The sequence below is a fragment of the Trichosurus vulpecula genome, chromosome 1, assembly GCF_011100635.1.
Source record: "Trichosurus vulpecula isolate mTriVul1 chromosome 1, mTriVul1.pri, whole genome shotgun sequence".
Lineage (NCBI taxonomy): Eukaryota > Metazoa > Chordata > Mammalia > Diprotodontia > Phalangeridae > Trichosurus > Trichosurus vulpecula.
In genome coordinates, this window is record NC_050573.1 from 67,489,456 (window position 1) to 67,693,097 (window position 203,642).

Here is a 203,642-nt window from a genome sequence, read left to right on the forward strand (position 1 = left end):
GTTTCCTACCCTCTGTAAATACACCTCTCTCAGTTCTCTAGGTATATCCCAGACAAGGCCAGGAAAAGGGAGTATTTTTATTAGGGATTTCCCACAAAGCCCCAGTCCCTGGTTGGTCCTCTTAACAAAGGGAAAGTTTTGCCTTGGGCGACCCACATATGTACACACAGTGACACCAAGCGCATCCAAGCATAGACATAGGCATGCAGGCCTATAAAAAGATACAGATGGACATGCACACACACATATGTAACTTGTACAGACAGACAATCTCATACCTGGGTTCATAGACAGTTATATATTAAGGTGAACACAGGACTCTGGGGAAAGCTGTTGGCCCCGATTTGACTTGTAGCAAATTGCCTGACCTCTTCCTGGTCCTTGACCTGCCCACCCACCCGTTGGAGACAATTAGGTACTGCTGGATGCTGGTGGAGAGATCCCCAAGGATTCTAGCTAACTGACCAGCCCCAAGGAGCTGAATCATGCTTATATTTATGGAACAGGAAAGTGAGTCAGTCACAAGGCACCAGGCAATCACTGCCCACTCTCCCCTCTGCCCTTTCTCCAGCTTCCGCACTTTCCCTAGGGCTCTAAATCCCCAGGAGATCAGGTCCACACCATCAAAATTATCCAGATAATGTTAAATGACCTGACTCCCCCATGTAATTGGGACTGAGGTGGGGACTTCTAAATGACACCCAATGGACATTTTTACTACTCAGATTAACTTGGCTATTGCTCACACAGGACACAGGATGAGAAGGCAGTAATCTGCAATGATGGAGAGAAAAGCTACATTGATAATCCCTAAAAGTATCCAAATATTACCCCTATTTCTGGGTGCCATATAAACTCTTTTGTTCTGGTTTGGGGTGGAAACCAACACTCTTTCCCTGGGCAAAAGAGAGTCTTTAGCCTAAGTTTTCCATACAGTGTAGGTCTGCCTAGAATAGGCTAGGTACAGGAGGCAATGTAATACAGTGGAAGTCACTCTGATAGCAGAGTAGACAGGGGACCCTGTTCTGCCAGTGATACTATGTAACCTTGGGCAAGTCAGTTCTTCCCCTCTAGGACTCAGTTTCCTGATCTGTAAAATGGGGCTGATTATCCCTGTCCTGCTTCCCTCAGAGACCTGTCTTGTGGGTCAAATGCAATAATAAATGGGAAAGTGATTTGAAAACTTTAAATGAACCCAAATCTGTGAGGGAGTCTTTGATTATGACTTTTGTTGGTGCTGGTAGCTACATCGGGTGCTAAATAGGGGTGGGATGGGGGAAGAGATGGTATTTTTGCTCCCAGACAAGACTGTTTCAGAGCTGTACACCAAGTGCACCCCCTAAAAAGAGATGAAAATCAAAGGGATGCCAGGCTATAAACTAGCATTTATATAGAACATTACGGTTTGCAAGGTCTTTTCCCGTGTTAACTTATTTGAACCTCACAATAACCCTATGAGTAAGAAAGGTGCTATCATCTCCGTTTTACAGATGAAAAAAACTGAAAATGAGAGGTTAAGTGACTTGCCCAGGTTCACTAAATGTCTGAGGCTGGATTGGAATCTAGGCCTTCCTGATTCCAATCCCAGCACTGTATCCAATTCACCACCTAGCTTTGGACAAGTAGGCTAGGGACAGGGGACAGTGAGGAAAAAGGTGGTAAAATAAAGTACCAAATGGAGGAGGCAAAGAGAAAAGAGGCCAAAACTGGAGGAGAGGCTGAGCTGGAGTCTAAAGGGAGCAGAGAAGACAGACAGAGAGATGCACAGATCTAGGAAACAGGAGGAGGAGACACTGTGTGTTGTGGCCTATGCTGCTAGCTTGTGTCTGTGAATGTCACCTCTGCCCTCCTGCCTTCTTTCCAGGTCAGATGAGTATCCTTCCAGAGCCTCCTCTGAGGCCCCAAGGTTGGGGTCTCATGGGTGTTGGCTGAGTCTCTTCAGATGTTGAGAAGCCTTTTGGAGATAGGGTGGAAGGAAAGAAAGGGAAATCACTTTCTGCTCTAGGCTGCACCCTTTGGCATAACAATTAAGAGTTCTTGACTCTGAGTCAGGGCAACCTGAGTCCAAACCCTGCTTCAGACACTAGCTATGTGACCCTAGGCCAGTCACTTAACTTCATCCTGCCTCATCAGTTTCCTCATCTGTAAAATGAGCTGGAGAAGGAAATGGCAAACCACTTCATATCTTTGCTAAGAAAATCCCAAATGGGGTCATGGCTGAAATGACTCAGTGATTGTTGTCCACCAAGTATAGCAGAGGTTCTTAACTTGAGGGGAGAGGAGGAAGGAGCTTCTGTGGATAGAAATCAAAGCGTCCATGAACTTAGATGGGAAAAATTATATCTTTTGTTTTCACTAACCTCTAGCTGAAATTTAGCATTTCCTTCCATTATGATTTTTTAAAACCACATTATTCTGAGGAAGTGCTTTCCCAGATTACTAATGAGAGAAAATAGGTTAAGACACAAAATAGGTTAAGAAATTCTGAACTCTATAGAAAGTTGAGGGCCAGAGGGCTAAGTGAAGGGTACCTGGAACAGCCAGGCAATACCAGAAGGGTCTTGGTTGTTTCCTAATCTGGTTGGTCTTGTAGGTCTTGTTCACTATATACATCTGTAAAATGAGGGGAAGTGTAAAATGAGATTGGAAAGCCTAGATGATCTCTAAGTTCCCTCTGAACCTTATATCCAATGATCTCATACTATCCTTAGCCCATTTGCCTTTCTCCGTATCCCCCTTGTCACTGTCCAATCCCCTCTCCCTAACCCTGACCCACCCTCGGGGTCCCCATCCCTATTCCTCTCAGCTTCAAAAGCTACTACCTTTTGCTATCCAACCTCAGATGGCTCTCAGGTTCCTCATCTTAAAATGAGAGGATCAAAGAGATTATCTCCAAAGTCCTTCCAAGGTCCACATAATCTCCTATATGCTTACCCACTGGCCAGGGTGCCTAATGTCCCACCTGACTTCTGGGACAGGGCCATCCTCCACCTGTCTTCCATAAGGAGCCCTTTTAGGGGATAGATCAGGGCTGGACTCAGTAGATACAGAGAGTTTGGAGATCAGAGATTAGGGATGAGCCTGCAAAATAGAGGGGGGAGAGGGATCTCTCGGCCCCTTCCTTAACCCTTTATTGGTTAAAGATGAAGAAAGCCCCATCAGAATTTATCAGTGATGCAACTACACCCAGTCTTAAAGCCAGAAAAGCAGGGGTGCAACTGGGGAAAGCAGAGAGTGGACTAGGGTTTGCCTTGTATGAGGAGGGAGCAGGGATGTGGAATTTGATAGATGTAAACAGGCAGACACAGCACACACCAGTTAACACATTACACATTACAATGCATCTAGGCATGCAAATGAGCACACAGACACTAATACAAACACCAAAATACAAACAGGCGAGGTATAGCCATAAACACATTGGCACACACAAACGACAAATCGATCCATAAACATACAAACACACACAACTAACCAGACACAGATACTAAACACACACCTAGAAACTCTCTCTCTCTCTCTCTCTCTCTCACATACACACACACACACACACACACACACACACACACACACACACACTCTCTGATGGAGAAGAGCAGACCAAGGCAAGCAGGTGATCTCTCATAGTCCTCACATCTCCCCTTCCCTAAACCAGAAACCCCCAATCTTTCAGTCTCCGAGGAGCCGGGGCCGGCCCTGCCCTCAACCCTGGCTGATGCTGCCTATCTCCCTTCTTTCTTCTCCGACCTCAGAGGCCTTGTGGTCCCTCTGACTCCCTTCTTTCCCCATCCCTGACATACTGGCTGGGTCTCGAATTTAAAGGGCCAAGCACCCCGGAAAAGCAGAGGAGCCGAAGAGGAATCTCCCTGCCTCCCCTCCCTTCCTCCCCAGGTTTCAGACACCGCGACATCTGCTCTAGCCCCTCTAGCCCCTCACGAACTTCCCATTTCCTCTAGTGAACTGGGCTGGGGGTGGGAGGGAGGAAGGGGAAGGATGTCCCCTCCATCACCTTCTCCCTCCTCCCCTCTACCCTTTCAATCCCTGAAGGCCACGGCTGTAGCGGACTTTGCCCCCGCAACGAACCTCAGCACAATCCTCTCTTCCCCGCAGTCACAGCCTTGAATTCTCCTCTGTCGATCCCGACAGACCTACCGACCCCAGCTTGAGTCCCAGCCCTGCCCCAGCCCCTTTAGTCCTTCCAGCAGAATAGGGATGGGGAGGGGAAGAGGCCGATACGAGGTTAAAAAGGGAAGACAGACCCACGGACACAGAGCGCGAGAGGAAGGCAAACATCCCCTTCCCTTCACATACACACATACGCATATATACATACATACGGAGAACGGAGAGGGACAGAGGGACCGGGCAGAGGGAGAGAGTGAGAGAGGAAGAGGCGGTGGCCGAGGGAGGAGAGAGCCGAGGAAGGGGAGGGGCTGCGAGAGCAAGGGGGCCGGCTCCCAGGTTCCAAGCCCGAGCTTACCGGCTCGGAGCTGGGCCACCGGCGGCTCTCCAGGCTTTCCCCAGGGCCAGGAGAGCAGAGACCCCGCAGCCCAGGAGTGGGCTAGGCCCGTCCCCGCAGCTTCCCGGGCCCGAGGGAAGCGTAGGCCCGGGGCGCACGGGGGAGCAGGCCCCGGGCTGCTCTGAGCCGCCTCCCACACCTTCGCTAGTGGTATTATATCATTGGTGGTTATTATTATTAGTAATGTTAATAACAACAATAATAATAACTTGTTATTTCCATCTGCCTCCCCTTCCTTCCGTCCCACACTCGAAGCATTTATCTCTTATTCTTCCCGGACCCTGCACTCAGGAGGAGAACCCCTGGGCCCTCTTGGATCCTTCCACCTGTGCCTTCTCTTTCGCTCTGCTCTTCACCGGTTCCCCTCTTGTGTCTGTCCAAGCTCTCCCTCTCCACGGTCTCGTTCCTCCCATCTCTGTTTCTCCCCCACTCCTTTTCAATTGTCTTCCTCTTTATTCTGTCTCCTCGCCCTCATTTCTCTCTTAATCTCTCCCTCTCTCTTTCTGTTCTGTCTGTCACTCGCTTCATCTCTCGGTCAGGTTCTTTCCTGCCTCCTCCCGTCCTCTCTCTGCCTCCCTTTTTTTTCCTTTCTCTGTCCCCCTCAAACCCTCTATTTCTTTCCCTCTTATCCTCTTTCTCGGACTTGTCTGCCTGCCTCTCATTCTTTCCTTCTGAGTCTGTGTATCTATGTGTGTCTCCCTCACTTCTACCCCTGTTTCCCTCCTCTTTCTCTCCTCTTTCCTGAATTCTGAGTCTCTATCTCCTCACCTCTCTGTCTCTCCCTGTCTCTAGTTGTACATATGTCTCTCATGGTTTCTGTCTCTCTCCTCGCCGCTGCCTTTTTTTTTTTCATCTTCTCTCTCTTTTTTTTTTTTTTTGTAAAATCGCGAAGGTGGATCGGCTCACACAGCAACCCGGGTCCTAGAAGGAAATCGCCCGAGATGATTAAACACTGAGCTAGCAACTCCAACCCCGGGGACACGGAATTGGGGGGGGGGAAGGAGGGCGGGGGGAGGGCCGAGGGGAGGTCCCTCCGTTGGGGGGTGTTGGGTGTTCTGTTTTCCGGAGGGGGGGCGTGGAGTTTCTCTCCCCCCTCCTTCCCCCCCCCCCCCTTTTGCCGGGACTGCTACTTGCTCAGCGCCGGCCGGATCCGGGGACTATGGTAGGTTTCACGACACTTTCGTTTTCGCCGGACTTTTTTTTTTCCCTAGCTCTGATCAAAAGTTTGATTGTCTGAGGGAGGGGGTAGAATGTGGGGGGGGGTCCAATGTTTGAGGACTGGGGGGGGGGGCGTCAGGAGGTCCAGGGAGGGGCTCCCCTGCGTCCGCCTGGGGGTAGAACCGGCCAAGGCAGGGGGTCGGATAGGGGGCGTCCACCAGTACCCTCCCCCCACCGTGGTCTCCCCGTAGTCTCCCCGCTGCCCCCACATCACGGAGAAGGGAAGAGACAGGGCGGTGGCGGTGTGTCGGAGTTAGATTCGGTGTATGAGCCAGGGGCAGAGCAGGACAGGGCAGGGGCTGGGGGAAGTATTTCCCCCCAAGAAGATGCTGGGGACCGCTCCATCCAAGGAGAGGGGGAGGGGGCTTCACCCAAGCGCTGGGGGCGCGGGCCGCGGGAGAGGGGGAGGGGAGGTCAGCCCCGGGAGCTGGCTGCAAGGAAGAGGAGAGGGAGGAGAGGGGAGGAGAGAAGAGAAGAGGGGAGGGGAGCTGGGCGGGGGAGCCGCCGCAGCCCCCCAAGCCCACACCGCAGGCAGGAGAGGGTGGATGTAGCGGAAAATGGCCGCTGTGGAAGGGGGCGGAGAAGGACCGCAGCCCCGAACCGACTTGAACTTGAAAGGAAAGCAAGGGGAGGGAGAAAGGAGGGGGAAGCGCGTCCGGGGCCTGCGGGGCCTCCAGTTACTGGGGCTGGGGTGCCCCCTGCCCCTAGGGCCCACCCTGGCCTATCACCCTCCCACTGTGGCCTCCCCGGGGGGGTTCTTCCCCCCCCCAGTCCTCCCCCCCGCCCCCAGGCCCAGGAGGGCGCTCCACGCTCCATCCGCAGACGCCAGCTCGCGAAGCTGCTCCTCCCCTCCCCTCCCCTCTCTTCCCCTCCCTTCTCCTCTCCTCCCCACGCGCGGCCCCGAGCCTGGCCCCGCAGGGGAAGGGGAAAAACAAAGGGGAGGGGGGGACTAGGAGCTGCCCCGCCTCCAGCCTGTCCCCCCAGGCCAGCGTGGATTCCCCAAAGTTCGAGGAGCCCCATCTTCAGCAAAGTACACTTAGGCTCTGAAACTTTAGGGGTAGCCTTTAGCCCCGGAATCATCCCTCTCTCCGGGTCTGGGGGCTTCCTCCTCTAGGAACTCAGGGTAGACGGGCGTCCTTCGGGTGGAAGGGGGCTCCTGGGCCCCACCTGTCCATCTCATCTTCCCTCTCTCCAGCCTGGAATCCCAGTGCATCCCCTTGCTTCTCCCACCCCCACCCCACCCCTCAATTCCCATTCAACTTTCCTTCCCTTCTTTTCTTCCCTCATTCTTCCTCTATCTTTCCTGCCTCTCCTCTGTTCCTCCTTTCTCTCCTTTTCTCATCTCTTCCTCACTGCTCCCTCTTTTCTCTTACTCTTCTCCACTTTCCCCCTTTCTCTTTTCTACTTTTCCCCCTTTCTCCTTTTCCTTTTCTCTTCTCTTTACTTTCTCTTCTCTCACTTTCCCTCATCTCCTCTTTCTTCTCCTGTCTCTTTCCTCTTTTTTCTCCTCTTCGCTACTATTTTCCCTAGCTTCTCTTCTTCCTCTCTCTCATTTCCTCTACTTTGTCTCTTTTTTCGTTCTCCCTTCTTTCGTTCCTCTCCACCGCTCTTCTTTTCTTTATTCTCACTCCCCTTTTCTCTCCTTTTCATCTACCTTTCCTTCTCTTCCTAGTTTGCCTTCCTCGTCTTCTACAGCCACAGTAGGCCGTGGTCCTACGTCTCGGGATGAGCAAAGACGTGTCCCCTCTCACTATCTTTTTGGAGTATGTGAAGAACTATGAGACAGTCATTTGTCCCAGGGGAGAAAGGGGACCAGACAGCAGCGCCGTTTCTCTAGGGATGAGAGTTATATAAGCGCTTAGGCTACGACCTGGAGCATGAGGGGGGGCATGCATTCTATTAGCGCCTGGGGTTCATATCCTGAGGCCTGGGATGCCCACGTGTAAGGAGAGCTGGCCTTCGGCTGGTAGCGAACCCGTGTGTCTACGGCCACCAATCAGACTCCAGAAGGCGTTCTGGGCTCCCTCGCTGCCTCACACATGCAGGGGCCTAAGGTGTTTACATCTGCGGACTGCGACTGGATCCGCAGAGGGCAGGCGAGGAGAGAGAGCTGGGGGAGAGGTGACCAGAGCCCACCGAATGGGGTTCCCACAGAGCATTATATGCCCGCGACTGGCCTGCCTATAGTGCTGCCAGCCAGAGCTTGCACCAACCTCTGCCCTAGAAACCCATTCCTGGCCGTAGCCTCAGATCCACCCCTTGACCACCTCTCAGCCTCTGCCTTTCCCCCAGCTTCAGCCTCCGATTCATCCTTTGCCCCAGCTCCTGCTTCAGCCCCAGCCCTAGCACTGACCCCTTCACCAGTCCCAGTCTCTGCCCAGACCCTTGCCTTAGTCTCTGCCCCTGCTTGAGCCCCTGCTCCGGCCTCTGCCTCAGTCCCGACCCCTACCCCTGCCCCCGCCTCTCTGCCCTGGACCCAGCCCCAGATACTGTCCCGCCCGGCCGCGGTTGTGTTGTTTCTAGTTCTGCAGACAGTTGGGGCAAAAAGGAGATGCTTTCTCACCTCCAGGGAAAATCCCTAAATTTCTGCCTCTCGGTCACGGTTTTTTCATGTATTCCTCTAAGTATATAAATATACGCATGCATGCATCTCTACCTACGCTTACATACAGACGAACACGCACATACACCCAAACACCAAAGGCCCTTTGGGTTTTGACTCTTTCCTCTACCCTCTCTTCTGGGAAGGCCAAGCCAAGGACGGGTCAGGAAAGTTTTTCAGAAGCCGCATCGTCTACCCGAAGTGGGGATAAAGCGAGAAAAATATACCGACACAGAGATAGAAATAACCACCCCTCCCGACTGCAGGAGACAAGCACCCAGGTTCCCTGGCTGGGGTGGGGGGGAGGGGGCGAGTGTCACTTTCAGGTGGAGCAGCTCTGAGCGGATTGTGGGAGACACAGTATGAATTCGGCCTGGGGGCTGGGACGTTTGCTGATGTATATACACACATTGGTACATGCACGCATACATACATACATACGTGTGTGCACGCATAGGTTGTGCTAGTGTGTACCTAAAACCACAAAAGGCTAGTGGGTGTTGTGGACTGTTGCTCACTGGAGTAACCTAAAGCTACTGGAATAAAACCGACTCCTCTCGCCCCTCACTCTGGGTTTAGCGGACTAGAAGCGGATACAGTGGACTAGAGAGTAGTACGGGGCCAGTCAGTGTAGCTGTCTCCTACACTGGTAGTGGAATTCGGAGTTCTGGCTTCCAGTACGCTTCCCGGCTACTTGACTGCTGCAAATTAGGAAATTTCTCAGGATGAACCTCTGTTTCTCTGTTTTCCGAAAGTGTCGAATCATTATAAGGTTAAACTATAGCTGTGTGACTTTGGGATGCCAATTTTCATCTTTGATTTAGATTTCCTCGGCGGAAAAAGGGAATGAGAGTATTTAGGTTATCTACCTTCCGGAGGTTGCAGTGAAGAAAGTGCTAGATCAAGGCTCTTTAGAAATGCTAACTATCATTATTGTTTGCTCATGCAACAACCGTTTTTTATTCATTCAGTATGAATGAAGGATTCAAGGAAGAAACAGTAGGAGTTCATGGCCCGAAAGAGGGCTCCGAATCTAATAAGGAAAATAAATCATTCACATATAATTATACTACAAGACAAAATGGGATGGGTACAATGGGAGGTACTGGTGGAGGGGAGGCAATCAAAGAATACAGCCTGGAGGTGGTGGCATTTGAGCTTTATAGGAAGGATGGGAATTTTTCAACTGATGGAGCTACGGCCGTGGTGTGAGGGAAGGTAGAGAAGAAGGCTCGATGAGGGAATGGGGAGGAGTCCAGTTTGTCCAAAGTGGAGAGTAGACCCCCAGAGGAGATAAAGCTAGTAGGCTGGCATGAACCTCAACCTCCAGGCTGCAGAATTTGGACTTTACCCTGTAGGCAATTAGGAGCCATTGATGGTGTCAAAGCAGGGGAGGAATATGATCAAAACTAGGCTTTGGGAAGATGACTAAGGGGAGGGGAGGAGGATTGGAGGAGAGTCCGATGTTGGGGAAGCTAGTTAGGAGAATATTGCAGTAGTCCAGGTGAGCATGGATGAGGCCTATAATAATAATAATTCGCATAGATCTATAACTTTCCAAGTTTTCTAAGTTTTCTAGGCTCTATCTCATTTGAAGCTCATGATATTCTTTTGAAGAGTAGAGTCCAATGTGGGGTTCTGGCATGAGGATGGAGAGGACAGGTTGTGGTGAAATAGAAAGTCTAGGACTTGGTAACTGACGAAATTTTGGGAAGGAACCAGAGATGATTCTCAAATTTTGATCCTTAGGGACTGCCATCCATGGATGCCATCCATGGTCAGAGATCTATCTAGTGAAGCCCCAATACCTGGGTTCAAATCCCAGCTCTGCCCCTAACTATTTATATGGCCTTAAGGCAAATCTCTGAGACTCATTTAAAAAATAAGGGGGTTGGCCTAGATGTTCTCTAAGGTCCCTACCAATTCTAAATGCTGTAAAATCCTATGGAATCCTATGACAAGTCAGGAGGAGTAAAATTGAGGGGAAGATACCAAGTTTGGTTTGGAGCATATTGAATTTGAGTTGCCCATGGGACATGTAAGTGTAGAATGTAAGGTACTATAATTATGATGGTGTGTTTGTATATGAATAGGAATAAACAGACAATTTGCATGTTGATTATTCACATATGTGTCTGGGTATATGTGCATGATGCACTACTTGTATAAATATATATGACATCTGTACATGTGACTGTGTCTGTGAATTTATTTCCATGGTAGTGTTTAGTCCTTCTGCTGGAATTTAGCTTCCAATTTTTGTGAAGGCAGTTGCTCCAGGGGGATGAGCTGTATAGAGTATGAGGGATTTGAGAGCCCAAATTAAATCTTATCTAAATTCGTATCCCCCCCCCCCCACTTCTTTTCATACAATAGTCACTTAATAAACAGTTGCTGATTTCTGTTTTTCCTGAGCTGGAACCAGTGTGTTATTCTGGAAAAGCACTATACTTGAAGTCAGAAAATTGGGGTTTCTTTCCTGTCTCTATCACCAACTTGGGACCTTGGCCAAGTCACCTATAACCTCCAAGCCCTCTGTTTTCCCATGGGTCAAATAGATATACCAATACCCCTGCACTGCCTCCGTATCCTAAAGTTGAAGTGGCAGAAATTGTTTTGTATACATTACTGTACACACACACATGCATATATTTATGTGTGTGTGTGTGTATACCCTGTTTGCCTGTGGGAGCTAGAAGAGAGGCCAACTTTGCTGAGGCTAGATATTTGAGAAGAGCTGTGTTCGTGCTCATCCTGAGTCTGAGGGAACCAAATCCCCAATTCTCAACCCCATGTTTCTGTCCCAGTTAGCCACAGGTGTGGGATTTTTGAGGGGGAGAGGAGTGGAAGGAATGAGATGTTGGCTGGGGTGAAGGGGCAGGTGTGCTGGGCACTCCCTGACTCAGAGATGCCCTTCAATTACTGCCCCCTACTCAGTCCCTCAAACTCCCTTGTGGGACTCTGGGAAACTACAATTTCTAGAGCTGGAGTGGGGTAGGGGCTTCAAATCTCTGGAGCAATCCGATTGTGATTCCCGAGCCAAAGATGTGGGAACCTCTCCTGAGGAAAGAGGGTGCCCTGGGTCCACGAGTCTTGCCCCCATCCACAGTTTTCAATAGGGTTTCAGCAGCCTTTTATTTTTATGTTCCTTTTTTTTTTTTTGCGCACCGCCCCCTCCCCCCAATCCCAATTATTCCAACCCAGGCTGTCTCCCTTAGCAGAGAGCAAAGAGCTGGGGGGGGGGGGCGGGGGGGCGGCAACATTGCCCCTCCTTTATTTAAAGCAACATTGCAAACCTCCACACCTGCTTGGTAAGGGGGTGTTAACAGGATTGTTAAGGTTTGGTTTTCCCCCTCAGATTCGACCCCTTTATAGTCCTCCTTCCCTCCCCGCAGCTGACCCTAGCCAAGGTCTCTTGTTCTTGCTCATCATCAGTAATAATTATTGCTAATTATTATTAAGCGTTGTTCCTTAGTCCAGGGAGAGGAATGGAGGTTGGGGTGGGGGGAGGCAAGTTACGGTTTCCTCCTCTCAGGCTCTCTCGGCTTTTTCCGCGTTTCTTTGAAAGTTGGATGTTGGAAAGTGGGTGGTTCGTGTTTAAAAAAAATTGGGGGGAGGGAGGGAGGACTGAGATTTCCGAGATCCTGAGCCAAGAAAGAGGGAGAGAGAGGGAGAGGGAGAGGGAGGGAGGGAGGGAGAGAGAGAGAGAGAGAGAGAGAGAGAGAGAGAGAGAGAGAGAGAGAGAGAGAGAGAGAGAGAGAGGAGGTGGAGAAGGAGAGACAGAGAGGAGAGGGAGACAGAGAAGAGACAGAGACAGGGAGAGGAGAGACAGCAAGAGGAGAGAGACAAAGAGAGAAGAGACCCAGAGACCCAGAGAAGGACAGAGACGGGGAGCGAGACAGAGGCGGGGTGGGGGGTGGGGGGGTGAACATATGACTCAGTAACTTTGGAGCCGCCGTGTTTTCTCCCCTGCGAACCCGGGAGCCTCCCAGGCCCGCTCGGCATGTATTCGTCCCCGCTGTGCCTGACCCAGGTAAGGCAGTCCCGACTTAGCCCCCCTCCCCCTTCCTCTACCTTGTCCCTGCAAAAATAGTTTTCCAGTTGCAGGGAGAAGGGGCGAGAAAAACACACACACACACACAAAAAGGCGGGATTTCGTCGTCTCCTGCGGCTGCCGGGGCCACGGCTGCCAGCTCCCCGCCCCCCCCCCCACCCTAGGGCCTCGATTTTCCGGGGCCAGGTTAAATAAGGGAGGGGGAGAGTCCTCTGGGAGGACTCCCGTACTGTCAGCCTGAACTGGGGGCACTGTTTGAACTGGGACCTCTCAATCCTTTTGGGGAGGGTAAACGGCTGCGGGGTCCCCCTCCCTCTCCCGCGGGGGGCCTGGGAGCGCGCGGGGCTTTGGGAGGAGGAGGGGGGTTCAGCGCACGTGTGCTGGGAAAAGGCTGGGGGATGGGGGCGGCGGAGTAATGCGGGGGGAAAGAGAAGGGGAGGGGGCAGGCGGGCTGGGCGCCTTGGCAGAGTGCGCAAAGTTGCAGCGGCTCCAGAGCCGCGAAGTTTGGGGGCCGAGCGCTCCCGAGCGCCGCGTTATACCGGGGGGAGGGGGTTCGTTCGGCTTCTCTCCGCCGGTAACGCGCTGCAGCCCCCATCCCCCTCCTTGGAAGGGGGCCCAGGCTGAGAGAGCTGGGCGCGGGCAGCCACCCCCCCTCCGGACGGGGGGTGGGGGGGGGCAGTTGCTGTATGTGTCCAAGGGGGGCGGTGGGAGGGGGAGGGAGGTCCTGTGCGCTCTCCGTTCTGGCCTCCTCCCCCTCCCCCTCGATCGAACGCGGCTTCTTATCGCCCGCATCCATTCTGGATTTTCAATTATTGATCAGCGGCCGGCGGCCGGCGCCCGTTAACCCCTGCGGCGCCACCCGTTCCCTCCTGGGACCCTCGGCCCACCCTCCGGGACAGTTGGAGCAGCCTCTCCTCCCCCGGGTGGCCCTGCTTCTGTGACTTGTGCGTCGCTCCTGAAAGAGTCTCGGTTTTCCGTGGCCAGGGCTCCCCCGCGTCTCGCCAGCTTGCTGGGCCCCCTCCCTGCGGTGTCCCGGGCCGTGGGCTTCCGCAGGCACTGCAGAGGCGGCGGCCGCTGCTCTGCTTCCCGCTCCCTCCCTGCAGCCAGGCTGGGTTGCCTTCCTCCTCCCCCCTCCCACCTCCAGAGTCCTAGACTGCTTTGGCTCCCAGCCCCCCCCTGTACCCCCCAGCCCCTTAACCATACCACCGCCTGCCCCCACCCTCCTTCACAGGAGGGGTAGTCATTCGTCTCCTGTTCTCCCTACAAATGGAAGGGGAGGAACCTCCCTGTCGCAGGACAGAGAACTCAGACCCCATGGTCCCCCTCTACCCCACCCCCACCTGCCTCCCTGTGTCTTTTATTTCTTGACCCGGGTTTCCTCCCTGGTGCAATGGAAACACAGCCCCGTGTCGAGAGTAGGAGATCTGTATTCCTGTTCTGGCTTTTTATTGACCTTGGGCAAGTCATTTTCTCACTCCGAGCCTCAGTTTCCTCAGATGTGAAATGGGGACAGTCATCCCTGCCCTGCTGACTTTTCAAGGATATAGGGAAGCTCAAATAAAAGACTGAAAAGGAAATTCGGAGCAAATATGAGGCATTCTTAGACTTATCCGCTTCTCTGAGTTCCTCTCCATCTGCTTCCCAAAGGTTCAGAAGGAACTCCTCCCAGGGTTAGGGGTCCACCTCTCCTTCCCTTCACCCCTATGGCCCAGATCCCAGGTCTCCCCACATGGGAGGAGGAGACATTGTGAAATACAATCAGGGCCCAAGGAGTGGGCCAGAGGGCCTGGCACAGGGGAGGTGCTCATCAGGCAGTCTTCTCTCCCTCCTCCTTTATCCCTCACCCCCATGAGCTGGAGAGTAGCAGGCCAAGCAGGTCTTCCCCACCTTGCTAAAGGAGAGCAGACCAGGTCCAGTCCTCCACATACACCTGTACTTCATAGTATACCTCATTAACTCTCTATTGGTCATTATTAATCTGTTCACTTCCCAATTTGAGATCTAACACACATCCCCAAATGGAGGTCCCTTTCTCCTCCAAGCCCCTCAGCTCTCCTTGCCCAGGCAGGCCAAGAGACCCCAAGGCTCAGAGCTGGGACTTCAAACTCTTCTCTGCCCTTGGCAACAGACTTAAACACCACTTTTCTTCTCCCTGAACTGTATCTAGCCCAGTTTCCCCTCATCCTTATGGGGGTAACAAAAATAACCCAAGGAATTAGGAGACCTGGTTTCTAATCCCAGTTCTACCATAGACTCAAAGGGCGACATTTCTGTGCCTCAGTTTCCTCAGCTATAAATAAATACCTTAGCCCCACAGGGTTGTAGAAGAGCAAATAATGGATCCAAGCGTGTAACTGACAAGTATAGTGTTGGAAGTTGACACACAAATGTGAATTCTATGACGCTAGAAATCCTGTGTCAACTGGAGTATCTGGGGTAAGAGGAAATCCCCGTCCAAGTAGAAGGGGTTTCTTGGAGTGGAGTGTTGATGACCTCTGAGGTTCCTTCCAACTCCAAGATTCCATGATTCTGTGTGACAGTGAGTTCCCCATCACTGAAGGTCTTCAATTAAAGGTTGAACTAACATTTATCTTACTGTATTCCTACCCAGGTATAGTTTATACTAGGTAAACTCTGAGATTCCTTCCAAAAACACCACCAGTCTGGGTGGTGAATGGGAAAGATAGTTGGACTGGGGGTCAGGAGCCCCAGGTTCTGATCCTGTATCACCTCCTAGTTCACTATGTAATTTGAGGCAATTTACTTTCCTTCTCTGGGCATTCAAAATTGAGCTTATTATATCCATCCTGATCCTAACCTTCCACCTCAGGGGGTTATAAGAATCAAATGGGACCATGGATGTTGAATGATGTTGGGAAGTAGGAATACAATCCTATATAGCCCAACAATTATTAAGCGCCTGCTATATACAAGGCACAGTGAAACCAAGATAAAACAAAAAACCAGCCCCTGGCCTCAAAGAGCTTACATTCTGATGGAGGACTCCAATGTATACACAGATCAAATATACTATGTATACTACAAGATAATTTGAGTAGGGAGAAAGCAAGGACATGAGGGGGACCTCATAGGAATTGAGCTGATCCTGGAAGAAGGCTGAAGCTAAAAAGCTAGGTGGAGATGAGGAAGGGTAAAGCAGGGTTTGTGGGATCTTTCTGATAAAGGGCTTTTCTCTAGTTTCCTGCCTCCTGTAGCCACCATTAAAACACTCTTCTGGGGGAAGAAAAACTAAGGAAAAGGAATTTTTTAAGTTATCTGAGGGAAGGATCATCTGAACTAGGCAGAGTGGATGGTATGAGAAACAAAGATGTGGGAGTGTGATAGTTGTAATGGGTATGGAGGGGAGGGATACAAGGAAATCTGAGTAGTCTAACTGGAGAGAGGAGCCTTGCTCTCCATTCGTACCTTGCCCTTCAAGAGGTCGGAGTTCTAATCCTGTAATTTCTTTCTCTGATGTTTTCATCCATTTGTAAAATGAATAGGTTATGGGGCAGCTAGGTGACCCCATGGATAGAGCTCTGGGCCTGGAGTCAGGAAAACCTGAGTTCAAATGCAGTCTCAGACACAGTCTTTTGTGTGACCCTGGGCAAGTCACTTAACCTCTGCCTCAATTTTACATCTGTAAAATGGGGATAATAATAGCACTACCTCCCAAGGTTGTGAGGATCAAATGAGATGATTGCAAAGTGCATATTATAGTACCTGACACATAGTTTGCACTAATACAAATGTTAACTATTATTCTTGTATTATTGAGTGGGCTTCACTGATTTCTTAGTTCTGTACTGTGTTCATGTTGAGCTATCAGGAATCCTTGGATAGGGTTTGGCCATTCGGACTTGTTCAGTGAGATAAGGTTGGGATAAATTCTGAGGAATTCACCGTAGCTGGATTTCAGGAGCGAGGCACTGTTTTAGCTCAGCTCTGCTCAAAGGTGGTAAGGCAAGGCACTGTCTGAGATGAGGAGTTAGACCCCTGAGTTTCTGCCAGTTGACCACTCTCCATGTTTTAACTTAAGTCAGAGTCATCCTTTGGTTTCACTATCTATCCCCAGGCCAGGCCAAAGATTGGTTGGGATCTCCTAAGGATGAGGGTTCAGAAACCTTTTAGAGATGGGAATAGAGGTCCTCATCCCCACCCCCTCTTTCAACCCAGGCTGAATCAAGGACATCCCACAAGGAGTCAGGGCAAAGGATAAGAGGCCCAGGGGTCAAGATCTTTGCACTGACTCCTGTTAGGATTAGTACCCAGGGGGTCTTTCCTTAACTCAGCTCCAAGCAGCTGTTGTGGCATGGACCACACCCTGGGTGATTGTGTATGTGTGGAATTTGGAATCTGGGGCCTCTGAGAGCCAAGGGAGGGGAAAAGGGGGGGGGACAGGGGACAGATGTCCCTCTTCTACTCACAGGAAACCCTCTGCCCGAGGAACCCAAGGACTAGAGTGCAATTAGGAAAAAGAGAAAGTCCTAGCACCAATTCCAACTCTCCTATTTAGGAAGCCTTTCTCCTGCCACCAAAAGGGGACCTTGCATTGCTCCCAGAGCCTGCCGAACACCGCCCCCCCCCCCCGCCCCCACACACACACCTAGTCCAAAAACTTCATTTTACATCTAAAGAAACAGAAATCCAGAAAAGTTGAGTGCTTTAGAGCTGGAAGGAACTTTCTGAGACTACCCCACCACCAAGTTTTACAGATGGATAAAGTGAAGCCCCCCACATGAAAAGGGAATTGCCTAGGTCACATTGGTAGTGAGTGGGAGAGGTTGGACTAGAACCCCTGTCTGTTGATCCCTGGGCCTGGGCTCTTTCTTCGACCTGGAACTGAGCTGAGTTGAACGGAAGCTATTTCCCTTGTCTTTCTTCTCCCTGGGGCTCGGTGTGTGGTCTAATTTTAAAACCTGTGCCCGACCCAAAATAGATCCCCTTTTAATACAATCCCTGAACCCGGATATGTTTGGGAGAGAAGAGGCCGCCAAGGAGGAGGATTGGGGAGGGGGGAATGTCAGGCTGGCAAGCTCTGTAGGCAAGAGAGGCAGGAGCTGGGCACAACTTCCCGCTCAGAGCTGTGCCAGCTTCCCCAGGGCACTCCTCCTCCCCCCATTCCTCCTCCAGGTGAGAGGGGGGGCCCAGGGGCCCCGAGATCAGGGGGCTGATGAATATATCTCCTTAAAGGCTTTTAGCCATAGGTCCCAGAGGATTCTGGGAATTGTAGTTGACTGGACTCAAACATTATTTTTAAACTGTTACTCTTAAGAGGAACTATTTGGAGAGCTGCTACATTACTTCCATGAATCGTGGCCTGGGCTGGGACAAGGCTGGGAGCTGGCGGGGTCTAGGGCCCGGGGCTTAGGGCCAAGCCCATCGCCCAGCCCAGCCGCTGCTCCACCCACCCAAGACCGCCACGTTATTCTGTCTTTGGGTCCAAATCCGACTTGGCCTAGAGTTTCCTGCTTGGCTTCCCTGGCCCAGAGTGATACCAAGGAGAAGTTGGAGCTAGGATGGTTAGCTGGGCCTCCCTGGGGGACGGGATCCTCTTTATTTATTTCCCCTTCCTTCACACCATTAAAGAGCCTTTCTCTTTTTCTCAGCCTAAGATTAGTCTTTTCTCCACCTAAAGAAGGGTCCTCTTGGCCAAGCCCCCCAACTCTAGATGGCAAAGTGGGTAAGAGTGTTGGACTTGGATTCAGGAAGATCTGAATTCCAGTCGTGCTTCAGACACTTACTAGCTCAAGGATAATAGGCAAACCATTAAATCTCTGCATGCCTCAGTTTCTTCATCTGCAAGGTGGAGATAATAATAATAAAATAATGATTAATAATAATAATGATGATGATGATGATGTCACCTATCTTCCAGAATACAATGAGAATAAAATGAGATACTATTTGTAAAGTACTTTTCAAACCTTGAAGTGCTATGTAAATGCTAGCTATTGTCATCATCGATACCGTCATCCTCATTATTACTGGGGGGACCAATCTCTCTTGTATCCTGTCCTCCAGGAATATCCTTCTACCACACTACCCCATGGCATGGTTTCCTCCCCTCCTTTAACATGTTGGGGGGAGGCACTTAGCCTGTGTCCCTCCAACACTCTTAGCATTTTCTTTGCCCTCCTCCCTCCTCCCGATTCCTGGCCCTCCACTTTCCTTTTCTCTCAGGTGTCCTTTATTCATTCAATTATTAGATACCTCCTGTGGAAAGGAGGGGTGGGGATGTGGAAGCATATGTTTTAGCTAAGGCCCAGTGTCTACCCTCACGAAGCTTAGTAGGGCTGTGAGACATGTTGCGCCACCTTTGAGCTCATTCTTCCCAACTAGCATTGGCAGGTTGGATTTCCAGAGTGGGAGGCTGCTCCCTCAGCTATGGGTGACTCCTCCTAACACTGATGGGGAACACCCTTACAGACACAGGTAGCCATGCTCTGATGAATTGGGGGAACTTCATAATGTACACACACACAGCTGCCACCTCTCATCCTTGCCCCCCTCCCACTAGACTCAGGCCTGGGAGGAGGTAGCTCTCTTCTCTACCTCCTACCTGATGCCTGAGGCTGCTATCCCTCAATTCCTCCAGGAGGGCTAGGCATATACCTTCCCCAAACCTCAGGCTGCCTTTGATGTTGGTTGCCCTCATTAGATTTCCCCAGGATCTTACTGAGTGGCCAGCTAGGGACAGACTTAGCAGTCCCTCCCATCCCATCCTCCATCTTCCCCCTACGTATCGCTTTAGAACCTTTTTCCCACTCCCCCTTCCATCCTCCAACTTGGTCTCTCCCATACCTGAGGCTCAAGGGGAAAAAGGGGAAGCCTCCCCTAAACTCTGTGTCCTGTTTAGTCTGGAAAAAGAAAGATTTTGAGGAGGAGCTCATCACTGTTTGCATTCGTCTGAAAGGTTGTCATGTGAAAGAGGGATTGAATTGGTCCTGCTGGGCCCCAGTGAGGGGAATTGCAGGGAGGCAGATTTTGGCTGGATATTAGAAAGAATTTCCTAACAATTAGAGCTCTCCAAAAGTGGATTGGGCTGCCTTGGGAGGCAGCCTGGAGTTCCTCAGGCAGAGGCTGGATAACCCCTTGTGGTGGGTGTCATCAAGGGGGTTCCTGCTTTGCTTGTGCTAAGATTAGCTACTTTCCTAAGGTCTTTTCCAGCTCTGAGATTCCAAGGTTCCAGGCCTCCATGTGCAGGGGCTCAGACTCATAGACTATCCAAACTGGAAGGGATACCATATAGTCCAGTTGGGTTTCTCCTATTTTATTTTCTGGCCTTCATCCCCAAAACTGAAGTCCAGGGACTTCGCGCACAGTGTGACTTACTCAGGGAAGGAGCAGTATTCATTCTTTCTCCCCAACCTCCTAAGAGTTTGAGGACCCATGCAAACTGCAAGACTTAATCCCAATGAAGATGATAACAATAAGGACACACTGTAAGCCAGGGGCAGATTGGAGACCAGTTATTTATTATTCCTCACCACCTTGAAGAATTCAATGCCACTGACCTTACAAACATCCCCTTATCCCCTCCTATGCCTTAGCATCCCCATCCCCCACCCCCAAGTTTCCCAAGGTCAAGAACATGATATTCCAGAATCTTTAGTTCTCTTTTGAGCCCAAGAAAGCAACTGAGTCCTGGACACTGAGTAATGTAGAAAGACAAGTCCTTTCTCCTTTTAATCCTGGATACTATGTTCCAAGCCTAAGATCTTGGTTCTGACAGGGAAAATTTGGGAGCAGGCGAAGGGTATGATGTCCATGGACACTCGCCATGATTTCCCTTTTCAGAAAAGTAGGGATGGATTTCCCTTTATTTTCCTTTAGTTTAGCCAAGGAATTTGGTTTGAGGTTGGAAATTCAGGGCACATCTGGTCCCCTGAACAGGACTGGACAATAGAACTGATCTGGTTACCCTCTGAGGTTCCTTTTAACTCTTAGATACTGTGATTCTGTGATACAGTGTAGCAGCCATCTTGTACTCTGAGCTGTATCTCCTACTCAGGGAATGGGCTTCCTTGATCCTAAATAGTGAAAATCACTGTCAGTCTCTCGATCAAGGGCAGGTGCTTATGTAAAGGCACAGTCTGGGGTCAGGATTTCAATTTAGGGTTGTGGTTAGAGGTTAAGTGTTAGATCAGGGTCAAGGCTCAGTCTGGGATCAGAATTGGGGGCCTAGTCTGGGACTAGGGTCAGGGCAGGAGAACAACTCAGTCCGGGACTATGAAACAGGAAAAATGGCTAATTGCAGGACTGAGAAAATCTAGAGACTTGTTTTGGTCAATAGCGAGAAAATCCAGGCCCCTAATCAGGAAACTAATGCTATTGCTTTCTGGGGGCTCCCAGTGCCTTTGTGTGGTTACAGAGCAGGTATGGACATGGCTGGGCCAGTCCCAAAGGGGAGACTAGGGAGGGTGAAATAGTCCCAGGCTTCTCCTTCCAGGCAGGGACAGTCCCAGAGCCTAACTGTGGTGTTGCTGCTGCTGCTGCCCATGCTCAATGTTAGCCTAGTAAATCATGGTGGGCATTCTGGCCGAGTCAGCATTCTGTTCTCTATCACCCACCCCAGGTCACGTGCAGCCCTGAGCCTCCTGCCTTGCATCAAACGGATCCGAAAAGCTGCTTCCCTTTAACCTTCTCCTGTGACGTTCCCTCTGTGTGGAGGTTGGGAGCCTGGCAGTTTGGCAGGCTCTCCTGGAGCCTCACAAGTACACTAACCCACTCCCCTCTCCAACACACACACACACACACACACACACACACACACACACACACACACACACACGCACTCACGCACGCACACGCACATATGCATACACATATGCTCACTCACATTCATATCTCCTAACCCAATCCCATATATAAACATACACATTAACCCCCTCCTACATACAGACAGACCTGCACACACCAATGCACATATACCAAACCAAAGGCCCACATACACACCTATGCTCACACATATACCCACTAAAAACATATATACACATGCACAATCCTAGAATCTCAAAGTTGGGAGGGCCCAGCTAGATGATTTAGTCCTACCCCTTTATTTCAAAGATGAGGAAACTGAGGCCTAAAGAGAGAAGTGACTTACCCAGGGTCACACAAGGAGTCAGAGGCAAGAGCCAAGCCTATGCCTAGCCATTTCAATGATTATGGGGAAAACTGGGGGTGGGAGCAGTCCCTAACTCTCCTGCTCCTTCCTCTTATCTCTTATGCTGCTGCTTTAGGAGTCCATCTCTCAGAAGTACAGGAAGTACAGACTCCTGCCATCACCTTATACCACCTTGCTGTGGTCAAGGCTTCCTTCCCCTTGTGACTTGTTCTACCCTGAGCTCTATCCAAGGGCTCCACCCCCAACACTATATTCCCCACCCTTTGGGTTGGAGAGACTGACAGGAGACCATACTTGATCTGTGCTAATCAGAGGGGAATGGAAGTCCTTGGAGAGAGGGTAGAACCGATTCAGCTCAACAAACATCTATCGAGAGGGTGGCTGGAATCTGTCTTGGATGTGGTGGGATCTTGTGAGAAAAGATGGAATCCTTTGAGAATGGCTGTATTTGAGAGTGGCGGTATCCCTTTGAGAATCCTTTGCAGAGGAAATGGAGTCCTATGAAAAAGAATGGTATCCTTTGCAAAAAGAAGGAAACTGAGAAAGGGTGTAGCTCTTTGAAAACAGAATCCTTTGTAGAGGGAATGGAGTCCTGTGGGAAGGTAGAAAAGGTGCCATTCTTAGCTAGTAAGTGGATGACCATATTCTGTTTATCAAAGTGCCTCATTTAACAATCTAACCTGCCCATGTCCTTGAAGGAGACCTCAGCAGAGGCAGTGGCTGCAGTGAGCTATCTACAGTCTCTCATTCTCAATCTCACTGAGGAGCAGCCTTGAGGCTGCAAGTGAGATGGGCCCTGTTGCTTAGGCTTCCAGGTTTGAATTAAGGTGGGCTCTTCAGCCTCCCCTCCTGCCGTGTAGGTAGGAAGATGAGGGAGAAGAACCAGAAACCAGGAAGCTGGTAGGTTGAGAGGGATATTAGTCATCATTTTCTAGGTTTGCAACTTGAGGAGAAGATTGCTATTACCCTTGTCAGAAACAGAAAAGTTAGGGGGAGGGATAAGTTTAAGGGGACAGAAAAGGACTTCAGTTTTGGACATGTTGAGTTTGAGGTACAGTTGGAAGTTTAGGACTGGAACTTAGCGGATGGGGAGGCACAGAGAAATCATATCATTCTAGAATGCCATAGCAGAAAATGGTCTGAAAACATGGAACCCGAGATGTGAGAGCTGGAATCATTTGGGCTCTTCCCAGCATCCAAAGAATTTGGACACCTTGTATGTTGTTTTTCATTCATTTTTCAGTCGTGCCCAACCCTTTGTGACCCCATCTGGGGTTTCCTTGGCAGAGATACTGGAGTGGTTTGCCATTTCCTTCCTTGGCTCGTTTCACAGATGAGTAAACTGAGGCAAACTGGGTTAAGTGACTTGCCCAGGGTCACATAGCTAGTTAGTATCTGAAGCCAGATTTGAACCCAGGAAGATGAGTCTTCCTGACTCCAGACCTGGTGCTCTACTCACTGCGCCACCTAGCTGCCGGAGTACCCCATTGGTCCCTTACATGCTGTAAGCCTCATTCCGATAATTAATAATAATAATAATGACAACTCCTTTTTACCTGGATTACTCCCATTCCTCATCTCCACTTCCTGGCTTCCCTGGCTTCCTTAGTGCCAGCTAAATCTCAACCTTCTGCAAGAAGCTTTTCCCAGCCCTCTTTAACCTTAGCGCCTTTCCTCAGAGATTCCTCCCAATTCATTCTGTATAGATCTTGTTTGCATGTTGTCTCTCTGGCCTTTCTGTGTATCCCTGGTGCTTAGAATAGTGCCTGGTACCTAGTAAGTACTTCATAAATGCTATTTGACTCTCTGACTCCTAAGGTATTTTCCTCATATTAGCCCTGTGGGGTACATGGTACAGATACATTCCTTTCTCAGTTTACAGATGAGTAAACTAAGGCTGAGATCTAGGAAAAGATTAACTTTAACTTCTTTGCTGAATGGGTGATATCCTACTTGCCACCATCCTAGAAGGCTCCTAGCCCCAGATGATCCAGGGAAATGCCCAGGGCAGAAACCAGGGATCCTGGACTGAGACTTGGGGAGAACTAGTCCACACTGTTGACCTTGGAACAGTGGAACCCGGGACTGCAGTCCCACATCCGCCCCTGGCCCAGCCGGTTGGAAGGCGGTTTATTTCCCCAGCCTGAGCCAAACACAGCTGCCAGGAGGCTAGGGCCTGGGGGGAGGGGGGAAGGGTGGAGGAGGAGAAGCAGGAGGAGGGAGGGGCCACTTTGTTCCAATTCAAACTGACCCCCAGAGGAGATGGGGCAGGGATCAAGGAGGTGGGGAGGGAGGAGTGGGTAGGTGGCCCCACCAGTGTGTCTGAGACACCCAGATACTGGCCCTAGGGCTTTAGAGGTCAGACTCTGAGGCAGGATTAGCACTTCCTAGTCAGCTCTCTAAGCACTGTTCAGATTCAGCCCAGTCTCTGAACACCGATGGGTGGGGGAATCAGTTTTCTAATATGCAGAAGGACACCAGCTCTCCATCCCTCCTTCCCCACCCCCACCCCCATGCTTCTTCTTCCCTCCTAACCTTTCAACCCCTCCAATGATTTGGTTTAGAATGAAGCCTGCAAATTTATGCAGAATGGAAGGCAAATTAGGGAGGCCAGGTTGGTAAGGGGAGTAAGAGGGCCCAGGGCTACCCTACTTCCCTCTCTCCTCTTCCTCCTCCCCCAAGCTATTTCAATTTGGTGTGCCCAATTTGCCTTGCTCTTGGTCTAGACCTGAGTCAACAAGCCCATAGTGAAGAGTCAAGTCTTGAACTCTTAGTCTCCCATCTCATGAGCTCTCAGAGACAACTGCCAATCCTAAGAAAGTCCTTCCCTATCGTCCAAAGTATCCCATCCCCCTTTACCCTTTTTTCCTGGCTTTGCCAGAACCTTCTCATCCTGCCCCGCTCCAGCTGACCAACCCTTACGGACAGACTTTGGGTGGGCAGTCAAAATATTACTGCTACCTCCCCCTTCTAACTGGAGACAACAATTAATAAATCAGTCAACAAGCCTTTATTAAGCACCCAGTTGCCAGGTGCTGAGCCTGTTGCTGGGGATACTAACACAAAAGTGGGACATCCACTGCCTTCAAAGAGTTTATATTCTATCCTGGGCAAAGTTCGAGAAACAAAGGTTTCAGGGGCAGCTAGGTGGCGCAGTGAGTAGAGCACCGGCCCTGGAGTCAGGAGGACCTGAGTTCAAATCTAGCCTCAGACACTTGACACACTTACTAGCTGTGTGACCTTGGGCAAGTCACTTAACCCCAATTGCCCTGCCTTCCCCCCTCCAAAAAACAAAAACAAAGAAACAAAGGCCACAGGGATAGAGACAGAACTGGAGATTTCATTGGTATGAGGAAGTCTGTCTACCAATTCAAGTCACCACTTCTCTGTGATTTTTATAGTCTTGGAGAGTTGTCTAGAGTACTTCGACAGTATGGTGTCAGAGTCAGGATCTGAACTCAGCTCTTCCTGGTTCCTACTATTACACTTTGCCTTTCAAATACGGTAGACAGACAAAATAGATAAATCATGCTTGGGGGAAGGGTGTGGCACGGGACACGGTCAAGACTAATAAACTATGAGACTCAAGAAAGAGTTCTTAAAATGAGATGGTGTTTGAGCTGAGCTTCCAAAGGAGCTGGGGGTTCCAAGAGCTGGAAGTGAAGAAGGGGAGCTTGGGAGTAAGGTGGAGGCAGACAGACTTGTGCAAAGATCCGGAAGTGAGAGGTGAAATGACGTTTTAGGGGTAAAAGCTAGTAGGCCAGCTTAACTGAAACCAAGAATATGTATATAAGCCTGGAAAAGTGGGCTGGAGCCAGATTGGAACGGGTTTAAATGGTAGAGAGGAGAAATTGTATTTTGTCCCAGAGGCAATAGGGAGCCACAAGAACATTTTTAGAGCAGGGGAGTGACCCCCACTTTTGAAATATTAATTTGGCAGCTGTGTGGAGGATGGATGGCAGCAATTGGAGATAGGGAGGCCAATTAGGAATTTACTACAATAGTCCAGACAAGAAATGGCAAGGTTCTGAACAAGGGTAGTTGTGGTATGAGTAGAAAAAAGACTTCTTAACTTGAGGGGAAGAGTAGTTACCCTTGTCAGAAATAGAAAAGTTAGGATGAGGGATAAGTTTAAGGGAAAAGAAGATTAATTCTGTTTTGGATGTGTTGAGTTTGAGGTGCTTGTAAGACATCTGAGTGGAAATGTCTAGCTTTCAATTGCAGGTTTCAAGGTTTGGGACTGGAGCGGGGAGGGGGAAGAGAGATACAGGGAAATCATATCGTCCCAGAATGCCATAGGAGAAATTAATCTGAGAACACAGAGCCCCAAATGTGAGAGCTGGAAGGGATCTGAGATCACAGAATGTTAGTGATAGAAGGCACCTAGAACAAAGGAATGTCAGATGACTGGGAGGAACCTTACAGACCATCTCCCTCGGCCTCTTAACTTGAGAGGGGAGGAAACTGAGGCCTAGAGGGTTTGCCCAAGGTCAAACAAGTGGGTCTGTGGCTGCTATGAGGTTCCCTTTAAAATCCCGCTTAGGCAAGGATCTCACACACCAAAGAATCCTGTTTCCATGGTGGCTTCCAGACCCTCCCCCAGCCCCTGAATTCCTCCTTAATTAGAACTCTCAGCCAACCCTCTCCCTCTGCTTTGTGGGTTCTCCGTGGGGAATTTTTAATCCTGGCTGTGGCTTTCTACAGTTCCCCCCACCTCCTCCCCATAACCTCCCCCCCCTCCCCCGCCCCAGCCCTTAACTTGTACACAAGGTGTCTGATGCAGAGTGGGGGGGAGGGCTTTCATATAATTAGACCTTGGTTCACCTTCTGGCCCTCAGATCCAAAAGTGGTGATAGCAAAAAAACCCAACCACCAGATAATTCCCATATCCCTTCAGATGAACTTGATAAATACTGCCTAGGAGTCTTATATATTTATATATTTGGGGCATCTATCCTCAGGATGCTGAATAGGTGCCTTCCTTTCATGGGATTTTAGAAAAAAGATAATCTAGCCTAAATCTCACATTTTATTGTTGGAGGAACTGAGGCCCAGAGACACGAAGTAGATTGTCGAAGTCCCAGTGAAACCTGGTCTCTCGAATTCCAGTTCAGAGCTCCTTCTTCTGCACTGTACTGTCTGTCTCAGCTACCAAGGAATTTTCTTTTCCTTTTTTTTTTTTTTTGAGAGGGGAAGGCAGGGCAATTGGGGTTAAGTGACTTGCCCAAGGTCACACAGCTAGTAAGTGTGTCAAGTGTCTGAAACTGGATTTGAACTCAGGTCCTCCTGACTCCAGGTCTGGTGCTCTACTCACTTCGGAAGTTTCCTTTTCCAAACTACGGACTGGTTACAAGGCTGCTGGGAGACACAGACTTGGCTGTCCATCCCCCCATCCCTCCACCCCCCAACCTCTACTGCCCTCTAGGAAGTGGAGGAGTGAAGGAGGCTTCCAGGCCCCAAATTGGGTCTAGATTTTCCTGTCTCAGACATCAGACGGCAGTGACTTGAGTCAGATCCATAGTAAACCGGAGGTGCCTGAATTCTTACTTGGAATTCTGATATGTGCAAGGGATTTGGAGGAGGCCTGGGAAGCATTCTAGAGAAGGAGAGATTGCCTCCCCTCCATCCTTACCACTGCATTTTACGCTGCAAGGAACTTCCCATTCCCTCCTTCTGGATCACCTCCAGCTAGCATTCCCTTTGCAAATGTCAGAGATGTTCAATCATGCCTTGTGTCATAGGCGTAGAACCTGGGAGGCCAGAGTTGGAAGGAACCTCAGAAGACCCCTATTCTAGCTCATTCCTGTGCAAAAAGCCCCTTTCCAACAGCTCGAAAGGAGTGGCCAGACAGTAGAGGCTTGAAGATCGTTGAACCCACTGTCCCCCCCACTCCCGGGGCAGCCCTGTCCCCTTTTCCAATAGTTCTGAACCATTAGAAAGTGTTCCTTCTCTACCTCTCTAGGACTTCTGTCTGCTCCTGCCCTCTGGAGCCCAGCTGAACAAGCCTAATCTCTATTCCATGTGACATCCCCCCTGCCCTGCCCTAACCAGCCCTCTCCTCACCCCCCCAAAATGACAGTACACAACATATTATCTAGAATATGGAGCCAAAACTCAGAATGTCACTGCCAGGAAGGATCTAAGAACATAGACCATAGCATGGCAGGGGTGGAGAGGAGCTTAAAGTTCATCTTGGCCAACTGCAGCTCAGTTTACAGAAACTCAGAGCCAGAAGGTCAGTGATTTGCCCAGGAGAGTCCAGTCTTTCTTCCAGCTTTATCAGGGAGTCAGGGAATAAGGCCTTTCTCTGTTTTCGAGTTAACTGGCTTCAGAGACTACCTAACGTCTTTCTGTCCCAGCAATCTCAGGAGGAGGAGACTGTTGGCTCCCTCCAGAGCAGGGAGAGGTGAATTCCAGAGCCTGCCTCTTCTCTTCTCACCTGACCTGACCTCCCCTGGGACCGGAAAGGGGAGGGGGGTGGGGTTTGAGACGTGTGGACCAGTTATCCGATGTTTGTCTTTCTTCACTGGGTGCCAGGATGGGTCACCACTGACGCTTGGCCTCCCCCAGGGCCTGGCCCCTCCCCAATGCCTCCTCAGGCCTTGTTCCTGGAGAGCCAGTGCCAGGCTGGAGGCCCCAAGGAAGGTGGGGAGGGGAGAAGCAGAGGAAGCACTCAGTGCCCCAGCCCCTCCCCCTCCAACCCCAAGGCTCACAGCTTGAACTGCCCTGGCCTCTTCCTCCATGTGCCTAGGCTCTGAGTCCTACCTCAGAACTCAGCCAAGAGCATGGCAAACATGGCCATAGACTGGGGAGTGGGTGGCCATTGAGGGCATCATGCCTAATAAATAGGATAGGAGAACTCAGTCAAGATGCCAACAAGTATATATGAAGCACTTACTAGGTACTAGGCCCTCTGCAAAACTTTGTGAGGTTTGAGGGGTTAGTTAGGAGGCTTGGGACTCAGAGAGAGAAGAGGAACTCTGAGTGTGATGGAGGCTCAGTGAAGGGGGTGATGACTCCATATAGGGACAGATGGAGCACTGGGCTTGGAATCAGGAAGACTCATCTTCATGAGGTCAGATCCGGCCTCAGACACTTACTAGCTGTGTGACCCTGGGCAAGTCACTTAACCCTGATTGCTTCAGCTCCTCACCTGTAAAATGAGCTGGAGAAGGAAACAGCAAACCACTCCAGTATCTTTGCCAAGAAAACCCCAAATGGGGTCATGAAGAGTCAGACACTACTGAACAGCAGCAGGAGGAGGGAGGCGGGGCCTCAATTAGACAGGATCATGGATGCTTTTACATAGACAAACACAATGGTCTGCAAGCACCCTTCAACCCCCTTGGTTGTGTCTTGAGAGCAACCCCCACCCCCCATGTTTCTGATTTGACTGTGGTACGATCCCACCACTGGTGAACTCCATATCTTATCAATGTCCTGGTATAGAGGGGAGATAAAAGTCCTGTGCTTAACGCCACCTGATGTCAGGGGATTCTTATCTGGAACAAGCGTCACCTCCTCCCCTGTTCAGGCCTAGGACACTGGGATTTCATTGATATGCCAGCTGGGCATTGAAGGGCCTCCTCTCACCACCTCTGTTCCTCAACATTCCCCTCCCTGAGGTAGGCAGTTTGGGGGGGGGCGGGGGGAGGGGAAGGTAAGGAGCAGTCATTTCAGCCTGGGACACCCTGTCCCCAGGGTTGGGCATGGCTGCTTTTGTATAAACTATCCCTATTCCTCCTGCAGTTTCTGACCTTGGACCCCTGCATCCAAATGATCATATACAGCAGCAGACCATCAACAATGGGGGTTTATCCTGGCTCTAATACTTCTCAGCTGTGTTACTTAAGTTTCCTAAGCTATGGTGAGAATAGTACTAAACTCATGGAAGAAATACTGGTCTTAGGATCATAGATTTTGAGCAGAAAGGAATATTAGAGGCCAGTGAAAACTGCCTCGTTTTAAAGATAATGAAACTGAGGCTGGTGTCTGAAGCTGGATGAGAACTCAGAGATCTTCCTAATGCCCAATCAAGTGCTCTACCTGCAGTGCCATGTGGGTGTCTCAGTGTCCCCTCCCCCCCACCTTCCTGCCTCATCTGGGTTTTGGTCCTGGTCCTACCATTGACTCATTGGACATGTCCTTTCCCCCTCTCTGGGCCTTATCTGTAAAGTTTCCGGTTCCAACATTCTGTGAGTCTCCCTCTCTCACAGAGCTGCCTGTTGGGGAAAACAAATTAGAATTCAAACCCAGGTCTTCTGACTCCCAATTTCACTCTCCTCTTACTCAGCTATGCCTCAGGAATCCCCAGTGTGAGAGAATCCTACTTACAGTAGATTTGTATTCCTTGGCTCTAGGGTGTGAGGAGGGGGAAGATGGTGGAGGGAGGGAGGGGAGGGGGAAAGGGAGAAAGGGGAAGGGGGTCCTCAAAGCTGGCCTGGAGTTCAGAAGAGGGGCAGTGTGGGACTTGGGACCAATTGCTTCCTTAACTTGTTCTATCAGATGAGGGGATTGTACTCTATGGCTCCTTAAGCTCCCTTCTTCCACCACAGATTCTGTGACCATTGCTCCCCTCCCCCTCTCCTTATCTTCTTTAAAAGAGGCTCATAAAGTCAGACTCCGTAGAAGTTTAGAGCTGGAAGAGAGCTGTGCTGGGCTCCAGCAAGTCTGGAGCCCTCAAAGATTTTCTTTCTCAAGTCCCCCCACCTTCTACAATGTGCTTGTCCCCACTTGACTTTAGGGTGATGAGAGTTTAAGCCACCCTCCTTCCACCTGCCACACTATTCAGAGCTCTTGGCACAGACCTGTCTTTTCTGCAGGGTCCCTCTACCCTGCCTAGGACTGACAGCAAAGTCACCTTGTCTGGTCCCCTGCTTCCCTGAAAAAGAAATGTCTTCTTGTTGTGATCGTCCTTCCTTCTTGAAGAGGACCATGACATCAGAGTGTCACGATGCTGTGTACTAGAATTGGATTCAGTGAGAGGGGGCTGTGCAACGTCACCAGCCTCACTTTCTTCTCCTGAGCCCTATGGGTCCAGCGGCCAGATATAGATCAGGACCACTAGAGATGGCCCTGGAAGTGGGAGGCTTTGGCCTTTTTAAGCTAAGGTCTTTAACAGGTCTCCGTTTGACTGAGGCAACACCCATTCAGTGATTTAGACCTGGTAAGAAATGAGGGGAAGATGCTTGGTGTTTCTGGTGGTTAAAATGGCTAGTGCAGGAGTCTGGAAGAAGTCAGTTCAAATCCTAGGTTCAACCCTCAGTTTCCCTATCTGTTAAATGGGGATGATAATAGCATCTGGTTGTTGTGAGGGTCCTCTAGGCAACCTTAAAGAGGTCCATAACTGTTCCCTTTGCCGCCTACCCAAGAGCTTTGGTCCCTTGGGACCCAGGAACCCCAAGGTCAGGGATTTAGAGTTCAGAGTCACCTTAGATCCCCTCTGCTCCCTTTCCTGGTGTTCAAGGCTGAGGGAGAGGGGTGGGGCAGTGGAGTTCTACCTCCTGTTTGGGGACTCCAGGAAAGGCATTCGTGAAGCCCAACAGGATTGGAAGTCAGGTGACCTGGATTCATATCCTCCATGTCACTTACTCACTGTGGCCTTAGGCAAATCTCTAACTTCTCTGGGTCTGTTTCCTTCTCTGTAAAGTGAGAGAATTGGACAAGATGATGTGTGGGGGCCCTTCCAACTCTAACTGCTGTGATCCAGACACCTTGGCTCAGGAGGGAGGGTAGCAGTGCTGGGGGCAGGGAGGGGGAGGAGAACAGTGAGAGGGGCTGGGGGGGGGTGGGTCAGAGAAAGAGGCCATTTCTCATCCCTGCAGCACTTCCAGCATCTCATCTTTGCCCCCCAGCTACTACCACCTCCACCCCTGGGTCCCAAAGGCAGTAACAACACTTGTGGGGAATCCAGGCGGTGGGGAGAGTAGCTCGCATGGGCACTCTGCTGCCCTCCCCATCCCTGGCACCCACGTCCCCAATCCTGTCTTCCTCCCCCACTGGCCTAGCCCAGCTGGCACCAAGGAGAAAAGGGGTGGTGAGGGAGGCTAGAGGCTATATTAAGAACTTCTCTATTCGGGGGAAAATTGATGGGGTTGAAATCTGTGCTCTGTGTCATACCACTACCCCTCCCTGACCCCCAGGAGGTCTAGCCTTCAGTCACAGGGGAAGAATGAACAACCAGAGAAGGAAGGGTAGGTTAATGCATTGGCTAAGAAGGCCATAAGAGAAAGGAACTCCTCCTGCAGGCTGGACCCTGGACTTGCCTCCCCTAGGGGCAGAGAGAGAGGGGACAGTCCCAGCCTGGGCCCTGGGCCTGGCCTGGCTGACAAGCCGGAAGCTCTGGGAGATCAGGGGAGGGCGAGAAAGAAACAAGTGCTAGACTGTGGGAGAGGTGATCCCTGTGAGTTGATTCTTGGGGTGCATGGGACAAGTCCCAACTGCTAGGCTGACAACCTGGGGAGCTGACCAGGAGGACAGTGGGGCCATTGAGCAAAGAGCAGGGGAACGGAGGAGAAGGGGACAGGTTTGGGCAAAGCAGCCCTCAGCCCTCTGTATCTGGACAGAGGACCCGAGGCTAAACTCTAGCTTTGCCTCATATTAGCTACATGACCTTGGGTAAGTCACTTCTCTTCTCTGGCCCTCAGTTTTCTTAGTTGTAAAATGGGAAAGTTATACCAGATGATGTTGAAAGACCCTTTCAGTTCTGACTTGCAGTGATTCTATGGTCAGTCTGCTGGAAAAAAAGATAGGATTTGGATTCAAGCAATCTGGATTTGTATCACAACTCTGCTATTTAACAACTTATATGATGTTTGGAACACTGAATATAATGTGAACAATTTATCTCTCAATCAGTGTTGTTGGATTGTTTTCACTTTACTTCTTTTAAAAGAGTCTTTATTATAAGGGATGGCTCACTGGGAGGGGATAGGAGGAAGGATGACTTGGTGGTGTAATAACAAAAGCTAGCAATAAAGTTTGTTACAATAAAGAGTAATACAATGGGATAGATTAGGCAAAGTTCTCCCTCAGGTGCCTTAGGTGCGGGCATCGGGAGCTTCCTTGGATGGCTCCTCTTGGCCGCTGCCTCCACTCACCTAAAGGCATTAGAAAATCTCTTGGGCCTGCTCTCTCGACTGCCTCAGAATACAGTGCTTGTGGGGGAGAGGGGGAGGGAAAGGGACAGGGACCCAGAATTAATTCCTAGGCAGGACCTAGGGTCTAAGGAACTGAGGGCCTCACCTGGGGCTGAGGAAAACCCCGCTCCAGGTCTGTCTGAGTTCTAGATAGAGGGTTTGGCCTTGATTATTTCCGCCGTCGTGGGCAGAATGTCTGTCTTGGCTACTGCAGCACACACCGTCTCCACCTCCATAGCCCTATCTGATCTTAATTCTATACAAACCATATTAGTTCTTTCTGTGTGTAAATTTCTTTTTTCCTCCTGACCTGGAAGCACCCAAAGAGTAGGTTTCTTCAGTCAGGAAATTTTGTCAATTTTATCTTCTCAGTAGTTAATAGAACCCAGAATTTCAGAGCTGGGAGGGCCCTTAGAATAGGAAATGTCAGAATTGGGAGAGTCCTTGGGACAGGGAATGTCAGAGCTGGAAGAGCCCTTAGGACAGGGAATGTCAGGGCTGAGAAAGACTTCAGAATTCCTCTTATTCAAACTTCTCATTTTACAAATGAGGAAAGCTGAGAACCAAAGAGGGGAAGAGACTTCCCCAAGACCACATGGTAACAGATATGGACCTAGAATCTAAAATTTCCTGAATCCCACTATTATGCCCTTTTCCATGACTGACAAACCAGCCTCCCTCTTCAAATTCCCACAATCCAGCCTAGCCCTCATCCATTCCCTCCCTCTTGGACCATTGCATTAGCCTCTCTGCCTCCTACCCTTCACCTCCCTCTTGGACAGGGCAACAGAATAACCTAACCAAAGCCCCATACTGTTTCACATCCCTTAGTATATCCCTTATTTCAAACCAAGTACTCTTCCCCCACTATCCTATTCTGTAAATTCTTCCAGCTTGGTATTCAAGATGCTCTAAGGTCTGGTTCCAAGCTCATCTCCCCCTTTTTTCCTTACATATCCCCTCTGCTCCAGGCAGACTGGGAAATTTTCTGGTTCCACCCCCAGGGCTAGGCAATCTAATGATTGCCATTTATATAAGCACTTTACATAGATTATCTCTGTTGACTTCCACAAACCTATGAGATAGGTAATCTGGGTACTATAACCATTCCTATTATACAGATGAAAAAACCGAGGCTCAGATAATTGAAGTGATTTACTCATGCCCACGTAAGCTGTAAGTTGTGAGGCAGTTTGGAGGCACGAGTGGATAGAGTGCTAGCCTTGGAATTCCTCCTGAGACACTTGTTAGCTATGTGACTTGAGTAAGCCACTTAAGCATCTCTAAGTTTTACTTCCTCTCTGTAAAAATGGACACTATAATAGCACCTGTCTGCCAGGGTTGTTGGGAGGCTCAAATGAGATAATAATATTTGTAAAGCACTTTGCCAACCCTTAAAGTGCTACCTAAATGCTGGCTATAATTAGGAAACGTTGGGGGTCTCCTGACCTTAGATACAGCACTCGGACCTCTCCTGTCTGCCTTGGTGCTTCCCATTCCCTGGATGGAATGCCTTCCTCCACCCCTCACCCCCACACTCTCTTCCCAAGTCAGTTGAAAGCCTCTTCTTCAAATCCTAGTTGATGTCCAGTGCTTTAGAAATGCTAACTATTATTATTAAGAAAAAAGATAGCCCACCTCTTCCAGAAAGCCTCCTAGGATTCCTCCAACCAAAAGTAATCTTGCCTTCAGAGTCTTGGAATCAATTTCTATCTTTGTTTTTCCAGTCTTCCTCGAGTAGTCATTACCTGGGTCTTACCTCCACCCACACCACCAATCAGCCTGAGAGAGAGCTCCCTAAGAGAAGGTAGGGTGGCTCCAGATTTGGGAGAAGGGGGCCTTGAATGCCAAGTAGAAATTGGCTCTGTCAGAGATTCTATAGAAGGAATTTCTACATGCTGTGGGAGGTTGGAACAGATGCCCTTTTGGGGCATGGATGGCCCTGGAGAGGAAGTATGCCTGACCATATTAGGGAAATTCTTTAGAGGTCTCTTCTGTATCCCAGTGATTTTCTGGGATAAAGATTAAGTTTAATTCTGTCCCAAGGGGGAAACTTTGTCCTGAGCCCTATTCCCCTCTTTGTAAAGACTTCTGGCCCAACTCCCTCATTTTATAGATAATGAAACTGAGGCACTGGAGGTGAAATACATGGGGAATGAGTAGCAGAGCTAGTGTTTGAAAGCAGCCCTCCTGACTGCCCAGAGGGTAGAGTTAGGAGTGATGGGTAAGAGCTGGGAGGAGAGAGATTTAGGTTTGTTGGAAGGAACAACTTGTTAGAGAGATAGTACTTGGATTTGGAGTCCAGAGATCCAGGTTCAAATCCTGTCCCCTGGTGCTTATTAGCTTTTCGATCCTGGGCAAATCACTTAACCTCTCTGATCTTCACTTTTCTCATCTCCTAATAATTCCTGTATTACCTCCTTACTTCACCAAATTCTTCAAAAGAGCCATGAGATTATGTTTATAAAAGATTGCAAATTTTAAAGCTTTGTATAAATGTTTGCTAACAATAACCTCGGCAATTGATGCCATCCAGATGCAGATCTCAGAAGACAATGCTCTGAGACATAATAGTTCCTACTTCACTGGGGTGTTCAGCTGAGGGCAAATGACCACTCATTTTTGGGGGGCGGGGGAGGTCTCCTTACCTAGCCCAGATACCACTCGGGGTCCTGCCTACTGTCATCACTGGCTGGCACAGAACCTTTGAACAGCTCTGTTTCCAATCTGGGTTGGTTTGTCCTTCCATAAGCAGCCTAGTGGTGTCCAGCTTCCTCCGCTTAGCTCTCTTCCAGCTCAGAACTCCTGAGCTCAAGCCATCTGCAGGGGCAGGGATTACAGGCATGTTGCTACCAAGACTGGCTCCCTAGCTTGAATGACCCTTCTGGGATTCTAGGGATGAGGGGAAGAAACCTGCTCAGGTGAATGACAGACAGCGTAAGGTCCCTTCCAACTATGATGTGTTAGAATAGAGGTGCCTTAGCCTTTCCTCCTGTCTCAGAAACTCTAAGATGGAGTGGTCACCTCCCCAAAAGTTCCCATCATTTCTACAATAGCAACTAGTTCTGTCTTGTTGCTGAGAATCAATTCCAGAACAGAATTAGGCCCCCTTGTCAATATTGCCATTTTTTTGAAGGGTAAAATTACCATTGAGGCATTCCAAGAAATAATTAGGTGCTCTGCTCCTGCAGAGAAAGGGTCCCAACAGATAGCCCAATAATTTAAGTCCCCACTCCTACTACAATAAGGATAGTAATAGTAATAGGGAACATTTATCTGCTGCTTCAAGGTTTGTGAAATGCTTGGTATACATTATGTTATGTGAATTTTACAACAGTTCTTTGCATGGACAGTCAGCCAAAGAAATGTTAATTTACTGAAGAAATGAGTGATCTTCATAACCTTCAGTTGTAAAGCTGTCTCTGCAATAGAAAGCAAAACTTTTTGCCCTGGCATTTAAAGGCTTTGCACGGTCTGACTCCAACCTACCTTTTCATTCTCATTTCTCATTGCTTCCTTTTACACACTTCAAGATTAAGCCAGGCTGGGCTACTAACCATTCTGTGAACAGATTCTGACATCCAGCCTCCTTGCATTTGCCGAGGCCATACCTCCTGCCTTGAAATACACTCTCTCTTCAACTCTGTCTCTCAGACTTCTCTTCTTTCAAGGCTCAGCTCAGGGCTATTCTCCGTGAAGTCTTACTGTTTCCTGAGGTGTCCTCTTTCTCTTCCAAAATTTCCTAGCGCACTGTCTGGATCTCTCCTCTGCCTTCATCACAATCTACCTTGGATTATGCTTATGTGTCTATATGTCATATCCTCCCATCTCCAACATAAGAAACTTCAAGGCAGGGGCTGTTTCATTTTTTTTTCATTTTTGTATAGTTCATTGCCCAGAATCAATGCTCTGATTTTACACAAATCAGGTTCAATTTTAGGAGTTTGTCAGTAATCCTACTCTTTGGTTTGTGCCCCTACTAAATGTTTCCCTTGGGAACATCAGAATTTGCCTTAGGTCTCTGTTTTCACAAAAACACAGAAAAGGTTTCTCAGCTCTGGTGCAAGCCTTCTAGCTAACAAGCCATTATATATACAAGATAGATAATTTAAATTGATTAAAACAACAGCAAGGAAAACCCCACTGATATCCAGACCCACAAAGAGTCGAGACTCCACCTCCCTCTTGGGTGGACCTCTACCTTTTCCAGAAACCTATAGCCATCCAAACTTATATTACCCTAAGTGGGTGTCCAGAGTCAAGCAATCTACCCAGACTAAGCTACACTGTTTAGTCCCAAGAGTCCCTAGAGAATCAACTCTTTACCCCACATCTTCAAATTTATAAGGTAGTCCAAGGCATGGTGTCTTGTATATAGTAGTATTTTTTTTCTTTAAAAAATTTTGTCTGATTTTTATTGATGTCTTTTGTTTTTACATCTCATTCCTTTCTAAATATTTCCCTATTCCTTCCCTCTGCAGGAGGTCATCATTTGTAACAAAAAATTAAAAAGAAAAAAAGTAGCACCACAAACTTGTTGACTGGGTGTGACAATATATGCAATATTCCATACCCATAATCCCCTTGCTCGGCCATGAAGGGAGGGAGCTTCATTTTCTCAACTCTTCTCTTTCCAGACTTGGTGGTTATCATCATTACATAGTATCTAGCTTCAGGGTTTTGTTGTTGTGTTAAATTTATCATTTTGTAGCCATTGTGTTTGTTGTTTTCCTGATTCTGCTTACTTAACTTCGCATCTGTTTGTATATTTTCCTGTGCTTCTCAGAATTCTCTATATTTGTCATTTCTTATAAAAGTAATATTCTATTACATTCAGATCTCACAATTTCCTTAGCTGCTCCCCAGGCGATGGAATCTGCTTTTTGCTTCCAGTTTTTTGCCGTTACAAAAGGTGCTGATATGAATATTTTGGTGTATATGGGAATCTTTCTTTTTGTCCTTGACCTCCACACATAGTAGCATCCTAAATGTTTGTTGAATTTGAATTTATTGACTAGTTTATTACATTGTAAACTCCTTGTGGGCATGCACTATGTTTTGTGTCCCTTTTTTTTCACCTATCCCCTAGCATAGTGCCTTGCACATAGTAGGTGATTAATAAATGTTTGTTGAGTCAAAAAATGAGAAGGAAAGAGGGAAGTGAGATGGGTGGAAAGAAGGGAGGTGGGAAATGAAAACAGCATATGTTAGGAGATCTATGATAAAAATTCTTCATTCTACTTGGGTCCAGGGTCAGTCCTCCAACAAGGTCTTAGGCACCCAGCTCATTCCTGGGCTTACTGCTTCTGCCACATGACCTCTCCTTCTTAAGGAGTGAGGAAGCTTGATATAGTAGTAGTAGTAGTAGTAGTAGTAGTAGTAGTAGTAGTAGTAGTAGTAGTAGTAGTAACAACTAGCAATTAAGGTTTGCAAGAGCCCTGAACTAAGTATCAGTAGACCTACCGGGGTGTGACTTTCCATTGTGTTCCTAACTTGCTTTGTATAAGTTTCTTTTTTTAACCCTGGGTCTCAGTTTCTCTAACTATAAAATGAGGAAATTGGTCTAAATGATTTTTTTTTACAATTCTAGCATTCTATATTTTACTTTCAAAAGTCCCTTTTCCTTCTGACTTTCCATAGTCAAAGATTCCTTCCAAGTCTGACACTCTGTATTCTATGTTCTAAGGATCCTTCTAGCTCTGACATTCTATGTCTTATGTTCTCAGGGCCTTTCCAGGTCTGATGTTCTGTGTTCTATGTTTTCAGTTCTGATGTTCTGTGATCTATATTCTAAGGGCCCTTATAGCTCTGAGATTCTGTGTTCTGTGTTCTAAAGGCCTTCCCAACTCTGACATTGTGTGTTCTCTGTACTAAGAACTATTCCAGCTCTGACATTCTGTGTTCTCTGATTCTAGGATGAGTTCCACCCATTTATTGAGGCCTTGCTGCCGCATGTCCGAGCATTTGCCTACACCTGGTTCAACCTACAAGCTCGGAAACGCAAGTATTTCAAGAAGCATGAGAAGCGCATGACGAAGGATGAGGAGCGGGCAGTGAAGGATGAGCTGCTGGGAGAGAAGCCTGAGGTCAAGCAGAAGTGGGCGTCCCGACTCCTGGCCAAGCTGCGCAAGGACATCCGGCCCGAGTGCCGAGAGGACTTCGTCCTAGCCATCACAGGCAAGAAGCCTCCAGGATGCGTCCTCTCGAACCCCGACCAGAAGGGCAAGATGAGGAGAATCGACTGCCTGCGCCAGGCAGATAAGGTGTGGCGGCTTGACCTCGTCATGGTCATCCTCTTCAAGGGCATCCCCCTGGAGAGCACCGATGGGGAGCGGCTGGTCAAAGCTGCCCAGTGTGGCCACCCCGTGCTTTGTGTCCAGCCCCATCACATCAGTGTCTCAGTGAAGGAGCTTGACCTGTACCTGGCCTATTTCATCAGAGAAAGAGGTAGGGAACACCCAGCATGGACCCACCTATGGGTCGCACCGAGTGTGTGTATATGTGTTGGAGGTGGGGAGCAGTACAGCCTTGTCAGCATTGGAAGCGGGGCCTGGACAGGGGTGGGGAACTGGGGGCCTCAAGGCCACATGTGGCCCACCCCTGGCCTAGGACTTCACCCAGGCCTGTGATATGGAGATAGGTCTGAGGGAGAGCCACTGCTTTTCCTTAAGGGAATTCTCAGCTGAAGGAGACATGGAATCTGTCTTCAGGGAACTGTCCCCCCCCCCCAAATCTGAGAGGGAAGATGTTACCCCTGCCCTCACGGAGTCCCCAGTCTTAGAGTGGAGCCAGTACAAATATGAGAACTGTAACTAGGACTTACTACAGCTAGGACAAATTGCAGAGCAGGGAGAACAGCAGTTGCTATAGGAAAAATGGTAGCTCATTCAAGTCAACGAGCATTTATTTAGTGCCTACCATTGTGCCAGACATTGTGCTAAGTGTTTGGGTTACAAAGAAGGCCAAAACAGTCTCTATCCCAATAGGGGCAGGGGACAGACAACATGCAAACAAGTAGGAACAAACAAAATGTATACAGGATAAACTGGAGTTCATGGTGGGCTCAGGGGGAGATCAAGAAAGACTTCTTGTACAAGGCGGGATTTTATTTGGGACCTGAAGGAATCCAGGAGATGGAGAAGAGGACAGAATGAATTCCAGACAGTGAGGGACAGACAATGAAAAGTTCATGGAACTGGGAGACAGGATATCCTGTGTGAGGAATGGCAAAAAGGTGAGTGTTGTGGATCGAAAAGAACATAAGGGGGAATAAGGTTTAAGAAGACTGGAAAGATAGGAAGGGGACAAGTTAGGAAGGACTTTAGAAGGCAAACGGCATTTTATTTTTCATCCTGGTGGTAATAGGGAGCTTTGGAGATTATTCATTAGGGGGAGTTGTATGTTCAGAACTAGTTAAGGGGGATCAAGAATTCTTAGAGATTCTGACCCTTGCCCTAAAGGAAGCTGGAGAGAAGGGGGGAGCCCAGGAGAGGAATGCCACGGAGATGGGGGATAGCCAGGGCACGTCCTGCCTAGCTGTACGATGGGCCATGGTGGAGGAGCATGAGGCCAAGTGGAGGGATAGTGGACATTGTGTGAAGGGCATGCTTACAGCCGAATGTTGGCATCCAGAGATAATTCCTCAATTGCTCCACGTCCGTTCTGGCTCTGCGTAGCAAGTACATACAAGGAACAAGACATGAGACCAAAGTCAGTAGGGGATAGACCCGACAGAGTGGCTCTATGTGCTGGTGGGATTGAGTGACTAGACCCGGTAGATGAGGGTGAATATGGGGCAGCTTCTAGGAGAGGGGAAGTTTTGAGAAGAATCTGGTGGAGAGGAGCAACCAGGGAACAGAGTGGAAGGTACCCTGAGTTCCTTCTGACTCTTCTGTGCTCTAGGAATCCTCCTAGAGTTTGAACAATGGGTGGAAGGTGGGACCAGTTTCCACCCTCTCCCTCAACGTAGACAGACCAAGGTTTAATGGGGTCAGGAACAGCATCTATAAAGTCCTGAAGGGAAGGAAAAAGGAGTAAAGATACATACTCTTGAATCCTGGAATTGACTTTCTGGACTAGAGGGTAAGTTTGAGGCCCCAGGCCAGAAGCTACATAGAATCATGGAAAGAACCATGGGATGTTAGTACCTGGGTGGAATAGAAGAATCAGAATCAAGAGGAGCTGAGTTCAAATCCTGTCTCAGCCACTACTAGCCATGTGATCCTGGAGAGATGACTTAACTTTTCTCAGCCTCAGTTTCCTCATCTGTGTTGTTGTCCAGTTGTTTTCAGTCGTGTCCAACTCTTCGTGACCCCATTTGGGGTTTTCTCGGCAGAGATACCAGAGTGGTCAGCCATTTCCTTCTCCAGCTCATTTTACAGATGAGGAAACTGAGGCTGACAGGGTGAAGTGACCTGCTCAGGGTCACACCACTAGACATGTCTGAGGCCGGATTTGAACTCAGGAAGGTGAGTCTTCCTGACCCCAGGCCTGGCGCTCTGTGCACTATGGTGCCACCTTGTCGCCCAGTCCTCATCTGCAAAATGGGCCTTATAATGTCATCCATCACTCAGGGTTGTTGGGGGGATCAAATGGGAAAACATATAGGTGCTGTTCCTGACCCCAAAGTAAAGCGCTTTGTAAACCTTAAGGTGCCGTCTCAATGCTAGCTGTTATAAATCACCATCACCGAGAGGTAAACGACCCTGGTTCTAGCTTCAACCCTGCTGCCAGCTTTCTGTGTGACCTTGGACAAGTGGTCCCTGTGGCTTTCTGTGTCCCTCCTTGTAAGATGAGAGATTTGGTCCCCGTTGTTTCTAAGACTCTATGTTCCATGTTCCCAGTGCTCCATGAGGAGTTATAGACAGCGTGTACTCTGGGCAAGAAGATCCAGGAAAAATTCCGAGAGATGATACTTGAATGAGACCTCGGTGGGTGGGTAGCATTCTCACCAGTGGAGATAAGGAGAGAGGAAGGACTGAAGCAAAGGCCTGGAAGCTGGAACTGGGGAGCTTAGTCGAGGCCAGTTCTCTGAAGACGGCCACTCAGGCTGTCATCAGAACCGTACCTGAAGCCTTTTCAGATGGGTAAAACCTTTCAGGGTTGGCCTTTGGCTGGTAAGGCCTTCAAGAACTCAGGGTTACCCTCAGACCACATAGGACAGAAGGAAATGTTAGTAGAGGATATATACTTATACCCAGTAACTATCAAGCCACATAGACTTCACCCAGACCTACCTCCTCTAAGTCTGCTTACAAAGGCCACCCGTACCAAATGTGTTGGGCAAAATTACCTAATACACAGACACCTGTCAGACATGATCTAGACACCAACACGCAAATGGGGGATGGGCATACAGGCACACATATCTACCTTATCTTCTGATCATAAATGGAAATAGATACCCCTCAAGATTGCTTGCAGAAAAGGATCTATGGGGTAAGGACACACACACACACACACACTCACCCAGACCAGAATCCAGGCCGAAGGGTTAGACATTAGAATTCAGCTCAGATCCCAGGCTTTCATTGCTTGATTTAAGGACAGAAGTGGGGATACCAGTAAGCAAGGATGTATAAAACAGGCAGAAAGGACTTGAGGTTAAAAGGGAGAGGAAGAAGGAGGGGGAAAGAGTGATTTTAAAAGGGAGAGGGAAAAAGAGGGGAGAGATGAATATGGAAAGGAAGAAGAGAGATAGGAAGAGAGAGAAGAGGGGAGGGAGAAGGTAAGAAGGAGAGAGAGAGAGAGAGAGAGAGGAAGAGAGAGAGAAGAAGAGGGACAAAGAGAGAGAAGGAGAGGGGGAGGGGAGAGAGAGGAGGGGGGGGAGAGAGAGAGAGAGAGAGAAAGAAACAGTAGTTAGAGGACTTGGGTTTGAATCCTGCCTCTGCTACTAGCTGGGTGACCTTGGGCAAGTCACTTAATCTCTACCTCAGTTTCCTTATCTGTAAAATGAGGGGGTTCAATTCAGTGACCTTTAAGGTCCCTTCCAGTCCTAAATCTATGAGAGGCCATTAAAAAATCCCTTTTTGTGGGACATGACACCCTGACCCACAGCTCACTCAGGCTGCCCTGATACCAGAGCAGAACTGGGCTTTTCTTCAGAAAGTGGCAGGCCAGAGGAAAGGAGAAGTCAATCCAGGCTGACAGCTTTGGTGGTGCAGGAGAGAAGAGAGGGGTAGAGACAACAGTGAGTGTATTTTGGGAAAGAAATGTCTACTTGTCTAGCCATCTACAAAAGAGGTCCTTTAAAAGGACCCTGGGTTTGTTTCTGGGTGTGGGGAACAGATATTCCAGAAGAGAGGAGCCCCCAAAGCACTTTCCATCTCGTGAGTTAGGCAATGTGTTATTTTTCTGATTTTTTCATATGGAGAAACTGAGACTCAGGGAAGTTGTGACTTGCCTATGATAAGAGAGCTAGTAACAGTGTCAGAGTCAGGGTTCAAACCCAAGTTTCCTAGATCTAGACCAACACTCTTTCCACTAAATCACCTTGCCTTTCAGAAGCAGAAATAGTGAGGAGGGGCAGGAGGGTGGAGTGAGGGGTGTGAGGAGGGGGCCCTTTTGTGCTTTGAGATCTCAGTCAGCCCAGAGATAGATCCTGGCTGTCCCTGCTGCCTGGAAGCCCTCAGCCTCCTCCCCTCCTCCCACGCTTCCCTGACCTTGACCTCCCCCCACCCCCTCCTCCACCCCCCAGTGTCTGGGTCCAGGCTTCAGAGTCACCTGATCTGTCTAATTGGTAACAAACTCTGGGCTGTAAATACTCCCGGTGATAAGACCTTCTTAGCTCGTCACTTTCCCTGAGCCGAGCCGACCAGCTGTTAAGGAGGCCGGGGGACTGTTTAAGGTGGACCAGGCAAGACCAATGGGCTTTGTAGAAGGTGGCTAGGATAGGGCTCTGGTGGCCACAGGCTAAATGCCCTGAGGAGCCAAGGTTGGGTAGAGGTAGAAGAGAGGGTATATTATTAATCTGAGGCTGGGAGATTGTTTCTATGAGGGGAATTTTCAGCAAGCAAAACTGATGGGAAGATAATGAATAAAAAAAGAGGAGATATTTTCTGCGAAGGAGGACTCGACCTGATCAAAAGCCCCAAGGCCCTGAGGAGAGACCCTCTGGTCGGAGCGAGCTGTGTCCCCTATTTTTACCCTGACAGGGACAGAGGAATGGGCCTTTTCCTGCAGCAGGACAGACTGAGGTTAGAAAGATAACAAAACTTCCAGCTGGTTTGAGTCTCCCAAAGAGTGACGGTAGCCACTTAATAAATGTTTATTGAATTGAATCGAATGAATCCCTCTCCCTAAGACAGATCTTTCCCTACCTCAGATGTTTCCACCCCAAGTCAACCTTGATATTGCTCAGAAGTAGCCCTAAGCCAGTGGCTCTCAAGAGGTAGAGACTAGTTTGACTGGAGTTGATGGTGCTTTTAGATCAGGGAGATAAGGATGTGACCACATCTCGGAGGGCCTTTGAATACCAGGTTGAGCAGTTGAATATTTCTCCTGTGGACAGTGGGAGCCATAGAAGATAACAGAGCAGAACAGAGTTTTGGGAGAAATGATTCTGAAAGTCTGAGTGAGTAGAATGGAGAGGGGAGGAGAGTAGGTACTGATTAGATTGGAGTCAGGACATAATTTACTCTGAAATCAAAAATAAATAAAATGTTAGAGCTGGAAAATGCCTGGGCTCTAGGCCTGGCTTTGTTTCTGCTTCTGCCTCCCTCTGTGACCTTGGGCAAATCACTGTCCATTCCTAAGACTCACTTCGAAGTCTCTTAGCTCTATTATACTATGAACTTGAGACCTTTGGGTCGGACTCTCTTGTTTCACCCGGCCCCCAAAGACGGGACTTGCCCAAGGGCACACAGCAAGTTAATGACAAAACCAGGACTGGGAAGGCAGGTGTTCTGACTCCCAGAGCAGGCCTCTTGCCTTCCTCCCAGCTTCCGCAGTTGGGCATGTTTGGAGGCCCTCTGAAAGTCTCTCCTCCAAATTCCCCCCTCCTTCCCCAAACACCTTCCACTCCTCCCACCACCTCTGGCTCTGGAGCCTGGAGCCAGGGGGCTTGGGGAGAGCTGCAAGCTGTTCCCTCAGGGAAAGGTCAGGGTCTGAGTGTGGCCAAGAAAGCTAAGCCCTTTCTTCTCTCTGACTAGGCTGTGACTATTCAAATTCCCCGGAACTTCTCTGACAGCAGTAGGGATTTAGGTTAGCTCTCACAGACTTGGCAGATGTTTGCATAAGAAGAACCCCCACTTCTACTGAGCCTTTGGGGTTACAGGATGCTTTTTTGGCCATGACCTCATGGGATGTGCAGTTTTTACTAAGGGAGCTGAGACTCAGAAAGGGCAGGTCACTGGCCTGGAACCCAGGGTGGGTAGTCCTGTATAGAGGCAGGAGGATGACTAGGGGGCTTTGGGGTGGGGGGAATTTGGAACAGAGGACAGAAGAGAGGGCTTATTCCTGCCACCAAAGGGTTATTGGGTCCAGGTTGAGGGGGAGGATTGGGTTGGTTGGAGTGGCTGAGAAGGCCAAGTGCTCGTTAAGATGCAGCCTCCGTTGTTTCCCCACTTTATCAATCTGGAACTTGTCTCTGGCAGCTCCCGCCTGCATCCTTCCCTCCCTTCTTCCCCCCTCCCCTCCACATCCAGGAGGCACCACCTCAGAGCTGAGCTGATAAAATTTTGAAGAGAGTTTTTTGCTGGTGTCAGCACAATTTCCCAGCCGGCCGCTCCCCCATCCCCAGCTCCCTGCTCCCTCCCCTGCTTCTGGAGCCTGGGGGCCCTTAGCCCTCACCCTATTCCTGGTCTCCCAGGAGGCCTCTCTTGGGTCTCCACTCTCCCCTAGGATGTCCCTACTCTTCTCTCTCCCTCCTCCCTTCTTTCTTTCCCTCTCTTCTCTCTTGTAATAAGAAACAGCATAAAATGCTGAAGAATCCTGGGCTGAGTATCTAAAGACCTGGATTCTAGTCCTGGTTCTGACCCAAATTCATTATGTGCCCCTGGACAACTCTCATTCTTTCTCTGAGACTCTGTTTACTCATCTGTAAAATGATAGGGACTTAATGGTTCCCAGGAGCCCTTCTAGCTCTAAGGTCTATCCTCTCATTCCTTTTGTCCTATTCTGGCAAACTCTCCTAGCACCCCAGGGCTGTTTACATGGGTCCCATCCTCAATTTCGCTTGCAAAATAGTGTGGGCACCCTGCCCTAGCTTTTGCTTTGTGGAGAAGGATAAATGGCAGAAAACATCCAGACACTCTATGGCCTGGGGTGTTACCGCCAGTTACTCAGTCAATAACCACTTATTAAGCACCTACTATGTGCCATGTACTATACTAGGTGCAAGTAATTATTATTATTATTATTATCATAAGAACAGTAAGACATCAGAGCTAGGATGGGCCTCTTAGTCAGAACTGGAATGGTCTTTAAAACATAAGCTGTCTGAGCTGGAAGGCAACCTAAAGACCACCTAGTTAAATCCTGTCATTTTACTGGGCACTGAACAGAGGCCCAGAGAGGTGATGTAAACTACCCAAAGTCACACAGTGAGTCAGTGACGAGGCTGGGACTAGAAATGAGGCACCCTGGCTCTCAAACTAGGACTCTTTTGGCTACATCGAGCTACCTCTCAAAGAAGTGTACCGGTTGGGAAGGGGGTGGGAGAAACCTAGCCACCTCTCAGGGCATCTGGCATTAATAAGGGCTGGGTTCTGGCTGTTACCGCTCTCCTCAGTTTCATGATTGATGGGAGTAGAAGGGGGAGGCCTGGGCCAAGCCCAGAGGCTTCCTCCCTCTGCCCACTGTAGCCCCCACCCTTGTCTGCTTCTTGAGGATTGGTGGGGGTGGGAGTAAGCTACCTCTGTGCTAATAAGACAGGGAGGCTGGAGGGAAGATTGGATATAGGGACTGGACAAGAAGACATAGTAGATAATAATCAATACAATGATCTCTTCCATTTGTCTAGTAATTTCTAGCTAAATGATAGAATATTAGAGCTAGAAGGGCCCTTAGAACCTAGAGAAATAGACATGGGAAGGCCTTCTGAACATGGAAGGCAAAGGCTTGGAAAGGACCCTCGTGATAAGTCTGATCCGTTCATCTTACAAATGAGGAGACTGTGGCTGAGCAAGGACAAAGGGGTTCTCCCAAAGTCACACACGCAAGTCAGTCATTCAGCCAGGACAGAAGCCCAGGCTCCTGACTTCCACTCCAGAGTCCTTCTCCCACACCCTTTCACCTAACTCTACCTACCACATGAGATAGGGGTCATTCATCAGGACCCCTTAGAAGGTGGGTCAGAGGACAGGACGGAATTTCCTGCTCTGCCTCTGACTCCCTGTGGGACCTTAGATAATCAGCTTTCAAGGAAGGAACATTTATCAGATACAAGCAATTGAATGAACGTCAGCATATTTAAGACAGTATGCAACAATGCAACATACTGGGAATGCCCTCACAGAGCTTGCATTCTGCTGGAGAGGATTCAACACATACACAGAAGGGAAAAAAAAAAAAAGGCATGTACGAAGTGATTTCAAGAAGGAGACAATGGTAAAGGGGTGGGTGGAGACTGAAAAAGGCCTCGTGTAAGAGTTAGTACCTGAGTTTTGAAGAAAGCTTGGAGATTCTGTAAGGAGGAGGGGAGTAAGAAGGAAGGAAAAGAGGGAAGGAGGGAAGAAGAGAAGGAAAAGAGGGAAGGAAGGAAGCAAAGAAAGAAGGGGGAAGGAAGGAAGGAGGGAAGAAAGGAAGGAAGGAAGGAAAGAAGGAAGGAAGGGAGGAAGGAAGTGAGGGAGGAAGGAAGGAAGAAAGGAGGGAAGGAAGGGACATTTCATGTAAGAGGGCTTGAGCAAAGGTATAGAGGTAGGGAAATTGTAGTGTGTTTGATTTAGCAGGAACAGGTAAGTGGGTAAGATACTTCCTATGCCTGAGCCTCAGTTTCCCCTCTTGTTTAGTTGGGGATAGTAATCCCAGACTGCCTGAGGAGGCTGTGGTTGCCTGAGGAGGCTGTGGTGTTCAAGAACAAAAGAGATCTCTGTTGGGAAAGGGCCCTTTCCAGATTTAAGTGTAAACTATTAAAAGAGGTTGTGCTTAGGGCCCTGGGAGGACCCTAGCTTGGGGGAGGGGAGCCACTCATTCCACTAACTTTGGTTGTTGCTCCGTTACTCGGGCTCTGAGTATAAGGAATGAGTCTGATACTAGCTCACATTTCCATAGAGGGGGAATATGGCATAATGGGAGAAATGCTTGCCTCAGAAGAGGGTGAGACCCTAGCTTGACTTGAGCCAGTGTGGGGGCAGTGGAAAGAGTGCTGGATTGGGCAACCTGAGTTAAAATCCCAGGTCTGACGTTTCCTGCCCATGTGAACAAGTTGCTTGGCATCTCTGGGCCTCAGTTGCCTCCCCTGTAAAATTCGGGGATTGGATGAGATGACCTTTCAGAGCCGGAAGAGCCATCCCAGAGACACTTTACTAGCTGTGCATGTGACCGTGGTAAGTGTCTGAGCCTCAGTTTTTTTACCTGAAAAAAGGAGAAAAAGAATATTCGTTTTCCCTACTCACTTCACTTTGCTGTTGTGAGAATTCAAAACAGCCGGTATTAGGCAAAGTGCTGTATCATGGCCATTTCTGCAAGACAACTCAATGAGGTAGGAAGGTGGCATTTGGGAAGAGCAGAGCCCTTAGCGGGAAGGCACCTGCCTGGGGAAGAACGTGAAGCCCATGGACTGAAGCCAATGGTGTGGAGGCCAGTAGGGCATCAGGGCTTGGGAACTGGAAAGAACCTGGGAGGAATGAGGAATGAGGCGGACAGAGGTTAGGTGACTTGCCTAAGATCACACAGGCTGTAGGTTCGGCGGCAGAATTTGAACGCAGGAGCTCTGGCTCAGATTGGGTGCTTATTCCACTAAACCACACTTGTGGGGGGCTGAGGGACTGGAGAAGTTCAGACATCAGGAGGGGAAAGTCTGTGCCTACTGGGAGCTGGCCCCACCATCATCCCGTTCCTTTCCTCGGAGATGGGGGGAGGGAGCCTTGGAAACATCAGTCCATCTGGCTCCAGGGTGGGCTGGGAGAAGGGGTGCAGCTGAAGACTGGGGCGTGGAGGGGCTGTGGCAGACGCTTCTGTGGCTTCCTGGCTCCTGGGGCGGGCGGGGAGGTCGCTGATGAAAGTCAAAACCCTTGCGGTGTAATGGTAATCAATTTCTCCCGATCGATGTGCTGGGACCGACCTCCGGAGCCGAGGGGGGGGCGGGGTGCACCAGAGCACACACTCCCACGTTCACACACACATACTCACACAAGCTCACGCCTGCCGCTGCATCAGGGCAGCTCAATTTCCCTTCCCGGTGTTGCTGACTCGGCGGGTTCGCCCGGGAACGGTGGGGAGCCGGGCAGGGGCTGCGAGGAGGAGCGCCAGCCCCGCTATTGTAGACCTCCCCACCCTAAAAGGCGAGGCTCAGATGGCCCCTCTTTCAGGAAGCCTTCCCTGATCCTGTCTCCTTCCCTAACACCAGCTCTCCCATCCTCCCCAACACGTGGTTTCCCCTGGCTGTTTTCACACTCAGCCTTGTGTAGTTCCCTCAAGGTAGGGGCATTTTCACTCTTCCTTTCCCAATTATGTGCAGTAGTGGATGGAGAGTTAACCTCAAACTCAGAAAGATCTGGATTTAAGCCTCGAGACCTACTGACTGTGTGAGCTTGGCAAGTCATTTAACCCCTTCTGGGCCATAGGCCATCAATTCTCAAAGAATGGTACAAGAAACACTGGGAGTCCCTGAGACCCCTTTAAGGGCCTCAGTGAGGGCCAAGCTATTTTCATCATAACACTCAGATGTTTTAATTTCCAATGAAGTAAATATCTGAAGATATAACCCATTTAAAAGCTCTTGGTGGAGGGGGAGATTTGTCAATACTTTTGAAGAGTATAAAGAGATCCTGAGACCCAAAAGTTTGAGAAACACTGAATTGGTACAGAAAGTTGTTCCTCATGTCAGTGAAATCACAGATTTGTGCACAAGGTAGATGCTTAATAAATATTTGTTGGGTAGATGGATGGATGGATGGATGAGTAGTTCTGGGCCCTTGTCTGTCACCCTATTAAACTATAAACTCCCTGAGGACAAAGACCAGTTTATTCTTCACTCTCCCCTAACTCCCAAGGGCCGAGAATCAGCTATATATAGAATAGGCATCTATATAGTAGCTATTTCTTAAATGAATAAATGAATGATAATGGAAAGGCAACAGCCCAGCAGAGACGAGCAAATGGACAAGTGAAGGTACAGGTGTGCACAGGTTCGGTCAGTCAACGGGCATTTATTTATTAAGCACTTACTGTGTGCTGGGCACTACGTGCGTGGTGCACATAGTAACAAGAAAGGCAAAAACTTTGTCCTTGCCCCCAGATAGCTTGTGTTCTTATGGGGGAGACAATGTATAAATAACTTATGTGCACAGAAGATATATGCAAGGTGGAAGAGAGGTCATCTCAGATAACAGGCACTAGGAGACATACCAGAAAAGCCAAGAGGTAAAGGCGAGGAGGGAGATCATTCCACGCATAGGGGACAGCCAGTGCAAAGGTGTAGGGGTGGGATGCTCAGGCAGACACATTGAGACAGGTAGAAGATGTAAATCAAATCACAGCCATGACCATACATAAACAGAGATCATGGGGTCAGAGGATTCGTAAGCTCTGAGGGACCTTAGAGAGATCATCGGGTCCAACTCCCTCCTTTTACAGAGGAGGATCAGATTGACAGAGACAGGCAGAGAGATAAGACAAGCTGGATCTAGGTCTAGATTCTGTTAGGGACATAGCAGTAATGCAGTGGTGAAGAGAAATGCAGCATGGTCCAGGGGAAAAGCCCTCAGAGTGAGCCAAGCCAGGTTCAAGGCCTGGCTCAGCCACTAACAAATTGTATGCTTTGGACAAACCTCTTTTTCTCTCTGGGCCTCAGTTTCCCCATTTGTAAAATGAGAAAGAACAGATCATCTTTAAAGCTTCTTCCAACTCTAGCCACCTGTGATTCTATGAGGCTATGGTGTAGACATGCTGGCTACGTGGGTCTGAGGGTGCACTGGGCTGGCCTGTGTGGGTTTGTGGGTCACCTAGTCCAACCCTTCCTTTTATAGATGAAGAAAGTAGGGAGCATGGAGGTCACATGGCTTTCTTCAGGTCACACAGGTACCAAGAGGAAGAGTGGGGATTTGAATCAAGGGTCCTTTGGTTCAGAAATTCAGCCTTCTTTCCACTGTATCAACCTGCCTCCCAATACTTAGTAAACTTCTGTTACTATTGGGGGCATGGGTGTGTGCAATAGTTTCATGTAGTTTGGGTCTGCATGCGAGAAAAAGGGAGAAATAGACTGGTGTAGACGTGTGTGACGAGGTGAGTTAGTGGCCATGTTGAGAAGTTGGGGCGGATGTTTGGGGGTTGTGATGTTTCAAGTTCTGGGGAGAGCACAGGCAGGGCCTCTACATGTAGTAAGTCCAGGGATGGAGTGAAGCGTGTGTTGGTGTCTGTTCTAAGGTGGTAAGGGGGAGTGCTATGAGGTGAATCTGGAAGTGGGGGCCAATAATCTGTAGGGAGCGGGGATACGAGACCCCATACCTTAACTCCTCTAGAGCAGGCTTCCTACCCTGCCTAGCTAGGGAACCCTGGGGAGAGTAGGAGGTGTGGGGAGGCCAGGCTAACCCCAGTAAAGGCAAAACTCAGCCCTTAGCCAGGAGCCCTGGCCCAGCCTACCGGGACAAGAGGTCTGCCCCTGAACTTGAACTCCAGATGTGTCTGGGCTGACGGGAAGTGGGGGCTGGGAGGAGAGAGAGAGAGAGAGAGAGAGAGAGAGAGAGAGAGAGAGAGAGAGCCTGCTGGCTGGCTCTTAACCTCTTCCCTTCCCCCCACAGGCCTTCCCTGAGAAATCCAAACCCTAAGAGATGCCAGCAGCGGCGGCAGGGGGGAGGGGCAGGCGGGAGGGGGTGCCAGCACTGGGCTCAGCCGCATCTGCCTCCCGTCAGCCGGCTGCCAGCACAGCCAGATGGCCTCCATCTGCCCAGCACACTGTGCCCAGCCTCCTGTGCCCATTCTTCCTTCTGTCTCTGTCTATGCCAGACTCCCAAGCGGGCAGTCGGGTGGGAGGATGAGAAGGGGGATGGGGGTCGCCCCCCTAGAATGGCTGGATCTAGGATGCTAGGGCCATGAGGATAGTTTGGGGGTGAGGAGGATGCACTGGAGGGGCCAAGAGGGGCTGGCCTGAGCTGGGGATGAGTACCAGCTGTGGATAATTAATTGTCTGAGTCTCTTAGTAGGGTTGGGGATAAAGGCTGGGGAGCCTGGGGAGGCAGAGCTGGGGACTGGACCTGGCAGGGGGGAGAAGTCTCAAGCCAGGTAACAGAGAACACACAAAGGGGGTGTTGTGTCCTTACCTTAGTGGGATGCATGCCACAGAGCTGGGTACAGGACAAGAGAAAGGCAAGCAGTGTGGCAAGCTGAAAGGCATTCCTGCCACTAGAGTCAGAGAATTGTCTTATAGTCCTGGTTTTGTTGTCACTTGCTAACTGGGTGACTGTGGGCCCTGAACCTCCCCGCTTTAGTTTTATTATTGGTAAAATGGGAATAATTATTTGTGAACTAGTCAGAATTGTTGGCTATTATTAATATCATAGGATCACATCTAGAATAGAAGAAGGTAGCACAGGGGAAAGAGAACTAACTTTGGAGTCTCAGAACCCGGGTTCGAATCCTACTTCTCACACCACCTATTTAAACCCTAGGCCGGTCACTCCGCCTCTCTGGGACTCGGTTTTCTCATTTGTAAAATGAAGGGAAGAAGTCATCTAAGATCCATCTGAAGTCCAACCCCTTTTACAGATGTGGAAACTGAGACCTTGTCCAAGGTCCCATAGCTGGTCAGTGGCAAGGTCAGGCCTCAGATCCAGCCAGGTCTTTTGACTCTCATATTTTCCTCAATTTATCTGACAAGGCAGCTTCCTGCATTGGGTGGCTAAGAGGAGGGTCTCATAAGCAGGAGGCTCAGAGAAAGGTCTCTGGCCAAGGAAAGGGTCAGACTTGGTCCTCTTACCCAAGCCTACCCCCACTGCCTGGGCCCAGAATAAAAACTGACTGAGCACCCCTCATCCCTGCCTGTTTCCTGTTTCTGCTGTTATGTGTTGGAACCACTGACTGTGGTCTGGTCTGGAGAGCAAGGAAACTTCCTGAATCAATCTGCCAGTGACCTTGAGTGTCTCCGTCTTCCCTAGGCCTAGTGTTTGGTGTGGGAAAAGGCCCAGACTATAGGGGCCTGGGAGGAGCCCTAGCTCTTGGCTGCAGTGGCTTCAGGCCTCGCCAAGGGGATAGCCTTGATTGTCTCCCAAACAAAAACATAGGCTCGGGTGGGTGAGCGAGTACACACACACACACACACACACACACACACACACACACACACACACTCACAAACACACACACACTCACAAACACACACACACTCACAAACACACACACACACACTCACACACACACTCACACACACACACTCACACACACACACACACACACACACACTCTAGGGTGGTGCAAAGAACCTCACATTTATTTATATACCATTCTACAACTCAAAGCATTCACACCCATTCCGTCTTTCCTCTGAGTCTTGCCATGGCCCCATGAGGTTTACAGGCCCGGGATTATTAGCCTTATTTTTACAGAAGGAGAAACTGAAGTGCAATGAGGTAGTGGCTTTTCCTCCACTGGAGGGTTTGCAAGTGAAGGGTAGATGACCAGTTTTCAAGAATACCATGAAGAGGGTAGGGAGAGTCCTGCTCAGGTAAGGGTTGGGACAAATGGACTCTCTGGTACCTTCCAGTTCTGAGTCTGTGGTTCTGTGGTCTTAAGCTGGAGCTGAGATTTAAACCCAGTTCTTTACTCTTTTCATCTCATTCATTTACTCATTCATGATAAGGTGAGCCGTGGGACTGAGAGATATTGTACGTGCGTCTGTCTATTTGTCAAAGTGTCTCTGTGTGTGTCCATTTGTAGGAGTAAATGTGCTTGTGAATCTGTGAACAATAGGTATTGATGTGTGTGTGTGTGCGTGCACACGCGTGCGTGCGTGCGTGCGTGCGTGTAAGAATGTGTTGTATGTCTGTGTCAGAACATTTTTCTTTGTATCACATGTTCGTGCCTATTTGTGGAAGAATATGATTGTCTTTGCACTATTAAAACATGTTTGTGTATCTACATATATTTTAAGAGTGTTTTTCATGATGAAAAGCCACAGGCTCCTTGATTTCGAGCTGGAAGAGACTGGAGGCCACTTAGGCCAAGCCCCTCATTTGACCGATATTATATGACGTGCCCAACATTACATAGGGAATGTGTAGCTAGGTGGCCCAGTGGATCGAACACTGGACTTGGAGTCAAATTTGGCCTCAGACACTTAATAACTGGGTGATCCTGCACAATCTCTGCCTTAGTTTCCCCATCTGTAAAATTAGGATAATAATAGCACCTACTTTCCAGGTTGTTGTGAGTACCGAAGGAGATAGTAATTGTAAAGCACTTTGCAAACCTCAAAGAACTATGGGTATTTGAACCCACATCCCTTGACTCAAAATCAAACAGTCCATCCACACGCTGCTCCCTGCTTCTGTGTATACACACATATGAGGTTCCATTTGTGACAAACGTGTTTACACGTCCATGTATTCCCAAGTCCGAGTGTTTGTGAGTGTGAGGACTATATGGCAAAGTCAGCTTCTCAAATCTTTAAAAACCAAAGCCGAACCCTCACCTTGGTTTTTGAGGCCCATCCCATCTCTCTCCTCCTCATCATCGCTGAATTTCTGAAAAAAACTGAATACACCTTGTGCTGCCATCTGCTCACAAGTTGTTTTCTTGTACTGCTTATAGTTTGGCTTTCACCCCAACCACTGCTGAAACTGCTTTCTCAAAGTTCACCGATGATCTGATTGCCAAATCTTTGTTATTGTTCAGTCGTTCAGTTGCGTCCTACTCTTCATGACCCCATTTGGGGTTTTCTTTGGCAAAGATATTGAAGTGGTTTGCCATTTCCTTCTTAGCTCATTTTACAGATGAGGAAACTGAGGCAAACAGGGTTAAGTGACTTGCCCAGGGTCACAGAGCTAGGAAGTGTCTGAGGTCACATTTGAACTCAGATCCTCCTGACTCCAGGCCCAGCACTCTATCCACTGCACCTTTCATCAGTTCTCATCTTCCATGACCTCTCTAAAGTTTCTGGCACTGCTGGCCATTCTTTCCTGCTGGACACTTTCTCTTCCCATAGTTTCAAGAGATATTGCAACCTCTTTGCCTCCTTTGCTGGCTCCTCTCCATCTTCTTGATCCCTTAATAAGTGTTTCTCAAAGGTCTGTCTTTAGCTCTCTTCTCTCTGCCCCTTTTAGATTTCATTCGTTCCCTCAATGGCACCTAGCATCTTTATGCTGTTGACTTCTAAATCAGTTATCTCCAGGCCTAATCTCTCTTCTGAGCTCTTGACCTTCATCTCCAGATGCCAACAGGACATCTCCACCTGAATGTCCCATCAGCACTTCAAAAGCAATATGTTAAAAACCAAAACAGCTCATTATCCTTCCCACCATACCTCCTGACTTCATTATCTCTCCCTGTGGCATCAGCGTTCACCAAGGCACCCATGGCAGTAAGCATGGGGCTCTCTGTCCCTTCCCACTCCTCATCTCTCCTATACATCAGTTAGTGAGTCTGGTCACTTTCCCCTCCACAATTTCTCACAATTGCCCCCTCTTCTCTAGTCCTATGGCCGCCGCTTTATTACAGACCCTTCCTTCTACTCCCTGGACCATTGCAATGGCCTTGTAAGAGGTCTTCCTGCCTCCACTCTCCCCACCAATCCATTCTGCCTACTAATGCCACGGTAACCTTACTTACATGTCGATCTGGTCATGTCATTACTGTGTTCAAAAGATCTTCAGTGGCTCCCAAGTAAAGTCCAAACCCTTTTACCTAACCTTGAAGGGCTTCCACAGTATGATGGCACTGTATCTTTCCAGCCTTATCTCATATTGTTCCCCTCCAAGTACTATAGTATAGGTTCTGGTTATACTGAACAGTTCTCTGTCCTGCCCCCCAACTCTGTGCTCTCCTGTCTCTGTGCCTTGGCTCATAATGTTCTTCCTTGGAATGCCCTCCCTCCCCTTCTTTGTCTACCACTCTTTTAAAGCCCATCTCATATGCTCTGTGTAGCACACCCTGACCCTATCCCTCAGCTAGGCATGGCCTTCCCCTTTGAACCTGACAGAACGTCTTCTTCTGTACCTCTCTAATGTACTTGGGATCATGGGATCATAGATCGAGAGCTTAAAGAGACCTTGGAGGTCATCGAGTACCACCTTATTCCCCATTTTACAGAGTAGGAAACAAAGATGTAGGGAGGTTAAAAGATTCGCCCAATGCCACGCAGCTAGTGAGCTTTGGAGAGACTTTTCTGACGTTAGAGCCAATGGAATAGTGTGATTATAGCTATCCGTGCCTATGTCTAATGACCTAATAGAATGAATGAATGTAAGATTCATGAGGCCAGGGACCTCAAATATTTGTTCATGAATAATTGGACAAGTGAGGGTTTGTGTGCATCTGGGTTGGGGGGGAGATGTTAGCCTCTCGAGCTTTTGGCCTCCATCCCCTCCGACTCTAACTCCAATTCAGTTGTGGTCCTCTAAGGGTTCTGTTGGGTCTCTTATCTAAAGGAGGGTGAAGAAATGGGGATGTTGTGGTCTGGAACAGAAGCAGCAGCAGCCTATGGAGGCGGAGAAAAGCAGCTGGGAGGGGCTTGGGATGGAGATGAGGGCCTTTGCCATTTCTGCATTATGGTTACTGGCTCTCTCCTATCCCTGGTTCCCTATAATACCTCTTCTGGTGAGCCGAGTCCCAGGTTCTATCTGAGAATGGGGAAGGCAAGTGTGGGAAAACCAAGGAATCTTCATAGAATATAATAATAACTCCTATTGATACAGGGTGTTAACACATTACCCCATTTTGTCCTCATAGTAGCCTTATGAAATAGACAGTAAAAGTTAAATTATACGCATTTTATAGAGTTAAGAACTAAGGCTCGGAGAGGGGAGGTTTGCTCAAACAGCCGCTAAGTTCAGAGCCAGGATTTGAACCAAGAGCGCTTTCCATTACACTACGTAGTTTACCCATTCAGACAGCAAGGAGCCGTGTGTCCTAACCCAGGAGTCCTGGGTCTGCTCCGCTTTTGTTTCTTCCCTCCCTCTCTTTCTGGAGAGGATTGGAATCTGCGCTGGGTTCCAGTCCTGCCCCTACTGCTTGTCACCTTAGATTTGTCACTTCCCTCTTTGGGTTGCAGTTTCTTCATCTGTGAAATCGATTAGACATAGCATAGTAATACTGGCCATACCTAGCATTCTCTGTTTGGAAGGGTTATTGTGAGTCTCGATCGAGATGATGGCTGTGAAAGTGCTTTGTAGCTATAGGGTACTATATAAATGTCAGCTATTAATATTGGGAATCAGCCGTGGCCTGGTGGAAATCCAGAGACCTAAGAATGGAATGCACATTTGTTTAGCATCTCCTATGTGCCAGGCGCTGTGCTAAGTGCTTTTTCAAACATTATCTCATTTGTTCTTCACAACCCTGGAAGGCAGGTGCCATTATTATCCCCACTTTACAGTTGAGGAAATTGAGGCATGCAGAGGTTAAGTGACTGGCCCAGGGTCACACAGCTAATATATGAGGCCAAATTTGAACTCGGGTCTTCCTGCCTCCAGGCCCAGCTCTCTATCCACTGAGTCTGAAGACCAGAATTTAAATCCCTTTGCCACAGTAGTTGTGTGGCCTCAATTTTCTTTTCTATAAAATGGGAGTGATGATAAGATCTCTATCCCACGAGGTTGGAGAGAGATCAAATGAGACCATGTGTATAGAGCACATTGTCAGCTATAAAGTACTATAATAATGTTGGTGGTTGTTGTCATTGTTATAGGCGTTCGGAGCCCTGGGCTAAAAAGCTAGAGAACTGAATTCAAATCTTATCACCTGCATTCACTGTGTGAACTTGGCTGAACAAGCTGTTTGACCTCTCTTGGTCTCGGTAACTCCATCTTTAAAATGTCAGAGATAATAGCACCGAGGAGTAGGGAGATGTTGACTGCCCATCTTTTAAAGAAACCCAGCTCCCCCCTCCCACATCGACCCATCTTCTTCCTAATCCATCCTCCCAGCCCCCAGCCCCATCAGGGCAGCACATGATAGGGAAGAGCGGAACTTCCCTTTGGCCGGAGACGCCAGGCAATTCAAGGGCTGGAGCCTGGGCCCAGGGTAGCTGGCGTTCCGGCTGGGCCCTATGACAAATGGATCTGCTGTCTGTGCTGGGAACATTGCTTCTCTGTGAGGTTTGTTTATACGGAGCGGCTGTCTCAGACACTGCTGCCATTACTTATTTATAGAGAGCAGGGTGTTGGGGGCGGGAGGCACTGAGTCTGTGGAAGTGAGAGAGATGGAAGAGAGAGAGGCCTTCCAGCCTCGATTAGCTGACCTGTGGCTTCCTTTGAGGAGAGTCATCACTGAGGGATTGGGAGGAGGGGGTTAGTGGCTGGGGAGCCACTTGATTTGGGAGGGGGGAGAGGTAGGGTGCCAGCTATGGAATGAAGGCTGGGGAGGGACACTCAGGCTCCCTTCTGTCTAGGGACAGAACAGGGACTGGCCTCAAGGCTGAGAGATAAGCTGATTACCTTCTGCACAGGGAAGGCTCAGGGGGATGGGGGCTCACCAAGAGACCAAGAATCATAGGATTATATAGATCTGGAGCTAGAAGGGATCCCGGAGGACATGTAGGCCAACTCCCTAATTTTATACTTGAACAACTTACCCTCAAAGAGGTTAAGTCATGTGCCCAAGGTATGCAGGTCAGGATTTGAATCCAGGTCTTTTCACTCCAAATCCAGGGCTCACCCCACTGTACCACACTCCCTCCCTAAGAGCAGGATCCCAACTGAGAAATGCAAGAGGGTTACATTTATACGGGGTCTTCCAGACTCTAAGAATCCTCAGGGATGAGGATTTATCTCCTGAAAACAGTCCATTTTTACTTCTGGGCAACTCTAATTGTTAGAATTTTTAAAAATTATTACATCGAGTATCAAATGGCTTCTGGGTAGCTTCCCCAACTTTCTCTTCTGAGGCCAAATGAAGTCAACAGGCATTTATTAAGTGCTTGCTCTGTGCTAGGCACTATGCTAAGTGCTGTGGATACAAAGAAGGGCAAAAAAAACCAATCCCCACTCTCAAGGGTCTCAGTGTAATGGGGGAGAAAACATGCACACAACTATGCATGAATGTGCTATACGCACAATAAATTGGAGATGATCTCAGAGGGGAAGATCAGGAAAGACTTCTTGCAGAAGAGAGGATTTGAGCTGAGCCCTGAAAGAAGTCACCCGGGATAAATCTCCTTCTTCCTTTTACAGCCATTTAAGTATTTGAAGATGCCCGTTGTTTCCCCCTCTATCTTCTCTTTTCCAGGCCAAACATCCCTAGTTCCTTCAAACAATCCTTGAATGGCCTGGTTTCCAGTCCCCTCCCTACTCTAGTTACCCTCCTTCCAGAACTGAACACAATACTCAGGATGGAGGCTGACCAGAGTGCTCCAATCACAGAGGGACCATGGTCTCCTTCATTCTGGACACATTCCATATCATGAGACTTTGGGACTCACCCTAATTTAAAGAAGAACCTTTTAAAAACCAGAGCTGTCCAATAATGGTCCTTGGAGATAGATATTCAAGCAAAGGCTGAATGGTCCACCCCTTTCCTGCCTCAAAAGGCTATAGGGTATATATAGGGTGAGAAGCTGGACTATATAGTCCCCCCAAGCCATACCCTAACTGTTGCCTAGGTCAGGCCAGCAGACAATGACATCCACTTCTTCTCCCAGTGCCCTGATCACCTTTTTGGTGGCAGCATGATAGAAGGATACAAGTCCTTGGGATATCCTTGGGGAACCTGGGTTCTAGTGCCAGCTCTACCTGTGACCTCAGGCAAGACACTTTCCTTCTCTAGGCTTTAATTTCCTCATCTATAAAATGCGGGGGTCACAATCTTTGCTCCCCTTCCAAATCCAATATAATCCAATTAGCATTAATTATGCTGTCTACTGTGCCTACTGTATACAAGAAGAGTGCTAGATGCTGGGCATACAAAGACAAAATGAAAAACCAGTTCTCACCCTCAAAGAGCTTACATTCACACTCCTGGAAATGGCTGATGGGAAGCACAACATACAAACAAGTAAGTCACAAATAAGCATAGCCATGTTATTTTGAGGAAGAAAGATTTCAGACCAGCGGAAAGGATCTGGAAGGGCTCCTCAGAGGCAGTGTTGTGAACCTTGAACAAAGGTAGGGATTCTAGCATTGAAGGTGAGGGGGGAATGATTCCAAGGAGGCAGAGGAATGAGGCAGGAGATGTATCACTAAGGACTGGAGCAGAGAGTATGAGAAGGGGAAAAACATGCATTTCAGCTGGAAAGTCACGTTGAAGAGTTTGTATTTTAGCCTGGAGGTAATCAGAAAATAGTGAGGTTTCTTTAGCGAGGTAGCCTCCGAGGGGACTACGTTGTCAGACTAGCGGTTTACCTTGGTGTCCGAGTCGAAGTTGGGTTGCAGCAGGGAGAAACTGGAAGCAGGGAATCCAATCTCCCCCCCCAGGTGTAGTCAAGATCCTACTGAGAGATTGGCTGGGGAAAATATATGAAGCCCCTGATGAGAAATGGGATGGTTTCACTGCGAATAACAGGATTATTAATGATGACATCAATCATCAAGATTTCTATAGCTCTAAGCAGCTTTCTTCCAGTTGTCCCAGGTGGGCTGGGTAGAGCCTGTGGGACTTGACCCATCCTACTGCTGAGGAAGCTGAGGCCCAGAAAAGAAGAAATCGCAGAGCACACCAACAGTTTAGTTCTTGATTCCCCATCTGCGCACTGGGGAGAGCTCTGGAGCCAGGTGTGGGGACTGGGGGCATGTTCGTGTGCTCGGGCATGTGCACACATAATCTCTAAGATCCCTGCTGAGTCTAACTTTCTGAGATTGTGGTTGTCTTTCCAAGTGTGTTTTCTGAATTTCTATGTTTGAGTGTGTGTGTGTGTGACCATTATGTGTACATTCAGGGTATTGAGCCACCCCAGAGACTAGGGAGGAGAGAGCTGAGTCTTATAGTCTCTTCACGAAGGGGTAGATGACACTGAGAAAGACAGAGACAGAAGCAGAAATAGAGAGAGAGACACAGAGAGACAGAGAGAGTAGGAAGCAAAAGGATACTCAAATAAATTCATATGCATATTTGCAGAAATGGAAACCTGGGCCCCTCCCTCCCCAACATTGCCTCCTCCCTCTCTCCTCAATCTCAGGCCTCCCTGCTGTCACTCCAGCCTCACCCTCTCCAGGAGGGCACTCCCGAGCCTGAGAATGGGGTCTGGGTAAGTAGGCTCAGTAGCTCCCACCTGTCCTCCACCCCCTTTGGCATACCCCCTGCCCGATAATGGGTTTATAGCTGCCATCCTGGCCTGGTGCCCAAGGTAATTGAGGGCTCCAAGGGGTTGGGGGCTGGGCAGGGGAGGGGCAGCTGGAACATTCTTTCCTTTGCCTCCCACTCTCCTCCCCTTCCATCCTTTATCTTGGATTATTGCCCACTATTGAGAGGGAATTTATATTCTTAGCACTGGAAGGTCCCCATAAAACTAATCCAACCCCCACATTTTACAGAGCAGGAAACTGGGCTCCAGAGAAGTGACTTATCCAAGGTCATCCAGTATGAGTAGCCCATAAGCCAGGTGTCCCCTCTTGGTCTAGAGTTCTTTGCATTGCACCCCACTTTTCAACATAGATCAGCTGGAGAGGAGTGGGAGGATAGGTCCTGGGTCCCCTGTGTTAGGGCAGGGCCCAGTTTCATGACAGCCCCACACATTACCTGGGATGCCTCCTTAGATGACAGTCCCTGATCCTTTCTTCACCTTTCACAGCCCTACATATATGTGCTCCCCAGAAGGGCCCTCACTCTTGGCCTTTTAATCAGACAGCCAAAATGTTCTAGAGAGCTTCCCAGGCCAGAGCCGCTGTGCTCACTACAGAGGGGTAGAGAAGATGAATGTCGATTCTCAGCCCTCAGGTTTAAATAGTCTAGTTGGGGAAACCAGGCTCACACATTGGAGAAAGAGGACAATTAGGGGCTAAAATCTGTCACCTCAGCTTTCAGTCCCACTTCTATCACTTGCTAGCTATGTGGCATCCTGAACAATGGTCCAAATCTAATAAGAAGACATCTAATAAAGTTAAATGTAAAAGCCCTACACTTGGGTTCAAAAAATCAGCCACCCAAGGGAGGGTGCGGGAGACATGCCTGGACAACACATAACACGGAAAATGATCTGGAGGTTTTAGTGTGCATAGCTCACAAGCTTAAGATGAGTCATCTGGGTGGAATGGCAGCCCAAAGCTTGAATTCAATTTTAGGCTGTTTTTATAGAAGCATGGGGTCCACAAGTAGGGAGTCTCACTATGTCCTGGTCAGGCCACATTTGGAGATTCTGAACAATCCTGGGTGCCCCATTTGAGGAAGGACATTGACGAATTGGAGCACATCCAGACAAAGACAATCAGGATGGGGAAGGAACTGGAAACTAGGCTTTCCAAAGATGAGTTGAAGCAGTTGAGGGTGTTTATCATGGAAAAGAGAAGGCTTAGGGGGGACATGATCACTGCCTGCAGATGTTTGAAAAGTGAGTCCTCCTTCTTCATGGGGAGGAGTAAGAAAGGAAGATGTGGTCTAGAACAGCAAGTGTACGGGCTTCATAGGGTGGAGACTTTTGAACTACTGGTCCTAAAGTCGAGTTCCTGCTGTGCCACTCTGCATATTTATATACAAAACAGAGGTTCTTCACCTTGTTGGGGTCCTGGATCCCTTTGGCGATCAGTCTGGGAAAGTCTACAGAGCCCTTCTCGGAATAATGTTTACAAATGGATATAAATGGATCACAAAGGAAAGCAATTATATTGAAATATGGTTATCAAGTAATTTTTAAAAGAAGCTCACAGATTCCCTGAAATCTATCCATAGAGTGTTTGGGGATCCAGGAACCCCAGGATAATAATATCTGATCTAGAATGTATAGTTTTAAGGGATTGTTCTAGTGTCCTTGGGTCTGGTCCTAGAATGCTGAGCAATAGGTATGGATGGCAGATCACAGAGAATTAGAACTGGGAGTAACCTGAGGGATCATCCGTTCTAAAGCCTCCCTTCCCCCTCCATCACCACCATTTGACAGGTGAGGAAGATGAGTACCAGAAGAGATGATTTACCCAAGGTAAGAATTGGAACCCAGGTCTGCTAATTCCAAGTCTTATGCACCCCTATCCCCCACCCCCGAATCATAATTACCTCTAGGTACAAGCTCCAGTTTTGCAAATTGAACAGGAATATTCTGGACCCTTAGGGGAAAGGGAGAGGGAGACAGAGAAAGAGAGAGAGAGAGAGAGAGAGAGAGAGAGAGAGAGAGAAAGAGAAAGAGAAAGAAAGAAAGAAAGAAAGAAAGAAAGAAAGAAAGAAAGAAAGAAAGAAAGAAAGAAAGAGAAAGGAAGGAAGGAAGGAAGGAAGGAAGGAAGGAAGGAAGGAAGGAAGGAAGGAAGGAAGAAAGAAATATGGGAGTAGGGTCCAGGGAGAAGAGAACAAAGCAAAAAAGCATCAGGGAATGGAGTTCCCACTGCACTTGGAGCCAGGAGACCTGGATTTGGGACCTGATTCTTTTAGTGACTCCCTAACGTGTGATCTTGGATAAATCACTCCCCTTATCTGAGTTCAGTTTCACCCTTTGTAAGATGGCTGGGGGATTGGGGGGGGGTGGTATGTGGGAGGATGATTTAATGATCTCTAAGCTCTCTTTCAGCTCTGATGTTCTGTATTATAAAGTCCCTCCCAGTTCTAATCTAAGTATGAACTTCTGTGGTTCTAAGATTATTTCCTTATGGGACCAAACCATGGTCCCACTGGAAGCAATTAAAGACCCAATTAAAGCAATTAAAATGGACAGTGAGCCCAGTCCTCCTGCCTCCTTGCTGAGCCAGGGGGAGCTGGCACCTAGTTGTCCAGGCTGGCTTTACCCAGGGGTGGACAAGTCCCCAGGCCTGGGTCCAGTTAGTGAACTGAAATGTCCTACAAAGAGGCAGGATGCAGGAGGGGCCAGGAAAGCCTGGTGCCAGAGCAGGCAGATGGCATGGCTGGTGGCAAGGAAAGCATGCCCAGGAAGAGGAACTGAAGCCAGGGAAGGGAGGAGAGACAAAGACTAAGACAGAGATGGGGTTCAAGGGAACCAGAGAAGAAGGCGCCTGTGAACCTATTTTTTGTATGGGGATGTGTCTATAAGGATGGGAGGCAGTGTACTTGGGTGGATATATCTGGGCATATGAGTATGTTTGGGGCTGTTTTACATCTTTCTGGGTATGGATGTCCCTGCATATTTATTTGGGGTTCTGGATGTGTCTGTGTGTACATCTGGGTTTGGGAATCCTAGGACAATGGGTACTGATTGATCATACGGCTCTCCTGCATTTGGTTACAATAAACAGCTGGTGCCCTCCCAAGGGCCTGGTTGGCCAATTAGGGATGTCCTAGCTCTCAGCTCCTGCCCAATCTGCTTGAAATGGGCTTCCCTGGCTCTGGTGAGGGCTGGCACCAGGCAGTGGAATTTCTGTCCCTTGTCTTCTGCTGGTGCTACAGCTACCATGGGCACCAGAGAAGGGTAGAGGAGAGGAGAGAGGGCAAGAGGGTGGGAGGAGGAGAGAAGAAAGTGTTCATCTCCTTCCTCTCTTCCTCTCTCTACCAGGGAACCCAGAGTCCCTTTCCCCTAGTGCCATATGTACTATGAAGCAGACTTAGAACCAAGGGGCTGACAGGTGGGGGCCTCTTTCCTCATGTAGTGGAAAAGGGGGGGAGGATAGCTAGACCCTGAGGCCCTCCCCCTCCTCCACCACCACATCCATATCCACAGCTGTGGGCTGCTGCCAGGGTGGTGACCTAGATTTCCTTTTCCTCCGATTACCAAGGGGGATGGGAGAGTGGAGCTACCAATTGGGAGGGGATCTGGGGAACTGGCTCACCCCAGAGAGTCCCTAGATGGGATTTCACACCAGCTAGATCCTAGTCCTACCTGGCATATCCTCTACTTTAAATCCTATTAATAGTTCCTGGGCCAACCTCCTATTCTTTCCCACCTCCTCTCTCTCTCCAGTGTCTATTTTTTTTTTTGCCTAGATCTGTTTGTCTTTGCTCCAATGTCTCTCTCTCTTTGTGCCCTTGCTCTGCTGTCTCTCTCTGTCTCTCCATCCCTCATTGTCTCTGTCCCCTATGTGTCTTCCTCCCTCATTGTCTCCATCTCTTCATTTCTGTTTTCCCTTCTTTCTCTTGGTCTCTTTCTGCTTGGATATCTGTTTTTCTCTCCAGTTTCTCTGCCTTCTCTCCATCTCACTGTGTCTCTCTTATCTCTGCGTCTTTCTCTTTCTTGGGTTTTGGTTTTTTTTTTTACTTTCTGTCTGTCTGTCTTTTGATGTGTCTCTCCCCCTGGATATCTCTCTGGCTCTGTGCCTGTCTGTCTATCTGTCTCCCTGTTTCTACCATCTCTCTCCTAGTCTGTCTGCTTCAGGTTCTCCATTTTTCTGTTCCCTTCTTCTTTCCTGTTTCTTTCACCCTATCTCTGTCTGTCCCTACCCTTCTGTCTCTTTTTGTCTCTTTCTCCAGTGGTATCTCCTTTCCATTTTTCCGTCTGTCTCTCCCTGACTATCTCATTGTCTGTCAGACAACAACAAGCATTTATTAGCCCCGTGTCCCATCCTTCAGGGTCTCTATGTTTCCTGTGCATCCCTCTCCCCATCTCTGTCTTTCTGAGTGTCCCTCTGCCTCTCTGGGTGTCTCTCTCTGTGTCCCTTTCCCAGGCACTCTCTGATCTTCTGTCCCTGGGTGTCTCCCTGTCTGTGTCCCTCTGTCTGTCTCTGTGCATCCTTCTCCCCGGTCTGTCTTGCTGGGTGTCTCTGTCCCCCTGTCCCTGGGTGTCTGTGCATCCCTCTCCCCATCTCTGTCTTTCTGGGTGTCCCTCTGCCTCTCTGGGTGTCTCTCTCTGCGTCCCTTTCTCAGGCTCTCTCTGATCTCCTGTCCCTGGGTGTCTCCCTGTCTGTGTCCCTCTGTCTGTCTCTGTGCATCCTTCTCCCCCGTCTGTCTTTCTGGGTGTCTCTGTCCCCCTGTCCCTGGGTGTCTGTGCATCTCTCTCCCCATCTCTGTCTTTCTGGGTGTCCCTCTGCCTCTCTGGGTGTCTCTGTGTCCCTTTCCCACGCTCTCTCTGTCCCCCTTCCCTGGGTGTCTCCTCGTCCGTATCCCTCTGTCTGTGTGGCTGTGTGTCCCTCTCTGCTGGTCTCTCTGGGTGGCTCTTTCTCTCTCTCGCCCGGGACCCGGCGGGTCCGAGTACAGGGTGGTCGTGTGGTCCAGACTGCCATCACCCCCGGCCCGGCTGGGCGCACTGGGGGATGGGGAGGAATGTAGGTCAGGAGCAAGGCGGCGGCGGCGAACAAGGGCTCTTTCTGCCACCAGCCGAGCCGCATCCATCGGGAAGAGCGGGCTCCGCGCCCCGCCCCGCCCCCCGCCGCTGCCAGCCAGCTTCCCCCTCCCCCGGCCCCGGCCTCTTCCCTCCCCGCCTGGCTTTTCCATCGGGTCACCTGAGGACAGCGACCGCCCCCGCCCCTGCCCCGCCTCCCTTAAAGGGGCCGCCGCACTCCAACCCCTACCAGCCTGCGGGGGTCCGGGGCCTCCTCCGCCTCAGGAAAAGAGAGGAGAGTCTTGGGGACCCTGGCTCTTCCCCGCCCCTCCCCTCAGCGGCGGGGGGCACGCACAGAGGCAGCCGGCTGTCCACGCCCCCAGTCAAAGGGGGCGCTTCAAGGGCACAATCTCGGGGTCCCTTGGGCTCCCTGGTCTACGCTCCAGTGTCCCCCCGGTCCCCACCCCCTCCCCAGGACACCTCTGCCAGCCGGGGGGAAAGAGGGATTTCCCACCAATTCAATGCGAGGACGTGGCCACTCATTGAATTCCAGGGGTCTTTTCTTGAGATGTGGAGACTGGATCACAGCCGGAGAAACACAACAGTCCTGAGTCGAAACCACATGCTTTAAGACTCTGTTCAATTCAAGTGGCTAAGCATTAAGCGCCCAATATACTGAGAATGCCTCGGTAAAAGGCACAGACAAGTCCTGCCTTCCAGAGCTCTCCAGTCTACTGTGGGCTCCAGCACGTCCACGGTGGTGTAGATACAAAAGCATACAGAGAGTCATCCCCAGAGAAGCTGAGGAGGAGAACCAGGGATGGCCTGGAGGAAGCCACCACTACCCTTGTTATAATTTAAGTAAAAATAGGGATTCTAGGAAGTAGGGGGAAGGGATGAGGTCCAGAGATGGGGGACCCCTGTGTGCCACGAATGGGGAACAGCTAGCAGGCCAGTTTGACTCGATTGCCATGGTCTGGCTGTGCTGTGTGTCTCTGAGAGATAAAGGGCAGTAGTAACAGGAAATAAAACTGAAAAGGTGGGGGGAAGCCATGTCATGGAGGGCTTCAGATGTCGGGCTGAAGATTTGGTATTTTATTCTAGAGGCATAGGGAGCCACTGAAGATTTTTGTGTAGGAAAGTGACATAGTGACGTGTGGGTTTGGGGGATATCACTTTTATAGATGAATAGAGGATGAGATGGGGGATGGAAAACCAATTAGGAGGCTATTGTAATAATCCAGGTGAGGGCCCAAACTAGGAGAGAGGCTGGGTGATTGGAGAGGAAGAAATTGATGCAAGCAACTTCCGGGGGTGGGGAACCTTCGGCCTCAAGGTCACATGTAGCCCTGTAGGTCCTTGAGTGTGGCATGTGGCCTCTAGGCTGCAGGTTCCCCACTCTGGTTGACAAACTGATTGGTAATGGGGGTGGGGGGGAGAGGAAAAGTCAGGAATGACTCCAAGGTTGTAAACCTGGGTAATTGGAAAGATGGTGAATAGAAATAGAGAAGGTTGGAGGAACAATAGGTTTTGGAGAAAATATAACCAGTTCTGTTTTGGATACATTGGATTTGAGGTAGAACATGCAAGTGGAGACAGTTTGTAACATGAAACTGGAGTTCAGGAGAGAGACTAGGGCTGGATATGGATTTGGGAGTCTTTTACTTGGAGGTGACCAATTAACCACTGGAGGTGACTTCATTAGCAATGAAGAAATGAAACCAAAGAAGAGGTCTCAGGACAGAAGGTTAAGGGAGTAAATGCCCATGCTTTGTGGGTGGGAGAAGGATGTACTGTAAGAAGATCTGGTCATTCCTCATATGTTCCAAATACCTCCTCTCTTCAAGGCCCAAGCCTGGAGAAAAGAGTTTCTTAGGCCCAAATAACAGTATTGTCCCCTTCTGACTTAGCTGCAAGAGAACCCCAGCCCACTTAGCAAACAGGCCGGCTCCAGAGCTACCTCCTCCATGCAGTCTTCCCTAACTAATCCTAATCTCTTGCATGACAGTTCTTTTCTTTCAGTCCCCAGAGTGCTTCTAGCTTGAGCCACAGTTCCTCACTAAATCTTCTAATAATAGTAACAGTAATAACAGCATTTATATGAGGCTTTAAATTTCACAAAGTACCTTACAAATACAATCTCATTGTATCCTCACAACAACCCTAGTAGGTAGGTGTTATCATCATCATCATCATCATCATCATCATCATCATCATTTTACAGTTGAAGAAACTACGGTAAACAGGTTAAACTTGCCCAGGTTCATATAGTCGGTAACTGTCTAAAGGAGGATCTGGACTTAGGTCTTCCTGACTCCAGGTCCAGTGCTTTGTCCCCTGAGCCATCTAGAATAAATGAAGAGTATAATATATGATTAAGATCACATGAGATCATTTCCACTTGGGGGTGGGGAGACATTAGAGAAAGCTTCATGGAGGAAGTGGTCTTTGATTGGGACTTGAAAGATGGCTGGGATGCTAACAGGTAAAGAAGGGAGAATGGGGGCTAGAAATAGGAAGTCAGTCCAGGCACAAGAAACATCAAAGGTAGGAAAGTGTTGGATTTGTTTGGGGGATGACAAGTGACCTAATGTAGGAGTACAGAGTACACGTTTATCAGCAGTCCCACATTCCATGACTACACAATTTTAATCTTCTATGATTTTAAGATTGTAAGGCTCTAGAATTCTAAGACTCTATAGACTGCACAGTTCTAAACCTTTCCTGGTTCTAAGACTATAGCTTCAGGATTCTAAGTTCCTGTGCCTTAAAATTCTGTGATTATATGATTACAAGGTTCTGTGATTCTGCAATTGTATGGCTTCTTGATTCTATAATTCTAAGATTTGCATCTATGGATCTAAGACTATGGCTTTGAGATTCTAAATTTCTTCAGTCCTAAGATTCCATGATTATACGTTTCTAAGGTTCTATTATTGTGAGATTCCATGGTTATATGATTCTATGACAGCATAATTCTAAGCATCTATGTTTCTAAGATTATAGCTCTGTATCCTAAGATTCTGTGTTTGAATTATTCCAAGTGTCTGTGATTCTAAAGGATTCTGTGGTAAGGTAACTAAGGTAAACAGGTTAAACTTGCCCAGGTTCTATGTCATTCTAAAATTCTATGAATGTATTCCAAGGTCCTGGAATTGTAAATGACAGGGTTGGTTTTGTGATTCAGTATTCCAAAGTTTTGTGCTTCTCAGATTCTATGGTTTTACTATTCTAAGCGTCCAAAGTTCTCTGAATCCTAGATTCTTATAATTCTGAGATTCTACAGTTCTTGGATCTTGAGTTCTTTGACTATGTGATTCTAGGAATCTGTGCTTATAGAACCTAGGATTTTATGGTCCTGTGATTCTAAGGTTCTAAAGTTTTCTGATTCTTTTAGTTTACAGTGCCACATTTTTGTTATAATCTTCAGATTCTAGAGTGCACAGATTCTAACAATCTGTGATGATCCCAAAATTCTGTGGCCATATGATTCTAAGATGCTTTGAGTCTCAGATTGTAAAGTTTTATGGTTCTAAGATTTGTCAGTTCTTTGATGCTAAGGTTCCCATGGCTGATCCTGAAAACTCTTTGGAGGCCTGAGCTCCCCTGTTTCTGTACCTCACTCCTCCCCAAACTGAGAATCTCAGGCAACCCATCCACAGAGCCAGAGCCACACCCAACTCCCAGCCTTTGAGCTGGGATGGATTCCAATACAGAACCCTGAAGGCTTCTTCCCTGCCCTTCCTGCTCTTCCTCCTCAGACACCATCCTCCCTAGCCCCTCTATGGTTCAGGCCCTTCCCACTGCTACCCCTTCCCCCCTCCCCCTATTGACACCTCTCCCCCCCAGCTGGGCCAGACAGACAGGGACAGGTTGGTCAGAGATTGACAGGCAGGACAGACTAGGCTGTTTCTGGGGAATCATTATATAAGCGGTGGTTACACAAGGCCAGCTGGGCCGGGGGGTTATATAAGGGCAGCCTGGACCATCCCCAGCCGGGAGGAGGCTCTTAAAGGAACAGATTCCCCAAGGGTGAGACTGATGACAAAGATATCAGAGAATCCTAGACTGATCATAACAACAACAGACATTTATATAGCATTTTAAAATGTACAAAATCCTCATCTAATTTGAGCCCCACAACAACCCTGTGAGGTAGATATTATTGTCCCCGTTTCCCAGATGATAAAACTGAGGCTCAGAGAACTTAACTGACTCGCTCATGGTCATATGGCTAACGGGTTTCAAACTCAAGCCTAGCAATCTATCTACAATGCCAAGCTGACTCTCATAGTCTTAGAGTTGGGAGGGGCTTTAGGCATTATCCATTAAAATACTCTGGATAGGGAAGCCAAGGCCCAGAGAGGGGTCTTAGCCAATAAGATCATAGGATTTTCAGATTGGCAAGGGCCTTAGAGATCAGTCAATCTAATCTCCAAATTTTACTGTTGAGGAAACTGAGATCCTGAGGAGGGCATATGACTTGTCCAAGGCCACACAATGACCAACCTGTTGCCCAGTGCTTGTGACATAGTAGCTGCTTAATAAAAAATTATGGATTGACTGTTGATTGTCCAAGGTCATTCCGTGAGCCAATGATTAGAACTCAGGTCTTCTCCCTCCCTCCCCCTACCCCTGCTTCCCCCCCCACTCCCCCATAACTGATCAGAGGAGTGCTGGGGAGAGATAGGACAGAAGGGAGGGGCCTTATTTTACAGAAGCACCTCCAGCCGTTCCAGTAATCTATGGGGGCAAGATTCTGTTCTCCCTTTAGCTAGTGAGCTTCTTAATGGGGCAAAGTAGGTTGGGGGAGTCTGGGTAGGATAGTCTTATTCAGAAAAAAAAAGAGTGATAGGGCCATTTTCTGAAAGGTGAGCCTGGCCAGGCTCCAGAAGATAGGCCGATAGTCGAGAACAAGGACTTGTGGCCTTTTGTGGGCTCTAGGTCTTAGCCTGTGGGAGGAAGTAGAACGAGGCCTAGGGTGGCTGCAGAAGCCAGAGATTCCAGATGCTTGGTGGTGGAAGGCAGGGCCCTTTGTAATCCCTTCCCACTTCCTCGGCTCTGCATTGCAGTGGAATTGATTGCCAGGAGATCAATGGGCCCCTCTGGATTCCTGCCTGGGCAGTGGGCTCCAGAGGCAACGTTGAAACCTTCCCAGAGAGCCCTTTTGTGCCCGGAGCTGGTTTCTAAAGGGGAGGAGGGATCGATGTGCAGGTTTCTGGGAGGGGCTAGGTAATAACACTTCACTTTTCTGTAGGCCTTAAAAGTTTGCTGTGTTCTTTTTGTTTGAGCTCTAGAAGCCAGATAGTATAAATAATATTACTTCCATTTTACAGGTAAGGAGATTGAGGTGCAAAGGAAAGGGGAAGTGAATTGCCCAGGGTAAATATGTAGAGTGAATAAATAGAAGTCAGGACTCAAACCCAGGTCTCCTGACTAGAAATCCAGCTTTCTCTCCACACCTCTGATGTCCCTGCACCTCTGGGTGAAGGATTCACTAGCCGAGGCAGGCAGGGATGGGGGGAGAATTGGAAGTGATGGTGCTTGGGAGGCAAGGTCTATAGCACTGAACCAATCAGCACCATCCATCCACCCTGGTAGACGGCCTGGAAGCAGGCCTTATATCCTTCCTCCTCCATTTCCTCCTCCACCTGTCTTTAGTTTTAAGGATCCAGTACAGATTTGCACAGCCCAGGGCCATTGTGTGTGTGTGAGGGAGTAGAGGACAGGAGGAGGAGGGGTAGAGGTCCAGGTACATAATATGGACCCCGCGGAGGCAGTTTTCACGGTGCCCTCCCCTCATCTGTTTCTTTCCATCTCTGCGATCCCAGGAGAAAGCTGGAGATGGCAGAGGCCTGTCTGGGGCCGTCTCCCTCACCCTGGCTCTTCCTTTAAGGAGACCTACTAAAACCCACAGAGCATGCTCAGCGTACCCCTCTCACATGGGCTCTCTTGACTCGTTAGAGGAGACAGCCGCATGAGCTATTGTGAAGCAGGAAGGATCCCAGTGAGGAAGTCACAGATTGTCTCTCCCGTGGGCCCACCAGAAGGAAGCAGTGGATAAAGTGGAGAGAGAATGGCTGCTTTCTTGGGCTGCTTCAGTAGGACCTCCAATTCCCTAACACTCCAGGTGAAATAATAATACTAAAAATTGGACTTCTATAGCTCTTTAAGATTTCCCAGATGTTTTACAGATGTCTCATGTGATGCTCACAACACCCCTAGGAGGTAGCTGCTATTATTATTTCCATCTTACAAATGGGGAAACTGAGGAAGACAAAGGTTAAGTGACTCAGCAAAAGTCATACAGCTTGTAGGTGTCTGGGGCTGGCTTTGAACTAAGGTGTTCCTAACCTCAGGTCCAGCACTCTATCTACTGTGCCACCTGGGTGAAGCCTGACTGTAGGATAAATACCAGGAAATTCCTGATCCCGGTGGGCCGAGAGCCAGGGGTCAATATGGGCAGCTGACATGAAGGCAGGAGAATGGAGATGATCTCTGGTAGGTTGCCAGATGGAGGTGGAGAAGATCTTAGGAGCAGGCAAGAAGAGTATCTTATGACTCCCAGGAAGGAGTCAAATACAAAGATCTCTTAGGGAGTTTGCCAAGGAATGGAGAATGAGAAGTGCTGTGGGTGAGGAGGAGACAATGGAAAGGAAGGTGGATTTGGAGTCAGAGGATCTGGGTTCAAATTCTGTTCTGTCACTACCAGTGTGACCTTAGACAAGTCCCTTCTCTGTCTTCAGTTTCTTAATTTGTAAAATAAGGGAATTGGACCAGATGATCTCCAAGTTCTCTTCTGGCTTTAAATCTGTGTTCTGATGAGCCTAAGAGATGAGAAAAAAGAGCTTCACAAATGGAAAATGGAAAGAGCTGCAGCCTGGGAGTTGGACAACCTTGGTCCTAATCCGTCTCTTGTATTGGGCAAGTCACCCTTGCCCTCTGAGGTCTGTTTCTCCATCAGTCAAGTGACAGGTTTACATATGTCCTTCACATGCTAAAATTGACTGATTCTGTGTTCCCGGCTTCTTGGCTCCACCCAGATGCAGGTTCTATGTTCAGAGGAAAAATCAAAGATCTTTGGAAGGGCTTAGGTCTCAGAGAAGGTGGGATTGATTCCCCTACCCAACTGCCAAAGCACAAGACTAGGAAGACAGGGTCTTGGGTGACTGGTAAGTCTGCTCCACTCAAGCTGTCTCACTGGTAAGCTATGTTCATCCACACCTGAATCACCATGTTTCCCTCAACAGTCCATCTGTCTGTTTCTTCCATGTCATTATCATCTCTTTCTAATATGTCTCTGATGCTTTTGATTTATTCTAGCAAGATTCATAAACAACTATTAAACAGTTGGATCCCTAGTGCCTAGAACAGTGACTGACCCATAGTAGGCTTTTAAATGAATGTTGATCAGTAGATGGATTCACTGATCATCAAACACCAGAGTTGTAAGGATCCTTAGAGATCCTTGAGTTCAACATGCTCATTTTGCAGATAGGGAAATTGAGCCCCAGAGAGGTCTCATTGTTGTCCTCAATAAGCTTCATAAACATTGATTAAATGACCTGCTATGTGTAATGTACCCTACACAGTGCTGGGGATCCAAAGATGAAAAACGTCTCCTGCTTTAATTTTTCCAGTGAGCCCCAACCACTTGCCTTATGCTCCCAGCTGCTCTTTGCTGAGCTCTTAGGGAGGGGCCCTCCTCCTGGCCATTTTATCTCTGTATCTTCACCCTTTAAGCCACCATTTCTGCATCCTTCCTAAGTCAGGATTAGATTAGCAGACTGGGACACCTGGAGTAATCCTAGGGGCCAGGAAGTCATGTCAATAAGTCTTTTATTATTCACTTGCCATGTGCCTAGCCCAAGCAATATGGTGCAGCCAATAGAGGGACCAGCCTTGAAGTCTGATGCACACTAGCTGTGTGACCATGGGCAGGTCAATTAACCTTTCATTGTCCCCAGGCAACTGTAAGTTACAGAGGAATTGCTGACCTGTGTCTATGGAGGGAGTTTCCATGCTAGGAATTACCCCCAAAAGATTCCTCTTTCCCTCCCCTCACCAATACATGCTTACCATTATGCATTATAATAGGACCGGAGAAGAAGTCCTAGTCCTTTTTTTATTTTTATTTTTGAGGCAATAAGGATATATGACTTGCCCAGGATCATACAACTAGTACATGTCTGAGGCCATTTTTGAACTCAGGTCCTCGTGACTCCAGGGCCAGTGCTCCATCCACCTCACTACCCAGCTGCCTCAAAGTCCCACTCTTTAGTAAAGGATCTTGTTCTGGTTAGGTATACAAGACTTGGAGTCATTGAATTTTATGAGTCTAAGAACCTTAGAATCATAAGATCTCAGAGCTAGAAGAAACCTTCCATCATTTATCTAGACTAACTTTTAGCTAAGCAGCCAGCTTGATGAAAAGAAGGATCACTAGATTTAGAAACAGAAAACTCAGAGGGAGACTTTCAATCTTCACTTTGCCACTCAAACACATTTGCGACCTGGCATAGATCACTTAGCCTCTCTGGACTCTATAAAATGACAGGATTGGACTAGATGATACCTCAGGTCTCCTTCCAACTCTAATTCTGTGATCTTGGCTGACCTTTGATATTACATGGCATGAAGGAACTGTGACTTTGGGCCAGTCCCTTTCCATCCCACAGCCTTCTGTCTCCTCCTCTGTAAAGTGAGAGCATTGGGCTAGAATAGATCACCTCCAAGTTTCTTTCCATCTCTGTGATCCCAGGAGACCAGCCTGACTGGTCGCTGGAAAGCTGGAGATGGCAGAGGAGTAACCTGTGGGGTCAGCAAGGTATCACGGTAACTAAGCGGCCAGACTTGTGGTCCAGATAAGAAATGTTTCAGGATGTCTAGAAAGGGAGAGATCAGTGATGGCTGGAATGATCAGGGTGGGCTCCAGGAAGGAGGTAGAATTTGAACTGAGCCTGTAAGGACTGATCAGATTTGGAGCCACACCCCAACACAAGACTTTGGAGCAGGACTTCTGCCTTCAGTGGGAGATAAGGTTCAACTGTCTCATAACCTTCCATCTCCCCCCACCTCGGCCCCAAGCACCTACCCATAAATATTTGTGGAAGAGATTGTTGACTGATGGACAGAGAAAAACCCGTGAGGATCAAGATGTTTTTTTTAAAAAAAATGAACTGAGAACTTCAGCTCTGAAGTGGGCAGAGAGGAAATCCTTTTAGCTGGAAGTCAGTCTGAGGGAAAGATCTGAGTCCAAAGAGGAAGAAAAAAATCTCATGGTTAGGAGCCATGATATTGCCAGGACTGGGTAGTTGGTCTAATGCTTGGGTACTCAGGCACTTCTAGCACTTCTAGCTTCGTGCCAGGGCCTAGAGCTAATTGTTGCCCACTCTCAACCTATCTCCCCACCCTCCCCATCCCCACAGAGACCTAGAGGACCACAGGACCACAAAATTAAAATTGGAAAGGCCCTGGGAGATGATCTTAACTGTCCTCATGTCATAGACAGATCCCTAGCCTCTCAGAACACAGAGAGAACCCAGGGGCAATCTAGTCCAACCTTCCTGCTAACTCCTCTCCCTACCCCGGGTTAGGAATCTCTCTGTCACCTGACAGCTTCATGAACACCTGCCCATCAGGCCCCTTTTGTGTAGCTCTGATTGTAGAACGTTCTTCCTTGTATCAAGCCGAAATCTACTTCCTTGTAACTTCCCTTTGTTATCTTAGTTCTGCCCTCTGAGGCCAAACAAAATAAGCCAAAGCTCTCTTCCAGCTTGACAGTCTTTCAGATATTTGTGGTCATTTTTCTCTCTCTACTCCAGTCTGCTTCCAAGCCTTCTCTTCTCCATGTTAAACACCTGAATTCCTTCAACCTATCATCCTGGGCTTTGGTTTTCCAACTCTTTCAAGGCTCCATTGCCCACTTCTGGAGCCCTCTTCTGACTAAGCCTTTAGCTTGTCAGTCAACGCCTTCTTGAAAATGTGCCATCCAGAGCTGGACACAACCCTCCAGATAGGTCAGGTGCTGGAAGGTCATCTTCTTTCTCATTTGGACGTGAGATGTGAGATTTGGCTTCATGAAGCTTCAGGCCATCTTAGCTTTCTTGACTAGTAGTATGTCATGCCATTGGCTCCTGTTGACCTTGGAGTGAGCCAAACTTTCCAGGTCTTTTTTTTTCATCTACCCTACTTCCCAAGTAGACATCTTTGTGGTACTCAGAGAACCTTGACAGCCCTACAAGAAAACGGTAGAATAGACCGTTTCTCTGCCCTACCCCTTCACTGCCCCACCTGCGGCCTGGCATCAGGAGAAACACCTGGCCTGGTTTGAAGTTTGACCTGGCCACACCTGTGCAAGGGAGAATCCCCAAGCAACGTAAACAGGGAAATGTGTGAAGCAGAGGGAGAGTGTTGTCTGCTGGGCAACCTGCATCCTAAGACCCAACTTCCGACCTTTCCAAGCCCCAACCCAGCACAGTGGCATATATAGTAGGTGCTTAATCAATGCTAGTTCCTTCACTGGGCCACTCAGAGCCGGGACAACCTTCCCCTGCCCCCCAGAATGTCCCTGCGGTCCTCCAACCTTGTGCTCTCATTGTCTTCCCCTTAGCCTGGCTCCCAAAGTCACTTCTTAACATGCAGGGAGTAGGAGGGTATTTGAGGACTATCTCGTGCTATCTCCTCATTTTACAGATGAGAAAACTGAGGCCCAGAGAGAGAAATCCACTGGTCTGAGGTTGTACACGAAGTTAGGATCAGATCCAACACCAAAGCAGGGAGGGTAGGGGTGTGTGTGTGTGTGTTTGTGTGTGTGCACACGTGTGAGCCAGCTCTGGTCTCCTTCCCCCTCCAGCTCTCAGTGATGGTCCTCTCTCGTCTCAGAGCCAGTTTGGGTTTTTTTCCCTTTCCCTCTCCCCTCTGCCAGCCTCCCATCAGATCTCCCCCTTCCCCCAACCATCCTTCCCTGGCACAGGTCATCTCTCCCTCTCTAATCACCCACCCTCCCTGCCAAAGTTGGTGACGTTTTCCTTAGAAAAAGAAAAGGGAGGGGGGGAAGAGGAGGGTGAAGCCCGGGAAGGGGAGACAGCCCACGTCTCCTTCCCTTGCTGCCTGCCACCTCTGGCCCGCAGCTGGCACGGGCTCCCCCCTGGCATGGGGGCGCGGCTTCTGGGGGGGGGGGCGGGCACGGGGAGGTTCACAGGATAACCAAAATGGCTTCCCGGAGAAAAACGGTTCCATCCCTGAGTGAGCACATCCATGTGCCTAGACACGCCTGACGTGCGGCGCACATGTGTGTGAGTATGTGTGCGTGTGTGCACGCACATGCACGGCCCCTTGGCAGTGCTCTTCCTCGTGGGTTTCCCCCCACCCCAGGTTCATTCCTTACTCCCCATCCCGCCTCCTCCTCCCCTTCGGCTCCTGAAATGGCTGCCAGGAAGTGAGGGGGGACAGAGGGAGGGGGGGAAAGTGGTTCTCCCAGCCAAGAATTTGTTTCGAAAGTAAACAGCGAGTTATTTAAAGTGTGTCGCCTTCCCGCACTCTCTCCTGCTTGTGCTTCTAATAATTCCCCCACCAGTGAGTGTGTCGGGCTGCTGGCACATGTGACACTGGCGGGCCACCACAGCGTGTGTGTGTGTGAACCTTCTTGTGTTTCACAGTCTTTCCACTTTATTCATTTGAGTTGGGGGGGGTGCATCGGAAGGCAGAACGGGCACACATGGGCACAAGGAGGGGGCAGAACTGGGCGAAAGGTCTCGCGGGAGCAGGACCATGGTGGATCCTATTCGGGGCACTTGGCATGGCCTACACCCTGTTGGCACAAGGAGAACTTAACTCCTTCCGGAGAAGCCTGGAGGGAGGGGAGGCGATCGGGCAGCACACCAGGAGCTCCGGACCGCCCCCACCCCCCTCCTCCTTTCCCGGGGACCCCCTCCCCGTGCCCAATGCCAGCTCCTTCTGAACACAAAATGGCCGCCAGACCGAAGGGCTTGCCTCCTAGAGAACGGGGGAAGGGAAGAGAAAATGGCTGCCGCCGAAGCAGCCCCGGATGATGACTTCATCAGCGCGCGCGGCCTGGCCGGGTAGGCCGCCCGCTGCCCACGTGCCGCGGGCCACCTTGCAGCCATCCGCGGCAGCCGGGCCCGACACGTGGGGCTAAAGAAAGAAAGGAAAGGCCTCACCTCCTCCAGGCCCACCATCTTGTCCCCTCCAAGAAAAGCCCCGGAGACAAACGGCGAGGCGGGGAACCCAGTGTCTCCCTCTCGCCCCACCGAGCCAAGACCAAAATAGCTGCGACTTAGCACCGTTAGCAGTTTTTTTGGGCGAGGTTTTTGAGGGAGAGGGCGGGGATGATGGAGGCAGAGAAGGGGGGCGCCTAGGAGGGATGGGACGCTCCTCCGGGGAAGAGGACCGGGCACCACAGGAGCGTGTCCGCGGGCTGGGCGATCCCAGAGGGGGGCCGGCCTTGGATGCCAACCCAGCACCCCCGTTAAGCCGAAAGCCAAGAAAGCGAAACACCCACGGGCCAAACGGACGAGGGGGGCCCGAGGGAGGAGGAGGGTGGCGGAAAGAAAAGAAACTTTTCTTTGGAAAGAGATTCCGATTCAGGTTGGCTCGGGCCCAGGCTGCAGGCGGAGGAGAGGAAGATGGAAAGTGTGGTCCAGACTCAGAGGAGTTCATCTGGTCAGCCTGAACGGAGGAAAGGAGACAAGAGATCTGGGGCAAGGCAGGACTGCCGCGTTAGCCAGCAGCACCCCAGAGGTCATCCAGTCCATCCCCCTTCCTCTGCACGGGACTCTAGCTAAACCAATCCAGCCTGCTGAGAATCTCTCCTACTTAAAAAAAAAAATTATTTTCAAACACTGAGGTTTCCATAAATGCCTATTTAACAACATGCTCACAATCCACCATTCTTTTCTTCCACATTTTTGATCCTCAGAGAAGCACTGTGAGGTGGTTTGGTGCCACTTTGGCAAATTGGAGAAATTTGTGCCAAGAAAGGAAAGGTGCCTTCCCTTAGGTCACACATAGAGTTAGCCTAGTTCCAAGACTAGAACCCAGGTCTCCTGCTTCCCAGCCCAGAGCTCTTTCAGCTGGAGTTGGCAATACTGCCCCCCTACAAAGTAAGAACTTCAAATAGTCCTGTGTTAGAGATTTGGTCAGGGCAAACACTCTCTCTAGTGATGAGGGTCGCAGCCATTCTGGATCTTAGGAGAAGACATTTGTGAGTTGCTGTCTTCTTAAAAATTCATTCCCAAGTAGCCAAATGTTCAGTGATAAGAGTCTTTAAACTTAGCAAGGCTGGCCCTTGGATGGTAGAAACGCAATCAGTCCCTAGATGTATGGTTGAGCTCTCCACATCTCTTTCGATAAGGTGTGCTCAACTCCACACTACCATGAGGCAATGAAGGAGTTTGGTGGCGTATAAACTCACCTGCATCTTCTGTTCTGCAGATTAAGCCCTGGTCATACTTGAGACCTCCTGGTACTTCTCTTACCTATAGAGATCATGTGTTTGCCTGAATCAGGTCTTTGCATTGTTACCCCTTTTAGTGAAGGTTGAAGAGAGCCGGTTAACTCCCTTTGTATCCCAGAAGTACAGAATTTGAGAGTCAGAAGGGACGTCAGCAGCCGTGGTCTAATCCATGCCCTAAAGGAATCCTCTTTGTAAAGTATGATTTCTCTTCTATATACTCAAAGGTCTCCAAACTCAATTAGGATCATAGGACCGTAGAATTTAGAGCTGAAAGATACCTTGGGGGCCCATCTAGTTCAACCCCCTCACTTTACAGGCAAGGTAGTAAAACTTAGAGAGGGTCAGAGACTTGCTTGAGGTTACACAGGTAGTAAGTGGCAGAAGCGGGCCTTGAAGCCACGTACACCACTTCCAGATCCAGTGTTTTTCCCATGGTACTACATCATCTCCTTAACTTTTAAATATACATAGGAAGTTACAGCACTCGTGGAGGAGAGTTAATATGGAAGAGATAACATGGAGGGCAATATACGGGACAGCTTGATGGTACAGTGGATAGAGTACCAGACCTGGAATCAGGAGACTCATCTCCCTGACTTCAAATCTGACCTCAAGACATTTACTAGCTGTGTGACCCTGGACAAGTCACTTAACCCTGTTTGCATCAGGTTCCTCATCTGTAAAATGAACTGGAGAAGGAAATGGCAAACCACTCCAGTATCTGTCAAAAAAAAACCAAACAAAAAACCCAAATGGGGTCATGAAGAGTCAGACACAACTGAAATGACTCAACAACAAAAATATAAAACTAGATATAACACAGAAGCTACCCGATATCATGAAAACTCTCTGCGAGATTGTTTTTTGAGCAACAGACTGATGCCCTTTCCTTCTGGCTACCCACCCAGGACCACTTTTCCCCTAAAACACATTTTTGAGCATAGGGATCATTGGGGAAGGTGGGGAAGAGGAACAGAGATGAAAGTATTTGTATAGGGAGTCAATTTTCCACTATTTTGGTTTTACTGAGTGGTGGTGTGTAATGTAAGACATTAGCCAGTTAATGTTGGAAATTAGTTTGTTGGGCATTAGCTATGGCATATTTTAAAATTCCAAGGATCTGTGATTTAGTTGGGTGGACAGAGTGGAATGCCCCTTCTGCCCATGCAAATTGCAGGCTCCTCTTTTCCTTAATAAGTGGTTTTCATAGGTTGTTGTGGTCAAAAACATTCATCACCCTAGAAGCCAGCCTGGTGATAACCTTCTCTGAACTCATCTGGACTGCTCCTTGGGAAGCAGATGTACAAGACAGTCCTCCCTGGGGACCACATACAAAGGCTTTTCAGCTTGGTGGGACCTTTCAGAAGTTGTACTCTGCTATTATAGCTTTTTTGAGTCCAGGGTTGCTAGAGTAGGATGTTAGCTGAGGCACCCAATGGAGAAAGCATGGCATAGTGGATACAGAGATGAACTTGCTGTCAAAAAGACTGATTCAAATTCTGCCTCTGATAATTAGCTGAGTGACCCTGGGCAAGTCACCTAAACTCTAGCAATATGACTGCACATGTATAACCTATATCAAATGGCTTGCCTTCTCAATGAAGAGGAAGGAAAGGGAGAGAGGAGAATTTGGAACTCAAAAAATTTTTTTTTGATGTTAAAAATCGTTTTTGCCCGTAATTGGAAAAAATAAAATATTTTTTAAAAAATAAACTCTTATCAGTGAGGTAGCTAGAGTACTGGGCCCGGTGTCAAAAAGACTTGAGTTCAAATCCAGGCTCCAACAGTTATTAGTTGTATAACCTTGGACAAGTTACTTAACCTCTGTTTGCCTTGGTTTCCTCATCTGTAAAATTGGGCTAATATTACTTATTAAATCAGATTAAATGATACTTGTAAAGTTCCTAGCACAGTGCCTGACATGCAGTAGGTCCTTAATAAATACTTGTTTCTTTCCCTTATATAACTCAAGCATTTCTCTAGATTCATCTGTTAAATCATAAACTGCTTGAGATTAGGTAGGAGTTCTCACACCCAGTTCCCAAGCTGATAGAATCTCAAATCCTTTGAGTCTTTGCATATAATGATAACAGTAACAATACCAATGGCTGTCATTTATATGGTGCTTTAAGGTTTGCAAAGTGCAATACAAATATTAACTCATTTTAGTCTCATAACCCTGGGACATATGTGCTATTATTATCCTACTATACCCCCCATATATACACGCAATAACATTTATTTAGCTGTTTATTTTTGGTTTTTTGGAGGGGGGAAGGTAGGGCAATTGGGATTAAGTGACTTGCCCAAGGTCACACAGCTAGTGTGTCAAGTGTCTGAGGCTGGATTTGAACTCAGGTCCTCCTGACTCCAAGGCTGGTGCTGTACTCACTGCGCCACCTAGCTGCCCCCATTTAGCTGTTTATTGTTACAAACAGTTGTATATCCAGTATCACATTTGACCTCAGAACTACTGTAGATATGTGTTACTGTGGTCCTTTTACACATGAAGAAACCAAGGCTCAGAGAAATTAAGTGACTTGTCCAAGGTCACACAGCTTCTAATGGACGGAAATGAGACCCTAACCCAAATAACCAAACTAAGCCAGTTCTGCTATACCATACCGTTGTTTCTGTCATCTTCCCAGGCCCAAGCTGGGAGCAGAGCGGCAGCCATGCACAAACGAATGCATGGTAGCAAATGTGTGTCTCAGTGGTGGATGCAATTCTAACAAGTTCACAGTTGCTCTGTAGACTGGAGAAGCACCATGTTTGTTCAACCTTCAGTCTGTTTTGGCCCCTTGATATGTCCAAATCCCTGGGCCAAGCTGGGTTTTAACAGGGTAGGGCCTTGTGTGGCTTTGAGACATGATCCGAAATACCCCTTCTGAGGTAGGATGGACCTGCCTGCAGGTTACACAGACTACCTTAGCAGCTTTGTCTGTCATAGAACAAATTAAACGGGGAAGAACTGTTAGTACGTTTTGTAATTGCATTTCTATTGTCTACAGTAATCACTTGTTTGTTTGAAGTAAGGGGTGCTTTGGGTCATGACAGTCATTAGTGCTTGCCAGTGAGAGGTAGTAAGATCCTGGAATTTCACAAGTCTCTGCAAATTCCACAGGGCTTGCATCTGCCAAGCAGGACCCTGCCTATTTTCACATGACACTTGCAATCAAGGAATAGGGTCTTTCTAATGCGAACAAATAATTGTCTTTCAGGCACCAAAAAAAAAAATTCCAGTAAGACTTTGTTCGGTTAAGGAGTCATTTATTCTTCATCACTGAAGGACAGGAGTTATTGATAGATATCAGGTTCATCAAAAGTCAGAGCTGAGAGGGTCCTTAGATCATGGAACGTCAGAGTTGAAAGGGGTCTTGGAACAGAGAATGCCAGAGCTGGAAGGGCCCATGGAACACAGGGTGTCAGAGCTTGAAAAGACCTTAGAACAGAGAATGTCAAAGCTGGGAGGGCCCTTAGAACACAGAATTTGGGGGTCGGGAGGTAACTCAGAACATAGAACATATGAAATATCAGAACCGGAAGAGATCTTAGAACATAAAACATGAAATGCCCAAGCTGGAAGGGCCCATAAAGATCCTCTTTCATTGTCTCTTTTTATAGTCTTAGAGTTTAAATCAACCTAAGAGACCATCTAGTTCAACCTATATCTGACCCGAGAATCTCTACAACATTCCCAACAAGCGTTCCATCATTTGGGCCCTTCTTGGCAAGCTTCAGCAAGAAAGAGTCCACTATCCCCTTGAGGTAGCTCACTCCACTTTTGCAATTGTTCAGGAAGGTTTTCCTTACCTTGAACCTAAATCTGCCTCTTGGCAACTTCCATGCCTGGCTCTTGGTTGTGCCCTCTTGGAACTAAACAACCAGGCTAATCCCTCCTGCACATGATGATCCTTCAGATACTTGAAGGCAACCATCATGTTCCCTGAGGTCTTTTCTTCTCTGGGCTAAACAGCCCTAGTTTTTTCAACCAACCTTCACCTTTCCTAATGTTGAAGATCTTCACTACTCTGGTCTTCCTAAAATTCGGTGTCCAGAACTGAACCCAGTACTACATATGTGGTATGACCGGGGCCTATCATCTCACTTGTTCTGAACCTCTCTTCTTTCCTAATGCAGCCTGAGGTCATGCGAGCTCTTTTGGCCACCCTATCACACCTGTTGGGTTAGCAGCATGGTATAATGGATCGAGGGGCAATCTTGGATCAGGAAAAGATGAGGTTAAGTCTCACCATTAAGACATAGGCTGACTCTGAGCAAGAGGTACCAGCAACTCTTATCCAAAACTCTAAGAGGCAGAGTAGTTGCCCACTGGTAGACTGTATTGGTAGAGGGAATTTCCTCACTGGGAGTTCCCCACAGCAAGGAGATCACAAGTCCTGGAGAAATTTAAAAAATGATATTGTTGATTCGTATTCATGTGGATTCATTGTTGATCCATATTATCTTCCAGCCCACGCGGATGATCTGGTCCAATCTCCTAATTTTACAAAGGCTTACTTAATAGATAGATGGACAGATAGATAGATAAAGATAGAGCATTTATTGAACACTTTGCTAAATGCCAAGAACTCAAAGATAAGCAAAAAGAAAGACAATCCCTGTCCTCAATTAGCTCCCCTTCTAATGGGGGAAGATAACACAAAATTGAGATGAAGGTGGCTGGAGTGGGGAACAGTGTTAGGGTTAGCGAGAGGCACTGAGAGACTTGCTGGATGTCACACAGCAAAATTGTGGCTGAACTGGGGCCTGAACTCAGGTCTTCAGAACCTACCCCAGATCTTTCCTTTTTATTTTTGATCCCAAGCAATTCCTTAATAAAGGAGAGAAGACTGGGGATATTATTATCATTGGACCGACATAACCCAAGGCCCCAAGAGAATAGGTGAATCTGAAACAAATAGGGAACTCCATGGGCAGTGTCTGGGTCCCATGTTCCACTTACAGGCCCACATTAAAGACTCAACAGAACTGCAGTGAACAGAGCTGGATTTGCAGTCAGGAAGGGCTGAGTTCAAGTCCTGCCTCAGACACTCTTCTTAGGGTGTGACTGAGCCAGGCTCTTGCCTCTCTCAGCCATAGTTTTCTCATCTTTAAAATGGGGATAAAAATAGCACTCCCGTCACAAGTTTGCGGGGTGCTATATAAATACTCGCTGAGTTTGAATCTTGCCTCACTTGCTAAGCTTATGACCACTGACAAGTCACTTAACTCATTGTTACAATCACATTGTAATATGTAAAGCGCTTTGCAGATCTATAAATGCTAGCTATTAATTTTATTAATTAATTAGATCCAGCCCCCTCCTTTTATAGATTAAGAAACTGAGGCTGATAGAGAATGTACCCAAGGTAGTAAGGAACAGAACTGGGATTTCCAAGAAGATCCTGAATTGAAATTCAGCCCCCTTTCCATTGCAGTAAGTTGCCTCCCCCAGAGCTAGTTCTGCCCTTGGCCATATTAGCCACAGGGGGAACAGGGCTGGGCAAGGTAGTAATGGGTCTATTTCTGTGAACAGAGCAGGGCCAGAAGGAGCCTGCTGGACCCACCCACTGGCTCTTTGAAGATGGGACTTTATAGGCAGCAGAGGCGCAGTGAGATGTGGATGATTTATCAATGTCAACAGGCCTCGAGCGCTGCATCCCTAGCGCCATGATTAATCCTGCCTCTGTGGAAGGTGACCCTGGGTGGGGAGGAGAGGATCCTGCCGTGGTAGGGCAGAGAGCTGGGGCCCAGCCGGGCTGCTGCTCCAGAAGTAGCCCAGCAGGGACAGATGTGCCAAGGACAAAGCAGTCAGGCCTGGCTAAGAGCTTGCCTCAGAGACTGCTTACCCAACAAAGATCCTAAAGCACTTTATGAAACAGTGTTCCTGAGGAAAAGAGAGAACTGGGGGAAAGAGAGGGGAGGTGCAGGAGGAAACAGCCAGGGCACCCGGTAAAAGCAAAAAGCAAAAAAGATATTCTTTCTACCATGGAAATTATGGAGACCTAGGCTGTAGTCCTGGCTTTGCCCCTAAGACTCTGTGCAACCTTGGGAACATCACTTCCCATCTCTGGTCTTAATTCCCTCCTCTGCAAAACAAAGCATTTGGAATGGATGACCTCTCAGATCTTCTGTAGCACTGACATTTTATGATTCAGAGATCCTACCTCGAAGAATCTGGTTTTGAAAATGTAAGGTGCGTTCTCAATTCTAGTGGCTATGTGAGTTTGCATGTGGTTTGGATATTAACTGGTCCGTGTTGGACATTAGCCAGCTCTCTAGCATTAGCTCTAACATGCGTCCCGTACAGGTCAATGGAAAGCTTGTTTTCAGGCTACGGGACAACGGGGACTGCTTTAAAAGCAGTCCGTATCTATGTAATGACTATTTTTACATTTCTGGAGCACAACAGTAAAGATCAGCAGCTGGAAGAGACCACAGAGCTCATCATACCGCCCAACTCCCTCATTTTACAAATGAAGAAATTCAGCCCAAAGGCCATCAGGTTCTGCCATACCTGGTGGATCTGGGATTAGAACCCAGAGCCTCTGACCCCAAATCCAGCTCTTTCTCTACTCTGCTTGAATTGAGTAAAAGAAGCTCCCATGATTAATGTAGGAGTGTTTCATGGGAAAGCTGGAAGATCCAGGAAACGGCTCAGGAAGGGAAGAGTGACCAGCTGATAGAGGAAGGCCATTCCAGGCAAAGCCCCAGAGAGCCATGACAACGGTGTCTGTGGTGTCCCCATCGCTGGGAGGGTCATTTCCCTGTTTCCAAAGTACAGGCTGTCCTGGGGCTGAGTAAGCGAGGGAAGGAGCAAAGAACTATTTGCTAAAAATACCCCACTCCCCTCTACATCATTTCCTGGCCCCAGAAGCTTCCCCTCAGCTGAAGGACAAGCCACACCCTGGATGGGGGCTCTGGGCAGCCAATCACAACCTCCAGGCCAAGCTGTATCCCCCAGATTACCAGAGTTCTGGGGATTAAATCAAATGGATCGTTTTCATTAATTTGCGTACCACCCTGATTCTAAATCCACAACACACAGAAAAGGAAATAAATTGATATGCTAAAAATAATAGCTTAAGATTTCTATAGGGCTATACGGTTTACAAAGTGATTCCCTCACAGCACTCCTTTGGGATAAGTAGCAAGCATGATTGCACCCGTGTTACAGGGGAGGAAACTAAGTCTTGGAGAGAAGTAAAGGTGCTTTGGTCACGTAGCTCTTAGACCCAGATCCGCCACACAGACATATTCCAATTTGTGCAAACCAATGCAAATGCTCCTTCTGGGAAAGAGGCAGTGTAGAGGAAGAGGAAGGGGGAATACCTGCCTGCTCAGAGGAAGTCAAAAGTGAAGGAATTACGTTGTTGTAGACATGTGGCTTGGGGGTAGAGAGCAGAAGCTAGAGACAGAAAAGGCCTGAGTTCAAATCTCAGCTCAGACGCTTATTAGCTGTGTGACCCTGGGCAAGTCACCCAACTTCTCTTGTCCTGTTTCCTTGTATATATCTCACAGGGTTGCTATGAAGAGTGTGCTCTCTCTCACTCCCTCTCTATCCTCTCTTTCAGTGGCACAGGCTTGAAAGCCAGGAAGACTCCAGCTCCAGTGCCACTTCTAACACACACTTGCTCCGTCTCCCTCTATAATGACAACTATTGTTATGAGCTCCCCTTCTCCTGTATTTCCCTACAGACATGCGTTGGAATAGATACATACCCTCTGAGGTCCCTTCCAATGCTGAGATTCTACAATAAACCTCTTCTCTTCTACTGCTTAACCCTCTTTGACATCCTCAGCCATAATTCTGGGTTGACGAAACACAAGTTTTGTCCATGGGTATGTTTCTTATGCCCATCTGTTCATCCATGAGGAGGATTTTCATGAACCTCTGTTATGTGACACGATGCATGAGGCCCTAGGGGAAGTGCTACGGGGGACACGAATTCAAATAAGACACAGTCCCTGCCCTGATACAGCTTACAGTTTAGTAAGAAATATGCAACATGGACGTGGACTTGAGGTTTCTTTCTTTTTAATCCATTAAAAACACCAGTTGCATAAGTAAAGGATAGAGGACACCTGGATTAGTCAGTGATTCATGTTTAAAAAAAAAAAGATTTGTGGGTTTTCACTGACCTGAGGCTTGCTGTGAACCAACAGTGTGATGTGGTAACCAACACAATTCATGTAATCTTAGGCTTCATTGACAGAAGCTTGATGTCCAGAGGGAAGAAGGTTGATAGATGGTCCCAATGCCCTTTATCCTAATAATTATCCTAATTATTTTTGAGAAGAAGGAGAACTATTTGCTGTGACTCCAATGGTAGGAAGTCAAGTTCTGGGGATTCAATGAAAGGCTAGCACAGTCCCTGCCCTCAAGGAGCACATGATCTAATGGGGAAATAACATGCAAGCAAGTCTCTCTGGCTGTGTATGTGTGTATGTGTATATATACATACAAACATATAAGCATACATATATACACAGGTACACATATATACACACAAACTATATAGAAAATATAGTTATGTTACATAAAATATGTTTATATAAGCTATAGAAATAATATATTTTACATATAAAGATATAGTTATATATACATATATGTATGTATTTATCCAAACACACATATGTATGTGTGTATATGTATGTATTTCTAATTGGAGGTAATGTCCAAGGAAAAGCACTAGGAGTGAGTCTGGGGGAAATGGGATAGAGAGAGACCAGAAGAATCTTCTTGTAGAAGGAAGAATTTGAACTGAGTTTTCAAGGAAGCTGAGCAGTTGCAGAGAGGCTGATTTGGGCTCTTTATAAAGAAAGGCTTTCTAAGGAGCAGAACTGTCCCTCCATGCCATGGACTACCTCATGAAACAGTGATCTCCCCGTCTCTGGAGGTATCCCAAGCAGAAGCTGGATGGCTATCAGTGTGAGGGCTATAGAAGGGGCTCCTACACCAGAGAAGAGGGTAAACAATCACTGTTTCCAAATCGCCAACTCCATAGCACAGTTTTACTAGACTGAAAACTGTTCGCTGTCAAAAATCTCTACTTTTCAAATCCTTTGAAGGACCATGCCCTTTTCCTTATTACCCGCCTAAGCTTCTTCCTTCTTCCAGGCTCATAGTCTCTGCTGCCCAAGATCCTGAAGAGCCTGAAGAAGTCTGAGATACAAAATTTTGATCATTCTCCGCCTAAACAGTAGCTTAAGTTGAGAAACGCTATGTCAGACAATGCTAAAGTCCCTTCCAGACTGGACTTTCTGTGCTCTGAGTGCCCTGCTAGATCTGACATCATAGATTCTACATTCTAAGCTTCCTCCCAGCTTTAGTAGTCTTTGTTCTAAAGTACTTTCCAGGTCTGATATTCCATCATTCTAGAGAAGTTCCCATTTCCTATTTCTCACAGCTCCAAGTTCCTCTGAAGTCAGTGGCGAACTTGGGTGTTGGAGAATAATGCGTCCTGTATGTAGGGTTTGTTCTGGGCCTGGCCGACTCATATTCCAAGATGGTTAAGTGAGGGGAGGCTGGTATCTGGAATGGTGAAGTATGGTCAGAGTTAGAGTGCTCAGGCCAAAGGAGGCTGGATGGATCCCATAGTGCCGAGCCACTAGGCAGTATTTGCAGCCCACTGCTCCCTGGGAAAATGCCCCAAGTGCCCCCAGTCACATGGCCTAGTGCCCACTGGAGCATTCCCTGCCCTGAATTGGGCCCATGTACTAGAGGCCAGAGGGCCTTAGGCAGCAGGAGGAGCTAGGGAGGGGCCGAGACCAAATGCCCAGGTTGGTTCAAGCCCAACTGGATGGAAGTCCTTGGCTGGGCATCTCCCCAGCTTTGAACGTGTCTGGCTGGTTTTGGGCAAGGGTTATTTCTCAGCCCTTGGCTGGTCCTGAGATGGAGAGACCTCTGAGCAGAGTTGTTCAGAGCCGGCCTGTTTTCTGGCCAATCCCATTCTGTACACCATTGGGATATTCTCCCAGCTTGCTGCTGATTGTCAGTCCTTTCTTGTCTCCTCTGCCCCACCCTCTAGTTCAGCCAGGTGTTACTGGTTGCCTGTTGCCACCTGAAGGGCTTGAGCCAGCTTTACTGGCGTTGGCTTTTGTCCCACAGGAATCATCCAAAACCTCAGGAGCCAGGGCAGGTGATGGCTTGAGTGATCAAGGCTGGCGATGGTTCCTTTGTCTACAGAATAGTAGCTGACATTTATATAGTACTTGTTGGTTTACACAAAGCTTTACAAAGCACATCCACTATCTCTTTTGATCTTTGCAACAGTCCTGTGAGGTAGGTAGCACTGAGACCATTATCCTCATTTTACAGATGAGGAAACTGAGTCACAGAGCAGTTAAGTGACTTTCCCAAGACCACACTGCCCAGTCTTCTCCAGATTCAGTGTTCTTTTTCATATAGGGCCACAGCTGAAATATTATGGTCACTTCTAGGTGCTCCTGTGTTAGAAAGGCCACTGCCAAGCTGGAACATGTCAAAAGGAGGAAGACTGGGATGGGGAAGGAAGGAAGTCACATGAGGATCTGTTGGAGGAAATAGGGATGCTTACTATGAAAAAATCAATAAATGAAATACACTTATTAAGCACCCATTGTGTGCCAGGCACCAGGGCCAAAATCAACCCCTGCCCTCAAAGGGCTTATATTCTAATGGAAGGGACAACATGGAAAGAAATATATATGTACACAATATATACAGATAAATAGAAGGCCACTTTGGAGGGGAAGGCATTAGTGTCTGGGACAGCTGGGAAGGGCCTACAACAAATAGTGTAATTTAAGCTGAATCTTGAAGAAAGATAGGGAAAGGAATAGTTGGCGGTGAGCAGGAAGAACATTCTGGACCTGGAAGACAGCCAATGTGAAGGCGTGGCGATGGGAGATGGAGTGTTGTATGAAAGGAAAACCAAGTGGGTTAATATGGTTAGATTGTAGGGATTGGAAAGGTAAGAATAAGACAGATTGTAAAGAGCTTTAAGTTAAAAAAAAAAAGAACTTTACATTTGCTCCTGGAGGTAATAGGGAGCCATAGGAATTTACTGAAGGTGGGGAGGGGTATCACAGTCAGAGCTGTGCTCACTCTGACAGCCTTGTAGAGGTTGGCTTGGAGTAGGGAGACAGTTAAGGCAGGGGGGTAGCTAGCATTTATATAATGCTTTAAGGTTTTTGAGGCAGTTTTTACGTTAGCTCATTTGATCCTCATAACAACTCTGGGAAGTGGGAGCTATCATCATCTTCATTTTACAGATGGAAAAACTGAGGACAAGGGAAGATAAATAGTAAACGTGTGAGACAGGATTTGAACTCAGGCCTTCCTGACTCCAAGTCCAGAGCTCAGTCCATTGTTCCACATAGCTGTGTGAATGGAGAAAGTAGGATGAATGCAAGGGAGGTTATGAAGGAAGAAATGATACTTTTTGGTAACTGATTAAATATGGAGGGTGAGCCAGGGTAAGGATTTGATGATGATGAGCTTTGAAATCTGGGTGACTGAGAGGATGGTGGTGTCCTTGACCATAAAAGGGAAGTTTAGAAGACAAGAAGTATGTGTGTGTCTGTGTGTGTGTGCGCACGCACGCGCGAGCACATGCACATTTTGTTTTTTGGAAGGGGGAAGGCAGGGCAATTGGGGTTAAGTGACTTGCCCAAGGTCACACAGCTAATAACAGTGTCAGGTGTCCAAGACGGGATTTGAACTCAGGTCCTACTGAATCCAAGGCCGGCGTTCTACTCACTGCACCACCCAGCTGCCCCTGAAGAAAAGAAATTCTGAGAGGCAAGAAAATGAGAAGAGAAGGGTTAAGAGGAACATGGTTCTGATCATCACACCCCAGAAGGGCTGTCCTGGGGAAGAGACTGCAGACTTGGGCTGCTTGACTCTAGAGGGCAAAAAGAAAGGCCTGTGGGTGGAAATTACGAGGATTCAGATTTCAGTTCAGTATGAGGAAAAGCTTCCTATCAGAGCTGGCCAGCCACTGGCCCCACCCCTGCTCTGACCCCTAGGAGGTCGGCAGCTGCTTAGACTCGATCCCTGTTTCCAGCACAAAGCGCTACATCTGGTAGCTACTTAATTGGTTTTTGTTGAACAGCTGAGAGAGTGGACAAAGGAAAAAGCTGCCACGAGAGTTGATACCTGGTTCCCCATTTTAAGATTATAGATTTAGAGTTCAGAGGGACCTTAGAAGCCATCTAGTCTTTGGTTGTTTTTCCTTTGTGTCTGACTCTTGATGACCCCATTTGGGGCTTTCTTAGCCAAGATACTGGAGTGGTTTGCTATTTCCTTCCCTATTTTACAGGTAAGGAAACTGAGGCAAACAGGGTTAAGTGACTTTCCCAGGGTCACACAGCTAGTAAGCATCTGAGGCCAGATTTGAACTCTTCCTGACTCCAGGCCCAGCACTCTATCCACTGCACCACCGGTCTAACCCCCTTCTTTTATAGCTAAGGAAGCTGGTACCCAGAGAAATTACAGGACTTACCCACGATACACTGATGCCAAGTGGTGCTGGGAAAATCTGAGCCCGGTCTCCAAACTCCAGCGTTTTCCACTGCCCCATGTCCTCTCCCTGGAGGTCTTCAAGGATAATCAGGAACTTGGCAAGGGAGATGTCAGTGGGAACTTGTGTCCCAATATGGGTTGGATTCAGCGGCCCCTGAGATCCTTCTAAATCTGAGACATGGTAACCAGACTCTTTGACGGTGATAAGCATTCTTCTTTCTCTTCCGTCACTTAATCCTTAGTCATCCTCAGTCATTCTTTTAGATCCTCTGGTATGCAGAGGCATGGAGAACAGTGGTAGCGTGGAATGACAGCTGGATTGGCAATCATGCAAATCCTGACCCTGCCACTTACTACCTATATGACCTTGGACAAGTCACTTAACTTCTCAGGGACCTTCTTTTCCTCCTTTATAAAATGGAGGGATTGAACCAAATGGTCCCTAAGGACCTTTCCAACTTGATATCTATGATCCTAAGAATCAGGCTTAATACACTTAAAAAAGATTGTCAAGGCAAAGACAGTGCTTGTTATGGGTCCTACAAAGGGAACACACAATAACTCCATCCTGGGGTGGCCAGGGATGGCTTCTTAGAGGAAACTGGACTTGACCTGAATGAAGGTGGTTACCTGCAGTGAAGGAGAGGCCAAGACAAGGAGGCAGCACTGAGTTTTCCATGTTTAGGGGACAAGGAGTTTGGCTAGAGTGGAAGTTTTGTATAGGGGAGGGCAAGAGAATTAGTGTCATCCCTTCTAAGACTGGAAAGGTAAAGAAAGCCCAGATTGTGGAAGCCGAGGACTATGCTTTGAAACTTTTAAAGGTAGAATGGAAAAAGTACAGTATTTGTTGTCAGAAGGCCTGAGTTCGTGTCCCAGCTCTGGCCCATTCCAGCTACATGACCTTGGAGAAGTCATTGGATCTGGGGAATGCCATCTCAATTGTAATTTCCTTACCTGTGAAATAATAATACTTGTACCACCTACCTCACAGGGGAGTTGTGGGAATAAAATGAGATAAAGGATATAAAGTGTCTTATAAACCATAAAGGTCTATTTATCATTAGTCAGAGGACCTACTGAGGTAGTATCACTCTGGTCTCCTGCTGCTTAGATTGTCACAATTAAGAGAGAAAAGAGGGTATGACTTTTAAAAAATCTTTTATTTTTTTCCAATTACATGTAAAAGCAATTTTTAAAATTCATTTTTTAAAATTTTGAGTTCCAAATTCTCTCCTCCCCCCTCATGAGAAGGCAAACAATTTGATATAGGTTATGCATGTGCAGTCATGCAAAACATATTTCCATATTAGTCATGTTGTGAAAGAAAACACAGACTCCTCCCCAATAAAAATACCAAAAAAAATAAAGAAAGTTTTTTTTAAAAGTATGCTTCAGTGTGCACTCAGACTCCATCAGTTCTTTCTCTGGAAGTGGATATCATTTTTCATCATGGGGTCCTTCAGAAGTGTCTTAGATCATTATATTGCTGAGAATAGCTAAGTCATTCACAGCTGATCATCATACAATATTACTGTTACTGTATACATTGTTCTGGTTCTGCTCATTTCCCTTTGCATCAGTTCATGTAATTCTTTCCAGGTTTTTCTAAAAGCATCCTAAATTAAAAATAAAATCCTAAAAGCAATCCTTAATTCCTTATAGGACAATAGTATTCTATCACAATCATATACCACAACTTGTCCATCCATTCCCCAGTTGATGGGCATGCCCTCAATTTCCAATTCTTTGCTACCACAAAAAGAGCTGCTATAAATATTTTTATACATATAGGATTTTTTCCTTTCTTTAAAAAACTCTTGGGATATAGACATAATAGTAGTATTTCTGGGTAAAAGGGTATGGACAATTTTATTGACATTTGGCTATAAAAATTCCAAATAGGTCCCCAGAATAGTTACATCAGTGTCCCAATTTTCTGACATCCCTTCCAACATTTGTTATTTTCCTTTTCTGTCATATTAGCCAACCTGATGGGCGTTAAATGTTAAATACCCTCCGAAGAGATAAAAGGGTATAGCTGACCAAGCACTAGACTTGGACTCTAGAGACCCAACACAACACTCCACATGTAGTCTGAATAGGATATAATATAGTGAGATTATCAATTCCCTTGATCTAGATATTATGCTTCCATATCGATGCAGCCTATCGCACTCTTGACTCATATATATCAGAAGTGTGTTGGTGCCAGCTAGTGTCAACTTTGAGAGCCAATCGTTAAATGTTCTATGTAAGCATTTACACCTTGGAAATCAACAAATGCTACAAATCAAGCTTGAGTTGTTTTGTTGGTTGTCACTGTAGACTAAAGAAAATGATGGAGAAAATGTTAATAATGCAGATTCAACTTAAAAATGTGTCAAGTGTATAGAGTTTCCTCCTAAGAAAGCTGGCTGTTAAACATTTGCCAGTATACCCTGTTCATATTGAGCCTATGGTCTACTAAAACTCCCAAATCTTTTTCACAAATCCAGTCACCCTAATTACATTTCCCCATCCTGTACTTGTATCATTGATTTTTTGAACCCAAGTGCTGAACTTTACATTTATCCTAATTAAGTTTTATTTTGCTGGAATCAGTCCATTGCTCTAGATCAGGGGTGGGAACCTGTGTCCTCAAGGCCACATGTAGCTCTTGGTCCTCAAGGGTGGCCCTTTGACCGAATCCAAACGTCCCATGTGTTTGGATTCGGTCAAAGGGCTGCACTTGAGGAGGTCCCCCACCCTTGCTCTGGATTGTTTGTTACTGTCATTCGACCTTGCTCTTGCTCTTCACTTTGTGTCATCTTCAAATCTGATAAGCATGCCATAAGATCATAGATTTAGAGTTAGAAGGAACTTTAGAGGACTATGGGATCAGAGAGTTAGAGGATTTAGAATTGGGATGAACCTCAGAGGTCATTAAGTCCAACACCCTCATTTTACAAATGATAAAACTGATATTCAAAGAGGTGAAGCGATTTGCCCAGAATCACATAGATAATAAGTATCTGGCATAGAACTCAAACTCAGGTTAGCCCATCAGTTAACAAGCATTTATTAAGTGCTTACTATGTGCCATACCTGGCATACTAAACATTGGGGATGCCAAGAAAGACAAAAAACAGTCCTTATTTTCAAAATGCTCACATTCTAATAAAGAAAATGTGCAAAAAAACCCCACCCCAAATATACAAGATAAGACAGAATAAATGAAATATAATCTCAGAGGGAAGAGATCAGCAAGAGGTGAGGAGGAGATGAGAGAGGAGAATGGGAAAAGCCTACTAAAGAAGGTAAGATTTGAACTGAGTATTGAAGAAAGCCAGGGAAAACTGGAGACAAAGAGGGAGAGGGAGAAAAGAAGCCTGGGCATGGGATACGAACAGTGAAAAGGCAGAGAGTCAGGAAAGGGAGTGTCTTGTGCAAAAAATAACAAGGCCATTAGAATTGGATCACAGAGTATATGGAGCAAAGTAAGGTGTAAAAGAAGACTAGAAAGGTGAAGTAGGAAAGGGCCAGGTTGTGAAGGGCTTTGAATGCCAGACAGAGGATTTTCTATTTGATCCTTGAGGTAACAGGGAACCACTGGAGTTTAGTAAATAGAGGGATGACATACTCAGACCTGCATTTTAGAAAAAAAAATCCCTCTGGGCATAGAGATCAACCAGATGGATATTGCAGTAGTAGTCCAGGTTTAAGGTGATGAGAGCCTACACTAAGATGGCGGCTCTGTTGGTGGAGAGAAAGGCTCACATATGAGAAACGTGAAGGTAGAAGTGACAAGACTTGGAAACAGATGGGATTATGTGGGGTGAGTGGGAGTGAGGAGTCAAAGATGACGATGGTGGTGGCCTCATTAGCAATAGAGAAGTTCAGAAGGAGGGAGTGGGGTTTGGAGGGAAAAGATGAGGAGTTTTGTTCTGCACATATTGAGTTTGAGATGCCTCTGGGACATCCAGTTTAAGATGTTCAGGAGGTAATTCATTGTTGATGTGAGACTATAGATTGGGGGAGAGGTTAGGACTGGCTGTATAGGTCTGGGAATCATCTGCATAGCACAGTAGATAGTGCTCAGGCCTGGAGTCAGGAAGATCTGAGTTCAAATCCAGCCACAGATACTAGCTATGTGACCCTGGGCAAGTCACTTATCCAGCCACAGATACTAGCTATGTGACCCTGGGCAAGTCACTTATCCTTGTTTGCCTCAGTTTCCTTATATGTAAAATGAGCTGGAGAAAGAAATGGCAAACTACTCCTGTATCTTTACCAAGAAAACCCTAAAATGGGGCACAAAGAGTCAGACACAACTGAAAACAAAACGACTAAACAACAAAAAAAAACATCTGCACAGAGATGATAATTGAACCCATGGGGCTAATGAGATCTTCCTAATTCCAAGTCCACTGTTCCATCCACTGTACACACTGTCTATACTTTCTTCTAGGTCATTGATAAAACTGTTAAACAACACAAGACCAAGGATAGATACCTGGGGGTACGCCACTTCCAGGCCTCCCTCCAAGCTGGTATCGACACTTAATTGCTCTTCTTTTAGTCCAGCCATTTAATCGCTTCTGAATCAATCTAATTATATTATTACTTAGCCCATACCTCTCATTCTTGTCTATGCCTATAGCATTTGACAGTCAAATCCAATACTTTGCTGAAACCTAGGTATGTTAGGTCTAGTCTCTCTGAAGAAGTGATTGCTGCTTCCCTTTCTAAATGCTCACAAACCATCCCTTTAATAATACATTTTAGAGTTTTCCCAGGTATTGAAGTCAAGCTAATAGTTGGACTAATAATTTGAAAACTCTTCTGTTAAAAACATGCCCCAGGACTTTTGCTCATCTACAACCTTCAGCTAGGTGGAAAGAGTGCTGGGTCTAGAGTCAGGCAGAACTGAGTTCAAATTGAGGCTCAGACTTGCTAACTCTGTGCCCCTAAACAAATCACTTAATCTGTTTGCCTCGGTTTCCTCAACTGTAAAACAGGAATCATAAAAACACCCACCTTGTAGGATCAGCTGAGATAATATCTGCACAGCATTTAGCACAGTGTATGTGCTTAATTTATGTTTATTCCCTTTATTCCCTTCCTTCCCATTCTCCATAGTATTTTAAAGGTCACTTGATAGTAGGTCAGCAATCCTCTCTCTCTGTTCTTTGAGCATATAGTTTATTCATGCCTGATTATTTGAAATTGATGAGGGCCACTATGTTTTTCACTTATCATTTCCTCATTTATGTTGGGTTTCATCTCTAACCATTTTTTGTGCTTTCCTTCCGAGTCCAAAGATCATTCTTCTTGGGAACTGGGTTAGAACCATAGCTTGGTCTCTTGTGACTTTGGGCAATTCTTTACTCTTCATATGCCTCAATTCCTTCACCCGTAAAATAATATTTTGCCTCCCTCACATGGGTTGTTGTGCGAAAAGCATTTGGTAAACCTTAAGCCGCTACAGACAAAGTAATAACGGTGGTGGTTATCATTGTTAGCTCCTGAGGTTGTTTGGAGAATCAAATTAGAGAACGCATGTAAAGATACTTTGTAAACTTTAAATCAATAAATTGAGTCTTTAGTCAAAAGCTCAGAATCTTGTGGGGAGGATAAAGCATGTTCACCAGCGATTGTAACACAAGCCAGAATGTGATGTGTACATAAGAGAGGGACAGCCGGTACTTTGGGAGGTCAAGAATTCCAGAGCGAGAAGGCCCTGCAGAGAACATCTTGTCCAACCCTTCCCCAGAGTATGAGTTCTCCACACACCATTCATTGTATGTGGTCATCCAGTCTTTTTGCACACCTCTAATGGTGGAAGCTCATGATGCCCTTAGTCTACCTCTTACCATTGCTGGAAAGTTCTCACAGTTGGGAGATTTCTCCTTATAAAGGATAGAAATCTGCCTTGCTGTATCTGCCACCTGTTGCTCCTGGTCTTGCCCTCAGAGGTCATGGAGAATAACCCTAATCCTTCTTCCTCATGACTTCCCCTCAGCTAGCTGATAGGAGCAGCCAGGCGGTACGGTGGATAGAGCACTGGGCTTGGAATCAGGAAGACTCATCGTCTTCACGAGTTCAAATCTGGCCTCAAATCTAGCTGTGTGATCCTGGGCAAATCATTTAACCCTGTTTGCCTCAGTTCACTCATCTGTAAAATAAGCTGGAGGAAGAAATGGCAAACTACTCCAATATCTTTGCCCCGAGAACCCTAAATGGGGTTGTGGAGAGTCAGACAACTGAAACAACAACAGATTTGAAGACAGACAACCATGTCTTCTTTGAGTCTTTTCTCCTGGTTAAGCATCTCCCATTTCTTTACTTGATCCTGTAAGGAATGGTCTCTAATCCCCTCCCAATCCTCCAGGTTACCCTTCATAAAAGAGGAAAGGATGTGGACTGGGGACAATCCAGGAAGGCGTCAGGGAACAGACACCATTTGTGCTGGACCTCGAAGGACCAGAAAGACAAATGGAGATCATAGACTCACAGAAAGTTAGTAATGGAAAAGGACTTTAGAGATTACCTAGTAAATCCCTTCATTTTACTGTGGAGAAAATCGAGTTTCAGGGAGTAGAAGTGACTTGACCAAGGTCACACAGTTAGAAAGTGGCAGAGCCTGGATTCAAACAAGGTCTACTGATCCAAATGGAGTGCTATTTCCATCATATCCCAGCTCCCTGGAAGGTTAGGAATGTGTCAGACAGAGATGGGGGTGGTGGTTAGTGGTGGAGAGAATGGGGAGGGGAATAGTTGTACCAAAGATCCCGATGCAGGAAGGCATTGGACACATTTGAGAATAGGTCCCTAGGATAAAGAGAGAGTGCTGTATAGACAGGTGTGAAGAAAATAATGTGGTCTGTCTCGAAGACTTCATATACCTTTTAGAACAGGATTTTACCCGAGCTAGAAAATAGGGAATAGTCTCTCTCCCAACAATATTGACCTAGCTACCCCTTACCCTGTCTAGATTCCCTCTTGTTGGAGCAGGGAAGAAGGCTGAGAAAAAGGAAGTAGATCTGGGACTCTAATCCAAGCTGCTCTAGAAACCAATAATGCTGAGCTCAGCGTCTGCTCATGGCCCAAGGAGGCTGATTATTTTTAGATAAGATGAAGGCAAGGGGATCACAGTGTGTGTGTGTGTGTGTGTGTGTGTGTGTGTGTGTGTGTGCGCGCGTGCACGCTGCTGAGAGCTGATACAGGCAGTTGTTGAAGGGGGGAGTCCAGAGCCCAGCAAGGATCTCCTGCCCCATGTTTCTAACCCCTGAAATGGGAAGGGACACTCAGGGAACATGTTGCAAGGTGTGTATCCTGGACCAGCCTAATCTCCAGATGCAGAGAGAGGTGACTTTGGGGGGGGGGGCAGGGTGGGATGAAGGCTTGAGGAATGCCCATCACCCCTGCTTGGGTGGAATGGAGGATACCTAGGCTGAGATTCTGTGATAAGAAGTTACATGGTAGTTGGGCAAGGCTAGGAAGAGGAGGAAGCAAAGATGACAGACCTGGGCCCCTGCACTGGTTCATGGGTAACTTTCCAGGAGATGAGGGCACAATGGATAGCTGGAGGCTTAGAGGAAGAGAAGGCTGATGTGTGTGTGCCTTCTCAGGAAGCAGGTACCTATCTAACTCACAGACTCACGGAATGTCAGAGCTTGAAGGGCCCTTAGAACATATAATGTTGGAGCTAGGAGGGACCTTAAAATACAGAATGTAAAGAGCTAGAAGAGAATCATAGAATCATGGAGTTTCTTAATTAAAGACATGTTGGCTATTATCTAGTCCACCCTTCTCATCTTAGCATTTGAGACTCAAATGGGGAAATTAACTTGCCTAATGGAGTTAATAGCTGAGCTGGGTCTAGACCCCAGATCTCCCGGCTCCCCATCCAATGCTCTTTCCACAACAGGAAATTCTCTCACTGGGAGAGACTGGGACTAAGGAAGGGACCTTAGAGACTGCTTCTGGTTCTTCGCATGACTATGCGCAATTTAGTTGCATTGTTCCCCAGAAAAGGACTAAGACTGGTAGGAAAGAAACCTGGGTTCCAACTCTGCCACTAATTCTTGGTATGACCGTGGGTTGATAAGTCACTACTCCTTCTGGGCCTCAGTTTCCTCAAACATAAAATATGGAAATCGTACTAGATGCCCTCCAAAGTCCCTTCCACTTTTGATTTTCTGTATCCTCTTGTCTTGTCCAACCCAATCACTTTACATGTGTATGTGCTTCTGTGCCTGGGCATGAGTATGTCCTGTGTGTGTGAGAATTCATCCGTGTGTTCTATGTGTGGATGCGTGTACACGTGGGGCAGGCACGCTCCCAGATATGTGCCCACAGCCCCCTAACAAATCAGACAGTACCCGCGTCCAAACGGGTGCGTTTCTTAATGTCTCATCCCCAGTTTGTTCATCTGTAAAGTGGGAATGATGACATATTGTGCCACACTTAACCTCACAGGGCCGTTGTAAAGAACAAATGAGATCATGTGTATACAACACCGTGCAAACTTTGCAGCATTTCACCAGTTATTGTAATTACCCTGAGAAACACAGAGCCGATGCTTGGACCGGAGAGCCAGGGGAGAGGAGGATGACTCAGAGCTTCCTTCCTGCCCGTGTGTACATGTGTGCGCTCCATCTCCCCCCAGCTGCCGGCGCTTTCCTGCTGAATTTACCTTGTATTTACTTGGCATATTTTGAATACACTGACAGAGGGTGTCCCAGAAGTCCTAGTGCTGTTTTAAGATGGAATTTAAAGTAAGCTTTAAATTAAGAGCTTATAACCGAACTAAGATTTTTGCCTATTGATTTCCTCAATAGAATGTTAGTTCCTCAAGGGTGGGGACTATTTTTTTTCCTTCGTATCCTCAGCACCTAGCACAGTACCTGACACATAGTAGGTGTTTAATAAGGGCTTATTGATTGGCTGACTGATCAATCTCTGCTCTCTCTTCCTATACCAGCAAAGGTCAGGCATTTGGGGGGTTAATGTGGGGCCATGTGGTATAGTGGAATGAGTTCCAGACTTGGAGTCAGGAGACCTGGGTTTGCATGCAGGCTCTGCCACTCTCTAGCTGTGTGAACTTAGGCAAGCCCCTTCACCTCTCTGGGCCGTGGTTTCCACATCTGTAAAACGGGTGCAGCAGTACTTGTCAACACCCACTTCAAAGGGTGGCTGGGAGAAACACTCTCTGTAAAGTTTCGATGGGGTTGTTATGATTCCTGGTGTCCTCCGGGGTCCAGGAACCCTCTGGGTGGGAGAGAAAGGAGGGAGGAGGCTCAGCATAAGCCAGGCCTGGTTAAAGGCGCCACTGGGCCGGAGGTCGGGAGCTTCCTTGATTCCGGGCAGCCGGCAGGCGGGTGCTGGGGAGGCGAGGGAGCCCATTTATCACCGTCTGGGCAGGAGAGGGAGCTCTGGCGGGCGGGCAGAGGCCGCCGAGACTGTCCATTAACTCAGCAAATCAGATTACGTCAGGGAGCCATTAGTGTAAGGCTGTCACCATGGCAACGGGCCCAGCACTCCGACCCTGCCTGGTCACCAGCTATTAACTTTTTAACCATCTGTGGTAGGGGATGGCCTTTCCCCATCACCTACCCCTGCGTACAGGCCCACCATGCCAACTCCATCCCCAAATGAGGGCCAGGCCCTCACCTTCTCACCTGCTCCTGTCTGGCGTCTGGAAGAGGGCAGGATCCCCTAACGAAGCCAAGAAATCGGACTGGGCATTAGCACACCGTCCCCAGAGGGAAGAGAGAAGTAGGCGGAGGGAGGTCAACCATAGCAAGAGAGGCAAGCTGGGAATGCCCGAAGGATGGCCAGCTGGGAGCAGAGGGCACTGAATTTGGAATCAGGAAGACAGATCCCTCTTCAGACACTTACTGGCTATGTGATCCTGGCCAAGTCTCCTGTCTCCTCCCTGATTGAGTTTCCTCATCCGTAAAATAAGAGGTTGGGACTCTTTGGTCTCCAGGGTGCTTTCCAGCTCTAAATCTATGATCGTCTAGGATTGGAACCCATGAGGTTGGCACCTAAGCTACTCCAAGGGAATAGGGACGGGCATGTGGGCAGCCCTGGGGCCAGCTGGTAGAGAGACACTAGAAAATGCTCCAGACTGGAAGTCAGGGGATCAGGGTTTCCCTCTCTGTTCTCTCAGTAACTATATCCATGACTGTGAGGAGTCACTCGACCTGAACCGAACCTCAGTTTCTCCATTTATATACAAATAAATGAAGGATCTGTGATTTTGGCCGCAGGTGGGAATTCTTATAGCGGGAGGTCCCTCCACCCAAGCAAACCAAAACCAGTCAGTAGCTTAGTAAACAAGTCTTTGGAAAGTTATCTGGATCACGGTGGTTCAGTGACTTGCCTTGAGTCACATGTCCACCAAAAGGTAACATTTGAACACAGGTCTTCCTAATTCTGAGACCAGTACTCTATCCATTAATGCCCTTTTTTCCTCATCTGTAAAACAGAGATCATAGATTCATAGACTTATTTGCTTTCCCTATCTCAAAAGGTTGTTGTGGGAGTCAAACAAGGTAATGTGTATAAAAGTGATTTGAAAATTTAAGAGTTAAAAAACGTGACTATTACTGTTATCATTCCTTGTGGGGGAAAGGAGTATTCAATGCCGTGTCTCTCTTCTCTCATTTCAGACTCAGAGCAGAGCGGCAGCCCCCGGGCAGGAATGGGCTCTGACCAAGAAGACAGCAAGCCCATCACACTGGGTAAGTGGACGAATGAGGACGTTAGTGACGGGGAGATGGCAAGACACACGGTGCTCCTCCCTTATTGTATATAACCCCAGATGTGGCATTTGCTAATTCTTAGCCTCACTTTCCCAAGTAATCTTTAAGGGCCCGTCTAACCTGTGATGTACTAGAAAGAACACAGGATCTGGGTTCAAATTCCCAGCTTTGCTACTTACTGCCTGTGTGACCTTGGGCAAATCATTTTATCTCCCTATGCCTCAGTTTTCCCTGTAAAACCTTTAGGGTCCTATATAGTTCTATCTAAATGATCCTGTATGATCCTGTAATGAGATATATATATATATCTCATACATACATATATATATATCTCATACATACATACATATATATATATCTCATACATACATACATATATATATATCTCATACATACATACATATATATATATGAAAGGCCTCAGTCCTTGAAAAACAAACTATCCTTCCCTCCTCTAGAGCATCAGGAATCTGAACTTGGCCTGCCCCAGTCTTCCACACACAGCCCCCCCGCCCAGGTTAGGGATGAAGTCTGAGTCTCTGTCTTATTATTTACAGATCCACTTATCAGACAGTGTGAAAAAAAATTTAGGGATAGAGAAGCCTTTGCCCCTGTCCTCGGCAAGTAGACAGGGACTATTGTACAACACAAGTATATGATCAAAGGTAAGACAGATATTGCTAAAGTAAAGATGTGTATAGGTGGGAAGTTGAGGGGCAGATTCATTCGTGTTTAGCTTTCCAGCACAGTAGACACTGGTTATAACCCTAAGTGGTCATATGACCCAGTGGTTAGCAAGGAGCTTGGCAGATCCCTGTGGATGGAGGTTCCAGGGCCTCAATCCTCCCTTCTCTCCCTATCACCCAATGTGTCCTCCTTTGCCAGCAAGAACCCACAAATCCCAAACCACCACGCTTCTGGTTCATAAATGTCAGAGCTGGAAGGAACCTTAAAAATCACTTAGTACAACCCCCTCATATGACAGGAGAGGAAACAGCCCCATAGCGGGGAAGCCGCAGGGCCAAGGTCAAACAGGTATATGTGGCTGGCTGATCCAAGATTCTGACTCCCAAGTCCACTGCTGATTTCACTACTCCCACTGGCTGCCTTTGTCCACTCCACCAAGAAACTCCCCTTGGACTCAGCCTGTCAGGCAGAGGAAGTCAGGTCCCACCCCCTCCCTCCCCAGCCAGGGAGTCCTCCAGAGAGAAAGCCTGTCCACTGCAGAAACAGGAAATCCTGGGCCAGGGAGAGGCCAAGGCAGAGGAAGGAGGGAGGGAGGGAGGGACCGAGGGAACTGGTGGCTGGGTAGGCCATAAGAGGGGAAATGCTTTGGTTTCAGTGGGACAGCTGGGGACAGGCTGCCAAGAGGAAACTGCTGGCAGGCCTTGGGGGGGAGGGTGGGGAAGAGAGGACCAGCAGTCATTTCTTCGTCAGCCAGTCCCAGACTCAGTGCCTTCTCACACCCACCCCTAGCCTATAGCCCTGCCTGACCCCTTTCAGAGGGAGGGCTTCCCGCTCATATTGGCCCTGGGCAAGAGTGAAGGATCCTCCTGGTCCCAAGAGGGAACTGGAAACCAGGCCACTGTGGGGGGGGGGGGGATGCGGCGTTGAAGGAACTGGGGATGTTTAGCCTGGAGAGGAGAAGACAGTAAGGAAGGATGCTGTTTTAACATATCTGGAGGGCTGTTATGTCGAAGAATTATATTCGTTCTGGTTGGCCCCAGGGGGGAGGAGCAATGAGGGGAAGTTAGAGAAGACATACTTAGGTTTCCTATAAGAAAAGAAAACCAAACTTCCTAACAATTTGAGTGATCCATCAGTAGAATGGTCTGCATTAAGAGATCGTGAATTCTCCTCCCCCTCCCCCCATCATTACTCTCGGTCTTCAAGCAGAGCTGGCTGACCACTTTGAGGCTGGGAGGGAATTGTAGAAGGGATTCCTGGTCAGGTTTATGGGCTGGACTACACGGTCTCTGAGGCCCCTTCCAACTTGGAGTGAATGCACTGAGAGAGGAGAACATTCTAACACCATAAAGTTCTGCCTTAGGTCATTTAGTCAATAAGGATTTACCAGAGTAGCCCAGGGATCTGCTCTGGGCAAGAGAAAGAAGACCTCAGCACTCCGGGAGCTTCTGTCGAGCTGAAGAGCCATTACAGTGCCTGGGTGTTAGACTGTGTGGTACAAACGACAGCTGGGCAGGGGAGTGGATGGAGCACTGAACTTGGAGTCAGGAAGACTGCCTCACATATTTCTTAGCTAGGACTCTGGGCGAGTCACTTAACCTTTGCTTCAGCTTCCTCTCCTGTGAAATGGAGGTGAGAATAGAACCTACCTCCCAGCTTATTGCAAGGATTAAATGAAATAATGTTAGTGAGGTGCTTTGCAAGCCTTGAAGTACTATATGAATACTAGCTTGTTATTACAAGAGGAGCCCAGAGGGGCAGCTAGGTAGTGGATAGAGCACCAGCCCTGGCATAAGGACCTGAGTTCAAATCTGGCCTCAGACACTTACTAGCTGGGCAAGTCACTTACCCTGATTGTCCCTCCCCCCCAAAAAAGGAGCCCAGAGAAGGGGGAGGCCACTGTTGGGCTTAGGGCAATCAGGAAGGCCTTTGTGGTGGAGGTGGGACTTGAGTTGGGCACTGAAGGATGGGTGCGATGGGGAGGAGGGGCACTCCAAGATTCAGATCAGTATGTACTTTTGGAAGTAGGGCTAAGTCTGGTGTATATTGGGTGGAGGTGATCAGGGGGACTCACTATAGAGGACCTATCTGTATGGATTAGAGAAGAGTGAAAGATTGGAGATGGAGAGAAGGTGCCAGAAGTTTGTAGGCTCTATCTGATGCATCCTGGTGGGGATCATAGGAATGAGGAGGAGGAGAGAGAACTATTTTGAGACATTTTTGAGGGAAGAAACAAGAGGACAGAATTCCGAGACAAACCGAATAAAGGAAATGAAGAGGATAAAGGGAAGGGAAGAAAGGTCAGTATTTATCAAGCGCTTACTGTGTACCAGGCACTGTGCTAGGCACCGGGGATCCAAAGAGGGCCGGAACATGGGCCCTGCCTACAAGGAGCTCAGAATCTAATGAGGGAGACAACATGCAAACAACAGTGTCCGTACACTAAAAATGGCTCAGGGATTTTCAGTCTCACGGGCCCTGGAAGAATGATGTTATCACTGGCAATGCTGCTGGAAATTAGAAGAATGTATCTTCTGAGAGGGTAATGACGTGATTTTGAGATGCCAGGACATAGAGAGGGAATGTTCAAGCATGGGGCCCGGGCTCAAGAGAAACAAGGCCAGAGACAGAGTATGAGAATCATTGGAAAGAGAAAAAAGCTGAAGAGGAGAGTGGATGGGGTCTTCTGGGGAGTCTGAGGAAAGCCCCTAGTTAGAGGACAAGACAGACCATTCCTAAGGAGTGTGGGGAGCAGGAAATAGGGCATTCTTAAGGAGCCTGCGGTACAATCTAGGATTAGAGATGTGAAAGGGGGCGTAGGGGGAGAGGGTAGGGAGAGACTGCATTTAGGAAGGATAAGGACAGACTGTCTCCAGGAGGGCCATCTCAGGTGGTAATGGAGGTGCCCAGAACAATACCTAAGGGATGCTGGGACAAAGCATAAATTTAGGGACTCATGCAACTGCTGCCCCCTGGTGGGGAAAATTGGGGGGGGGGACACGGACACACACACACACAACCTCAACCATCTCCCCTGACCATCCATGGCACGTGGGCCTTAGGCCCAACCAGAAATCACTGGTATATGTGCTGCACTGCCCCCACTGTACCCCCAAGGGAATTTGGGGGGATTGCTCCATGCATCCCCAGTGACCATGAGGGATGGAGTGGGGTTGGAAGGGGAATTGGTAAAAGGAGGAAAAAGAAGAGGGCTCTAATCCTGATTTAACCTGGTGGGCTACACGATGAGGCAGGTCCATAATCATTCAGGACCTTCATTTCCAGTCTTTAGAATGGGTGAAAATGAATCTGTGAGAAAGGAAGAACCCCCAGGGAGCAGAGAAATGGTGTTACTGGAAGTGGCAAGCTGGAGTAGGACCCAAGATCTTACCATAGTGCTGGGGGGGAGGGGGCACAGCCTAGCACAGAGGGACAGGCAGGTGACAGGGAGTCAGGAGACCCCAGTTCTAATCCCACTCCACCACTAATCCCCTGTGAGACCTTGAACAAGTCTTTCCTCTTCTCTGAGCCTCGGTTTCCAAACCCACAAAATGAGGAAAGACAAGATTATCTTTAAGATGCCTCCTAGCGCTGACATTCTACATTCTAAGGTCCTCTCCAGCTCCTTTCTGGCCAAGGTATGTGGCCCTTCCTGCTGCAGGCAGAAATCACCCCAAGCCCATTGCACTCCTGGGATTCTTTGAAGGATGAACAAAAGGATAAACAGGACTAGGTGCTGGAACTGGTGGCTTCTCATCCCATCCCACCCCACCCCACCCCAGGCCATGCCACATGGTGTCTTCCTCCCTCTGACTGTCCACTGTCTCTCTTTCTTCACAGACACCACAGACTTCCAGGAAAGCTTTGTTACATCTGGGGTCTTCAGTGTCACCGAACTCATCCAGGTCTCCCGGAGTGAGTAATTGCCTGCCCCCCCCAGCACCATTTGTGCCCTGACCCTGCTCTAACCCATGGGACTCAGTGAAGGGATGGGGTCTCAGGAAGGAGATGGGTTTGGGGAAGGACTTTTCCGTGAGGAGGGTGGGGTTCAGTGAAGGGTTGGGGGCTCATCGAGGCAGGTTCAATAAGGGGATGGGAGCTGAGTGAGGAGGGTAGTCAGCTCAGTGAGGGAACAAAGGGTGGATACAGGGATGTGGTCTCAAGAAAGGAATGTGGGCACTCGGAGGTGATGAGAATTCAGTGAAGGGATGGAGCTCGGTGAAGAGATGGGAGCTTGGTGAGGGAGTGGGAGCTTAGTCAAGGCATAAGGGTCCAATGAGAGTATAGGGGTTCAGTGAGAGGATGGGGTCTCAGTGAGAGGGACAGCATGCACAATGAGGGATGGGGGATCAGTGAGAGGGATGGGGGTTCAGTGAAGGGTTTGCTGGGCTCAGTGGAGGGTTGCAGGCTCAGCTAAGGGATGGAAGGTGAAGTTTGGGGATGGTGGAAGAGGGCACACACTGTAGGAATGATCGTAGTCTATTCCTAGGCTCCACTGCTGGGCTCTCATTCCCTCTCAGAGAAGTTCAGAGAGCAGACTGAGCCTTCATTGAGCTGTGAGTTCAGCCCATGTTGAAAATGGAATCAGAGGCACATCTGGGTCCCCTTGGGCCATAGCCTCACCCACAAGGGCCAGGGAGCATCTTAAGTAGCTGAGCTCAAATAAACCTTAAGACTAACAACAAAAATCCTTCCTTCCCCATGTCACTGCTTTCACTACTCTGCCTACTTGGCCACTTCCCCAAAGATGCTGGGTCTTTCCTGTCAGCTGCTTCCCTCGGCCCGGCCTTGGGAAGCTCCCTCCGGCTAGTCTTCCCTTCCTATCACTGAGAGGCTTCCTCTCTTCCCCCACCCCAGGGCTTCCCTGTTTCAAACCCTACCCATTTTGGGGGTAGTCCTGCTTTGAATGTGACCAGTGCCCACTTCCCTCTCCCCTTTCCCAATGGCAACTGTCTGCCTGTCCCACTGTCTGTCTCCTAAGGGTCTAACTCCAACAAACTGCTGTCTATCAACCAACCTAAAAATAGAAATATTTTCAGAAAACAACTGTATCTCCTAAACTGATGCTCCTGCAGGCAGTGGGGAGGCCACAGCACAGAACAGAGACAGCGCTGTTCCAGGGAGCAGGAGTCCTGGGTTTCTAGGCCCGCCTCTGCTCCTGATTTACTATGGCACTGCCAGCAAATCACTTCCTTCTCTGAGTTTTAGTTTCCTCATCTGTGAAATGGGGAGATTTGACTAAACGATCTCAAAGATCCCTTCCAGAGCTAAAGATTCAACTATTCTGCTCCTAACTCTCCTGCCATCTCATTTTGGGACTTTGGATGGCTCACTTAGACCTCAGTTTCCTTATTTGTGAGATTGGGGTAATACTATCTGCAGCCTCCTGTTTCCCAGGGAGCTCCTCCTCGGTACCCCAGTACTTCATCTCCCTCCCTCTCTTTGTTGGGTTTTGCAGCACCTGTGGTGACAGGCACGGGACCGAACTTCTCCCTGGGCGAGTTACAAGGGCACCTGGCCTATGACCTGAATCCTGCCAGCACGGGCATGAGAAGAACACTGCCCAGCACCTCCTCCAGTGGGTATGTTCCCACCCCAGGCACTTTGTCAGGGACTACAGAAGGCAGCAAGGGGTAGCAGGGGCAGCCCTCAACTGCAAGTCAAGAGACCTAGGTTCACATCCCAGCTTGGCTACTTACTAATTGCTATTGGGTCCCCGCACAAGTCACTTAATAACTATGAGTCACAGTCATCTCATCTGTGAAAGGGCGATGATACTATGCGACCTGTCTCACAGGATTGTTGAAAGATCAAAACAAGATAATGTACACAAAGTGCCTTCTATATAAATATGCCGTCATATATCAGTATATAGTCATACATAAGCAGTTATCATTATCGTCCTAGCTCTGACATTATCTTCCTATGTGTCTCCCCTGAGCCTTATTTTCCTTCTTTGTAAAATAAGGAGGTTGGACTAGATGGTCTCCAGCTACCTCCCTCCTAGCTCTGCCATTCCATAATTCCATGGTGTTCTATGTGTTATGTAAAGAGACCAGAAATTGAGAATCAAGAGTTCTGGCTTTTAGTGCTGACTCTGCCACCTAGTACAGTTTCTGAACCTCAAATTTACTCATCTATAAAATGGCTTTAATTCCTGCCCTTCCTCCTTCAAGAGACTGTTCTGTGGTTCAAATAAGGAACTAGATAGGAAAGTGATTGCTGTACTGTGCAGGTGTGAGGGGTTATTACTTCAAGGGTCTGTGGTTACAGATCTTGCTTTTATTGCTATTAATCTTCCACCGATGGCCTCCTCTGTTATCTCATCATTCGAGAATGAAGGACAGACAACGACATGGCACCTACCTCTCAAAGACCATGTCAGTGAAGCATAAATTCCTCTGACGGGTCCTATCGTGCCGGAAAGGCTTTGAGGATGGACCCAACCACAGACTGTGTCTCTTCTGTGAGGACCAGTTTCATGAACGGAGAACCTCATTACTACGAGGCAATTAATATCTTTTGGCTGTAGAAACTCATTAAACTGCTAAGGCCTGCAGAAGGGCTGTACTCTGTAGAGTCCATGGAAAGGAAGTCCATAGTGACAAAATTGTGGATGCTTAAAGAACTGAAATCTAGGATAACCTACACCCAGTACCCCCATTCCTCCTCCAGGAAGGTTACATGGGCTCCCATATGGGGCAGCCACACCATAACACATGCATCAACAGGCTCCTCATTGCATTCCCTAACCCTCTCCCGGACCTTCCCTTCTTTTCCAGCGGTGCAGTGGAAAGAATACAGTATTTGGTGTAAAAGGCCCTTGTCAGAATCCTGCCTCTGTGTGACCTTCAGTCACTTGGCCCCTTTGGGCCTCAGTTTCCCTTTCTGTAAAATGAGGGGTTGGATCAGATGGCCTCTAAGGTTTCTTCCAGTTCCCAATCTATAAGCTAATGGATCCTTGCAAAGCATGGGCACAACCACCAGGTGTCTGGCCTCTGCTCCAAACCCTAGGCCTTGGGCTCAGGGAAAAGCCCTTGCTTAGGAGGCCCAGCTGTCACTACTGACTCATTGTATGGGCTTGGGCAAATCTCTTCCCTTCCCTGGCCTCAGTTTCCCCATATGTAAAATGTGGGGGAGGCAAGTCCTTTCCTTATCTTGCCTCAGTTTCCTCATAGATAAAATGGAAGCAAGGCACTTCCCTTCCCTTTTGGGGACCTTTAGTTTCCCCAAATATAAAACGTGGGGGAGACCCATCTTTTCCCCTCCCTGAGCCTGCTTCCTCATATGTAACATGAATGGGGAGAGGGGAGTAAATCCCTTCCCCCTCTCTGGGCCTCAGTTTCCTCATCGATGTAGGCTTGGGATCCCCCAGCCCCCAGCTCGGACATCCTAAGCTAACACTCTAGGGTTCCCATGATGCTCCTGTCAGAACCGGATGTCCGGAGTTCGATTCAACTAACCTCGCCTCCCCCTCCCCCCAGGTCATGGGGTAACTGGACTTTGAATTTTTTTTTCCCTCCGTAGGAGCAAACGACACAAATCAGGCTCCCTGGAGGAAGACGTAGACACGAGCCCCGGCGGGGATTACTACACGTCACCTAACTCCCCGACGAGTAGCAGCCGCAACTGGACGGAGGACATGGAGGGGGGTAGGTGGGGCCGGGAGCCGCCGGCTGGCGGGGCCTTCTTGAGCTTCCCGGCCGGCCGGACTACGTATCCCGATAGGCTGTGCAGCGCCGCCGCTTAGGAGGAGACTGGAGAGGGCGCAGGGCCTCCTGGGATTGGTAGTCGCGGCCGAAGACGTGCGGGGGCGGGGTTTGGGGAGCAGTTGCTTGTGGGAATTGTCGTTCTAGGCAGACATTCCCAGACAGGCTGGAGGCCCCCTGTGGCCGAGCTAGGAAGGTGCGTCCCTCGCCCCGCCTTCAATTACGCCCTCCCCGCAATCGTCCTTCATTCCCCTTTTCGGTCCAGCGATCGTGCCTTCTCACAAGTCTAGAATGCGGCCCTTCGTCACCTCCGCTTTCACGAATCCCCAGCTTTTTCTCTCCGCTGGTGCCACCTCCTCCGGGAAGGCTTCCAGGATCTCCACAGTCCATGCCCTCTGTCTCTGACCCTCTTTTTCTCTCCCTTCCTCTGTCTTCTCTCCTTTCTCTTCCTCTCGCTCCTTATATTTATCTATCTGAATACGTTTTCTCTTTCACCCCCAGAGTGTAAGCTCTTTGAACGCAGGAACTGACTGCATTTTCATCTTTGTATCATGCGGGGAGGGAAACCCATCATCACACTGCCATTTTCACATGATAGAAACTTTAAAATACTTCTTGAATTCAGTCTGTCCTGCCTAGTTCTCTGCCTCCCTCCCTCCCCTTGTCCGTAGGGCCCACCTAGCTGCATTTATAGGCTCCTAACTGGACAATGCCACTTCTATGGCCCCCTCTCCCTGAATCCCCATTTCTGATTGCCCGGGTGTCAGTGAAGCCTTGTCTCTGAGCTCCCATCCCTGTGTGTCTCTGCAGGGTCTCTCCACTGGGCCTTCAGCTATTTCTACAATCCCCCCATCTCTTCCGTATGTCTTCACCTCTGGAGGTACCACTCTGTGCATCTGTAGGATCTTTCCACTTGGGCCATCCTCTGATATCCCAGTAGTCTCCCGCACAGCATCATCTATGATGTCTCTTCCTGTAACATCTGTCTCTGTAGTGTCCCATACCTCAGGGTCTCATTGACTTTTCATCTCTCAATGGTCTTTCTGCTCATGTCCTCTACCATTCCTTTAGATTTCCCAGAATTGCCTCTAGAGTCTTAGAGTAGCCTCTTCCCTCAATAGTCCTACTACAATGGTCATCCAGTCCAAACCCCGCTCCCTCCCCCAGAGGAATCCCTCTTATGATGCATCAGACTGTCTAGGAGTTGGCCTGGATGACCTCTTCATTCCCTTCCAGCTCAGACCCTAGGGATCTGCTCTGGCGGGGTCATCCCCTCTTCCCCAGGGAACAAGTTCATCACCTCCTCAGACAGCTGGTGCCATTGTTGGACAACTCACAGCTGGAAAGGTCTTGCTTATGTTATGTGACCGTGAACAAGTCACCTAACCTGAAAGTGAATTTTTTTTTCTATTTTTAGGTTTAATCTGCATTATTATTAACATTATCTCCATCAATTTGAGAACTGAAATCTGATTCCTTCCAATCCTCCCTCCCCCTAGTTCTATCTGTTGTTTGCCAAGCAGAATAAATCTTTTCCCTGCTTCCCATGATAGCCCTTCAGTTATTTGTAGACAGTGATCATATCTCCTCCAAGGCTCTTCTTCCAGGATAAACATTCCTGGTCCCTCTAACTGATCTTTGTATGTGCTGGTGTTTAGTTCCCTCCCCATCCTGGTCACTCTTCTCTGGACACAATCCAGTTTTTAGCGGTCTTCCTAAGTTGTGACCCCCACACCTGGTTGTAGGCCTCCAGTTAGGGGCTGGGGGTGACTGCAGGTGACATCAGGGCAATAGAGTTCTATAGACAAAGCCATGGATCTCATTAGTGTGGTTGGCCCAGATTAAGCTTGTGGTCAAACAAACCCCTGGATGTTTACATAAACTACTGGTTAAGCCAGATATATCCTGTACTTGTGAAGTTGCCCTTTTTTTGGTTTTAAAAACTGAAGTAGATTTATAGATTCAGAGCTGGAAGGGCCCTTAAAGGACATCTGATGCAACTCCCTCATTTTTCCGACGAGGAAATTAAGTCCAGAAGGGTCAATTGATTTGTCCAAGGCCCCACAGCCTGTAAGGAATGGCACCACAACTGGAAAGTCTTCTGACTCAGTCATTCAGTCAACTAGCATTTCCAAAGTGCCTACTATGTGCCAGCCACCATAGTAGGATCTGGGGATACAAAGAGGCAAAAAAAAAAACCCCAACCCTCAAATACCTGTCCCAGAGGTGCTCACATCTAATGGGATAGACAACCTGCAAACAACCCCAAATCCTCTGTTCTTTCCTCTAGACCACATGGGGAGCTTATATTTATCTCTATTCAATTTCGCTGTGTCATTTTCAGCCCAGAATCCCAGACCTTTGAGAGAAATGTTTTAGGGTCTTGATCCTGTCATCTTTGACGTTAGCATCCCTCTTCGCTTTGTGTCATCTGTAAATGGGACGGAGGAGTCTTTAGTGTGCCTATGAGATGTTGAGAAAGCTGGGTTATTGTGACATAACGTAAAGAGTTTGGTCTGTTTGGTCAGAGGACCTAAATTTGGGTGATCTGTTGTAAGACCTTGGGAAAAACCACATCATCTCTCTGAGCTGCATTTTCCTCATCTGTAAATGAAGGGCTGTCCTCGATGCCCTCTGTGGGCCCTTCCACTCTAAATCTGTTTCCCCGACCCTGCAAATTTGAACCCCCTAGTTTCACACAGAGGGTGAAACAAACACTCCAGGTATAAAGCACTCTGACTTCCTTTGAACCGAGTGGATGCTGCTGTCCTTTTAAACCTGGCCTCTCCCAAGCTCAGCGCTATAATAATTTGTCGCCATTGGGCAGAAGGAATAGAAATCCCATCCATCCTCCTCTTTCCCTGCCGGCCCAGCCCCAGGGACCAGTAACCTTAGCTCCCAGCCTAGCCCAACCAGCTCCCTCTGGAGTGTCTGAGATGATTGTGGCTGGATTGCTTTCTGGTATGCTTTTCAGCCTTCCTGTCTAGACAGCCCGAACTAGCTGTTCATTAAGAAGGGGGGAGGAGGGGGCTTAAGTTAATTAAAGTGATACTTCCCCCTCCCCCCGCATGTGCTTGCTTGTCTCTAGCTTGTGATTTCCTTGCTCCCCTGGGAAGATTTCAGGCCTAGGAGTTTATCTGTCCAGCTCCCCCTGCCCCCAACTCCTTCCCTCCCCACGCTCTTCCCTTTGAATCCTTTCTTTTTTTTTTTTCCTGACTATCCCCTCCCCACCCTGAGTGAACAAGGGAGATTGATACTGAGTCTGAGATTCCAACATAGTAGAGAGTCTCCTGGATGAGGGGTTTGGAGCCCTGTGTTCTAATCCCTGCTCCCACACTGATTTGCCGGATTACTTTGGGCAAGAGTGGATTTACCACTCAACTTCCCCTCTCAAGGCTTAGTTTCTCCATTTGTAAAATTAGGAAATTAAAAGAGATAAACTAGATGGTCTCTTCTGGCTCTGACATGTCTAAAGAGCTTTCCACCTCCAACAGGCTATGGTTTTTACCTCTTTGTTCATAGAGAGGTAGGTTGGTGAAGCAGATAAATATTGTCCTTCAAGTCAAGAAGATCTGGGTTCAAATCCTGCCCCAGACTGCCTAAATCCTGCTTTATTAATTGGACAACCCTAGGCGAATCGCAACCCCTCTGAGCCCCAGGTTCCTTATCTGTAAAGCCCGGATAATAACAGCCACTTTTTTGGGGCTGTCATGAGGCCCAAATGAAATGTTTCACAAACCTTAAAGAGTTATAAAAGCACGAATAATTATTATTATTCGGTTCACAGACTTATAGCTGAAAAGGACCTTAGGGGGCTTCTAGTCCAGTCTCCTTTTCTCCTAGATGAGGAAATTGAGACCCAGGAGATTGAGTGACACCCCACAAGCAGTAAGGAGGAAGGGTGGGGTTCAAGCCCAGATTCACTGTTCTCTCTCCTGCACCACATTGCTTGGGCCTTAATTTCCCCAGCTGTCAAATGTGCTTCCAACATCGGAGGCCCTGAATCAATGCTTGCTCATTATTTGTTGACTGAGTTGAATGCAAAGATAATTTCCCCCCTCCAAACACACTCCCAGAGTCATGTCTGGGTCCCACAGAACCCCAGGCCTTCTCCACACCCTCCTAATGCTCCCAGTCAGAGGATAAGTTTCGAGGCTGGGGCGGAGAGCCAACATCCCAGCCCCAGGGTCTGGTCCTGAGCCACTAAGGCATAGCTATTTCAATCTCTGAACAAGATGTTCTAGGAAATCCTTGTAAGTGTGTGTCTGAGTGAGGTCTAACCTTATTACCTTAGCGCCACATGGCCCTAGAAGCCGGCCTGTAGCAATGATGGTAACCGTGGGACTGTTCCAGGATGTTCTCCCCTCCCCCATCCACCCGGTGCTCTCACTCTCTCTCCTCATCCCTCCCTCCTCTCCCCTCCCCCTTCTTCCCTGTCATCCCAGGATTCTGCTTGGGGGGAAAGCCCTGGTTTAGCTGAAGTAGTGAAGGGAAGGTTAGGGAGAGGGTGCAAGCCAGGATGAGCTATGACGATGATGATGATGATGATGATGATGATGATGATGATGATGGCGTTAGAGCTGTTAATATCCTGTATCAAATCATCTTCATGCCCGTTATCTCATTCAGTCTGCATCACACCAGGCTGGGCAAGTAGTCTTAATCCCTGCTTTATAGATGGGGAAACTGAGCCTTTGAGAGACAAAGTCCTAGAACCAGTAAGTAGCAGAACTCGGCCTGGTGGGTTCTGGAGGAAAGCTAGGAGAATCCTAAAACTCAGATTTGGGAGCTGGAAGGGGCCTTAGAGATCATCCAGTCCACCATTGATCAATTGATAAACCTTTATTAAGCACATACTATGTGCCAGGCACTCTGAAAAGGGCAAAGGACACGAAAAGAGGGAAAAGGCAGCCCCTGCCCTCAGGAGCTTACAGTCTAATGACTGTAAATGATGACAGCCCCCTCTGGGCCCTGGCAGGGGCTTCTCCTCTGGCTGCTGAGGAGAGCACAGCCAAGAATTCACCGCTCCTTCATTGCTCTTTGCTCCTCACGGCTGCCTCTTGGAATCCTCAGCTTCTCATAGATCCTGTCTCAGGAGCCATTTCCTGCAGAAGCCTTTCTTGGGTCCAGGCCTTGCCTGACACTTCCTCCTCAAATGAAATTGTATTCTTCTAATTAGATGTTGTGTCCCCTCCCCACCTCCCACTCCTTGAGGACAAGGACTAGGTTTTCATTTTGTCTTTGTACTTTCAGCATACATAGAGTGCCTAGCATGGTTTGTTTGTTATTTTTTTGGGGGGGGGGTCTATCCCTGGAATCCCATTGGTAGGAAATTCCCAGTGTGGAATGTGTGCAGCTTAACACACATCTGTACTGTAGAGTGTCACAGAGTTGTCAGGGCACTGGGATCCTAAGTGATTTGCCCGTGCCCACATAGCTAGTATGTGTCAGAACTCAAGGCTGGGTCTTCCTTTATACCAAGGCCAGCCCTCATCCACATTGCCACACTGCCTCATACATAATGTACAATGGATGAAAGTAGGCAGGTACCTAGAGCCTCAAAGCCCAGCTCCCCAGAACAAGAGCCAAGAGCCCAGGCTCCTCCTACAGATAACCCCATCATCGGCCTCACCCCTCAAATCTAAAGCCATTGTAGTGACCATCTCTGCTTCCCCTCCCAGGAATCTCACCCACAGTGAAGAAGACTGAGATGGACAAGTCCCCCTTCAATAGCCCATCGCCTCAGGACTCACCCCGCCTCTCCAGCTATACCCAACATCACCGGCCTGTCATCGCTGTGCACAGTGGTAAGAAGGCGCACCCCAGGGCCATAGCTTGGGCCTGGGGAAGCCTCTGGCTCTGAAGACTAAGCTCCAGCTCTAACAGTGTATTTAGATAACCTTTAAGATTCCACTAAAAATAACTGAAACAAAGACTAAGCTCCGGCCTCCCCCCATCCCCAGAATTAGCCAGGGCCCCTGACCCTAGAAAGGTCATCTCCTGCTTTCTACCTCAGGCATGATGGTGCTCAAGCCACTCCTAGGGCCACCTCCATTCTAACTTGATCTCTAAATGAGATGTAAGAACCTCCAGCCAGTCCCCGGGTTTCCACTCCTTCATGGGTCATGAGGCGGCCCTTCTTGTCATCCAACTCAGATCCTTCCTATTAGAGCCTCCCAGGCTTCAGTCTAAGCTAGGCTGGGGAATGAGTTCAGCCTCTAGTCCTGGTTTAGGCTCAACTCACCCGGAGTGGCTGGGGACAAGTCACTGACCCTCTCTGAGGTGGAAGTTGCTCCCTATGTCTAAAGAAGAGGTTGGGACCTCATCTTTCTCTGCCCATTCCACCTCTCCTCAGCCCTGCACACCAGACCCATGCCTCAGGAGGCAGTGGAATATGGTAGAGAGAGTGTCCAAGGACCTGCATTCAGATTCTGCTTCTGTGCTCTGCCACCCACATTTGTTACTTACACCCATGGGTGTGTGTGTGAGAGTCAAGCAGTCACTCACTGGGCTTCAGTGGCCTCATCTGTCAAGTGAAGGACTTGGGCTGGATGTCCTTGCTGGTTCTGAATCCTAGGACTCCTCCAGGCCAGTATTCTGTTGCTCATAAAAGCCTTAGATATTCTGCATTGACCCTGAGACCTACCTGACACACAGGGTTATTTTTGCCCTGCTTACCCTCAGAGGGCAGAATTAAGACCAGCTGGGTAGCAGTTCCACCAAAGCCAAATTCTGCTCAAAGCAGAAAAAGCTCAAAGCCCAGCAGTGGAAGGGGCTGTCTTGAGAGACAGTGAGTGCCTCCCCATGGCTGGGAACATTTAAGCAGAGGCCTTGTTAGAGGAGGTTCCTGCTTCAGGCTGGGGTTGGGTTAGATGACAGCGGAAGTCCTTTCCAAGTCTGAGATACTCTAAGTCTGGTGGAAAGGTCAGCCGGTGCCTGCCAGGGGCCAGCACTGAGGGCCCGTCCCTCTCTCCGCAGGTATCGCCCGGAGCCCTCACCCCTCCTCCACGCTGCATTTCCCAACCACCTCCATTCTACCCCAGACGGCCTCCACCTACTTTCCCCACACTGCCATCCGATACCCGCCTCATCTCAACCCCCAGGACCCCCTCAAAGATCTCGTCTCCTTGGCCTGTGACCCATCCAATCAGCAGCCAGGACCGGTAAGGACCAGAGGGCTGAGAGTGGTGGGGAGGGAGGAATTGAGACAGCATGGAGGAAGAGAGGAAGTGAGGGGCTATTTGGAGGAGCCGCCATCTGGGGGCCCCGCATGGTGCAGCAGGAAACACACTGGTCTAAAGAGTGGAAGGCCTGGGTTAAGTCAGTCCCCATTCTGACACTAATTGTGTGACATTGGACAAGTCACTTAACACCTCTGAAAGTCAGTCGTCTCTTCTGTACCCTGTGGATGATGATAATTGCCTGCTTGCCTACCTCATAGGGCCGTTGTGAGGTTCACTCAAGAATCAGGCTGTGAGCATCGAGTGCCAGAGAGAAATGTGAATGTTGTCTTTGTAGCCATAGTTTGAGGGAAGAGAGAGAGCCACCTGCTAGTTGTTCGACCTTCTTCTCACCCCTGAACTCCTCAGCCCTGCCCTCAGTTTTTTATATGTTGTGAAAACACCCCATGAAGCAGTGTCTCTGTGACGTTGAGAGGGAATTCCTCCTGAGACCCACTAAACTCATAGTGCCCGAGTTCCCTGCCCTGCCACTGTCCCTACTGGCCCTGGGCGCCTCCCAAAGAGAACTCAGGGCCTAGGACACTCAGGCAGGCAGTGAAGCGAGAGCATAGGACTGAATAAGCCTACAGACACCAAACGAGGGCAATGCCTGGGATGGTCAGTGCCAGCAGCAGGAGGTGGAGGGGGACAGCCCCGGGCACCTGGGGGGGAGGCGGGCTAAGGCCCGTGTGACTCCTGCCGCCCTTCCCCCCGGGCTCCCCTGCCTTCCCCCCCTAACCACTTTGTCTCTCTGTTCCCCCCAGTTAAATGGAAGTGGTCAAGTCAAAATGCCCAGTCACTACCTTTCCACCCAGATGCTGGCACCACCACCGCCCCCAGGCATGCCCCGGCTGGCTATCTCCCCTGACACCAAATCTACCACCACAACTTCCGAGGGAGGAACCACATCGCCGACTTCACCCAGTAAGCGTGAGGGAAGCGGTGCCCGGGGCGGGGTGGGCAGCGCAGCGCAGCCGGGCACCCCCCCTTCTCCCTGACAGCTCAGCCCTCCTTCCTCATCCCTCTGCCCCGGTCACAATCATACCAGGGGCTCTCAGCATCTTGAGGGCCCCAGGTAGCAGCCGGCAGAGCCAGGGTATGGAAGGCAGCTGGTGCGTAGGCCAGTTCCAATGGCCAGGCACTCAGGCAGGATGAGCTTGGTGGGTCTCAGCCCCATTGGTGCTGGGCGTCTCCGTCACAAACACCACTGCAATTGATCCCCCTCCTTTCCCTACAACACCAAGGGCTGAGGTAAGCAGGGAAGAGGGCATCCTGCCATCTCTTGAGAGAGGGAAGGGCGAGGCCAGAGGAGGCAAGTGGTATGAGGGACCATGCTGCCCAGGTGTCAAGGAGCCGGGCTTCTGGTCCTTGCTCTGCTGCCAACATGTGTTGTGTGTATACACCTTTGTGGAATACGCTTGGGCAAGACTTGGCTTCTCTTCTCTGGGCCTCAGCTCTCTCCACATGTCAAATCAGGGCTTTGGACTAGGCAGTTCCTCAGGCCCCTTCCAGGTCTCCATTGAATGGCTTCTGTTCTGTCTCTGACATTCTGTGTTCTGTGTTCTGTGTTCTAGGATCTTCTCAGCCCATGTTCTGTTTTGTGTCCCCTTCCAGCTCTGACAGTCTGTGTTCAATATCCTAAAGTCTTTTCCAGTTTCATTGTACTGTGTCTCATGTTCTGTGTTCTCTGGTCCCTTCCAGCTCTGAATCCACTAATCCACCCCATAGCTCTAGCCAGTCTTCATATTCAGGACCATCTGGTCACCTCTTTCCTCCGTACAGGACCTCCATCCCTCGGTCTACTTACTGTGTCCAGCCCCCTTTCCCTGACTCCATCCCACTCCCCTAAACTCCCCTGGGGATTTCCTGTCACACTCTCAATCAAGAACTAATGAAATGAGAGGTCAATCAGTTCCAAATGAACGGTGCCCCCCCCCCCCCGTACACACACCCACACACACCCACACACACCCGCACACACACACCCACACACACACATCCCTGACACAGCATAATGTTGAGCATCTATTGCCCTGTAACCAACCCACTGGGAAGCTTCCCTTGTCTCCTGGCTTCTCTTCACTCCCCCAACCCTTGGGACAAAGGAAAGAAACCATCATTTTCCATCTTGGGGTCTCTCTGGGATTGGATAAATCAGATCTAGTACGGATTCAGTAGAGCACACAGAAGCAGATGTGGCCTCTCGAATTTTCGAGCCAGAACCAGAACACAAGCCCAGGACTCCTGACTCTTAGTTCAGCGCTGCCCCACCCCCCCTTAGTCATAGGCAGAAACTGACGAAAATCTTGGCATTGGAAAGGACCACCGAACGTCAGAGCTGGCAGAGGACTCAGAACACAGAGCTGAGAGGGACCTTAGGACAGAACGTTAGCCCTGGGAGGGAGGGACTGCAGGCCTTAGAACACAGAGTTGCTGAGCTTAGAGACTTTCTAGTTCACTCTACTATACAAAAGAAGAAACTGAGGCCCAGAGAGGGGGCCTTGGCTTGCCCAAGATGCTGCAGTGATCTAATGGCAGAAGGGGCCAGACCCTAGGGCCAGCATTCTCTCCACCTTGCCCTGCTGCCTCTGACTCTTCCTTACAGAGCCCCATCCGGGCTCTTCTCATACTTAACAAAAGCCCCAGTGAAAGCTCTCTCCCCCACCCTGCCCCCGGCTCTCAGACATCCTCTTCCAATACCTTGACCCCCACAATCTGTCCCACCAACCTCTGGTCCCAGCCTGTCTGAGGCTGGCCTCCCCAGGCAGCGTCCGGGAGTGAATTATTTACTCACCGATGAAATTTAATCGCCTATATTAAAATATATGTGTGGATGCAAACACACACCCATCCCTATGCACTTGCATAGAGGAAAATTAATAAATAAAATGTACTCAATTATTCATAGAGCCCGGAGAGGGATGCAGGTCCAGGCATCAGAAGGGGAGGGGTAAGGGAGATGGGTGGGCAAGGGAAGCAACTGAATAATTCACAAGTAGTTATGAATTATGAAATTTTTATCCTCTCCCTCCCTCTTCTCATTCACTGACCCAGGAGGTCCCCTAGATGGATGGGGGGTAGAGGGAAATGGTTGCTACACCAGCATGCTCCACGTGGTGGCGCTGTGGAAGGTGGTTTCCCCCTCCCCTTTTATTCCCCACCTCCCCCAACATATACCTCCGGGAAACATGTTGAGGGCTTTTTTGGGTGTGGGGGCGGTATCCCTTTGGCTGAGTTCGGTGTCAAAGTCTGCAATTTCACCATGCCGCCAGATAAAATGGTCCAAATTTAGACTCTAAGCCTGGGGAGATTGAGATCCTAGGCACTGCTGGGGGTGGACAGCTGACTCCCCAGCAGCAGGAGAGAGAGAGAGCTGGGCTTGAATGGCCTTGAGAGGGGCTCCCAGCCTCACCCCCCACTAATGGGCTCTTGGTCTCTCTCCTTCCCGCAGCCTACTCTGCGCCCAGCACGCCCCCTGCAAACCGTCCCTTTGTGGGATTAGGACCAAGGGATCCAGGGGGGATTTATCAGGCACAGGTAAGAGTTGAGAGGGCCTGGGAGGGAGCTGGGAGCAGGGGAGTGGAGAACCTGGTCTGGGGTGGAAAATGTGTGTCAGCTCCCTTCCGTCTCCCCTTTGGGGCTCGTCAGCCACCCACTATCCAGTTTCTGTGTTCCAGGTCTCTCCCGGCTCTTGGAGGTTGGGGGAACAGCTGGCCAGATGTAGAGTCGAGGCCAGCCTAATTGCCAGGAAAGTTCAGATTGGGGTCTCTGCCACTCACTAGCTGTGGGGTGAGCTGGAGAAAGACAGTCATAGAGTCTCAGTTTCCTCCAGTGTGAAGAAGGACAAAACGGTTTTCACTAGACGCTAACAGGGAGCTTAGGAAGCCTTAAATGCCTAGAGGAATGTAAGCTTTTCTTTCATTACTCATTACCCCCCATAGAGCCGAGTCTGGGGTGAGTGTGCCACCCTGGCAGGGACTGAGAACTCTGCCCACCTCCATCTAGACTTGGGGGGCAAATGACTGCATTTGAGAGGAGAATATGCTGGTGTGTTAGGAAGGGAAGAGTCTGTAGGCAGGGGCCACCGCCTCCCGGTTTGGAGAGCCCTTGGCCATCTAGTACCTGGAAGCAGCAGGACGGAATAGGAAAAACACTGGACTTGAGTCAGAAGACCTGGGTTTGAATCCTGGTCCCAACCCTTCCAAGCTGTATGACCATGAGGGAGTCACATCTTAGCCTTAGTGTCCTCACTGATGACATGGAAAAAGGGGCACTCTGGATGCCCACCTCACAGGGTTCTTGTGAGGGAAGTTCTCCGTAAGCCTTCATGCACTGCAGCAACATTAGCCATCGTTAGTCTTCTATTCTTATTATATTACCCAGAGGAAGGATCCTCAGCCAGCCCAGCCACACTCAGCCAAACTGGGGGTGTCCCTCACCTCCCCAGCCTGAGGCATGAAGAGGAAGAGGGGATGAGCCAGCGGTGGCAGGTCTCAGCCCCATATCCCAACCCTTGCCCAAATAGCAAACTAAAGCCAGCTATTGGGGAAACCTGTGTAGGGTGTGTGGGACCACAAGACAGACCATAAAATTATGGAACTTAGAGCTAGAAGGCCGGTGAAAGTTCTTTCAGTCCAACCTCCTGATTTAATAGATAATGAAACTTGTTCCCAGCAAAGGAAAGTGACTTGTCCAAGATTATACAACTTAATAAGTACCAAGAGTCAGAATTTGAACCCTGTCCTCCGACTGCAGACCCAATGTGCCTTCCACTCCACCAATAACCAGCAAGGGGCACCCCTGAAGAACAGGAGGGAAACTACTGTGTTACAAAATGGTTGTTAAAAACTGAGGCAGCCAGGAATGAACAGGCCTGGTTTGGTTTGGGGTTTGGGGTTTTTTTGGTAGCTCCGGACCACCATGCCTCCGTCTCCCCCTTCAACAGGGATGGCAGATTACTCGTAGAACCTTCAAATCCTAGGAATAAGGGAAGAAAGGAGGGCAGCTAGAGTGTTGGCCTGGAGGAGGGGGTTGGGGAATGGAGGGTGGGGGAGCAAAGACCTTTAGTTGAGTGGAGAGGGCAGGATGGGGTAGTGGAAAGAGCACTGGGTCAGAGACAAGAGAGACAGGTTCTGCTAGAAGCTCTGCCTCAGGCTCTGTGTGACCTTGGGTAAATCATTTCACATCTCTAGGCTCCAGTGTCCTCATCTGTAAAATGAGGGGGTTGGAGCAGCTGGTGTGGAAGGTCCCTTCCAGCTTGACATTCCATGTGATATATCCTAACATATTTGTTCCAGCTCTAGCATGATGTGATAGGAAAAGTGTCGCTCTTATAGTCAGGAAAGTGGTTCCTGACACTTGATCCCAGCACTTATTGCTGTGAGAATGTGGGTGATCACTTACTTCTCCTTATCTAGAAAAATGCTTGTACTGCCTGTCCCATGGGACTGTTGGCAGGGGAGGACCTTGCGACTATTAAAAAACTGCAGAAACTTGGATTTTTATTAGGTTCTATGTTCTAAAGGCATTCTCAGATTAAAACTCACTGTGCGGGGTGGCTAGGTGGCACAGTGAGTAGCGTACCAGCCCTGGAGTCAGGAGGACCTGAGTTCAAATCCAGCCTCAGACACTTGCCACATTCATTAGCTGTGTGACCTTGGGCAAGTCACTTAACCCCAACTGCCCATCCCTTCCTCCTGCAAAAAAAAAAACAAAACTCACTGTGCTTCCAGTGCTGACATTCTATGCTCTGAAGTCTCTCCCCGCTCTGATGTTCTGGTTTTCAGGTCACTTCCAGGGCTGATAGTCTATATTCTAAGGTCATTTTTGGCTTCAACATTTTCTGTTCTAAGGTCCCTCCAAGGGCCTACATTCTATCTCTAAAGTTCCTCCTAGCTCTGATATTCTGTGTTCAAAGGACTCTCTTAGCCCTGGCATTCTATGATCTAACACTCAGTCTATGAGTGTAGTCTGGAAACTTGTATGCTGGGCAAAGGGGTATGGTACATTTATTGAGTGAATTGAGATGATGTCTCTATCCATACCCTGGTGGATAGGCATCAGGACATTTGTGTAGGGCTTTATATATACAAAGGGTTAGGAGATCCTGGAGCAGGGGTGGGGAACCTGTGGCCTCAAGGCCACATATGGCCTTAGTCCTGGGTGCAGCCTTTTGACTGAGTCCAAGTTTTACCAAACAAATCCTTTTATTAAGGGGATTTGTTCTGTGAAGGGCTGCTGCACTTGGGGACCTAGAGGGCTACATGCAGTCTTGAGGTCGCAGGTTCCCCACCCCTGTCCTGGAGGATGTTTCTGGACTAGAGACACTGAGCCTATCTCCAAAACCCCAGGTCCCCAAAGGGAGAAGCCCAGATTCTAAAACTGAGCTCAGCTCCCCTTTTACAAAAGTTGACAGGTCTCTGCTTTCATAAGTGCCATAGGGGCAAAGGGCCAGCCAACTAGCAGCTAGTGGGACCCCAGTTTTACATTTCTTGGCTCAACGGGGACATGATGTGAGATGACCAGCTTTCCCTACCAGCTCCCAACATCTGGGCTAAAGGGCTTTTGTATCTTATGGTTTAGGCCCTCCCCCAGAATCCTCAAAGGGACTCCATTAACAATAGCTTTGGGCCAGCCCATGGGGGTTCCCAAAGCCCAGTGTGCCAGATACCAGACACAGCCCATCTGGCAATAATTCTAACGGGGAAATCAGAATCAAGGAGATAAAGGCAGTGCCAAGGGGTGAGAGCCAGGTTACCAACTCCAGAGGCAGTAGCTGTCTGCACCTTACTGCCTGGGTCTCCAGAGGGATCAAGGCCTGCCTTAGAGAAGTATGAAGTTGGGTTCCTTTGCCGCCACGAGGACTTCCCTGGAGCTTTCTGCACAAGTGTTTATGAAGGGGCCAGAGCCTTACGCAACTCCAGGAGGCCCCGTGCACTTTCTTTTCTCAGTCAAACTCCTTCCTACACCACAGACACCACTCACACTGTCTGCCTCTCTCCCCAGAAGTGACAGAATGCACCAAACTGGCCTTTTCCCCAGCAGAGACTGGGGCTTCTTCCTGCCATTGAAAGAGCCAAGTGAGCAACCACAATTGGCTATGATGACTCAATTGACCCCTCCCTCACCCCCACTCCCCAAATAATGGACACCTGTGAGGAAGATTGAGCCGGAGGCCCTTGGGAGGTGATTGAGCTTCCTCCGTGGTCTAGGAAAGTGGAGTTTAGTAAATTAAGCAAGAAGGGCAGCTGGCTGTGAGGCTCAGGGATAGGGACAGGGAGTGAACCAGTGACTTCACTGGTGAGGAAGCTCCCCATTACCAATGCCTAGAGTGAGCAGTGACTGGCCCAGGGTGACATAGTGAGTAGGTGGCAGCCCAGGTTTTCTAGCTTCACGGTCAGTTCTCTATCCACCGTGCCATGTTGCTTCTCAAAAGGGTGTGAGAAAGCAGAATGTTCTCATGGGCTTCCAGGGCTGGTGGAGGGGAGGTCTAAGGGAAGGCAGGACACATACGTCCCCTGAGCCACGGAGAACATCCCGTAATAGTCAATAGCATTGACCAAGACCCCTGAGCTCGGGTCTTTCTGTCCTCTCCCCATCCCCCTCCTCCAGCTGCTGTGTGGCCTTGCTCAAATCTCTTTGTTTGGGGTGTCCGCCTTTCCTCACCTTGCTCCCCAAAGGCCCTTCCAGTGCCGGTTCTGTGACTCCTAACTCGTCCCATTTCACTCAATACTCATGCCCCCCTGTGCTGAGCTGAGAGCCTGGTTCGGAGTGAAACCGTAACTATGCTGAGGAGGGTCATAAGGGACAGAAATGACTCTCAGGGTTGACTCTGAGCCTGTGTTTGGGAATCTCCCTCTCTCTGGTCCTTGAAGATTGGCCCTGCCCCTTTGTTTCACACATACACAGGGGATGCCACCGTCGTTCTAATGCCCCAGCAAAGGGGCTTACGGGGTACAGGCAGGAGAGAAAAGAGGTCTTAAAAGCCAAAGTACTGGGGAACTTCGAGGCCAAATAAGGTCTCTCTTCAGCTGTGTTAATATAGTATTTGGATTTGCAAAGTACCTTGAAAATATTCCATTTTATTCTCACAACAGCCTTGGGACACAGGTAACTATTATTATCCCCACTTTACAGATGAGGAAACTGAGGCACAGAGAGGGTAAGTGATTTGCCCAGGGTCACACAGCCAGTAAAAGTCTGAGGCCAAATCTGCACTCAGAATTTGAACAGCATGTACCTTGCTGTTTTTCTAATGGCATGTGCACAGGCTTGATAAAAGGAAAACATCCTAATAAATAGAACTCTGACGCCTCTCCCCTTCTGCTTACTCCCTTATGGGCTTCCTCCATTAGACTGTGAGCTCCTTTTTATTGGTATCCTCAGCACTTTGCACAGTTCTTGGTACCTAGCAGGTACTTAAAAAATGTTTAGTGTACCCTATCTTATTGTGAGACGGCCTCATAGTAGGGCATCGATGGTCACTTTGATTAATCGGCAAACATTTATTAAGTACCCACTGTGTGCCAGGCACTGTGTTAGATACTAGATATGCAAAGAGAAAAATTAACAGTCCCTGTGCTCAAGGAGCTTACAATCTACTGTGGGCAACAATATGTACAATATGCATATACAATGTAAATAGATGGTAATTGAGGGAGAGAGGCATTAGCTCCTGGAGGGATCAGGAAAAGGCCTCATATAGGAGATGGTATTTGAGCTGAGCTTTGAAAGGAATGTCACAAAGGATGTTAAAAAGCCGAGGTGCGGAAGGGGTGCATCCTAAGCGTGGAGGGACAGCCCGTGTAAACACATGGTCATGATAGATGGCGTGTTTCACGTGGGAGGGAGAATAGGGCAACCAGTTTGGCCCAACTGGGGTGTGCATGAAGGAGAGTAACATGTAATAAGCCTGGAAAGGTAGCCTGGAGGCAGGTCATGAAGGCTTTTAAATGGCAAATACAGGAGTTCGCATTTCATCCTGGAAGAATAGGGAGCCACAGGGATTGAGTGAGCAAAGGAGTGAGACCTGCATTTTCGGAATATTGATTTGTTGAGATGGATTGGAGAAGGGAGGACGTTTATTTGGGAAGACTGATTAGGAAGCTATTGCAGCAGTCCTGGTGAAAGGGGTGAGAACTTGAACCAGGGTGGTTGTGGTGTCAGTGGAGTGAAGGGAACAGAGTAAGATGTGGTGGAGGTAGAGTCAACTAGACTTGGCCGTTGATTGGCTATGCATGGTGGGGTCAGGGAGTCTGAGTAATCAAGAATGTATACCTGAGCCCTGGAAAGGCAATCAGAAGAATAATGAGGACCAGACCTCTAGATCAGGGAATCATCTGGATAGAGAAGATAATTGGACCCATGGGAGCAGATGGTCACCAAGAGGGTGACTGGAGACAGAGAAGAGGGGCCAGGGCAGAGCCTTGGGGGGCAACATATGCAGGATGATCCAGCAAAGGAGGCTGAGAAAGAGCTGTCAGACAAGTAGGAAAAAAAACCTTGTCCTATTTGAAGAACAGGGTGAAGGCCAATGTTGCTAGATCACAGAGTACGTGGAAGGGAGGAAAGTGTAGGAAGGGAATGGGGCTGGGCATGGTGGCACACACGTGTCAGCCCTGCTTCTGGGAAGCTGAGGCTGGTGGCTCCCTGGAGTTCAGGAGTTCTGAGTAACAGGAGTGGTAAAGGGGATTGGGTGTCTGAACTATGAACTACATCCCGTCAGTATGGTAAGCCCCTGGAGCAGGGAGCTACCAGACTGCCTCAAGAGAGGTCCTGAACAGAAACCAAGAAATTGAAAGTTTCATCACCAACCAGCAATGAGAGTGGGCCCATAAATGATGGCTCCACCTCCAGCCTGGACAAGATAGGAAGACCCAGTTACCAGAAAGAAAAACAGATTGGAAAGGTAGAAAGGGGCCAGATTGTGAAAGGCTTTAAAAGCCCCGAAGAGAGGGGTTTGTGTTTGATCCTGGAGGTGATAGGGAGGCACAGGAGTTTATTGAATGGAGGGGAGAGACGTGGTCATTAGACTTTGACTTTAGGAAGATCACTTTGATAGCTGAGTAGAGGATGGAGTGGAGTGGGGAGGGACATGAGGCAGGCAGGCCAGCCAGCAGACTATTAAAATAGTCCAGGTGTGAGGAGACGAGGGCCAGTAAGTACCACCAGGGTGGTGGCAGTGTCAGAAGAGAGAAGGGGACGTATGATGAAAGATATTTTGAAAGTAGAAGCAATAAGACTTGGAACCATACCTTGATAAAGTAGTAGGGTCAATGAAGGATAGATATTTCATTTAAGGATGGAGGATACCTGAATGTTACTATATATGTGTGTTTGTAGTGAATGTGTCTGTGCCTAGGTGGGGGAAGGTGTCTGTGTGCCTATATGTGTCTGTGTAATTGTGTTTACTGTGTCTCTCCCCACCACCACCTGGGCTCCCCTGGGATGCGGCTGTGGGCTGCCTCCATCTCCTAGAACTTCAGGCACCCAGCTTCCTGCCCCCTACAGCCAGAGGCTGGAAGTGTCCTCATTGTTTTAGAAACCAAAACTAATAAAAAGGAGAAAGGAGGACAACTCCTGCCCAGTCCAGATGACACTTTCTTGGTCAACCCAGGCATTTGACCAATGTCTCTTAAGGTTTTCCACTGGTCAACCCGCCTTTCTCACATAGGTATCCTTAGACCTACAAACCCTTATGGGTTTTGGGGTCTCTAGTCCTCTTCCCCCAGGGTGTGGCTAAGGTTATGGTCCCACAATGAATCCTTGAGGTTTCAGGTTGTGGCCCACTAAATCCTTGAGGGTTCAGGGGCCCAGGCTTCTCTAGGTTAGACAGTGCAGGCTCAGGCTGTGTATAGAACATAGCAGGATGTAGGACCCAGAGCCATTCTTGTGGTATATGGGGTGTCAGAGACAATTAAACTGTCCTATCCATTCCTGCCTTCCCCACCACCAAATATATATCCAGGGGAAGCCAGATTGTAATGATTTTCATGGGCCGTCTTCAAAGGAAAACAAAGTCACCACAAGTTACCACAAGGCTACCAATAGAGCCCTGCGTTCAGAACTGTCTCTAGGCGTGGCTCTCTTGCTCATTGTGCATCTTTGGCAAATCGCTTCCGGTGTCTTGGCTTCAGGTTTTCCAAATGTAAAATCAAGGGGTTTAGATTAAAGGATCACTTGGGCCCCTTCCAGCTCTGACACTCAGTGTTCTGTGTTTTAAGGTCCTCTGATGTCTGGTGTTCCATGTTCTTAGGTCTATTCCAATTCTGACGTTGTCTGTTCTGAAGCTTTAACTTTCAGTTCAACTAAATGAATGTCTATTAGGCAACTATTGCGTTCTAGATGCTGTGTCAGGAAATACAAAGACGAAATTGAAAATGGTCTTTACCCCTAAGGAACTTTCATTATACTATGCTGAAGAAGGGAAAAGAGAGAGCACAACATCTACCTAGATAAATAAATAGTCATCTGAGGAGAAAGAACCAACAACTTGGGGGGATTTGGAAAGGCTTCTTGTAGGAGGTGGCATCTGAGCTAAGGCTTGAAGGAAGCTAAGGATTCTAAGAGATGGATGGGGGAGAGGGAATGCATTTCAGACCAGGCACATATCCTGGGTAGAATCATAAAGATGGGAGGTGGACTGCCCAAGGATGTGAGCCTTGCTGGCTAAATTCCATACAAATTGTGAAATCTCAGCTTTGTTTTTTCTGTCATTAGAATGCTTGTGTTATTTTTCAAACCTTTCTTTCCCAGGAGGATTTTGGGGATTGCTGATAGTCATAAAAACCAAAATAATGGTCTTCAAAGAGGTCCCCAACAGAGACAAAGTATAGTCTGTAATGGAAGTGGAAATGAAAGAAGTTATAGGGATGGAATGATTTCTTTATAGTCAGTATCTCCCAATGATTGAAGCCTTAGATTATAATAATAATCTCTCATCTTTGTAACATTCTATGTTTTTAGGCCCCTTCTAGCCGTGATATTCTTTGTCTGAAAGTCTCTTCCACCTCTGGCATCCTATGTCCTAAGGACCATTTTAGCAAGTGTTATGGGAGGAGGGTGCCCTGGGTGATGGGCAGGCCCTCAGGACCTTCTGAGCCACCAGCTGGGGGAGCCACCCCTTCCCCACAGTTGATTTCACTCTAATGGTCGAGGCAGAAAAACAACTTGCTATGCAGAGGCTTTCATGGTGCCAATCGACAAATATTGACTGAACACTCAGCCCTGGGGGAGTAAAACCAGGAAGGAGACACTGTTCCAGCCCTCAGGGGCTCACAGTCTAAACTCACACTCAAGAAACAATTATAAAACCAAGGGAAACAGAATAATAATTAGGTACTAAAGAGTGTGGCACACAGGGAGGAATTTGGAGAAGAGTACAGGTTGAAATAGTCGGGAAAAGCTTTCCGGAGAGTCTCCAAAAGCCATGCCCCCATGTGTGTTAATGACAGTAGGAATAGAGTCTGCCTATCTCAGCCCCAGGGTTTCCCAAGGAGCCCTAGAACCCATCTTTGGGCCATAAAGGAATAGAGGGCACTGCTGCTGCTTTTTCCTTTGCTAAGGGGCCAGACAGGAGGGGTCCCCCCTCAGAATGTCCAGGTACCCACTCTGCCTTCCTTCCGGCCTGGGTTGAGGCTCTGATGTCTTACCTGAAATGCTAAGTCTCTAAAATGTCAGCTCTGAAAAGGACCCTGAACCGTTAAATGGAAGGTCTTGTCTAACCTCTTCATTTCACACGTGCAGAGAGGAGACCTAGAAAAGGGAAATGACTCGTCCAAGGTCACACAGTGTGGGTCATTAGAGGAGCTGTGATTAGAATGAAAAAGCCGGTGTAAGGTAGTGGTAAGAGTGCCCTTCCCATAGGCAGGTGGTGAGACCTCCGTTCAAATCCCGCCTCCGACACAGCTCACGTCGACCTCTCTGATCTTCAGATTCCTCCCCTGTAATATAAGGGTGATAATAATGCCTACGCTGTCTAGCTCACTGGGTTGTTGTGAGGACCAGAAAAGCTCGCCAAGCGTTCCACAGCCTTCATAAAAGCCGGCTCTTAGTGTTAATTCGGGGTCGTGACGCCTAGCGCGGAGTCCCTCCGCAGCGCCACGCACGCTGCTTCCTCCTCAGGATCCAGCTCTGGGCAGGGCTCCTCAGGAGGGAGGCTCCTGGGTGATGTTGAAGAAGAGGGAGAGAGAGCCCTTGTTATCTGGGGTGGGGTGGGGAAGGGGACGCTGGAAGGGGAGGGACCCTGGCCCCAGAGATCCCAAAGGGCAGGAGCCGGAGAGAAGGAAGGAAGGAAGAGGACCAGGCATCAAAGGCTAGGGAACTGCTCGCAAGAGGAGGGAGGGTCACACCTAAAGCCTGTCTGGTTGCCAACGGAAACCAGACATGAGGTAATGGCAAGATGAACTTGAACTTGGGGTGGGGGAGGGGCCGGAGAACCAGGCTCAGGGAACAATAGTGAGGGAGGATCGATGGCTGAGCTGATTCTCTAGGTAAAGGCTGGTTGAAGGGAGCAAGGTTGCTTTCGGTGGGGGCGGGGGGGGGGTGTAAGAGCTGAGACGAGGGCTCGAATTTCTGTTCCTCAGTTGACTCAGGGGGTCCACCCCCTATTATAACTAGAAAGTAGGCTTTGAGGCTCCCCACTCACCCCCTCCCCACCCCTTACGCCACCCCCCCATCCTAGCAACAAACGGAGGGGCGGGGCACAGAAGCAGGCTTGCTTCTCCAGCCGACCTGATTGGTCGCCCTGGCTTCCCGGATGGTTGCCTTCGATTTGACTGTACGGCCGGGGCCGGACGAGAGGCGGAAGGTTCCTTTTAAAGGAATCGGGTCCGGCTGGTGGCCCCCACTCCCACCCTCCGCTGGGGTACCTCCTCCCAGGCAGCTGTTATGTCTCCCTCTGGGAACCCCAAGGGCGAAGCAATCTCGGGAGTTGGGCAGTGGAACGCAGAGACTGGACAAACCGCTGAGTGTCTGATGCAGGGATCCCGGTGCCAAACGGGCTGGGCGGCCTCAGCCTACCCCTGGATTGCAAGCCCTCCCCCTGTCCCCGTTGGCCCCTGGGAGGCCTAGGCCAGGGAGGGGCGTGTCGTGATCATTAAATGCCTCAGCCCTGAGAGTTGCAATGATACCACGCTTTGTGTAATCAGTGTGCTGATAGGATAATCCATAGTATCACAAGAATACACTGAATTGCGCTAAAAGGGGACGCGTTGATGCTGTCATGCATTTTTCTACAATGTGGCCCATAGTAGCCGATAAGAGTAGTTTATCACGACAATACCGGGTACTCTTAGGATACAAAGCTATAGCGTAATGAATGCTTTGTGCCAAACCGATTATTCACAGTGTTTGGTAAACTTTGAAAACCTCAGCGTAGATTGTTATTGGTGCTTAGGAAGACCTGGGTATACTCACCCACCTGTGACGTATGCTGGCTGACTGACCGTGGGCAGAGGCCCCAAGCAGCTCTATAAGACTCGACATTGAAGCATCTGCATTCCTCACCAGAAATCTCCTGTGCCAGTGAATCCCATTCTCACACCTATCCTGAGGATCACACATGTCGTGATGTAATACAGTGTAGTGTATGCGTGCATTGTGGAACACAAGAGTCAGGAGACCTAGAGCCTCGGGGCTGAAGCAGGGCAGCTCTCTACAAAGTAGTAGGGCAAGTCACTGCTCCCTCTGTTGGCCTCAGTGGCCCTATCTGCAAAAATGGAGATGGTCGTACTTGCGGGAGGCAGCTAGATGGCACAGTGAATGGAGTGCTAGCCTCCTCCAGACACTTACAAGTTGTGTGACCCTGGGCGAGTCACTTAAGCTTTGTCTGCCTCGGTTTCCTCATCTGTAGAATGAGGATAAGGATAGCACCCACTTCCCAGGAGGATCAAATGAGATAATATTGGTAAAGCACTTTATGAATCTTAAGGGCAGCTAGGTGGTTCAGTGGATAGAGCCCCATCTCTAGATCAGAAGGACCTGAGTTCAAATGTGGCCTTAATCACGTGCTAGCTTTATGAATCTTAAAGTGCTGTATAAATGCTAGTTGTTATTACTACTTACCTCCAAAGAGCACAAAGTGATGTCTTGGGGAGAGGCACTTTAGAAAAGTTAGAAGTGTAACACAAATATGAGGCATCATTATAGGGTGTTGGGTATAGGTGTGTGTACAAAGTGGGCATGTATTAGAAGTTGACTGTTTCCTCCCATTTGAGAATCTCAGAGATCAGAGGCGGTGTGAAGCAGTGGGAAAAGGCCTGGTCTGGTGTCTACAGCCTCCCCCTTTGTGACCTTGGGCAAACACTTTACCTCTAGGGACCTCCGTTTCCCCATATATAAAATGAGAGGGTTGAACTAAGCAGTGTCTCGAGTTCTCTTACAGCTAGAACACGACTAAGACCCCTCTCAGTTGTTGAATTTTGTATATTATGTTCTGTGTCCAAAGGGCCATTCCAGCTGTGACCTGGGCTCTAGGATTTAGTCCACCCTCCCACCTAAAGAGTGCATCCACAGGTATGCCAGTGCTCCCGCAGTGTAAGAATAGTGTGATCCCATGATCTGGGGTCCCATTGAGGTGGGTGCCTGAGACGCAACTTTTAACTCCTCCAACCCCTTCTCTTTTGTCTGTGCCCTCCCACAAATCCTCCACAGGGCATCCACCTAGCATGCTGGGGGCCGTCTTTTCAATCTCCTCGCCTTTCAGGGACACCAGTGGAGCGTGCAGGCAATCAGGTACACCTTGCCCCCTGTGCTTGAGGAGTCTACCTCCTTTTCCAGTTATTCATGTATCTGATGGCATCCCTCATGCCATGCCCGTGGGTAGCATGCTGCATCCCACTCTCGCTGACCCTGCTCTCTACATTGCCCTTCTGGTGCCATGGCTCCCAGTCCTGCAGCCTCACCAGAAGGAGTTTAGTGTTAGAAAGATGGGCCTTTGTTTCAGGGAGAAGCCCTGTGATCAATTTCCCAAGGCCATCCTGTTCCTCCATTCGAGTCCCATTGCGTTGGCCATTGGCATTACTCGTCCAGGCCACGTGTACTGATGGACCACCTGTTGAGGTTACCCGTACGACTACATCTGCTAGTCTTGCTAGTACGTGGTCTTCGTATAATTGGTTTTTATTCTACGGGTAGTTAGACTCAACTCTTTTGAAGTGATTTTAGGTCTCCTTTCGGCGCTATTCAGAGTTCCAGAGCTTGATGACATCAGCAAACAGCAGTATCTATAGGGAACCCTTCTCCATATGGACCCTGTGCTGGATATCTTCCACGCTGGGAGCCCAACACGTTTGGCAAGCATATGTGTCTCATGTTTCATCTCTCACTTGATATTAATAATCAGAGGGTCACTCAATAAAGCTATCTCTGCTGAGGTGGCCAAGTGGTAAGGTGAGTAGTCTTAGAGTCAGGAAGACTTGAGTTCAGATCCCACCTTGGACACTTATGAGCCAATTAACACTGGGCAAGTCACTTAACTTGGCCTCAGTTTCCTCATAGCACCTACCTGAGATACTGTATGTGCGGCAGTTTGCGTTATCTCAAAGCACTACAGAAATACTAGTTGCTGTCTTTACTCTTTTAGAAGGCTATGATCTTGGACAAACGCATGGGAGACATTTTGTTGGAGGAGAGCCTTCAAGGCAACATTTTGCTACGTCAAATCAAATGCTATTTTATAGTCAATGAACAATAAATTTGTTACACCTTTCAGTCAGATGTGTGACTATAAAGATATGGAATGCTGTATATTCTTATTATTTGTAAAACCTTGCTTGTTCCCTTCTTATACTCAAACTAGAGATGTAGGCTAATAGGATGTAGACTATTCTCATGATTTTATATAAATGGCAAAGTGGCTGGTCACTTTTTGGGGGCAACTATCAGATCTGAGATTTTTTTTCTCTCCAATTCTTTTTTTTAACTTTTTTTTTTTTTGGAGAGGGGAAGGCAGGGCAATTGGGGTTAAGTGAGTTGCCCAAGGTCACCCAGCTAAGTGTGTCAGGTGTCTGAGGTCACATTTGAACTCAGGTCCTCCTGACTCCAGGACCGGTGTTCTACTCACTGCGCCACCTAGCTGCCCCTTCTCCAATTCTTTAATAGCATCTCTCCGATACCTAGAAAACGGATCCCTTGGTGCTATGGAAATTGTATCCTCTCCCCTATTGACCGCTTTTGTATAAACCCAGGCTTATCCATCTGTTCTTCCTAGTTTTGTTTTCTTTGGTGCCACTGATGCATCCTTATGTAGCACACCAGGGACTAGGAGATTCGAACTCAAATGTGGTCACAGCATGTGAAAAAATGGTGGGAAAACCTAATTATAAAACTCTTTACTGATCTTTCTGAATTTCCTCCTCTTTGTTCTCCCTTCAATTTCATTCTTAGATTCCTCAGGCATTATTAGTTGGGTCTCTCACTGAGCTTCCTTTGTATTTTTTTGCCCTCCATTTCCCACTATTTTATGAGACAATGCTGCTCATGATCTCTTAGCATCCTCTTCTCTGAGATCTTACAAATGAGTTTGTACTCCAAGTCAACGTTATTGGCAATGTTGCGGACCACTAGGTGGCACGCCTTGCCAAATGGAGAGAGATGGCAGCCAAAGGGAATAAGCATATCTAGCCCCCACTTTGCTCCAGGAGCTTTCTCATTTGAGCCTTGCAACAACCCTAGTTTGTAGGTGCTGTTATTATCCCCATTTTACAATTGAGGAAAGTGAGGCAGCAGGGTTAAGTGACTTGACCGGGGTCACACAGTGTCTGAGGCCAGAACTCCGGAAAATGAGCCTTTCGTGCTCCAGGCATGGCGCTCTCTCTGCTGTATCACCCAGCTGCAGTTCTCACTGCAGTTACCAAATGTTAAAATTCACAATTTAATTTGGAGGTTCTTATTGAGTTTGTCCTAGAATTTTTGTACTTTCTCACCCTCTGCAACAAATGTGGATACATAGGCAGCCATTTTCTTTATTACGGCTATTTTGCAATTGCTGATCATGAGCGCCACAATAAAAGATGAGCAAGTGTGCCATTGTGTTAGGTTTCTTGTTGACTCCATACAGCTCTGCCAAAGAGAACTCATGGGTTTATTTCCTCTTCCCCATCTCTTATGGCTTCATTTTTAGTGAGAATGTCAAGATTGATATGGCACATTCCCTCTGGTAACATGTTCTCTCTTTATGGATCACTGGATGAGGATCTCATATTTAGATTAACATCAGTTATGTTAATGTGTGTAGATAATTAATAAGCATTTATTAAGCACTTACTTTTGTAATGGCACTGTGCCAAGTAGTGGGGATACAGAAAAAGGCAGAAGCACAAAAATCAGTCCCTGGCCTCGAAGAAAACTGGTAGGGAGACAACATGTCAGTAATTAGGTTTGTATCGTTGAGTCTTCTAAAGTCATGTCCAACTCTGTGACCTCATTTCTTGGTTTGTACATATAAGATAGATACAGAGTATGGGGCAGCTAGGTGGCACAGTGGGTAGAGCACTGGACTTGGAATCAGAAAGACTCTCCTCCTGACTTCAAATCCAACCTCAGACACTTATTAGCTGTGTGATCCTGGGCAAGTCACTTAATCAGGTTTGCCTCAGTTTCCTCATCTGTAAAATGAGCTGGAGACTTTGCCAAAAAAGCCCCACATGGTGGGATCACAAAGAGTTGGACTCAACTGAAATGACTGAACAAACAACAAAGTAGAAGGAAAGTTACCTTTGAAGATATAGGACCGGGGTGCAGGAGGGAGGGGGAAATTAGGAAAGCCCTTTTCCGTACAGCAGCCTTCAAACTGAGCCTTGGATGAAGCCAGAGATGTCAAGAAGCAGAGGTGGAGAGCATTCCAGGCATGCAGGACAGCTACTGTAAAAGCATGGAGTTAGGAGATGGATTGTTTGGTGTAAGGAACAGCAAGTGGGCAGGTATTACCAGATCTTAGGATGCATGGAGGATAGTAAAACAAAGAAGACTGGAATGGTAGGAAGGGACCAGGTTGTGAAGATCTTTATATGCCAGAGGACTTTGTTAGGTCTTGGAAATACTGGGGAGGCGCTGGAGTTCATCAGATTGGGCAAGGAGACACGGTCAGAGCTGCACTTTAGGAAGAGCACTTTGACAGTGGGGAGAGACCCGAGGCAGGAAGACCGATTAGAAGGCTGCTGATGTTGCGGTAGTCCAGGTGAGAGGTGTCAAAGGCCAGCTCTAGGGTGGTACCTGAGTGAGTGGAGAGAAGTGGTGAAGGTAGAATCAAGGCTTTGGCGATGCATCCGCTATCTGGGGTGAGCGTACCTGAAGAGGTGAGAATTCTTAGCTCTGTCTTCCTGACCCTGACACCCTTGAGACAAGAGCAGCAGGTGGCTGTTCAAGACCAAGAACCATTCGAGATTTGTCTTGCTTTTGTGGATTGCTGTAAGCAAAGAATTCTTCATGCATTGGCCATGCAAAGCCCTTGGGGGCTTTCCTTGCTTGTTGAGGCTGTCCCACAGAAATCATAGCTTTACTGAAGTCAGAACTGCACAGCCTCTCATGTAGTGGGGTGGGAGATTCTTGGGGTTGAGGTGTGGTCTATTACTATCTCTTGTGTCCAAACTCCAGGCCCAGAAAAACAACACACACCATGTCCTAGACCAGCCTAATTGTTGGGTGGATTGGAGAACCAAGGAAAGAGGCTGGACTGATTTAAAAGGTCCTCCTCAGAGGCAAGGTTGTGACCCCATTCTTGTAGACCCCTCCCTACTACCCTGCACAGTTGTCCAGCTTCCTTGCCTCTCTTCAGTCACTTTACCTCTCTTTGGCTGCACCCCGCCCCCAGTCTTACTAGCTTTTTGGCAGGTCTTCGACAGAGCCATAGGATGGCCAAGGGAAATGGGCCATAGAACATAGAACATAGAACATCACCAGGAAGTGACTTTGGAAAACCAAACATTAGAAGTGAAAGGAGTCTCTGAAGTCATCTAGTCTAACTTCTTATTTTGTAGATGGTAAACTTAGATGCAAAAGAAGTGGCTTACTCAAGGTCACACAGTGAATCAGTGGCAGAGTCAGAGCTGAAAGTGGGAAGCAAATAGGAGGGAACGCAAATGTGGGGCCATCAGAAGACAGGGGAGGGAGATGGCAGGTGAGAACTTGAGGAGAGGAAGGAGGCAAAGATGCAGGTGTGGGTATGAAGGAATGTCAGCAGTTACTCTGCAGACAGCCTTACTTCATTCTATCTCTCTTTTTTTCTCTCTCTCTCCTCCAGTCCTGGTATCTGGGATAAACAAGGTTCTCCCCACATGTCCCTTCTCCTGTGTCTCGGGGCTATCCCGGGGGGAGAAAGGCAGCCCCCCGGCCCACGTTTTCGGTGGAGAGCTAGTGCGAGTGAGGACGTCCTCCCAGCCACCCCCGCCAACATCCAACCCGACAAAAAAAAACAAACAAACAAAAACACAACAAAAAGAGACAAACAAAAAACAAAGATGAAAACAAGAGGTAAGACAGAAAAGTCAGAGACTCTCTCCGAAGAGCGAGTGAGGTTCCGCGCCTGGCAGTCAGGAACATCGTCGCCTAGTCCCCCAGCGACAGACACCCCGGCCAAGGGACAGGCCCCTTGCGTCCAACGGGCACTGCCCAGAGACGTAGGGCCCCGGGGGGCAGCCTATGCAAAACGGTGTCTTTCTAATTTATTCATCTCCTCTCCACCTGCCACAACTGAAGAAAGGACCGGATGCCCAGCCTGTCCCCCCACCCTGACCCATGCTCCCATGCCTGCTCCCAGGACAGATGGCTGCTTGCTCCTGTTGGCATTGGGCAGGCTGAGGGCAGTTCCCATTGGCACCAGCGGCCATCCCTCTGCCCAGGGATGAGCAGATTAAAAAAACAAACAAAATTGTGCTTTGGGTTAGCTCCCAGACCCACTGTCCAGACTCGTTAACCAGAGAGAGGTGAGCATATCCCTAAGGCCCACCACGGAGGGGCATCTTGAGGTAAAGGAACTGTACCAGGTGCATTCTCTTCCTACCCATGTGCCCTGACTGCAGACAAATCAGCTGATATCCCCTTCCCCTGAACTCCCATTCTGGGGCCAGATGGCAGCATTCCAAAGAGGCTGGTGCCCATGATGCTTGCTATTTGCCAAGGAGGTCAAGCAGCAACCTCCCATCTTCCCCAGCCTCCTGGGGATCAGGGTACTTGTCATAAGTGGCAGACACACCTATGGGGCCTAATGTTCTATGTGCTGTGGAAGGGGTAAGGAGCGGAGATGGGCACAGTAGGGTCTCTCCTGGTGGTTCCAGACATTGTAAGGGTGGCAATGGTGGCAGGGGAGAAAGTGGCTCTCCAAGATGTTTGGGGAATTAAGGTAAGGGAGGAAGCCACTGACAGTGTCAGAAGGTTGGTTAGAGTTACACAGAGTGGGCAGGGCTTGGTGGTACAGGGCCCCTTGGTGAGAGGATTCAGCATGGTCTAAGCTTAAAAAAAGGAGCCCCAACCAAATTCTTTTACCCCAAAAGACTCATTGAAAACTCCCCATTTCCTGCACCATATACAGAGACATCTAATTTGGCTTAAACTTGGTCCTGGACCACCCCCCTCACTTCTGTATTTCTATCTGCCTGGGACTCTTTCTTTCTTCATGCCTACCCCATTTGGGAGAAAAGGTCTATGCAATCAGTCCCACAATAGCTTGGTGCCCTGGAGCCTGGGACCTGGAAACTGAAGGGACTAAGGAAACAGGTGGCCCGCCAAAACCCGTGCCCCAAAGCCTAATGCCCTGGGGATGATGTTGTACGCGCTGCAAAAGATGCACTTTTGGAGGACAGAAAGGGAAGGAGAAGCCACCATAAGACATGCCCCTTACCCACCTGCTGTTCCCAAGACTTTAGTCCTACCCTTAAGGATCTTGACAGGCCTCCCAGAGAGGAGAGGTTATGGGCTGGGAATGGGAATAACAGGTCCCCACCCTCTCTGACAAAAACTTTCTCCCAATCTCCTTCCCCACCCTATCTAACTGGGCTGTGGAGTGTGCGCGATTAAGTGCCTGAATCCTGGATCGCTGCCCTCAGCTCCTGCCCTCCCACACCCCCAACTCACAACAGCGCCAAGTGATCATGGATGGCCTAGAGCCAAGATCTGGATGGCCCTTCGCCCTCCATGCCCACTCAAGGCACCTCCACCTCCCTTCCTGCCAACTCCTCAGAACCACCCCTTTTCCTGGGCCCTGCTGGTTCCCTCTGCGCCATCACTGAGATACCTCACCAAGGGCCACTAAGAGATGCTGGGGTCCCTGGTTTTCACCCATTGGTGTCTGGGCCTCAGGCCTCTCTGATTTCCAGGGATACAAAGACTCTCCCTAGGGAAGGAGGAAGGGGACACCTCCTTTCCCAATGGTCCTTGCTCCCTATTCAACGAGGTATCTCTTTGGGTCTCAAAAACCCTCATCTCCTTACCTCCACCCACAGCCCAAACCAGAGAGATGGGAGACTGAAAGACAGAGTGGGCATTTGCCCCTGCCAGCCAACCGCCCGTCTGGGACAGTGGAGATTGGGGCTAAAAGGGGTCAGGGAAACTGCTCCCTTTCCCCCAGTTCCCCACTGCCCCCTCTGCCAGTGCCTTAAAACCAAGAGTGATGCCCTTCCCATTTCCATGCCTCCTTCCCCTCATGCCTATGCCTGCCCTTCTCCCCAGCTCAGCCCAGGCCAGGCCAAGGGGAACTGCCCCACTGCACTTTTGTCTTCCCTGTTGGCTCTTGGGAGTATGAGAGAGATTGGAAAGGGAGAGGTCACTTGGTTTAGTCCCCTACTCTGTGACTAATCCCTGCAAGAGCTGGGGTGAACCCCACTAGGGAGGGGAGGGGGGAATGGAGAGAGGTCCTGTAGTCCAGGTCCAGAGTAGGCCAAGATCTGGCAGAGAGGGAGAGACTGCCAAACCACGACTGGCAAGGAAGGCAGTGCCCTGGCCCTGACTGGGTTTTCCCTACTGCCCTTGTGCCCAGGCACCCCCTCCCATTTGCTCCCTCCTTAAAAACATATGCCCCAGCTGAGTGAGCAGTAGCTCAGGCCTGGGGTGGGCAATCTGTTAAGCATTTCCGTTGAGACGCTCTGATAACACTAAGCTCAGGGAGCCAGCCCTAGGCCTCCCTCCTGCTCTCACCTCTGACCCTACCGCCCCCAGTCATCAGGGGAGGGAGGAGATGCCTGGGATTACCATTTCTGGGGTGCCCTTGGGCCCTATGAGACCCATCTAACCTCTCTAGAACTCCTTCCCACTGGTCTCGGAGGGGCCCCTTCTTTCCCTCCGGGGGGGTCTGAGCCATCTGTGGGGCACTGAGCCGAAGGGGCTCCTCCCCACCATGGGAATCTCACTCTTGGGCCCAATCCCACTTTCCTTCTTTCTCTCTTCTCACCCACCCACTGCCACCTCTTCCAGAGACCATACTTTCCTCTCAAACTGGCACAAAGGCGTGGCAAACCCAGTTGATCCAAAACAGAAAGACCAGAGTTTCCTAAGCTCCCTCCTCAGTTCCTCTCCCTACCCTGTGCCATCCTTCTCATCCTCTGGAGCTTCCCTGATGGCAACTTTGTCACCCAGTGGCAGAGGGTGCGATCTTTGTGCACTTAACCCTATTGTCCTCCCCACCCCCAAGAGGTCTCCAAGCCACTGGATGGGGTTGGCCTTTGGGACCTGAAGTGAGCCTCTCTTGGGGGGTGGATGGGTGAAGTGTGTGTGTGTGTGTGTGTGTGTGTATGTGTGTGTGCGTGCACACGCGTACACATGTATGTATGTCTGTGTTGGGGGTGGGGTGGGCATTGGAACCTTCGGTACAGGCAACCCTAGCTCCCTAGGGTTTTAGGGGTGGGGTGGGGAAGGACCGCATTCCAGGCGGGACCTTGCGGAACCAAGCTGGGCTAGCAAGTTGGCGGTCAAGGGGAGAACTCCAAGCTAATAAAACTGCATGGTGCTTAACCAGGAACTCGTGTGACCTAGCTCAAGCTGTCAGCTCGGAGCTGATAAATGCATGGCAGACTATAACTGGCTCTACCTTTCCCCCTCTCCACCTTCCCCTGCCCCGTCCTCTTTAAAAAAAAATTATATAAAAAAGTGAAAAAAAAATTCATGTTTCCTAATTTGCACGAAATTTTCTATCACATGATGTGCCTTGCCTTCCAAGAATAAGTATTAACTTTCAACGGTATCACCGCACAGAGATAGCTGCATGCTCTGCTCGTGTAGTTAAAATAAAATCAAATAAAAAATAAAAATGGAAAAGGGGGATGTACTTCTATTTGTAAAAAACAAAACAAAACAAAAAAAATCACCAAACAAAAAACTCCAACCCATCCAGCATCCAGCCCTCCTCAGCTCCTTCTTTGGGCCTCACCTCCGTCCATCTCTGTTCATATTTCTTGGGCCTAAAGAGGGGTTCCTCATGTAATGGCCACCCCAAAGCCTTTCTAGCTCTTGCCCCTTTCTCAGCTATCTGCCCAAAGCTAAGCTTGAAGGGTCCAGGAGGCCTTTTGTTTTTGATTTGGAAACTAGCATCCAAGCCCTAAAGGGATTGTCCGTGGAAGAGGAGGGCTGTGTTCCTACCATCCTGGATGGCCACCTCCTAGGGTGCTGCTCCGAGTTGATTGTCTTCTAGGGTTGAGACCCTAAAAGAAACAACTGAGTCCCAGAGCAGCATGCTAACTGGGAACCTGGCCCCTAGGGTGTCACCCAAACAGACAGCCACCTCCTAAGGGGTCACGTCAAATGAGGTGGCTGTCTCTTAGAGTGTCAGCCTAACTGAAAATACCTGTCCTCTAAGGTGTCACCCTAACTAGGATAACTGCCTCCTAGGATGGCAACCTCACTGAAACATCTGTCCCATAGCATATCATCCTAACTGGATGATTGTCATCTTAGGTGTCACCGTAACTGGGGGAAAAAAAAAAACACTTGTCCCTCAAGGTATTACTTTAACTGGGATGGCTGCCTCCAGCATGGTATCACCCTGATTGAAACATATGTCCCCTAGCATGTCACCCTAGCATGTCTGACTGCCTCCTAGGGTGGCACTCTAGCTGGGACAATTATCTCCCAGGGTGTTACACTAGCAGAGATGATAGATCCCTTTCAGCTCTAAAATTCTATAGTTCTGACCATCTCCTAGGCAGGCAGGAAGAAGTGAGTCACCCATTTAGGGCTCAGGGTTTTACAATTATCATTTAACACAGGAGAGATGGTCATTCTTGTGTCTCTTTCATCTGACACCTTCCCCCACCCCCACATAAGTTTTGCCAAAGCCCTTCCTTTCCCTTCTCCTCATTCCCCACTTGGTGGGCCATTTGGGGATGGACTTTGCTCCTGTCCTGACAGCTTCTCCTTTGCTCCATGTCTTCCAGTTGTGAATACAAATGCATCTAGTATGGCAAAAGTATATATTTATCTCTCTATCTCTCTATATGCAATACCTGTTTAGTCTCTGCTCCTAGGCTGGCTAACCACTCTCAGTGACTTCATGGGGAGAGACAGGAGGAGGGTCCTATAGAAGCTGCTTTGATCTGGGAGGGCGTTGGAATGGAGGCTGATGGTCCCATCTCATTTTTCTGGGCAGTTTTGTGTAGTGTTTTTTTTTCTAATTGACCAAAGCAAAGCATGTTCTGCGTTTCTCCTCCCTTGATACTTTCCCTACCCCTCACCCCTGGTTATAGGGGTTCAGGGTTTGGAGTGAAGGGCTGAATTTAGTGATCTAAGCTATGAAATTAAGGGAAAGAACCGCCTTCCAGCTTCTGGTCCTCTCTTCTCTAGGGTACTCTTCTTCTTTGCGGGGGCAGGGTCCAGCTTCCAGCAATCACCTATGTCATCATTGGGTCAGGGCCACTCATCATCCCGCCCACATAGCCCCATCTTTTATGATTCTTGGGGAGTGGGGTGATAGCTGAGCCTAGGAATGAGAACAAGGGATCACCATGGAACTGTAGCTCACCATGCAGGTCTTAAGGAGCCTGGACAGGTCTGAGACTCTTGCTCATGATGGCTCCATGGTTCCTTCCTTATCACCACCACCACCACCACCACCACCACACCTTCCCCCCACCCACCTCCCACCCTGCCATCATCTTCCTGGGCCTCCCTGGACACCTGCTTTTGGCTCTTGGGCAAGGCAGAAGATTGGAGCCACTGGCTCCCATTTCTGCCCAGTGAGACCCCCAGTTCATCCTGGATTTCAGTAATTCTCTTCCTTTTCCATCCCATCATGTCTTCTTTCAAAAGTGCCACTGAAGACCAGAACAGTGGGGGTAAAGGGTATGACAATTCCATGCTATCTTGTCTCCCCGATCTGAAAGCTGTGGGAGTTTATGTCTGAGAATCAGGTTGAATGTGACCGAGTTAAATAAGAAAGCCCCTTTGTGTTAGCTAAACCAGAGGAAGTGGCCTAGCAGGTTCCTGGAGAGACCCTAAGGGTCAAGTCAGAAAGGGTCTTGCTGAGGTCATTTTGTCCAGCTCCCTCCCTCCATCTTGGCCTGGACCTCATGAAACATCAGTGTTCCTTAACTCAGGAAGGGTATGTAGGGTTCCTCCAAGCCAGAAGCTCCCAAAGCCAAACACTTCCTCTTCTGTTCACTCATTCCACAAATAGTTCCTGAGAGGCAACAGCTGTTCAAGACTCAGATCTGTCATCTTTCAGCTGTCTTAAACACAGGTCAGGGCTTTTGTCAGTGAGGCCCCTGGCCATACATGACCCCATCCTTTTCTCTTCTCTCCTTTTTCTGTCCCAGTCTCTTCTTAGTTGTAGAGGACCTTTCTCCTGCCAATAAACAGGAGCTTTTGATTAAAATTCTGTGGAAAAGGAAAGAGAGGTTGGAAACCCATTGTCTGCATGGAAACTCATGCAAAAACAATGGCCTTGAGGCATAGTGGACATAAAACATAGAGCTAAGAGGATCCAGACTGGAGTGGCACTGAGGTTGTTGAGTGAAGGAAGTCTAGTCCCCTGCCAGGAGCTGCCATGACCACCCCCTCTGCCCTCCCAGAGTACAAGAGGATGTGCCAAGTCAGCAGCCCTGGCAGTAAGTGCTTAGTCAGTGCATTTCACTCCTCAGGCTGTGGACATCTTGAGTTGGGAATGAGAAAAGATGTCCTTCCTTTGGTAGATAAGCATCTGGATTTGAAGGCTGATGGACCCTTCCCAAAACCAAAGGAGATTTTGATCAAAAGACCAAATCCTCCCTAGTTCTCGACTTCTCACCACCTCCTACCATCCAGGTGCTTAGGGAAATGTGGGAGCTCATTCTTCAGCACTGGCCAGGTCCCCACTCCCATGTGCCCCATGAACAGAGGAATACAGGCTCCCATCCAGTTCCCCTGTGTTTAAGATATCTCATTGGTCACCGGTTATCTATCTGCCTTCAGGGCATCCATCATCCTGCCTATCCTTCCTTCACTCACCAAGATATGAAACTCTGAATGCCACCTCCACCCATAACCTGGTATGGCTTTGGCTGACCAAATGGCTCATCTCTTCCTGGTTCAGTGATCGAGGGTTCTCATTGCACTAACCTATCCACCACCAGGTAGCTTTTTCATCTGCTTTGTTGGTTCCTAGAAGCTTCAAACCTTTCAGGGCATGACCACACACACACACACACACACACACACACACACACACACACACACACACACGTACTCATGCACCCTCAGTGACAACATTTATGAGAGTTTCAAAGGGAACCACATCAGAGACCACCCTAAAGGTCCAATAATGGATAAAATCCAGGGAACCAGGCCCTGAAGGGGTTGGTCCTGCATTAGTTGAAATTCAGGGGCTCCTTCTGGATGAGGAAGGTACGACAACCAAGTCCTGACCTTAACTTCATCTCCTGAGAGAATTGCCCCCCACTCCCCACTATATATATACATATATACATAGTCCATGTCCACCATTGACCTATCTAAATCTCTTCCATTTCCCTATTTTGTGAGTGGGAAGGTGGTTCCTAACCTTGTTTCCTTAGCAGTTTAGTCTGGCCCCCCCTTCCTTCTCCCCAATCTCTCCCACCCAGGAAGGAAATAAACTTCAGAGGCAAGATAGGAGAAGGGAGACAAGCTCTATTTGATTCAGTGAGGCCAGGAAAGGGGCAGAGGAATGGCAGAGGGCCCAGGAAATCTCTGACTAGCCTCTCCTCTCCCTCAGCCCTAGAGAGTACAGAAAGAAAGGGGCATCCCTCCCCCCTCAAAATGATTTTCTTATAGGGGCATCAGGGGATGAGGGGCCCCACTTTTCAGGGGATAAAAGTATTATGAGTCTTTATTCCTTTCCCTGAACTTCACACTCATCCAGATACAGAAGCAGAGGAGGGGCACAAAGGGGAGAGAGAAATCTAAGCAACCAGGCAGTGGGCACCCCAAAAAGTGAGATGGTAATCTCTTCCTCAAGGTTCTGAGATGGAGTTCTGATATGACCCTTTCCCTAAGCACCTAGCACCAAACACCAGTGTTCTGAGGCCCAAGACTTCCACCCTTCTCAGAGGCCCTCCAAATCCAGATGGCTTTGGCCTTCAAGCTTGGCTTTTCTTGGCCTAGCATTCATGCACTACAATGGCTATCTTAGTGACCACAGCCCCAAGTTGGATAAGAGAACCAGAGTTGGGGTGGGGGTAGAGGGTGCAGTGAGAGAGGTGAGCCCCACAAAGACCTATTCACCTAGACCAAAAAATTCCAGAGTCCTCTAATAGTGTTCCTTAGGAAGTATCTCAAATGGATAAAATCGAAGCTGCCTCCTTCCCCATCTGACCACCCCCATCCCAGGCCTCATTGATGGTACTTTAAACTTTATCATCCACTCGCAATTTTTTGTGATATGGATTATAAATTGCTGCTCTTGAGGGGTCAGTTTCTCTAACTGGCACATCATCCAAGAACCTTGGTTTTGCTCTTCATTTTTGAGGGGATGAACATCTTCCTCCCACCTTTATCTCCTCCTGTCTGTATCCTCTCCCACACCATGCCATGCATCTTCCCCCTTCTGCCCACCAGGTATCTGGGAAGTGGTAGATTGGCTGCTAGAATCTCTTATCAGCCTCAGTTCCCCCCCACCACCACAAAATATGTCTCCCACCCCCATAGTCTTCTCTCTACCTTCCATTATGGCTGGATTAAGGTCCTTCTGGTGCTCCATCATTTATCCATGATTAAAGTTAGCCACACAATAAGAAGGCTTCTGTTTCTTTTCAAGGGAGGGATTGGGACAAGATTTTGGGACAAGAAAGGAGGGAAAGCCAACCAAAAGTCAAAGCAGCAGGACTGTTGACATCCAAACCAAAAACCAATTATTCCCAAGCAGTGCCTCGCAAGTCCCTGCTGGCCTGGCTTTGAGGGGTGTTTCTCATCTGGCCATCTCAGTCCTTGCTTAGGAAGCTGCAGGGAAGGAGGGTGATCGGCCTCCTTAAGAGGGTATATCTCAACCCTGAAAGCATAAGACCATGCTGTGACTCAGGTGAGGGCAAGGTTCTAGGGTGATCTAAAGCACTTAAGTATAGCTACTCGCTCCTCAGTCTGGAGGTCTTTGAAGCTGTAGATTCCATATTTTCAGTGCCTAGGAACATAAGGGTGGCAAAAACAGCCTGGCAGAATCCCAGCCCTGGCTGGGAGCTAGAATGGGAGTCCATATCTGTTCTTCCCTGTGGAGTGCACATTCTAGGCCTGGAGTGAGATGGGGGAACTCTGGAGCAAAATTAGTCTGGAGGAAATGGGTCTTGGGAGGGGATGGGAAGCACTGAGTCCATCAAAGACTTCTCCCCCCCACCCCCCACCCAAAGCAATGCTCTACTCAGAGCCATAGGCCTCCAGAGGCCATCTATGCTGTCCTCCAGGAAGGGTAAGATTCTGCTTTACCAGTGAGCCCCTGGGTTTATTGGACTGAAGCAGGGGCATAAGGAGATAAGTAGTGGGAGCTTTCCATCAAGGGAACAGGTGGGCAATCCAGGCCACACCCTTCTATGTGATTCCTAAAGAAAACCAGTCTCTAGCTCCCTTGGTCTCCTGTTCTGGCATTACCCTCTCCAAGGATCCCCAAATTTTGGCCTCAAATCTATCTATCCTCCCAAATACTTGGGCCCCAATGACCCCTCCCAACTACCACCACCACCACCAACAACAAAAAACCACAAAACAAACCAAAGGCTTTAAGATACCCTTGGTCCCAACCCCAGACTCATCCTTTCCCAGCTCCTGACTCAACAGAGTAGCCCAGGCTCTCTGACTTCTCTTCAATGCCTTGGACAGGAGTTGGCAAGAGACAGGAGGGACAGTCCCCCCAACCCCAGACTTTTCTGTTACAGTTTCCATAGCTTTCATTTTGATCATTCAAGGACAAAATACAGGGGAAAGGGGGTGGGGGGAGAGGGAGGAGAGATGTTACATAGAGTAAGATCCAATACCAGAGACATCTCTCTGGGAACACGACAAAATGGGGAGAAAAAAAGAATTTGCTTTACCGGTGTCCTCTTCAGTTGTTATTTTGTGTGCGTGTTTTGTTTTGTTTGTTTTGTTTTCTCCAAGATTTCTTTTTCCATTTTATATTTTATCAATATTATGGGACTAGTTAATCTGTTTCTTGCTTCTTGCTTACTGCACCCATCCCACAATGCCCTCACACACAGATTCTCTCTCTCACACACACACACACACACACACACACACACACACACACACACACACACACCATGCAACAGATTGGAAATCACCACAGGCCCAGGACTGAGCTCTCTTATCCTTGGCCTACCCATCAACAAATACATACACAGTCTGCCCAATTCCAAGGGCACCATATTGGGACTGGGATGGGGGGATGGGATCTAACTCTGCCCTTCCTCCTTCCCCCTCCCTCCTACCTGTTCCCTTGCCTCCTGCCTCAGTTTCCCTCTCTCCCCTCCCCCTCTTCTGCGCCTCACACCCTATTTGATTATAACATTGTATGATGCAGCCCTTACGGTCTAGCCGATGCGCCTACCTAAATACCATTTATTGAAAGTGACGATGGTTTGTTCCCTATGCAAAAAAAAGAAAAAATATTCCAAAAAAAAGAAAAAAATGTATAAAACATTAAACAAGCTATGCTCCAACTCTACATGTGTCCTCCAGACTCTCCTTTCCTCGACTGGGGTCAAGGGAACCAAAGAGGGGAGGGACCAACCAGAGTGGGCTGTTTGAGTGACTGACTTTTGTCTTGGCCCTCTCCTAGGCTTCCTGAAGAAGAAGGAACTTAAAGTGTGTGTGTGTGTGTGTGTGTGTGTGTGTGTGTGTGTGTTTATGAGAGAGAGAGAGAGAGAGAGAGAGAAAGGGAGAGAGAGAGAGAGAGGCAGAGAGAAAGAGAGAGAGAGAGTGGGGGGAGGGAGGGAGAGAAAAAGGGGGAGGAAGAGAGAGACAGAGAGAGAAACAAGGTAGAGAGAAGAGGATGAGGATAAGAATCACTAGGACCTTGGAAAACAACCCATCTAATGCTACTTGTACCAGACCAGGAATACCACCTCCAATAATACCACCTCCAATAATATCCCCAGTTAGGAGTCCAGACTCACCTCAAGGACATCCGTTCCAGACTAGCTCTAATGGCAGATGTTCGCCGTCTCATTCCTCTTTACGACCATCACCTGCTGCAACTCCTAGTACCTTTAGGGCCAGACCTCTCCTCTTCATGACAATTCTTCAAAAACCTGAAAGCAGCTTCTGCAAGAAGAGGATCCAGGATTGGGTTTGGAGTCTGAAAATGGATTTGGGGGCTGTTGGTTGAATTCTATTGAATTGAGGCAATCTTTTCTCTGCAGCGGTCCCAGACATGTGACCGGGCTCAGAAACCATCCACAGAAGACATGGCTGGCCACGGTCAAGGGTGTGTGTGTGTGTGTCTGTGTGTGTGTGTGTCTGTGTGTGTGTGTGTGTGTGTCTGTGTCTGTGTCTGTGTCTCAATGATACTTAATGTACTGTTAATGATGATCATGGCAGCTAGCACTTATACAGCACTTTAAAGTTTACACATGGGATCTCATTTGATTTCAACTAACCCTAGGAGGTAGGTACTACTGTTATCCCCATTTTACAGATGATAAAATTAAGGCACAGAGAAGTTAAGTGATTTGCCCAGGGACACACAGCTAGTAAGCATCTGAAGCAAGATTGAAACTCTGGTCTGCCTGACTCCAGGTCTAAAGCTATGTCTGGTACATCAGGGAACAGCAAACTACAGCCCAGCCGGCCCACTGCCTGTTTTTGTATGGCCTGTGAGCTAAGAGGCTAAGTTTTACTGGATTTTAAAATGCGAAGACCACTCTTAGCTCTCAGGCCATACTCTAGTTTGCTTAGCCTGTACCATCTGATCTGTACCGGCCTGTGCGTCTCTGTATGTCTCTTTTGTGTGGGGGTGGGGGGGGTGGGGGGGGGGTGGCCAGTGTCCATGTCTCTGGGTACCTGCCTGTATGGATTCAGGCACCTATTACAGTTTATCCCTTCCACATTTCGACTTTCCCCATTGCTGTTTCACTATATCATAGATCGGCATAAGAAACTAGATGGAAATTTTGGGGGAGCTTTGCAGAAGCCACAGACGACATGTGAAGACCAGAAGAAGACACAGAAAAAGTTTAGAAACTCAGAAATGCATAAAATATATGTATAGTATTGTATAATACCAACATATCTTATCTTTTAATACAATAATAATTCAGATTTCTTCTCTGGTATGAAGCTTAGGCCAAAAAAAATTTACGTAGATTTTCCAGATTGAAGGGGGCACTGTGCCCCTAACCCTCACAATGTGGAAGGGATAACTGTATATTCAAGGTGTTAGAAAAAAAGATAAAAATAAGATGCCTCTTGTCCTACCTTTGCCACATATCTCCAATAAGCCCTTTTCTCTCCTTGCCCCCTGCAGGCCCTCATCACTTCACTCTGCCCCACCCCCCACAACTATTGCAATAGTCTTCTAGTGGCTCTGCCTTCCTCAAGCCTCTCCCACTTCAGTCTATCCTCCATTCAGCCCCTAAGATGATTTTTTCCTAAAGTACAACCTGACTATCATCTCTCCCCACAACCTCCACCCCCAATAAATAAACTCCAGTGGCTTCCTACGGGCCTCCAGCATCAAATGCAAAATCTTTGTTTGCCATTCAAAGCCCTTCATAACCTAGCCCTGTCCCCACCCTTCCAGTCTCCTTACCCCTTACTACACCTTGAACCCTACTCTCTCACTATACTCTTCGGTACAGTGACATTGGCCTTCTGGTTGTTCCACAAACAAGACGTTCAGGCACTTTCTTGGACTGTCCCCCATGCCTGGAAAGCTCTCCCCTCCTCCTCCTCTCTGTCTCCTGACTTCTCTGGCTTCTTCCAAGTCCCAACTAAAATCTCACTTTCTACAAGAATCCTTTCCTACCCCTCTTAATTCTAATGCCCCCCTTCTCTGAATTATTTCCTATTTATCCCGTATGTAGCTTGTTTTCACAAATACGTTTGTTTGTTGTCTTCCCACCCCATTAGAGGGTAAGGACTGTCTTTGCTTTTCTCTGTATCCTTAGCATTTGGAGCTTAATAAATGCTTATTGGCTGACTGACTCAAGAAACTTACATTTTACTGAAGATGAAGGAGGGATGGGACATAGGGCATACACACATAAAAGTCTAAGACAAGGCAGAGTGTGATGGGGGCAAAGGAGAGAACCAGATCAAGTGCTCTAGGGACAATTTAAGGGGGAAGAGAAAACCAAGCTGGGGGAATGGGAAGATGAGGAGAATCATGCAAGGTTTTACTGAAGAAGTGGGACCCAAGTTGTTCCTCAAAGGAAGAGGTCTCTGAAAGGCAGAGATGAGTGAGGAGAGAAGGCATTCCAGGCATATGGGATGGTCTGAGAAATGCATATGGTGGCCTAAGATAGCAGGCAAGGTTTCTAACCCAGGTTTCTAGCCAAGGCTGGAGACTCCTCATTGGTGGGGAGAAAGCTACACAAAGCTACATGCCTATGCAGAGTCGGCACAAGAGAAGAAACATTCTTCATTCTTCCTTCAAGAGACACAGGTATCAGGGCTGACACCAGGAGAAAGAAAAAGACTGTCTTACACACCTGTAAAGACAGCCTGCTCCTCAAAACGTCCCTGATTTCCAACTTGTCTCCCTAAAGACACTGGACATCCAATCTCCCCTTGGGAGCTTTCTCTTGGTTGAACAATGTCTCATTTGATTCCCATCTAAAGAGCTTGTTCACTCTTGTGAATTATCTGCTGTATTCTAATCTGTATAGGTTCTCCAAGTTCACTTTGCTATTTGCTTGGATAAATGGGTTTACTTGCCTTTTGTGATGGTCTTTGTGGAACTAGTAATGGTTAGGGAGGAGTCAAGCCTTCAGGTGGAAACTTGGGGCACCTTCCCACCTTAAAAAATAGCAGCCAAGATAGCCATTTTTTGTTCTGAACCAATTGTGCCCCTAAACCAGCCATGTGGGGGTAGGGGGTATAAATAGATGTTAATCTAGTCTGGTATCCCCCTCTTAGACACTGGAAAATAAAATGGCTAGTCTCATGGTCCCTCCTATTTCCTTCAATGTAGGCATCACAGTCTTCCTTGTGGAGAGGTGGGCAAGATTCCAGAGATAGCTATCATTGTCTCCCATCAAGCCACCTGTCTGTATCCTGTTTAAACATTCCACATGGACATACAGATCTGACATGGGCAATAAACACCTTACATAAGGGTCAGAGAACATCTAGTACCCCAGTGGGGCTGGTACATAGAGGACTAGAAGGCAGTACAATGTGAAATAAGACTTGAAACTCAGTTTTGGGGTCAGGTCGTGAAGGCTGAGGAGTCTGGCTGGCCTCCATATATGTGTCTGTAATTGTATCCCTACGTGCCTCATCGTGGCTATCTCTGCCTCTGACTATTTCTGTAAGCATGCACGTGTGTGTGTGTGTGTGTGTGTGTGTGTGTGTGTGTGGCTACATCTGTGCTCAAGACTTTCTGCTTGCCTGTGACCAGGTATGTCAAGTCAAGCTTCCCATTCTCAGAGCCAAAACTATAAAGATGTGATCAAGGCTTTGCCCCAGGGCACCAGCATCCAGGACATGCACTTCCTTCCTGAGGAGGTCTTCCAGTATACTGGTTCTGGGCTGCTTGACACCATGAAGATCATATTCATCTCCCACTCCACTGCAGCCCCTACCTCCTATTTTTTTTTCCACCACCCATCCACCCCCACACAAAGGTTGCCTGGCACACCTGCACCCAACTAAAAGCATGTTGTCCTGCCTGCACCACCAATTCCAACTGAATTTGCCCTGAATTCCTAGGGCCCTTTATTTTTCTGAGGCCCTCTGTACACAGCCTTGTGCTGGCAAAGTACAAGAAAGATGCAGCCTGATCCCAGTAACTTCCCTCCTCTTCAGGGAGCTCTTCCACCTGACTCTGGAGAAAAGGCTCCCAGGAGTGTAACACAGAGCAAGACCTGGGACAAATTGGAGAAGCATGAGATTTATGCGAGGTTCAGGCCTCACATCTAGTCTGAATGTCTTAGCAGTCCCATAGTATGCAAAGCTCTCCACGAGGCTCTTTGAGCCCTACGTTTCCCTCTGCACAGAAGGACAATGCTCTTGATTGGCCAGTCAGGAGGATATACACTGAACTATGTCTTCAGCAGAAGGGATAGGGTATAAAGAATCTCCTACATTCCGCTGCCCAGTCCATCCCAGGACCTAAAAGTGACCCTCAGGAAATGGCTGACTCAGGCCAAGGGCAGAAGGCTGCAGTTCCAGATATGGGTATAGCCAGTGTCCCCTCTGGGTTTGTTGATGCTGGAAGGAAAGAGCAGGGGAGCCAGGACTTTCCCCTTGGCAGCAACCAACTCTCCCCTTGAGAGAGGGCCAGACTGCGGGAGCAAAGACATGAGAGTCCATTCCTAGCTCCTCAAACCTAGCTTTGTTCCCCCTGTCTTATCCATGACCCTCAAAACAATCCTCTGCTCTCTCATTTTATCCCAACTCTCACAGATTTACCTCTGATCATTCATTCCATCACAATCCTCCCAAAGAAACCTTTTATGCTTCGTCCTATCTTTGTTCCCCCAACCCATTTTTGCTTCCTCATCCCATCCCCGCCCCCCCCATAAGCCTTCACTTAGCACAGTGAATGGCACATAGTAGATGCTTAATAAATGTTTATTGATTGAATAATTCAAACCTCTAGTTCCTGATCTCATCCTTCCTCCCCTCATCAAGGTATGTGGGAGTCAGAGGATTTGGGTTCCAAGTGAAGTGACGTTGGATAAGTCACTTAATCTCCGTAGGCCTATTTCCCCATCTATAAAATGAAGTCCAACTTGATGGCCTCTAAAGTTTCTCCCAGATCTAAAGCTATGATTCTGTGATCCTGTTCCTGTCCCTCCTAATCTGCCTCTAGAGGTTCCTTCATCTTATCCCCATCCCCTAAGCCCACATTTGCTTCCCCCTGCTCCCCAAAACACAACCTCTGCTCCTTCACCCACAAGGCAGAGTGTTTTTTGGGGAAAAGTACTGGACTTGGAGTCAAGAAGACTTGGGTTTGAATCCTGACACAGACCCTTCCCCTGTAAGTAACTTTACTACTCTGGGCCTCAGTTTCCTTATCTGGAAAACAAGACTCAATGACCTCTGAAGACCTTTCCAACTCTATGATCCTGTGATCCTTGGTCCCAAAAACAAACCTCTGCTCTCTCATCCTACCCTTTCCCCACAACCTACTTCGGCTTTTCCCAGCCCAGTATCCCCATAGCTACCTGTCCATTGTCCTAAACCTATCTCACTTTCTCTAGATCCATCTCGGATTACCCCCACCTGGCCCCAGAAGGGTCTGGATGTCCACTTGTCGGGTGTATTAAGGAGGCTTATGGATTGATTAAACTAGATTTAACTGCCAATTCTGAGATTCTATGATTCTGGAATGGTGAAGTCTCTGGAGAGCCCCAAAATCTAGACCACTAAAGGGCAATACATAACAAGATGAAAGAGATTTAAGGGGCCATCTTACAGATGAGTAAACTGATTACCAAAGAGCTGAAGTGTCATGCTCCGGGTGACACAAGTAGTGAGTTTCAGTGCCAGGATCTGAACCCAAGTTCCCTGCCTCCAAATCCGAGCTCTTCCTCCTATATCATGCTAGCTTCTTACATCACAGTTGAAAGAAGCCTTAAAAACCACTGAGACCAACTTCTTCATTTTACAGATGAAGACTCAGCCGCCCAAGAAAGCTAAATGGCTTGCCCAAAGTCACATATGTAGTAAGAAGTACTGCCAGGATTTGAACCCAGGATCACTTCAAATCCAGAATCCTTCCTCCTCTACCATGCTACCGCTTGCAGCAGAGTTTAAAAGCCCTTAGAGACTATGGATAATTGGACTGGAGTCCAACCTCCTTATTTCACAGATGGCAAAACAGGCCCAAAGAGAAGAAACTTGCCCCAAGGTCCAGAAGTGAGTTAATGATACTTTACCTACTTTCTAATTTTGTGAGTGGCTGGCATGGACAGGGACCATCCATCGACTCAACCGTGAAAACTCTGGAATTTACTTTGTATCTGATAGGACTGAAGGAGATGGAGATTTGGTGAGGACATGAAGGGATCATGGGCATGGCTGCCAGCAAGGAAGCGGGCATGGCTGCCAGCAAGGAAGCAGACATGGAGGGAAGGACCCTAGGAATTGCCTGCTCCTCCTGAGCAGGGTCTATCCCTCATGCCCTTACCCCCAGGCTCCTGACTAGATGAGGCTAAGAGAATATGGAACAACTGGGGTCCAGGACTCTTGGGTTCTCATCCCCAAATTTTAGAACCCTAGAATGTCAGAGCTGGAAAGGCCTTTAGTCAGGAACCAAAGGATACAGGCTGGCAGAATTGGAAGGATCCTCTCAGTCCTGTCATCCAAGCTGTACCTCAACAGGCATGTCCTTTGTTACAAACTCAACAAATGATTTTCTGGTTTCTTCTTGAATATCTACATGGATGGGAAATGTGCTACCCATAACACTCTTGGGCAGCTCTAGGCAGCTAAGAGCTATAGTCCACTACCCTGGGGAAACTGTAGCCAGAGAAGGGAAATCGGTGGCAGAGCCAGGATGTCTCCTTACCCCCAGGTCAGGGGCTCTTTCTTATACATCAAGCTGTTGGCCCTCAAAACACTCAGTTCAGGGTTGGAAAGGGGCTGGGGGAGAGATATGAAGACTGACAGAAGGACCCTCTTTCACAGGGGGCTGAACCCCAGGGCTTGGGTCCCCACACCCACTGTAGTGGAAAGAGAGTTGGGCTTTGATCCATCAGGATCCAGGAGGTCCTAATCTCAGCCTTTCCACTTACTGTGTATCTCATGCATTAGAGTTGTACTGCCTGTACGGCCCCTCCCAACTTAAGATCTGTACTCCCCAGGGTCTTCTTACAACAGAAGCATCTGCCTAAGAATAAGGCCTCCAACTCTACGCTCTGCTTCAATCAAAGGGCTTTCTTCCCCTAACCCCATGTGGACCAGAGTTAAGTCTCAGCTGTGAACCTCTGGTACCCTCTGGTGGCCACAGCAGGGACTTCAATGACAGGACTGAACATTTCGTAGCCACCAGCTTCTGCCCACACTGGAGTCTCTTGCCCTGGTCATAAATAGCCCCCAGACCATAAATATCTAATACCTTTCGCCCCAGATTCCTATAACAGGATCTCTCCCCCAAAACCACTCCCGACACATGGGAGACAATGTACCAGACTCTTTGACTTAAGTCAGGGGATCCTCTTGGCCAAGGGTGGAGTCAGGGTTCAATATTTACTGGTAGGGGCTCAGTTTGGGGCCAAGGTCAGAGTTCAGTCCATTTCAGAGGATCACCCTCATTATCACCTGGCTCTTACCATCAGGCTAATGAACCATAAACCTTTCTAGGCATAGTTCCCTCATTTTCCCCCTCCTCTCCTCCCCCGATCAGCTCTATCAATCACTAATTGAAGGGTAAAGGGCAGATGAGTAGAGATATGATCCATTATCTCTCTGTTCTGGGGAGGGCTGAGGTGGGAGAGGGTAGAAATTCCCAGGAGAATGGGAGTTAAGAATAAACCTGGGGGCAGCTAGGTGGCGCAGAGAGTAGAGCACCAGCCCTGGAGTCAGGAGGACCTGAGTTCAAATCCGGCCTCTGACACTTGACACATGTACTAGCTGTGTGACCTTGGGCAAGTCACTTAACCCCAATTGCCCTGCCAAAAAAAAAAAAGCAAAAAAAAAAAAAGAATAAACCTGGAAACTCCCAGAGTGAAGGGAAGACATGGCCCCAGTCCTTATGGGGACTTAAGGAGACAAATGTGCCCCTCACCCACCCCGCCCCCCTTTCAATAGGAAGAACTCAAAACATTCAGGGCCTGCGGACCATGTGTTTATGATTTCTATCCCTTTTCATCCTCTGACACTGCCCCAGCCCCATCACTCTGCACCTGGACTATTGCGATAGCCTCTTGCTTGGTCCCCCTCCCTCAGGTCCGTCCCCCCCTCCCTTCCCCCCCTCACGCCCCACTCCTCACCCTCCTTGGCTGCCAAGATGATTTTCCAGAGGGCAAGTCTGACCACTCACCTCCCTACTCGGCAAACTCCAGCGGCTCCCTATTACTCCCAAGATCAAATATAAAATCCTCTCTGTCTGGCTTTTAAAACTCTTCCTACCTCTCCATGTATGTTACTACCTTAACAATAATAGCTAGCATTTATCTAGGGCTTGATGGTTTGCCAAACAGTTTATAAATGTTTCATTTTATCCTCACAACAACCCTGAGTAGGCAAGTGTCTTGATTATCACCATTTTATAGACGAGGAAACTGAGATGGGCAAAGGTTAAAGGACTTGTCCAGGATCACACAGCCAGTAAGTGTCTGAGGTTGGATTTCAACCCCAGTTTTCCTGACTGCAGGTCCAACAGCTGAAATCCTACCTTCTGCAAGAAGCCCTTCCCGAAAGTGCTCCCCTCTCTCACTCTCCTAGCGCCTTCCATAGGAGACTATCTCACATTTACCCTGAATATACTTGTATATCCATAGTTCTTTACATGTTGTCTTCCCCATTAGAATGTGAGCTCCCTGAGGGCAGGGCCCATCTTTTGCTTTTCTTTGCATCCAGCAATTAGCACTTTGTAACTGAAAAAGACCAAGTAGAAAAAAAAAATGATACTGGCCATAGCAGAAAACCCAGCAACCTTGGATAGAGTGACAAGGAAAAACCTCAACGGCCCTAGAGCTCACAAAATTCAGAAATGTGAGGTTCTTTGGTTTAGAGAATAAAGACCAACCCACTTCATTTACAATTGGGGAAACTGAGGTTCAGAGAGGGAAAGGACATGTCCCAAGGTCATTTAGCAAATTAGTGGGGGCCATCTCCAGTCATCTGATCCATATCTGGCCACTGGACCCAGAAGGCTCCGGAGGAAAAAGTGAGGCTGGTGACTTTGCACAGCCCGGCCTCACTTAAATCCAATTCACTTGCATGTCATGGCATCGCCTCCCTGATATCATGGTCCTCTTGGAGAATGAAGGACAAACAACAAGCAAGTTAGTGGCAAAGGTAGGAGTTGTAGCCAGGTCTCCTCATTTCTTTTTCTTTTCTTTTTTTTTTTTTTTGACACTCCCCAGTTTCTGAGGGGTTAATTTTTTATTTAAAGACTAAGAATGTTCAGCTGAGAGACAAAGGGCAAACTAGAAAAGTGTTCTATTGTTGAATCAATCAGAACCATTACCTCTCCTAATTTCTAGCCCAGAGTTCTTTCCTACCCTACAAGATGACTACACCCCAAAGTAAATAACAGCACATTTTTTGTTTGGCTCCCCACCAAAAAATTTATGCTTAGAAATAGGTGCTTAGAATTTGGAAGAAAATAGGTGATACAAGTGATGTATCAAACTCACCAAACACCCCGCAGCAAGCATGGATAAACTCCCAAGTGTGGCTGAATCAGATTAAAATTCAGTTAGGAAGTGTTTTAGCAAAATCAATAAAAATACAATGCAACATAGATAATGTTAATTTGTGGTTTTCTAAGTCAATATGCGGCCTGCAGAGATTCTTTTCTATTTGGGTATGACACCACTATTCTACCTGACCAAATCAAAGTCCAGGGAAGTGAAGCTGTAATAATAGTGTAAACAGAACGTGGGCAGTGGTGGTGGAGGGCGGAGAGGTAAGCACCCAACACTTGTAGATACTTCTTCACATGATGCCTCTCTGATATAGAAACAATGAGTGGCGATAACCCCTTTATATTTGAAGAAGGCATTCAAATCCCTTCCTGGCAGTTCCTGTATCCTCATACTTGCACTGAGAAGCTGTGTAAGGGAGGAAATTGAGTCACAGAGAAGGAAGGGATTTGACTTGTCCTGACAAGAATTTGCTATTCATCAAAGCAGACCCTCTACTTGGTATAACAGAAGACAGGCAGTGCTCTCTTTATAGTTTCGAAATCAATGTAGCTGCATTTCCACAAGAAAAAAAAACATCCTCTAATTCATACTTTTCACTTACTCCTTTCCCCACAAAAAGGCCCACAAGCGGAGCATTTTGGTTATTTCCTACCTCTTACCGCTGTGCCCGGCTAGTGTCATATCTAGCCACAGGACCACTAAGCAAATGGGCAGGAGGGAGCAGTTATTGAGAAACCAGATTGTGGCAAAATGAATTTGGGGGATATGCAACTCAGGCCTCAGGTGATTACTGAAGAAGGGGTCAGGGGGCACGGGAAGTGACTTAAGATATCATCTAGATCAACCATTCATTTTCCAGATGAGGAAACCAAAGCCCAGGGAAACGTAATTTGCAAATGGTCACCCCGAGTCAGTGATAACAGCAAACTTTTATAGCACTGTGCTAAGCTCTTTACAATTATCATCTCATTCGGTCCTTGTAATAACCATGGGAGGTGGGTGCTATTATCAGCCCCATTTTACAGATGAGAAGACTCAGGCAAACAGAGCTTAAGTGACTTGCCTAAATTCACATAGCCAATAAGTATCTGAGGTTGAATTTGACCTCAGATCTTCCTGACTCCAGGCCCAAACTAGCTGCACAAACTAGCTGCCTCAGTAGCACTCAAACCCAGGTCTTCTGAGTCTCCTTCTGGGATTCTCTTTTCCTTAACCTCATTGGCTTTCCCTTTCCTCGTCTGGATACCGAGGGGGTGGAACCAGATGACTTCTAAGGTCCCTTCTGTATCCTAATCACCATTTAGATAAGAATCAATCATCACTGGGCAGCAAAGAGGCTGGATTTTCCATAAATAATCCTTTATTTGTAAACTAATCTGCAGCCGGGAGAGGAGGGAGGAGAGGGAGGTGGAATCATAGCCCGGTTCTGCCATGTTTCCCATTGAGGGAGAAGAGAAGGAATAGGGCCTGGGCTTAACAGGATTCTTTTATTACAGTTTAAATCATTCCTTGGGCCCCAGAGGCTGGAGGTGGAGTTCAGGAGACAAGCATGAAGAAATCAGGGCATCCCCCCAAGGGTTCCATAGTGGGAGGGTCTCCCTTACAAGAAAGTATATTTCTTAGCCTCTGTGCTGGTAGTGGCCTTTTCATCTGGTTCCAAGGCTTCATTGGTGTGGCCTCTTTTCTCCTTTGCTGCCCCGGGTCCTTCCCTAGAGAAAGGATGACCAGATCTCAATGCCAGCCTATTTGAAGGGAGGAAGATGGGAACCAGGAACCTCTTGACTAGGCCAGTTACAGCCCAAGTGAAGATACCCTTGTCCCAGTTAGTGGTCTAGGCACCTAAAAAGTCAGGTACCTCTTAGGAGAGGAAAGGAAGGAGATAGGAGAAGGTTCTGGACAAAGTAGAGAAGAGGGAAAAAAGAGAGGCTACCCTCATCCAGAAGCTACAACCTTTCATGGCTCCCATGGCCCATGGGAAAAAGTCTAAACTCTTTAGGCTGGCAATTTGAGGCCTCCATGGTCCAGCCCCCAGCTCCTTCTCCAGACTCATTATTCTTGCTCCTCTGTAGAACCTCTCCATCCCAGGTAGGCTGGGCTCCTCCCTCTCCTGTTTTGTCTTTTCTCCACAAACTCAGCTTATTCCCACCCAAGCTTTTTCTCAGGCTCACTTCTCTCCTCTCTGCCTCCACCTTTTTCTCCAAACCACTAGGAAGTACAGTAAAGGACACTGGGGGCCATATACCACTGACAAACACATTCGCCCATGTGCACACAGGACTAGGGTGGTGCGGACGTGTAATTTCATTAGTGTGAGGAACTCCTGGTATGAAAATGTGCCTCCACTTTACTCCAGAGGCCATTGGCAACTCCTCTCTAACTTAAAAATCTGAGTTGTTTTAGGCACTGAAGGAATGATGATGATGATTTATAGAATGCCTACTGTGTGCCAGGCACTGTGCTAAGAGCTTTACAATTATTATCTCATTTGACCCTCACAGCAAAACAGGGAGGTAAGTGCTATTATTTACAGATGGGGAAACTGAGGCAGACAGCAGTTAAATGATATGCCCAGGGTCATAGCTAGAAAGCTTCTGAGGCTAGATTTGACTCCAGGCCCAGTGCTCTATTCACTGTGACACCTAGTTATGTGACTTGTCTGTGAGTGAGCTAGCATGTGTTGGAGGCTGGACCCGAACCCAAGTCTTCCTGACCTCTATGTGTTATATTCTCTCACATAGATGATTCTAACCATGCAAAACATGAGCAGGCATACAATGCAACAAATGGGCACATCTGTCCATGCATATGTACACCTAAGGGCACACAAGTACACGGTACATGCCTGGGAATTTGCATTTGGACACAGTCACAAAGACATGCATGCAAGAACATGGAACAGTAACCGCTCCCATCTCTGCAGCTTCAAAGCGGTCAAAGTCCTTTCTTCACAGACACCCTGAAGCCATTCGTTCAAATGTTATTATCCCTATTTTACAGGTGAGGAAACTGAGGCTGAGAATCACAGATCTCGCATCTCCAAGTCTGGGCTTCTTTAGACTATATATTGCTTCACAGAAGTATCCCAATACCCAAAACAAAACAAGACACGCACATACACTCATGTGCACACATGAAGATATGAATGCATGCTTTACCTCATTTGAATGTCTTCATAGGCGTTCAGAGTTGGTTGGATCTTTCCAAGCTCCTCTTCCTCCTCCTCATTCCTGGGGAGAAAAGGGAATCTGGAGGTTCTCCTTGGCCTGATTCCCCTCCCACCCTCACCCCACCCCCACCCCACACATACACCATGGATACTTTCTCAGGCTAAGTCCCAATTTCCTCATTTCACAGATTAATAAACTGAGTTACCAGATGTGGAGATTATTTATTCAAAGTCACAGCCAGGGAGTTTGTGGTTCGTATGACTGGGAGATCGACACAAGTGGCCTGGCTCTTTGGCCAGGTCACAAAGAGGAAGAGTATCCATGTGGAAGAGAGGGAGCTGGGAGGTGACCCCAGATCCAGGGAGCAAGGTTTCCCACCTCTCCTTGGAACACCAAAACCGTTTGGCCAGCATGAGGACAAAGACGATGAAGAGGAAGACCACAACAGCTGTCAGACCCGTCAGCCAAGGCTGCAGACTCCTCTGAATCACTGCCACGGACAGAGTGAGAAAGAGAGATACGTTGAGCTTCAGTGTGAGGGTGAGCGGTTCCGTGCCAGGCTCTGGGATAATTCCCCCTTTCCCTCTCATTCTCTTCTCCCTCTTCCGAAAGACCCATTTCTCCATGTGAAAATAGGGAGATGGCATCCCAGAGCCAAAGCAGGGTACTGGGCTGTTCCCCAACCCCTTACCCAGGGTATCACCATCCTTGCCCCTCCCCAATCCCTGACCTCCCACCTTCCTGGGCATCCGCTGATGACAGCAACAGTGCCAAGAGCACAAAGATGGATTCCTGGAGCTCCATGTGGTCAAGCGGTTGTGGCTGGTCAGTCTGACCAGGGTCCTTGAGTCTGGTCTCCGTCTGCACTGACTGCTGCAGAAGGCAGCTGGAGACGGCTCCGAAATGGCCCCACCCCAGATAAGCTAATGTGGAAGGGGCAGAGGTTGGGGGGTTGTGTGGAGTGTTGGTAGGACAGTGATCATTTATTGGACTCTGAAGGCCCCGCTTCTCAATCACACCTACCAGTTGCTCAGGGGACCACACCTTTCTTCCCTTTTAACCCTCTGTGGCCTTTGAGATCCTAGGTGTCTGGGTTCCAGGGTAACCAAAGAACGGGACTCTTCATTCTCCGTGGACCACTTCCCTACCATTCTACCAACCCTTCCCATGTTGGAGGGGCTCTGCCATACCGTCCCTGGGAGCTTCAGGTCTTGTGTGCCATCTTCTACCTCCACACAAAGGGTTAACAGGAGGGGAGCAGGGGAAATGAGGGGAGTAGAGAGACTCTGGACTTAGGTAACGATTAACTCAGTCCCATTCTCAGGAAGCCAGAATCCATTATCCCTACTCAATGCTCAGCACAAGTGGCTGAGGGCCTCACAGAAGGCATGGATGGCTTCACCAAATGACCAAAAGGGACAGTTTGGACCCCAGGCCCTGCCAAGGACTTGGAGCAATCGAGGTCAACAAAGCCTGCTCAGAACAGGTTATTACATACAGTCTCTGGTACTGAGAGAGTCCTGGTCCTCAAAAAGAGATTCCTCCCCATCCTTAGATTCAGGGGCCCCCTGAGTGTAAACATCTCATCAGCTTAGGCCACGCCTCTGATGAGCTGTGGGGAAGCTCTCAGACTCTCCCTTGGCCTCGATCCTAACAGCCCCACACAGTCGTTCTCCCAGCCAGGGGTGGAACCTCAGTCTCCCTTTTACAACTATGGCAGAAGATAACACAAATATATCAACAAGCCAGGAAAGTAGATGCTTTTGTCAACCAGTAGGATATCAGCACCCATGTGTACAGGAGACTGTGCCTCCAGAAAGGGGCCCCCACTGGGAGCTGGAAGGAGCCCCTGTGCCCTTGTTCCAAGAAGGAGCACAATCCCACTGAGAGAAGGAGCAGAGTCTGTTGGAGCAGCAAGGAATTCAATCTCAATCTTGTAAAGGGTGTCTCCTGAAGGACCAACCCCCACACAACGCTGCCCCGTAGAGGGTGAGAGTAGGGATGAGCCAGAGGTGGCCTGGAAAGAGTACTGGATTTGGAATCAGAGATTATTAAAAGCACCTAAGAGATCACAGGATCAAGAGAAAACCAAAGCTCAGGGAGGGAAATTGATTTGCCCAAAGTCACAGAGCAAGTCTTAGGTTTGCATTCAGGCTCTGTGAAGCGGCTTGATGCCACAGGGCAAATCACTTAACCTCTCTCAGTCTCATCTGGTAGAGAGAACTGGACCAGGTGATCTTGGAAATCTTTCTCAGTTCAAAATCCTATGATCCTATGAGTCATCCATTAGCCTGTTAGCCTTGGCCCTTCCCTGGGTGAAGGTGGACTCCACCCCGGCTTCCACGGAGAAACCACAGCCCTGGCACGTGGTCTGAAGGTCAAGATAGTAAGTAATCAACTTCTCTCCTTCTTCTTCCTTTCCCTTTCTCCTCCCTGCCCCTGAACCGCTTCCAAAGTAGAGAACCACCGAGGCGTGGGAAAGGGTGAAATATGGAGAGACAGAGGACTAGTGGAGGAGACGTTTCCTGGAGGACGGGGAGAAACAACACGAGCCCATATCTGGACCATTTTATACTGTCCAAAGTATTTCACACCCATCAGCTTATCTAAGAACTCCCATTTCTATTTTACAATGCATTTGTTTTTCCCACAACCACCCTTTGAGGTAGACAGTTCAGGCATTACTGTCCCCAGTTTATAGAAACTGATGCTCAGAGAGGCTAAGTCGTTTGCTTCCTTTCACACAGTGTCACAGTCAGGATGTGAACTCAGAGTCCAAACAATGCACTTTCACAACACCACAACACTCTCTCAAAAGTCCTACAAGGTTGGCAGCACAGGAATCATTATTCTCATTTGACAGAAAAGAAAAACAGAGGAGTGGAAAGGATAAGAGATTTCCTGAAGATCACCAAGCGTGTCAGTAGCAGAGATGGGACTAGCTGAGTAGCTAGTCCTCAGGCTAGCAGCCCAGGGGCCCAATTGCCTCAATCCATCAGTCTTCACTAAGCTTTGCTGTGGGTCCAGCCCTGTGCTTGGCTATTCTATAGGAGAGGCAAGAGGACACAGTGTCCCTAGAGAGCTCTTTGTCTGGCAGGGGAAAGAAGAATCACACTTTCAAAATGGTAAGAGACCGGTACAGAATGCTGAACTGAGAGCCATGAGAACACAGCAGGAGTCCAGGAAGATCATAGGTTCAAAAGATTAGAGATAAACATAACCTAAGAAATCACTGAGTCCAAGTCCATTTTGCATAAGGAGAAACTGAGGCATGAACTGCCCAAGGTGACACAGGTAGTAAATACCAGAGGCAGGATTTGAATTCAGGACCCCTAACTCCCAATCCTGAAGATCTCAAATGCTGAAAGTTGCCCTGCCACTCCCTCTACCCTACCCATGTCCAAATGCAACTGTTTCCAACCTATGGAGCTACTGAAAGCAGAGGCTTCTGTGGCTCAGATGTGTGCTGCAGATAGGCTGGAGGGGTGGTGGGGAGTGAAGGAAACAGAGAAACTGAGATCTCTGAAGGACCACTAAGCCTCAGGAGACAGGGTTTTCCACCTTGGCAGTGTTTTCTACTTTGGGATTTATAACAGTCATCAGACCTCTGAGGGGTTGTCATATGAAAGAGGACTGATCTGCTAAGCTTGGACCCAGAACGCAGAACTCAGGACAACCAGGGAGAAGTCACAAAGGAGGCAAATTTGGACTCAATGAGAGGACAAATTTCTTAATAATCAGAGCCATGGGAGACAGTGTGGTGTGGTAGATAAAGAGCAGGCCTTCCACTAGGGAAGGCTGGAGGTCAAGTCCGAATTCTGATACATGCTAGCTGTTCATCTCAGTGTTTCTGGGTAGTTCTGAGATTTTCAAGTTAGAGATGAGCTGCCAGTGGCATTAGTAGAATTTCTACAGTATGAGTCCCTTATTGATAAAATCTCAGGTCTGGACCAAAAAGAGAAAAATCAGAGCTGTGTAGCAATAAAAAGCACAGCCTCCTTTCCCTGTAAGCAGAGATACAGTGACCTCTTGGGAATGCCATAAAGCACTGTTTCCTAGTCAGCAGCGTCTGCCTCTAGCAAATTTTTGCTAGCCCACAAAACCTTGGCTGCTGGAGGTCCTACCTCCCTCAACTCCATATACGTAAAGCAGCAACCTTCCTATGTGCTGGTCTCATTCCTGCCTGCTCCCTCCTCCTCTGTGGGTGAAGCCCTCTAATCACCATTCAGGCTGCAAGGGGCATAAAGAATTGAGATACTGGATGGCTTTGCAGCCCAATGTGGATTGGGGACACTGCTAGTGAGGGTTTTCAGAGTTTGGTTAGGTGGACTAGATAGTCTCTGAGGTCCCTTCCAGTTGAGACTTTATGATTTTGGCCAGGCCAGTGGCGGGACGGAATTCAATTTCCACCAACAGTCCACACACTACTTGGTAGACAAATAAAGGGAGGAATCACGACAATCCAGTTCCAGTGAGATTTCCTCCTCCTTCCTCCTTTCGTTCAGTGCTAACCAATCCATGGCCCTTCTGGCAGCCTTAGCTGCTTGTCGACCTCATGCCCCTCCGGAGCCCCAGGGAATCAGGGTGGCCCCGCCATTCCTAGTTCTCTCTACTCCAGCCTTCACTGGGACACTGGCTCTTGGAAAGTGATGATGGAGGGGCGTCGAGGAGCAGGGCGGGGAGGCCAGCAGGGGGGCTGCCGGACCTCCCTGTCCCCAGCTGGAGCGTCCTCTGGTGAGACGGTCAGATCTTCTCCACGCCAGGTCAGGGCCAGCTCCAGATCCAGTTCCTCCAGGTCTTCGCCTTCTAGGCTCTTGGGCAGCTCCCTTGGGGACTCTGGCTGGTCTGGCTTCGGCCCAAAGGCCCAATCTGCACACAGAATACAGATATGACAAACTCCTTCCTCCTCTTAAGCTTCTCCTCCCACCTTCACCAAGAGCCTGGGAGATAGCTAAGGGTAAGGAGAAGCACCCCCATTTTCCAGATGCAGAAACCAAGAGAAAGTAGGCATTACACCTATGCTGAGACACAGACCCAGGCCCCAAGCCTAGGTCTTTTGACTCCTGGCTGAGGTTCTCCCTTTGACAAAGGCAGTTAGGGAAAATCACATTTCTTGCTGCAGTCTCCCTTGATGAGTCTCCAAAGGATGGAGGGCAGGGAAGGAAGTCTTCCTGGGCCACCTCACCAGTTTTTTTCTTCCCTCCCTACACCAACATTGGTCTGGTGCTTGTCTGTTTACAAGGTGCTTTACATATATTGTCTCAGATTGACCCCCACAGCAACACAGTGAGGTAGAGAATGAAAGCATTATTATGAATATCTTACAGCTAAGGAAGCAGAGGCTGAGAGCGACAGTGTCACATTAACCCTAACTTGAAATTCTTGGAGTCACACAGCCGATAAACTGAGGAACCAGGATTTAAAGTCGGGGTTCTGGACTTCTCTGCACCAGACCTTTTGCAGAGTAAATAACAGATCTTGAAAACCTGTATTACTATTGTCCAAATGTCTGTAGATGTTATTGTAATTAATATGCAAATGCATTTAAAAGCATTAATGGTTGTTTTTTTGGTCATATATATTCTCCATACTACAGGTTTTAAAATGTGGGGTTCTGAGTTTTGGGGAAATTAAGAAAGGATCATCATACTTGAAACAACTGACAACCACCACACCATAAGCTATCTGCCCCAGGTGACTTCCATCACGTTCACAAATGAGCCCGGCCCTGGGAAGGGAGGCTAAGGGGAAAGGGAGATGTCTGAAGGCAGAGCTTTCCCTTCTGTCCCGCTGCATGCCCTCCAAGGACTCCAAAGGCAGGCTAGCATTCACCAGCTCTACTCCCCTCATCTGAGTCCTAGCCTGGGAGGTTGGAGGGCATCTGAAGGAACAGCTCCTGCCTTGTCTTCAGAAGGGCTCCCTGAGGAGGTAGGCCACAAGGACTCACCAGCCAGGTCATGCATGAGGTCTTTGATGAGGTGCCCAACGATGGCATAGGCCACAGCTACGACGATGAGAGCAGCAAGCAGCAGGTAAAGCACATACTTGGGCAGGCGCACAGTATCTAGGGCAGGCGGTCGGTAATCCTCAAATAGGGGTGTCTCCCTTGTTTGGTCCTCAGATTCTTCTTCCAGCAGGCGCCGGGGGCCCCAGGTCCCCACCATTCCGGCCCTTCAGCAAGGTGGTCTCACAGAGGGAGGCCTCTGTCTGCCTGCCGGGATGTGGGGCATGGTGCCCAAGAGGCTGGCAGTGCTGGAGTAACCCCCAAGGGCAGGCAGCGGAAGCATTAAGGGTCTTAGGGATTAAGAGGATTGTGGAGATTACTGTGAGGAAGGGTGGGAGGATGGGACAGGAAGAGGGTGGTGGGGCACGGAGGCCATGGGATCAGACATTCACGGTGGCAGAGCTGGGGCTAAAGCCACATCTCCTGGACTCTGGTCCAGGGTTCCTCAGTACACCACATGACTGCTTCTAGAAACAATCACCCTCACCCCTTCTTCCTCTTCCTAAGACAGAATGGAAATTGGATGGGAAACCTACCACATCCCAGGCAAGCTTTCATTTTATTTCCCTATAGAATCTTGGACTTGGGATCTGGGACAGGAAGGCTAGTGAAAAGACTGCTAAGGGAACCTGAGGAAGGTGTGTGCTCTACAAAGGAGCCCAGACGCTTTCCAGTAAGAGATTATTAGAGCTAGAAGAGACCTTAGAAATCATCTTGTTGAACTCCTTCCTTTTACAAATGAGGAGACTGAGAGCAACGAGGGAAAGACACTAGCTCATGTTGAGTTAATGGCAGAGCTGGGACCAAACCCAAGTCTCCTAATTTTTGGTCTAGGGTTCTTTACAGCAAATGACCTAACTGGGATAACCAGACACTCAAGGAACAAGAAGGAACATTAGTGGTCATTGGAGGCCCCAAGAGGAAAAGTTCATGTAGCACTGAGTGTAAGGGTTGGGACTAGAAGTCAGACACCCAGCCCAGGATGGAGATGTGGCCCTTCAGCATTTCCCTCCCAGTCACCCTCACCCCACACAGACACTTCACATGATTTCCTCAGATAAATAATTTAATATTCAGTTCAGATGGCCTTTGTGCTTTGGGACTCAAGCCCAGACCTCCTGCTTTCACCTCTTCCCCGAGGCCCCTGCCCAGCTCTCCTTTCCCTGGGAAGAATCCACTTAAGAACTCTGCCCACTTTGTGATCTACCCTCTTCCATGTCCCTCAAAGACTCCCACCCCAATCATCTAACTGGGCAGGCACCATCCATGCCCAGAGAAGGTTTCCCTTCCAGACAGGTAGTAGATGGTAGGAAAGGGAGTACATGTGGGTGGGTTTCCAAGTTGCCCAGATGGTCTGGAACATATGGTCAGGTGGAGATTAGCAACTTGGAAAAGGCTTCCTCCAGAAGGTCTCAACTATGGAATAGCTATATGCCATTTCCCCCAATCAATCCAGATTCTTTTCCAGATCTTCTCCAAAGGGACCCCAACAAATCTAGTTTTACTGACAATCCCAATATCTCCCAGTAAACCTAGATTCCATATTACCATTAGATTCTCCCAACAGAGAATTCCAAAGATCTCAATCTGCTCCCAATAGGCCCTATCCCCCTATCTCAACAGATCCCAACACCTCTAGTAAAACCCTGATCCCATCCCAATGGTACTCTTCTATCCCCCAGAAGACCCCCAAGTGCTCCCAAAAGACCCTAGTCCAATAGAGATGACCAGCTCTTTAAGGAGATCTTGATCTCATGCCAACAGATGTAGATATGATCCCCAAAGAACTGGCTCTGCTCCTAATTGATTCTGGCATCTCCCAAAAGATTAATGTCCCCTTCCCAGAAGATTCCAACTGTTCCTAACCTTTTCTAACCCACCCAGGTCATTTCCTGTTTCCAGCCCCTTTCAGCTGATTCTAATGAGTAGTCATTCTTGTAAGAGGACAAAGTAGGCCCAGGAGCAGGAAAGATGAGGCCAAAGCAGGTGATAGCAGAAGCTACCAGAGCATGGTGGCAGTAGGTTCACAAAGTCAGGAGAATCCATCCAGCACAGGAGAGGGCTGGTGAAGCTGGCTGAGGCCATTGGCATACTGGAATTCAGGCCCGTTCTCATAGGCATACATATCCAGGGCCACCTCACAGCTTTCACGCACTACACGCTCCGCATCCGCTGCATGGGCCCGAAGGGCAGCCAGACAGTCGGGCTGGGCAATAGAGCCCAAGGCTTCAGCACATTCATGTCGTACCATGGGGTTCTCAGCTTGGCTGGCCAGGGCAGCTGTCAGCTGGGGTATGCAGGCCTCATGTTGCAGCTGGCCCAGCACATAGCCCACCTCATGGCGGAACAGAGCACTGCCACAGCACAGACCTGGAGGCAAGAATCAGGAGAGGAAGCTGATTAGGTCAGAGGAAAATCACCCAAGGGAGAGAGTAGGAGGTAGGAGTCATCTGGGAAGGAACATTAGGGGAGGTTTTCTTGGGGGGCAGGGTGTCAATCTTGGGGTAAGGGAGCCACCCAGGGAATCAAGGTTAGAAGGAGGGGGTGTTACCTGAGGGATGAGTCACCTAGGGAATAATCTAGGAGTGACAGTGCTCATAGTTACAGAGGAAGTCACCTTGAAGGATGATGTTTAAGGAGGAGGAAGACAGAGGAAGTAAACCTAGGTAGGGAGTCAGAAAGGGGAGGACCAGAGGGATGGGTAAGGGAGGAGGCAACTAAGAGGGAATTTCATTGTGGGTGAGAAGTGGGTCTGGGGAGGAGTCGGTCCTCCCAAGGGAGGAGAAGCCAGTGGAGAGGAGGGAGACTTAAGAAGAGCCTGAGGAGACTTTCTTTCCCCCAATACATTTTCTCCCTCCTCTTATCTCATTTTATCCCTTGAACATCCCTCCAAGACAAAGAAGAACAATGATAATTCTTCATTTTACAGATGGTACAACCAAGCTCCAAGGTCATCTAGCAAGTCGGGGAAAAGCTATGTCCCTCCTCAGTTTCTGTCACCCAAGCACTAAGTAAGAGGCAAATTAGAATACCAGGGGAGTAAAAGCCTGCTATGGACTTGCTGCCTCCTCCCTCCCTTCATCTCACCCTGGGGTCCCTCCTCACCGTCTGCAAGGGCCAGTGCGGCCTCCTTGCCCCCAGCATTTCGTAGAGCAAACATAGCCCGATAGCGGTCAAAGAGCGGGCGTGACTCATCCAGGAGCATGGCCCGAAGACGCCCCACATCCTTCTCCTCAGCTGGTGGGGCTGGGTCCACAGACAAGTAGGGGCTACCTGTGGGCTCCCCTCCATTCTGCTGCAGCCACTCTAGCCGCCGTACTGCCAGCTGGCATGTCTCTGCCACCTGGGGACAGTGAAAGGATGCTGAGAAACCTCCAGGACCTCCTCAATCCCCCAGACCAGCCTCACTGACAGGGACCCTACTGCAGCAACAGAGCCCAAGCTCTGGTCTGGCCCAATGAGAGAGGAAGCAGCACTGGATCTGGAGTCTGAAGACCAGAGGACAAATACAGGCTCTGAAGTATAACAGCTGTGTGACCACGAGTCAGTGATCTCACCTCTCTGAGCTAGTGCCTTCATCTGTAGAATGAGGATGCTAACACTAGCCTGCTTCCCAGGGTCATTGTAAGGAAAGCTTTACGAATCTTCAAAGCATTTTAGAAATATCCAAATTATAGGGTTGGGAATTAGAGGGGGGAATGCTGCATGATGACAGCAGCAAGACATCCATGTGAAGCTGAGTTACAGATGCCTTAGATGTCGGGCAGAGGAGTTTAGACCTGGTGTGGCAGGCGTGATGTTCCTGGGAACTCCTGATGGGTCCAGTGCAGGGGAGCGAGGTGACCGCACACTTGGAAGAGACAGGCAGCATGCATGAAGGAGGAGAGTCAAGGCCTAGGAGCTAGCAACAAGGCCAGGGATCCCGTCCCAGCTCTGTGATGCACTGCTCTATGGTATCATGCTGCTCATTTGCCCTCTTTAAGGGCTCCAGTTTGCTCACTTTCAAAATGGTGGGAAGAGGGAGGGGAAGAGATGGATTATATGACATTTTAAGTGCCTCCCTACTTTTAAGATTATGATTTTATCTTGTCCTCTAGCTGGGAGTGGGAACCTGAATCCTGAGGGTTGGGGAGGGCATGGGGTTGTTGGGGGATTTCCCAACACTGCTAAAACATCTGTAAAATGAAGGGGTTGCAATATATACAGCAGAACTTTTTATGGAAACAAGAACCCCAAAATTGAAAAGTGGGCACCCATCAGCTGGGGCTAGCTGAACAATCTGTAACAGCACAGAAATGTAATTGAATATTACTGCTCTGTAAGAAAAGACAATCTGAGGAGCTTGGTAAAACTCGTATGATGTGATGCAGAGGGAAGTAAGCAGAAGTAAGCAGCACCAAGAAGACAATACACAAAATGGCCACAAAAGCAATCTTGACTCCAGGAGTCTCCCTCCTTCTGTCAGGGCACTGGGGCTCTACAGATGTGAATGTGGGCATCCAATAACAGATGTGGCCAACGTCTTAGTTTGTTTTACTTAACTGTGCTTCCTTGTTTCAAGAGAAGATAGTGGACGGTGGGAAGGGAGTAGCAATGTTAACAAAGAACGAATGAGCATTTTAAAAAAGAAAGCACAATGAGGGGGCCAGACCATGATCTCCAATGTCTCTGCCCAACATTCCAAACCCTCCACAATCTAATAACATTCAACCTCTCTAGCTAAGTTTCTATTGCCCCCCTCTTTCTACTCTGTCCCAGCTCTAAATCTTATCATCCTACAATACCCTCCCCACCTGGGCTCATTAAATAACATGAGACCTGGCAGCCACCAGGGAGAAAGAAAAGGGTATTACGTTACCTCGATGACAGGATCCTTGGAGTATTCCTTCAGGAGTTCCAACACTTCTGGGTTGCCTATGGCTCCCAGAGCCTCTCCTGAAAGAGAAAAATGGCCAGAAATTGTCAAAGTTGGGAGAGTCCTTTGCACACAGAATATTCTGAGCTGGAATGGACCCTAGAGCACAGAAATTCAAGGCTAGGAAGGAACTTAGCAATCAACTAGACCATGTTACAGAAGAAGAAAATGAAGAAAGAAGGAGAGAAGAGAAGAGAAGAGAAGAGAAGAGAAGAGAAGAGAAGAGAAGAGAAGAGAAGAGAAGAGAAGAGAAGAGAAGAGAAGAGAGGAGAAGAGAAGAGAAAAAGAAAAGAAAAAGAAAAGAAGGAAAGAGAAAAAAAAGAAAGACAAAAAGAAAGAAAAGGAAGGAAGAAAGAAAGAAGGAAAGATGGAGGGTAGAGTGTCCTGTCCAAAGTAAGTTAGTGGAAGAACCAAGACTAGAAATTAGGTCTTCTGACTCCCAGGCCAATGCAAGTTCATGCCTGTCTTCTAACCTTTGCACATGCTTTCCTTCTGCCTGAAATCCTTCAGTTTCTCCTAGCGTCTGCCCAATAAAGTTTAAACTTGTTTGCCTGGCACCTAAGGTCCTCCACAACCTGGCACCATTTTCCCTTTCCAGCCTTCCCTCCCATTATTCCCCTCCACATTCAGGCCAAACAGAACTAGTCTTTGCACTTTCCCACCTGTGTGCCTTTGCTCACACCACTGCCAGGAATACCCCTCTTCTCCTTCTCTGCCTATTGAATTCCTACACGTTCCTGAAAACCCAACTCCAATCTATGATGGCCCCGGCTGCTAGGGTCCTGAAGGACTCACACCACCTGACCCAGCTTGGTGAGAACAGGAACCTCTCCCATGGCTCTTCTAGTGCCCAGTACACTCTTCTATAACACTAGGAGCTTAATGAAGATATGTTGTTGTTGACACTGGATCCCATCCCCAATGTGCTGGGAGTACTACTAGAAGGACAAGGAATGGGCAATACCCAGAGGGCCTCAGGTGGTGGGGAGGGAAGGGTGTCATCTCACTCACCAGCCTCATGCCGGACCATAGGCTCCTGACTCGTATCCTTCAGCACCTCCACTAATACAGGGATGGCTCTAGTGTCCTGCATTTGGCCCAGGCAATAGGCTAACTCATGCTTCAGTAGGGCTGACTCATCGCCAAAGGCCTGGCTGATCCATGAAATGGCCCCAGGCCCACCCAGCCCCCGAAGGGTGAACAGGGCCCGGAAACGGGCCTGCAGGGGCTGCTTGGGATCCACAAGGGTCTGCCCGATGGCCTCTACTTCCTTCTCTGTTACCATGGTGCTTTAAGTCCCAGGGCTTCTGCCAGGTCAGCCAAGGTGACTTGTGGGCTTAGGTCCTAGAGGGGAAAAGAGTTCAAGTTAAAGGCATGTGGAGGAGGAGTTTTCACACAGAATTGCAGAAGCTCAGGAACTCCATTCATTCTGTCTGACCCCATAGGGCATCTGGGTCCATCCGATCTTGAACAAAGCCCACTAAAACATCCCTGATAAATGGCCATCCAAACTCCACCAGGGTCAGGCAACCCAAAGCAGATCATTCCACCTTTGGACTGCTGTTAGGAAGTTCTTCCTCTAATAAAACCTAAATCTGATCTCTGCCATTTCTGTGTACTGTTCCTAGTTCTGCCATCCATTGGAGAGGAGGGGGATAGAAATACAATAGACATAGAAGATGTAGCTTAGGTGGTGCAATAGATAGTTTCAGGCCCGGAGTTAGGAAGACCTGAGTTCAAATCTTGCCTCAGATACTTACTAGCTGTGTGAACTGGGTCCAGTCACTTAACCTTGGTTTGCCTCAGTAAAATGGGGGTGATAATACTAGCACCTACCTCCCAGGATGGTTGTGAGGCTCAAATGACATGATAATTATAACTATGTGCCTGCCACATAGTTAAGCACTGCATAAGTCTTAGTCATTATTATTAATTTATAGAAGAAACAGGAAGCTGGGGGGATCAGGAAACTCTCATGTAGGAGGCTGTGCTCAGGCTGAACTTCGCTGGAAGGTAGGGATTCCAGGAGGCAGAGGTAAGGAGGCATGTATCCCAGCCGGGACAGCCTGCACAAAGGGATGAGCGTGGGAGGTGGAACATAAGTGTATTCTAAAAGAAAGCAAGGTGGTCAGTTTGGTTATTATAAAGAAATACTGTGTGCTAAATTAGCCTAGAAAGGCTGACTGAAGACAACTTGTGAAACACTTTAAATGACAAAAAGAGGAATTTGTATTTTATCCTAGGGGCAAGAGGGAGGGACTGGAGTGGCCTGGGCTGGCCTGTGCTTTAGGAATCTGTGACAGGTGCATGGAGTATGGACCAGAGAGAGGAGAGAAGGGACAGAGGGAGACCAATGAGAAGGCAAGAGAGAATGGTGTCCCTAATGAGGGTGCTGGCTATGTCAGTGAGAGGAGGGAGGAGATAAGAGGATGGAACATTGACAAGACTGGCCGATTGACTAGTCAGGTTAGGGAGAGTGTGGCATCCAGGATGACTCCAAGGTTGGGAAGCTGGGTGTCTAGAAGGGTGGTGCTGCCCTGGACAAAACCAAGGCCATTTGGAAGGGAGATGGATTTGGGGAGAAAGAGAATGGGTTCTGCTTTGGACACATTCGGTGAGAGGTACCTAGGAGAGAACCTGTTAGACACAGACAAAGGCAGCTCATGGGATGGGATTGCGGCTCAGGAGAGACCATACAGCTGTGTGCATATAACCCTTGGAGTCAGTGTCAGACATCTCATCCTAAGTCTTTTCTTCAGGATAAAATACCCTGAAATTCTTTCAACAGTTCTTATGTGACAGAGATTGTAGAATTAAGTGTGTGCTCAGTTCTGAGGAAGCCAGGAGCCCTTAGAGAAGAAGCAGAATGAACAGAGCCAGCCTCAGAACCAGACAAACCTGGGTTCAAGTCCCTCCTTTGACACATCCTGGCCACGTAACCCTGGACAACTCATTCAACCTTTTAATGATCTAGGCCAGCGTTGGGAAACCTGCAGCCTTAAGGCCACATGCGGCCCCACCCCTTATCTAGGCAACTTTCTAAAACTAGAAGTTACAGATAATAATAACTCACAATTATGGAGAGCTTTAATATCTCCAAAGCATTTTCCATATATTATCTAGTTTGATCTACACAACAACCCTGTGAGGTGGGTGCTATTATTCCAATTTTATAGATGGGGAAACTGCCTGAGTGAGCTTAAGTCACTTGTCCAGGCTCATACAGCTGGTTAGTATATGAGTCACGATTAGAACTCAGGTCTTCCTGACTCCAGGTCCAGTGCTTGAACCCCCATGCCACACTGCCTCAGAGGAGAGGGTGTGTCCTCACCTGGGAGTTCCCTATACCAATGAAATCACATGCGTAGCCCCTACCCCGCTGGAAGTAAGAGTTAATGTCCTTCCCCTACTGGGGCACTCAGAACTGAATACGACACTCCAGATTGGGGTGGGGTGGGGAATAAAGCATGGCTCTTAAAGACCCTTCATTCTGTACGACTTTCAGGGTCCTGCCCTAGTGCTGCCCATCCCATAGGGCCTGCCCTGACTGCTCCAACAAGGGTGAATCCAGCTCCTCTCTAAGATGATTTGGCTCTTTTAGATTTCTCACACTCTCACCATATGAACTAAATGACAGCCGTGCAGACACAGGACTGAACTCTCCCTCCAGACTAAGAGCTCCTGGAAAGTGAGGACAAGGTGCTTTCATTCACTCACTGATTCCTCCCAACAGGAAACACAGGCTGTTCACACAGTATGTGCTCAAAGAGAAATAAATACTTACTATACAGGTTCAAATACTTTTCCTTCACGTCTAGGTAGAAAAACTCCAGATGACCTCCAATCAGCATTTTTTCTCATTCCTTTTTTTCTTTCTTAAATATTTTGTTTCTACTATTCATATTTTAATATTTAAAAATATTTTATTTTTTACACATATGAACAATTTTTAATATTCACTGTTAAGTTTTGAGTTCCAAATTCTATTCCTCCCTCCCTTTACTCTCTCATTCCTTTCAAAGAAATCTCATTTTACAGATACAAGCCTCATTTTGGGGCAGTGGAATAGTAAAAAGTAGATCATTAGAGATATGTATGGCAACAAAAAGTCAGCTGGTCCAAAGCAAGATCAGTGATGGGCAGAGAATACACGTGCCCCCCTGAGTATCCACACAATGTTAAAAGATTTAGAGAAGGGTACCTCACAAATAGAAAGGATCTCCTCAGGAGGACTGATGGGCAGCACCGCAAAGAATGAGGAAATGCAGATGGAATGCAAACTGCACCACTGGAGAGAGCAAGAGCAGCAAGAACTTCTTAAGTATCTAAGGATGATATTGAAATATTTTATCGTAAGAGGACAGATATGAGTCATCTAGCTCCTTCAATTGCTGACAATTAACAAAAGGAGCTAGCGGCACAGTGGATAGAGGGCCAGGCCTGGAGTCAGAAAGACTCATCTTGAGTTCAAATCTTTATTAGCCGGGTAGTTCAAAAATTTACTAGCTGGGTGACTCTGAGCAAGTCACAACCCTGTTTGCCTCAGTTTCCTCATCTGTAAAATGAGCTGGAGAAGGAAATGGCAAAATGCTCAACTATCTCTGCCAAGAAAACCCCAAATGGGGTCATGACAAGTCAGACATGACCGAAACCACTAAACAGCAATAAATAGCCGCAGACAGAAAGTGGAGAAGTAGTTGGAGAGTCCAGGGCCAGGCTGGGAAAGTTGGGGGAGTTCAGTGTTTCACCCTCCAGCTCTCCAATATGAAAAGAGAAGAGGCTGAGAGGTGATCGGATTAAAATGCAAATGGGGAAAATTTAACAAAATAAAAATACTATGAGACAAACAGAATTTAAGGGGGGAGGGAAGAGAAGGGAAGGTAAGGTATGCCAGCTTTGATACTGCTAAGAAACAGGTGCTGCCAGGTTTCATGACAACTTCCCTCTAAAAGATTCATTGGTTTCATAGAAGGAAAGATAATTGTCTGGGCATGTAAAAGCATAAAAAAGACCCAGTCAACTTCAAAGAGAACCAATGTACACAGACATGGGTCTATGATGCTGTCTGGGAATTCCTGGAGAACTGGTAGGGGGTATAATGACCATCTAGTACATGTCTCCTTTAAATGAGGTCTATCAGCTTGGTGTGTATATGTATATACATATTTTATATGTACAAATATACATGTGTATACATAACACATATATAATTGGTTTTAAAATTATTTTGACAACCATATTTCAACATAATTGGCTTCCTTTGGAATTCTACGTATTTTACTAAAAGCACGTAAAAACATTATTTTGAGAAGGGGTATTGCCAATGGAGTCTAGGACACACACACACCTGATCTGGTACAAACCCTTCTCTTTACAAACGGAAAAACTGAGACCTGTAAAGGGGAAGTAACTTGCTCCAAGTCACAAAGCCAGCCTCTTCATCCCCAGCACCCTGGGCACCAGAGGTATAAAAACGGACCACAACTCTTGAGTTCAGTCCGAACCAGATTAAAATTAACTCGGGAGATGTTTTACAAAATAAATAAAGGCACAATACAACACAGGTAATGTCAATTTGTGGTTTTCTAAGTCCACAAGCCATTTCTATTTGAATATGACAACACTGCTGTTTATCATCAGCCTCTCACAATGACTACACAGTGATCCTGTAACACTATCCTCCGTGTTGTACCTAACTCATCACACTCCCTCTCCCAATTCCCAAACATTTTCACCTGTTGTCCCACATACATACACGGAACTCTTTCCTTCCTCATCCCCATCTCCCAGCTTCTCTCAAGTCTCAGCTAAAGTTCCACATTCTGCCCGAAGTCTTTCCCAGCCCTCCATCATCTTAGTGCCTTCCTCTGAAACTGTCTTCAACATATCCTGAATATAACTTATTTGTACTTGTTTGTAACTTGTTTGCATGTTGTCTCCTTCATTAGACAGGAAACTCCTTGGGAGCAAGGACCATCTTTGTATCCCCAATGCCTGGAAATAGCAGGTGCTTAACAAACGCTGCTGGACTGACTATTTGACTAAGATTCTGAGCTCCCAGGGGGCAAGAACAAAAAAAATTCTTTTTAGCTTTTCTCTGCGTTTCCAGCACAGTGCCTGGTACGTCGTAGGCACTTACTGCCACTACCTCCAATTTAAGAGTTTATTGAGGACTCCTGGGTCTCCGAGGGATCGACCACCCCCCACCCCAGTCCGACGTCGGAAGGAAAGAGCAGGATTCCCCTTCCCCAATCAAAGAGGGTTGGGAGAGGTGGGATATCCAGAGGTAGTGCCCGCTCAGTCCACTCAAAATAGGAGACTCACTCTACCTCTCCCTCTCCCTCTCCCCAGAGGCCAGATCGCAGCGAATCCTCTGAAGATGGAATCCCCGCCACAGTGGGTGGGATCCGATGGATCCCACCGCATATCAAAGAAGTGCAAAGCTATGGGAGACAGGCAAAAGCGTGGTCCCTGACCTCAAGGAGCTCAGTCTAACGGGAGGGGGAAAGTGGAGCACAGTAATCACATAGGTTCAAAGCGGGAATTCTTCCTCCCCTCCCCCAAGCAGATAGACTTGTTTAAAGATGGGATCCCTCAGGGGGGAAAAGGGGGGAGGGGTCTGGAGGAAGGGACCCTCGGGAATCACCTTCTACTCAGTCTCCGATTCTCAAAGGGTGGGATCTCCCACAAGGAAGACACCGATCCCGGGCCTGATTCCCTACCGACCCTTCTATCCTCCCACCCTGGACACCCAGGGAAGAGGATCCGCCTCACCACGAGTGTCTGTCAGAACCTGAGTGCCCCAAACCACCTTCTCAATACCTCACCTGGCAGCAGCTGCAGCCGTAACTCCCGGCCTTTTCAGGAAGCAGCCATCTTCCTCGCCATGTGACCTCGTCCAGAACGTACCAATACGAGTGAAAGAGGGGAATATGCAGGCCCATGTCCATCAAGGAAAGAGAAACTCCAGAAGCACTAAAGAAGATGAGCCTTGAGAACTTATATATCACGTTTAAAGTGATCTTCGATGTTCTCTATGTCGGTCTTTTCACAAGGAGAAGGTAAAGGGAGGAGGACTCTTTGTCTCTTTGTAGAAAAGGCTCCCCTTCCGCTTGAAGTGGTAGGTGCCGAGTCAAACCCCGGTACAATAAGCGTGCGGTAGAGCGCGCATGCGCCCCGTCACCTGCGGCGCCCCTCGGGGAGGGACCGAAGGCTGCTGGGTAGGGCTTGCGCGTCTAAGTCCCCGTAGGTGGTGCCCGGGACTGTCCTTGGCTTGGGTGGCTGGGAACCTTGGGCGCCGGCAGAATACGTAACAAAGGGCTGTGGAAACTTTACAGCCCCTTTTAAAGGCGAGTTATGTCTCCATCGATGTATATTTGGTCTTGAGTTGTAATTTCAACTGCGTAGGGAACCTCCCTGGAGTAGAACCTCCCTCCGCTGGTGCAGCTCACCTACTCCTCCTGTAGCTAAGTGCGCTGGGAGCATCCAGAGGTTTCGTGATTTGCCCCTGGTTGGTATCAGAGGCCGAGCTTGAACGCAGATCAAAGGCACTCCACTGCCCCCACCTTATTCCCTCACCCCTGTGACCTACACGGATTAGTTTCCATGCGTTACACTGTGCTGGAGTAAAGGAGGGAACGGGGTGGAGTGGGAAAAAGCAAGCCCTGGATGTGAAATTGGGGTGAGCCCAAATCCCGACTGCTAGTCATTTGTTACCCATGTGAATCTGGACAAACTGGCCTCCGCCCCAGGGCTTCCGTTTCCCCTAGTCGTATAAAGAGTGGTCAGTAATTATTCTTCAGCTGCTTACGAGGCTTGTTTGGAGGATCAAAAAAGATTTTGTTTAAAACGACTCTTTGTGGAATTTAAAAGACCTAAAGCCCTCACCCAAATAAAAGTCACCTCCCTTAGTACTGTCTCCGTGAGTCGAGAAGTATTTATTAGATACCTGCTATGTACCAGGCACTCTGCCAAGTCTCTGCTGGGGATACAAAGAAAGGCAAAAAAACGGTCCCTGACCCCAAGGAACTCAAAGTCTGACTAGCAAATACCTATGTACAAACAAAACAGATACAGGATAAATTGGGAGTTATCTCAAAGTAGGTGCTGAAGTGAGGCTGGGCAAAGCAGAGCCCGTTCTCAGTCCCCGGTAAGGAAAAAGTGATAGGAAGGCAGGTTCGTGGGAACCAAGTCAACAAAAGGCATGAAAGGTTCCGTTTATGTGTGTGCATTTGTATTTTTAAACACAAATGCATTTAACACGATCTTTGACAAGAGCTGATAGGGTCACTGTACTTGTTCTGTAGGATAATCTCCTCCTTAGACAAAGAGAGATTTTTTGTTGAGTGAGTATGGGCCTCTTCTTTTGTGAAAAAGTCACTCTTTGCCTTTCAAGGGTAAGTGGATTGTAAATGGTCTTCCTTCTCCAGAAGACTCTTGCCTTTCTCCTAAGAACAGAAAGTTCCTGGAAGATAGACTTTTTCTTTTAGATACTCATTCGTTTGTCATTGTTCAGTTGTATTGCCTCTTGGTGACCCCATTGGGGATTTTCTTGGCAAAGATGCTGGGAATGATTTGCATTTTCCTTCTCTGGCCCATTTTAAAAACGAGGAAACTGAGGCAAACAGGGTTAAGTGACTTGCCCAGGGTCACACAGCTAGTAAGTGCCTGAGGTCAGATTTGAACTCAGGAAGATGAGTCTTTCAGACTCCAGGCCTGGCACTCTATCCACTGCACCACCTAGCTGCCCTGATTTCTTTGACCCTGTCCCTATCTAGACAGATGGAAAAGATGATAAATTCATTCAAAAGTCAAGCACACACTATGTGCAAAGTATTGTCCCAGCGTGAAAGACATAAATAAGACACAGTCTTTGTTTTCAAAAGTTTAGTCAAATCAACAAGCCTTTATTAATCACCTACTATGTGCCAGCCACTGTGCTAATCATACAAAGAAGGGCAAAAACAGTCTTTGCTCAAGGAGCTGAATGTATTAGGGGAGATAACATGTAAATAACTGGTGCAAACAGTATCTGTGCAGGAGATAATCAGCAGAGGGAAACCACTGACAGTAAAGAGGATGTACTTCAGAGGAGCCAGGAGGCAGTCAAGGAAGAAGACAATTCTAGGTATAGAGGACAGCCAGGGAAAACTTCTGGAGTTGAGAGACGGAGTGACTTGTGCTAGGAGAAGCAAGAAGGCCAGTGTCACTGGATAGTAGAGTATGGGGAGGTGAATAAAGTGTCAGAAGACTGAAGGTAGGAGGGGACCAGCTTATGAAAAGCTTTACAAGCCAAACAGAGGATTTTATATTAATTCATGGAAGTGATTGAATAGGGAAGGGGTGCCTTGTACTTTAGGAAAATCACTTAGCTGAATGGAGGAGAGACTTGAGACAGGGAGACCAGCCAGCAGGCTATTGAAGTACTTTGAGTTTCTGTACCAGGTTGGTGACGGCATCCAAGGAAAGAAGAGGGTTTATTCAAGAGATGTTACCAAGATAGAAATAACACAGTGTGATGAGTTGGATGTGAGGGTTGAGGATGACACCACTAGGGTGAGAGTCTGGGTCACTAGGAGCATGGTAGTCTCCTTGAGAATAATAGGGGAGTTCAGAAGTGGGGCGTGTGTGGGGGAAAGGATAATCAATTCACTTTGGGACGTGTCGAGTTTGTTGGAGACCTGCAGTCCATTGGATATTCATTGGAGATAGATTACAGGCAGGTAAGGATACAAAACTGGAAGTTGGTGAAAGAGGTTCAGGCTGGATAAATAGATCTGAGAATCATTTGCATAGAGATGATAATCAGGAGCTGAGGAGACTGCCAAGTGAAATCACGTTAAGGGAAAGAGAAGAGGGCCTAGGAGAAAGCACTGGGGAACATTCACAGTTAGTAGGCATGACCTGGGTGAAGATCTGACAAAGAAGACTGAATGGGAGTGTGGTCAGATAGCTAAGAGAACCAAGAAAGGACAATGTCACAAAACCCTAAACAGAGTATCAGGGAGAAGAGGGTGATGGCAGTGTCAAAGGCCGCAGAGAGGCCAAGAAAATTGAAGGCTGTCAAAGCTGGCAAATAAGAGGCCACTGGTAACTTTGTAAAGAGCAGTTTTGGTTGAAGGCTAAGGTTGGAAGCAAAGAGTTAAGAAGACAGAGGAGAGAAAATAGAAAGGTAAGTAGATTGTAAATGGTCTTTTCAAGAAGTTTAGCCACAAAAAGGAGGTGAGAGATAGGACCATGGCTAAGCAGGGATGAACATATCAAGTAAGGGTTTTTTGAGATTGAGGAAGACAGTCAATAAATGATTATTAAGCACCTACTATGTTCTAGGCACTGTACTAAATGCTGGGGATACAAAAAGAAGCTCAGTTCATATAGTCAAGGAACTTACAAACTATACTCAAAGAACAGTACAATCTAATGGGGAAGACAACAAGCAAAGAAATGTGTGCAGACAAGCTATACGGGATAAGTAGGAAATAATGAACAAAGGGAACATACTAGAATTGAGAGGGCTCAGGAAAGGCTTCCTACAGAAGATGGTATTTTAATTTCAGCTTATGGGAGGCCTGGGAAGCCAGGAGAAAGAGATGAAGAGGGAGAGCATTCCAGGCATGGGAGGACAGCCAGGGAAAATTCCTGGAACTGAAACATGGAGTGTTTTATTTGTGCAACAGCCAGGAGGCCAGTGTCACTGGATTGAAGAGTACTTGGTGGAGACTTAGGTGTAAGAATGCTGGAGAGGCAGGAGGGGTACGGCTACATTGTGAAGTGCTTTGAATGTCAAACAAGATTTTGTATTTGATCCTGGAGGTGATAGGGAGCCATTGGAGTTTATTGAACATGATCAGGCTGAACTTTAGGAAAATCACTTTGGTGGCATGGACATGAGTGGGGTAGGCACTCGTGGTAGGCAGAACTACCAGAAAGCTGTTTGCAGCAGACCAGGTATGACCTGATGAGCACCTGTGCTAGGGTGATATCAATATCAGAGGAGAGAAGGGCCTGTTGGAGAGAGGATGCAAAGGTGAAACTGACAGGCCTTGGTGACAGATTGGATATGGGGAGTGAGAAGTAGTGAGGAATCCAGATTAACACCTAGGTTGGGAGACGGAGAGGATGGTGTTTGACAATAATAGGGAAATTAGTAGGAGAGGGTTTAAAATGGGGAAAGATACTGAATTCAGTTTAGGATATGTTGAATTTAAGATGTCTGCTGGACATCTACTTGGAAATATATGAAAGGCAGATGGAGATGTGCTAACTGGAGGTTAGCAGAAGAGAGGACAGGATAGGTACACTTGAGAGTCATCAGCGTGAAGATGGTAATTAAATCCACAGGGGATGATGAGCTTGCCAAATACAGTGGGAAGGGAAGAGGGCCCAGGACACAACCTGTGAGACACCTACAGTGGGAAAGGCATGACCTGGATGAGGACTCTTCCAAGGAGACAGAGAAGGAGTAATCAGACAGGTAGGAGGAGAAGCAGGAAAGATAGGTGTCCTAAAAACACAGAGATGAGGGAGAAACAAGAAGACAGTGACCAATGGTGTCAGAGGCTGCAGAGAGGTAAAGGAGAGGGAGGATTGAGAAAGGGCTGTTGGATCTGGCAACTAAGAGATCATTGGTAACTCTAGAAAGAGCAACTTCTGTGGAATGATGAGCTCAAACTCCCAACGATAAGGGGTAAAAAAGTGAGTGAGAGAAGAGAACAATGAGAAGAGAAGAGAATGGAGACATTAATAAGTACCTCCTTACGAAATCTGGCCACAAAAAGTAGAAGATAGAAGATGATAGTTAATAGGAAGGATCAAGCCAAGATTTTTTGAGGTCGGGTGAGACATGGGCATGTTTATAGGCAGTAGGGAAGCAGCCGGTAGACAGGGAGAATAGAAGTGATAGAGCGGAACATCTTGCTAGAGGAGATAGAATGGAATGGGATTATTTGTCCTAGAAGGGTTAAACTTGGTGATAAGAGCCACCTCTTCATGGGATGGTGGAGGAAAGAGGAGGCATTGGGAGTGATATGAGACAAGGAGAAGAAAGAGAGAAAAGGGAGAGCTCTTGGTTAATGGCTTCACTTCTTTCTGTAAAATATGAGGCAAGATCCTCAGCTGAGAGGGTGGGGAAGGGGGAGTGAAAAGGTTCGTAGAAGCTGCTGTGGTCAGTAGAATAGAGAATCAGGTAAAGAGGTGAGGGGTAAAAGGATTGATCACTTGGCTGCAGAGAGGACCCATTCCAGGTCAGCATGATTCTGTGATTTTCTCCAGGTTTGTTCAGCAGCTCATGAATTGGAGCAATAGGGGAAGGTGGGAGTAATCTAAGGCTGAAGAGGCAAGATCAGAGATACACTGAGGCCAAGGGGACTCACTCTAGAGAAGACAGTGTAGGGTTGAACTGGTTCAGCCAGGGGTCAAGATAGGGAAGGGAGGAAAGTATGTAGCTAGTGCTGGGGTGATGATCTGGGAAACAACTGGGGTGGAAGGCTTAGAGGTCAGGATGAGGACAAACAAAAGGAGTGGATTACTAGGCAGAGGGGGGAGGTGGAGTGACAGCAGATCATGCTCATATAAAGGAATTTCAGAGTTCATGAACGTGGAATTGAAACATTTGTGGGTAATGGCAAGATGAAGGGTAGAAGGGTATAGTCATTTAGAATAGTTGGGGGGGCAGGCCTGGGTGGTGAGGAGGAGGGGAATCACCCAGGGGGGTTGTGGCAACTGATTGGAGGTTAGGAGGACAAGCCACCTCCCACCTGTCTGCAGTAGCCAATTGTGAGGCTTATCTCCATCCTAACCACCTACCCTTATTCTCTAATATTCTTCTCACTCTGACCTCACACCAACCTGCCCCCAACTCAGTCAATATCATCCCCTTCAAGTAGTTATAACCTCCATGGTAACTTCCCTGGTCCCCTTAGGAAGACTCCACCTCCCCAGATCACTCTGGGACTAGAGCCGGCCAAGCTTGGGGGCCATGATTTGGTGAGTAAGAACCCTATTTCCCTACTTTTCATTTTGGGTGGGAGGGAATGTGTGGAACAAGACGAAGGAGACTGTGATCCGGGTTGAAAAAGATGTCATTACTTTATCTACCCCCAGCCCAGCCGTGTTCCACACCAACTCTCCTGTCAGTCCCCCAGGGCCTCACACTTTCGGTGTCAGCCGGGCCTCCTCTCTTTTCCTTCACCCTTTGGCAAATCTTCTTTATAATGTTGTGAGGGGTATAAGGTGTTCCCCTGCTTCTGTCCCCTATAATTTGTCTGGCCATTAGACAACAAGTGGGCACAAGTTTAGTTTATAGTTCTTTGCTACTATAGAAAAAGCCACTGTAAATAATTTTGTATATATGATTCCTCTTCCTCTTTATTTCCTTAGGGTTTAGATAGGCCTAGTGATGGTATCACTGGGTCAGAGGGCACAAAGTTTAGTGATTCTGGGGACATAATTCCTAGTTACTTTCCAGAATTGCTGGCCTGATACATAGATTCCCCCAACAAATGTATCAATGGACCTATGTTCATTCAGCCCCTCCAGGAATTTATTTTTCTCTTTTGTCACCTCTGTCACCCCGATGGGTGTCAAGTGGAGCCTTAAAACTGCTTTAATTTGCATCTCTCTTAATAATTAGTGATTTGGAGAATTTGAAAGTATGTTTGTTGGTTTGGGTTTTTCACTTCAGCCTCAGTAGCTCTCTTTTCCTCTGGAGAAAATCTCGTATTTATTTGTCTTTTACAAGTTGTATCTTCTCCCCCGTTGGATGGAAAGCTCTTTGAGGGCCAGGGAAGGTTTTATACATTCTTCTTGTTGTATCCCCAGCTGCTAGCACAGCGCCTAGTATATAATAAGAACTTAATGGATGTTTTTTTTAAATTGATAGAGGATCAGTTCAACCCTCTGGAGGCCTTCCTCAGTCTTTTAACTTTTCCCATGTTCTAATGCAGGACTTGAGCTGTCTCTCCTGCTACATGACCAGCTCACCTCCTTTTTTGATCAGTTATTGGTAATAAGCTGCAGCCTCACATTCAGCATGTTGCCATTTTGGTTCTTGGGAGGCTGAGGTATTGCATGATTCACAGCATCACTGGGAGAAAATTGGTGTCTTAAAAAATGAGCTTGCAGTTTGGTGGAAATGCTGTGGAATTTCCCAAATACAATTCAACCTGCTTTCTTCTTCCCATTTAATTGTGTACCCAATTCATTTTCCATTTGTAATGCCTGTCTAAGAGATACATACAAACATACATAACAGTGTATGTGTATAACATTTATATATATACATACATTTACATTCCTGTAGAATGTAAGTTCCTTGAGAACAAAGACTTTCATTTTTTTGCCTTTATATACTTAGGATCAACCCCAGAGCTAATTTTGTTCAATGATCCTCTGTTAGTATCAATCGAAGCATAAAATAGGGAGATATGTGTTTAGCAAAAGTCCGTGCCACTACCTGGGGAGGATGTCCTCCCCAGACTTCAAAGAGAAGAATCTGGCATTCAAGGGGGTGGGTCAGCCTTTCAGATTCTTCTGCCTTTTATCTTCTTGATGGCCATTTCTGTTTCCTTATATAAGCACATTGGTCTCTGAACTATAAAAGAATACAGATATAGTGGTTCTACCATCACCACTGACAGTAGATGTCTCCAGAAACACTGAAAAATCTGTTCTATTTTTTCATGTATTTGTTTTCCTTTCTGGTTCTCCTAGAAATGCTCTTGGGATGATCTGGCTTAGTCAAGTCTCATACCAAGCAGGCACTGTACAGATTTGTTCTGCCTTGTCTTCATTTTTGTGACATGATACATCATCTTCCACCATCTTCTGTCATATTTTAAACTGTTGTTGTATTTGACTTCCGTATCTCTTTCCTTGGCAAAGAAAGTGCTCACTGCTAAAGGTGTGGTGCTTGGGTCTTTTGGCTTCTTTGCGGTGATTGCTTTATATCAGTTACAGTAGAATATAAACTCCTTGAGGTCAGAAACTAGTTGTTTCTTTCTTTTTCCGTTATCTCCCCAGCACAGTACCTTCCCTCTTCATTGAATTTAATGTTCATTCAATTGCTTTTGTTGAAACTTAAATAGGAAATTATGTAATAATCACCCATTTCCTATTGTTCATCATTGGTTTGTTTGTTTGAACGGGTCAGGATGAAACTTGAATAATTATACACTGTGTCTTCTCATCTCTTCTAATTTGATATTGATTTTGACTTGTGTTCTGAGTGTTTTATCATCTCACTATATGCATACTCCTGATTGGAAACTGGTTCTTAGATGAGCAGTCATTTCTTGTCCCTTTAGGATATAATCAGATACATTTTTGGTGCTTTCACTTGATGCTCACTATGTCAAATGCTTTCCCGCTGTCTTCCTGAGCTTTTGGTCTTTTTCATTTCTTAATCCTGAAATCCTGCTTTACACTTATTTTTCATCATTCTTTCCGGAGCCCATGTTTGCAATTAAGTCACCCAGTTCCAGTGTATTTGTTGACTTGGTTTAGAGGATCTTGCCAAGTTTGTCATAGAATTTTTCTACATCTCTGTTCTCTGCACCAGATGTTGTCCCATAAAAATGCAGTTATCCTTATGAAGGTAGTCATTTTTTTGCTTTTGTTTATCATGAGTATTGCAAGACAGTGACTAAATAGCCCATGAAATTACATTTCTTGCTGCCTTTGGGCCCAAGATTCAATTTACCAAACTTCTGTTAACTCTTTTACTTACTTCTCCAAAGAACACCTTTGAGCTATCATTCCATTAAGTAGTAACAATGGAAGAAAGGTTTTAATGTGAAAACAAAGAAGAAAAAGCTCTGACCTGTGTCAGGAGGCTAAAGGGTTACACACTTAAGAACAGAGCAAAAGCACAGCTGAACAGTGAGAGCTAAGGCAGGTCTGAGACCCTAACCCTAACTGAGGAAGTGTGCCCCAGGGCTGGGTTCAGGCCCAGTGGGGCCTGCCTTTAATGAGAGGGGCTATGCTCCTGTTTCTCATATTGTAGTAACAAAGAATTAGAAACTGAGGGTATGCATCAATTGGGGAATGGCTGAACGAGTTGTGGTACATGATTGTGATGGAATACTTTTGTGCTGTAATAAATGATGAGCAGGATAGTCTCAGAAAAACCTGGAAAGATTTACATGAACTGATGCTAAATGACATGAGCAGAACCAGGAGAACATAGTACACAGTAACAGCAATACATAGCTATTCTCAGCATACAATGATCCAAGACAATTCCAAAGGATTCGTGATGAAAAATGCCATCCACATCCAGAGAATGAACTGATAGTGTCTGAATGCAGATCAAAGCATACTTTTCAAACTTTATTTTTCTTGAGTTTTGGAGGAGTGTCTTTTCTTTGACAACATGGCTAATATGGAAATATGTTTTTGCACGACTGTACATGGATAATCTATATAAAGATCTTGTAAGTTCTCAAGTCTGGGATCCCACTGGGTCAGAGCTTTTGGTGGTTATCCTCTCCAAAAGCAACTCTTCCTTCGCCACTATCTAGTTCTGACCCAGTGGGATCCCAGACTTGAGAACTTACAAGATCTTCTCCCTACTTGGACACGCTGATCTCAGGATAAGTACTAATTCATCCAAGGTCAGGAAAGGCAGCCCAAACCCAGGCCCAAGCTTCCCAGGTCAGGGCATGTTCTTTAGATGCAATATACATATGGCTGCACAGAATCCAGGACCAGGAGTCTGGGCAAGCCACCCTTTCCCCCAATCCAGCTCTCAAGAAGCAGCTTGTAACAGTCTTGGCTGGATTAGTTTACCAGAAAAGGGAGAGAAAGGAAAGGGGATGTTCTTCTGTATACCCGGCAATCACCAACTAGTCCCTTTCCATAGCCAATAGAAGGCCTCTTCCCCTTCATCTCACTGTGGAAGACCTTTATCAGTGATTCACACTCAGCCAGAAGTAGGCCCCTCAAAGTTTCCGTGTCGGTACCTAGAACCAAGAATAGCAACTCTGAACCTGTTGTTCATCCTTCCTTTTTGAAGAGGATCAGTGACATCAGGGAGTGATATCTTGACTTTTGAATGAAATGGATTTAAGTGAGGCAGAGTTGTGCAGTTGTCAGCCTCACTCTGTCTTCCAGAGTTAGCAAAGTCCTGTGGCAAGACAAGAGTCAGGACAACTGACAATGGCCCAGGATGCAGCGGATAACCTTGGTGTCTCCCGTGTCTAACCAAACTCTAAGTGCTCCACAGCACCTGCTTCAGCCACTGGAACAAATTGTTCTCATCCACCCATTCCACTGGGGGAAGTCTTCACCTGTTTGGAGCAGATATTTCTCTAACTCACTGACAAATTTGAAGCCTGTCTATTACCCTCACCCTGGTTTAGCCCATCTGAAATAATGGGGTATTTTTGTTTGGTTAGGTTAGCATCGCCTTCTTTAAAAGTACTGTTGTCACATAGGTTAAAATAACCCAAGTATTGATGAATGCAGTGAATGGATACAGTGCCGGGCCCTGGGTCAGGAAGAGTTCAAATATGGCCTCAGATACTAGCTGTGTGACCCTGGGCAAGTCACTTAACCCTATTTGCCTCAGTTTCCTCATCTGTAAAATGAGCTGGAAAAGAAAGTATCAAGAAAACCCAAAAGGGGTCACAGAGTTGGGCACCAGTGACAAAACATCTGAGATGTCCACCAGGTGGCAAACTATTTGAAGAACTAGGATTCCATCTTAAAGCAGGTTGAACTTTCTTCTGTGGCCACCAGTGGGCACTCACAGCCCAACTGTTCCTCTTAATGGCTGGCTGGTCCAGCTACTTTGCACATTAACTTTTTCACACACACACACACATATGCACACACACACACGCACGCACGCACGCACGCACATGCACATGCACACGCGCACCCATACACAGCATTAACGCAAGTCTGCATGGCTGCTACTTACCCATTTCTAATCTAGAGGAAGAAAATATTTTAAAACATTAATTGGTACAGTTATCTTGACTCTATTCCTGTGCCTTAGGATAGTTGGCTCTATAAATTTCTCTTCCCTCATTAGCCAGTGAATTCAAACATACAATATATGGATCACTGCAGTTTTAATATATATGAAATTAAAGTAAATTAAAGAGAGAAACTCTCCTAGTCCCACTGACATAGGCATTATTATCTGTCTTCCTCCTGCCTACTCTGAGGCCAGGAGAGGTCCCCATGCACAACAACAGGTCATAGAGAGTGGGGGAAGAGGAGACATTCCCAGAGCCTCATGGTGATGAAACAAAGAGGAGAAACAAAAGTCTTGCCAGTTCACCCAGTATAACTTGCTAAGCAAGGCCCCTAGCTATGATCCTGTCCTTAGAAAGTTCTGGAAATCTTGCATCATAGTAGAAAGGCCCCAGAATCTGCTCCCTTTCTTACTTGCCTGGGCCTTGGATGATTCAAATAGCATAGACAGTGAAGTGAAGTTACCCAAGGGCTGTAACAAAAGGAGAAAAAATTCTGATGAGGAAAAAAGTCATCTAAAAGACTGCTATGTATATAGTGCTAACCCACTTCAATCTTAAGAAGACGTGTACAGAAGCTGGCAGCAAGGTAGATAATGGAGGAGTAGGTGTCATCCCATAAAAATAGTGTCAGGAGTGCAAAAGTACAAAGTGAGCTGAGGTTGGTGAATATAAATTAAAAAGGATTTTTTTTTTATGGCAGTGAAGACCATCCCATGGAAGTAAGGGCTACCCCATGGAACATGCTCAGTGGCCCTTCTTGGTTCTAGCCAACTATTTTAGTGTTTGGGTGGGTGCATTAAGGATGACCCATGCGCTAGTGACTCAGTGATAAAAGTATCCAATATCTTGGTTCGATGGGGGAAGAAAAAAACTTGGATGTTCCTTTGGTGTCCTCCCTTTGTCCCATCACAGCAGCTGGTTGGGGGAGGAAGGGAGATACAGCCTGCTGTGTCAGGTAAAAAGAATACAGTATTTCCAGCTTGTACGAGTAGTACATTCTGTCTCGGGTAGAGCTTGTTCCTCCTACCCTGTAACTGCTGCATGACTTGGTAAGCTTGTTCTCAGGCCCCTGAGTCCTTGACTTTCTAGAACAGATTATTAAAGAATGGTTAATTAACATCTACAAAAGGAAGCAAAGGTCACAAGTAGCTAGTGGGGCTTCATCAAGACAGGTTATCTCCTGTTTTCACAAGCTTACCTTTCTGGTAGATCAGGGGAATACTGTAGACAGTTAACTTAGATTTTAGTAAAGCACTTGACAGTCTCTCATTGTCTTCTTACAGATAAGATAGAGAGATGTGAGCTGCATGATTATACCAGTGGATGGATTCAGAGCTGGCTGAATGGCCAGACCCAAAGACTAATCCATGAATGGATCATGTCTTCTTCGGCAAAACTTTTATGTAGGGTGCTGCAGGGATCAAATGAAGGCCAGGCTCAGTGCTCGCTTAACAGTTTCATCCATTGGTATCATTCTCAATTTCTCACTCTCCCTCACCTTCCATATCCTATCTGTTGCCAAGACCTATTTACTTTTAGAACATCTGTTGAGTATGTTCCCTTCTCTCCTCTGAACTTGCCACCACCATGGTGCAGTCCCTCCTCACCTTACCCTAGAACTACTGCATGCCTACTTGTTGGTCTCCCTACCGTAAATCTCTGTCTGCTCCAGTCTGCCACCTATTTAGCTGTCAAATAGTACTTCTCAAAGCACATCACCATGTAACCCCTCCTGTTCCCTAAACTCCAGTGTGTCTTCCCATTGCCTTCAGGAACAAATTTAAAATCCTCTGTTTAGCATCCAGAGCCCTTCATAACCTGGCCTTCTCTCCTGCCTTTCCAATCTTCTTGTATCTTTTCCTTCTCCATATACTCTTCAATTCAGCAGTACAGGCCTCCTTGCTGTTCCATGAACAAGACACTCCATCTCTGGATCCCATGCCTGTCCATTGACATCTTCCATGCCTAGAATGCTCTCCCTCCTTACCTCTACCTCCAGTCTTCCTTTAAGTCCCATCTACAATCCCACCTTCTACAAGAAGTTTTCCTCATCTCCCTTAATGCTAGTACCTTCCCATTATAATCTCCAGTTTATCTTGCATAGATATTGTCTATACATAGTTGTTTGCATGCATTTTGTCTCCCCCATTAAACTGTGAACTCTTCAAGGACAGGGAATATCTTTTATCTTTCCTCCTATCCCTAGTCTGTAGCACAGTGTCTGGCACATAGTAGGTACCTAATAAATCCTTGTTGGCTCAAGGAGAAGAAAGTACATTCAGGGGCTTGGTGTTGAAGTTCTGAAAATTAGAAGCCCTGAGGGGAATGAAGGTTGAAGGGAGGCCCAGAGGCCCCTGGAAGAATTTACCAGGGGGAGAGGCAAGCTGGCATAGATGGATGGAGGTAGATGAATGTTCCAGGGTGAGGAAGCCCTAGACACTGAGGATGGTAGGAGGGTAAGACTGAAGCAAAGGTATGGTGTGTTAAAGGCCAGAAGGTCAGAACAGCTGAAGGGGAGATGTGTGCTTGCCAAAAGTGTCTGCCACTGTGATGGAGGAAATCCGATGCAAAGTCCAGGTCAAAGAGTGCTTCCCTCCAGAGGACCTCCTTTTTGCAGGTAACATTGTGTTAATTGCATTAAGTTCCAAGACATTTCAGGTGCTCCTAGAAGAGATCTATAATCAGGCATTTGGCTGTCCTTCCACACAGGAAAAAGACCAAATGGATGGAGAATGCCTTTTGCCCATATTTCAGCATACATGAGAATGGACACTATAACAGTATATCTGGGACAGGCAATACAGAGAGATAGTGAGCTGGACGCCCAGTTGAAAAGGAACAGTGTGGGCTGGATTATTTTTTAAAATTTCAAAGTAGGGGGCAGCTAGGTGGCGCAGTGAGTAGAGCATTGGTTCTGGAGTCAGGAGGACTTGCGGTCAAATCTGGCCTCAGACACTTGACACACAACACACTAGCTGTGTGACCTTGGGCAAGTCACTTAACCCCAATTGCCTTTCCTTCTCCCCTCCAAAAAAAGAAAAAATATTTCAAAGTAGTTTTACTGACCTCACCCGGTAACAACTAAGGTCAGTCTTTTTTTTTAATGCAAATACTTTCTTGATACTGCTGCTTGGCAATGAGACCTGGAAGACTACCTGCCTCTGAGGAATTAAATTGTACTGAAGACATCCACCTATAACTAGTCAAGAGCTCTGAAAAACAGGAGTAAAGAATATCATCAAAGAACCGCATGACCAAAGATGATTGTCTAGCTACGCAGCAAGGGGATGGATTCCCAGGGGGTACCTTGCAACATCCAGAGAAAATGAGGGAAATCTCCAGTGTATCGGGAGGATCCTCATGGCAGACTTTTGGGAGGATATGGATCAGAGTCTTACAAGAGAGGTAAGAGTGGAAGGATTGGAATCTGCATCATTGGAGAGAACTGGAGTTAGGGAGATCATAGATCCCTTTGAGTACTGAAAAACCTAAATTAGGCCATGGTGGAGGCAAAAGAGAACCAAAGAGCACTAGGAAAATTTGAGCCGGGAGAGAATGTTTCACAATTGAGCATTGCCTGGGGGTGTCAGATCAGCAGGCAGAAACACAAAATTTCAGAGTTGGAAGGGACCTCAGTGGCTGCCTTGTCCATTCTGTACCTGAATGAGAACATCGGACTGTACACCATACCCCCAAACTGATCGTTCAGCCTTTCCTTGAAGATGTTAAATGAGGAGGAATTCATGGCTTCCTAATGAGCTCCATCTATTTGTGGATAGCTCTGAAAGTTGTCTTTTTTTAACCCAAGTGCAAGCCTTTGTAGCTATCCTCCTTTTTACACCTGCTTTAAATTCACAGAATTCTCTAGCCAACAAGATCTTTTTGAATTTTGACTCTTAACATCCAGTGTTTCAGCCGTCCCGCCTATCTGTGTCATATCTGCAAATCTGGGTCTGTTTGACTCTATGCCCTACAAATGATTCATTCTCTACAGACTTGTGCAAGAGTGTGGGGTGAGGCAGAGGGTGAGAATTTGGACCTCCCTTCAATCTTTGCCCACGAGGCCCTTGCTTTTCGAGATAGGCAGAGTGTGGAGGAAGCAGATAGGTGTTTAGAGGCTGCTTCTGTGGAGGAATGGCAGCCCTGAGATATGCCCTGGTGTTTACAGAAGGGAGGCTATGGGCCAGAGCCAGCAGGGCTGAGACAGAAAGATGGAATAGAATAGGAAGTTCTTAACTTGGCTAGAGGCTCATTAAGGCAGGGGCCAGAGTATTAACTCTGCCCCTGACTTGTAGTTGGTGAATTACTTCCTGGCTCTGGGCCTCCTTTCCCAACAGTAAAACTAAAAGTGGGCAGCGAGGTGACTCAGGGGATAGTGCACTGGGCCTGGCATCAGGAAGACCTGAGGTCAAATGTGGCCTCAGGCACTTAGTAGCTGTGTGACCCAGGGCAAGTCACTTAACCCTGTTGGCCTCAGTTCCTCATCTGTAAATGAGCTGGAGAAGGAAATGGCAAACCGCTCTAGAATGTCTGCCAAGAAAGCCCCAAATGAGGTCACGAAGAGCCAGACACAACTGAAAATGACTGAACACCACCAACAAAAACTAAAAGTGTGGACTGGATGACATGCAAAGAAGGACTTGTTTCACTTTTGCCACTTTGTTTCTTCAGGTTTCAGCTCAGGTGCCAGCTGCTCAGAAGCCCTTTGGGGATCTCCCTGGCTGTCAGCATGTTGTCCTGCCTCAGATTCTCTTGGGTTTCCTCTTTCAGGTGTCATGCTAGAGATGCAAAGACACAAACATTAGCCCCTCCCTTTGAGGAGCTTGTCTGTATAAATGATGCTGCAACGAGCCCCACCCCCACCTCCAGTAGTATGTAAGTTTCTTGAGGGCAGGGGCTGTTTTTTATTTTGCCACTGCACCCCCAATTGGGAACACAGTGCCTTGCACAGAGGAGGAAATTAATAAACATTTGTTGAATTGAAATAGTGAACATTCTATATAGTCCATGTCCTAACCAACCTCTTTGCTGGTTGATAGAACACATAAGGTGTTCCATTTTTAAAACTCTCCTTTGATCTCCTCCAGCTTCAGCAGCTCTGATGACTTCCTGTCTGCTATAGATGAATGCTGGGTGGGTCTCCCTCTCAATCCTCTAAGCAGAGTCCAGCACTTAGAACCAATGGGTAGGACTGAAGCTGAGGAAGATAGAATCCATGGAAATAAAAATATTAGCCTGGGTCTTAGAATTTAGCAGAGGCCTTGCCCTATAGGGCTGCTAATTCACTCCTCTTTAGCCTTTTGGAGCTCACCTAAAAGAGAGGGTTCCAGGTAGCATCCCAGGGTGGCCACTATGCAGATGCCGGCTCTAAGTGATGGTTTAGCTCACAAGGGCACTTTGGCCACACTGGATGCATTTGGGGAAGAGGAAGGAAGGCATGGAGTCGTGTCAGTATCAATGCTCCACATTTCTACAGTGCTATAAAGTTTACAAAAAACTTTTCTCACAACACACCTTACCTTGTGACATAGAGAGGAGTCACAGGGTGATACAGAGTGCAGTCTGATCATAATCCCTACAGAAGCCTTGGAATACCCTGAGATCTGCCAACCCTAACCTCCTTATACTGCTGATGAAGAGACTCAGACAGGAAATGACTTTTCCAGGGTTGACACAGCAAGGCAGTGGCAGAGTTGGGACTAGTTTGGGGAGATATGTGTGTGTATGTATATATATACATACACACATTCACATATACATATATACACACATATGTGTATCTAATTTGCTGTTTGTGTGTATCTCTGTGTGTGTGTGTGTGTGTGTGTGTGTGTGTGTAGAGGAGGAAGTTTATCTCCTTTCCCAACCAAGGAAATTTTTTGTCTACGCAAATGAGGGGCCAAAAGGGAATTTACATGAGCACATCTCTTTTTTCTATTTCTCTTTGCTTTACTGTAATACTCGTTTAAAGGATGACATGGCAGTTTAAGTCCAATACAATTTTTATAGAACAGAATAAACAGTCACTGAAATTTCTAAATCCGTAAAATATCACAAAAACAGGCCAAGAAAATTAAAGATACAGTTTTCCCTTCTCTTGGATAGAATGTTATAAAATTATCTGCAACTAACACAAAGAAAGGTTTTCTACAGCGAAGGTCATAGTTGGCCACTCTATTATAACATGTTATAAAATTATCTGCAACTAACACAAAGAAAGAACTGTTTTCTTTGACATACAGTGAAGGTCATAGTTGGCTACATTCCATTCTGGAAACTGACTTTGGAATCCACTTTTTAGCTGGTACGGGGAATTCCTTCAAACTTTACCCTAGAGGAATAGCACAAGTTTGAAAGTGAGGTGTCTACCACTAAATGAGTGTATCTTAACCCAGTGCCATTAATGTGGGTCCCTCTTACAGGATTTAAAGCCGAAAAGAACCTTAGAGACCATACAGTGCAAGGCTTCTTAACCTATTTTTTGTGTTATGGACGCCTTTGGCTGTCTAGAGAAGTTTATAAACACCTTCCCAGAATTTTTTAAATGCATAAAATAGAATACATAGTATTGTGAAGGGAAACAATTATATCAAAATAGATACCAAATTTAAAAATGAGTTTTTACTGATATTTTCTGTTTCTTACATTACCATAGTATCCCACGCATACCTCCCTCTCTCCTTCCCAGAGAGCCATCCCATCTGACAAACAATATTTTTGAGGAGGGGGGAAAAGCGCAACTGATTGACATATTGAAAAAGTCTGAAAACATATACAATGTGTAACACGTGTGGATTTCCCTCCTCCAAGAAAAGGGTTAGGTTGGGAATGTTCTTAAAGTTCCTCATTTGATTTCCATTTGATCTTTATCATTTTTCTTTTTATTTTTTTGGTGGCTTGTTCTTTCCATTCAAACTATTGATTGTGGTTACTGTGTATATTGTTTTCTTGTCTTTGGTTACTTCATTCCTCTTGTATTTATCACACACATAATTTCTGATAGCACAGCTTTACCCCATGTAACAGTTTGTTTAGCCATTCCCCAATGGATGGGCATCTACTTTGTTTTCCAGCTCTCAGCTATAACAAAAAAGTACTGCTATAAAAATTTTGTAATATGTGGGAAATTGTTTGTATTGATGACTTTCTTGGGGTAAAGACCAGTAATGGAGTCTCTGGGACAAAGGGCATGGACATCTTATTTGCTTAATTCCAATTTGCTTTCCAAAATGGTTATACCATTTCCCAGCTCCACCAGCAAAGTATTAATGTGCCTATCTTCCTAATCCCTTCCAACGTTTATTGTTGCCATTGTTTTTTGTCATTTTTGCCAGTTTGCACAGCGTATGAGGTGAAACCTTAGGGTTATTTTGATTCACCTTAATGATTTGGAGCATTTTTTCATGTGGTTATAAATACTTTGCAATTCTTCTTTGGAGAATTGTTCGTTTATATTCTTCTGCCATTTATCCATTGTGGAATGGCTCTGTGTCTTGGATACCAAAGTCGGTCAGTCAGTCGGTCTGTCTCTCTCTATACACACATACACACACATATACATATATACATACATATATATGTATATATGTGTGTATAGTTTATGTATCTTAGATATAGTTTATGTATCTTAGATACCAAACCCTTATCTCATATCTATCTATATGCAGAGAGAGAGAGAGAGAGCCATTCCACAATGGATAAATGCTTGAAGGATATGAACAAATAATTCTCAAAGAAGAACTGCAAAATATATATACATACATATACATGCATATATAGATATAGATATATATGGCTTATGTATCTTGGATACCAAACCCTTATCAGAGAAATATAAAAATGTTTTTTAAAAGCAAGTTTATGGGCCCCAGGTTAAGCCCTGATCTAGTTCAACTCCCTCATCTTATTGATATGGAAACTGGGAACCAAAAAGTGAAGGTGCTTAAGGTCCCAAGGAATGACCCTGATTACTAGAATTGATTACTTGAATGAATCACTCCATTACTAGAATGATTGGCAGAATCAAGACTCAAACCCAGGCCCTCAAAGGTAGTATAGTAAAATGGCAAGGGAGAAGAACTGGGTTCAAATTCTGACTGCCATTTACCAGCTATGGGACCTTGGACAAGTCACTTAAATTTTCTGGGTCTGAATTTCCTCATCCTAACCAGATAACTTCTGAGGACCCCTTTGACGCTGCGCCTCTCCATCTTCCCACTCTATGATTTTGTCTTTCTCAGCAGCAGGAATGGACTTTGCCGCAGTGCACTCGTCTTGGTGGGATACACTTGCCTCTCTGCCCCTGCTTTCCTAGGCAGGCCTAGTCTTGCTGTGACTGCCCTGTTCCACTGTGATCGGAGGTTAGACATGAGGATAAATACGCCTCTGCCGTACTCGTAGGGCACAGCCTCTGTAAAACCTTCCCTGGTCTCCCCAACCCACAAGGGAGGTTCCTTTCCTCTCAACTCCTTTAGCAGGACTATCACTCACACCACTTACCGGGCACGTGGAAAACTCCCTGTCATCGTTATGATCGTTTCCTATGTGTTCATGAGTCTTGCCTCCCCAGTGCTTACTTTGTGTCCCCCATATGTCTGAACAATTATTCGACAAGCGTATATTAAGAGCGTACTTCTGTGGCAGGCACTGTGGTAGATCCTGGGAGTACAAAGAAAAATAAATAAAAATAAAAAATAAAGCATTCCCTGCTCTGCTCTCAAGGGGCTTACATTCTTTTGGAAGAGAGACATCAATTTTGTCTGTACAAAATAAATATAAACCCAACCTTCTGCGGGAGGCCTTTCCCAATCACTCCCCCACGCCACTTTATGTAGTTGTTTGTGTATTGTCGCCCCAATTAGAATGAGAGCTTCCTAAGGGTAAGGACAGTGCTTTTGCCCTTTGTTTTGCACAGTGCTTGGCATATAGTAAGTTCTTACTAGAAGCTTGTTGGGTCAACTAACAAGATAATTTTGGGAGGTCAAGGGAGGGCACTAACTCTGGGGGGATGAGGACAGGCCTAGATTTAGGAGATGGCTGCTGAGTTTTGAAATGAAACAATGGTTTCTAAGAGATGAAGATGAGGAGGGAGCACATTCCATGGCTGTCAAGGCACAGAGGTGGGAGAGGTCGTGTCCTGTGTGAGGAGCAGCCAGAAGGCTGGTCTGGCTGGACTGAAGAGAGTGGGGGAAATGCAGTCGTGGGTAATGGAGCTGGAGAGGTAGTGTGACTACCAGAGGTGGATGGTCAACTAACACACAACAGCTGGCTAACCATGTGACTTGTGCAGGTGGTATTTGCTCTCAGATCTGACCCGCAGTGTCTCTAAGGGGGTCAGAGATTTTTGTCTCTGTGGGGAACAAGAGGAAGGCTTGTGGTGGTGAGGCCCTCACTCCTTTACTCATTTCTTCCCCAGAAGGTTAGTAGGTGAAAATTAGAACTATCTACCATACCTCAAACATTGGCAGCCTAAGTGTATGGTGCTCTCGTTTAAGGGTTCAAAGTAAAAGGCATTTTCTTTGGTCACTCCAATGGGGAAGGAAGGTAACCGACTTTCCTCAGCTTAGCTTCCCACTCCCTCCATACTTGCAGAAAGTAGAAATTGGGAAGATTATACATATTAGGGTAAACGACAGAGTATACCAGAATCAGTCAATAAGCATTTATTAAGCATCCGCTATGTGTAGGGCAGTTAGGTGGCACAGTGGATGGTTTTCCAGGCTTGGAGTCAGGAAAACTCTTCTTCCTGAGTTCCAATCTGGCGTCAAACACTCACTAGCTATGTAAATCTCTTAACTCTATTTGCCTCATTTTCCTCATCTGTAAAATGAAATGGCAAACCACTCCCAACATCTCTGTCAAGAAGACTCCAAATGGGATCATAAAGAGTCAGACAGGACTCAAACGACTCGGTAACAACAAAAGCACCTGCTATATGCCAGGCACTGTGCTGCGTGCTGAGGAAACGGAAAGAGGCAGAAGGCTCTAAGAGCTCAGGGTCTAATGAGGTAGGCAGCAGCAAGCAAACAAATGCATACTAACAAACTACAAACAGGACAAAGCAGCAAGGCCATTAGAATTCAGAGGGGTTGGGAAAGGCTTCCTGTAAAGAGGAACTTTTAGTTGGCACTTAAAGGAAAGGCAGTAGGCAGAGATGAGGAGGGAGAGAGCATTCCAGGCATGTGGGACAGCCAGAGAAAGTGCCTGGAACTGAGATGGAAAAGCACAAAGAGCCAGTCTCACCGGATCAAAGGGTGGTGTTGTTCACTTGTGTCCGACTCTGTGGATGTCCATGGGGTTTTCTCGGCAGAGATGCTGGAGTGGTTTACCATTTTGTTCTCTAGCATGTCCCTGATTTTGCAGATGAGGAACTGAGGCAAACAGGATTACATGACTTGCCCAGGGTCACATAGCTAGTAACTGTTTGAGACTAGATTGTAACTCTGGACTTCTGACTACAGGCCCAGTGCTGTGTCCCCTTTGCCACTTAGCTACCTCCAGATCAAAGAGTACATAGTGGGGAATAAGGGATAAGAAGACTGGAAAGGCATGGAAGGGCTACATTATAAAGGGCTTTGAACCCCAAACAAGAGGATTTGATCCTGGAGGTGACAGGGAGCCATTGAAGTTTGTTGAATCTGAGAGAAGATGTGATCAGATGTGTGTTTTAGAAAAATCACTTTGGCAGCTGGAGGATGGTATTGGAAGGAGGAAAGATTTGAGGCAGGTAGACCCCCCGGTAGGTATTACAGTGGTCCAGCAGTGAGGTGATGAGGACCTGCTCAGAACGGTGACTATGTCAGGGGAGAGAAGGGCTATGTTCGAGATGTTTCACAGGTGAAACTGACAGGCCTTGGCAACAGCTTGGACAATGGAGGGTGAGAGATAGTGAGGAATCCACGATGGGCCTGGGGAACTAGGAAATGGTGCTGCCTTCTATAGAGTATTAGGGAAGTTTTTTTGGGGGGGAGGAGGGTGTGGGGGAAAAGATAACAAGTTTAGTTTTGGACATGTTGATTTTAAGATGTCTGAAAGGCAGGTGGAGATGCAAGATTGGAGGGTCAGCAGAGAGTTTGGGGCAAGAAAGGAAGATTTGAGAAACGCTAGCATAGAGATGGTAATTAAATCTGTGGGACCCAAGGAGATCACCAAGTGAAGAAGTATAGAGGCAGAAGAGAAGAGGGCTAAGGATAGAGAGAACCTTGTGGGATTCCTGTGGTTGGAGGGCACCATCCAGCAAAGGAGTCACTGAGAAGGAGCAGTCAGATAGGTAGGAGGAGAACCAGGGCAGAGTGGCATCCCTAAAACCTAGAGAGAATGGGAGAGAGTGATCAAGCTGCTGAAAGGTCAGGAAGAATGAGGACTGAGAAAAGGCCAGAGGAAATCAGCTTTTCCATTTAGGACAAGAAAAAAAATCTCACTTCAACTAGGGAGACCAGTGATCTCACTGGGGAAGACTATTCTTAGAAGTTTCTAGAGTGGCATCCACTGGAAGTCAAGGGATGTGTCTGTGGCTCCAGGGACAGCCCATTCATCTTTTGAAAGTTCACTCCTTCCCTCTTTTGCCCTTTCTTTCTCTCAAATTCTGCCACTCTCTGTCCTCCGAAGTTTGATTACTCCATGAAACATCCTGGCTCAGAGGTCTCTCAGACAATCTGGAGTCACAGCTCCTTCTCCTCACAGCATTGTCCATCATAGGGCTTTCCTTCAGAAGCCACCCCAGGCTGGGATTAGGAGAAAGGATTACAGTTGTAGGTGAGACAAAGTTGTGAAGTACTTCAAAATCCAAACAGAAGACTTTATATTTGATCCTAGAGGTAATGGAGAACCCCCAGGGCTTAGAAGAGTGTCACATAGACTTGTGGTTTAGGAAAATCATTTTGGCAGACTTGTAGAAGATGAAATGGAATAGGGAGAGGCTCAAAACCATAAGACCCATTACGAGGCTGTTGGTGAGAGGATGTGAATGCCGGAACTAAGGTTGTGGTTTTTAAGACAAACCCAAGAGATGTGGTGCTGATAGAAATGACAAAATTTGACCAAAGATGACACTGAGGTTTTTGAACCTAAACA

General features: G+C 47.9%; 3 protein-coding genes across 12 annotated transcripts; 1 reads left to right on the top strand and 2 right to left on the bottom strand.

The window, feature by feature from the left end:
* The first annotated feature begins 5,534 nt into the window (after positions 1 to 5,534).
* NFIC (nuclear factor I C) lies at positions 5,535 to 149,683 on the top strand. Of its 9 annotated transcripts, none has more exons than XM_036756505.1 (12): positions 5,655 to 5,681; positions 38,574 to 39,105; positions 102,891 to 102,962; positions 107,511 to 107,585; positions 109,129 to 109,252; positions 111,198 to 111,322; positions 117,061 to 117,186; positions 118,358 to 118,542; positions 119,364 to 119,523; positions 122,051 to 122,136; positions 134,251 to 134,331; positions 138,839 to 149,683. In XM_036756505.1, the coding sequence occupies exons 1-12, from the start codon at positions 5,679 to 5,681 to the stop codon at positions 138,854 to 138,856; spliced, it is 1,587 nt and encodes a 528-aa protein (XP_036612400.1). In that variant the 5' UTR covers positions 5,655 to 5,678; the 3' UTR covers positions 138,857 to 149,683. The 9 variants fall into 9 exon arrangements, with proteins under 9 accessions (XP_036612420.1, XP_036612439.1, XP_036612455.1 ...); XM_036756496.1 differs by lacking the exon at positions 5,655 to 5,681 and adding an exon at positions 12,065 to 12,372; XM_036756525.1 differs by lacking the exon at positions 134,251 to 134,331 and having other exon boundaries at positions 5,535 to 5,681.
* An 11,304-nt stretch (positions 149,684 to 160,987) lies between these two features.
* SMIM24 (small integral membrane protein 24) lies at positions 160,988 to 168,665 on the bottom strand. Its single transcript, XM_036750129.1, has 5 exons — positions 168,614 to 168,665; positions 163,408 to 163,566; positions 163,049 to 163,160; positions 162,659 to 162,730; positions 160,988 to 161,212 (listed from the first exon to the last, which is right to left on the bottom strand). Exons 1-5 carry the CDS (start codon positions 168,663 to 168,665, stop codon positions 161,104 to 161,106), a joined length of 504 nt encoding a protein of 167 aa, XP_036606024.1. The 3' UTR covers positions 160,988 to 161,103.
* Positions 168,666 to 169,722: 1,057 nt separating this feature from the next.
* Positions 169,723 to 180,496, bottom strand: DOHH (deoxyhypusine hydroxylase). Of its 2 annotated transcripts, XM_036748520.1 has the most exons (6): positions 180,417 to 180,496; positions 177,791 to 177,914; positions 174,601 to 174,933; positions 173,533 to 173,609; positions 171,780 to 172,017; positions 169,723 to 171,044 (listed from the first exon to the last, which is right to left on the bottom strand). In XM_036748520.1, exons 3-6 carry the CDS (start codon positions 174,872 to 174,874, stop codon positions 170,707 to 170,709), a joined length of 927 nt encoding a protein of 308 aa, XP_036604415.1. In that variant the 5' UTR covers positions 174,875 to 174,933; positions 177,791 to 177,914; positions 180,417 to 180,496; the 3' UTR covers positions 169,723 to 170,706. The 2 variants fall into 2 exon arrangements, with proteins under 2 accessions (XP_036604415.1, XP_036604468.1); XM_036748573.1 differs by lacking the exon at positions 177,791 to 177,914 and having other exon boundaries at positions 180,417 to 180,485.
* Positions 180,497 to 203,642: the final 23,146 nt, after the last annotated feature.

What these genes read in the sequence shown, in the direction of transcription:
- SMIM24 (XM_036750129.1), bottom strand. Translation starts at nt 168,665, where the DNA reads ATGCCATCGTTGGGCACCTCATCAAAGACCTCATGCATGACCTGGCTG. An exon ending in ATGCATGACCTGGCTGGTGA is followed by an intron (nt 163,567 to 168,613) that starts GTCCTTGTGGCC and finishes GCCATTTCGGAG; the next exon opens with CCGTCTCCAGCTGCCTTCTG. An exon ending in ATCAGCGGATGCCCAGGAAG is followed by an intron (nt 163,161 to 163,407) that starts GTGGGAGGTCAG and finishes TGTCCGTGGCAG; the next exon opens with TGATTCAGAGGAGTCTGCAG.
- DOHH (XM_036748520.1), bottom strand. Translation starts at nt 174,874, where the DNA reads ATGGTAACAGAGAAGGAAGTAGAGGCCATCGGGCAGACCCTTGTGGAT. An exon ending in TATGGTCCGGCATGAGGCTG is followed by an intron (nt 173,610 to 174,600) that starts GTGAGTGAGATG and finishes TTTCTCTTTCAG; the next exon opens with GAGAGGCTCTGGGAGCCATA. An exon ending in CGCACTGGCCCTTGCAGACG is followed by an intron (nt 171,045 to 171,779) that starts GTGAGGAGGGAC and finishes TCTTGCCTCCAG; the next exon opens with GTCTGTGCTGTGGCAGTGCT.
- NFIC (XM_036756496.1), top strand. Translation starts at nt 12,343, where the DNA reads ATGTATTCGTCCCCGCTGTGCCTGACCCAG. An exon ending in CCCAGCACCTCCTCCAGTGG is followed by an intron (nt 109,253 to 111,197) that starts GTATGTTCCCAC and finishes TTCCCTCCGTAG; the next exon opens with GAGCAAACGACACAAATCAG. An exon ending in GGGGGATTTATCAGGCACAG is followed by an intron (nt 122,137 to 134,250) that starts GTAAGAGTTGAG and finishes AATCCTCCACAG; the next exon opens with GGCATCCACCTAGCATGCTG.